The 288,358-nt window shown below is 37.4% G+C and overlaps 11 protein-coding genes and 2 long non-coding RNA genes across 32 annotated transcripts in view; 7 read left to right on the top strand and 6 right to left on the bottom strand.

Annotated features, from left to right (window-relative positions):
- Positions 1-40,351, bottom strand: part of nrxn2a (neurexin 2a) — a 386,538-nt gene extending 346,187 nt beyond the window's left edge. The window contains 1 exon segment of the mRNA XM_058757921.1: positions 40,036-40,351. The gene's annotated coding sequence lies outside the window, so the exon portion shown is untranslated.
- Positions 40,352-55,286: 14,935 nt separating this feature from the next.
- On the top strand, positions 55,287-67,012 carry LOC131529313 (uncharacterized). Its single transcript, XR_009268055.1, has 5 exons — positions 55,287-55,428; positions 55,905-56,025; positions 56,650-56,767; positions 56,903-57,842; positions 66,904-67,012. It is a non-coding gene; the product is annotated as an uncharacterized LOC131529313 (long non-coding RNA).
- Positions 67,013-67,094: 82 nt separating this feature from the next.
- On the bottom strand, positions 67,095-81,709 carry rasgrp2 (RAS guanyl releasing protein 2 (calcium and DAG-regulated)). The gene is made up of 16 exons (XM_058758961.1): positions 81,213-81,709; positions 80,782-80,938; positions 79,883-79,985; positions 79,560-79,616; positions 77,430-77,561; positions 74,385-74,526; positions 74,101-74,274; positions 73,796-73,912; positions 73,195-73,476; positions 72,673-72,753; positions 72,292-72,399; positions 70,666-70,781; positions 70,405-70,546; positions 68,773-68,809; positions 68,529-68,690; positions 67,095-67,232 (listed from the first exon to the last, which is right to left on the bottom strand). Exons 2-16 carry the CDS (start codon positions 80,849-80,851, stop codon positions 67,177-67,179), a joined length of 1,779 nt encoding a protein of 592 aa, XP_058614944.1. The 5' UTR covers positions 80,852-80,938; positions 81,213-81,709; the 3' UTR covers positions 67,095-67,176.
- A 1,555-nt stretch (positions 81,710-83,264) lies between these two features.
- On the top strand, positions 83,265-94,576 carry pygma (phosphorylase, glycogen, muscle A). The gene is made up of 20 exons (XM_058759242.1): positions 83,265-83,589; positions 85,113-85,214; positions 85,296-85,374; positions 85,564-85,667; positions 86,530-86,661; positions 86,747-86,858; positions 87,752-87,834; positions 88,341-88,484; positions 88,607-88,699; positions 89,230-89,376; positions 89,964-90,127; positions 90,372-90,486; positions 90,665-90,766; positions 90,851-90,998; positions 91,535-91,593; positions 91,683-91,824; positions 92,250-92,457; positions 92,607-92,741; positions 93,471-93,537; positions 93,620-94,576. The coding sequence occupies exons 1-20, from the start codon at positions 83,347-83,349 to the stop codon at positions 93,767-93,769; spliced, it is 2,529 nt and encodes an 842-aa protein (XP_058615225.1). The 5' UTR covers positions 83,265-83,346; the 3' UTR covers positions 93,770-94,576.
- On the bottom strand, positions 85,310-88,392 carry LOC131529469 (uncharacterized). The gene is made up of 3 exons (XR_009268109.1): positions 88,307-88,392; positions 85,534-85,695; positions 85,310-85,440 (listed from the first exon to the last, which is right to left on the bottom strand). It is a non-coding gene; the product is annotated as an uncharacterized LOC131529469 (long non-coding RNA).
- A 3,639-nt stretch (positions 94,577-98,215) lies between the features above and the next one.
- On the top strand, positions 98,216-105,340 carry slc22a6l (solute carrier family 22 member 6, like). The gene is made up of 11 exons (XM_058757274.1): positions 98,216-98,578; positions 99,090-99,587; positions 100,308-100,411; positions 100,523-100,677; positions 100,812-100,980; positions 102,219-102,342; positions 102,432-102,547; positions 102,627-102,841; positions 103,068-103,176; positions 104,405-104,608; positions 104,786-105,340. The coding sequence occupies exons 2-11, from the start codon at positions 99,195-99,197 to the stop codon at positions 104,877-104,879; spliced, it is 1,683 nt and encodes a 560-aa protein (XP_058613257.1). The 5' UTR covers positions 98,216-98,578; positions 99,090-99,194; the 3' UTR covers positions 104,880-105,340.
- A 3,185-nt stretch (positions 105,341-108,525) lies between these two features.
- LOC131529207 (uncharacterized) lies at positions 108,526-113,633 on the bottom strand. 5 transcript variants are annotated; one of them, XM_058758815.1, is made up of 3 exons: positions 113,505-113,574; positions 111,674-111,749; positions 108,526-111,069 (listed from the first exon to the last, which is right to left on the bottom strand). In XM_058758815.1, the coding sequence occupies exon 3, from the start codon at positions 110,464-110,466 to the stop codon at positions 109,123-109,125; it is 1,344 nt and encodes a 447-aa protein (XP_058614798.1). In that variant the 5' UTR covers positions 110,467-111,069; positions 111,674-111,749; positions 113,505-113,574; the 3' UTR covers positions 108,526-109,122. The 5 variants fall into 5 exon arrangements, with proteins under 5 accessions (XP_058614798.1, XP_058614795.1, XP_058614797.1 ...); XM_058758812.1 differs by lacking the exon at positions 113,505-113,574 and adding an exon at positions 112,387-113,391; XM_058758814.1 differs by lacking the exon at positions 111,674-111,749 and having other exon boundaries at positions 113,505-113,633.
- On the top strand, positions 113,527-114,861 carry LOC131529209 (cytochrome c oxidase subunit 8B, mitochondrial). The gene is made up of 2 exons (XM_058758817.1): positions 113,527-113,710; positions 114,460-114,861. The coding sequence occupies exons 1-2, from the start codon at positions 113,591-113,593 to the stop codon at positions 114,559-114,561; spliced, it is 222 nt and encodes a 73-aa protein (XP_058614800.1). The 5' UTR covers positions 113,527-113,590; the 3' UTR covers positions 114,562-114,861.
- Positions 114,862-115,827: 966 nt separating this feature from the next.
- Positions 115,828-123,023, top strand: otub1a (OTU deubiquitinase, ubiquitin aldehyde binding 1a). Its single transcript, XM_058758816.1, has 7 exons — positions 115,828-115,940; positions 116,386-116,447; positions 117,520-117,618; positions 117,825-117,943; positions 118,230-118,314; positions 122,163-122,357; positions 122,503-123,023. Exons 1-7 carry the CDS (start codon positions 115,895-115,897, stop codon positions 122,698-122,700), a joined length of 804 nt encoding a protein of 267 aa, XP_058614799.1. The 5' UTR covers positions 115,828-115,894; the 3' UTR covers positions 122,701-123,023.
- A 76-nt stretch (positions 123,024-123,099) lies between these two features.
- Positions 123,100-128,162, bottom strand: epdl2 (ependymin-like 2). The gene is made up of 6 exons (XM_058758810.1): positions 128,028-128,162; positions 127,859-127,893; positions 127,512-127,646; positions 127,208-127,394; positions 126,335-126,425; positions 123,100-123,360 (listed from the first exon to the last, which is right to left on the bottom strand). The coding sequence occupies exons 1-6, from the start codon at positions 128,101-128,103 to the stop codon at positions 123,234-123,236; spliced, it is 651 nt and encodes a 216-aa protein (XP_058614793.1). The 5' UTR covers positions 128,104-128,162; the 3' UTR covers positions 123,100-123,233.
- Positions 128,163-143,918: 15,756 nt separating this feature from the next.
- nrg2a (neuregulin 2a) lies at positions 143,919-245,656 on the bottom strand. Of its 15 annotated transcripts, none has more exons than XM_058758791.1 (11): positions 230,555-231,622; positions 192,401-192,569; positions 191,058-191,176; positions 173,519-173,639; positions 164,318-164,376; positions 159,242-159,265; positions 154,817-154,919; positions 152,779-152,908; positions 152,556-152,683; positions 150,815-151,039; positions 143,919-147,913 (listed from the first exon to the last, which is right to left on the bottom strand). In XM_058758791.1, exons 1-11 carry the CDS (start codon positions 230,964-230,966, stop codon positions 147,262-147,264), a joined length of 2,142 nt encoding a protein of 713 aa, XP_058614774.1. In that variant the 5' UTR covers positions 230,967-231,622; the 3' UTR covers positions 143,919-147,261. The 15 variants fall into 15 exon arrangements, with proteins under 15 accessions (XP_058614774.1, XP_058614777.1, XP_058614772.1 ...); XM_058758794.1 differs by having other exon boundaries at positions 143,920-147,913; positions 152,779-152,896; positions 230,555-231,621; XM_058758789.1 differs by having other exon boundaries at positions 143,922-147,913; positions 152,773-152,908; positions 230,555-231,618.
- On the top strand, positions 234,296-244,063 carry puraa (purine-rich element binding protein Aa). 2 transcript variants are annotated; one of them, XM_058758805.1, is made up of 2 exons: positions 234,296-234,487; positions 238,059-244,063. In XM_058758805.1, the coding sequence occupies exon 2, from the start codon at positions 238,136-238,138 to the stop codon at positions 239,003-239,005; it is 870 nt and encodes a 289-aa protein (XP_058614788.1). In that variant the 5' UTR covers positions 234,296-234,487; positions 238,059-238,135; the 3' UTR covers positions 239,006-244,063. The 2 variants fall into 2 exon arrangements, with proteins under 2 accessions (XP_058614788.1, XP_058614789.1); XM_058758806.1 differs by having other exon boundaries at positions 238,025-244,063.
- Positions 245,657-245,677: 21 nt separating the features above from the next.
- On the top strand, positions 245,678-270,777 carry zgc:100829 (uncharacterized protein LOC445149 homolog). The gene is given in 10 exon segments (XM_058758807.1): positions 245,678-245,799; positions 249,332-249,668; positions 250,711-251,033; positions 255,280-255,427; positions 256,619-256,736; positions 257,904-257,945; positions 258,063-258,081; positions 258,084-258,103; positions 263,536-263,749; positions 269,571-270,777. Coding segments are annotated over 8 exon segments (960 nt in total). The 5' UTR covers positions 245,678-245,799; positions 249,332-249,668; positions 250,711-250,861; the 3' UTR covers positions 269,798-270,777.
- Positions 270,778-288,358: the final 17,581 nt, after the last annotated feature.

Below are 288,358 nucleotides of genomic sequence, written 5' to 3'. Positions count from 1 at the left end.
GCAGAAATAAACATGACAACAGCCACTATTGATTATATAAGACAATAAACACACAATTACGATAGGATATGGTCTGTATGTGATTTTCTTTTGATTAATGTGTACATCTGAAATGCTAATTTGTGCAGCGATATAAAAGGCTATAAATAGCATATTTTAACAACAGTAAATGACTAAATTCCACATGTGATTGTAAAAGGAAGTCATTACAAACACTCAATGGTGGTTTGAAGTGAGTTCTGAGTAAAAGTGTACTGTTAATCTCATAAATTGTCTTATGAAGCATGATGCTAATATTAGCTCTAATGCACCTGCAGAACAGGTCTAATTCTTCTTCATGTCTTCTTCAATGCATTTTGTCATAATACTTCATGTAAGGTCGCAAGAAAATGTTTTGTTGCATTTATTTAGAAATACTTTTGATAATAGTTGGGTAAATGTATACTGAGATTGAAGCGATGTGGCTTGGTAAACGTTTTATTGCCAGTATAAAGGCTGATAATGGCTGAATAAAAACAAAAGAATAATGATAATAAGGATTATGTCTCATTCCTGGCAGAAGTATGAAAGGTTCTGTTTCCTTAAACTAGTTTGTCATGCATTTCTTTATTTCAACACATTTACAGGTAAATCCTAGTATTTTAAATTTGTGATTAATCATGATTAATCACAGTCCATGACTGTGATTAACGCGATTACATTTTTTAATCAATTGACAGCACATATATATATATATATATATATATATAGGGGGTGTAACAATACACGTATTGAACCATTCGGTACGAGGCTTTCGGTTCGGTACGCATTGCAAACCGAATGAATCCTTGGACTAATCCTATTACAGCATATATCCTATTAGGTCAGATTAGTGCGCATGCGCATTTAGAGTGTGTTCTTTCACTGCATGATTCAGTCAATTAAAATGTATTTAGAATGATCACAAAATTCAAGATATGGGGGCAGAAAATGTATATATTTACATAATTTCATATAGTTAATCATTATCACAGAAGAGTGCCATTTTTTATCTCCAAAATCAGCATGATTACAAATGATTTTTAAAATAGTTTTGCCCTATTTCGACAACAAAAATAATTCCAAACAAAGCCACAGCACGCGTCTCTGAGCAACATGACGATGTTTAATTCCTGAATGAATCAACCGTTTAAATGACTGGGTTCAATCGCAATGACTCACTTATTAACAGTGACTTGCTGCCACCTGCTGGTGGTTTTAATTTCACATTTAAAGTATCTTTTATTTTTTAAATTAGTTTCAAACATCAGTTTTCAACGTTTTATGTTTAAAATATCAAAACATTATTTATGCATTTGTAACTGCAGGTTAAAACATACATGTCCCTCTGAGCTGCATTAAACAGTGTGCAAAAGCATCTAAATGCCATTCAGATGCAACTTCCATGTTTCCTCTACATTGTAAAGATGAATTTTGTCAATAATGACTTCATTTGCTTGGTAACAGCCCAAATATCTTATTGACTGATTAAATGTAAAAAAAAATTAAAAATACAAAGACTCAAAAGGTGATGCACAATTTTAGGAAAAAGCGGCTTTATAAAAGGTAAAAAATGCCCATAAAACGGTAAAAATAAATTTAAACTTATTGGAAAATATTGATCTGCTACATAACAATAGGCTACATCAGCTGTTTTTGTTTTATATGCTGCTAGGAAGACACCCCAGAAGATGGGTCAAGTATAGCACCATCATTGTTCAAAGTAAAAAATTTGTTTTAATAAATACAAAAAGTGTAAAAATCAAGAAAATTTCTCTGGCATTTTTTTCTTTTTGCTGTATCGAAAACATCCTGAACCGTGACACCACTGTATCGTATCGTATCGAACCGAACCATGAATTTTGTGAACCGTTACACCCCTAATATTTGGTGTATATATATATATATATATATATATACAGTGGGGCAAAAAAGTATTTAGTCAGCCACCAATTGTGCAAGTTCTCTCACTTAAAAAGATGAGAGAGGCCTGTAATTTTCATCATAGGTATACCTCAACTATGAGAGACAAAATGAGGGGGGGGAAAAATCCAGAAAAACACATTGTAGGATTTTTAAAGAATTAATTGGTAAATTCCTCGGTAAAATAAGTATTTGGTCACCTACAAACAAGCACGATTTCTGGCTCTCACAGACCTGTAACTTCTTCTTTAAGAGGCTCCTCTGTCCTCCACTCGTTACCTGTATTAATGGCATCTGTTTGAACTTGTTATCAGTATAAAAGACACCTGTCCACAACCTCAAACAGTCCAACTCCAAACTCCACCATGGCCAAGACCAAAGAGCTGTCAAAGGACACCAGAAACAAAATTGTAGACCTGCACCAGGCTGGGAAGACTGAATCTGCAATAGGTAAGCAGCTTGGTGTGAAGAAATCAACTGCGGGAGCAATTATTAGAAAATGGAAGACATACAAGACCACTGATAATCTCCCTCGATCTGGGGCTCCACACAAGATCTCACCCCGTGGGGTCAAAATGATCACAAGAACTGTGAGCAAAAATCCCAGAACCACACGGGGGGACCTAGTGAATGACCTGCAGAGAGCTGGGACCAAAGTAACAAAGGCCTCAAATCCTGCAGTGTCAGACGTGTCCCCCTGCTTAAGCCAGTACATGTCCGGCCCGTCTGAAGTTTGCTAGAGAGCATTTGGATGATCCAGAAGAGGATTGGGAGAATGTCATATGGTCAGATGAAACCAAAATATAACTTTTTGGTAAAAACTCAACTTGTCGTGTTTGGAGGAGAAAGAATGCTGAGTTGCATCCAAAGAACACCATACCTACTGTGAAGCATGGGGCTGGAAACATCATGCTTTGGGGCTGTTTTTCTGCAAAGGGACCAGGACGACTGATCCGTGTAAACGAAAGAATGAATGGGGCCATGTATCGTGAGATTTTGATTGAAAACCTCCTTCCATCAGCAAGGGCATTGAAGATGAAACGTGGCTGGGTCTTTCAGCATGACAATGATCCCAAACACACCGCCCGGGCAACGAAGGAGTGGCTTCGTAAGAAGCATTTCAAGGTTCTGGAGTGGCCTAGCCAGTCTCCAGATCTCAACCCCATCGAAAATCTTTGGAGTCCGTGTTGCCCAGCGACAGCCCCAAAACATTACTGCTCTAGAGGAGATCTGCATGGAGGAATGGGTCAAAATACCAGCAACAGTGTGTGAAGACTTACAGAAAACGTTTGACCTCTGTCATTGCCAACAAAGGGTATATAACAAAGTATTGAGATGAAATTTTGTTATTGACCAAATACTTATTTTCCACCATAATTTGCAAATAAATTCTTTAAAAATCCTACAATGTGATTTTCTGGATTTTTTTTTCTCATTTTGTCTCTCATAGTTGAGGTATGCCCATGATGAAAATTACAGGCCTCTCTCATCTTTTTAAGTGGGAGAACTTGCACAATTGGTGGCTGACTAAATACTTTTTTGCCCCACTGTATGTAAGGTATAATGCAGCTAGCAGTGCATTAAATGATTTTAATGCATGACGTGGAGGCCAAGAACCACCCGACGTGAAGCAGAGTGTAAAACCGTTTAATGCACAGCTAGCCATGCATTATCCCACTCATTATATCACCCATGGTGATTTGCCAGCATTGACAAGTTAAAGCTTAATGATGTTTGCGGCGCGATATTTGACCAGATGGGTAAAAATGATGGCTATTTTCATCAGTTATGGCTCGTTAGCTCTAGTGTTTAAATCAGACAAAGATATGAAATAGTGTGGTAAGATCAGATTTATTTTAATTAATGAATTATAAAATGTATTTGAATTTATTATCAATCAATCAATTCGAGAGAGAAATAGAGAGAGAGTTGACAGATGCGCGTGTGATGTTAGTTACTTAAACAGAAATTTTACCTCATCGTTGCTGAGGAATATTATGCAGTGATCATCTATCTCATTAATAAAAGTCGTGGGGCAGGTTGCCAACAAGTTTATGTACTCCTGAATGTTTCTGTGTACTCTCTCTCTCTCTCTCTCTCTCTCTGTCTGTGCAAGTGATGCATGTGTGGGCATGCTAGTGTGTGTGTACCTGTTTTTATATCCCGGTGGGGACTGAAACCTGAATACACAGACTCATGGGGACTTGTGTCACCGTGGGGACCTAAATTGAGGTCCCCATGGGTAAACAAGCTTATGAATCATACAGAATGAGTTTTTTGAAAATCTAAAAAAGCTGAAAATTTCCTGTGAGGAGTAGTGTGTGTGTGCGTCAATTAAAGCAGTACACTAATATAGAGGAGTGAAACCAAACAGCTATTAAGCCAGTGCATGTTGAAAAAGTTAACATTAAAGGGATAGTTCACCCAAAAATTAAAATTCTGTCTTTAATTACTCACCCTCATGTCATTCCAAACCCATAAGACCTTCATTCATCTTCAGAAGACAAATTAAGATATTTTTGATGAAACCTGAAACCTTTCTGACCCTACAGAGACCACAATACAACAACCACATTCAAGGCCCAGAAACGTAGTAAGGACACCGTTCGATCTCTTAATTCTCTGAAAAGATCAGGATGAGCAAGCGACAAATGCTTAAAAAGGTTTGATGTGTTGCCTCCTGTGGCATTTGTAGCAACACTTGCATACAGGTGCAGTAAGGTCAGTTCGTTCACCTTTGTCATCAGTTTTGTATGCAAAGTAACGTCACATTTCACTTCTACTGTTCTCTTTATTTATTAATTTCGGGCGCGTTGATAGTTTCATCAGTTTGATCCATCGCGTTGTTCTGTTGTCGCATTTACCGGTTGCGCAGCAATTTGGGAAGCACTGCCACCTACTGCTGCACTTCGCAACAGCAGCGTATGAAATACAGAATCGAGCGGTATTTAAATTACAGTTGAATCACTGATGTCACATGGATTATTTTAACAATGTCTTTACTACCTTTCTGGGCCTTGAATGTGGTAGTTCCGTTGTTGTCTATGCAGGGTCAGAAAGCTCTCGGATGTCTTACGGGTTTGGAATGATATCATCCTTTGCATGATAAGCACAATAGTTATCATCTCACCATGCAAGATCATGACTTGAAATTCAGCAATAGCATTGGCCATCTTGACAACCTGTTCCTTTTAAGGTTATAATTTTGAAGAAATTGGTTTAAAAGTTGTTTAAAAATGTATCTTAAGTAAGGATTTTTCAATTATCTTGTGGCTCCCTCCAATGTGTGCACAGCCCATACTTTCGGGAAAACTGAGATGCAGAGATATTAGGATTCTGGCCAATCATTATCTTTTTCATATCATGGCTAATAATCAAGAAATGGACGTTATAAAAATTATATACTATTTTATCTAAAAAAAAATTATAATAAATAAATAAAAACGACAATAACTAAGTCAATAATTATTTTTTATGTAATGACTAATTAAACAATAAATGGCTGATATAACAGTGTGTATGTGTAAGTGTGTATGTATCCATCTGTAGAGGCGTTGTCTGAAATGCGGTTTCTGAATCGCGCCGCTCTCTCTCTCTCTCTGCACGCTTCGGGTGTGTGCGACAGCGGCTGAGCGCAGAAAACGGCATGCGAATCCCGATTCGATTTCTCCTTCATCTGAATGGTCTGAAATTGGTTGAATGTGTAAATTTGTAAACATGTGCAAATGATAACTTTCAGTCTATACTGGTTGAGCTTAATAGTTAATCCGCGAATCACATGCGTGCTGAACCGTGGGGACTGGTCCGTAAGGATCACGGATCATCTACGATCCGTTGCACCCCTAATTTAAACACTACAAGTAAATTTATGCATCACAACATTATGATGTAAAATATAAAAAAAATGCTTATCCATTTTGAGATTTGCTACAGTGTTTTACTGAATAGTTAGTGTTTTTACACATTAAGTATAAATGATAGGGGTGTAACGATTCGTATTGAACCGTTCGGCTTTCGGTTCAAAAGTTCCTTTTATTAAATTAAAATTACAATTAATTTTCCCCGCAATAATTACCACATAACGGACGTGCTGCGAGGATAACAAAACATTAGGCTATTACTCCTCAGTTAAAATGTTTTAAAAAAGGTATTTTAAAACAGATCTGTTATACAATTAATTATAGGCATAGCTATAATTAAAATATTAACACTGCAGTCATCAGTAAAAATTGATTAAATAAAAAGCTTTTAGCCTATTTCAAGCACCAAATTTCAAAAACAACCTGTTTAACACGAAATACATTTCTTCACATTTTTTTTTTGTGTATGGGCCATAAGAGAAACATTTAGGGAATAAATGAAAACAGTTGGCTAGGCTATATACCATTATCAGCATTGAAGTAGATTGGTCTCTCGTCGTCTCTGAGAGAATGTGGGGCGTCAGATGCCGAAAGCTCCGTCATTACTCCATCATTCCGTTTTTACTTTCACTTTTTGCTTACAGTGAATTGACTGAGATTAAGATGCATAACTCTTGCGCAAAGTTTACACGTTGGTTGTGCGATATCCACTGGCTCGCCTTCATGGTTTAAAACATAACTAATTAGCCTACCCCAGACCGAACCGAACCGTGAATTTTGTGAACCGTTACACCCCTAATAAATGAGCATTAGATTGAGGCAAATCTAAAGGTAAAAATAAGGGAAAAGCACATGTATAGTGTAAACGTACCCATTAAGCACACTTCCATTTTTGAGATCAGATTATAAAAAGAAAAAAATATTTTATTATCTACTTGATGTCTTAACCAATTTATGTTTGTTACTATATTCCTTCTATAATTTCAAGTCAATCAGATCATAGCACACTGAGATATGGGTCTCCGTATGTCCACACTGTCTGGCGGCCATTTTGAAAGCGGTCTAAAAACTTCCACCAAAAGAGGACCCCTTTAAATGTGCATTTTTTAGATGTTTAAGCCTTTATTTTGGGTAAGTTTCACTATTTATTGTAAAATTAAGAGATTAATGTTCAGACTTTTGCATATTATAACCTGGAACTTGGATGAGGGAAAATAATTACATTAGATCCAAAAGATAGTTTTAACAACACAGTGCAGATGCTACAGAGCACAGTTAGCTGACTAGCTGTGTAACATTATGTGCTACGCTAATATATTACTTCACAGGTATTACTGGCTTGTACTTTTACATCCATAATATTATAAATTGACAGTTTATTGCTGGTCTGTCGTTTTACAGTGCTGTAATTTTTAAAGATTTCATATTATTTTAAGGTAAGCTTAAAGGGTGCACTACTATCAATTAGAAAAAGTATAATTTCATAGATATTGTTAATAATAGTTGTTCATATTAAAATATGTATGAACTTAATACATGACCTAGACTATTTATTTAGCAAAATCCTGTCATTTTAATAAATATTACATTAAATTTATTACAAATTGTTGCTGCTCCAATTAAGCTCAATGTGCTCTCTTTAAGCTCTTCCACGTTGAACGTCTATGTAAGTATTTCATAAACAGACTTTATCCAGACTGGCTCTGATCTTTGGCAACTAGCATCAAGTTTTCCAGACTGTAAATCAGTGGAAAATCTGGGCAAAAATCGTGTAGTGTATTCCAGCCTTAAGAGACTATATATAAGTTGACATCAATTTAAAAAGAGGTTTCATAATGAGGCTAGTTTCTGTGTTCATCCCCATGAATTAAATGTTTTATTGGTTTGTTTTATTTGATTTTTGAATGTGTTACTTAGCTGAACGTGGACTGTAGATGTTGCAGTGTGCTTAGATGACACTTCATTATGAATATATAACTGATCGACTTGAATGCCTTGTTTCTTGATTTTAGTGTTCTGTTTTTTTGTGATTGACTTTGTACCTTCAAAAAATATATATATTTTTACAAATATTCATTAAAAACTTTCCTTAAAATAAACAAGATTTTTTTATAAAACATGATGTGAGCTTAATGGGAAAAGGGGTGTGCTTAAAGGGTACAAAAATGTACCCATTAAGCACAGCCAGACTTTTTGAATTCGATGTATATCTTAATTGAAATGCTTTTGTCATTTAAAATAAAATTAAATATTTTTGTGTGAGAGATTAATATTTTATTTTAACATAACTTTTTGTACTGAAACCAATATCTAGATGTAGATTTTGGTGAGCTTAATGGGTACGTTTACCCTAATTAATATTATCCAATATCAACTATTACCAATGTTGTACAAATATATTTTGCACTCCAATTGGAAACTAACGTTTCCTATTCATCTTATGTTAATGGTGCAAGTTGACAGAGGCACAGACCAAAGGATTCACATTAAAACCAACTGACATGCAACATCATGTCGGTATACGTGAAGCTGCATTTCTAAGTGGCTTTAGACGATACTAACATGGGTCATGAACTTTCCAACTCCGAGACCCCGATCCCAGCGTTCTGAGGTTAATCCAGCACCTCCCACCTCTCATCTCTTTTGCCCTTCTCACCTCCCTTGCTACGTGACATCACAGGCTGCAGGAAGCTCCAGGGACCGTTCGCAAATCCACATTCCCTCACGCAGGTTGAGCTTTCAAGCCCGGCAAAGCTGCGGAATATTGTGAAGACTCGAATAATGAAAACGTGGGGAGGGAGAATGAGGCAGCAAGGAGCTTATCTGCTTCGTCTGAAGTGTCTAAGTGCCTCTAAAAGACATTTCCCCTAAAAAAGCCTGCATTATTTCTTAAAAAACACGACTGGCATTCATATTAGCGCCCTAAACCGCCCACCTCCCTGCCATTGCTTTATGACTGGCGAGCGGTTGACAGGGAGGTGAGGAGTAATCAACAGCACCGCGGGAGGTGGGTACTGGCCTGCAGAGCCACGTTGGCGGCCATATTGTGTCAGGAACTACAGGCATCCGGCGAGGATATGATCGGCCCTTCCACCACCCCACCGAGATCCGAGCCGCCTGCTGAGGGTGGCACGGCACACTACACACTTTCACACACTCCATGTGTTGCATCATATGGGGTTCAGACACATACAGACACACTTAAGTACACAAACAGCATGTTAATACCAGCCACACATCAGAGGTCTCTAGTGGATAATGGCTCCATTTCCACAAACGCTACAAATAGTTCCCTCACATTTAACTGCGGAGTTAAATTACGTTAGTTAAAAGAGAAGCATCTGGGGGTCAGTCGGAGAGAACTAATTGAAAGGATCAAATGACTGTGTTACTCGGGCAGGGTCATGCCTAATTCGCCGTTTTAGATCGATCCTCGGTGTATTAGCGATATTATGTGAGCAGAGCTCAAGGGTCAAGTGACAGCGAGAGCTTAAGCGAGCTTTATCAGTCGGCTTCCTATATCGATTGTCCTTGAGAGACAAACTAAATTACACCAATGTGTGTAAAAAGGTCTCCTTTTACAACAAAAATTAGCCTAGCACATTATTCAACCCTGCTTCGGTCAAGGGAAACAATATTAAACCCAAGATATAGATACAAATCATAGCTGGGGTAGGAGAAACCACAAAGATAGAAAGCAATCACCATTTAAACCGCTGAGCTTGAATCTTTATGGTGAAGCATTATTTTAATCTCAAGATTTCCAATCATGCCTATTGATGATTACAGATAAATATTGCTGACGCAATCTACTGAAAATACATCAAAGCTTTTATTTAAAAATCAAATGAGATAAAACCTCTGGTGCTTATCCAAATTATATTATAAAACTTAAAAACTCTGTATGACTTATTTTATTCTGTGGAACATAAAAGAAGATAATTTGAGAAATGATGAATTTTTTGTTAGAGTCAACGGTCACCAAAATGGTTTGGTTACGAACATTCTTCAAAAAAAGTTTGGAATACCATGAGGCTGAGTAAATGATTTAAAGGAATATTTCACCCAAAAATGAAAATTCTGTCATTAATTACTCACCCTCATGTCGTTCCAAACCTGCAAAACCTTCGTCATCTTCGAAACACAAATTAAGATATTTTTGATGAAATCAGAGTGCTTGGTGACCCTGCATAGCAACAGAACAACCATGTTCACTACGTTTAAGGCCTAGAAAGGTAGTAAGGACATCTTTAAAATAGTCCATGTGACATCAGTGGTTCAACCGCAATGTTATGAAGCTACGAGAATTTTCTCTGTGTGCAAAGAAAACAAAAATAACAACTGTATTCAACGATTTCTTCTCTTCCATGTCAGTCTCCACCGCCATTCACAAGAGTACCATAAAACGGCCATAAAACGTTTAAGTTCTGTTGCTGTCTATGGAGTGTCAAAAAGCTCTCGATTTCATAAAAAATATCATAATTTGTGTTCTAATGATGAACGAAAGTCTCACAGGTTTGGAACAACATGAGTTTGAGTAATTAATGCCAGAATTTTCATTTTTGGGTGAACTATCGCTTTAAGTTTGTTTGTTTGTTTGCATTTACGTTTATTGCCATATCATTTTCACAGGCTATTTCACAGCAGATACAGATTCAGCAAACAATAAATACAATACATACAATGATTTGATAAAATTCAACTAAATGTTTTTTTTTATATACTTATCAATAAAATATTCTTGAAATGTACTTGTGAGAAAAATTGCAAAAGCTTTTTAGGATCCAACTATCCAGACATTATTGTCTGAACGACTAGATGATGTCAGTCGCTCAATAAAATGATATATGGTGATTACATCTGGCAAACATTAATCTGCACTGTATCACTTAGCTCATAGCAGCAACGGCTTCTCTCTGACTGTGCTATGCTTGCTCACACAGTCACCATTTCCATACATTTTAATGTAAAATATTCCCAAATCTTTGATATTTATTTCTGAGACCCTGAATCTGCAATAAATAATGTGTGTTGTGCAATGTAACTGTATTCAAGGATGAAAGTTTTAAATCAATACTATTTTGTAATTGAGTGACTCGAGTAACTCAAGGAATTGTTTCACCCAAATATTGATCTTTAGAAACACAAGGAACAACACATTTTTTAAAGGCAAATTGCAGTGGAGGGCACAAATGTCATTACGGAAAATGACCAATTGCTAAACAAGCTAAGTTATGGTGTGTAATATTTGTGCAGGTCTCTGAAGAATACCGCTTTAATGGAGGCTGCATTTGACTCTGAGACATACAGTGAAAAATAATGACTTAAGGATGATTCAGTTCAATATGTCCACATAACACCAGTTTAAGCAACATGCTAACACATCAAATAGTGGTCTGTCAACACCTAAATACTTTCTAAAATAATTATAGTGCTTTCACACGCCTCAAACTTTTCATTCCAGCACGTTCAAGGCAGCAACGTACTGATGTTCCTCAAATATTTCGGTTAGAGGTTCGTTTTAAAAGCCTTATCCTAAGAATTAAACTTCTGCAATTAATTCAGCTCGAACCGCTTAGCGTACAGACCTTGTTTGGTAGATAACTTCTGCCTTAGGTGTGCGATCTATTTTTAGATGCTGTAAATTTCATACTTAATCTCCCACTGACTTGCATTGATGCAGCATTCTTAACGTAGCCTGCCATGAAGACATCGATGTAACATTTGCATACTGATCATGATTGGCTTTCATTCTGAATTATGATTGGTCTAGACTTTCCTGCATATATTGAACTATATATAACCATCTTTTTGATGCAAAGTGTTCCAAGAACGACTTTCAGGTGCCCCGCTGTGTGTCTGACAGGTTAATTGTTATAATTGTTAGCTTAGCAACATGCTAATATCAAACTTCACTGGAATGAGTGTGCGTGCGCTACACGGAGTCTATGTAGAGCGATCCAAATCATGATGTGTTCAAGTCCTCCTGGGAAGTTCCTACTTATGAGCCTGAAAATCGTAATTACGACGTGATGTGCGTTCAAGTGCTTTTGGTCCCAATAAAATGGATTTGCTAGAAAATTTCATACTACTCTCTCTCTTTCACTTCCCAACAAAGACTTGAAGCTTTTTAGTGCTAATGCAACATAATGAAGAGCAAAGGATGCGCATTAGGTGCGTAATTGATGCTTTATCTATGTATATTATCGTTCTCATGCTGCCACAGAGAATGATGGGAAAGGCAGATTGGTTGCACAGGTCTGTCTTCTCATAAACCAGCTACATAAGTAGTGTTTTAGGGCAAGCTTTATCGTTATTCTACATCGATGTGCAAAACATACTGTCAGAATTTATGGCTTTTGTTGTAAGTTTTTAATTGATACTGCTCCAACTCTGAAAGTCAGGGCTCAAAAGGAAGCAAGAATATCCCCCCGTAGCGTTCAGCTCACAAATACGATCATTCAAAAATGATTTAAACAGAACGTCATGCTTATCTCTGTTAGGATGATCCCTTAGAAGGCAGCAGGTTTTGGAGCAGACCCTGTGTTGATTCTGAAAACCGCAGCCATCTGAAAACAAGACGCCCGCAGAGTGTCATGACAACAGCTCTGATGCCTGAATATACATAAACTCAAACGCTATTCTTTATCTGCCTTTCCAGCACTGATGTTTCCTTCTGTAAATGCAAATCTAGTTATTTTCTTGTCCAGAATCTTCTGTAATAAATTCAGCTCCAGCTGCTTAACATACAGACTCCATATAGGCTTTCTGTACAAACTTTAAGCCACTGAATTTTTTTATTGTTGTTTTAATGCTTTTAAGAAAAGATTAAAAGTTTGCAAATCATCCATTCACTTACACTGTTAGATTGCACAGCTATGAAAATCTATCCAACAACAATGGTATAATTGTTTGTGACATTTGCATATTGACTTGCAATTGATCTTTTTCTTACATCTGTTTATCCATCAATTTATAAATCAACCCGTCCTTCAGTCTACATTTGTTATCTGCTAAAAGTTTTCTTTGTCATGCACATATGAAAAAGTTACAGCAAAACAGCATTATGTAAAGCGCAATACATAATATCTCTTGGTCTATATGCTACTGCCTAGCCAGCTGCACATCATAATTGCGGCGTGACAAAAATAGAACGAGCAGTCAATTTCATTTGTGTTGGCATATCTTCAGGGGGTACGGGACACACATACGCTTCAAGAGAGCGACTACAGGCAAGCCAACATAACAGATAACAACAAAGTCAGCCGGTATCACAGTAAAACAAAGACTCGCTGGGAGACGCCACTCCTTCAAGTCAAGCACAGATACAGAGACAACACACTCCATTGTGTCACGCGCTCAGATAAGCCAAGTGCATTTGCTAAATTGTCCATGCAAGTTGGCAGATGCCTACATCAGTCGGTCGAGTGATAAATGCGGTTATGTTAGAAATCTCTATCTTTAGGATATACCATGTCCCCAGGCTCGCCACGCCATGCGGGATGAAATTTACGACCCCCTTCAACTCGAAAAAAACCTGGAGGGAACGAGGAAGTATCAAAACACAACATCCCGGGGACACCATGGGACACAGGACTGCATGTAGCTTTGACTTTGGTTTGTTTCTGACCATCATCCTCCTTTATCATCCTCTCACGGTTCGCTTTCGGTGTGGCCGAAAACCCCCTCTAGATACTCCATCATACACGGAGGCATTAAATATCCACCCCACCCGCGCTTTCTGTTTCAGATGATGGAGTCATTTGTAATCGCCCTCGACTCTGTTCAAGGTACACCACACCAATAAATGGCAAATATTGCACTCAGATCACGTTTACGGTGCTTAACGGGGAGCGGGTTAATGTAGGAATTAATGAAAGTAGGAACCCTTTCTTTTTCTCTTAAAGCATAACAAAGGAAAACATGACAGCTTGACAGGGTATTAAAGAGCGGCAGGTTGTGATAGAGCCGCCTCGCCTTTGTCCAGCAACCACGCAGTAATGCGTGTGGCCAGCTGTCGCCATGGATACAACTCCCCTAAGGACCTCTTTGTGTACATGCAAAGTGTCGTACATGCACACGCTCGCCCATATGCACAGGACCTGTCAACATACACCTGTTAAACTTTTTTTTAAAGAACATTTCAATTCCAACGTTATAAAGAAATGGCAGAGAGAAAATGTCAACTGCGGAAGAAAAAGAGATGTGTGTGGGTGTTGTGCTAGACGGAGCTTCTTTCTCCTTCGCTCTCTGTGAACTCAACCTTGAGAACGTCTCTGCCAAGACAGACCAATCGCGTTCCGACTCGGCGTATTACGAAAAGGGAACTTCCTTTCACCCAGAGTTTTAATCTGCACCGTACATGTCAAGTATTGGTTTGTGCTGTGAATTGCCCAGGGAGTCTCTTCGCACAAAACAATGACAGTCATCCACAGTGAAAATACACTGGGGCGAAACTTCGGCACAATTATCAGCGCTGGTTAACTTGACCTGACACGATGGCAACAAAAATAATTTCAAGAGAAAAGAGCAGGAGGAACAAACCATGAGAGCTTTGGCACGAGTTCTGCTATGAGAGCAGCTCAAAATATATCAAACGTTCTCATAACGGCTTCTCAAGCGACTTAAGGGTGTATTGCTTCCTAAACAAAAACCTTTTTAAACTTATATTGATAGTTTGGCCAAAATAATTAACTTCTGTCATCACTTAAAGGGATACTCCACCCCAAAATGAAAATTTTGTCATTAATCACTAACCCCCATGTCATTCCAAACCTGTAAAAGCTTCGTTCATCTTCGGAACACAATTTAAGATATTTTGGATGAAAACCGTGAGGTTTGTGACTGTCCCATTGACTGCATAGTAAATTGCACTGTCAAGGTCCATAAAAGTATAAAAAGCATCATCAGAATAATCCATCTGCCATCAGTGGTTCAATCTGAATTTAATGAAGCGACGAGAACACTTTTTCTGGGCAAAGAAAACAAAACAACGACTTTATTCAACAATTGTGTCAGCCACACCACAAGGATATGTCTTCTACGTTTGTTTACGCTTTGATCTGAATGAAAACAGCGCATCCAGTATGCGGCTGACACAGAAGAGCATACACTGCTTGTGTCCAGCGGATATTCTCCAAAATGGCGCTACGCTGAACCAGAGGAGACGAATTGTTGAATAAAGTCGTTGTTTTGTTTTCTTTGCCCAGAAAAAGTGTTCTCGTCGCTTCATTAAATTCAGATTGAACCACTGATGGCAGATAGATTATTCTGATGATGCTTTTCATACTTTTATGGACCTTGACAGTGCAATTTACTATGCAGTCAATGGGACAGTCACAAACCTCACGGTTTTCATCCAAAATATCTTAAATTGTGTTCCGAAGATGAACGAAGCTTTTACAGGTTTGGAACGACATGGGGGTTAGTGATTAATGACAAAATTTTCATTTTGGGGTGGAGTATCCCTTTAACCCCATGTTATACAGAACCTGTATGCCTTACAATACTTTCTTCTGCAGGACACACAAAAAAAGATATTTTGAAGAATCGTCATGCAGCTCCATAGTGACTCAACTTACAAAAAAATTATAAAAAAAAAAAAAACCTAGCAATACACAATACATCAGAACAAGCTTAGCAATTCAGTAAGGATGCAGCGAATGTTCTGCAACCAAAATTAAGTGAATAAGCGAATAGACCGAATAAATTGTACCGAACATTGACATGACGCGATCAAATAGCAACCATAACAGGGCTCGCAAAATCGCTAGCCCGACGTCCCGGGGCTATTGTATTTTCCAGTCGGGCTACCAAAATGTATCACTGCCTGCCCGACGGGCTCCTTAAATACAGATCTCCCGCGGGTCCTTAAAAACTCTCAATTTAGTTGTATCAAACTTAAGGCCATGAAAAGTTTGAAATTCGTTAAATGGTATAAGAAATGTCTTCACTATAATTTCAAAAGGTCTTACAGTTGGGGATGGAAAGACAAGAATGGCGATACAGCTGGATTAAACTTCAAAAGGCAATGATGCAATTGAATTAATATGAGCGCTGCAGGTTTCAAGTCAAAACGCGGCGCAGATGTCTTTATGTGAATGTATCTGAAGGGAACCGACAGTCCTCAGAAATGTGTCGTTGGCATTTTTATTTAATCTTACCTATAATGCCTGATAAAGCAGCGTTTATGAACCGCTAACAGGGAATTTCCCTGAGGGAAACCACTAAAGTGCCACCTCGTGTCAGAGAATGAATTTGCATTTCCAATAAGCCTTTCTTGCCGTTTATGGTCAGATCAAAGCAAATATCAACTCATGTTTTTACGCAGCAAACACAGAGTTGTAAATGAGAAAGAAGTTAATGTGCCTTCTAAAAATATAAACAATTAAGACAGTAATATGTATTTGTTTTAAATTAATATAATAATTTGTATGCTTGATTTATCCCTTTTCATAAAAATGGTCTAAAGGCTGAAATGCTGTTGTATAAGATTTTGTTTTTGTGAAAACCTGTATCTGAACTGTAAATCATGTCATTTTATGGCTTAATACTGTATGTTACCATAGACATTGTCCAACCCCACTCATACTGTGTTCAATTTACTCGTGAAGCTCTTAAAATGGGTCATAAATTGCCTTAAACTTTTTTTTTTTTTTAATTCTGAAGATACCCTGTAAATAGTGAAATAAAATTCCTTCCTTCATATTTGTTGATATTTGTGTACTGAAAATAGTTTTGATTGACATTTAGACTCCTATCTGATTTTCTATATTTTAAAAAAAAGTTTTTTTAATTTTTTTTTTATTTGGGCTAGTTAAATTAATTTTCGGGCTACCAAAATCTGAAGAGTACCTGCCCGAAGGACTACCAGGGATTTTGAAATTTTGCGAGCCCTGCATAGAGTGAGAGGCACGCACTCTTTATATAGCAGCAAACATGTCGGCAGTGTCCAGTGTGGAAGCATTTAAAACTGTCCGAGAAAGATGCAAAAATCATTACAAGTGCCGACAGCGAGAGACTGTTTAGCACTGCATTCCATGTCTTTGATGAGAAGAGGAAGGGTGGTTGTTGCTGGTTACTGTATGATGACTGAAATCGAGAAATGGCCTTAAACAATCAGTAAATAAATTGCAGAATGTTTTCTAATACATGCACGAATTGCATGTATTCTGATTTCTGACAGCAATGCGCAAGCTCGTTAGCCAGGGTTCAAAGTCCAAAGCGCGAGGAAAATCTGCGCTGAAACAGTGTTACTCGTCAGTTGCTCAGTAACATTTTTATGAATTTTTAAAAGGCATTGATGTGAAAATGTGAAACATGCGACAAACATCTTCTCAAATTCGTAATGAGAATCATTTATGAATCTGCGGTTGTCAACAAAAAGAAGCAATGAGGTCTTCCTTTGGATTTCCGCCAAAATAAAAGCTGAAAAAAACTCCAACATTCATAAATGTTATTGTAATTTTATTGTTGTTCTGTAAAATAAAATAAAAACTAAGACAACAATAATAATAATAATAATTACAATTACAACAGCTCTATTAACACATTTATATTATCTTCACACAGTGTTCAAACTGAGATCTGTAATATTTTATTGTAATGTTTTAAAAGAAGTCTCTTCTGCTCAGCAAGACTGCATTTATTTCTACTGTAAAAAAAAAAGACAAAAAATACAGTAATTTACAGTCATTTTAAATAACTGTTTTGTATGTGAAAATTCAGTTTTACTTCTTTTTTGTATTTAGCCAATCACATTCCTGATTCAAGAAGAGGGTCTCCAAAATGGCCAGAATTGTTTTATTTTACTAATTTATTCATTTTAAAGTTAAATTGTGCTTTGTTGGTAAGTCTGCTAGAATGTTAAATGTTTAGTGTTAAATAAGTATTTTTAAATTGCTATTTTTTAATTGATTTGAAAATCAAGACAAAACAGTAAAAATCACAGTTTGGCTGTTTAATTTATGCAATGGTGAAAAAAATTGGCAAAATACATGGGGCCACACATGGGGATGCACTGAATTTTCCGTTCAGTGCATCCCTATTAATAAGTTATCAGTATCATCCAGTAGTGGATATTTAGTTATTCCTATCAATTTTAGTATTTACATTACTTTCCTTTAATCCAGCACTAATTTAGCAATAATTTACGGCAACAGTTTAAAATCATGATGAAACTTAAGTAGCAACAGATCTTTTCTCCCGTATTTTGATGTACATAGAGTAAAATGGATTATCAAAAAAAAAAAAAATCAGGACAGAGACTTATCCATCAGTTGTTGGTTGGATGAAGGCAGATCTAATGCAAGCTAACAGTCGATTGTAACAAAGTGCCTGGATTTAAGTAGACAAAATGATTGGAGAAGTCTGGGATACAGTATCAGAGAGAAGTCTCATTCACCGAAAGAGTTGAACATTTTGATAACATTTTAACTTTGAGGTAGGGCTGGGTGATAAAACGATAATGATAATTATCAAGATTTAATTTTCTTCTATAAATGATAACAAGAGTTTGAAAAATGTTCAATATAATGTCTATGCGTCAAAAGCAGAACAAAACATTTGAACTGCGCCACCCAGACCATTTATCCGCTCAGCTGTAATAAATATCAGATGACTTTTCATTCCACAAATCTGCATCATTTACCATGGATTTACAGTAGTGTAACAAACTGTACCATGGTATTGTGGCAGAAATTAGGGATATTCATATAGAATTTGATTACATTATTACTGTAGACATATATTAAATGTATTAATGTATTAAATGAGTAATGTAATATAATTATAGTATTTTTTGTGATTAAGCTATAGCGTTTGTGCATTTATAAAAATGTATTTAGACTACTGTTTTTCATACAAATACCCAGATACATTTATAGATACCATATAGATCAGGCATGGGCAAACTCGGTCCTGGAGGGCCGGTGTAGCCTGCCTGTAGCCTTCTAGTAATCCTGAAGACACTGATTAGTGTGTTCAGATGTGTTTGATCAGGGTTGGAGCTAAACTCTGCAGGGACACCGGCCCTCCAGGACTGAGTTTGCCCATGCCTGATATAGATACATTTTTATCATGGTGTTGAGGTTTTAACTGTGGTTACCATGATCTAAATGCATGCTACTGTGGAAGACCAATGGTTAATTAAAAAAAAAATTAAAAAAACCTCAAACAGTCAGAATAATTAAATTTCACCATATACTGTCATGGCCAAAAGTATTGGCACCCTTGGTAAATCTGATCAAAGGCGGCTGTGAAAATTAATATGCATTGTTAATCCTTTTAATCTTTTATTTGAAGAAAAAAACTAAAATCACAAAAATCTAACCTTTCATTGGAGAATAAGAATTCTAAATGGGGGGGAAATATCATTATGAAATAAATGTTTTTCTCTAATACACATTGGCCACAATTAACAGTACCCTTTTATTCAATACTTTTTGAAACCTCCATTTGCCAGTTTAACAGCTCTAAATGTTCTCCTATAATGCCTGATGAGGTTAGAGAACACCTGACAAGAGATCAGAGACCATATGAATCACTCCAGACCCTTTAGATTCCCAGCTCCATGTTGGTGGTGCTTCTCTTCAGTTCACTCCACTCATTTTCTATAGGGTTCAGGTCAGAGGACTGGAATGGCCATAGCAGAAGCTTGGTTTTGTGCCCAGTGACCCATTTTTGTGTTGATTTTGAGGTTTGTGTTTGGATTATTGTACGGTTGGAAGATCCAAACATGGCCCATTGTAAGATTTCTAACAGAGTCAGTCACTTTTAGATTTTTTATCTGTTGGTATTTGATAGAATCCATGATGCCGTGTGTCTAAACAAAATGTCCAAGACCTCCAGCAGAAATATAGGCCCACAACATCAAAAATACAGCAGTATATTTCATTGTACACATGGGGCACTTTTTTATCGATACAGAGACACGTCCTCTTCCAAGCAGTTTCGTAACATTTTATGTTGATTGGAACTTCTTAATTATTGCCCTGATGGTGGAAATGGGAATTTTCACTGCTCTAGCTCTTTTCTTAAAGCCACTTCACTAATTTGTGAAGCTCAATTATCTTTTGCTGCACATCAGAACTATATCCTTTGGTTTAACTCATTGTGACGGCTGAATAAGGGAATTTGGGCTTTGTTTTCCCTCCTATTTATGTTTCTGTGAAACACAAAGCCATGGCTGGATAATTTCATGTTCATAATCACGCTGGTGTGCTCAAAATTGTAAATATGAATGGGAATATACTTCAGAGATATTTTACTCATAAGAATTTCTAGGGGTACCAATAATTGTCCAACGTGTATTTGAGAAAAACATTAATTTCATAATGAGATTTTCCCCCATTTTCAATTGTTTTAGTTCAATGAAAGGTTAGATTTTTTTAAAATAAAAGATGAAAAGGATTAATAACGCAGGTTTATTTTCAGAGCCTTCTTTGATCATATTTACCAAGAGTGCCAATACTTTTGGCCATGACTGTAAAAAATTAGGTTGTTACAATTTTTACAGATGTTACTGTTTGTGATAATGAACATAAATTTACATCTGCATCCTAACTCAAGCTACTGTCAATTGTGCATTTCTAAGAGAAAAGAAAAAAAAAGTAATAATATTAACATTGCAGCCTGCACTGCAAGCTGTGCTAAAGATATGCATCAAAGTTAGGCAACACAAACCCGTTTCATGATTTGAAACAATACCAATGCAGAAATTAACTGTTCAATTAAGACATTTAATTTATTAAGGAAAAATGACTGGAAAAGTGTAAACAATTCAAAAACAAACTGTTTGTCATGTTCTAGTTTAAAACCACAATTAACGGTCTACAACTTTCACTTGGGAGCAAAAATCTGCCTTTAAACTTAAAATAAATTGATTTGAAATTTATCAGTATCGATTGATTTGAAAAATTTTTTTTTTTGCCCATATTGCCCAGCCCTTTTTAGGTATTAAAAAAAAGCAAAGAAAATAAACATGCATGGATGAATTGTTCACAATAAGATCTACAACATGCATTTAGACAAGAGATATGGTGAATTTTCATTTTTATATTGACTTTAACCCTTTAAGCGTTATCTCTTTGATCAAGAGATATCAGAGATAAGGTTGCTATATAATTTTCTGAGCTTCAACCAGAGCTTTTTCAAGCACCATTTAACTGTCCTCCCAGATGTCTCTGTTCTATTACTGAGAGCACTTATTTTTTATTAAATTAAGTGGTATAGATGATTCTACAGTATATTTCAAAAGAAATGCTTACTTTATCTTTCATGTTGTACATTATCATGATGCTTTCAGCACACAAAATGTTTGTTTTATTATAGCATGTTTTAATTTTCTTTCTTTTTGCAACCTTAACATAAACCATCAGCTCATCAAATGTATAAATTGTTATTGTAAAAGAGCAGCATTAAGATTTTTTTAAGAATTCTATCATGTTCCACAGAAAAAAAAAAACAATGGCATGTGGGTTTAGAAAGGCATAAGTAAATAACGCGACTGAGTTTTCATTTTTGGATGAACTATTCTTATAATCTTGCTTGCTTACAACCCATAACCCCTGAGGATTAATCAGAGCTCTCAATTACCAAAAAATCTGTCATCACATCAGCTCAGATGAAATCCACAGGCAGAGAGAGAAAATGATTGCTGGAGAGGTGACAACAGCATGTATTAATGCAAAGTAAACCCAGTGTTTAAGGGGGAGATGAGTAAACAATCCCATTTCCATGACAAAGGGGTGAAGCAGATGTGACTCACGCACGAGGCGCCATTCCAGACGAAGGCTCGCTCATCAAGCGCTCAATCTCTCACGTCTACCGCGTACCCTGCGAGGAATTCGGGGTTCTTTTCGCAAAGAGCCCGTTCTGCAGTAAAAATGAGCTCCCTGATGACTTGATGGTGTCATAAATTAATAGAATAGCACAGACTTTGACTGAGACACTGCTGTTTCACCAGTCGACAGGAAACTACACAACAAATAAACCAGAGAGAAGAGAGGAGAGAAGTGCTGAGGATGGAGCTCTCATTTTTTTAAGCAGATGTTCTCCTAAAACTAAAAAAAACTATTAGCAAATGAGACAACTGTTGACATACAAAGAAGAGCTATGAAATAAATGTGGATGGCATATCTCAGATCATTTGGTCTAGATTACAGCCAGAGCCATATCACCCTGCAGCCCAAGACTGGTTGCCCACTAAAGCTAAGCAGGGTTGAGCCTGGTCAGTACCTGGATGGTACCAGTACCAGTACCAGCAAGCTAGGTTGCTGTTGGAAGAGGTGTTAGTGAGACCAGCAGGGGGTGCTCACCCTGTGGTCTATGTGGGTCCTAATGCCCCAGTACAGTGACGGGGACACTATACTGGAAAAAAGCACTGTCTTTCGGATGAGACGTTAAACCGAGGTCCTGACTCTCTGTGGTCATTAAAAATCCCATGGCACTTCACGTAAAGAGTAGGGGTGTAACCCCGGTGTCCTGGCCAGATGTCAGGATATCAGGAGTAGGGGTGTAACCCCGGTGTCCTCGTCCATTCCCTCTACTGGCCCTTATCAATCATGGCCTCCTAATAATCCCCATCCACTGAATTGGCTCTATGACTCTCTCTCCTCTCCACCTGTAGCTGGTGTGTGGTGAGCGCACTGGCGCCGTTGTCCTGTGGCTGCCATCGCATCATCCAAGTGGATGCTGTACACTGGTGGTGGTTGAGGAGAGACCCCCCCCCCACCCCACATGATTGTAAAGCGCTTTGGGTATACAGCAATACACAATAAAGCGCTATATAAATGCATCATTCATTCATAGATGAATAACGTTTCAGCTGACTTCTGACTAATCAAGAAGAATGTCTCCAATTGCTTCCTGCTTCTTATGTATGGAAACAATTGAGATATTAATGAGGATGTATTTTTGATTTCCTGCAGGTTAAAAAGGGGAAAAACAAGACATAGAAGAGAAATAAGACCAGGGTTATTATAGATAACTAAAACTAAAACCATAAAAAACACTTCCGTTACATACCAAGAATGAATACATATATACAGGTGCTGGTCATATAATTAGAATATCATCAAAAAGTTGATTTATTTCACTAATTCCATTCAAAAAGTGAAACTTGTATATTATATTCATTCATTACACACAGACTGATATATTTCAAATGTTTATTTCTTTTAATTTTGATGATTAGAGCTTACAGCTCATGAAAGTCAAAAATCAGTATCTCAAAATATTAGAATATTTACATTTGAGTTTGAATAAATGACCATCCCTACAGTATAAATTCGGGGTATCTCTTGTTCTTTGAAACCACAATAATGGAGAAGACTGCTGACTTGGCAATGATCCAGAAGACGAACATTGACACCCTCCACAAAGAGGGTACGTCACAGAAGGTCATTACTGAAAGGTGTGGCTGTTTACAGAGTGCTGTATCAAAGCATATTAAATGCAAAGTTGACTGGAAGGAAGAATTTGGGTAGGAAAAGGTGCACAAGCAACAGGGATGACCGCAAGCTTGAGAATACAGTCAAGCAAAGCCGATTCAAACACTTGGGAGAGCTTCACAAGGAGAGAACTGAAGCTGGAGTCAGTGCATCAAGAGTCACCACGCTCGGACGTCTTCAGGAAAAGGGCTACCAAGCCACTTCTGAACCAGAGACAACGTCAGAAGCATCTTAACTGGGCTGTGGAGAAAAAGAACTGGACTGTTGCTCAGTGGTCCAAAGTCCTCTTTTCAGATGAAAGTAAATTTTACATTTCATTTGGAAATCAAGGTCCCAGAGTCTGAAGGAAGAGTGGAGAGGCACAGAATCCATGTTGCTTGAAGTCCAGTGTGAAGTTTCCACAGTCAGTGATGATTTGGGCTGCCATGTCATCTGCTGGTGTTGGTCCACTGTGTTTTCTGATGTCCACAGTCAACGCAGCCATCTACCAGGAAATTTTAGAGCACTTCATGCTTCCTTCTGTTGACAAGCTTTATGGAGATGCTGATTTCATTTTCCAGCAGGACTTGGCACCTGCCCACACTGCCAAAGGTACCAAAAGATGGTTCAATGACCATAGGGTTACTGTGCTTGATTTTTCCAGCAAACTCGCCTGACCTGAACCCCATAAAGAATCTATGGGGTATTGCCAAGAGGAAGATGAGAGACACCAGACCCAACAATGCAGATGAGCTGAAGGCCGCTATCAAAGCAACCTGGGCTCTCATAACACCTGAGCAGTGCCACAGACTGATCAACTCCATGCCACGCCGCATTGCTGCAGTAATTCAGTCAAAAGGAGCCCCAACTAAGTATTGAGTGCTGTACATGCTCATACTTTTCATTTTCATACTTTTCAGTTGGCCAAGATTTAGAAAAATTCTTTCTTTGTATTGGTCTTAAGTAATATTCTAATATTTTGAGATACTGATTTTTGACTTTCATGAGCTGTAAGCTCTAATCATCAAAATTAAAAGAAATAAACATTTGAAATATATCAGTCTGTGTGTAATGAATGAATATAATATACAAGTTTTACTTTTTGAATGGAATTAGTGAAATAAATCAACTTTTTGATGATATTCTAATTATATGACCAGCACCTGTATAAATCAAATCAAATATTTTAAAAACTTATTATCAGCATTATTTCTCATTTTCATTTACTTTAACTTGATTTACTAAAATAACTAAAACTACAAAAAAAAAACACTTAAACTAAAAACAATTTCAAAATACACAATAAAATCACTAAAAATGTTAAATTAAAATTAAAACAAAATATAAAAATAAATTCTAAATTATTTTAGGATCTCTTAACTAGTTGCTTATTTATTAGTAGTAATTAAGCACTAAACGTAAATACCCAATACCTAAACTTAACAACTACCTTACTAACTATTAATAAACAGCAAATTAGGAATTACTTCATTAAAGTAATGTAACTGATCACATTAGACTATTTTTTTATCGCTTTTCTAAATTTCTCATGTTTTCAACTGTTAAACATTTTTAAACATTTAAAGCATTTAAAGTTATATTAAGATCATTCTAAAGTTAAATAGAGATTTAAAATCATAACAAGATATAGTTTAATAGCTATGCTGTTTTTGAAATAAAATCTTTGCAGCTATGACAGGAAACACTGATATCTAACAATGCTTTGGAAAAAAAAAAAAAAGTAAAAAAGTAAGCATATACACAAACTCAAATAGGAAATTAAACAGTTATCGAATATGCATGTGTCCTATTCTGCGTCCTAAACCCCTGAAACATTGGTATCTCATATTTTAAGACAGTCAATGCAATTTGGGAAAGAAATCAAAATCTGTATGTGTGTGAGAAAATTGTAAATGGATGTAAAAGGATGTAAACCCCTTTTTAATCATTAACATTTTTATAAGTAACTGTAATTTAATTACACATTTTTTCTCAGTAACAGGCTGTTCTTCCGTAACAGATTACAGTGACATTTATTTTGTAATTAAATTACAATTTTAAATTCCGTTACATGTAACTACTTACACCCCAACCCCAGATGAGAAGAGACAAAGAAATGAGGAAAGGGATGAAAAGAGACCTAAAATAGACAAAGAGAGAAGGAAGAGAAGGGAGGAGGTTGGAGGAGGAGATGAGAAGCAGTTAGTTAGTCACAAGACCCCAGTGAGCTGAAGGTTTCTCCTGCTGTTTTTTTTCCAGAGCGCAGCCAAGAGACTCTCAAACTCGGCTGAAGTGTCTGCTGGAGCTCACTGCAAGGGAGAGGAGGAATCATGAATCAGCCTGTCAGTCAGTGGAATAAAAGGAAAATCAAGTGATAGGGAAAAGAGGGGATGAAGAAGTGTGTGCAGGTGCCCGGCGGCGGAGCTCCAGGCCTGCTGAATTAGTTTAATTAGGTATGTGCTCCTGGCTGTCCTTTTTCAGCTCTGCTGCACATGTATTCCCTCTGCAGACTCCACGCCTTCAATCCCCTAATTTTTCTCCCTCTCCGGGCCGTCCTCTCCATCTCCTCCCTCCTCTAATCTAATCAGAATTCCTCTTCACTCTCCATTCCTCTCACAATAGCTCCATCATGGGCCAAATGGGGATTGTAGGGGGAAAACATTGCAGAGCATGTTCGATTATATCCGGCTGGTTAACTAGTAAATATGTCTGGGAGAACACAATCAATTTGCCGTTGTCAATGTCTGGCAGAGCGGCTTGATGGTATACAACGTAAAGACAGCACAATCGTTCATTAGCTTTACTGTACCAAATCATTTTATAGCCAGCTGGACAGTGTGAACTCAACAAATCAGTGAACCATAAAGTGTAATGGGTCATCATAAGGATGAAGTGACTGTGGGTTCTTAAACTCAAACATGAGACCAAAAAGCTATAGAGTGTGAATGGCCTACTTTTATGTAGTTCACTCCGAATATTAATCAGTGGTAGGAAAAAGCGTCTTCAAAATAAAAAAAAAGACCAACATCATCTTTAAGCATGAACATATTATCACCTACAGCAACACATCCAACTTTCAGCGGACTGAAAATAGGTTTTGCATCTAATTACTTTACCTTTCATGGAGGTCTATCATTAAATGTGTTCGCATTTTGACCTATAATATATACTGCCGTCCAAAGGCAAAGCGCAGTAACTACACATCTGGTCAAAATTGAGTTAAAGGGATAGTTCACCCAAAAATGAAAATTTGATGTTTATCTGCTTACCCCCAGGGCATCCAAGATGTAGGTGACTTTGTTTCTTCAGTAGAACACAAATTAAGATTTTTAACTCAAACCGTTGCAGTCTGTCAGTCCTATAATGCAAGTCAATGGGCACACAATCTTTGAGAGTAAAAAAAACATGCACAGACAAATCCAAATTAAACCCTGCGGCTCGTGACGATACATTAATGTCCTAAGAAACAAAACGATCGGTTTGTGCGAGAATCTGAACAGTATTTTTATAATTTTCTTACCTCTAATACACCACTATGTCCAACTGCCCTGAGCACGTGCACGGCATCCGGTGCGTGACGTCTGTATGTGCTCTGGCGTAGTTTACGCAAGCGCCGGAAGCGATCTGTCGCGCGTATACGTCACTCATTGTTTACACAGTGCACAGAGATTGTGGAAGTGTTCCCTGCCACTGTGAAGATCTAAAGATATTTAGAAGTACAGGTCATCACAATCACAACGACAGATCGCTTCCAGCGCTTGCGTAAACTACGCCAGAGGACATACAGACGTCACGCACCGGATGCCGTGCACGCGCTCAGGGCAGTTGGACATAGTGGTGTATTAGAGGTAAAAAGTGATAAAAATACTGTTCAGTTTCTCGCACAAACCGATCGTTTCGTTGTCACGAGCCACAAGGTTTAATTTGAATTTGTCCGTGCATGTTTTTTTTACTCTCAAAGATTGTGTGCCCATTGACTTGCATTATAGGACTGACAGACTGCAACGGTTTGAGTTAAAAATGTTCATTTGTGTTTTACTGAAGAAACAAAGTCAACTACATCTTGGATGCCCTGGGGGTAAGCAGATAAACATAAAATTTTCATTTTTGGGTGAACTATCCCTTTAAGTCCTAAATGGGCTTTGTGACATCTGATCTGTCTTGTGACAAAGTCTCCTGGTTCAATTTTGTCCCGTTTCAGAGAAACAAGAGTGTCAAAATTGCAGTAACTACAAAATCCAAGCTAATACCAAGGCAAACCGCAGTAAGTGAAGTTATTGCGTTCTGGCTTTGTTTTCCCGTTTGACACCACAGATACTACGCGGTCTGCCTTAGTATCCCGCGGTCAAATGATGATTGCACTCGCGTTAAAACGCAAATATCCAAAGACGGGTAGGGAAGATAGCAAAATATTAACTCCTAGCAAAGCAAATTACAGTTTTATAATCAGTTAACATCAACTAGCCAGCCGCTAGCAAATTAAACCGCCTACCTGCGCTGTTCCATATCCACTCTGACAACATAATGATAATCTGATTTATAATCGCGTTGGTGTTTGTTGATTCGGACATCTCTCCACGTTTCAGGCAGCTTATCCAATTGTAGAAACTAATCCAATTGTAGGGGTTATTCCTTTAAAAGTTAGCTGGCTCTGGTAAAGTTATATAGGCTAATTCATCAAAGAACCGTTCTGGATGAAAGTTATACGGAATGCAGTTTGTCCCCTATTCATAAGCATACACCATATGATATTACTACCAGACCATGCAAATAAAAAATTCTTAAATAATAAGTAATCAATCGTTTTGCACAAATCACCGTTTCATTTGTTAACATAGCCGTTCGAGGAAGGCTTTATGACCAAGCGGAATCCTCTGCCGCCTGGTCATAAAGCAATTCCCTCGTTTTGATTTCGGCAAATCAGTTTGGGTTAATGCAAACAACGTGATTATCATGAGAACAACATCCAGCTAGTCAATAAAATATGCAATCTACCTGAGGGATGACTTCTTTCACTATTTCACAGGCCAGTGGTTTGTGTGTAATGTGTGTGACATTTTTTTGTATGACATCACAATTCATTTTAGAATAATTGTACATAAATACGTTAAGCAAACAAATTAGATTTTTTTCTGAGAACCTTTTATACACCTTATATACATATACATAACCGTAGACATGGAAATGATGTACAGGATGCGGTACAGTACAAAAATCTTTGAGCATCCCTTATTCTGTCCCTTATTTTCCTATAAAGAATCACAATTATCCCTTATTTTCCTTTTATGGCATCCCTAGTTATATTGTTAGGCAAAACTTAAATTGTGTGAATTTTTAATTACTGTTTTAACTACTTGGTCTGTAATGAATTACTTTTTAAATAATATGAGAAAAACACTCTGTGTGGTTAAAGGAGCATTGCGACAAGACGATCTTGAGGCTTACTACTGAGCAATTTTAACATTCACAACATGCAAACATCAATAAAACTATTAAAGTTATTAAAAACAACATGTAGTAAGAAACACAACAAGAAAGCTGGATGAACACATTTAGTTTGTAGATACTGCACTTTGCTTTAGCAATAGTGTTTTAATTGTGTAAGGTCATCCAAAGGCAGAGTGCAGTATCTGCATTTTGGCGGTAAAAGGTCACATCAGTGGTCATGTTTTTTATCTATAAAAAAATGTCATCCTAAGAAGGCTTTAAATGAATGCATTGCCACTAATGTACCCACAACATGTTTGACTGGCTGATGTAAAAACTTTAAAGGCATTTTTCTCAGTTTCAGTGTTTGCGTAGTTACTGCACTTTGCCTTTGCAGGGCAGTATAGTCCACAGAGAGTGTTTGCTCGTCAACTCCACCACTTAAAATGCTCACATTACCTGTATCTGCGAAGAAATATCTCAGTCCCCTTTAAGCAGTGTAAATGGTTCACTCATAGCTAATCGCAGCAATCTGTGATTGAACCACTTAAAAGGATTAAACTGAGGAATGAAAAGGTTTTCTCTCTACAGAATACAAAATGAATAAAGCATAAATGGGAAATAAATAAAATAAAGGTATAAATAAGTTATAAAACAAAAAACAAAAAAACAAACGGATTCAGATACACATTTCATGTAGGATAGATATTAATGACAACAATACATCAAACTAAGTCAGAGCCATTGCCTTCGCTCCGACAGGCCGAGTCCGACATATAGTTCAATAGCACTTATCCCAGTTTGCGGTCCTTTCCTGATTCCAGTTCTCCTCTCTTTTATCTCTCTCCTATCTCCTTACAGTCTATCATGACTCTTATATTAAACTTTTATTTGAAATGATATCAAACAAAATATCAGTTGCACTTGCAAACAAATAGTACTGCTAGACTTTTTCTCAAAACTAGCTTTTACTTTAATTTTCTTTTTTGCAATTTACTTGGGAATCAGTTGGTTACATAAAGTCAGATCCCCTCAGGTCCACACAAAGAAGGTCTGTAAAATACTCAGAGAAAGCCAACCATTAACGTCGCCATTCACATATCTAACCGTTCACAGATTATAATTATGATGATTAAACTTATATTATTACTTGAATTTTCTTTTTAGTTCTGAATGTGTCTGGGAGGTACGCCAGAAAAAGCTTTACCTCTGCAAGTTCAACTGTGCATTTCAGCAGCACAAAGATGAAAATGTGTGTGCTTGTGTAAACAAGGAAACAAGAGAGGTGTGGAAATGGTAGAGAAAGCGTGTGTGTAGGTTACAGATTTCAGAGTATTTCAGAGTGAGTGAAAACTTTGTATGCATGAGTGTGTTGTAACAATGTGTGTTACCAAGTATGACTCTCCTGGAAGTATTCTTGAATGTATTTATATGAGTATATGGCGAGATGAGTGGCAGTTTGAGTGCCAAAATGGTGAAACAAAATGGATAAATGCATATAGTGATTCAAAACAAAATCATATTCCTTCATTCCGGCTTTCAGAAAGAGATGAACCATCATAAATAAAACCAATTTAGAGTGGACCAAGATGACCCAGTATCCATCATCGTCACCAGCATGCATACTTTCCCATATATTTGAAACAACAAAATGCTTTTTATAAGATTATATTAAAGAAAAAAAAAAACATATCCCTCATTCATCCATCACTCTCCATTAGTAAAGTTAAATGCCTTGTGCCAATCTGCCCGAACTGATAAAGATAAAACTAACTTCACCGCATATCTGCCTGCAACGTACATCAAACCATCAGAAAAAAGCCCAACCCCAGCAGAAAGAGCATCACTCTGCAGAGAGATTTTTTTCCAACATGGCATAAATGGCCTTGTAGGCTTTGACTGACTGTCTCTGAGCCTCAGTAGAACGTCACATACTCCATCGGCTTCAAAATCAACAGCCACTGCAGGGAAAAAAGCAGTATGCGAGCAGCTATTACAGTGAGGTGCCACAGGGCACACTACTGAGCCCGCCGCTGTTCTGAACCGCACCGCAAGAACACAAAACAGCTTTGACCCTTCTTAATCTCTGCCTTTCTCTTTAGTTTTGTTCTGACCCGTGGGAATTTTGAGATGGCTGGGACGCATTCAGGTAGAGTTAATCAGATCTATAAGAACAGTGTCATCACTCAGATGAGTGGGCCCTGTCAGCCGCCAGTAGCCTCCGGGGACACTATCCCATAACTTACCAAAATCACTCTAAAGTTTGCAGCAACAGTGCGGGGATTACTCGTTAGCTACTTATGTAAACTCGCGGCCTCTATGCAGCAGTGAGGGACAAAGGAGCGAGGTGGCACACAGTGTGGAGCTGTGCACGTTGCAGAACGAGCCTGCGGCAGAGAATTGCAGCTGTCAAGAGGAGCTCTACCATGCATCCGTGACTGATTACCGAGGGGCCGCTACGTCACACGTTCATGCGATGCAGGCCTCCGCAAGATGTGCAGCCGAACTGTTGGGAAACGACAAATTTGTCCTTTTTTCGTCTTGTTTGAGTCACTGTGAACTGCAGTTAAGCCTGAGGCCCAATGTGTTTTGGGCTCTCCTGCTGAGATTTTAATTTGTTTAGCTAAAATGCTAAATCACAACTTGCGTGCTTTAGGTTACTAATTAATAATAGGGAACTTCTGCTGCATTGGGAATGAATTTTTACACTCCTCTAGAGAATAAAATATCCGTCTGCACAGCTAATAAACAGAATATGTCTCGTAGTGTCTCCTTCAGTTTAATTAGGTCACTTTTTGTCATATGGCTGAATGAATCGTGCCATTTCAGCAGTGGACACAGAACTAATACGATCAGGGCTTTTGCTAATTGGAGCACTGAAAGTCACATGGCCGTGGACTGGAAGCATGCACGCTGACAAATCACTGGCAATCATGCTAACAAAGGGAAGCCATTTTGCATATATCATCATCAGATTTAACACAACAAAGAAGATGGATGCGGGACTGGCGCCGGCAGTGTGGCATTTATCGAGGAGCACGACATACAACAACCCATGCTACATGATTAGATTGGGCTGCAAATTATCAGAAACGAGTAGAAGGGGTGGAGGTGATGGCAGTGTGCTTAGGCCACCATAATTTGCAGCTCACACCAGGCAGAAGGCGACTAGAAACCACCTCCGGATTTGTGCGGAACTCTCCCCCAGGGCTCGGCCATGCTAGCACAGCGGCAATGAGGACAAATGAGTGTGTTGAGGTGCTGACATCAGACTGGCGTGGGGACGAGGGAGCCATGTGACGGCTTGCCGAAGTGTGGCCTGGAGACGGGCCAGTCATCGCTGGCACAGCGGAGGGCCGCTGCTCCTCTCCGCCTCTGCGCCATGACGGATGGGCGGGCAGACAGCTGTTTAACATCACAAGATTTACAGCCCTCCCGTAGCAGCCGTCAGTCCAACACCTATCAGCCTGAAGTAAATCTCCTGTCTCCTGCCTCTCAGAGAGGAGCGTGAACTGAGGAGCCACTCGAGCAATCGGCTGTTAATCACCTGACCTCTATTGTTCTGCCATAACCAAGGCTAGGCCAACCCCTATCGCTCTCCTCCTTCTCCTCTTTCACTTTCACTCACTTCTCTCCCCTCCCTTCTCTGCCCTCTTCTGCCTAAGGATGTGTAAAGCTACATATTTTCAAAAATCGACTGGTTGGAGGGTTGCCTGAATGACTAGTTGACTAATCAATGTTAAGGAAGCCCTGTATAATTAGGCTTTTTGGGATTCTCCAGACACGAGTTGAACATTTCTTATGAGGCATTAACATAAGACACATCCTTGAATTCAAACATGCTGGGGTTTCCAGGCACATCCTAAAAAACTTGTGCTGGGATACTTTAAGTCAGCATGAAATGGAAATTAACCCTATATTCTAAATGCATGTTACTTATCTGATTTTGAATGATATATACATGCATGCGTTTAATTTTTCACCACTGAGCTGGGCTCGTACATTTTAATCAAAATGTCATAACTTGATCTTCTGGTAAAACGACAGACTTCTTTCTGGTGATGTATGCCACTCTTTAATCATTAAGTCTTAAACCCCATACCTTTGTTACAATCACCTGCAAGCTCACATTCACATCTGCCTCCAACCAAACAACCAATGATAGATTGAACCAAGTTCTCACCCTTTTTCAATAATCCATTTCACACAAATGTACATAATAATACAGAAGGAAAGAACTGTCACTACTTCAGTTTCATCGCAACTTCAAAAAACTGTGCAAGACTTGACACAATGACCAAAGAGCTGCATGGTGCTCTAAATAGGATGGATTTAAAGACTCTGTTTCAGAAGTACTGCTGCTAAAAATATCAAATGTCTAGATAAACTAGTCGACCAAGTAAACTAGTGACCCCATTCCTATGCCTGCTTCCCTTTCCTTTTACAATCCCTCTTTTTCCCCTCCATCTCTCCATTGCTTTGTAATCCACGTCCCCTGTGCGCTGCTGGGAGGTCACTGGGCATGAGGAGGTGGATCAGCAGTGGCTGTGAATGCCGCAGTGTAAAGTTACACGCTCCGGAGGCTTGCACAAGCTCGTGCTGGATAACACTTCCGCCCTGATGGAATTGCGGACAAATGCACGCAAATGTTTTTGGTTTTTTTATCAAGAAGGGTAATTTCCATTGAGTTCTTTCATTATTATTACAGCGAGCTAATGCTATTTTCTATCCCCTAACCCTATTTAAATTATATTTGATAATTTAGAAGTAGTGGTTTAATTAGCACGCTGTGCTTTACAGTAGCTGCTACACAATTTGCACTTTAAGACCCTATTTAGAAAGGTCTGTCTTTAAATTCACTCTCTCTAAAACACTAGCAATACATCCTTACACATGCAGACAGACATCTTTGAAAATTTGCAAGACACCATATAACCCCTACTTTGCTGTCTATGTTAAGCTTTCCAATAAAATAAAGATAAAAAGCAGTTTTGCACAAACACCTAAACAAACCCCTCAGTTAAATAAATAAATGTAATTGTTTCATTGCCCTAGAAATGTCCTAGACCTAGACTTATGCTGTTTTTAGGATAATAATTTATTTTAAAACATTGATGTCTGGGGATATTTTTTTCAAAAACAAGATATTTTTGCAGTCGCCATGGCATGATTCCACAAAGAGCAGACGTTTTCATTGTGTGCGTACAGTGACTTTGGAATAATGGAGGACGTTCTGACACAAACCAGGCCTTAACATCAAAAATACACAGAATATGCAAAACTATGGAAAACTACGGAAACCTGACCCGGTTAAAGCCATCTGCTATGCAACTATGCAAATGCAGCGTAAACAGAGCACGACTATGGTGGAGCGGGCAAATAAATTGCAGGGCAGGTCATGTGACCTTGCACTTCGTTTATGAGACAACAGGAATGCTAGGTCGCACATAGAGTGAAGCATTTACTCTGCTCGCATCTGCCCACCCCTCCTCCTACTCGCACTGGCATCTGGCACCTTCTCCTACTCTGTAATGCCAGGTAATTACCTACCCTATCTGTTGCTGCTTACCCATTCTACCTACTCTCAAAACATTCAGGAAAAGCAGTGGGCTCCTTTAATTATCTGCTTTCTGCATCACTCTGGAACGCGTCCAAGTCTATCCCCCTGGACCGCCTCAAAATAAATCAGGGATTCATACCAAAACCAGCCACGCTTGTGTCCATAGCGCAGCATTATAGTATGTGTCGTGGACTACGCTGCTTATGTTGAGTACTGCGGTTCAGGCAACACAATGTAATCTGCGGCTCCAAAGGCTGCCTGGGCAACTAGCGAGTCTGACCTGGACCTCTTCTAATGATAAGTGCCTAAGCGGCCTTAATCACTGGTTTCACACCATTGCGAACGTGCACAGTGTTTGAATGCTTCTCAATGACCTGAGGTCCATTAACAATTCATTTGGGTTAGCAAGTAAAGTTCATTCGATGCCAATGAGTGAAATGGAAAGGAGGGTACAAAATAAAAAAAATCACTTCCCTTGGAGGTGGAAACAGACACGAGGATCTCGGCGGTGACCTTTTTCCCAACTTATCATCATCCGGAGAAGCGATCCCTAGTGTTTTTTCCTCTTGCTTTGGCTGGCATGGGGACTGAGTCACACGTCAGCCTGGATTAAAAGCTGCCCGGTACTCCAGGGTGTGTGTAGCCTTAAGAGAGACCGTGTGTTTGCGTGTGTGAGACGAACTGTGCATGCGTGACCTTGGACCTTGATAGAGCGAGCATGACGTGTGAACACTGTGTGGCCGTGTGCGTGTATATGTGCGCGTCTAACCACTGCCATGCTGTTCCGGCACCTATACCCATTCTCTGCACTCTCTTTGGTATTCCAATTTGCTTCAGCCTAAAAAAAAAAAAAAAAAGTACATACGCTGTGTCTGAACAAAGTCTGGGCTGATTTCTAGACCCCCTAGTGACTTTAGAGACACAACCAATTAGCTATGAGCTCACACAGACACAGTCATGTGACTCAGCTCAGCACAAGAGCCATTTCTTGATGCCATTCCTACATCATCGACACTGCAGAACACAGGACAAATATGTGAGCTCCACCAGACAGAGGGGCAGCTCCTTCGGAGTGCTAGGCATGCAGCCTTCTTCCCAGACATCAGTGAAATGTTCTGAAGCCGTGGATGTATGGCCTCCCTTAGGGTGGATCATTCCTTCACCCTCCACAGCATCAATAGACGGCCGTCCGCACTGAAAGGGAGACTGTACATGTATTGCACATCAAGGATCTGTCCATGCAAGAAGTACTGAAAAGCGAGACAGCCAAATAGCAGGAGTCTGGCGAGTGAGTCAGAAAGCAAACGGAAACAAGGCCTGACTCTGTAGCTCTTTTTAGTATGTGTTCCTGTGACTGCGATGGGATGGGATGGATCTGTGTCACATGTTATCAAGAAGTAATGATAGCCTGCAGCTACATTATAAAGATTAAAAGAAAGACTTTCGATGTAGCCAATATGCTAAGGAGATGTCATAGAAGTGTATAATTATGTAAAAAAAAAAAAAAAAAAAACCTTGTCGAGGTTAAGGTTAGACAGATACACAGACATTACAATTCTGCAAGATATTGTGCTTCATGTTATAAGAGATAACCAAATCTGGCTAAAATGGCTATTATAAAAATGGCACATTATGTAATAAATAAATACACTTAACACTTAAACACTTAAATAACACTTAAAATGCTAAAAAGCAAATTTAGGCATGACCACATTAAATACAGCGCTAAAAATGGACATTCATTTTAAGAAAAGATTACATTTTCTCAAAATATTTCACTAAAGACAGCCTTATTAAATTGGTAGTGTTTTTGAAGACAGCTAATTAAAGAAATTAAAATTTAAAGCAATATAAAAACGGGTTAAGTGCATTCGCAATTTAATTACCATGTTACTACTATTGGACATATAGGCCTATCAGCCAATACTGATAAATTAAAAAAAAATAAATAAATAAATAAATAAATACATACATACAGTAAATACATATATACATAAATACATGCATAAAGCAAGATAACTGGTATGGTACTAACATTTTGTGCATCCCTACTTTCAAAGATATTGTAATTGTTATTAATAATAACAAAATAATCGTTTAATTAAAATTATATCATTTAATTTAATAAAAAATTAAATCAATATATAAATAGGGGTTAAGTGTATTCACAATTTAATTACAACGTGTGTGTATATATATATATATATATATATATATATATATATATACACATACACACATACATATACACACACACACACACACACACACACACACATATACACATATATATATATATATATATATATATATTTTTTTAAACAAATCAGTATACAATTTAGTTGAATCAGGAAATCATTATCAACACCTAGAACAATTTGTGATTGGTTGCAATAACAAATTGCTGCAAAATAAATATAAGTGCACAATAGATGCGTAGAATGCTGTAATTGATACTTCAAGACAGCCATAACGATAATCTCAATTAAAAATTATGCAGTCATAATGTATCATACTGCAAGCTTTCCTTTTGTTTTGTGCTCATCTCACAATAATAATTAAATAAAAGTATAGATCATGCAGCTAGTAAGCCTAATTCACACCCAGCATGAGCATAACAATGGAAGACATCATGAGGCAATGTTATGATGAACTACTATCATGCTAATTGCAAAATGCTTTAAAAAGTAATTAATTAAGCAGCGCGCAAACAATCTGACAACTTGTCAGTTACCCAACACTGGGTCACTGTGTGAGCTGCATCGGGCAAAATTCAATCCTAACACGGCTAAATGTGGCATTCCCTTCCAAACAGTTCTTCATACACAGACGCCAAAGGACAGCACAGAAGGACGAATAATAATAAAAAACAGCACGCTCTCAAACCAGCCAGTCAACCTTCGTGTGTACAGACAGGGGAGGAAAAAAAAGAAAGGAAGACCACCTGTCCATCAGGAAAGCCACCAGCTTTCCTTCGTCCCCCTCCTTTCTCGGTATCTCTGAGCCCAATGACGGCCAGCGATACTCCTTATCAGCTGGTGAGATGAGATTTAGTTCCAGGCCTAACACTCATGGGAGGCTATTGATAATGCTGGTCCCCCCTTCTGCTCTCCTCTCATTTTCCTGAAGTGGGACCTGCCTCGCCTCACCGAATCCAAACCGCAACCATGACAGCAACTGCAAAACTGATTTCGAATCAGTGTAACGGGGGGACATACCGTGTTCCAGCAATGGATGAATACGATGAGCCATGCAAAACCCAGATGCGCACCCTGGCAGTGGGCATCCCCTTAGTAAAATCCCCTCTTTTTCTCACTGCTACCTGGAAGGAAAGCTAGGTCAAGCTCCTGGTGATGGGCTGTGATGTTGTTTTGACATCCTTGCTGCTGCATAGCTGAATGAATAATCGATGGTGCTTGAAAACAGAAGGCATTTGATTTTCTTTTTTCTTATTATAGCACGATTTTAAAAATGCTCATGAAACTTTCATGGTTTATAGGTACAAAGCTGGAAACGGCACAGAGCGGCTACCATGTTCAAAGCAGTGTTTTTCCATTACTGACCCATATCCCCATGGCTAGGAATCATTTAATGGTCTTCATGCACTGAGCAAAACCATCTGCATCTTTGTGTCCATATTTTTATAGCCTCGTAAATGGCTGCATATAACTGTCGAACTAACCTATTATGCTGACAGACAGCAACTATTATGTGATATTGATCGCTCAAGCCTTTCAATAACGGCAGTTTCGATTTGATCAACCAGAGTTTGTCTAGAGTGTCTCTCAGTCGTAAACTTTAGGAACAGGAGTCTGAATATGGCCTACATTTATCAAGACTCAATTTGACTGAATCACCTAAGCAGTTACTACGCAAGGGACTCATATGCAATTAGTGGTGTTAATCATATACTAATATTAAACAGTGAATTTAATTACATCCATGATGTATTGTCATCCACATCCAGTGCTACTGGATTTTCACACACCAGAGCACAGAAAGATTTATCTGACACCAGCTCACAATCGAGTTATCCTCAGTTCTTCAGCCCTGGCTGCCCTGCCACAGAACAGTTGGTGATAGAGCTAATAGAGGGTTGCAACATGGCAACAGCAGAAAAAGACAACAGATGTTCAAGAGGGCGATACCAAAAGGATTAAAACACAGTGTTTTGGTGGCTTCGTTTTTTAAATGTGCTGGCATCCATTAAAGTTGACCAATGTATAGGAGGCTATAGAATTAGCGCAGGCAAAAAAAATAAAAATTTGATCGTCATATATTCACCCTTATGTTCAAAACCTTTACAGATTTCTTTCAATGTAACACAAAAGGGAAAAAAATTCAAAAAATGATGAAAATGGTTGCAAATAATTAATTACAATAAGGTTCCATTTGTTAACATTAATTAACATGAACTAACAATGGAAATTACTTTTTAAGCATTTATTAATCTATTAATCATTTATTAAAGTTATAGTTTCAATTTTAACATCTACTAATACATTATTAAAATCAAAAATTGTATCTGTTATTATTATTTAATGGACCTGATCTAACATCAGCTAACAAAGAATAGTTGTATTTATATTAAATAAAATCAACAAAAAATAATAAATAGTGTAACAAATGTATTGCTCATTGTTAGTTAATGCATTTACTAATATTAACTACTGGAACCTTACTCTAAAGTGTTACTGTTTTATAAAATAGTCATTATAATATGTGTGTGATTGCTTGTGTTAGGAACAGACCAAAATTTTACCTGAAATCTGTGAAATACCCACCACATAAAGTGCTTTTTTTGGGGATATTTTCGATTAATCTGTTGATCCAGCTCACAAAACTAGCCTGGATCGCGTGTTCACAAATCAGACTGATCTGCTACTCAATTTCAATTCACTGTTGGAGTAGATCATCACTGAAAAACAACTGAAATTTCAATCGGTTCATCAGTGAAGCTCTATTTTATACTCTCTCATACTTTTTTGGTCATTTCAAGCCATTTGTTAAGCTTAATACCTTCAGTCATGATTCGCTGGCATTACTTGGAGAAAAGAGATGCCTTTATACAAAATATGCTTTTCTACAAAAGAAAGAAAATCATTAGGGTTTGGAACAACACAAGAGTAAATAATGACATCATATATTTGAGTTGCCTGGGAACAATTTTAATGTGACTTACACCATAAAAATATTATGTGATGAACTGGACTCCCTGAACTCGTAAATGACGATGCATAAAAGAGCTGAACCTTCTCAAAACATTCGATATGGCCAGAAACACTCTCACAGGCCTGGGCTGTCAATTCAAGTCATCCAAACAATTTATTCCGACCATATGTTTACATGTAACCCGTCCTTCGTGAACTTGTTTGAAGGGTCAGATGGACATACCCTCTGAAAATTCGTTCAACGAAAACAAACATTTTATCAACAACCCATTCGGAGGATAAAACAGCCGCTTATCCAAACAAAAGGCTGTTTTATTCCCACGGCTTTTCCATTTCTCTCCCTCTCTCTCTCTCCCGTGCATCTGAGAGCCGCACATGGCATGACTCGAATGGGGGCAAATCAATACACACAGCGCCCGTTAGTAACGTTACGCTGGCACGCAGGTGTTCAAAACCATCACCAATGAGGAATATATAAAAAGCCACACTTCCGAGGGCGTAACAATAACACAGAACAGACAACAACATCTTCGTTTATGAGTCAACACCATCCGTTTACTTCCCCAGCCCCGCGCATCACCTGCATTTCTGAAAACACATATTCTGATGACAAAAGCATCTGCAGAGACACACAGAAGTGCTCTTACCTGGGTTTGTGGCTGAAAGTGAGCGCGCTTTATCCCCACTTCTCACTGGGAATTGTTCGTTTGTCTTTTGTATAGTCCAGAGACGAGAAATGCGGCGTTTGCCCTCCCCTTTCACTGCCGTACAGTCGACGGCTGTGTGAGCGCGTCAAGCCGCTCCACCTGCATGCAACACCACAGCAGCTCTGCCGCTCTATGCGCGGTCTCCCGGTGGCGGCTATGGGCGCGAAATGAGGGCGCGGTCAGTGGAACACCTCACCAATCATCCCGCGAGCGCTTCGCCTTCCAGCCTCACCGACGTCGATGACTGCGGCACCGCTGTTTCAATGTCACTTACTTTATCATAATCTGGACCACCGACTATGTCCAGTAACTGCGTCGCATGCGTCCCCCTACTGTCCCTTAATCCGTTTAAACCAGGGGTCCCCAACCTTTAAGGTCTGCCGAAACGCTAAAATTTCTTTTTTTCTTATTGCTCAATAAATATTATGACTAATAAAATTAAAGCCTTAGTTTTTGTATCCATTTATTTACTGTTTACATTATTGGTTTAATGATATATTCCATTTAAACACTTTTATTGCACGGCTCTATGAAATAGTCTTGCTACTTGATTCTGATCGGTCATTCTGAGGTTTCAAGTCAAATATTTATAAAATTAAAAAATATATTGTTGTCCATGACATTGTGTTTGGTTGTTTGTGTATACATTTTCATGTCTGGGGTACATTTTGCGATAATGCTGGGTTGAATGAACATCATAAAATCCCTGCAGTTACATCAAGAACCTCTAGGGCGTTTAGTTTACAAATTCCTGTACTTTCTTATTACATGGAATACTTGATTTTGATTGGTCAGTCGCGGATTTCAAGAGTCAAATATTTATAAATAATGACTGTTGTCCATGGCAGCATTGTAGCTGTCATTTATTTTGTCTCTTCTTTACATAAGCGATATTAATTTCAGCTCAAGTTATTTCATATTATTATTATTATTATTATTATTATTTATAGCTGTGAAAATGTTCAGGGAAGTGCGTCATATTTTGCAATACTGACAGGCTGAATGCTCATTATATAACTTGCTTTTGTCATGTATCATAATTAACCTGCAGTTATGAACATTATGAGCCTCTAGGGTGTTTAGAGCTTTTTGTAAAGAAGCTTACATATTTCTGTACTTTCATAATGTATAGCCTACTGAATTCAGTAAAGGACTTGCTTCCTGACAGTTGATGAAGTGCTTTCTTTAGGCATGCAGGTGTGTAGTATAAATATATTCCTGGACATATATACAACATATTCCTTTTTGTTCTACAACCCATATGTATGATGCTGTAACAACAACCGCAAATGCACCCTGGTGTTTTTTGTTTTGTTTTGTTTTGTTTTGGTTTGGTTTTTTGTTTGTTTGTTTTGGTGATCTTGAAATGAGCCACCTGGTTTCAAATCTTACGGCCCCTCAGCCCTCATGGCCTCATGGGATAGCAAAATGTCCATTGTTTACACACTTCAGTATCTCAGCAGATACAGTAGGTCTACAAAGGGTTTTGTTTACATGCAATTTTTTGGGTACCACGTATTCAGGCATCCTACTCGACTGACATAGCCTACTGCTTTTTGCATTTGCGAGCTATTTGGTATAGAAGAACACGTATGTAGACACACAGTTCAATTTAAGGTAAGGTAAATTTAAGGTAACCAAACCATAGTACAACTGTGAGTAATTAACCGACGTAAGCTTTAGCAGTGTTTAATTGAGAACCAGTGTTAATTTCTGTTGTCATTAAATATTGTAATGAGTGTGTCACTAGGGAAAATAAATGTTCTGGGGGTCAAGTGAGACACTGAGCACAGATTGTTTACCATATCATTTTACCACAGAATTTAATTACAAAGAGGTAAAATGCGTAATGATCTTTGCTTCATAGTAATTTTTAAACGCCAACGTGTATGGATTCAAGCACTTGATTATACATTAGCTAATGCTGCAGGCTGTTTTATAAGTTAAATATTTCCAATGTTTTTTTGCTGTTATTTTGTCCTCAAGTCATACAATATTAGGCGTGTATCATCTTTAAATGCATTAATGTTTAACAGATGACTTTACATTTGCTAGCTTTGTGTAATGAGCCAAATATTCAAACAACAGCTAGCATGATTAATGGTATCTCTGGTAATTCCCCCATGTATTACCCTCAGCTAATAACCTTAAGCACAAAGCATGGACCTCAGTTGTCTGCTCAGCCAAGATTTTAACAAAACTGTTTCACTGATTCTCAATGTTTGAAAAATATATATATTGTCTGCTGAATCAAAGTCATGTGGTGTGACCAACAAGCAGGGAAAAAAAAAAAAAAAACATAAATCAGGAAATTATATTATAGACAGGGCTGTGTGTCATCTCTAAAAAAAATATTACAAAATTTGAACTTTTTATTTTTACCTTTTTATAATAATAATAATAAAAAAATACAAATAAAAATTGTAAAAATGAAAAAATTCATTCATAAATAAAAAGTAAAATACTTAAAAAATATGTGTGTGTGTGTGTGTGTGTGTGTGTGTATATACTGTATATATATATATATATACAGTATATATATATATATATATATATATATATATATATATTCAAGTATTATACTTTTTATTTCTTTTTCTTTTATTATCTAACAAGCGTTGTTATTATTTAAATTATCATTAATAATACATACATTTTTCGGGAGTCACATTGCATAACTTTTTGCAGTACAACCTTGAATTAAATTAAATTTAATTAATAAGATATCAAAATAATTTCAATGATAATTGTTGTAAAAAATGAAAATGCTAAAAATTATTGTACAATTTACAATAATAAAAATAGTAAAAAAAAAAAAAAAAAAAATTTAAATAAAATAAAATACTTGAATATAAAATAATAATAATAAATACAAAATAAGCTGTAACGTCATGTAGTGTGACTCTCCAAAAATATACTGACAATTATGAATGAATAATATTGAATAAAATAATTAAAGTGATAATTGCTGTAAAATAATTAAAACGGTTAGATAGGTATCAAAGCTTTTAAAAACTTTCCATTCAAAAGTGCATTCCTGATCAGATAGCAATCCAATCGGTCAAGGCAAATGGCGTGACTAAAGTTAAACAGGCCTTTACAAAGCACAAAAGCACAAAAAGTGAATGCTTTTCATTTAACATTCCTGTCTCATTTTCTGAAAATGCCTGTTAGCTTTTGAGCATTCTAACAAGTGCCTCGAAATGACTGGGGAGGGTGGCTCTCTATCTTACAACAGCAGATGGAAAACCAACCTCTCCAAACTGTGCCTTGGCATTGGCTGCTGTGCAAACAGCACCTTACCCACTTAGGAAAAGCGTCTAGACTGGCTTCATTCCCCAACCGTCCTGCCTCATCTGTATTGAGCTGTGGCATCACTGAATGATTTGCAATTATTATTATTGTAGAACTTTCCTTTACTCCTGTATAAAGCTGTTTCTTGCATTCTTTCGCTTCTCGCGCACTACTTTGAACTTGGAGTGCCATTATGCATGAGAGGCTCCATCAAAGGAAAACATGCAAATGGTTGAGGATTTTGTGGATGTGGTTAAGCAGAGCGTGCGAGTGTGTGCGTGCGTGAGTGAGTTTTCTGAGGCTGGCTAAGCTAATGATAGTGTGTCAGAACAGCCGCATTGTCACTGTAACTCGTGTTAAACGATCGCAAGGGTTTAAAACCTGGAACGTGTGGACATGGAGACCTTGAAGCCTCTTCGAGCCCAGAGAGCACAGCTGCATGGGAGACATATTAATGCAGAGTGACAAGGACATGGGACATAGACTATCTGTCTCACTCTCTCCCCCTATCTGTTTCTCTCCATAATGTGTGGTTTCAGGAATAGCCACACTAACAGAAGGACGGCATGATGGGGACCTTGGAATGTAATCATGTCATTACCGTGTGAGTGAAGTATGAAATGGTAAGAGAGCTGGTGAAGATTGACTGGCCTGAGATGGCGATTGCTTTAGGGGGGTGACTGATCACGTAAGCGCCACCGTAACAGGCTTTCTGCCTCTTTGTCCCTATTGTGCCCTCTTTATTTTTAACATAAGCGTACTCTTTCTCACTCTCAGTCTCTCTCTCACACACACACTTCGTCTTTCTGAGTCGCATCTCTCAGACACACGCAAGCCACAACACAGATTTTGAAAAGCGGCCAATTGTCTTTGTGCAGTCACTAGCGTTTCCCCAGGGCTGGCTGTGAATTAACTCAACACAATTGGGAGATTAAAACACATAAGAGCCTGCATTTAACCACTTCTGTCCTCCGAGCGAGGCAGGATGCCAGTGAACAGGCTCTTGTGCTGGGTTTAGATTTGGGTCATCAGCTCAGTGTGGTCTTATCTAAATGCACCGCGGCGATTGTGCGGCAGAGGAGCCCAGGGCCTTCCGACTCATTATTCAGCAGTTCATATCAGTTTATTAGTGCCCGCGCAATTATGCCGCAAATCGCGCCTCTTGATTTAGTGCCGTAAATACTTATAAATAAATCACAGCCCATCTGTCATCTTAACTGGATGTCAATTAGGCAAGAACGCAGTAGCACATTTTTCATTATGTGGATTTACAGTAACAAGATCTGTTGTTTTTGTTTCAGGTGGTGCTGTGTTTTACGGCGCATATCTAATCGCATGATTCTTGTGCGTGTCTGGTTGTGCAAAATTCACAACTGAATAATTAGCTCCATTTTATATAATGAGTGTGAATTTTCATAAAACTGGCTACAGACCACAGAAAGCTGTGAATATAATGACAGGAACAGCAATCTATCTATCTATCCATCCATCCATTGAAATGGATGTTTTAAAAATATCACTAGGGTTGTCTTAAAGGGGTAGTTCACCAAAAAATGAAAATTACCCCATGATTTACTCACCCTCAAGTCGTATTAGGTTTTTATGACTTTCTTTTCAGATGAACACAATCTGAGTTATATTAAAAAATTGTCCTGGCTCTTCCAAGCTTTATAATGTGAATCGATGCGTTTTTGTGTGACAGTTAGCGGAAACTAGAGTTTGGTTTATATGTTTTAAATATGATTTTTTTTTTTTTTTTACACAAATGCAATGCTTTGCTTCAGAAGGACTTTATTAACCCCCCAGAGCCGTATGGAGAACTTTTTATGATAGATGGATGCACTTTATTTTGCTTAAAAATCTTGACCACCATTCACTGCCATTATAAATCTTTGAAGAGCCAGGGCATTTTTTTATATAACTCAGACTGCATTCGTTTGAAAGAAGAATGTCAAATAAACCTAGGACGGCTAGAGGGTGAGTAAATCATGGGGGTAATTTGAATTTTTGGGTGAACTATCCCTTTTATTTAATCAAAATACAGTCAAAACAGTAATACTGTGAAATAACGGTTAAAAACTGTTTTCTATTTTAACATATTTCGAAATGTATTTTTTTTTCCAGTGATGGCAAAGCCTAATTTTCAGCAGCTATTACTCCAATCGTCAGTGCCACATAATCCTTCAGAAATTATTCTAATATGCTAATTTTGTGTGCTCAAGAAAATGTATTATTATCATTAGTGTTGAAAACTGCCCAATGTTTTTTGTCCATTTTTCTGTTACACATATTTTTCTGTCAACATATAATTTGAATGTTTTATATGACAGTTTCTCTGAATGTCAATGCATTGATTTTTACTTTCTAACATTAAAATTTAAATTGTAATTCAACATTCAACATAAATTGTTTGGTATCCCAATCCAAATTCAATTCAAATTCAGGAACTGAAATGGTATTTAAAAGACATTCTCAAATCAAAATGATGCAAAACCCAGGTGCATGTAACAAGTGTCAGCGTAATATAGAAAATGAATGGAAACCCTAAGATACTGTAGATCCGCTCAATAGACCATGTCTGGCATCCATGATGACTTGAAGGACCTGCCCTTGAGGAGCTACGAAAATGAGACTTAGAGAGTTAAAGAGAGAAGGATCAATAAAGCGGAGACAAAACATTTAAACAGAATGAATTGGATCTTCCTTCACCTGTTCAAGAAAGCCCCGTACTCCCTGTCACTCTTCCTTGGCACAATCTCCAGGGAACCGCTCGCAGAAATACAGCCCGACTCTGCTGTGCTCCTGATAAGGGCCCTACGCAGACGGCCACACGCACACACACACTCACAGACGCACACATAGAAACCTAGAGCTTTTATGTAGTCCGCCTTGCCTTTTACAGGCCTCCCTACCCTCGATCGGCAGCATTTTGGAGGCGAGAGTTAGTCAGCCTATTATGATAACAAATCCCCCAAAAGCGACGGTACGGATTAATTTATCATCAGTGAAACACAGTGTTCAACTTGTCCTCTCGCTTTTGTTTAAATACCTTCACACATTTTTCTATTCTTGTTAAATTCCGCCACCTTATTACAAAAGGCTTTCTGCAGCGTGTGTTCTAGCATTGTGCTTTTTGTTACATTCCAGACAGCTTCTCAGTTCAAGATATTTCACTTCCTTACTTTCAGGTCAAACGTCTTACATTGTGCACCACACTGTTGTTCAGACATTGCCATAAAAGTTCTCAGCCAGTCAGTTCCCTTTCTAGATAAGCAAAGCTGTTTTTTTCACTGTCTCCATTGGGAAAGAGGCATCTGAATCACTTCTCATCAGCCTTTTGGTATTAAACTACTTGCTGCCATGTTTCTTTTGTAATTCAGTACCTTACATTATTCAGGTTAGCACACAAGCAAGAGTGCAGTTGTTCTGGATTTCATTTTATAACAGTGTGAGAGCGTGAACAGGTCAAGAAACAAGAAGTTCATATTGAGTAACTTACATTTTAGACACAGTACCGTCAGTTACTTTTTGGGTCCAATGAAAATAGTTCCAAATGAAGTCAAACTAGAATTAACCTGTATGTGATTCTGAACAAAACACAGCAGTGGTGTTTCGTTCCAGAATGAATCATTTGAATGAATTATCAATTGATTCAGGTTGCCAAAAATCTGAGCCAGTCTGCAGATTTGTGTTGACAGATTTAATAGAAAATCGCAGTCTCACAGCCACCAATTTTTTTGCTTCCACTATGATTCCATCCAGTCGAGATTGAGGTCTCTGCAGTGCAAAAGTGGGCATTTCTGATTTTTTGGGTGTTTTCAAACTGCTGGGTGTTTCTAGACCATGCAATCAAAATGATCCCCCTTACCTAACCCCACCCCTAAACCTACCGTCACTATGACATCAGCCAATCAGGTAACATGGTCTAAAAACGCCCTGATCTGGTAACTCCCATTACTTTCCTGCAGAGACCTATACTTGATCCAGTCTGAGGTTATCAAACATGTTTGATATTTTGGCATGTTAGATAAAATCTGTTCAGATTTTAAAAGTCGTGTAGTGTATTCCAGCCTTTACTCTTTTTTCCTGAATGAAGCTGTGTTGTTGAGCAAATCGGTTCTGTGAGTAATTCTCAATGTGTTCCAAACAGGATGAATCCACTTCTGAAAGGCACTTTTGACTGAAAACAATCATGGCCGCCATACTGAAGGGTTGTTCCAAACTGAAGGGCTCAAAACTGGCCACTTCAAAGGGCCCTTCAGAATGAAGCATTTCGAAGGGTAGGGTACTGATTCTTTGCACAGGTTTAATTGTGGAACAACGACACCTCTGTAATTGACTTGACAAGATGATGCAGAAGTCACCTACACCCTTCATCTCTTTAAAGCTCTCACTTTTGAAGCATAGAGATGAGCCCTTCAGAATGGAATGCAGCATCTTACACTCCAAGATTTGAATCTCTGAAAATCAGTCACTTGTTTTGGTCTTAAATGAATCGGTGTTTTGAACAAATCAATAACTCACTAAAGAGCGTCACTTGTCAACACTTATTGGCGTAATGATTTAACCTGCGAAAAGAATCCCTGAAAATTTGGTGCATTCACATCAGCAAAATTTCGTCAAGATTTCGTGAGTAAAAGTTTGTCCATTGTCAATAGCTTAGGGATGTATGAAGCACAGGCCACACATAATTCACTTTCAAACCAAGCAGTTTTCTGTTCAAATTCATGTGACCATCTTGAACATGAATGAAATATGCGCTGGGATGAATGAAATATGCGCATTACTCTTTTCACCCAGAGTAATGGTAAAAGTGACCGCACTGTAAGGCTCGTGTCTATGAAGACCACAAGACCGAAGTGTGTACTTCTCGTCAAAAAGGTGCTCGTGAGTGCCTACTTTGCAGCACTTGAAATTGGATTGGAAATTGGAAAGCATGGACTTCGAGAAAGACCGCAATGGTTTAGGGCAGCATTTGGAACAGTTCTGTTTTCACTGTTTCAGGTCTGACTGTAGATATGACGCATATGACGTTTTGTAGGTGAAAGCAAAGCAAACAGGAAGTGGACTTTGACGATTTCCCTCCATGACACAGACATGGTGGAGCCAGAGTTGGACTCATCCATTATTCAGAGGGGAGGCGACGGGGAGCGGTCTGACCCATTTTGGAACCCATATACACTGTCACTTTCAATCACCACTGTGGCCTGAGCATCCCTGGCATCCCAAGACCACTCAGGCAGCACTCCACAGACTATGACTCAACACTGCTCCTGGGTTAGAGATGCAGGGTGCATTCATCTCCATGGTGCTCCTCAAAACTGATCCCAGATCAGCCCCACCCAACAAACATTGGCAGACACTGACACTCCATCCGATCAGGTCAATCCCAGTTAACAGTGACAGAAGGCAATGGATGTTTAAAGCAAGTGACTGAACAAACGGCAAATCAATATGCAAAAGCAATCAGTAGGCCAAGTGCTGAGAGAAAACACACTGATTGTAATGAATAGGTATTAAACCCTTCTGAATGCCAAGGCATATAATCTCGGGTGACTCATGCGCAGGCAAAATAAGCCGAGCCGAATTCACAACACACGACCCCCGTCCGAGTCAAAGGTCACGCTCTGTGCCTTTCCACTTAATTTCCGTACACTGGATTGGATAATGACCCTAAAAACATAACATTGAGCTCGGTGGGTGATACTTTTAGAAATGTGACCAACCTGACTAGAATTAACCACCTGCTTTGAAAGCGCTGAGAGGAAAGCAGCACAAAGAATGCCTGATTGTGCCTGCTGCCTCCTCCAGAATGCAAAGGAAAATCAGCTCACCCTACATGGAATTTAATTCAAGCAATTGAAAATCAATAGTGGATTTATCAGCCTTTAAATCAAACGCTCCACAGCATACACTAATGCCCCAAATGAGAAGATGAATGACATCTATACTTGATTTTCAGGCTATTTCCCTGCCTTTAATTCGGGAAGGTCTACAGCATACACTGATGCCCCAAATTAAAAGATAAATGACGGTCATTTCAAGCTAGTTTCCTGCCTGTTCATATTTTGATGTTTTCACTTCTGCATGTGTTTGCTCTCAGGACAGAAATATATTGCTAATGTGAGGTTCAGTTGAAAATACTGTGGTTACCCAGCATGCTTTGTAGCTGGGGTCGAGTGAGAGTGAGTTTGATCTGATTACTTTCTGGTACTATAATAGTGTATGTTTAGGAGAGCATTCATGATTGATTGAAGGTCTGCATTTCATTGAAATATCACATTGTGTATGTGTGTTACCGTCGTTGAGTTATTTATAGTCTAAAATGTGCCGTCTTGGCAGCCATGTTTAATATTGTACTTATATGGTTGTATTACTCTATGTGATTTGCTCTTGTTTGTGTGGGGCTTGTTGTGTGATATCAATAAAGCAAGCACGAAGAGTAATGATAGCAATTACAATTATTAGTGCGCTCTTATAATAACAAACCTCCATACACAAGGTGGCGACAGAGTTGAAATAGAGTGCCTTTAAAGGGGTAATGAACTGGGAAATCAAAATTCCCTTGATCTTTTGATATATAAGAGGTCATTGTGCTATAAAAACATTCTGTAATTTCTGAACTCAAAACTTTCTCATTAGTCTAAAAACAGCTTATATTGAAGCCAATCTGGCAAAACGACAACTTGTGGAATGTGCCACTTTTTGATGTAATAGTGTGGCTAAACACCACCACCACAGAAGAAGATCAACGCCTGCTTCTACATCGCTGCCTGTGACCCCGCCCACCGATTCACACATATAGTAGGTAAATGACAATAGCAGCAAACGCAGGTCTATGCTGAAACCAATGATAAACTTTATTTGAAAACTTTTATTTTTAATGAAGTGCCAGACTGCGTCAGTAAGAACTTGGTCCTTTGTTCACTTAATTTTACTGTGGATTCATTTACAAACTAGGCACAATTCGACACAGGATTTTCAGAAAGACTGAAACTAAAAGACGATGATGTGCCAACTATATTGAATTCAACAGCAATCAAGGTTCAAGGTTCAAAGTTTTTGTTATAAGCCCAGAGGGCAATTTTTGGTGCAGCATCAAGTTTGTTGACATATCATACAGAACACACAAACAAAACAAACAACAACCACAACATTCTGACATCCTACAAATTTAAAAACCTTACAGCAGTGGGAATAAAGGAATGTCTATATCGGTTACTTTTAAGTTTAGGCATACTATAACGTCTACCAGAAGGAAGCACTAGGAAGGCTAATGTCACACCACACAAGTGTGAGTAACTGTTTTCATTGTGTAATCACTATTGCTTTGTCTGTTATTGTTTGATATGTACTGAGTATTTATGCGTTTTTAACCTAAATCACAGCAGCATCCATCTGTGAAGGATGTAGACTGTCAAACATACAAAACTGTTAACCAATCATAACAGTCAGGGTTTACTTTTGAGTCTACAATCTGCCACACCTATTCAAACAGAGAGATCTGATGAGGAGGGTCAAAATAGGACAGAAAATAGCCATTTACTTTTAAATTATTTTGTTTTTGATGTAAAAATCTTGATAACATTATAAGTGGACCTCAGAGTACAGTACAAAATAATAAAAAAGGCAGTTCATGACAACAAATCAGTTATTTGCAATAAATAAAAGGGATTCTGCACTATTTTATAGTATAAATAGTGTAAGCAGTGTGTTCACACTGAAAAATGTGTGATTACATACCATTACATACTTTCCTATATGTTTCTGGCCTTAGGCTTTTGCGCATTTGATGTCTGTGGATGATTCATCCTAACCTAGTCTTGTTTGCATTTCAATTTATTTATTTAGCAGACATGCTTTTTTGTTCCCCTGTTTTCTCTGCTGTTGTCGTATCACATTTCAGCGGTACCACAAGGTCATCGGTAGCCCTTTGTGTGGCAGCCTGTTGGGTTGAGTACACTCAGACATTCAGTCGGCCCACATTAACCTTGCTAGGCCGGAACAACAAGAGGAACACCAACACAAACAGGCACATACGCTCGCGAGTCTACTAAACGCAAGATTCATCTCCGTTTAAATGGCTGTCTTTCTCCTCCAGTCAGTCTATTTTCCTTTTCTTTCATCCTCAGACTCACCCAAACATTCATTTAGGATCATAAAAATCTCCCTCTTAGTTTCAGTTTTACTGCCTGTCTTTGTCTTCCCAGTCAGTCTATCTATCTTCTTCCTTTGTTTGACACACAAAAACACATGCAAACATCCATATGCGCTCATTCACCGTCTCTTGTGCACACAGAAATAGCACAATCTCTTTCTAACCCCCATTACAGTCATACAGTGAAGTGACTGACTTCATTATTCACCTTTGTCAACGCCCCCACATTGCTGCCTCTCTTTCTTCGTCTCTCTCTCTCTCTCTCTCTCTCTGTCTCTCGGGTACGGAGTCAAACTCTCTATCGCCATTCCCTCCAACCTGCCATTTCTCAGCTGTTAAGACACCCACTTTAGACAAGACTATTAGACCTGTGGCAGGATACTGCAAATTTTCCACACTAGAGGATGAGGACAACAACCACAATGATTTTTTTTATCACCCTAACACTCTTTTTAAACCACAAAAGCTGTAAAGTTATGCAGAGTTGACGCCATTGAGAGATGTGATGATAGCTTTGACAACACAAGATATTGTCTTAAAAGATACGTGTCAGCCTTCATGACAAAAGGCGACTTTGGCATCCCAAATCTGCACTTCGCTCAAAGACCTCAGCTCATATCACTCATGTACAGTTAGTGACGTATCACAGAATAGTCAAGGCTGCTTTTGTGAGTCTTATCGCACCTCTATAATTACTGCTATTAATTATGCTCCCTACAAAGATTATTCAGAGAGCGATCACTCCATCTTAGACGTCTCCGAAGGCAGAAGTGCTTAGAGGTCAACCACTATGTTAGTATGCCAATGTGCCGTCAAACACCAGGACAAGTTGTCTTTTTCCAGTCACACCTGTAACGCTGTCATGACACTCCATCTTGCTATTTTGCATGACGATGACACCAATCTGCCATAGTAGACACTGCAGTGCCGACTTGCGAAGTGCCCAAAAGAATGATGGTGAATGACAGTAAATACACCTTCAAGCCCCGGTGGAACTATCTATCTCACCTCTCATTGCACCCTCGGCTGTCAATCACAGAGGTCAGCGCCGGGTGCGACCGCCGTCATGGCCCAGCGGCTCTTCTCTTATGCTAATTTAGCCCGTGATCTGCCGCATGACATTTAGCTGCTGCAGTTACAGTGTGCTGTTGGTTACCTGAGTGTGTGAGGTGCATGATATATGGCACACATGTATGCGCGTTCATGTTGGGGTAATGAGATATGTCAAAGTGGTGTGTATGTGTAATGGTGTGTGTTGGAATGTCTGTTTACATGTATGCAAATGAGTTTAGTCGTAAATTGTTGAGTTTATTGCTACAAGTGAAAGAAAATGTCATGGAGCTGCAGGTATCTGTTTAGAGGACACAATGGTGGACTAACAACCTAGCGAGGTTGACTATTCTATCTATATATTTTAAATGGATAGTTCACCCAAAAATGAAAATTCTGTCATTAATTACTCACCCTCATGTTCGTTGTTTCGTTGTTTATGTATGTGATACTCTCCAAAATGGCAACAGGGTGACACGGAGGAGAAGTATTGTTGAATAAAGTCGTTATTTTTGTTTTCTTTGTGCACAAAAAGTATTCTTGTAGCTTTGTGAAGTTACGGTTGAACCACTGATGTCAAGTGGATTATTTTAATAATGTCCTTATTACGTTTCTGGACCTTGATCGTGTTAGGATCCTTGTTGTCTATGGGAGGGTCAGAAAGCTCTCGGAATTCATCAAAAATATCTTAATTTGTGTTCTGAAGATGAACGAAGGACTTACGGGTTTGGAACGACATGAGGGTGAGTAATTAATGACATAATTTTCACTTTTGGATCCCTTTAATTTGTAATGTTTAATATATTTATTATATATTATATTCATTACATTATATTTATATTTAATTAGCTTGCTTTTTTTTTTTTTTTTACATTTTGTCTTTCACTTGATTTATTTTTATTCAGCTTTACATCAGGTAGCCCCGCACACATTATAATGTAAGTCAGGTAGCCCCGCCTACACTATAATGTCATTGGACTAAAGTATCCACTCATTGTATGTTAATCATCAAGCATGCATTTGCAGAGACAAATTGTGAAAGATTATAAGATATTATGCATAAAATCCCTTGAGGTCCACAAAATAAAAATAAAATAAAAATAACCATACCATACGTCTGGTGGAACATCATGGAAAATACAAGTTTTGTGTTCTTAGTTTTGCGCTGTTCTTAGTTTTTGTGAAAGCAAGCTAACCAAAAGAATTACTTGGCATTTGTAATCAATGTCACGTCACTCCACGTTCCATTTTCGTATTCCAGAAAGCGCTGAATGAATTCTGGCAATTATACTGGCATACTACTCCAAAGACTATAGAATATCCAAGACATGTAACTCGTATAGTTTTGAATGGGGAGAAATGCAACGCTCATTCAATATGGCCACTCTATCGCAGGAAGCCTCATTTTCGGAATAAAAGAGCCAATCGCTAATCGGTAAAGTCAGACTGCAGATGGTGTTAGAAGTCCCTATAGAGTACTATAGAAACAGTCAGTGTTCTGAGACATGCGCTTAGGACTGTGCATGCACACTAGCTGGTCTAGCCTGAAAAATAAGCCTTTTAACACTATTTGAGCAAAACAAACCACATTTATGATACAGTTGTTGTCAGATTTCGTTGGTGATTTCAAATATGAAATTTAATCATAAGCTTGGTAAACAGTTTTGGAGAAACTGATGTTTCCCCATTCAAAAGGATAGGAGCTACCCTTGCATGCCCAAGAGGCGTTTCAAAGACGACTGCCAAGTGAAACGACTTGCCTTAAAGGGACTTTGACTACTCTTACTATTTCTTTACATTTAGCAAAAATACTAAAAAATACTATGGTAATATGCTATTCCAAATTCAGTGGTAACACATTAGAATAATGGTCCGTTGTTAGCAAGTAACTATGCAGGAAGTAATAGGTAGTACTACATTAACACTTAACTTAATACTATTAACTAATAGAGAAGCAAGATTAACTAAGCAGTAAGTAGTAAAAATTTTAGGACAAAGGAAGTTCCTTATTAGATATTTGATCATTATTAAATAAAAATATCCTCACTGAGAACTACTTGCGAACTATGACCAATTAATAAAGAATAACCAATTAATTACTAATCACAACAGTAACGTCTTAAAAGTGAACAATTGGGTTCTTTGTGGAAACTAATTTATGAATATGATATCCCCCAAATAAGTCGGCTACATTTTTAAATTGTGACTACTACTCTTACCAAAGGATGGATGTTTTCTGTGTATTTCAAACTTACTGCTTAGTTAATCTTGCTTCTCTATTAGTTAATAGTATTAAGTTAAGTGTTAATGTAGTACTACCTATTACTTCCTGCATAGTTACTTGTTAACAAAGGACCATTATTCTAAAGTGTTACCAATTCAGTCACTGATTTTGAGCATCACTCCCTGCGTTTTAAAGTGCCCCTATTATGGATTTTTGAAAATGACCTTTCATGCAGTGTGTAACACAGCTCTAAGTGAATGAAAATATCCTGCAAAGTTTAAAATCTGAAAGTGCACCGTGTATAAAGTTATTGTCTCTCAAAAGAAAGAGTCGACTCTGAATCATTGAAATGAGTCGTTTTTAAAACGAAATTGACGTCAACATGAAACATTAGCATATTGCCCGCCCACTTGTTGCCACTAGGTGCCGCTTTTGGAGCGTTAAATAGCTGTTTCCCCGGTTACGGTTGTACACAAAGCAGCACTGCACTCTGCTTTAAATGAAATCGACCAATCAGACCAATCACCGCGGATTAGCGTCAAGCAAAGGAGGGGTTTGGAAAAATGGACCGTTGAGCGAATCGTTTGGGAGTCGTTGAGCAAATAAGGTAAAAATAAATGCATATTATAAGAAAATGAAAGTTTTTTTTGACCTTGCATGCATGTCAACCTGTTGTTGGGGACTCCCAAAACCAAAATATGAACCTTTCATAACCCATAATAGGGGCACTTTAAAATGTTGTGGTCTAATTTAAAATAGTCAAAAATGTTTGCCTCAAGACCACTTTTCATATCAGTTTCCATTCAGTTTTGCATGTAAGAATGTCTTATGTAAATCATGTTTGATCACTTTAAACGTTAAAAATGGTGAAATATGTTTTAAATGTTTTCTGATTAAATTGTATGTTTAATCAGAATGCCTTTGGATTAATTGAATGTCAAACAAATGAACGACAAACAAATAGTAGTTTATGCCATTTTTGTAATAGGCCTACTGGTTTAATTTTGTCATTTAAGGTTGATATAATAATGATGCAATGGAGTCATGTGGATTACTTGTGGATTATTGTGATGTTTTTATCAGCTGTTTGGGCTCTAATTCTGATGGCACCCATGCAGAGCATCCATTGGTATGCGAGTGATGCAATGCTACAAGTTGTTTCCGATGAAGAAACAAACTCATCTAAATCTTGGATGTCCTGACGGTGTGTATTTCTTCAGCAGATTTTACTTTTTGGGTTAACGTTTCTTTCCGCTTTTCCTTCCTTCCTTCCTTCCTTCCTTCATTTAACTTATCAACTTAATTGCACAGACACTATTGGATGAGAACTGAACTGAGCTAGATGATGCACTGAATCAGTGATGAACTGACTTTAATTGAAAAATGTTTCCTATTGTCCTCTTTTTACAGCTGCTTTACAGCGGAATTTAATTTTGTTTGCATTATTGAAACAGTGTAAAACTATAAAGCTGATTTGACACAAAAATATTGTATAATAATTGATATTGTATAAAAAGCGCTATATAAATAATGGTGACTTAACTTGACTTGACTTCATTGTTCATGTTTTTTAACAAAAGGGGGGTATGCCATTACATCTAATGCAATTTACTGAGTCTTTGTCTTTTTTCAGAAATATTCTCTAAAACAAAAGAGTTAAGACTAGTTGAACATTTTGCATATCCCCATTACAGACTGATTGGACACCTGCACCAGCGCTGTCGTGCATCCCCTGTGCCTGCCGGTGCCAGCAGCACTCAGTGTGTGTGTGTGTGTGTGTATTCCCATCTAATGATCATGACTTCTACACATCCTTCTTTTCTATCAGCTCACCGCCATTTAGTACAAATTACAGCCATCAGCTCCACCCACGTTGCATCGTAGCTGTCGATTCCTGAGGGAGCAATTCTTCAAATCTTCTTCAAATTTTTCTTCCACATGCCCAGGTAAGACGTGTTCACCCACAGGCCAGCATGCATGAATGCCCACACTCGCTGGCCCCGGTTACCCAATATAACCTTTTCAGCAGAACCCTGGCCAGCCATAACTTGATTTAATTACTATCTCATTACTCTCTGCAGCTGCACATACTCCGTCGACTCTCTGTCCTTCTACTCCTGGCTTGTGAATTCCACTCAATTGCCCCGGTTAATGGAGAGAACACAATAAAGCATCAAACACTCTTGGAGGTAAAACTCCTCTATATGAACCGACATTGAGCGGGAAACCTCGGAGCCCGAATCGGCCTCAGCACAGCCTGGTTCTGTTTAGCGATGCTGGGTTTACATGATCGCCAGCCACGACTGCCATATTGATAGACCCTTCGCCATGGCGCGGTAATGCAGCCGGAATGAGCAGAGAACTAAAATCAGCCATGCACCCTCACGCCTACCACTGGCGTTCGACTCCGCTGTAATAGTTTCTATTTGTGGAAGAGGAAGGATATAAACAAATGCATTAGCTTTGCCTCGCCACAGGAACGACGGGGGAAAACAAGTCAAAGTGAACAGCGGGAAAGAGAGGAGGTGAGGCGGTGGGTGCAGAAAGGAGTGGGGGAAGGCAGGAATGAAATGAAAATGTTGCGATTGGGATGTAAAACTGCAAAGTGGCGTGAACAGATAAGGGACGGAGAGAGAGAGAGTGAGAGTGAGAGAGGACGAAGATGGTGAGTAGATCCAATCTCCAACCCTGTCAATCAAAACCGCAGTGTTTACTGCCCACACATCCCTGCCCCTTTTACAGGCATTACACATGCAGCGAAGACTGTCTCGCTTCAGCCGTATTGATCATGTGCCAGGGCAGACCGGTGGCCTCTGCTGATTGAATATATTGGATGACTTCCATTGTGGAGCTTCGTCTTCAAAGTGGTTCTGAAGCTCTGGATCAAACGCGGAGTGTCGTAAGTGATTACGGACGATAATGATAATGACTTTGTTCTGTTCTGGATGACTGTTTGATGAAGTTTGTTAGGCTTCTTCTGCGGCTCTGAAGTTCAAAGAGGCATGCCGACCACTTCCTGAAGTGAGTGAAATGGTTCCTGTCGTTAAATTGACTGTAGAATAAAATCATTTGCAAGCTCATGAACTCTGTAAATCTATAATCATTCTTCTAGAAAATCAGTGCCAGGAATTACTCAACCCTTGAAAAAAAAATTATTAAGGCAATCGTGGTATTTGGGCTAAAATCCCATATCCTAACGTAATCCCAACAAAAAAGGATATTTTTGTGCAACAAAGCCACTTAGAAAAAAAGTTTATTTTCCAAAAAAAAACAAAAAACACTATATTCAGCAATCTATAAACTATATTCCAAGTCTTCTGAAGGCATATGATAGCATTGTCGTATGCAAAGAATCAATTGTAATTGACCATTTGTGCTTGTGTGCTTAGGTTTATACAAAATTGAGTGCGTCATCATGTCAAACACCGAACATCACTAGTTCAAACCAAATTGCTTCCAAAAACTTGCCATAAAGTTGTACGGACTATTTTTATGGAGCCTTTTATTGTGCTGTTTGTCATGTTTTGGAGCTTGACAGCCCCTGGTCACTATATTGTTTTGTAGTATAAATGTTTTAAAACATCTCTTTGTGTGCTCCATGGAAGAATAAAAAAGAATATATCCTGTACACTACAGTTTGAAAAGTCTGAGGTCAGAAAGATACAGTGCATCCGGAAAGTATTCACAGCACTTCACTTTTTCCACATTTTGCTATGTTACAGCCTCATTCCAAAATCGATTAAATTCTTTATTTTCCTCAAAATTCTACAAACAATACCCCATAATGACAACGTGAAATAAGTTTGTTTGAAATGTATTACAAAAAAAAAAAAAGTATTCACAGCCTTTGCCATGACACTCAAAATTGAGTTCAGGTGCATCCTGTTTCCACTGATCATTCTTGAGATGTTTCTATAACTTGATTGGAGTCCACCTGTGGTAAATTCAGTTGATTGGACATAGTTTGGAAAGGCACACAACCTGTCTATATAAGGTCCCACAGTTAACAGTGCATGTCAGAGCACAAACCAAGCCATGAAGTCTGAGGAATTGTCTGTAGACCTCTGAGACAGTATTGTATTGAGGTACAGATCTGAGGAAGGGTACAGAAATATTTCTGCAGCATCGAAGGTTCACAGAAGCATGTAGTCTCTGTTACCCTTAATGGAAGAAGTTTGAAACAACCAGGACTCTTCCTAGTGCTAGCCTCCTGGCCAAACTGAGCAACTGATGAAGAAGGGCCTTGTCTAGACTGGTGACCAAGAACCTGAAGGTCACTCTAGTTGAGCTCCATGATATACTGTATGCAGATGGGAGAAACCTACAGAAGGACAAACATCACTGCAACACTCCACCGATCTGGGCTTTATGGCGGTGTGGCCAAACTCAATCCTCTCCTCAGTGAAAACACATGAAAACACACTTGGAATTTGCAAAAAAGCACCTAAAGGAGCCTCAGACTCTGAGAAACAAGATTCTCTGGTCCGATGAATCTCAATTCTAAGCATCATGTTTGAAGGAAACCAGCTCTGCTCATCACCTGCAGAGCACCATCCCAAAAGTAAAGTGCGCTGGTAGTAGCCTCATGTTGTAGGGCTGTTTTTCAGCGTAAGGGACTGAGGGACTCGTAGAGTAGAAAAGCTCAGTGCACCAAAATATAGAGAGAGCCTGAATGAAAGTCCAGTCCAGAGCATTCAGAACCTCAGACTGGGCAGAAGGTTCAACTTCCAACAGGACAAGGACCCTAAGCACACAGTAAGAGTGGCTTATAGACAACTCTGTGAATGTCCTTGAGTTCCCCAGCCAGCCTGGGATTGAACTCAATCAAATATTTCTGAAGAAACCTGAAAATGTGCGTCTACCCCCGTCCAACCTGACAGAGCTTGAGAGGTGAGGAGAAGAATGGCAAATAATTGCCAAATGATGATGATCAAAGCTTGTGGCATCATACCCAAAAAGATTTGAGGCTGTAATTGGTGTCAAAGGTGTTTCAACAAGGTATTGAGCAAAGGCTGTGAATACTTATGTGTTTTTTTTTTTTTTTTTAAACTTGCAAAGATTTCAAACAAACTACTTTCACGTTGTCATTATGGGGTATTGTTTGTAGAATTGAGGAAAATAATACATTTAATCCATTTTGGAAGAAGGCTGTAACGTAACAAAATGTGGAAAAAGTGAAACGCTGTGAATACGTTCCGGATGCACTGTGTATTTATTCACCTTTAAGGAAATTAATACTTTTTTTACAGCAAGGAAGCATAAAATCGATAAAATGTGACAGTAAATGCTGTCTATTTTTGCTTTTCTATTTTAATTAACTGTTGTCTTGAATTTTTGAATAATAATTTTCACAAAAATATTTAACAGCAAAACGGTTTTCAACTTTACATACACTATTTACTATCAAAATGACATACGCTCCAGTTTTCCACAACACTGCAAATCATGCAACTTCATTGTAGTTTTCATTCTAAAAACTTATTTTATATTGATCAGGATGATGCAGATACGTTTCCTCCGTGTTGCATGCTCATCCAAAAAGTCAGTCTGTGACGTTTACTTATTCTTGTTGTTGAATTTTTTTTCTTTTTTTTTTTCTTCACAATATAAATGCATAAAGACATTCTGCATTCCATAAAGGTCACTAGTGTGACCTTTAACACTATTTGAAGGAGAACCTACAATATATTCACAATAGTAACCTTATCGTTTTAGCATAAACTGTTTTCCTAAGCGAGACAAAGGTCTGTATACAGAGCGGTTCAGATGAGGATAGTACAAATTACAATTGGGCCAGTGATGATGACTTTTTTTCAATGTCAGTGAATTGACTGGCCCAGAATGGAGCATGACATAAAGCTCCAACTATCTTTTCTGACAGGCTCGTCTTCATCTCAGTAACTCTTACATTTTCATTCCCTCCTCTGACCTCAATCAAGGCCTTTCGCTTTTATCATAGCGCAATTTCCATCACAGATATAAACTCATTTGCGTTCATGAAGGTCAATGACTGAATGAACACAAACGGAGAGAGTTATCTGGACACGGCTGGTCTTACAGCAGAATCTAATGTCATTATTATGACGACTCGGTAAATAAGTGGCTCTCAAAGACATCAGACGACTGCCGCAAAGCGGGACGGAGCCGGTGAAGGACGGTACCGCATTGGAAAACCTACTGGCGGAGAAACACACGACACATTGTGCAGCACACACACACGCGTAACAAGTAATACTGCACTCCTCCTGTAAATATACCCTTCCCAGAGCAACCACTAATGAATGTTAATTTCAGTCCCCTGGTGCTGATCCAATATGCTGATAAAGAGAGTGTGTGTGTGTGTGTGTGTGTGTGTGTGTGTGTGTGTGTGTGTGTGTTTGAGGCCCGTGGGGCCACCTAAGCATCTCGTGGAGCGGCGCTTTCATATTGAACATTAGTAAAATGGACCAGAACGCCTGGCTTTCTTCTCTCGTCTGTAATTAACGAGTTGATTATTAAAATGAAGCTGTAGATCGTTCCCTTAAGCATGCTGATATCATAACACAGAGTGAGGAGCTCCATGCAGATGCTCTCACAAGGGTAACTGTAGTGGAGCTGCTCTGTATCAGGTGCAACTATCAGTGGCACTCGGGGGCTCTCACGAGACCAGCGCCATCCCTGACCTCTGCTGCGGTTTCCTCTCTCTACTCGCTTTCCAAAATCCTCCAGAAATAGAAGAAAATATTGATATTCGACCTTGTGCGGGGTTATAGTATCATCTTGCTTGTCCACCAAGTGATAAGATGCATACATTGAAGCCTGCATTTATAGTCCACATGGTGGCTATACATGGTCAAAATGTTTTGAATTTTAACCGAAAAAGAATGAAAATGAAACTTTTTTTTTGTTGTTGTTGATAACAATTAATTATATTCAGCACAATTATTTTTGTTTTTTATTTGGAAGTAGAAAATATATTGTATGCTATTTGTAAAAAAAAAAAAAATACAAGGCACTTTAAACATAAAAATAAAATGGAAATTAATTATTTTACTTTTTATTTATTTATTTTTACTTTTAAATTATCTTTTCATTTCCATGTTTTTCTTATGTTATTTTATTAAAACTATATATATAATTATAAAATATGTAATTATTTTTAACAACAAAGGATATATACATACACATATGAGATATATGTTAACACTTTTCAATTAAAAAATGTAAATTGTAAAATATAAAATGTTTATAAAATATATATATATATTTTTTTGCATATTAATAAATATAATTACAAATTACATTATCATCATCACCATAACATTTTGAGTGAAAATTTGGAATTGTGTGTGGCTTTCCTAATCAAGTCCAATCAGTATAATCAAACACAGCTGGACTCAAATGAAGGTGTAGAACCATCTCAAGGATGATCAGAAGAAATGGACAGCACCTGAGTTAAATATATGAGTGTCACAGCAAAGGGTCTGAGTACTTAGGACCATGTGATATTTCAGTTTTTCTTTTTTAATAAATCTGCAAAAATGTCAACAATTGTGTGTTTTTCTGTCAATATGGGGTGCTGTGTGTACATTAATGAGGAAAAAAAAAGAACTTAAATGATTTTAGCAAATGGCTGCAATATAACAGAGTGAAAAATTTAAGGGGGTCTGAATACTTTCTGTACCCACTGTGTGTGTCTGTGTGTGTGTGTGTGTGTGTGTGTGTGTGTGTGTGTGTGTCTGTGTCTGTGTGTGTTTGTGTGTCTGTGTGTGTGTGTGTCTGTGTGTGTGTGTGTGTGTGTGTGACCCTGAACCACAAAACCAGTCTTAAGTAGCATGGGTATATTTGTAGAAATAGCCAAAAATACACTGTATGGGTCAAAATTATCGATTTGTCTTTTATGTCAAAAATCATTACAATATTAAGTAAAGATCATGTTCCACGTAGATATTTCGTAAATTTCCCACTGTTGATATATCAAAACTTACGTTTTTATTAGTAATATGCATTGCTAAGAACTTCATTTGGACAACTTTAAAGGCGATTTTCTCAATATTTTTATTTTTTTGCACCCTCAGATTCCAGATTTTTCAAATCTCAGTCAAATATTGTCCTAACAAACCATAAATCAATGGAAAGCTTATTTATTGAGCTTTCAGGTAATGTATAAATCTCAATATCAAAAAATGTATTACATTTAAAAAAATAAGAAAATACTAAATTATGCAAAAAGAAGCTATTTTTGTTTTACTTATAGCTAATATTCTACAAATAAAATATTCAAAATATTCTACAAATAAAATAACTACTGTAAATGCGCACACACACACACACACATATATATATATATATATATATAAACTGTAAATGTGTAATCATATTTTTAAATACAGATTACAGATAAAATTGTCATAATATTTTGAGTTTATAATATTTTTAATTTACTTTAAAATAAAAAAAATACAAAAATGAAAATGTTATATTATAACAAGTATTATGTATTTTATTTAAAAGAACAGTAAAAAGATGTTCCTTGCACAATCCACTTTTGTTTATATTTTATTTAAATTTAGTTACATGTTTAATGTGACATTTCAAATTGTTTGGTTAAAATTTATTGAATTATTTTATTTTATTTTGACATGCTTATGGTTATTGTCAGTATATTTTAAGGTTAAGAAAATTTTGTAGGTTGATTCATATTACCACTTATGTTTATGAACTATCCAGGCACCACAAACTTTAGAGTCACTTTTTTTTTTCAGTGAATTTGTGTCAGCCTACTGTATGCTGTTTTAGCATAAATTATACAGGACGTTTATAGTCTATAAAGGAAAATAAGAACGAACACTTGCAAAGTTCTTGACATGCCACTGCACTGCTCGTATAAGACGCTAATGGAAGTCTTGAGCACATAATGTATCTTAAATGGCTGTGCTGTAAGCCCCGCCCACACCGCTGGCTACGGTTCATGAACAATAGCAATTCCTGCTCTCCAGTGACATGGTTCACCCAAGTGTTAAAAAATTACTTTAAAAGCCCATGTTGATATAGTGGCAAGCACAACTTAACTGTGAACGTAATTGCAGCTTTACAGCTAAAGGTCCAACCTGCTAGATTAACCCTCTGTTCCAGGCCAATTTCAGCTCGTGATTCACACAGCAGTGTTTGCAGTAAATAATGCAGTGAAAATGAAACCTTTAAACATTTAATCTTTTATTTATGCCCCTGTTTTCAGCATACAGCTGTTTGTCTGGACAGTGTATATGTCAATAAGACAATTTCCTCACATACAGTAATAATACTATATCAGCCTCCAAAAATAATGACAAGCAGGCAGCAGAATATATCCTTTTTGATTAAATGTTCTATTTATTATACATGTAACCATCTCGGCAGCAAAAAAAAAAAACATGTAAATGTACATCAAAGAAAACAAATGATTCATCTGCATAATAAAAAAATATAAACATAAAAAAAGAAAGCAAATGAGGCAGCACAAGAACTTGTAAAATCGTTCTCTCAATTTAAGACAACAGCGCCTTCTGTTGGTGTGAAATTGAAGCCTGTGATGAGAGATGGCCATGGCACAAGAGTGTCTGTAACATGTCATTCATTTGACCTTCTCTTCTATTCATAATTCAAATCATGAGAATTAAAAAGATCAGTGAAATCATGCAGTTACAGGAATTCCAATTAAAATACTATTGTAAAAAAAAACAAAAGAAGTCTGCACCGTTGCACATTGTCATATATACAGGTGCTGGTCATATAATTAGAATATCATCAAAAAGTTTATTTATTTCACTAATTCCATTCAAAAAGTGAAACTTGTATATTATATTCATTCATTACACACAGACTGATAGATTTCAAATGTTTATTTCTTTTAATTTTGATGATTATAACTGACAACTAAGGAAAATCCCAAATTCAGTATCTCAGAAAATTAGAATATTTACATTTGAGTTTGAATAAATGACCATCCCTACAGTATAAATTCCGGGTATCTCTTGTTCTTTGAAACCACATTAATGGGGAAGACTGCTGACTTGGTCAGAAGACGAACATTGATCCAGAAGACGAACATTGACACCCTCCACAAAGAGGGTAAGTCACAGAGGGTCATTACTGAAAGGTGTGGCTGTTTACAGAGTGCTGTATCAAAGCATATTAAATGCAAAGTTGACTGGAAGGAAGAATTTGGGTAGGAAAAGATGCACAAGCAACAGGGATGACCACAAGCTTGAGAATACTGTCAAGCAAAGCTGATTGAAACACTTGTGAGAGCTTCACAAGGAGAGAACTGAAGCTGGAGTCAGTGCATCAAGAGTCACCACGCTCAGACGTCTTCAGGAAAAGGGCTACCAAGCCACTTCTGAACCAGAGACAACGTCAGAAGCATCTTAACTGGGCTGTGGAGAAAAAGAACTGGACTGTTGCTCAGTGGTCCAAAGTCCTTTTTTCAGATGAAAGTAAATTTGCATTTCATTTGGAAATCAAGGTCCCAGAGTCTGGAGGAAGAGTGGAGAGGCACAGAATCCATGTTGCTTGAAGTCCAGTGTGAAGTTTCCACAGTCTGTGATGATTTGGGCTGCCATGTCATCTGCTGGTGTTGGTCCACTGTGTTTTCTGATGTCCACAGTCAACGCAGCCATCTACCAGGAAATTTTAGAGCACTTCATGCTTCCTGCTGTTGACAAGCTTTATGGAGATGCTGATTTCATTTTCCAGCAGGACTTGGCACCTGCCCACACTGCCAAACGTACCAAAAGCTGGTTCAATGACCATAGTGTTACTGTGCTTGATTGGCCAGCAAACTCGCCTGACCTTATCCCCATAGAAAATCTATGGGGTATTGTGAAGAGGAAGATGCGATATGCCAGACCCAACAATGCAGAAGAGCTGAAGGCCACTATCAGAGCAACCTGGGCTCTCGTAACACCTGAGCAGTGCCACAGACTGATCAACTCCATGACACGCCGCATTGCTGCAGTAATTCAGGCAAAAGGAGCCCCAACTAAGTATTGAGTGCTGTACATGCTCATACTTTTCATGCTCATACTTTTCATGTTCATACTTTTCAGTTGGCCAAGATTTCTAAAAACCCTTTCTTTGTATTGGTCTTAAGTAATATTCTAATTTTCTGAGATACTGAATTTGGGATTTTCCTTAGTTGTCAGTTATAATCATCAAAATTAAAAGAAATAAACATTTGAAATATATCAGTCTGTGTGTAATGAATGAATATAATATACAAGTTTCACTTTTTGAATGGAATTAGTGAAATAAATCAACTTTTGATGATATTCTAATTATATGACCAGCACCTGCATATATATATATATATATATACCGTATATATATATATATATATATATATATATATATATATATATATATATGAAGAGTTCAGATGCAAAGCCTCTAAGTGCTGTCTGAAACTTTCTTCTAAAATGAGCCTATATCTATGTTCAGTTTTCACTTTAATTGCATAGAAATAGTAAAATTCTTGATAAAAAAAAAAATTCGCATTTTAGATGAAAATTTCAGACGGCACTTAGACAGCATCTGAACACTTCTATATATATATATATAATGTATGTATATGTATATATATATATATATATATACAGACACATATATGAAGAGTTTATTTGCAAAGACAGATAATCAAAAATCATGTTTTTATTGTGTTTTATTGTGTTAGCTGTATTTTTTTAGTTATATTTTTAACCTAATCAAAATAAACCAACGGCAGTTTGATTGAGAATTGGAATGCACAATGGAAAAAAAAAATTATATATATATATTTATATATATATATATATATATATATATATACTGTATAAATATAAAATGTATGCATAGTAGGTGACAAATTATACTGTACATTGTAATGGGTTGTTTTTAGACCCATTTCATCCTAAGCACGTTTAATTTTACTTCTACTAAGAGGATGAGAAGCTAAATTTACCTACATCATAAGTGTACTTTAAGGAAAAACTAAAATAGTACAAATGTATACGACCTTTTCAGATATTTGTTGCAACTTAACTGGTGCTTTTTTCATATTTGTTTGAAATCCATGTACTATTTTCAGACCAAAGACCCATGAGAGATCACAATACAGGAGAGTTCAAGAGAATGCATCACCTAGGACAACAAACGCATGAACAAACACACGCAGTGCAGCTCTGTCCCTGCTGCTGCGCTTGCTTATGGATTTGCTCCAGGATGTTCTTATGGAAATAGAGAGGAGAGGAACGTATCTAATGCCAGGTGATGGATTTCTGTTCATGAGAAGGACTTAATGAAAAAGCTCTCAACCACGAGGTGAATGTGTTGGCAATATACATCATCTTTTCAAACCCCATCAAAGGTGGACATCAAAAACCTCATCCTGTTCCTCCTGAGAGCCGTCTGTGATGACTGTGGAGGTACAGAGAGAGAGAATAAAAGGCTGAGAAAGAGTCACTCTGCGAGTTATCATCGTTTACTCTTTAAAAGATAAATAGTACAGTGTACTAGACAGGACATGGATTCTACTGCAGTAGCCTATGTACAATGTTGTCCAAAGACCACTAGAAAAAGTGCTTAACAGTTTTCTAATTGAAATAAAACTAGTTTTTTTTCCCCCCAATAACAATTACATTCGACCCGACAAAACATACTTTTACAATTTTTTTATTTTATTTTATTTTTTATTTTATTTGTAAGGACATGGTAATGCATGTATATTTACAGTAAAATACAGAAAAACATTTTTAAAATTAAATAAGAATAATTTAATAAAAAATAACAAATAAAACAAAACAAAACAAAATAAAATGTGTAAGAAAAACCAAAAATATTAAAACTAATTTTATAAAATTAATTAATTTATATTATTAATTTACTTTTTTTTTTACTAAATTACAAAAGAACATATATTTTCTACTTACTATTAAAATAGATTTAAATAATTGTGTTAAATATAATTTATGGCAATCAGAAAAGCTAGTTTTATTATTATTATTTATATAGTGAATAGTTATTAATTGAATAATTAATTGAATAAGTGAATAATTTCATTAATTTTTAATGTTTTTATTTATATATTTGTAGCTTTATTATTTATCATTATTTATTATATTGGTAACACTTTACAATAAGGTTCATTAGTTAACTACATTAGTTAACGAACTAAGAATGAACAATACTTCTACAGCATTTATTAATCTTAGTTAATGTTAATTTCAGCATTTACTAATGCATTATTAAAATCACAAGTTTTGTTTGTTAACATTAGTTAATGCACTGTGAACTAACATGAACAAACAATGAACGACTGTATTTTTATTAACTAACATTAACAAAGATTAATAAAGAGTGTAGTAAATGTAGTGTTCATTGTTCGTTCACGTTAATTAATACATTAACTAATGTTAACAAATGACACCTTATTGTAGTGTTACCATTATATTTGTAGCCAGTATTCTACAAATAAAATAAATATTCAAAATATTTTATAAAATTAAATAAAATAAATTTAGTGTCCATTTACTATCTATCTATCTATCTATCTATCTATCTATCTATCTATCTATAGTGATTCAATATTTATGTAAATTTATTTTTTCAATTTAAATTAGATTTTGAATTCCATATTTCTGGAATTGGATTATATAGTGTAGCATGTGCGTGTGTCTTTTGTTCAAGTACGCTTGTGTATAAATGTGCATTTACCTGGGGACTCTGCTATCGCCTCTGTGCTGGAGGGAGGCGGAAAGCTGAAAGAGCGTGTGGCCTTAAAGGAAGCGTCACTGTGACAACTGATGCTCTGTGTACGCTTACGGCACTCGAAGGCCAAACGACTGCAACAGTCTTTATGACAGCTCACCCCACACACTGAAAAAACACAGAGGAGGGTCAGCGGGCCACATTTACACAGGAAAAAGACAAGAGTTAAGGTCTACATTTGGTTTCATACCTTTGCATTTGTATCGCTGTTTGTAAAATCCCCATATCTGCAAGAATTAGCATACATTAAATAAGTGACAAAGAGAGAATATAAGAAAAACATGGAACATTTTTTAAAATGGATTTCGGTGTATTAATTTAGTTCATATATATATATATATATATATATATATATATATATATATTAGTGCTGGGCAACGATTAATCTAGATTAATCTCATCCAAAATAAAAGTTTTTGTGTACATAATATATGTGTGTGTATTGTGTATATTTATTATGTATATATGAATACACACCCATGTATGTATATATTTAAGAAAAATGTGTTATGTTTATATATTAAATATATTTATATATCATATAAATTATATTAATATAAATATATACATGTAAATACATGTAAATATTTTCAAAATATATACTGTATGTGTGTGTCTTTATATACACATAATAAATATTCACAGTACACACAGATATATTATATAAACAAAAACTTTTATTTTGGATGAGATTAATCTAGATTAATCGTTGCCCAGCACTAATATATATATATATATATATATATGTGTGTGTGTGTGTGTGTGTGTGTGACCCTGAATAAATAGGCTTTCCATTGATGTATGGTTTGTTACGATATGACAATATTTGGCTGAGATACAATTATGAAATTCTTACCAATGCATATAATAATCAAAAATTAAGTTTTGATATATTTATGGTAGGAAATTTACAAAACATCTTCTTGGAACATGATCTTTACTTAATATCCTAATGATTTTTGGCATAAAAGAAAAATCAATAAGTTTGACCCATACAATGTAATGTTGGCTATTGCTACAAATATACCCGGGCTACTTAAGACTGGTTTTGTGGTCCAGGGTCTCACACACACACACACACACACACACACACACATATTATATACTATATATATATATATATATATATACACACAGTACATACACATACATATAATTAAAAAAAAAATCTTACTGGTCCCAAACTTTGAGTGTATGTAGTACATTTAATTTTAAAATAGTTATTTAATTATTTACTGCTTAAATGTGCTAATGTTATGACTGGAGTCTATACAGTATTTCATGTGAGTGGACATACATACTACTTATTCTTTTACATGTAAAAACTTTGTTATAAAGAAAACTTGGCCTGAGTGTACGTTAAATTGAATTGCATTGAAAAAAAGCTTTTCAAAAATACTGGTTCAACAAAAACACTGAAGAAAAAAGCAAACAGGTTCTCTACTCGGGTGGACCTTGACAGGAAATTAGAAAATAGGAAGTGGTTACTATCTACACCCAGATACCAACTGTGAACATAACAACATCTCTCCCTCAGACACACCCTTAAACACAACCTGCTGCACTCGCACCGAAAACAGCACAAGTACTATAAACCTCTGACAGCAGAGACAAATATGAACGAATGCAAGCCGTATATACGATGTGGCTTACAAGTGATAATAAAATGCATTATGTGCATCTGTGCTTTTTGAAATAAATACAGATCTGGATGTCTGTTTCTCATGATGCTGAAAAGATCTTATTTCATCTCTTGTGTGGGTTGTCATCACATTGAAGATGAAGATAAAGAGACTGAGCCCCAAATAAAATGTGCACTCACCAAACGAGAGCAGTGCTGACAAAATGAAGGCTTGACGCTGCTTGTCTCTGTAAACGTGTGAACAAAACCCATCTTACAGTTCTGTAAGGAACTCGCCTTTGTGAAGTACTCAATCATCTCCTCATGGCTAATTTTACAGTCCCTGGGAGTGAAAATGAAAAAGAGAAAGATGGACCTTTACTGTAGTGTAGACTTTGACAAATGAGGAAAAATAATTAGTATTACTCCAGATACACTGGACAGATGTCTTGATAAACCCACTGGTTTTGGTCCAGTTCATCAAACTTGCCGAGGTAAGGGAAATTGCTCCTGATGATCTCAAACTCTCCTTGGGAAATGTAGCCATCGCCATCAGTGTCAAAATTTTGGAACACTGACTGAAAGTAAGACATCTTCCAATTAGTTCTCTTTCACCACAAGTTAATTTCTGGAATTCTTGTCAAATTTGTGCAATATCACACACACAACAGTGTTGATCATTATTTGTTGTTCAGCACAATGGCATGATTATAAATATGATATTTCTTTTAACCAGCCAGTCTATAAACAAAAAATAACTTTGTTGTCACATAACTTACATTTGCTCCAGTAATGAAAATATTTGTAAATTAAAAGCAGAATTAAGTGGTTTCATGTTTCAAGGTTACATTCCTTTTTGTTTTTGAACAAACCGATCGAGTGAATGATTCAATGACTCACTCATATAGTCAGTCACTTGTATAATTTTTTTAATGAGTCAATGTTATTGAACAAATCGGCTGAGTGAAAGATTTAATGACTTGCTCATTAGGTCAGTCACTTGTTTCATTCCTGATTCAGTGAGTTTTTTTGAATGAATCATTTTGTGTGAATGATTCAGTGTTGCACTCATTAGGTCCAGTGTTTCCCATACATTGATTTATTTGTGGAGGTCCGCCACAATATCAAAACTGACAGATTTTTTCAAAAAGCTTTGACTTTGTTGAATAAACGAGCACTGCACGTTTCAAAATCAAAACACGGTGCGGGTGTTTTTATATCACTGTATTTCTGAAGGAAACCGACTGTCTTCAGAAAATTTTGGATGTCATTTTTATTTCATCTTGCATGTATTGCCTGATAAAGCAGCGTTTGTGAGCGGAGCACTGCTTTGTGTACAGCGTTACCGGGGAAACTAAAAGTGCTTCCTGCTGGCAGAGAATGAATTTGCATATATGCCGCCACAAATAGAGTCCAAGTCTGTGGGAAACACTGAGGTCAGTGAATTATTTAACTCCTGAATGAATCAATGTGTTTGAAAGATCAGTCACTTGTTTCATTTTTTTAAGATGAATCAGTGTTTTTGAACAAATCGACTGAATGAATGATTTAATGACTTACTTATAAGGTCAGTCAATTGTTTAACTCTTTAATTGAATCAGTGTTTTTGAAAGGTCAGTCACTTGTTTCATTTTTTATTTTTTTTTGGTGTGTGTATTTTTAAACAAATCGGTCGAGTGAAAGATTTAATGACTCGCTCATAAGGGCAGTCGCTTGTTTCATTCCTGATTCAATTAGTTTTTTTGAATGAATCAGTTGAGTAAGTGATTAAATGTCTCACACATAAGGTCAGCCAATTGTTTAACACCTGAATGAATAAGTGTTTGAAAGTATTAACTGAATGAATCAATTGTTGCCACCTACTGGCATAACAATGAAATCAACAGAAAGAGTCACTGAAAAATACCCACCACTAAAACACCGATTGACAGTCTGGCTGGAACATGAAAACTGCATAACTGACTGTTGTCGCATGTAACCAGCTAATTCTTGCATTTATATACTATTTCCAAACAATTAGTTTATTTGAAAACCAAATAAATATTCAGAAAAATTATAAGTGAATTGAAAGTAGTATGAGTCACATACCGCCACCATTTTTTCAATGTGCTTGTTGATGATGGCTGGATCCGCTTTGGGTTTGACTGAAGATGACCACTGTTCTATTAGAGGAGACTGTGACTTTGAGCTGGATGTCTAAGAGGTCAGAAATCAATGGCATATTCACTTAGTATGTGAAAATAAGGCACCACTAGATATGGATAAATGACTGCTGTCTATTGGTTGAACAGAATAATTATAGAGTAGTTGTTCAGTCTCCCAGCTGCAAGTCCACGTAAGTGGATTATGCAAGCAACATGGGAAAATTAATCTGTCAAATTGTGTCATGAGTGGTTGTAATTGGTGGTTTCTACCTCATGGTGGCCACTGATTTGCTATCTGAGCAGTTATGTCGGTGGGGTGACTCACTGATAGTTTAATGCTGCGAGGCTCCCTCTGTAGAGATAGCTGATATATCTCATCCTCTGAATGGTACTGGTCCAAAGACACCTGGACAGGAACACAATAAATGTAAATTATAAACAATAATTGATAATTAACATAGATTTGAGAAATCCATCAAAGGCTATATCAACCTCAATGTCGGCTGCTTATCTATCAGTTTACTAAAAATGTCTATAATTTAAAGGAATATTTAAAAAATGTTATGATTTATTTATATATATATAATTTATATGTATTTATTTTCTTATAAAATCCTAAAATTAATTTAAAATAAATTACAAATAAATATGTAAATTACATAAAATATATACAGTATGTATGCAAATTTCAAATATATGCTATTTTTTTATACTTTCTATTCATCAGAGAATCCTGAAAAAAGTATCACAGTTTTGCCATCACAGGAATAAATTACATTTTAAATGCATTAAAATAATAATAATAACTTTGATTACAGCAAACCCATTCCACCCATAACAGACTTACTATAAGCAGATTCAGCAGGTCTGAATTGGCTTCTATACTGGGCGGAGTGCTTTGAATGAGCGCCAACTCTTCTAGGATGGCATACAATTGATGGGTCTTGGTTAGGTTGACCCTAGTCTTCTCCGGGTCAAACCAATCAGGCAGGGCCACATGGACGGCAATCAGATCCTTCAAATGCACCCCAAGGATTGGGAAGCGGAATCCCAAACATTCTGAGAAACGCTGACGATAGCGACTGTAGTTTCCAGAGGATGTGACCAGCTCCACCAATCCATCAAACACCTGATTAAACGCAGAAGTAAACATCGGTTAGGATGAAAGCCAGGTCCAGTCGCTATATGAGGAAAGGGGATTTTGGTACATGGGTACAAGATATTCCTGCTCATGTTTGGTTGCCTGATAACAGAGCACTTGACGTATTGAAGTATTGATATTTCTGTGCAATCTGGCAGAGAGTATGAAAATGGCACTCAATCTATCTACTGAAAAGTGGACTTTAAGAATCTTATCTGTCATTGCCAGAGTTGGAGTGTTACAGCTGTTTGTTTTTCTTGCCAGTATTGGAGGTGTGTTTACAAAGCAGCTCTCTGGCAGTCCTCACCTTGCGCATCTCGCTGCCGATGAGTGCTTGCGTATCCTTGAGTCTAGCAATGGAGCTATTGCTGAGCCCACCCACTACAGCCATCAGTGTGTTGAAGTTCTGCAGCTGCAGTAGCCTCTACACACACACACAGAGTACAATATGTATATATTCATTTCAAAATCCTAAAACATTATTATTTTTTTTTTTCAGTTTTAAATTAGATTCTGAATGCCCAGATCTTTAATGTGGTCTGAGACTTTTGGACCCCGCTGTAAACAGATTACATGTCTTAAAATATAAGCGAGCGAGCGAGTTGGATTAACCTGGGCCACTTTGATGAATTCACTGATGACAGTGGCTCTCTGCTGAGCTGTAGGCTTACTGAGAACCATGATCTGGATCCACTGGGAAACACTGTTAAACAGAGTAATGAAACGCTCCAGAATGGGATTATCCACCGTGCAGCCGTGCATCACGAAACTGTGGTAGTCCTGGAACTGAGGGGGAACAGATTTTTTCATTTGCAATATGAACTCAGACTCGAGGTCATGCTATTACGAGCCCAAAGACGCGACTAAATACTGCATCTATAAATTAAGAGACTTACCAGAATTTTGCAAAATGATTTATACTCCATATACGTTAGGTGTTCAGCCAGGGTGGAAGCATCCAGGTGGTCAAAAAGAAGAGAGGTCTTGCGTTTCTTCTGGACAGTTTCATCCAGTTGACGTCGCCATTCGTAAGATGGACTACAGGCAAAGCAAACATATATAGTATGTATGTGTGTGTGTGTGTGTGTGTATGAGGGAGAGAGAGAGAGACAGAGAGAGAGGTGTATGAATTTTTCTGTCGTCTCTTGACAACTCAATAGATCTAGAGTGTCATGTTACTGACCCATTAGTGTAATACAATATAATAGAAAAAGTTGCATACTTGATATTTAGGCATATATAGGACAACACATACAGTATGTGTTAAATATTTAAAAAAATTGTTTTTCTGTTATTTATCAAATAAAAGTTAGTGTTGTAACCAACATCGAAAACCTTTTTAATGTCACCATGAAATAAGAAATAACTGCACACACACACACACACACACACACACACACACACATTATATATATATATATACAGTATATATATACACAGGGTTCCTACACATTTTCCATTTCAAAATTCCATACTTTTCCAGACTCAAATTTCCAAACCTCTCGGTAGATTTTCAGACCATATTTAACATAAATGGTTCATAGAGCATTATTTTCAGCTTTATATTTGGTATATAGTAGTCATCTGTAAATATTTTTATTTTCTCAAAGTGACAACATACAGAGTCCCTAATATAAAAAATACAGACTTTTACATGCACACAAGAAACTTTTTTTGTGCCTTCGAGAAAGTATTCACATGTGAGTACACATTACAATTTCTAGTTTTATATAACCTATTTCCTTTGTGTATCACTGCTATCTTACTATGAATAAAACAAGAGCATGGATGCACATGAGGTAACAGAGATCTACCTGTTCAAAATTTAGATTTTCTTATGGTAGTACCTCTAATATCAAGGCCTAATGTCCAATTTAACACATCCTCTGTGGTGGTGGAGAAACCATGACACGAAATGGGCTGATGGCATAAAATTTGCCAAGTTCAAGGGTCTATAAAAAAGACTGGTACTGTAAAAAAGTGTTTAAGATTTGCATGTATATTTTTTATTTATCTTGTGATTGCGTATTGCACTTTGTACTTTTCTCCACTGCAGTGTCTTGTTTTTCTCGGCACAGTGTGGGTCTGCCTGGTGGGTTGGTGGGTGGGGGGTATGGCTGCAGTCTGGATTGGTGTGTTATATTTTGTGTTGTACCGAAATGACTCCTTAATAAAAAATAATTGTTCACAAAAAAAAAAATATTTGGCTTTCATTGGGGCAATATGCCATATTTCAAGGCCTTAGATCTCTTTAATGCTTACTCTGTGGCGACCAAGAAACCACACCGTGAAATGGGCTGATGGCACAACAGGTGGCTCAGTGTGCATTGTCCTGTATGCTAAGTTTAATTGTTTCTTGTGCACAACATACAAGTGTGTATATCTATATATATTTTTTTTTTTGCAAAGGTCCTTGAGTTATGTTATACGGTGCTAAGAATATAGTGTGAAGAAACCCAAAATGCTTTTAACTAGGGCTGGATGATTTGGCAAAAAAAATTAAATCTTGATTTTTTCAGAACATTTGACTGATTCTAAATTTTTTTTCAGATTTTTAACTAGTCAACTTGAAAATGTAACTACAACACAATTCAAGTAATTTTTCTGTACCCACCCTCTAGTTAAAGAAAATTCTATTCCAAGTGCACCACACATGAAGTTGATGTAAATGTTAAACAAATCACTTTGCAGAAAAGATGCATGAACTACAACTACATTGTACAAACTTGTCAATTATGTGTTCATAAATAATACGAGGAAAATGCTTGTAAAAAAATCTCAAAAGTCAAGGTAAAACAAATTCAAAATGACTGAAGGTATAACACCCGTAGACTATTATTAATGATAAGTGTTCTGTAAAAACAACAGCAGCTTTCAGCCTGTCACCATGATGCAAACATGAAATATCAGACATACAGTAGTAGTTCTTTCCAGGTTTTTTATTCGATTGCGCTGCTTTTCCAATGTCGTTTCTGTGTTTGACTGTTGCGCTTGCATCTCTTGCAGCGTCTCATGCATGAAACGGCTTTATAAAAACACTGTGCTCATGTTAAAAGAAGTTCACTCCCATCTTCCTGCATGTTTTACCTATTGCACTGCCTGCGTAGCATGTTTGTCAACACAAAAGTGCATTCTGTGTGAATGGCGCTTAGCAATATATTTATGGTCCTTCACATGTGAGCGATAATCATGTGCGCCGACATGCGTTTGGATCATTCTTTTCTCTTTACTGTTATCATTGGCATATTGCCAAAGTGTCTAATTCTATCATTTGGTAATATTTCTATTCAAAATCGCGATTCCTCGATTTCTAAAAAAAAAAATCATGGCAAAACATTAAATTCAAATTAATCGACAAAATCTGGAAAATTGCCCAGCCCTACTTCTAACCTGCATTTTGCATAATGAAAAAGCGCACATTGAATTCATTCAGTCATCTTTGGCGATCACTAAAGATTTACTCAACAGCTGCCATGAAACCTCACTTCTTGTACGATAAATTTATTTTAATTAAATTCTGAATTTTCTATTATAAAAAATTAAATGGGGGCAATGGTCTGGAAACACAAACATTTTTCCATACTCTGCTTTCTTTTTTCCATACTTTTCCAGACCTGGAAAATACTTAAATCAAATTCCATACTTTTATATATATATATATATATATATATATATATATATATATATTATACTGTATACTGTGTGTGTGTATCACAAATACTAACAACTTTTTTACAAGAACTTGGTATATTTGTTTTTAACTAGACTTTTCCATCATCTATGACATTCTTATTTGTCATTGACCTAAGAACTTCTAGCTGTTTGAGTATCTCAGACATGCAGCTTGTTTGTGATGTTCAGTACACTATTCCCCCACACTCTCCAGCCCTCTGTTTCAAAGGAGCAGCGGTTTGGGTGAGTTCTGTGCCCCTGTGACTCACATGCTGTCTATGTCGATGAGCAGACTACGCCTCACATCTCCATTCTGCTCCAGTCGCTCTTTCAGACCGCGAATCTGCTCAGCCAGAGCGGGGTTCAGGTCAAACTCAGCTGGGAACTCAGATATCCAGTACCTGACAGAGAAAGAGAGACGGAAGACAGAGAGAGCTATGACACAGAGTAGCTGTGCATGAAATAGGTCTAGGCAAGACATCAGGAGGATGAGTATTTTCAGTGAATAGTCTTGCCTCAACTGCTTTATGTGAATTCACAATACACCTCTGTGATACAACCCAGCTGCCTTATGACAAAGAACATCCACATCTTTACAAGAAATATGCACTGCATGGCCAGATAGTATGTGGACACCACAGCCATAGATGCTTTTGAGTGTGAAATAAGTCTGCATAAATGCATACATTTCAAAACCATTAGCATTAACAGGGAGTTCTCCTTAAGGGGGCGTTCACACATAACACGTTTTGGCTGCTTTTCCACAGTTTTTTTTATTTTTTATGTTAACATTCACTAGATGGACGTCTTTGAACACTTTGCTTACATATCACGTCTTTTTCAGCGTCTCACTTTGATACTGCAATCTAAAAACGTGCCACTGAAGTCTTAATACCATGCATTTTTTCCCATTCCACTGCCCTGAATCTCGCATTTTTAAATGCAAAAACGTGTTGTGTGTGAATGGCCCCTAAGGAAATTTGCAAGCTGTGAATGTCAATATCACTGATAGGGCAAACACAGCATGCAGCGCGTTTAAATAATTGTTTTAGACCATTAAATGTTCTTTTCCTTCTGGTTAACATGTTTTCTGTTACTGTTCTGTTACATATTTTCTCTTAAATGTTTTAACAAATTACAGCACCTACATTTTTTGGACTCCACTGTCCATGAACATTTATTGAGGCAAGAGCTATTCGGTTTATGGGTTGTCTATGCACTCATATTACCACAAATAGGTAAAAGTGCAACTTGCAATATGGCGAAATAAGTCCTGCCTTCTAAATAATACAACCAATAGCCAATTGATAAGGTTATTGGATCATTGTCGTTAGAAGTTCAATTTGCTATAGAAACAGTCAGAAACTTAGGACTGCACAGGTGCATTGGCTGGTCCAGCCTGATATAAAAGCTTTTTTTAACACTACGCAACATTTATGAGAAAGTTCATGTTAGATTTTGTTGTTGATTTTAAATATTTTATTTAAAGAGATAGTTCACCCATGTTGGTAACCAAACAGGTTGACAGTAGCCAATGACAAAAAACCACTATGGAAGTCAATGGCTACTGTCAACATTTGGTTACCGACATTCTTCCAAATATCCTCATTTGTGTTCAACCCCAGCAGGCACACAACGTCATAGGACGTTGATATTTGGTTAAATTCCAGTTGCGACGTCGGGTGACCAAAATCAATGTCAATTCAACGTCTAATGTCAATTTGATGTCCAATACCGATGTCAGCTGACATTTATATTTGTTGTTTTTAGGTTGTCTAACCAAAATCCAACGTTAGGTCAATGTCACATTGGCGTCAAATACTGACGTCAACCCAATTTTCATTCTCAACCAAAATGCAACGTCTCTTGAAGGTAAGTAGATTATAACAGAATTTGCATTTTTGGGTGAACCGTCCCTTTAAATGTAAGCATGGCAAGCAGCTTTGAGATTCAGCTATTTCCCCATTCAGGTAGACAGGACTTGGTCTTGGATGCCCAAAATAGGCTTTGAAAGGGACTTTGTTTTAATCTAACACCTCATCATTTCACACTGAGTTTCGTGACACAGGGTTAAAAGCAGCGCTAACCCCCTTGTGAAACATTGCTTTTAAAGCAGGGTTTAAAAATATGATAACCCAAGGTTAAGAGTCGCATGAAAAGCCCATTTAAAGCCCTCTGGAGGGGTATTGTGATATTGAAAGAGAAGAGGTAGGTGCCACTCTATTATAAATCTTTGAATATGATTTACGGCTGTATTCTGTACTTGATTTCATGCACCTGTTACTAATGGGTTTATCTGAAACAGCTGAACCTTGGATGTCTTCAAGCTTTTAGCCATGTAATATATGTATAGTTATTATAATAAATAAATAAATAAATAAATAGGCTTTTTAACCTACTTGACAAGGTGACAAATCTGAGACTGGCGATTTGCAGAACAATCCTGTTCCTGAGACCTGTAATACTGTCAAGGTAGCTCCACTTCATTACTATTATCGGCTTGTTAGGAGAGTGATGGAAACAGTTTGTAATGCAGTCAGCCCTCTCTATAAATGACAAACCCCACCCATGACCGAATGTACTAAGCGTTAAATGTCTAGCATAAAAGCCAGCCTGTCACCTCCAAAACTAAATGTACAAAGACTTTTGACATTAATTCTAGTTTTTTGAAATACAGAGTTCTGAGAAAGTATAATGTGACAGGTCTGCTGAAGAAGGATACTTGTGCAGGAGTTTCTTTGCTAGGTCACTGGATGACAGGTACCAGGGATGCATGGTAAGAAACATTCGCACGAGAGACGGCTCCTTCAGAACGTCTTCATTGTCTGCGAGGAAGATAGAAAACCAGACAGACATTTTCACATTAATTACCATGAATCCATTAGCCTATGACTTAATTAATACATTTGTAGCCTATGACTTTCATTTAATACTCAGCTTGAAGAAAAAAAAAATTATATATATGTATGTATGCATTAGTGCTATCAATTAATTGTGATTAACTGCATCCAAAATAAAAGTTTTAGTTTACATAATATATGTGTGTACTTCGTACATTACACATACAGTATATATTTTGAAAATATTCACATGTATTTACATGTATATATTTATATTCATATAATTTATATTATATATAAATATATTTAATATATAAACATAACATATTTTTCTGAAATATATACATACATGTGTGTGTATTTATATATACATAATGAATGCGATAAATATCTTAAATATCTTTGTCTTTCCCACGTTAAAATGTATCAAGTAAAATTTTATAATGATTCATTTAATGGCTTTGCAATGAAAGCATCATATCATATTATGTAAAATACATTTATATTTGATTTTACTAAATGCACACTGTTATACGTCAGGCCTAAATTACAACACTCAATTATATAGTAACAGTGCTCCATTTCTCTATCCACCAGGGCTTGAATTGGCTTGAAAAAATTGAAGACCCCTGAGCTAGAGAAATTAACATGAGAAATACAGAAAAGGTTTGAAGAATATCAAGAAACAGACACAAATGCATACAGTTGAACAAGCCAGTGTTGTTCCGACTGGCTGATCAGAGTGTTTACACAAGAGGAGGAAGCAAATATGACCACTGACCAAAGGCTTTGATGCAGGCTTCCACCAGCTCATCCACGCTGGCTGACTGATCCGATGAAACGCTCTCCATCCCTTTCTACTTCACTGTTCTCCACAGCCCCTCCTTTTCCCCCCACTTAATTTTCCACTCCTCTCTTTGATCCCTCTCTTTTTCAGTCTGAAAACGAGACAACGCCATGCGCGGCAAAGGAAACAGAATCAATAAAGCAGAGAATGGTTCAGATGTGAGAGGTGTCGCTGGTTTTTCATTTTCATCAAAAGCAGACAAATCCTGGTCACACATGGATAATACGGTGGACAAGACTCATCCGCAGAAAAACAAGGTGCATTAAAGAAAAGAAAAAAAAAAAAATCAAAGATCCATAGGAACTGTTCTCAGACAACAGTAGAAGGAAAATATAAGCCTTAGAAAGATTTTCAAAGGAACTTACCCGTTGAATCTGGCATCAATGGTCAAACAGTGATCATCCTTGAAAACAGAAGTGCTAATGAACGCTGGGCTTCAGTAGAGCCTCTCTACTTATGTACTGAAAACCACAAAGAGCCTCACTAGGGTTCAATCCGCGTACAGCTGTAGGAGCCTGTAGACTCAGTTTCCTGTCAGTTGAGAAATTTACAACTGTTGCATTTCCTGTTCAGAATGTTTCGAGACTTTGTCACATTCACAACAAAAAGGGGTGGAGGACAAAGGGTGAGAAAAAAAATGTAAAGAGAGAAATTTTTTTTTATTTACAACTAAATTCTTAATTAATACTTTTGTATTGGTTCCAGTAAAAATATCTAATGTCTAAAATATCTAAAGACAAACGTAGTTGAGAACCAAAACTGCATAAGACATTAAGACATGTTTTCAGAGAACAAATCTTGATTTTTTTTCTCCTCCTGTTGCAGAATCAGTTTCCTCATTGGCAAATTGTTTTTAATAAGTTTTATGCTTAAAACAAGACATATAAGATATTATCAAGAAATACACACACACACACACACACACACACACACACACATACATAATTAAGAAGTGTAAAATATATTATTTTAAAACAAATTAGCTTATGGAATTTTGCTTCTCAAGTAAGTTTAACTTTAATTTTATAAATAAGAAACGAGAAATACTGTATATATAATCAATCTGTATTTATATATACATATATAATAGAAAATTATTTAATAATTAATTAAAATGAAACATTCTTCCATTGAAATTTAGCTTCATTTAAGGATAACTCTGCATGTGACTTTGTTTGCTTTAATGATAAATCAGAGCACCACATAACTGTTTATAAAGCATGGACACAAAAGTGCCCACAATCCACACTGCTGAGGGTGTGATCAACCTGAAATTGAACAGTTGTGTTGGCTCCCCTCAGTGGCCACATAGTGTCACACACTTTAATTTCTCACTCTGGCTATTACTGAAGCTTGAATTGATATTAAAACTGAAATGTCAAATAATCAGTTTTATTGAAAATAAAACTAAAAAGTTAAAATCCTGAACTTAATGGAATAAAGATAAACTAGTGCTATTTCATTTGAAATCAAATTTATATATGATTGTGATTAGGGTATGAAAATATCCAGACTGAAAAAAAAAACTTTAATCATTTCCTATTATTATCAATATTATGTTGTCCTGTCTCATATTTATCTTGAATGTAAGTGTACATTTACACTATATTTAGTACAAATATAGCAAATTACGATAGATCTTGACCATTAAAGCAGATCTTGAATAGGCCTTTTTTAACAAAACTCTAGAAACTAAGGCAAAGATATCTAATAAGAACGGATTAATTATTTATTATTTTGCAGTGTAGGGGGCTAATGAATCTTTATGATCGTTACAAAAAACCGCACATCTTATCCGGTTCTGCCCTAAAGGATTTGTGAAGGTACTGCAGGGGGTCTGCAGAGAAAAGAAAAACCATTTTCTTAAAAAAAAAAAAAAAAGGCACGGTATTTTTAGAAAAATGAACGAATATTAAAGGGCCTGATATGCATTAGCCTATATAATGTAATAATGTTAATGCGTTGGTTTTAACGTGTACAAAATGTGATTTGTTGGTCCCATGGGTTAGCTTAGAATCTGCAATTCTCTATGAAATAAACAGTTTATTACGTTTGCGAAACATTTCATAATTGAAATGCATATTAATTTGAACAAGATTGGGAATTCATGTGTGGTGCTCAGCTGTTATATAGAACTATGCGAGCCGCATACCGTTCAAATATCATGGCCTTTTAGTTGGGTCATTGCAGCTATTAATGTCTCTGGCTGGAGAGACTTCTGGATTGTTGGAGTTGTAGTTAAACTTAAAATACGTGTATTTATAACTAATTTTCATATTTAATCTACATATTTATCAATCGAAAAGAAAAGACCCCCATATCCTCATTTTCAAAAAGCGCTGTTAACTTTGGCCGATGGCTGCTCGCCGACCCCGCCCATTAATTAATATTCATGACTGGAACTTTAAATAAGGAGAGCTGTCCGTGTTATATGGGTGCTGTTGCGAGCGGTCTGGTGTTTACTCTCTTACCTGAACCCAAGACGATACTGTTGTCACCATGTCTAAACCACTGTCAGACCACGACAGGAAAAAGCAGATTTCTGTGAAGGGGCTCGCCGGTGTGGAGAATGTGGGAGACCTAAAGAAAAATTTTAATCGCCATCTGCATTTCACGCTGGTGAAGGACAGGAACGTGTCCACCAAACGGGATTATTACTTTGCGCTCGCGCACACAGTCAGAGACCACTTGGTAGGCAGATGGCTCAGAACACAGCAGAGTTATTACGAGAAAGACCCCAAAGTAAGTTCGTGCATGTTGAGGTTGCACTAAAATAAAAGCAAGTCCATGCATGACACGACTGCACCAAAACAAATACTTTTTTTTTGTATGCAATTAATAACTACATGAGTCAGTGAAGCTCTAATAAAATCATGCCATGCCATTTGTGCACTCGAAGACATGCCCTGCTTGACCACCGCATTGTTGACCTTTTGTGACCCTTCTTCACTGGGATCAGCGCCCTATGCAAAATATAAATAATCAGGACTCAACTTTAGCACATCTTTGATGGTGTTATATAATTTTTGCAATGATTTCAAATAGCATTAACATACAGATCTCAACTTGGGGAACATGAATGAGTATTTAAGATGATCAATAGCATGAGCTGTACATTAATAGCACAATAATGCATCTCCAGTTTATTGCGTTCTGTCATGTGCATGCAAAAAGCATATTGAATTTTGATGATTATGCTGGTGATTTTTCATCTTTAAATATTAAAGGAACTAATGACACAATATTATCATTTTAACATCTATTTTATGATCCATTTCAAAGCATATTTCATTGAAATGTAACTAGAGTTATATATCTTTTATAAATATTAAAAGGACCAAACATTAGAAACTGTATAAAAAGAATGTGTCAAACTCTGAGTCTGAAGACGGGAGATGAAACCACAGCTCAGCATCCCTGACCTTTTCCTCTTCAGTCCAGCCTGAAATCCCTGGATGGAAGAGGTGTCTAGGATATAAAGGTCAAAAGTTGCTCCCTAAAAGAAAGGTCACTGTAGAAACATATATGGGTGGAAGAAGTGACATATAATTCAGCCTTATAATAAATCAGTTACATAAAGACTATACAAACCTCATGACTGGTTCCTTTGAAATGTGACTGCAGAAGTGATGTGAGAAACCGGTTCCATGAGTTCAAAGCTTTTGGATGCTATGAAATGTCTGGCGTGGGCAGAAGTGTGTAGTTTACCTGGACACTGCCATCTTTTTCATAGTTCAAATTGTTTTCAACAACTTGTACGACACATTGGTCTGCACTCAGACCTTTTTCATTAGCTGTTTTACAGAATAAAATTACACACTCTGTAACCTTTGCTGGCGACCTCACTGCTGGTTATTTTTGCTGGAGTCAAAATGCCAGTGTTACATAACACCAGTGACCTTCGCCTATCTCTGACTAGTCTTTTTCAGCCCGCCGTGCCACCACACGCCCACTCTCACCTCCACTGTCTCTTTCTCTCTCTTGCTTTTCAAACCCAACACCAAAGGAAGGCCTAAAATGTCAAAGGTTTCAACAGGGATGGTATCAGATTGCCATGTGTAAATGATCCCTCTGCCAGGAAGTATTAAAATAGTTTTTAATAAAGTCTAAAAATAGTTCCCAGGCTGAGGGTGGTCCTTGGAGAGCTTGACTTGGTAACTCTAAATCAATATTTTTGTGTACATAACCATTATGTAAACAATGTTAATTAAAAAATTATGAATAAAGAAAGACTTATTCTGTATTATCCTTCTTGTGTCTATTAGCGTGTTTACTACCTCTCCCTGGAGTTCTACATGGGCCGTACCTTGCAGAACACTATGGTGAACCTGGCACTGGAGAATGCTTGTGATGAAGCCATGTATCAGGTAAGACTACACAATGAAGCCAGTGTAATGCTTTAGGTAATTGTTTGAAACCATTGATTCATTACATACATTGTTCTTCAGCTGGGTCTGGATATGGAGGAGCTGCAGGAGATGGAGGAAGATGCTGGACTGGGAAATGGAGGCCTTGGCCGTCTTGCCGGTTAGTAATCTGACCTCAGGTTTGAAAGAGGAACCATCATCTTCGGTATAGATGTTTTGAAAAAGTCTGAAAATATTAGAACAGCCTGTTTTTGAAAATTTCAAAGCTATAGAACTTTTCAAAGGCACGGTAAATCTGTTTCTGAAAAGACGCACTTACCCTTGGTCTCTCTCTGTTTTTGTTTGTTAGCTTGCTTCCTGGACTCTATGGCTTCTCTCGGCCTGGCTGCCTATGGTTATGGCATCCGTTATGAGTTTGGTATCTTCAACCAGAAAATCTCCAATGGCTGGCAGGTAGTTTAAATTACCTTTAATAGTCTGACTTGATTTTAAAAAAAAACACGATTAATTTAAAGGGATAGTTCATCCAAAAATGCAAGACAAATTAAGATATTTTTGATGAAATCCGAGTGCTTTCTTACTCTCCATAGACAGCAATGCAACTGACACGTTCAAGGCCCAGAAAGGTAGTAAGGACATTGTTAAAATAGTCCATGTGACATTAGTGGTTCAACCGTAATTCTATGACGCTACGAGAATATTTTTTGTGCGCAAAGAAAACAAAATAATGACTTTATTAAACAATTTCTTCTCAGTTCAGGAGAGTACCATACATGCATGTGTGGTGCCGCTGACGCAGGAGCTGGCGTTCTGACGTAGAACCCGGATGCTCTGTGCCTTGTTTTCAAGCAGAGAAATGCACATGCATGCTTCATGGTACTGTCATGAATGCACATCGAGGTCTGACACAGAAGAGAAGAAATTGTTAAATAAAGTCATTATTTTTCTTTTCTTTGCACATATAAAGTATCCTTGTAGCTTTATAATATTACAGTTGAACCACTGATGTCGCATGGACTATGTCCTTACTATCTTTTTGGGTCTTGAACGCATCAGTTGCGTTGCTGTCTATGCAGGGTCAGAAAGCTCTTGAATTTCATCAAAATATCTTAATTTGTGTTCCGAATATGAACGAAGGTCTTACTGGTTTGGAAAGACATGAGGTGAGTGATTAATATCAGAATTTTAATTTTAGCAATCACCCAGACCAGTTTATTCACCATGCCACAGCGTATTACAACTTTATGCAGAAATATTCCTTAAAATTACTCAATTGCTCACATTTTGAATTTCTGATAATATTGATGATTGACAGGTGGAAGAGGCAGATGACTGGCTCCGCTATGGTAACCCGTGGGAGAAAGCACGTCCAGAATATATGCGCCCTGTGCACTTTTATGGTAGGACAGAGCATCACCCAGATGGAGTGAAATGGGTGGATACTCAGGTATAGCATCATCCCCATTCATAAAGCTGTGTGTTTGTGTGTGTTAATACTATAGTCATAAACCTATTATATTTTGTTTCCACAGGTTGTCTTAGCTTTGCCCTATGACACCCCTGTACCTGGATACAGAAATAACATGGTAAACACCATGAGGCTGTGGTCTGCCAAGGCCCCTTGCGACTTCAACCTGAAAGACTGTGAGTACCAGCAACAGTTACCGTACAGTCCTGACATTCAGTTAATGCCTTTTACTGAAAATTGAGTGTTTAATCTTGTCATTTTACATTATTGACACTATTTTCCTATTTTGATATTGGAAAGTTGCTTTGACACAATCTGTATTGTTAAAAGCGCTATATAAATAAAGGTGACTTGACTTGACAGTATCGGACATGTTGTCCGGTAAACTTTTTGGGGTGAAATCAAGTCATTCTAATAGGAATCTAGAGACGTTTGCTTCTGCCACTGAATAATAATAATAATAATTTTAAAAAAAAAGTAATTGTGGCTTTTTATCTGAAAATTCTGACTTTTTCTTCTTCTTCTCAGAATTGTGTGATATAAACTGGCAATTGTGAGAAATAAAGTCAGAAATGAGGGATATAAACTCGCAATTGCAAGTTTACGTACATCTTGCCATTCTGACCTTTTTTCTCTGAATTGCATGATATAAACTCAAAATTACATTTAAAGTCACTCACAATTGCGAGTCCAATTCTGAGGAAAGATGATTTCTAAAAATTGTGAGTTTGTATCTCACAATTCTGGATTGTGTGTCAGTAAGTCAGAATTTCAAGATGTAAACTCGGAATTTTATATCTTGCAATTCTGACGTTATACCTCACAATTGTGAGTTTATATCATCCAATTCTGAGAAAAAGTCTGAATAGTGATATGTAAACTCGCACTAAGCCAGAAATGTGAGAAAAATTCACGATTACCTTTTCTTTTTTTTTTATTCAGTGGTGGAAACAAGAACACAGGCGTGAAGGCACCTTTTTGCCTGCAAAATTTTGCAATGTGACCACACCTGGTCCAGCGTAAACATTCAAGATGGTGTCTGACTCACATGTTCTCCTCCCTTCCTCAGTTAATGTCGGTGGCTACATTCAGGCCGTGCTGGACAGGAACCTGGCGGAGAACATCTCTCGTGTGCTCTACCCAAATGACAACGTCAGTAAACACGCAACTGATTCTCAACTTAAATGAATAGGCCTAGTTCATTCGGAAATGCATATTTGGTCAATATTTACTTACCCTCATGTCATTTCAAACCCAAAATGAGAAATCTTGAGGAAAACCCTAGCAAACACCTAACTTTGCATAGCAACAACACAGAACACCCTAGAAACATCAGAACATCACTCCATCAAACATAAAACCTAAGTAACCACTTATCAACCAGCTATCATCACTCTAGCAACCACTCAGAAAACCCTAGAAACCATCTATCATCGTTCTATCAACCAGAACTCTCTAGCAACCCACACAGTAGAAATCTGTTTCTGGCTGCTCATACGGTGTACGGAAACCTAGGCTTTCAAGCTGTAAAAAAGGACCCATAAAAAAAATACCATTCAAATAATCTCTCTGTCAACTATTCCTTTAAGGACAGCCATAGTTTCATCACATAGTTTTTACATACCTGCCTGAAGCTTTCAGTCCCTGTCTTCTTGTAGTTTTTTGAGGGTAAGGAGCTCAGATTGAAGCAGGAGTACTTTGTAGTGGCTGCAACTCTCCAAGACATCATCCGCCGCTTCAAGGCCTCCAAGTTCGGCTCCAGGGATATTGTGCGCACGGACTTCAGCACTCTGCCTGACAAGGTTGGCATATCTAAATATATTCTAAAGTCTCACTGAAAGATGTCTGTCTTGAAGTTGAAGGATGTAGGTGTCACAGCTCTGCTCTTTGACATTACTCTCTTTTTTTGTTTGGCTGCTTTCAGGTGGCCATTCAGCTGAACGACACTCACCCTGCATTAGCCATCCCGGAGCTGATGAGAGTGCTGGTTGACAAAGAGAAACTACCATGGGACAAGGTCCGACATTTTTACTGTAAACATTTATAATTGAATCAATCTTTTATTTAGTTTCATACAGCACTGAATGACTCATAACACTAGAGGGCAACAGAGTACAAAGAAGCTCAGTCTCAAAAATCATTCTGAACATCTTTACATTTGTTATGCATTACATTATTTGTAAAAGTGTTAAAAATCTGAAGTTGCTCTTAAAGGAATAGTTCACCCCAAAATTAAAATTTTCCCATCACTTACTCACCCTCATATCGTTCCAAACCTGTATAAGTTTCTTTTTTATGTTGAACACAAAAGTAGTTATTTTGAAGAACAAAACAGCTGTTGGCCCTCATTGACTTCCATAGTGGGGGGAAATACTATGGAAGTCAATGGGGGCCCATCAGCTGCATTCTTCAAAATATCTTCTTTTACGTTCAACATAAAGAAACTCATACAGGTTTTCATTTTGGGGTGAACTATTCCTTCAATACAAATGAAGTCTACTGGATAAGTTGTAAGCCAAACTGTGTTGATTTCCTCACTCTCTGCAGGCATGGGACATCTGTGTCAAGACCTGCGCCTACACCAATCACACTGTGCTGCCTGAGGCTCTGGAACGCTGGCCTATCGACCTCTTCCAGACCCTGCTGCCACGGCACCTCGAGATCATATTTGAAATCAATCGCCGCCACCTGGAGGTCCGACTTCAACAGAGCACAAAACTAGAACACATTTTTACACTGAAAATTGTGGTCAAGATTTGATGCAGGCAAAAGCATGTTTCTTTATTAACAGCCATCCAAAAGTATCCAAAATGTATATAATATATTATTTTTTAGCACAAACTACTATTCAAAAGTTTCAGGTCAGTACAATTTAAAAAAATAAAATAAAATACAAATATTTAATGAGGATGTATTTAATTTATGAAAAGTGACAGTAAAGACTTTTACAATGTTACTTTTACTCTGTTCTTTTGAACTTTCAATTAATGAAAGAATCCTGCAAAAAATGTATCACAGTTTCCACAAAAATATTAAGCAATATTAAGTTTCTGAAGGATCATGTGACACAAAGAGCTAAGGGCAGTAGAATAGAAAACAGTTATTTTAAATTGTAATAATATTTAACAATATTTTTTTTCCCATCAAAAACAAAAGTTTACCAACCAAAAAGTTCAAATGGTAGTGAATAAATCATATTATCAATCCTAAAAGATGCCCTAACTGCAAAAAGTGTTTTGTGAGTGTGTTTTATACAGAACCCATTCTGTTTGTTGTTGTAGCGTGTGTCCTCTATTTACCCTGGTGATATGGACCGCTTGCGCCGCATGTCTCTCATTGAGGAGGGTGGACAGAAGAAAGTCAACATGGCTCATATGTGCATCGTCGGCTCTCATGCAGTCAACGGTGTGGCACGAATCCACTCGGACATCCTCAAAGCTACCGTGTATGTATTCAAACACACCATGTTACATATATTCACATGGTACATGCCATTTCACACTTAATTCCTCAACAGACTGCAATTCAATTCATCAGATTCGGATCATTAAGTTCTGTTTACACAAAACGGACAGAACGATTTGCTGCTGAAATGTTCACCCAGTCACAGTCATTCTCAGTGAATAATTTACTTCTACTGGTTCCGAATGACATGAGTAAATAATGATTACTATTCATTTACTAAATAGATTCAAAGACTTCTATGAGATGGACCCACACAAGTTCCAGAACAAAACCAATGGTATCACCCCTCGCCGTTGGTTGGTGATGTGCAACCCTGGTCTGGCTGAGGTCATTGCAGAGGTTGGTGCAGTCATTCATAACTTCATTTGCTGCTTGTTACCATAACTGACTGTGACAAGATCCCTGACTGTCAGCAGAAGTTTGTGTGCGCTAATTGTAGTTTTATATAATGTATAATGTCATGGTGGTGTGATAGCCTTATTCCTGCTCTAAATTTTTTGGCTTGCTCACATGTTAGAAAATCGGAGAGGACTTCATCCGCGACCTGGTTCAACTGAAAAAGCTTCGTGATTTTGTCAACGACGAGGCTTTTATTCGAGATATCGCCAAAGTTAAACAGGTTAGAAAGAAAGGATATGTGGCACATATCAATGGCCCAGTAGGTTTGGAATTTAAAATTGATTTAAGTTCTCACCTCTTCTAGGAGAACAAGATGAAGTTCGCTGCACTACTGGAAGAGCACTACAAAGTGAAGATCAACCCCAACTCAATGTTTGACATTCAGGTGAAGAGAATCCATGAGTATAAGAGGCAGCTGCTCAACTGTCTGCACATTATCACTTTCTACAACCGTGAGTGACTCCTGCACTTTCATTCATTTATGTCCATTCATACTATCGCTATTAATCAGGGATGTTTTCTCTGAGGAGCATTTTAATCATTTTTGGATTTTACCACCACTTTTAGGTTTTTAAAAAAAAATAAAAACATTTTTACCATTGCTATCAGTCAAGGGTATTTTCTCTCATGAGAATTTTAAATTTTTTGGATGAGAAAGTAGGCATTAATAAATAAGTGATATTATATACCATAAAATAACAATATTTGCCCCCTTCTCCTTATTGCTGTTAGCCAGGGGTGTTTTTCTCAGAGGAGAATTTTTAAACTTTTTTGGAAAAGGAAAAAATAATAAATTAATTAATGACTGATTTATTGATTTATAAAAAAGTTAAAATAAAATATATGAACAAATAACCATAACATAAAATAAAAATATTTTGCAAAAATAAAATGTAACGCTGTCTAACACACACATCATTAGATAAAGCTGTAGAAGGTTTAGAGAAAGGTATTATGACATTTTTTGGGTGTTACTTATACTTTGCAGGCATCAAGAAAGAGCCTAACAAGCAGTGGACCCCAAGAACAATTATGATTGGAGGAAAGGTGATCTTACATGATTTAAATGCAGTCAGAAGTTTATTTAATTCTGTTATTGAGTGTCTGATGATTATGTTCTGCTCAATTCTTCCCAGGCTGCTCCTGGCTACCACACAGCTAAAATGATCATTCGTCTCATCACAGCTATTGGTGAGGTGGCCAACAATGACCCTGTAGTGGGCGACCGCCTCAAAGTCATTTTCCTGGAGAACTACAGAGTCACCCTTGCTGAAAAAGGTGCCGAATTACAACATATGCAACTTTGTTTAAACGTTTAAGTAATTTTATTTGTTTTATTTTTAATCATATCTTAATATTTTAATCATATAATTTAAGTTTTGATACTTGGAGATGAGCTATATTTTTTTTTCAGTTTTTATTTGAGTTACATTTTCATTTTAGTTAAAGTTTTAGTATTTTTTAAGTGTTTTTGTCATTTTTTTATGGTTTTTTTTTTAATTGTAGTTATTTTAGAATGTCAGTTAAACTAAATTAAAATGAGAAATGTTGCCTTTGCAACTAAGAATTTATTAGCCCAATTTTCTCTGTATAGTGAAATAACCATCCATGTTCAGTTCCCCACTTTAAAACCGCTTTTTCACCTGAAAAGTGAGTCAAGTGACCATAAATATTATGCCTATTAATATTTTTCTTTCTATCAGCGGTCCCTGCGGCTGACCTGTCTGAGCAGATCTCCACAGCCGGCACAGAAGCTTCTGGAACAGGCAACATGAAGTTCATGCTGAACGGAGCTCTGACCATCGGCACCATGGATGGAGCCAATGTGGAGATGGCAGAGGAAGCAGGAGAGGGCAACATCTTCATCTTCGGCATGAGAGTGGAGGATGTAGACGCTATGGATGCTAAAGGGTTGGGAAAAATACTAATTTTGATACTTAAATACTAGTTTTTTGAAATGTACCTTTTGAATTATTGTACTTTTTGGTAGAATTGAGAGAAATAATATCACTCACACAATGTATGTACAGTATATGACACAACTTCCTTCCATCTGGCAGATACAACGCATCAGAGTACTACAATCGTATTCCAGAGCTAAAGCAGGCCATTGACCAGATCGCAGGAGGCTTCTTCAGCCCAAAACAGCCAGACCTCTTCAAGGATATCGTCAACATGCTGATGCACCATGATAGGTAGAGAAACAAGAACAAGAAACACATTGCCACAAAGACAGACAGTAATTAGTCTCGCGTAGCCAGACCTTCAGACTGACGGCTGAAGGTCTGGAATCCATGGCAGCTTTCATTGGCCAAGGCCCAATGATGAGGCCATTTCACCGACATGTCAAACAACCAATCACAGTTCATTTCGTTCATTGTCACGTTTTGGGGCATTGAAATGTTGCCACAATAACAGACCAGTGTGTAAAACTCTCGGACGCATTTTAAAGATTCTATGCCGCGAACTTTTAAGTATTTCACATACTTTTGAAAATCCAGCGTTTAGTTGATCCTGAGAAGCGCTCGTCGTCACATTTCCTGTTGCACATGGAAAACACATACAGTGACCACAATTTAACATTAAAACAATGACATAAATATTATTACAAAATTGTTACCGAATATGCAAGTCATCAACCCTGCAAACCAAATTCTTTAATTTTTAAAAAAATATTTTGACAACAACTATATAATATATAACATGGGGAGTTAATTATAATTTAAAACTCTTAAAGGAGCTTACAGACCATTTTCTGTTCAATAAAAGTCTGCTTGGATGGGTTTAATGTATTCAGTTCAATTACTCTAAATAAAAAAAAAACTTCTATCTGTGACTTTTAAATTAATATAAATAATATGCTACAATAGAAAATATTTATTACATTCGTAGAGTGTATGAATTACGTGTTTCTTGCTGCACAGGTTCAAGGTGTTTGCTGACTATGAAGACTACATCAAATGCCAAGAGAAAGTCAGTGCTTTATATAAGGTAAGTGCAAACTGTTTTTGTTACATTGCCAAAAATTAATAACTTTGATCATGATTATTTATAATTCTCTTTGCATTGACAGAAACCCAAGGAATGGACCAAGAAGGCGATCCTCAACATCGCCGGTTCAGGCAAGTTCTCCAGCGACCGCACCATCTCTCAGTACGCCCGTGAGATCTGGGGTGTAGAGCCCACTCTGGAGAAGCTTGCTCCACCTGATGACATGAAATAAACCTCCACCTCCCCATCTCGAACCAAGAGCAACCTGTATGATCGAGCAACACTAGATGCTCCCTCATCAAAAAAACAGTCTTGTTCTAATGCAATCTGTCAATCTTCAATCTTAAACGTTCTGCCTCATTGACTTCACAAACAATCAATAACTTCAACAAATGTTCAACAGGTAACATCTGTATCAGCATTATTCAGCAAAAACCAGGGATGCATTTCCCCATAGCACTGTAAGCCTAAGTAGATCATAGAAACTACTGTCACCAGTGGTCTCTACAATCTACATAGGCTTACAATGCTTTTGGGAAATGCTCTCAATCGCATATTCAGAATAAGATGAGGAAACATCACATCCCAGAAGGTTCTTGATGTTATGTTTGGGTTTTGACATTCAGTGGAGTGTTTTCCCCTGTCTGAACTGTTCAAGCACAGCATATTTGAAAAAAAAAAAAAATCCAATTAAATCCAATCTCAAACACTGTTGCATTTGGCTGCTAGTTCTTAAAGGATTAGGAACATGCTTAAAATGACAAGATTGTCAGTAATGTGTGCAAATTGGTTGGTGTAGGGGGTCATGGTTGCTTTTAAAGCAAGACAGTAAGCATTGCTCATACATACGTGTGAATTTGTGGTTGTGCTTTTAACAGGTTTTTGGAGTGTGTAATGAGTAAAAGTCACAAAAATCATGCACTTAAGAGTCTCATCAGCTGTTATTAATCATCATAATCACCAATCACAAATGCAAGGCCTTTTCCAATTGTTTTTGTTAAAGAACAACGAAATTATGTAATAAACTACTAATAATCCACTTCGTTGTCTTATTTCTCACCAGTTTGCTAAGAATGAGAAGAAGTGTTATGTAAACACACACTCGATGACCCAGTCATGCTTGACACTTGTGCACTTCAGTATTTACCCACGTGTGAGACACTCACACATACACAAACAATGTTTTAAATCAGGGGTCAGTTGTGCTTTACGCTGCCAATAAATATGACGTGCAGTATTATAATGGCTAACCAGCAGTGCCTAGAGCTTGGTTACTCTGCCTCAATTGCGTGAGAAATGCTAAATCACACCTTGCACTTTCAAACTTGAGGTCATCTCACAAACTGGCAGAGGACGCAAGAAACTGGCTCAATCTGTCACAATGTGTTTCATGAGACGGTCTACACACAGTTATTTGCTCTGGCAGCTGGCGTTGCTCTTCACTGGAGCGATTTGGAGATAAACAGGTCCTGACTTTCCATTCACACTGCAGAACGGGAGGCACTGGATTATCGCAGACGTCTGTAGCTTCACTCTAACAACATACTGTGCCAAATGCATGTGGCTAGGATGATTGTGTAATGTTTGTGCAGTTCCCCTCAAGTTAGCACAGATGGAGTTCATTACATTAGCAGTGTATAACTTCAACTAACTCAATCAATGTTCAACTGGTAACTTCTCTGTCAGCCTTATTCAGCAAAAACTGATGATACAGGATGACAGAGTTAGAAAATTTAAATCAATGCAACCACAAAGAGATTTTGTTTTCTTAATTTTGAACTGTATATCGATGGTTTTATAATACATTCATACACATCAATAAACTTTGGGGCAGGTCCCATTATGGAACGCATTCTTTTACATAAGGGGTTTTAAAAACTGTGCCCCCCCAGTGGCCGCAATGGTATGGGACTGGGGGTAATAAAAAAAAAGTGTGTACATATGTTCAAAATTATTATTATTATTTTCTCTATTGCCACCTTTAGTTTTCTCGCTAGTTACAACAATAATATTGGAATGAAAAATATACACTGATTTACACACACACACACACACACATATACTGTGTGTATATATATATATATATATATATATATACACACACACACACACACACACAAAAGTATAAAAAATATATTTCCTTCAGAAATCATTCTTATAGGTTGATTTGAAGCTCAAGTAACATTTCTTATTATTATCAATATTGAAAACAGCTGTGCTGCTTAATATTTCTGTGGGAACGGGGATACATTTTTTTGATGAATAGAAAATTCATAAGAGGTGTTTATTTTAAATAGAAATCATTTGTAACATGATAAGTGTCTTAACTGTCATGTTTAATCATTTTAATGCACCCAGAAAAAAAAAAAAACTTTTGATCAGCAGTGTATAAAATATGTTTAAATTATATAATTAATGATATATATATAAAATGATACAAAAAATATCAAAAAATTTTCATTTAAACAAATCTTCCAGATAATATTTCAAAAGCTTATTTAGCATGATTTGGTTTTAGTATGATGACAAATAAAAGCAAATTATTTTATTTTGCATAGATAATGTGGTCTTATCAAAATGGGTCTGTATACATTAAATGGGTCTGTATACATGAAAATTCAGAAAGGAGGTTTATCACAAGGAGGTCATAAAAAGCTCGTAGAATCTTTAGAATTAAAATGCTGAAAAATCCTGATCACACACAATGGTATCACAATAAAACTTATATTGATATGAGTTTTTTTTTAGATGTGTGACTTACTCTTTCAAGTCATTCAGATTTACGGCTTTACAGTAGATTGAATAAGTATACAGTGGGGCAAAAAAGTATTTAGTCAGCCACCAATTGTGCAAGTTCTCCCACTTAAAAAGATGAGAGAGGCCTGTAATTTTCATCATAGGTACACCTCAACTATGAGAGACAAAATGAGAAAAAAAAAATCCAGAAAATCACATTGTAGGATTTTTAAAGAATTTATTTGCAAATTATGGTGGAAAATAAGTATTTGGTCAATAACAAAATTTCATCTGAATACTTTGTTATATACCCTTTGTTGGCAATGACAGAGGTCAAACGTTTTCTGTAAGTCTTCACAAGGTTTTCACACACTGTTGCTGGTATTTTGGCCCATTCCTCCATGCAGATCTCCTCTAGAGCAGTAATGTGTTGGGGACGTCGCTGGGCAACACAGACTCCAAAGATTTTCGATGGGGTTGAGATCTGGAGACTGGCTAGGCCACTCCAGGACCTTGAAATGCTTCTTACGAAGCCACTCCTTCGTTGCCCGGGCAGTGTGTTTGGGATCATTGTCATGCTGAAAGACCCAGCCACATTTCATCTTCAATGCCCTTGCTGATGGAAGGAGGTTTTCACTCAAAATCTCACGATACATGGCCCCATTCATTCTTTCGTTTACACGGATCAGTCATCCTGGTCCCTTTGCAGAAAACAGCCCCAAAGCATGATGTTTCCACCCCATGCTTCACAGTAGGTATGGTGTTCTTTGGATGCAACTCAGCATTCTTTCTCCTCCAAACACAACAAGTTGAGTTTTTACCAAAAAGTTCTATTTTGGTTTCATCTGACCATATGACATTCTCCCAATCCTCTTCTGGATCACCCAAATGCTCTCTAGCAAACTTCAGACGGGCCTGGACATGTACTGGCTTAAGCAGGGGGACACGTCTGGCACTGCAGGATTTGAGTCCCTGGCGGCGCAGTGTGTTACTGATGGTAGCCTTTGTTACTTTGGTCCCAGCTCTCTGCAGGTCATTCACTAGGTCCCCCCGTGTGGTTCTGGGATTTTTGCTCACAGTTCTTGTGATCATTTTGACCCCACGGGTGAGATCTTGTGGAGCCCCAGATCGAGGGAGATTATCAGTGGTCTTGTATGTCTTCCATTTTCTAATAATTGCTCCCGCAGTTGATTTCTTCACACCAAGCTGCTTACCTATTGCAGATTCAGTCTTCCCAGCCTGGTGCAGGTCTACAATTTTGTTTCTGGTGTCCTTTGACAGCTCTTTGGTCTTGGCCATGGTGGAGTTTGGAGTTGGACTGTTTGAGGTTGTGGACAGGTGTCTTTTATACTGATAACAAGTTCAAACAGATGCTATTAATACAGGTAACGAGTGGAGGACAAAGGAGCCTGTTATAGAAGAAGTTACAGGTCTGTGAGAGCCAGAAATCTTGCTTGTTTGTAGGTGACCAAATACTTATTTTACCGAGGAATTTACCAATTAATTCTTTAAAAATCCTACAATGTGATTTTCTGGATTTTTTCCCCTCATTTTGTCTCTCATAGTTGAGGTGTACCTATGATGAAAATTATAGGCCTCTCTCATCTTTTTAAGCGGCAGAGCTTGCACAATTGGTGGCTGACTAAATACCTTTTTGCCCCACTGTAGATGTCTTGTGTTTATGAGGTAAATGGTTGAACTTTGAGAGTGAGAAGACATACAGGAACCTGTCTAGGGCCAAACATCTTTGGTTACTCTTCTACTTTGTGCTATCTGTTCTGTCTCACTCATAATTGCTAGATTAAACAAAACTTTCTGCCTTTGTCCCACTCAACAGCTAAGCAGAGAGTCCGTAATAATGCCTTAAAATCATTAATTTACCCATAATCCCCTCCCCTTTCACATCCATACTGAGACATAAACTCCTGCACACTAATCTACCCTGAGTTGAGCTCTGTTCCTCACAGTAACACCCCACCAGCCCGAACACTGGACCAGCTTCAGGACACAGCAGGTACGAGCACAGAGGTTAGCCAAGGGATTCCAGAGGGAGCACAGCAACTTCAGTCAAGCTGAGGCATCTCTTCCTGGGCTCCATGGAAAAGTTTGTGCTTCAAGCGGTTTAAAACTGGACCTTCTAATCCAGTGCGGACCTGAAGTGCATTTCCACCCGAAAGCCTGAGGAATTTCAGAGCTGATTATACAACAAGGCATAACAGTTTCTTTATTTACTTCTATTGAGAATCGCTTTCTCGTTCCATTTGATTTAGGGAGAAAATCCAGGACATCCTTCAAGCCACAACAGGTGCACATGCATGTTTTTTATGCTCATATGTGAATCTTTACTTTTTAGTTTATTTTTTAAATTTTATTTTAATTGCATTTAAGGTAATATATGCTTATGCATAGACACACTAAAGATTTGATGCATAAACAATTTTCATTTAGAAATTGCTAGTATTTACTAATTAATTACAAAGAAACAGCCAGTAATGCATTGCATTAAGAAATTTTGAAGTAGAAAGACTGAAATAGTACTAATCTTAGTTTTATTTACAACCTCAAGTTTTTTTTTTTTTTCATAGCAAAATATATTTGCCATCTGTATAATATCTGATACACTAGTGCTTTTAATCATTTGGATAAGCACATCTTTTAAATTATTATATTTAAATCTGTTATGTTGGAATATATTTGTTTTGTGATTGCAATGTAATTCAATGTAATGAATAGCATGACCTATTTCAGAGTCTATAATTGAATTTTTTTTTAATCAGGGTTTTTGACTAACATACCTTATCTTTATGTTCCCACAGATATATTTTATAACCGACTTGCTCCTCAAGGCACAACATTGAGTTATAAAGTCACGTGAATTGTGATACCTGTGGTATTTCCTGTTTGTTGTTGACTTCTGAGCCATGGCCTTTAATGACCTGCTGGAGCAGGTTGGCAGCACAGGGCGCTTCCAGGTCCTGCATGTCACCCTGTTGAGCATGCCCATCCTGATGATGGCCAGCCATAACCTGCTGCAGAATTTTGTGGCCAATGTGCCGCCACACCACTGTGCCCCCCACGCCAACATTTCAATATCCTCCATGAGTGCTGGGGACGTGCTGCGGGCCACTGTGCCCTTGGGCACAAACAGCAAACCAGAACACTGCAGACGCTACGCACATCCTCAGTGGCAGCTTCTGAGCAGCAATAGTTCAGAGAGCCTACGGGAAGAGGGTGTGGAAGAGATGGAGATGCAGAGTTGTGAGGATGGATGGTACTACAACATGACAGAAATGAGTTCAACTATCATCACTGAGGTAAATAGTAAAAAGTCTAGCATCATTAATGCAAATACTTGGGGTCACAGTAGTCTTTAAAATAAAGGTTCCCAAAGGGGGTTTTGCAACAGTGGCATTGAAGTACCATGTTGGGTTCCCAAAAAAACCTTTCACTGATAAGTTCTTCAAAGAACCATTTTTTCGTTGCGTCCATGCTGCAGAAACCAGCCTAAGGCGGTTGGCTGTTTTTAGCTGGTCTTCCAGTCTCGTCACAGATGGTTTATCAGGCTGCTTGTTTAGCTAGACATGTTGGTCTGGTCAGGCTGGGAGACCAACCAGCTTAGTCATGCAGGGAGACCAGCTTGACCAGCTTAAACCCACTAAAACCATAGACTGGTTTTAGCTTTCTTTTTTTCAGCAGAAACATTTGAACAATCTAAAGAACCTTTTCAGAAAGTAACACTCCAAAAGGGATTTACAGTGATGCAACAATTTTTGGTTCCTCAAAGAACCTTTCAAATAACATTTCTTAGTGTGAAGAGCATTTTAATAATCTAAAAGAATGTTTTTTCCACTATAAAGAACTTTTTGTCCAATGGAAAGGTTCTATGGATATTCTTCATGGAATCATCAATGCCAACCTTCATTTTTAAGAGTGTGTATGACCTCTGCCCATCCACAATGCTATATGCAAACAAAATAGTCATAATGTTTATCGTGTGTGTTTTTAATCGAATGTTTTTTCTCTCTCTCTTTTAGTGGGATTTGGTTTGTGACCAGCGTGCCCTAAAGCAAATGAGTCAAACTACCTATATGGGAGGCGTCCTTGTTGGCGCAGTAATTTTTGGGGGACTTTCTGACAGGTTGTGACAGGTTTTTACTATTAAATACAACAACAATATAATCATCATAAATTATATTATATTACACCTTCTGACCCAGAAATGCGGTTAAATTTCCGTCTTCTTATGCAGGTTTGGCCGGCGTGTTTTATTGTTGTTCTCTAACCTGATGATGGCGGTTGGAGGAACATGTGCTGCCTTCTCCACCTCCTTCACCATGTTTTGCATTTTCCGCGTTTGCTGCGGCATGGCCCTGTCTGGTGTGGTGCTTAATTCATTCTCTCTAAGTGAGTACAGTGAATAACAGCTGTAATTTAGAGGTTGGCACCTATTCAATGTGTTGAGAAAAAACATTGCATTTGACTGACATTGTATTTGGCGACATCTTGTGGCATGAAGTGTCATTGCTGCTTCTCCTCAGTTGTGGAATGGATCCCCACGCGTGTGCGGACGGTGGTGGGCACAGGAACGGGTTACTGCTACACCACAGGCCAGCTGATCCTGGCAGCCGTCGCTTACTACATCAGAGACTGGCGCTGGCTCACATTGGCCGTCTCTCTGCCTTTCTATGTGTCCTTCCTCTACTCATGGTGCGTCTCCTGCTCACGACTGTTTCCACTTTTAAAATGTGTCAAATACATTACAAGTGCTGTCATTTGCCACTTCTTTTTGGGTTACATAACAAATACACTACAATTAAAAAGGGCCGGCAAGAGTTAATAATTTACCTCTCTTATCTAAGATATAGTAAAAACAGTAATGTTGTGTAATATTAGGCTATAACAACAGATTTAAAAAATATATATTTAAAATTTTAATTATTTTTTTACTGTAATGGCAAAGCTATATTTTTAGCAGCCACTATTTCAGTCCTCAATATGTGCATTTTGTGCTCAAGAAACATTTTTTTTTTTTTTTTTTTTTTTTTTAACTATTGTTATCAGTGTTGAAAAGGATTGTGTTGCTTAATATATTTGTGGAAACTGATAATTTTTTTTCAGATTTTTTTTTAAAACAGAAATAATTTGTAACAAAGTGAAAGTCTTTACTGACACTTTTGATCAATTTCTGAATAAAAATGTTAACGTTTTATTTTTTTTTTTACAAATCGTATTAACCCCAAACATTTGAAGGGTAATGTACATTAGTGTTTAATCTTTTAAATAAATTAATAATATTAAGTAGTAAATAATTTAAATAAATAAATAACATTTATTTATTGCTGTTTTAGTAATAAAAATACATTCATATTATATTATACTAATTACATTATTAACAATTATTCATTATTTAAATAATTTAAATAACTATTGTAAACCAAATGGCAATTTGCACAAAGCAATCCTCAAAACATTATGCCTATATATAAAATATAAAAAAAAGGCTATTAAAAACTCCTTGTAAGAAGTCATCCACTTGAAAGTCTATGTGACCTTAGACCATAAAACCACCAGTCATAAGTCGCATGGGTATATTTGTAGCAATAGCCAAAAAATACATTGTATGGGTCAAAATTATTGATTTTTCTTTTATGCAAAAATCATTAGGATATTAAGTAAAGATCATGTTCAATGAATATATTTTGTAAAATAATTTTTGATTAGTAGTAGGCATTGCTAAGAACTTCATTTGGACAATTTTAAATGCGCAGATTCCAGATTTGCAAATAGTTGTATCTCGGCCAAATATTGTCCTATTTATTCAGCTTTCAGATTATGTATAAATCTCAATTTCAAAAAAATTTACCCGTATGACCGATTTTGTGGTCCAGGGTCACATGAATGGGATCTGATGTAATGGATTCTAGTCACATTATTATCTTCTGCAGGTGGTTCTTAGAGTCTGCTCGGTGGCTGGTCCTGACCAAGAGATCAGAGCAGGCAGTAAAAAACCTCAAAACGGTGGCTCGCATAAATGGACGGCATGCAGAAGCTGACAAAATCAACCTTGAGGTATGACATTATGTACTGTATGACGTATCAATTTCATTAGCATCGTCTAATCATTCCGAATGCTTATTCTGTTGTGGTTGTGCATGCAGATGTTGCAAGAGTCCATGCAGAAGGAGATGGCCTGTTCACAGGGGTCTTACAGCGCTCTAGACCTCCTGCGCACATCCTCAATGAGAACCATCACTGTGTGCCTCAGCGCAGTCTGGTCAGTCACTCAATCCTAGCATTTGAAACCGGCATTTGAAAACGACCACACTTTTGACCTTTGAACTGTAACATCTTAGGTTCTCAACCAGCTTCGCCTACTACGGCCTATCCATGGATCTGCAGAAATTTGGGGTCAGCATTTATCTTATCCAGATCATCTTTGGAGCGGTGGATATTCCAGCCAAAATCTTGGTTACAATATCCATGAGCATGTTAGGACGAAGACCATCTCAGTGCGGCGCTCTTGTACTGGCTGGCGTAATGATACTCATTAATCTTCTGGTGCCTTATGGTGAGAATTTGAGCCTGGTTGGCAGTAGAGCACAGTAATAATAAACTGCAGTCTCATTGTCACGTGGGGGTCTTTAGTTTTCAATAGCTGTTATTCCAGTGAGATCTGGAGGTTTTGTCTGTCCTTCAATATCACAGAAATCGAGACCCTGGCATTTCAAGTTTGACATTCACATGGCTGATCGTGTACCTATGTATACGTGACTCTTGTTTTTGTGCATGTGCAGACCAGCAAGTGTTACGCACCAGTCTGGCAGTGATAGGGAAGGGCTGCCTTGCTGCGTCCTTCAACTGCTGTTACCTGTACTCTGGAGAGCTGTATCCCACAGTCATCCGGTAATTAACTAGTGTCAGCATCATCCTAAAACAACAAGAAAAATGACCAACAATTCAGTTTAATTTCACTTGTCCACAAGGTCGAAACCATGTCTTGGACATTGGGGGTGGGGGTAGTAATAGTCTTATAATCTTTTAAGATATATTATATTAATTATTATTAGTTATATTAGTTTATTTATGGGAATTCAATAATTTAAATGGATTTAAGAGGATACAGAAAAAGAATAAGAGTAATCAAAATTATTACTTTTTTGTCAAGTAATCAATTTGAACTACTGCAATATTTTTTTTTTGAACACATTCATGATTATAAGTGATTGTGTGCATATTTCGAAATAAAAATATTGCAAAAAACACTGATTACCCTTCAATCCATTTAAATCCTTTATTTAATTCCGTTAAGTAAAAAGAATCACCTGATTTGTAGTAGTATTTTTATTTAAAGGCATTATATAAAGGACTTCGGTGAAAAAGAACAACAGTAAAAGAATAAGAATAATAGTTTTTGAAAACAGTTGAAAGACTGCAAGAAAGAAAGAAGAACAGTAAAAGGACAAGAATAACCTTTGAAAATTAAGAAATTAAGAACATTTGAGAAAAGGATTTTGCATTTTTGAAATATATGCACAGATTAATTCTTATTCATAATGCAAAATGACAAAATGTTTCTTGTCACATAGGCTAAATGATTCTTACTATAGTTTTAATACAAAAAGGTGAAATTTGACAGAAAGTGTAGTTTGCATCACTGGATATTGGTTATTTAACATTTTTATTGTAAAATGGTTGTCTAATATCAAATGTTTAGCTACTTACATCTTACTTTACACTCTTTCAACTTGAAAAAATTTGAAAGAGAGAGAAAAAAATAATAATAATAATGAAGAGCAGTAAATCCTGCCTGCCTTCTTTGATTTGATTAGTCTTAGCCATTTTGACATTGACAAGCACTTTTAGACCACTGAGGCAGATCAGCCTAATAATATAACTTTTTAAACCTTTTATCATCCTAACAGCAAACAAAGCATTATCAAGAATAGCAAATACTGGGAGAGATAATTTGTCCATTTTTAATTAGTGGGAGTGACTTATCCCCTTCAGTATCCATGGTTACGGCCCTGCATTGTCCATTACTTTGTTTCTTTTTGACAAGATCCACAGAATCAAATACTATTTTTCAGAATATTGATGTCAATTTATGTAATTTTATTCTGTGTCCTCTCAGCCAAAACGGAATGGGATGGGTGTCCATGATGGCTCGGTTTGGAGCGATGGTGGCCCCCATGGTGCTTCTTCTTGGGGAGGATTTCCCATGGCTGCCTGGTTTTATATACGGAGGAGCTCCGATTTTCAGTGGGATCTTCGCCTTCTTTCTCCCAGAAACCCTAGCACAAGCTTTGCCTGATACTATCCAGGATGTGGATGACAGGTGAGCCTGGTCACAGGTGGCTTGATTCGCATTAGTTTGATCTGATCCACAAGACATGATGCAACTTATGTCGCAAGAGAATGTTGCGTCAGAAGTTAAAATGTAAGTGACATGAGCAAAGTGTCATGTGTAAATGGGTAACCATAATATGCTTCTCCACTCTTTCACTTATTACAGAGGTTTTGCATGGAAAAAAAACAAAAGATTACCTGAAAAAGAGGATTTGGCCAAGAAGGATCCCAGCTGTGTCCTCCTGAAAGAGTCTGTCTGAGACAGACACAGTATTGGAACACACAAATAGAGATGATCATTGCCATACAGAAGAGAGCTTTAGAGTTAATATGATGAAAACAGTCAAAGGTTATGGAGGAGTTTCCTTGAATTTGAATGATAAATGGTGGAGTAGCCTATCTTGTTATTTTTCTGACTGTAATATGTTAAAAATATTATTTACTTGTACAGAGTAAGAGAAATAGTGTCTTGAATGGAGCTTTTTTGCTCTTTAGAAATCTTTTACTGTTTTATATACATGTATCTATGTTTGTGGATTTTTTGTTTGTTTGTTTGTTTATTACATGAATGATGTAAAGAAATAAAGAAACAGAGAACACAAATTGTAAAAGAAAAAAATTGTGCTTTGCGTTTGTTATTTTAATACCTATAAGCTCTTTCATATGTAGTCTGTAAAATGCATCCAAAGTACGAATAAATATCTATTATTTTGTAAAACAATTACAGTACATGTCACTGTCATTTAGCTTGTTGACACATGGTACAATAGTTGATTACATAAACTCGCAGGCAGATTAAATTGTTATATTGCATTTTGAGAAAGTCAGTAAATAAATGAAACCAAAGTAAGTTAGTCAAAAGGGCTATATCTCAGTAATACACAAATGTTTTTTTTTTTCTTTCTAGCGGTGGTTGCATGCTGGTTTCAGTAGATTAAATGTTTAAATTAGGACTAATTTTCATTAGATTTCTTTAGATTTTTTCATAAATTCTATCCGTTAAACAAATATTCCAATATAGAACCTTGTCACAGACTGTGATGACATCTCCATAGTTATTACCATCATAAATCTACCAAAGCTTTCATTAAAAAACAAAAACAAATAAACATTTATAACGCTATACTTTGTATTAATTACCATGGCATTCAATTAGTAAACAATGCTGAAAAAGTGTATTTCTAATACAACGGCTGAGGAAGAGATAATAAATTTGACTCCAAATATATATATATATATATATATATTTTTTTTTTTTTTCCTTTTATAAAGTCATTGAAAGACTACTGTTGATTTTTTGAAAATGGGAATGCAAAAATACTATTTTCATTTCTGTAGTCTCCCATTTACTACTAGGCCTATAAAAGTCCACCCATCTATGATGACTGCAGCTTCTGAGAACTCCAGAAATGTGAAAAAAGGGCCTGCTGTCACATTTATAAAAGCTTTTGTCTTGAGTAAAGAAGGGGACACAATAATACTGGGATACAATTGTAAACAATAATGAAAGTGGATTTGAACAACTGAACTGAGTCCTCAGGAAAAACATGTTTTTCATGATTAAAAATATGGTTTGTAAATCTTCCTACACTTTTGTCAAATCTGCACTGTCATATCTAACCCAAGCATAAAAATACAATCTTTTGGCAAAAACAGTAGTTTGATATATTTTACTTTTTTTTCCCCACTGTTTCATTGTTTTGGTATGGAAGCCCATTTCCGCCAGGTAAGAAAAAAATTAATGCCTCAAAAAGTCGAAATTATGACTTACTAAGTCGAAATTATGACTTAAAAAAATCGAAATTATGATATTTTAAAAGTCAAAATAATGACTTTAAAAGTCGAAATTATGACTTGCTGACCTGCAGGCTCATGATCTAATAAGATACAACACAGGTGGTCCGATGGATTGTGAACATATTAAGGAGTATTTTAAACGTGGTTTTACTAACGATGAAATTCTTGCTTTATTAGCGGAACGGCATGGAATAGTTCTGAGCAAACGCACTCTTGAAAGGATTTTAAGCAAGAAACAGCTTTGGCGCAGAAAGAACAAAACGGATGTGACTGAGGTGGCAGCTTTCATTGAACAGCAACTTCAAACCTCTGGCCAGTCCCATGGTTATAGATGGATGCACCAAAAATGTTGGTTGAATGGTATTGTAACTGATAGGGAAACAGTGCGAGTTCTGCTCCGGCTTTTAGATGGTGAAGGGGTTAACTTGAGGTCAAGAAATCGACTGAGGCGGCGTGTATATCATAGCCGTGGTCCGAACTTTGTGTGGCACGTAGATGGCTATGACAAGCTGAAGCCATTTGGAATCGGAATAAGTGGATGTATTGATGGATTTTCCAGGAGCATGATATGGCTTGAGGCATACAAGACCAACAATGATCCAAGACTCATTGCTGGATACTTCATGGATGCAGTAATTAAAGCTGGGGGGTGTCCTGCTAGAGTAAGGCTAGATTTAGGAACAGAAAATGTTCATTTGGCTGAGATGCAAAATTTTTGACTTTTTCTGAGGATCGACCAGAAACAGACCATGTTACTTTTGGCCCAAGCTCTGGAAACCAGCGCATCGAAAGATGGTGGCTCACTCTGCGAAGTGAATGTGTCCAATTTTGGATAGACCTCTTTGACAAACTGAGAGAGGATGGGCACTTCGCAGACACTCTTTTGGACAAATCCTTGGTCCAGTTCTGTTTCCTTAACAAAATCCAGGTGAGATCTCATTTATCGCAACTGCCTTGATTGCATTAATGTCTTTTAGAGGACTTTGTAGTCACCGATTTTATGTGGAGTTCAGTAGGCTTAATATAGTCTAAATTTATGTCGGGATACTGTATTCAAAATGGTTTGGCTAGGCATTAAAAGTTACAAAAGTATTCTTAATATGTTAACTGAAAAAGGAATACTGGTTTAAACCAACAATAACTTCCACATTTTGTTCCATCAATTACGAGAACTGAAAATAGGCTATAAAGCTGATTAACACGATAAAAGCTAGCAAGAGTTTATCTAAAAATGTTATTTAATTTAATCTGAATGGAGTAAGGCTCTAAGATTTTATCCACACAGGGCTTCACACACACACACACACACACACACACACACAGACAGAGAAACACAGTCACAAAATCCTGATAATTTTCAATACACTTTATTAGATTTATTTAACTGTAGCATAGACCTGGTGTTTAAAGGCAAAATTAACTATAGTTATTATAAACTGAAATAGATCAGATCAAAAGTAAAATAACATTCTGCAAATGTCACTCAGTTTTGCCTGTCACTTCCCCAAGTGTCCACCAGATGTCACCTATAGTCTAACATGGAATTGTAACTTGGCTCACATCTTTTATTGACGTCCTCACTCAATCAGTGTATTTTTAATGTTATAAATCATTTTTATTATGCATACCAAAAATGTAAAATATCTTAATTCTATTCATTGCACATTTTCTGTGGTTTGATTACCTGGTTCCATGATGCATGCTCTGTTTGATTCTCCTGCTACACACATAGATTGACAGACATCTACTAACTCTGTTTCAATACGTTTCCTTACAGGAAGAGCTTGATGAGATTGTCTTAGCTTGGAACAATCACAGAATACGGCCCGTCCACAACTCACGGTCACCACATGGCCGACCATCCATCATGTATGCAGTATCTCATCTATATGGAGCCACAGACCACCTGCATCCAGTACATCTGGAGAAGGTTCAAGTCTGTTTAGAAGAGTGTATTTTCAAGGACTTTCCATGCGATGAAGACATTTTTAACACATGTGTTGATCTTATGTCAGAGCATGATTTGAACCTTACAAATGATGTGTTTGCAGCAGTGGACTTGTACATTGTACAACAGTGTGTTGGAGCCTCGTAACTAAAAAATGTGTTGCTGAAGACTTAACATTTGATATTTGTATTCTACTGGTCAGTAATGAAGACAAACAAGTTGTGTTTTAACAAGGGAATTGTTTAATTGTCCCAAAACAACACATTCCAAAATTGCAATTGGAAAAAAAATACATTTAAATAAACTGTAGCATAGGCTACTTGTGTTATAGTAATGAAAGAACAGTGATGACGAGAATAAAAACAAAAGGAAAGTTTTGTATAATATGTGTAGAAAAACTTCTTTTTATCAAAATACATGACAAATTGTAGAATCTTTGTTACTGGAATATCAAAAAGGCCCTTTCAAACTTTGTGCCTCAGAGAGAATATTAACAGAAACTTTGGAAATGTGAACATGTAAAACGCATCTTGAAAAAAAAAGACAAAAACAAAAAATAAAGCTTGCTTTGACCTCAATTATGTTGTTTAAGCTTAACTTCAGTTCCTTCTCTTGTGCCTTAGAGAGAATATTAACAGGAACTTTGGAAATGTGAACATGTAAATCACATCTTGAGAAAAAAACAAAAAATAAAGCTTTTTAGGTTGTTTAAGCTTAGCTTCAGTTCCTTCCTAAATAGTAGGCCTATACTAAGTGTCCTAGACTATATCCATGACCCATATGTTGCTCTCTAACACTTTGTTCATTTCGTGGCGAAACTCTGGGTAGTTATCATAATTCACAGGCAGCTCCAGGTAACAGCCACATGTGTGTGCAATGGGTCGTCTTTGAAAGCCTTCCAGTTGTGTGAAGCTAACGGTGATGTTCTTTCCCAGGAACAAATCTGACCCGGTGCAAAACCGAAGGAAGAGGGACAGGTGTTGTTTATCTGATTCTCTAAGAAATGTACTTAGATACCTGCCAGTTTGTTTTTGTTGTACATTCATCGTAGCAGGGTAAGCTATTGATTTCATGACCTTTCTTGATGTCGGTTGGAGTTCATCATAGGCAGCTGCGATGTCCTGGAGCTCAATTCTCATAGGTGCAAGCACATCATGCCACTGCTCTATCACAAACGCAGGTTCTTGAATCAACTTCTGATGTGCCATCTCCTCCAAGAGCTGCTCAATATTATCTGCTGTTGGGATTCTTCGACAGTTATGATGATCCATCACCTCAAACAGCTCTTCTTTGTCCACATCTTCAAAATGTGAACGGCATGATTCTAGGATCACCCTGTCTGATTCTGTAACATATCTGAGAAAGCAGTCCACAAGACTTGTTGTGACACATCCATGAGCTGCCTGTTCCAGCATTACAGGTGCTATTTTTACAGGCAGGTACTTCTCTTTTAGCCAACCAAATGCAATGATTCGGCCAATGCTTTCCCACTCTTGTTGACCAAAGTCATGTCGTAGATAAGGGACCTTAAAACTATTTCCCAAAGAGCATTGCTCATAAAAGTCATTCCAAAACTCAGAAAGCACATCCCTCAAAACCCCCCCTTCATCAACAGCATTTTCTAGCCGTCCATCAGGAAGAATGACTTTCATAGATATGTTATCTGTCAAGACACTTTTGTCACAAAAATGTGCAATAAGCTGTCGAAGGGCCTGGCCACGATGAAGAACAAGAATTTTCTTCACCCTTTCACTCTGAACAAACGGCTCTGGTGAGTTATCAATTGGAGAAGGAAGAGAATATGATTCCTCTAAAAGAGGTAAGGTGTCATCTAGCGCAGTGTCTTCCAGCCCAGAGATGTGTCCAGTGGAGACTGTTACAGTGCCACTATCCTCCAGATTGTCCACCTCTGGCTGTCTGGCTGCATCAGTCTCAATCGCACTTGATGCATCAGGCACGCTAGTTATTGAGTCAGACAAAAAAACATCATCACTGCCTGTTGCAATTACAGCGCTACTGCTTATGTAAATTAGATCTGGCTCAACATTCTCAGAGAACAGAGCGGACTGGCTGGTACGTGTGGGAGACCAGGAATCTTGCATGTTTTCCGCTCTCTACGCAATTGTTTCGCTGCTGAAGTGGAACTGTGTGTCTGACTGCGTGTCACTAGGGATGATTTTCTTCTTGGTTGTCAAGTAAAAACGCAAGACTGGTAATTTGGTCAGCTCATAAAGTTCTCCAACTGTAATCTGGTCATCTATTGCTTGCTCTTTAAAGTCTGTTACATCAACCACAAAATCTGTGAAGTTTCCCTCTGAACTTTTCTCACCAGGAAAAAACAACTTGACAGCCTTTTCAAGTAGATCCTTTTTTCTACAGTCCTTTGACACAGAGATTTTCCGTGTACCCCACCTTTTTGTTCGGACCTGAGTAAACTTCCCTTCTCGAAAATGCATCCATCCCATCTCAATTTTTCGCATACTCTTTTGAGCATTTTTTGACATTGTTTTTTCACATACATTGTCAGTGTCACCTTTGCTTCTTGCTAGCCTGGTTCTCAGCCGATCAAAAAGTTTAGCTTTTCGGCCACTGGGATCTTGTTCTTTTCGCCTGCAGTATCCATGAACAGCCAGTCGGTCACCATAGGAAGGCAGATATTCCTTCAGCTGGTCATCTGTCATAAGCTGTATGACACTGCAATCAATCTGCAAAAAGAACACTTTAAATATACGTTTACCATTCTCTAATGTCAGTGACACTGTGAGGTATAGTTCAGAAATATTACTGATTCAACTGAACTGAAATTGGGTGAGAACTGAGCTGAGATGGACAATGACACTATTGTTTACAAGGTATTTGATCTAATTTCATAAGTGATCATAACCTGTTTTTGAACATAACTGAATTAACGCTGAATTGACTTCAGCTGAACAATGTCGTTATTTATTATTCTTTAAGACCATAATTTTCCTGTTTCTTACTGTAAAGCTGCTTTAAAACAAAATGTGTATTGAGCACTATAGAATTAAAGGGGACTTGGATTAACTATAATGTATAAGGAATAATGTACAGTCAACTGGTTGTTATAAACCCAGGGGTTTATAGTGAGTTATAAGGGCAGTCTGTTTTTTGAACCAGAGACATAGGATTCAGTACTCGGTATTGAGTACTCAGTATATCAAGAAAGAGCAGTTTAAGCACTTCTACTGGAGAAAATTTAAACAGAATATATTGTTCCAAAGTTTCTCTGTGACAATTTTTAGGGACTGTAGGCTACATGTGATACATATTTAACAGTTTCATGAATACCTTATCCTGTTGCATTCGCTGTATGATGTCATCTGAAACGTTTCTTGACTTCATAAAGTCATAAATGTCATCCATCCTAGAAGACAACGATGTATATAATAATACCTCAATGCTGGTTACGTCTATCAACATAAATTTGAGCTGCTATCAGATCGGTCTGTGTTGCCATCTAGTGGAGGGTACGACTTTGAACGAACAATAGAAATCACAACGAGAAATCCGTCTTGGTTCGATATCGAAACTGAATTGATGATTGTATGACAAATAAATAAGATACATGAAATTAATAGGTTTTACATATATCATTTCTGATTGTTTTTTTTCTTCTTTTTTTTTAAACCATACTTCCTAGGCTGCACATCACAACAACATGGATAAACATTATTACTATTAAGCATATGTAAACACGTATAATAAAATACAATTTCAAGACAGTAGCCACGTATTTATGCAGTAAATTTGACCCAATTAATATTTTTTGTTGGAATTATGGTAGCTTTATGTTTCCCCATAAATGTTACATGCTAATCATTATTATAACTTACATCTGCAAACTTCAACATTTCCACAGTGTTCTAATTTTTCCATATGGCCTAGGCTGTTGTTAAAGAGCGTTTATGCGCCAGTCAATGATTAAATTCTGAACATGATGCGGGATCATTCTAGGCTTTACATATGTGCAATAGGCCTACTTCTGTAATTTTGCGACTTACTTGGGGTGATGCAATTCTTTGCTTGAAATGCTTTCAAGGGTGGGTTTGCTCATACTTTTCCATGCCGTTCCGCTAATTATGGCAATGATCATCAAACTACTAGATCAGGCTACTACTTAGTGTGTTCACATCATCGTGCGTCCTGTCGTGTAGATGAGCCAGCAGCAAGTCATAATTTCGACTTTTTATCTCGTAATTATGACATAGTTAAGTCATAATTTCGACATTTTATCTCATAATTTCGACTTTTGAAGTCATAATTTTGACTTTTTATCTCGAAATTATGACTTAATAACGCGTAATTTTGACTTTATCTCGTAATTTCGATTTAGTATGTCATAATTTCGACTTTTTGAGGCATTAATTTTTTTCTTACCTGGCGGAAACGGGATTCCATAGGGGTTTTGTGCTTCATAACTAAAATATTTTTTCAATGTATTTGAAAATCCATTAAATGGACTATAACATTTAGTTACAGACTCCTAATCTGGCAATTTACAACAAACTGTGATGAATAAGACCACGCGTTCACAAAGGGTCAATGTGTGTAAAACAAACTTTTTCCCCTCATGTTGGAAATGTATATATTTTTCTAAGCAAGACTATGTCATGGTATATGCTTATACACAGAAAACTTGATAACCTGACCTGAACTTTGTGAAAACTAGGACAATTATAACATAATATATTTTCACACAGTTACGCATGAAGCATGGTTCGACCTTAAAAATTTGCCCCACGACCTGTGAATTTTGGGTGATGGCGTTGCCCTTACTCCTTAGTAGTTTAACAATAAATATCTTCTCATAGTATGCAGACAAGGATCTGAATGAATTACTTGCTCTTTTGCGTCAGCTGGCACATGTTCTACTAGGCCCATCAGGTTGTATGAAGCCAGACTGTTATGAAAGAGGTAAAAGAAGATTGTTCAGTGACCATTTAACTATACATGACGGAAAAAACAGTGTCACTGTTTCATAACAACTACACGAATGGAATGAATAATCTTAACGTATAATTGGTGTCGGTGCAAGAATGTTTATTTTTAACAGACTAACTAAATATGGTTTATGCTAAAAAAAAAACTACAACTCCCAGAAGCAAGCGGATGTTGTTACCCATGAGCGCTTGCTGCAGTCTTGCCGCACATTCCGGTGTCCGCCTCTTCCTGTTCATTACACACACTCGATTTCAGAGGATCAAGATGTCTGGACTTCTGCGGGGAATCGCTCGCGTCCGCGCCGCTCCGGTTCTGCGGGGATCAGCCATCACCCAGCGAGCCAACATCACCACGCGCCCTGCCAAGGATAAGTGTGGGCCCGTTGTGAGTATCTGTAGAGCGCTGCTTGTTTCCTCTGCAGCTCGTGAAGGGCAGGCCGTGATCTCCTTGGCATTCACCTTTAGACTCGCTGTGATGATCGGAAGCGTTATATACAGCCATAAAAGTCCGACTAGTTTCTAATCCAGGTGTTGATCACGAATAGATCATTTTTGTACTTTCGCCTTCGTTTTGGACTGAAACGGTAACGTTAGCTAAAACCTTCTCGGCCGATCGCGGTTATATATAGAAGGTCGTGGTGTTGACAGGCGATAGATGTTGAATCGAATCTCCATTTTGAAGTTATTTTCAGTTTAACTATAAAGAGTAAGTAAATTAATTTAATACTCGTTTTAAATGTCGTTTTGTTTATGTTTTGAGCTATTTAGGAAACCGGGCATCACAGATAAGCTTCCGCTAAGAAAAATAGTCATTATTTACAACGCAACTGGTCTGTTAGTAAGATAATACAAGTATACAACAGTTGTGTATATCCTCAATGTTATATCCTCCCCCTAAATTATTAACGAAGATCTCGAGGGCGTTTTTATTTCATTATAGTTTGTAGTCTCAGTAAGTTAGCCGTTTTGAGTTGTATGGCACCGATAAGCTTGTATTTATATCAAAAAAGACGATAGCAGAAAGTGATAGCAGAAATATAAAAGCATCTGTATGTTGCCATGAACGGTTAAATAAACCGGTTTTTAGCATCTACTGCTCTAACAGCTCTTTGGTTCTTGTGTCTATTTTCACAGGAGACCGTAATTGGTCTGATCGCATTTACTTTTACCATCCTGGGACCATCCGGGTGGATTCTGGCTAACCTGGAAAACTACAAAAAGAAGGCTGCTGCTTAGTCTGAGTGATCTACTTGTCATGGACTGAACGCAGTTTGTCTGGTTTTATTGCTTTTAACATGTTGGGACCACCATCTCACAGACCTCCATCTTACCTAATCAGCGGAACAATTTGTCTCCTTTGAGCCACCCTGCTACCTCTCCATGCGACCGTTTACTTTCCTCCAGACACTCCGGTCTTTGTTACACTGAGCTGTTTGCTCCTTCTTACTAACTGTGTGATAACGTAATCATGGGTGATTCAATCCTCCTCACCTGGAGCTGTTACAGTTGAAATAAATCATTATTTAAATCCTTAAATTCTTTGTCTCTCTGTTTTCCATTACTTTTTTGACAATACTGGAAAAATATATATTGCTTTTCAGTAGCTTGTTATATGAGGCAAGGCACCAGTGACCAACTCTCATAGTATATTTATTTTATAAGTGTCATCTTAGAGTATCAAGCAAAAATAAATACATCATACCATTAAATTATTTTTTAAATAAAGGCTAAATAGTTATACGTGCGAGTGTGAAATAATAGGTTTTGGCATTTTAAATCTTGTATATTAGCAATTCAGTGAATTAACTTTACTCAGTAACTCAGAAAGGCTTGTACATCAAATTTAAGATTATTGATAGAATCTTGCACTTAATAAATCATTTATTTGGTGTGATAAAATGTTGCATACAGAGTTCTCCAAAATATGCTGACAAACATACATATCACTTGAGTTTTCAGTCATAAAGATTTCATATAATAAAAAAAAAAAACTCCATATTTGGTGGCTGTTTGCAATCCCGGCCATTGTTTAATTATCTCCTTTTATTTCAGGTCATCAGCTCATTTGGAAAAAATCCCATTAACTGAACAAAGTGTCACATGGCATCATTATATAATTAGCATTTTATTAATATCTATAACATTTTGAATATTATTTTGCATATACACATACAAATATAACTATTTAGCATTATTTCAGAAATGTTTAAAATTATTTAATGGCATGATGTATTTATTTTAGTTCGATATATTAGTTTGTTTTAAGATGACGCTTAGAAAATTAATTGTCTGTGAGAGTTTGTCACTGGTGACTTAGCTGGTTCGTGAAAAAAAAAAGTTATTTTTAGTTATTAATAATTTATTGTCAAAGCGTATACTTACCAGTTACCACCAGATTTTATAGGGGAAAACTGAACTCAATTCAAAACATGCACATTCACAAAGGAAACCATGTAAAACAAGCGTAGTGATCATCAGGGTATTCAGGCAAAGAATCTCAACCGGAAGTGGATTCATCTCCAACGGTTCCAATCAATCAGGTGACCGGAAATGACTGTTCAGCAGGAACATGGCGGAGGAGCAACAGCAGGAGATCTCTCAAAAAGAGGCTGACGGTGAGAATTACTTTACCGCAATTTGACCAGAACCAGCTTCTGTTTGTATCGGTTTACTCATGCGGATGTTGTTTTGAGCTGAGTGAAGCGCATGAGCTGCTTGGATGAGCAGCTAGCGCTTTGCTAACGACAATATAGAGTTCATTGTTTATGTTTTAATATAAACATATATATGTTATAAGCTTCTTTATAAAATGCTATATAACGTTGCAACCATTAGCGTTATATAAACATTTAATAAAAGAAAATGCTCCGAAGTGTGACACTCAAACGTTTTAGAAAACACTGCACTGTGAAACAAATGTAAAAATACCATTAACGTTACACTCGTAACAGCAATAATAATGTTTATGACTGACCATGTACAATTATGGTTTGTGCCCGTTGTCAAGTAATAGGCAAAACGGACTATATTTTACACTTAATTGTGTTTGTTCTTTGACAGGTCTGAATTGTCTTGCATATGATGAAGCCATTATTGCACAGCAAGATAAGATTCAACAAGAGGTAATTGTTGAGCCATAATTTTAATAATTTTTATTTTTATAGTGTTCTGTGATGCTTTATACACACGTTGGTTCTCTAGTATAAAGTATGTCAACAATGCACTCAACAGGTGAACATTTTGCTTTGTTGTACAATTGAAAGAAATGTATTAAAACCAGGGTTGTTATAATTAAGTAAAACTAAAACATTTTATATTTTAAATATTTTATTCTATTTTTCTCAGCTAGTTGCCAAGGAAACATTTCTTGTGTATTTTGTAAAAATTAGATGTATTAACTAAAACTAAAGTAAAATGATTAAAAACTATATAGACACAAAAACAATTCAAAATATTCATAAAACTGCAATAGTATTATGGTACTAAAATATAATGAGTTACTGGAATTCATTTTTTAAATGGTGTGGGAACCGTGGTTATTTCTGGCATTTAAGCCTCATATACATGTATTAATATGTGTCCCTGGACCACAAAACCAGTCTTAAGTCGCTGGGGTATATTTGTAGCAATAGCCAAAAATACATGGTATGGGTCAAAATTATAAATTTTTATTTATGCCAAAAATCATTAGTATATTAAGGAAAGATCATTTTCCATAAAGATATTTTGTAAATTTCTTACCGTAAATATATCAAAACTTAATTTTTGATTATTAATATGCATTGCTAAGAACTTCATTTGGACAACTTTAAAGGCGATTTTCTCAACATTTAGATTTTTTTGCACCCTCAGATTCCAGATTTTCAAATAGTTGTATCTCGGCCAAATATTGTCCAATCCTGACAAACCATACATCAATAGAAAGTAGGGCTGGGCGATATATCGCATTTAAAACAGGTGATGGAGATTTACCGCTAATCAAGGAACCGGCTTTACTGAGGAGATGCGCATGCATATCGCATGCGATATATCGCCCAGCCCTAATAGAAAGCTTATTTATTCAGCTTTCAGATGATGTATAAATCTTAGTTTTGAAAAATTGACACTTAAGATTGGTTTTTGTGGTCCAGGGTCACATATATGCACGTTGCTCATTAAGTTTCACTCTTTAACCCATCCTGAATGTCATTGTAGATAGCGACCAATATTTCTCTGGTGTCAGAAAGACAGGAGCTGTCTATACTTAAGCGAGAGTATGCTGACGATGACTCCATTTACCAGCAGAAGATAAGAGTAAGTGAAACGTTTCAATAGTGAATGAATGTTTATGGAATGTTATGCATTAATTATGCACTTATCTTTTATCTTAATTATCAAGTCACATACCCTAGAGCTAAGAGAGCATATAATGTTTATTTATGCACAAATATATTCAAGCAGAGAAACCCTGATTTCTGTCTGTTATTTTTATTTAACAAATCAAACTGTTTTATCAACAGGACTTGCAGAAGAAGTACTCATCTATACGCAAAACACGGCCAGATGGGAACTGTTTCTACAGAGCTTTTGGTTTCTCACATCTGGAGTCTTTACTTGAAGACAGCAAAGAATTACATAGGTAACCACCTGCTGGCCTACATTCAACTGAATGAACATTGTTTATTCATTTGGTTGAATAAATGATTCCCACTCTACAAAACTGGATATTAAACATTAAATATGTTCTTAACGTTTCACATCACGCACCGTTTTCACTTTCAGTGTGGACATAGAAACTACTTGTTGTGTCAAGCCTGTTAAGATAATTTACATGAAAGTATGAGGAGAAGATAATGGTCTTAAGTAGCTTCTGTAACCTTGAGTACATTCCTCTAAGACTCTGTGTGGTTGTGTTCACTTGGCAGGTTCAAGGCTATTGCTGCCAAGAGTAAACAGGATCTGGTGAGCCAAGGTTTCACAGAATTCACCATTGAAGATTTTCACAACACAGTGAGTCTTTGGATGGATATGAACTAAAACATTTTATTTTTTATTTATTTTAGTATTATTATTATTATTATTATTATTTTTTTTTTACATTTTTGTCCAGTGTTATTACTTTTATTATTTATTATTTATTATCATAGTTTATATTTACAGTTTTTATATCAAATTAGCTTTTATTTGAATATTTTTTTAGTTTAATTTTAGTTTATTCATGTGCTTAATTGTCATTAGTTTTTTTGTTGTTACTTGTTTAAATATTTAGCTTTAATTCAGTTTTATTAAGTTTAGTACATCAGTTAGTTGCTAAGCCAAAATTTGTAAAGGGACGGTCGCATTAAACTTTTCATTCCACTGATTTTCATTTATTCGTATTTGAATACTAGAGACTGGAAACACAAGCTCGTGCAATTTGCTGCTTTACAAAGTTCAAATTTAGTATTACTTGAAGACGTGTGACCATTAGAAGATCGATATGTCATATAAAGATATCTCTATATAAATTAGATTATATATTTTTGAATAAATTAATATATATACATATACGGTGCACAGCATAAATGAGTACACCCCCTCTGAATAAATATAAAGATGTATTTTCTTAATGATCACTAATATAATTCATGGAAAGTTGGCAAAATTGAAATGTATTAAACATATACTTAATAAAAACAACAAAATATATGCCAATATTTTCTGTAAGATAAGTAAATTAGCCAATTTTGTTTAAATGAAGGATTGCAGAAATGAGTACACCCTAGATTTAATTCAGCAAATGTATAATATTCTAGTACTTGGTATGTCCTCCAGAACTTTAAGTATACTGCTCTGACCCTCTTGGCACTGAGTGTACAAGTTCATGACAAATTTTCACATCTGTCCTGTTTAACTCCTGGAGGACAACTTCCTTAAATGCTCTGGTCTTTAATGGGGAGTTTTGCTCAGTTTGTCTCTACAGAATCCCCCACAGTTGCTCAAGAGTGCTAAGATTGAGTGAAATACGTGTCCACTGAAGGATTTTCACCTTGGGAGAATGAATATCTTCATTGTCATGCTGAAAAAATGCCCAATAATGCAGGGAATGAGGGGAGGGTAGCATCTTCTGTTTCAAGTTTTTGTATTACATCACACAGTGGTGTGTGAATTCATGACAGCGTTGATAAAGCACAACTACCTCACACCTTCAGCACTCACTCATCCCTATGAGTCACTGTGGGTACCAAGGATTTCTCACTGTACTCTTGTATTGACTTGGTCTCTTGAGACCAGAGTATGGATTCCCAGAAGTCTCTATTTTGTAAATATGAGCCTTGGAAGAGGTTAAATGAGTTTATTTTGCTTTGGCTACAGTAGGTAATTCTAGTGGTGACAACAACCATGCATGTCACTTCTGCAGGCTGCGTCATACTCTGTGAGATAAAGTGTCACTCTTTTCATAGCTTTTGCCGGCTCTGAGACACTTGCATGTTATTTCTCTTTTTTTTTGTCTTTAGTTTTATTTAGTAACTTTCCGGAGGGTGTACTCATTTATGCAACACAACATTTTATCACTTTGATAAGAAAATCATATTTTGCTGAATAATTTTGATATTCTTCTTTGGTAATTGATCAAGCAGGCTTGTTGGAACAGTATATTTCCAAAGAACCCTAACATGTCATCTAAGTAAAGCGTAATTGCTGAATTTATGTTTTAGAAGGGTGTACTCATTTATACTGTGCACTGTACATATATACACACACACACACACACACACACACACACATATATATATATATATATATATATATATATATATATATATATATATATATGTATATATATATATATGTATATATGTGTGTGTGTGTGTGTGTGTGTGTGTATATATGTGTGTGTATATACACATACATACAGTCATAGCCAAAAATATCGGCACCCTTGGAAAATATGATCAAAGAAGGCTGTGAAAATTAATCTGCATTGTTAATCATTTTGATCTTTTATTTAAAAAAAATCACAAAAATCTAACCTTTCATTGGATAATAAGAATTTAAAATGGGGGGAAATATCATTATGAAATAAATGTTTTTCTCAAATACATGTTGGACACAATTATTGGCACCCCTAGAAATTCTTATGAGTAAAATATCTCTGAAGTATATTCCCATTCATATTCACAATTTTGAGCACTCCAGGGTGATTATGAACATGAAATTATCCAGCCATGGCTTCCCGTTTCACAGAAATATAAATAGGAGGGAAAACAAAGCCCAAATTCCCTTAATCATCCATCACAATGAGAAAAACCAAAGAATATATTTCTGATGTGCAGCAAAAGATAATTGAGCTTCACAAATTAGTGAAGTGGGTTTAAGAAAAGAGCTAGAGCAGTGAAAATTCCCATTTCCACCATCAGGGCAATAATTAAGAATTTCCAATCAACATAAAATGTTACGAAACTGCCTGGAAGAGGACGTGTGTCTATATCGTCCTAATGCACAGTGAGAAGGAGAGTTTGAGTGGCTAAAGACTCTTCAAGGACCACAGCTGGAGAATTGCAGAAAATAGTTGAGTCTCGGGGTCAGAAAACCTATAAAAAAATTTTGTCAAACAGCACCTACATCACCACATGTTGTTTGGGAGTGTATTAAGAAAAATTCTCCTAGCTCATCCAAAAACACACTCCAGCATATTCAGTTATCAGACACAACTGGAACTTCAAATGGGACTGGCTTCTGTGGTCAGATGAAACCTAAAAAATGAGCTTTTTAGCAGCAAACACTCAAGATGGGTTTGGTGAACACGGGGATAAAAAGTACCCCATGCGTACAATGAAATATACTGCTGTATTTTTGATTTTGTGGGCCTATATTTCTGCTGGAGGTCCTGGACATCTTGTTTAGACACACGGCATCATGGATTCTATCAAATACCAACAGATAAAAAATCAATAAGTGACTGACTCTGTTAGAAATCTTATAATGGGCCATGTTTGGATCTTCCAACTGTACATTAATCCAAACACAAACCTCAAAATCAACACAAAAATGGGTCACTGAGCACAAAACCAAGCTTCTGCTGGCCATTCCAGTCCTCTGACCTGAACCCTATAGAAAATGAGTGGTGAACTGAAGAGGAGGAGCACCGTTATGAAGCTTGGAATCTAAAGGGTCTGGAGTGATTCTGGATGAAGGAATGGTCTCTGATCTCTTGTCAGGTGTTCTCTAACCTCATCAGGCATTATAGGAGAAAATTTAGAGCTGTTAAACTGGCAAATGGAGGTTTCAAAAAGCATTGAATAAAAGGGTGCCGTTAATTGTGGCTAATGTGTATTAGAGAAAAACATTTATTTCATAATGATATTTCCCCCATTTTAAATTCTTATTATCAAATGAAAGGTTTGATTTTTGTGAATTAAAAAAAAAAAGAAAAGATCAAAAGGATTAACAATGCAGATTAATTTTCACAGCCTTCTCTTATCATATTTACCAAGGGTGCTGATATTTTTGGCCATGACTGTGTGTGTATGTATGTGTATATATATATATATATTATTATTTATTTTATTTTTTTTAAGATGAATTTGTTTTTGAAAACATGCCACTGAATGTGACATCATATCATATAACTGTTGTAGTGTCCAAATAAATGTTGTGTGCTCCAAGTCTAGTGTGACCATGGCTTAATTTTTGTAATTAAAATTATAAATTATTTTTGTAATTTTGTAATTATAACCTTTTAATATAATTTTTATTTTATTTCAGCGTTATTTCAATTAACTAAAACAATTTTTAATAGTTAAAGTAACCACACTGGAAATGTCAAATCATCAGCCCTGTTTGATGTATGATGAATTTCCTCTTGTTTACTGCAGTTCATGGACCTGATTGAGGCTTGTGATAAGCAACCGTCTGTAGGTGAGCTGCTCAGCTCCTTTAATGAGCAGAGCGTGTCGGATTATCTTGTGGTTTATCTGCGGCTGGTGACCTCTGGGTACCTGCAGAGAGAGGAAGGCTTCTTCCAGCACTTCGTAGAGGGTGGCCGAACCGTTCGAGAGTTTTGCCAACAGGTGACACTGAACAACGCGTCATTTCTGACTGACTCGTGTTGTGATTTTGAAGATGTGATTCATTTTCATCCAGTTCTTGTAGAGTAACCTGTTCTTCAATGACTTTGCAACATTTTAAACCAACATGTCATTTTGTTTTGGCCAGGAGGTGGAGCCCATGTCCAAAGAGAGTGACCACATTCACATTATAGCACTGGCTCAGGCTTTAAATGTGTGCATCCAGGTGGAGTACATGGATCGAGGAGAGGGAGGAACGGTCAATCACCACATCTTCCCTGAAGATGGAGAGCCCAAGATTTTCCTCCTCTACCGACCGGGCCACTACGACATCCTGTACAAATAACAGATCTGCACCTATTGCTGCTAAGGCCTCGTCTGTTTCTGTGCTGTGGGTTTGACTCTAAACTCTAAACTTGTGAAATGTGAACACGAGAGCCGAGCACTCAACTTTGCAATTTCCTGTCAAAACCCCCTAAAGACTTGGAGAATTTTGAAGAATCTGATATAACAGGCACTGGATATTGTACAGTTTTCTTTGAATAACCTGCATCTTTTTTTTCTTCTTTTTTTTTCAGTTGTATATACAGTATATGGTTATTTCATTTAGTTTTTTTTTTTTTTTTTTTTTTCTTGTAGTTGAAAACTGCCTGTCATTTGTGATAGGAATGGAATTGCTTTACCATGTTTGACTGTATTTGACTTTCATGAGAATAAAAACAACTTGCAGTAGTCATAGTTTGGTTAGCCACATTATTGTTTAATGTGTATAGGTTTAAAAAAAAATAATCCCAAATGGTCTTTATTTAAATCAAAAATGGTGTGTCCATACTGCAATTTAAGCTGGACATGCACTGACGAAAACCCACGTGGTGCCTCTCACAGAAGACTGATGAAGGATCTTGCCCCAAAAACTTTTTTGGCCGGCAGCACTTCCACAGAATCACAGAATGAAGGAGGGATGAAGACGTTCGGGTCCTCGACTCCCTCCACTAGGTCAAAGAAGCTACGGAAAGAAGAAATGGGTTAACAAATCTTTTCTTATATGTTGGTCTTTAGATGCATTTGAACTTGGTGACTTTTAATTTGCTTCTAAGACTTTATTGATCCATGGGGGTGATCAAGGTGTTAAACAAAAACAAATGGATGGTAGTATGAAATAATTGGTAATTAGAAGAGACACAATCCAAAATGGTGAGATAAACAAGAAAGAGTGTTCCAATGGGGTTTATACAGTACCATTCAAAAGTTTGGGATCAGAAAGATTTTTAATTTAAGAAGTCTCTTATGCTCATCAAAGTTGCATTTATTTGATCAAAAAAACAGAAAAAAAAAAATAGTAGTATTATGAAATATTGCAATTTAAAATAATGGTTTACTATTTTAATATACTTTAAAACATAATTTATTCCTGTGATGAAAAGCTGAATTTTCAGCATCATCGTTGTCACATGATCCTTTAGAAATCATTCTAATATGCTGATTAATTATCAATGTTGGAAACCGTTTTTGCGGCTTAATATTTTTTTTGGAACCTGTGATAATTTTTTTTTTTTTCAGAATTCTTTGATGAATAAAAAGAAAAAAAAACAGTATTTATTTAAAAAAAGAAATATTTTGTAATAATATACACTACCATTCAAATGTTTAGGGTGAGAGTAATTTTTTTTCTTTTTAAAATTTTCTTTTTTTTTTTTCCAGCAAGGATGTGTTAAATTAATAATATATATAAAAAATAAAATAAAAAAATAAAAAAGTATAACAGGTTCCAAAAAAAATGTTTGCAACATTGAAAATAAATCAGCATATTGAGCAATGATTTCTGAAGGATCATGTGACAACTGAAGACTGGAGTAATCACATGAATAACATTTTTCAGTATATTAAAATAGACAAATGTTATTTTAAATTGTAATAATATTCACAAGATTACTGTTTACACACACACACACACACACACACACACACACATGTACAGAGCTGGGTAGTAACTGATTACATGTAATCTGGATAACGTAATCATATTCCAAAAATTAAGTACTTGTAATTAGAGTAAGTTACATTTTAAAATGCTTTTAATCAGACTACAGTTACTTTTTTTATGGATTACATGATTACATATTATTCAAACAATAGCAATAACGTATTCATAATTCATTGATTCTCCCTAATTTCTCTTTTTCATCTTTTAAATTTTCCTTTCTAAAATAGCCTACCGATTATATAGATATTATATATGTATATATAGCCCAGTTTTGTGGACATTCACACAAAGATCAGTTATTAGTCAGGTGGCGACAGCATTTGGCCACTGGATTTACAAAAATTATTTCAGGTTTAAGAATGGTTTCAACATTGCATCAACTACTGATGAACACATTCATTTTTATTTAAATTATTACTCTGTAGGTTTTTTAACCATGTATTATTAATTATAATTAACCAAATGCACATATTCATGTTATTTCTTAGTTACATGTAATGCAGGCATTCCAAAACTTTTTTTCTTCTAAACCTTATTCACCAAATATATATGCTTTAAGTACCCCTTAGATTTTAAAATAAATATTTCAATAATTATCACATTTGCATGCTCACGGTTTCTTTGATGTTGAGTAATGATCACATGGCATGCAGGTAAATAAAAATATTTCATCTTTTTTAGTAAGTGTTGTATTTAAAAATAAAGACTATAGAAATACAAAGACGGTTCACTCCTATCCTTATGAATGGGAGAAACTGTAACGCGCAATATGGAGGAATAGTCCCACCTTCTAAAAGAAAGAGCCAAATTTCACATAGAAACCTGACTAGAATCAATGCACATGCGCTGTATAAGCACGTTATGACTCCGCATGCGCATTGGCTGGTCTAGCCTGAAAAATAAGCTTTTTAACGCTATTTGAGCGTAAAAAACAACATTCATGGGGCAATTAATTTCAGACTTTTGTTGCTGATTTGACATATGTTATTTAATTGTGAGTTCAGCAAGCAGTTTTTGAGATTTCAGGATTCCCCCATTCATTAAGATAGGTCTTGTACGAGCTGCCCGGAGGCGTTGCAAATATGGCCGCTGATTGAAGAGATTTTCCTCGAAAGGGAGTTTGTTTTAAAATGATTTATTTTCATTTTTAATATTTTATGATTTAATTAATAGTCAGCTTTTCTTTAAACTCACAATCCCCCTGCAGTTCCTTTACGAACCCTAGTTTGGGAAACCTTGATGTAATATGATGTTTAATGCACTTCATGTTGTAAATTACAATGAATGGAACAAGTTTTCTTACTCTTTGAATTTTTTACATCATTATGGTACAAGATAATGCTATTTAAATCAATGTTATAAACGAGTTAAATAAAAAGTAATCTAAAAGTAATCTAAAAGTAATCTGATTATATTACCTAAAATGTGTAATGTAACGGATTATGTTACTGACTACAATTTTTGTCATGTAATCTGGAATCAGTAACGGATTACATTTTTTAAGTTATCTACCCAGCTCTGCTCTGATGTACAGATGCCCTATATTTAAATATCAATGTTTAAAATGTTTACTCAGAGACTATTAAGGTTATGTCTGCACCCGAGAGCCATTCAGCATCCTACATTTGTCATTGTCATTAAAAAAAACAACTTTTTTTCTCATGCTTGAAAAAAATATTGTACAGCATTCATAAAGCACACATTTTGTTTTATTTATGTGCATGTTACTCTTGCATGAAGACGGCCTTGATCAGAGAAAGAGGAAAGGCAATGTAAACATATGTAACTGGTTAAGAGAGTCACTGTTACATAATCTCCTGTTGTTCTTCATCAGTATACTACAAATGTGGTTAGGTTAAGGACAAGATTGCAGACTTGATTACAGAAGTATTATCCATGGGATTTGGGTTTTAATGAAAAGCAGAGTTAAACATGGTTACAGTCTCTGAATGGGACAGGCCAGCCTTACTTTGTCTGTTCAGCCTACTTGACTAACCTTGTCATGATGCTTAATTCTCCTTTCTGTGTGAAATCAAGGGTGTAGAGAGGCACACAGCCAAGCGCAGTGAAGGTCAGCAGGTAGCGTTCTGCAGAGAAAAATACCAAGAATATAAGCCAACTAGGAAGGGTTGTACTTGAATAAAGTACAAATCCCCCAAAATAATACTTACGTACAGTAATCAAGTAAAATTACTCAAGTATTTTACACCTCTGACTATTAACTAGGTGCTTATTAGCATTATGCATATTACCAACATATCGACATATCAACATATCATTTTAGAGCCCTTATTTAACTAATAAGCACTAATTAGGAGTTTATTAAGGCAGTTATTATGTAGTTAATAGTAGGAATGGAATCTTTAATTATTAGCAGTCTTTATTTAAATAATTTATTATATTTAATTGTTTATTATATTAATGATTATAGTGTGGAAATAGTAGTCTTTAAAGTTGAAAGCATTTTTACGATTAATCGCAATTAATCGCATTCAAAATAAAGGTTTATGTTTACATCTATATACGTGTGTACTGTGTATATTTATTATGTATATATACATATACATTACACACGTATATATTAAAAACATTATATACATTTATACTTAATTTATATATAAATAATATACATATTTTATATATATAAAAATGATATTTTTCCTTACTATATACATGTATGTGTGTGTATTTATATATCCATAATAAATATACACAGTACACACACATATAGTATGTAAACATAAACTTTTATTTTGAATAATCGAACAATCGTTTTGCAGCCCTAATTTTTATACATTTGTGTTATAGCCAGTGCTGGGAGTTAAAAACCTGACTGAGAGTCATCATGCAGCATAACAGCGCACATTACCTTGTGTTTCCTCCACTGTTCCATTCCAGTTATTGACCAGCAGTCCTTGTCCTGGTAAAGAGCTACTACCCAAGACCATTTGATTCAGGAAATGGGCATCATGGGGAACCCCAATATGTCTGAATGGGTCCTTTAATGCTGACTTAATGCAAGTTTGGTTGTGGTAGTGGATCTCATAGCTGACTCCCTGTTGAGAGGAGAGCAAACTCTGAGTCACATTAGCAAGAGTCAGCAACACAATGCACATTGATGAACTTTACAGAATTTATGTTTTGCTATTTATCCCTAAACTGTGGTACTTCACCTCTCTAAAGAGCAGAAGCCTGTCAACATAGAAGGTCTGGTTGCCTTCCTTTCCAGCTGCTAGAATTCGGACATTCTGTCCAAAGGCATCATAGGAGAATTTCTCAAAAACACGCAAGTGGTGCCCAGGGATGAACTGCGTTGGAGATAAAGCGAGAGAACACTTTCACTTAACTCACAGTTAGCATTTGCATGAGGTAGTTTTCTGTAGAGATAAGCCAACTAAAGGAAGTTAGAGAGCAAACTTTATATTGGTACATTCAGGCCAAAATTGACAAGTTTCTCTGATGAACCTTCTCTTTTTTCAGACAAAATAGTTTAATATTCTCGTCAAGACGGCCCACTTACCGCAGTCAGTGCCCCCTCAAGCAAAGGTGGAGACTCTGGAAGTCAAGAGAGAGTGAAAAGGTTTATTTAGACTCCTCAAAGGATTGGAAACAAGCATAAATTTATTTTTCAACTGCTAAAGCAGTTACTATAATGTGCAGGCAAAAGACAACAGGTCAGGAGGTCTTACTGCAGGGTTCAGGCTTCTGTGCACAGCTGCTGAGAATCAAGCTCAGGCAAACTGGGATCAGAAACAGGATCTTCATCGTTATTGTGGAGTGCTGGCAAACAGGAGCCAAAGCGACTAGCAGCAGTGTTTCCAAGTCCGGCCCTTCTTATATTGTCAGTTCCGGATCATCACTCCATGTTTTCAGTTTCACTCACACTGGGCCTTCCGTGTATCTGGCCAGTGCTTCAGTATAGGAATAGGAGTCTTAAAGGTGATAAAACAGCTTAACTGTATGCAATACTTGGAATATCAATCCTAATGTGAGTGCAAAATAGAATGAAAATTAAATATTTTTGAAGTTCCAATAATAGGAAATACTGTCTCTGGAGATGATGGGTGACAGGTAAAACCTGAACTGGACTACAACTCACCTTAGTCACATGACGAAGACTCAGCATATTATGATCTCAGATTTGCTTGCTACAGGTCAATGTTCAAGTGCAGGTGCTAGTCATATAATAATTTACTGAGAAAAACAAGATCATCTGATGATATTAAACACTAAAATAAATGGTTGTTGCACTCGGCAAAAACTGATACAATCTGATGATAATAACTTTCCAAAAAGGATATACCTGCTAAAAAGACATCCTAAATTATCCTAAGCAGATTTGCTGGTCTGGTGCAGGCTGCTGCCTTGTTGGTTTTGGACTGGTTTTGGGCCAAACCCAAACCCAGCTAAGATCAGCAAATCATCTTATAGTTTTTTATTCCTTTTTTTTTTCCCCCTTCAGGAAACTTGTGTTAACACCTCTTATTATATGGCTTTCTGAAAGACTTGATTCTTATTGGTCAATCACAGAAACCAGCCATTTGATATTTTCTCAAATTCACTGCTGTACCAAGAAAATTAAAGTAGCAAAGAAAACACTTCTTATATCTTCTTATATCTTAATACAACTTAAATACCTGTGCCATTCCACTGCCAATGTAAATAACATTCTGACTGCTGTCCATCTGAAGATTAAGTAAGGGTGAATCAAGCCTCAGCATGTTGAACACATTTTAGCGACTGCACAAGGCCACATCAAAGAAAACACTTAAGGGTTAAGTGCTTCATTTATAGAGTTCTCGTGTTCTCATGCACACACCTTTCCCTTTGACATACAGATTTATACAGTCTGGATTACTGTTTTGATTACTTCTTTACTGCAGTCAAAGTTCGGCAAACACAGTTCATTTGTCAGGAAATTCATGCAACTCATATAACATTCGATGTGGCTTCTTTGATCACAGAAGCTGTAGACAGTTACTTATTGTTGGGTTCAAGAATAAACACATAGTAAGTTGAACTTAATTTAAGTGTGATATTTTATTTCATTCAATCTTTTGCATTAAATGACCTGTAATTACAGTTTATCTGAATTCTTGGTAGGAACAAAGCATTATATTCAGTGTTTTGAGACTGGAGTCACCAAACTGGTGATTTAGGTCAGATGAATCCCACACATTTTATTTCACATACCGTTTTATTATCCTGGACCTTTGAAGTTGCAATAAACGCTGTTGACCTCTCAGTGCACTATAGTGCACTCACTAGTGAGTGAGATTATTGGTAGAGTGTCCACTAAGGAGTCATTAGTTAGATCTCGACTTTTCCTCTTCTTGCTCATTCAAACTCTGTTATAGCCCTTGTATTGCTATAAAAGATTTTGATTAAAAAGGTTTTCAAGGTTTTTTTGTTTAGTTTTATTGTTACAGGGCAAGTTCACCAATTTTCAACCAGTTTTCAACCTTTGTATTGTTTCAATGTCTGTATGTAAATAAATGAACAATGTGCATTATTTTTGTTCTTTGTTACCTGCACCAAGACTATGTTTTTTTGCCAGTAAAAGTCTGCCTAATGACATAAAACAAGTCATCTGGCAGACTTATGACAGTTCCAAACTTTTGTGAAAACTACAGATCGTACTTCTGCATTTTTGTATCCCTGCTTATGGATAGTGCAGTTGAGCCCAGTGCATTATGGTTGTTGACGTTTTCCAACCTTTTTCTCGTCACTACCCTTTTTCTGTTTTCTCTAGTCATGTAGCACCAATTTCAAAAGAAAACAAATGCGTTTCTACTGCATGGATAGCCAATCTTTATTAAAACACCACCTTGAATTATCAGTGAATTATCCCTGTAAAGCCTATTATTAAAGTGTTAGTTCATACAAAATTGAAAATTCCAGCATGACTTTTTTTATTTTGTGGAACATAAAAGATGATATGACTGAGAAATGCCCTTTTTATAAGTCAATGGTCATATGGTCAATGCTCAAAACTGTTACCAACATTCTTCAAAATATATTCTTTTGTGTTCCAGAGAAGACAGAAAATCATACAGGTTTGGAACTACATGAGGTAAGTTATGGCAGAGTTCTTTAGATGAGCTATCCCTTTAAAAGAGTTCTTGAAATGAAAAATGGCAGTAAAACTGTCTAAATGGTTCTTTTGAGGTGGGACTCCTTTACAAGGAGGAGGACCGTAATTCCAGTGCATAATGTGCAAAACTCAGCTCCAAGTAAATGGCAAAGAGGTCTGTAATACCTGGATGAAGCTGTCTGCATTCTTCTCAATTGTAACTCTGTCATGACAACTCTCTGAGAGTTTTAGCATGGTAATATACATGGCAATGTTAACGTGTCTAGTCTTGGTGGAATAGATCTGCAATGTCAAGTCAAGACAAGTCATCTTTATTTATATAGCGCTTTTAACAATGCAGATTGTGTCAAAGCAACTTTCCAATATCAAAATAGGAAAATAGTGTGTCAATAATGTAAAATAAGATTAAACACTCAATTTTCAGTTAAAGGCATTTCATTATTGAATTCAATGATGTCATCGTCCAGCTCAGTTCAGTTTAAATAGTATCTGTGCAATCAAGTCGACGATATCGCTGGAAATTAAGTGTCCCCAACTAAGCAAGCCAGAGGCGACAGCGGCAACTAAGCAAGCCAGAGGCGACAGCGGCAACTAAGCAAGCCAGAGGCGACAGCGGCAAGGAACCAAAACTCCATCGGTGACAGAATGGAGAAAAAAACCTTGGGAGAAACCAGGCTCAGTCAGGGGGCCAGTTCTTCTCTGGCCAGACGAAACCAGCAGTTCAATTCCAGCTGCAGCAAAGTCAGATTGTGTAAAGGACTCATCTGGTTCCCGAGGTCTTATCCCGATGGCCGTCTAGGTGACAAGGTCTTCACTGGGGATCTGTCTCTGGGGCTCAGCTAGGTGTCCTGACCTCCGCTGACGTTCAGGGCTGTAGAGGCCATCTCTAGGTGCTGATCCACCATTTGATCTGGATACGGACTGGATCCAGGTGACTGCAGTAACCGTCTGATCTGGATACGGGCTGGATCAGATGGATATGGTGATCTCGGAATAAGAAAGAAACAGACTAATATTAGCGTAGATGCCATTCTTCTACAATGTAACAAGTACATCGGGTGTTATGGGAAGTGTTCCCGGTTCTGGTTGACCTAATTAATGTAGCCTAACAATCCTTTAACGGATTTGAATATTAGAAGCGTATTAGTGTGTTATGTGTACGCCAGGTTAAAGAGATGGGTCTTTAATCTAGATTTAAACTGACAGAGTGTGTCTGCCTCTCGAACAGTGTTAGGTAGATTGTTCCAGAGTTTGGGCGCTAAATAGGAAGAGAATCTGCCAACCGCATTAAATTGCCAGAGTTTTGAGAACGCAATGGACGTATAATGCGATAAGACCTCTCTGAAGTACTGAGGTGCTAAACCATTCAGGGCTTTATAAGTAATTAACAAGATTTAAAATCTATAAGATGTTTAACAGTGAGCCAGTGCAGTGTTGACAGAACCGGGCTAATGTGGTCATACTTCATGGTTGTAGTAAGAACTCTAGCTGCTGCATTTTGGACCATCTTGAGTTTGTTTATTAAGCGTGCAGAACAACCACCCAATAAAGCATTACAATAATCTAACCTTGAGGTCACAAATGCATGAATTAACATTTCTGCATTTGACTTTGAGAGCATAGGTCTCAAATTAGATATATTTTTAAGATGAAAAAATGCAGTTTTACAAATGCTAGAAACGTGTCTGTCAAAGGAAAGATTGCTATCAAATAGCACACCTAGGTTCCTAACTGATGACGAAGAATTTACAGAGCAGCCATCAAGTGTTAGACAGTGCTCTAAGTTATTACATGTGGGGGTTTTAGGTCCGATAATTAACACCTCTGTTTTTTCAGAATTTAGCAGTAAGAAATTACTCGTCATCCAGTTTTTTATTTCGACTATGCATTCCGTTAGTTTCTCAATTTGGTGAGTTTCGCCGATCCGCGAAGAAATATAGAGCTGAGTATCATCAGCATCACAGTGAAAGATAACACCGTGTTTCCTGATGATATTTCCTAAGGGTAAAGCGTGAAAAGTAACGGCCCTAGTACTGAGCCTTGAGGTACTCCATAATGCACTTGTGATCGATATGATACCTCTTCATTCACTGCTACAAATTGATGGCGGTCAGATAGGGTCTGACATACATGTTGTTGGTTTAGATGATTTAACAAGTTTATACAATTCTTCCTCTCCTATAGTAGAGAATGAGTGTAATTGTTCCTCAGGGGATCTATAGTGCACTATCTGATGCGATACTGTAGCTGACAGCTGCATGGTTACAATTTTATCTCTAATAGTATCGATCTTGGAAATAAAATAGTTCATAAAGTCATTACTGCTGTGCTGTTGGGAAATGTCAACATGCTGATGCTTTATTTTTTGTTAATTTAGCCACTCTATTGAATAAATACTTGGGGTTATGTTTGTGTTCTTCTAAAAGAGACGAAAAGTAATCAGATCTAGCAGTTTTTAATGCTTTTCTGTAGGATAGGGTACTTTCCCGCCAAGCAATATGAAATACCTCTAGTTTTGTTTTCCTCCAGCTGCGCTCCATTTTCCGGGCTGCTCTCTTTAGGGCGTGAGTGTGCTCATTATACCACGGTGTTGGACTCTTTTTCTTAATCTTCCTTAAGCGTAAAGGAGCAACCGTATCTAAAGTGCTAGAAAAGAGAGAGTCCATAGTCTCTGTTACATCATCAAGTTTTTCTGTGCTGTTGGATATGCTGAGGAATTGAGATAAATCAGGAAGATTATTTACAAAGCAGTTTTTTGTGGTAGAAGTGATGGTTCTACCAAACTTGTAACAAGGAGTAGAATTTACAGTTTTAGCTATATGGAGTTTACACAAGACTAGATAATGATCTGAGATATCATCACTTTGCTGCAGAATTTCAATACCATTAACATCAATTCCATGTGACTATTAAATCTCGACAATGAGTAGGTCCTGAGACATGTTTGCTTAACCCCAATAGAGTTCAGAATGTCTATGAATGCTGAATGAATCTCATCACCCCGGTAAGCAGGGAGGAGAACAGAGCATATTACAGTGTCTCACATCGTATTTGCAAGTACACACACCTCTTTAACATTATTTTTAGTGATCTCCGACTGGCGAAGTCGAATATCATTAGCACCGACGTGATCGGAATGGAAGAGCGGTGTTTTGACCCGCGACTATGCCGCCTCACAGTCACCCAATTGCCCTGCTGCCGAGGCGCTGAAACCAGAACCGAAAAAATGCACAGGACTCCCTGAGCTAGTTGCATCCAAAGCAGTATCTACAGCCCTTACATTCTTACAATCCTCAACTAAAGTTTGGATGCGTGTCTCTAGTTCTAAAATCTTCTCTGTCAGCCTAACTATTTCCCTGCATTTATCACATGTGAATCCCTCGTCACAGACAGAGAGAGATAAACCATATATGTGGCAAGTGGTGCAAACAGCAATAGCAGGAGAAGAAGCCATTACTAACCGTGATTGATGAATGATTCACTTACCACTGTTGTTTGATGAACTCGTGAAAAATGGAGCGAGAGAGAACCGCACTTACAGTTTTAAAAAGCGAACGATCAAATTAGTTAGATTAGTTTGATAGATAATACCAGAAATATGTTGGGAATTAAGTTACATTTTATCACTTTAAACAACAGAGAGTAAAAGTAAGATAGAGATTCAACCGAAAGCTACACGGAGCTACAATCACAAACCTCTCAGCAGCACAGACAGGAACCGGAAGTGGATGATACTGCAGAGCAAGTACAGAGACTTGCTACTGCCAATACATCCACAGACATTCTCCTGTGAGCATGTAAGAAATACTGCTGCTGCACATATAGCATATATGAAATAACCCCCATATATAGCATGCATGAATCACCCAGTAGCAGATCTATACAGGTGGAGCTGGGGAAGGTGGAGGGTTTCTGAAGCACGCTGAAACTGCTACAGCAAACACTAGCCAAGTATTACAATGTTGAGCAGCAAGATCATTGGCTGCTGATGCGAAAGAAACCAATCAGCTGTGCCATGTGAATAATGCTGTAATCTTTACATATGCTAAGAACTACCAAGAGATAGCATCCACATTTACATCTGCAATGGCTCACATTGTTGACTGGCTTACTAAGTCATGTCTCTACTTAAACATCAAAAAAATAGTCTGTATGGCGTTTACCAAACAAAATATGAAGGTGTCACATTCTAATGTGTTCCTTAGAGGACAGGAGCTTGATATTGTTAATGATTTCAAGTATCTAGGAGTCACATATGACTCCACCCTAACATTTAAACGTCATGTAAAAAAGGTGGCAAATAAAGTTAAATTCAATTTGCAGAATTTTAAACAAGTTAGACCGTTTCTTGATACCAAAGCTGCCAAGTTGTTCTCATATACTATGATCTTTTCTCATATTGAGTATTGTTTTACAAATTGGTCATTAGCTAGCACAACTACTCTTAAAAGTACTGAATCTCTATATTTAAGAAAGCCATAAAAACTTTTGATAAAAAGGCATTGTCATTCCACCATTGCGATATCTTAGAGAGTCATACATTTTTAAGTTTTGACAATTTCAAACGTCTCAAGTGTGCTTGTTTGGTATATAAAGTGTTACATAATCTTGCCCCTCCTCCGCTGCATGGCTTTTTCCAAAGACTTGAAAGCAGATGTAGTACACGGGCCTCTGTAAGGTGGACTGTGTGATACCATTTAGGCATACCACTTTTGGACAAAACGTATTGTCAATAATAGGTGGTAAACTCTGGAATAGTTTGCCCCTCCCAATAAGAGAGTGTCCTACATTCAACACCTTTAAAACTCACTTAAAACAGTGGCTTCTAGAAAACCAGAGATGTACTCATTTTTAACTGTCACACATTTACCACTCATACACTTTCACTGTTAAATTGAATGCAGTATAGAGGTGGATGAACAATGTTTCTTCCATTATGTATTTTTGTTTTGTTTTGTTTTGTCGTTTGTTGTCAATGTATACGTCACCACTATGTGTACCTTTTCATTTATAGCGAATGAATGTTGTATTATTGTTGGTTATCTTTATGTTAGTTTTATGTTACCTGCCTAGGGACTGCAGATGAAAAGTAGTTATTGTTACTAATTCTGGCATATTTACATGGTGTATTTTTTATACAACAGTGTTCATGAATATGGATGGTCCCTATTAAATAAACCAATAAATAAATAAATGACTGAGTTAGAACCTTTCGGCCTGTACTATCTAGAGTTTCATGACAGAACTTTGTATTTAATTAGAATTATTAACATTGTTTTTAGAATTAATTTGTAATTATTGATTATTAAAGTGATTTTTATTTATTCATTTTTTTATTTATTAAAATTATTTTTCGCCATTTACATATATGCTGCTGTCAAAAATTATTTTAACTGAATACGCAAAAATGGCTGCCAGTGAAAAAAAATTGCACCACAAAATGTAGTTATATCATCAACCAGCAGGTAAAAAGTGTTCATTTCCTGTCACTTCCATGTCCCTTCCTGGTGTCCTCCACAGAAATTCTAATCAGTTTGTGTGAGTTTGGGGAGGTTTTGCTTTTTCTGACCAATGGGAGATATAAGGAGCTTTCAGGGAATCACCTGATATTTGAGGTTAGTGTAAAATTGACACACTTCACCTGTAAATAACCCAGTATATTCAGTATGTGGGATGATCCAAATAACAGTTGTGTTGCATATGGCTTGGCCGCCAGGCTTTTTTTCTCATGTGTCGAAATAACCTGTTCATTGAGTGATTGATGTCTGCATTGCTTCATCACAGAGACACATGTGAACCATCAGATGCAGCACATCACATTTTCACATGCATCTTCCGCCACACTCCATCAGAGATCATTATGTTCTGCCATGAATCAATGGAACACGATGGAGAAAAGTTGAAGCAAAAAGTTGTTGAAGCAGATCCTGAAGATACTAAAGATCAGAAGCAGAGATCATGCCTCACAACACAACTACACAGAAAAAAGTACTTTCATATGCAGAATCTGTGTTGTGTTTGGAGTGTAGACTATTCAGCCTTTGTGTCATGATGAAGAGCAGCACAGGCAATTAAACATGTAGAGATAGTAAACCACCCCTCACGTGTCGTTGTTCACTAATGACCATCAGGGATTTTTGAGTGGAAACATGCATCATCCTGTCATGTTTTCTTTGCCTTGCAATCAGAGAGCGTGATTATGAGAATTTACGTGTGGGAAAGTGTACAGTGTGTAATTAACACGCACATCTTGAAGTTTGTGGGAAAGCAGTGTTTTTAGACCGCTGGAAGTTTCCAGCTGTCTGAGCAGAAGATTGATCTCAGAGACACACCTGCTTCTCAGGATCAGATGGTCTTAGAAGACAAGTTAATGACTAATATGGGTGTCCATAATAAAGAAAGGGAAAAGCTTTTAGTTCTTAGAAATGTACTCATTGTATTGATGTTGGCTTTATTATGGTTTTGAAAACCATTTTCTAATTAAGTTTCAACTTAATGACTCTAAAAATATCATGTGGTGAATATTGTGTGCACATCCCAATCATTATTTTCAAAAAACAAACAAAAAAAAGTTTTAAAATGTATTTTTGAATACAAAACATTACAAATACGTGACATTTTACAACCTGAACTTACCTGGCCTTGTCATAAAAGTCAATGTACCTGGTATATTTTGCATTAAAACATATTTTTTTTGCAATATATTTGTCATGAATCTGGTTCATGGACTTCCATCCGCTAGCCACCAGTCTTCTCTTTACATTGACTCACACCACACAGACTTTTACATGTCACTCCGGATTACAGTTCCCATGATCCATTGCACTGATTGCACACACACAGCTGAATGCACTGATTACACATACACAGCTGAATCCATTCTGACACGCTTTATTAGCCTTGGACTTCCTCTTTCAGATCGTCGAGTATTGTTCTAGTGTTTAGCACTCTCCTAGTGTTAGCGGCCTTACTGAGCCATTCCGTGTTTCTGTTCTAATTGAAGTCTAGTCATTTCGTGTTGCCTTGTTTCCGTTTCCTGATTCCTGCCTGTGTATCTCGGATTTACCCTTTGGCTGCTGTTTCGGACTCTGTTTGTGCCTCGCCTGGACTATTGCTCATGTTTTTGGATTACCCTTCTTGTCTAGCTCTCTGGATTGTGTTCGCCGATCGATGACCTTCGCTAGCCCTAGGAATATTCTGTGTCTTGCCTTCTACATATCTGTTTGCTAATGCTCGACCCTGCCTGTGTATGACCATATTTGTGAATAAAGGGCAAGTTGTGGCCTAATGGTTAGAGAGTCGGACTTGTAATCCAAAGGTTGTGAGTTTGAGTCTCAGGCTGGCAGGAATTGTAGGTGGGGGGAGTGAATGGACAGCGCTCTCTCCACCCTCGATACCACGACAGAGGTGCCCTTGCTCCCCGGGTGCTGCAGCATAAATGGCTACCCACTGCTCTGGGTGTATGTTCACGGTCTGTGTGTGTGTGCACTTTGGATGAGTTAAATGCAGAAGTGTAAAATACTTGAGTAATTTTACTTGATTACTTTACTTAAGTATTATTTATTTTTTTCTTTATTCAAGTACAATTTAAACTGACTTCTTGCACTTTTACTTGATTACATTTCTGAAGAAAAAACAGTACTTTTTACTCCTTACAATTTTATTTCAACTTAAAAAGTACATTATATTTTTATTTTATCTTATGCACATTAAATATGGTAAACGGAATCTCAAACATGTTCTTGACGTGAGAACCAATGATCTTTGTTTTCACGCATCAAACACACAGTTCTGCTTCAGTTATGACTTTCATCAGGTAAATGTCTGGCTTCAAAAGTTCCCCATCAAATCTGAGGAAGCATGTTGAGGTAGCAAAGTTGTGTTTCCCCCAAAAAGTTTATTAAGAGCCATTAGCTGTGTATGAACAAGACTGAGTGCAAATAAAATCAGTGATGAAAATTTGAATATAATTAATATTTTTTTTAATTAAATGTTACAAATCTCCAAAAAAAGTGTTTAAATGAACATTGTATGTTTACTTAATTGTAATTCATGTTGTGATGTTCTTACCAGGTAGTGGATAAGTTGTTTTAATAATATGTCATTATATGACGCATTGAGTAGGAATTTGGACTCTCAAATGAATATTTTTTAATCTTAATAATTACATGATTTGCTCATTAATTCATATAATTAGTCGCAAATAATTATGTAGCAATATTTGCTGAGAAAATGCCCAAATAAAAATGCCCCAAATAAACAATTAAAGGATTAATTATCTTTTAGACAGTGATGTAGACAACACAAAAAAGTGGCCTTTCAAAACTATAATGTTGTAAGTTTTAATTCTATGACGCTCCTCATTAATTCAGCCCATTCTTGCATTCTGTCTGGAATATGTTTCTAACCTCTGCATCAGGTTGTTATTAAGTGATAGTTCACCCAAAAATTAAGATTCTCTTGTCGTCCCAGATGTTTATGACTTTCTTTCTTCAGATGAACACAACACAAGCAAAGATTTTTAGTCCGTATAATGCAAGGGGACAGGACCACTTCAGAAACCACACAAAGTGAACACGACAGTCAAGTTTAAAATATTAGTATTTGTAATTTTCTTACATATGCCCACCGTTTCACTTAAGACACTGATTCATTAACAGGGGTTGTATGAGTTACTGTCATATTCACTTTGTGTAGTTTTTAAAGTGTGATTTTTGGAAGTCCCATAATTGTCTTATTATACAAAGAGAGATGATTTAGTTTAGATGATTTAGATCTAAGTTTGTGTTCATCTGATAAATAAAAGTCATATATATATACTTAGGACCATGTGATATTTCAGTTTTTCTTTTTTAATAAATCTGCAAAAATGTCAACAATTGTGTGTTTTTCTGTCAATATGGGGTGCTGTGTGTACATTAATGAGGAAAAAAAAGAACTTAAATGATTTTAGCAAATGGCTGCAATATAACAGAGTGAAAAATTTAAGGGGGTCTGAATACTTTCTGTACCCACTGTATATATATATATATATATATATGGGATGGCATGAGGGTGGAAAGGATGGAGTTTTAATTCCTTTTAATTCCTTTCCCTGCAATTTTGTGTGTGTGTTCTGCTGTGCAGCATTTTAATTGTTATCGCTGCACTAGATATATGTTTGACCTGTGGCATTGCATTTTGTTTCGTTTTCTCCCTTTAACCAAACTTCTGTATGTCTGTCAGAAAAAAAAGTACTTCTACTTTTTTAATACTTGAGTACAATTTAAAGTTGTACTTTTTTACTTTTACTCAAGTATGTTTTTTGCCAGATACTTGTACTTTTAATTGAGTAAAATTTCCACTGAGTATCTTTACTTTCACTTGAGTAAAATTTTTGAGTACTTTTTACACCTCTGGTTAAATGCAGAGCATGAATTCTGAGTATGGGTCACCATCACTTAAAGCTTTGCGTATGGATCTCACATCTCGTTCGACCCATTATAATATTACATTTTTATACAATATATTTTTGTAATATATCCAGAACAAAAACAAGCGTCACCCGGATCCTAGTGTCCCGAAGAGAACCAACCATCTCAGTGTCAGCCAACACGAGTGGACAGGAGGACAGAATGTGTGTGGTCTTTGCTTTAAACTTTGAGAGAGATGCCTAACTCTTCACATGCACTGAGGTGTGTCTTGTTATTTTTTCTGAGCTCAGGTTAGAAAGAAGTTGGCAAGTCCGGTTCACAGACTTTGTTGACCTCAGTCTGTTTTGGAGGCATCGTGTCTGTGCATGTTACAACATTAACATGTTTAGATACCTTGTCAGATGATGGAGTATTTATTTTCGTGTAGACTGTTTCCTCATTTTATGTAACTGGATGCTATCTTCATGTCATGTGTTTTTTTCATGTCAAGTCTAGTCACGTTAACTTTGTATTTCCAGTTCTGGATCGATAGTATCAAGTTGTCAGGTTGTGAAAGCCTTTTCTAACTCATGGAAATATTTACACATCTACATAGTAGCAATGCAAATGACATGCATGTATAGCAGGATCTTGTATTCACAGAGAAAAACAAGTTTGCTGGTCTTATCTGGTTACGGTGGTCTATTTAATGGCTTTAGAGGGGTTCTGGGCACTGATCAGCCAGGTTGACACATTTAAGTATGTGTTCTGTTTGTTAAAGCATGACAAAAGCTTGTTAAAACAATGATTCAAAATGTACATTTTCTGTTCAACAGAAGAAAGAAACTCATACAGGTTTGGAACAACATTAGGGTGAGTAAATGATGACATTTAAATACGCTTTTAAGATTTGAATGAAGTGCACTTCTTTTTCACAAAGGCAGCTAGACCAGCAAACCACCTTAAACTGGATTAAGCTGTTATTTATGTTACTAGCAGATTGATCATGAACGTTTGTATATGCACATTTAACAAAGCACTATAGCTCGAAATTACAGAAAAGTTTGACTGTTTTAATTGTTGTTTGATTTAATTTTAGATTTAATTTGATTTCACAGTCTCTTGCAACCTGACATATATTCTGCTAAATTACAATGACATTGTAGTGTTGATTCAGTTCGTTCTTGTTAGAAAGTCATAAATGAAATCTAAACATATTCCTTAACTCTACATCACCAGGCGTGCTGTGAAGTAAATTTGCCAATTATTGTGTCTGAAATGTTTTGGTGCTGTATCTGAAATTAATGAGATCATGCTTTGGCTATCCGGCATTTGGCAAACAGTAGATGGGAACAGACAATGATGCCAAATCATCTGGGAAATGATTAGCACATTTTGAAGGTGAAGTAACATTTGGAAAGTTTGAGACCCAAACGTCTTTCATATCAGGTTATCATCTGGAGACTAATATTCCCTTTTCCACACCTTAATCTTAAAATCAGAGCTCACCAGAGAGGAGAAAACCACAGTGGTGCCGTTCCAAACATGCACAGGCTGTTCTTCCACGCCTTTGAATGATTAGAAATCATATCAAACTTCCCTTGTAGTGGAGGAACCACATCTCTCCCTTAAATAAAACTCAGAGGCAATCTGTTTATCACTATGATTTATACCTTTTCCCCTGACGTGAATGAATAAAGAATGGAGCTCATGCCAACAACAGTCTATTTCAATGATTCACTGTCCATTCAGGTAGTGAGAGACGTTCCCAAGGACATATAACCAGATTTTCAGTGTTGCTGCTTCCATGACGGAGGAAAGACAGATATGTATAAAATTTGATAACTGCCTTTGGCTCTAGAAACAAGGTGATATATTTCCTCCAGTCAATATACATCATTCTGTTTTTCCAATGTTCACCTAGCCAGAATGCACTAAAACCAAAGACTCTCATGACAATTCATATAAGATTTGCTATACTGGTAGCAATAAGAGTATGTTTTTGTATGATCTGCTCATACTCTGCTGAAAATTTGGTTTTGCAAATAAATACATATGAGTTCATATGAAATCGCCATCTCACATACTTATGAATTCTTATGATATCAGGTTCTACATCAACTAAAACACCAGCCGGAGCACTGAGCAGACTTAGGAGACCAGCAACTACCTTAAAAGGCCTGCTCACACCAAAACGAATGTTTTCAAAAGAAATACTTTTATATGATCAGATCAGTCCTAAAAAAGTGGCAGAATGTTGTAGTTTTAACAAGTTGATGTTTTATGTAACAGCACCAGCTCTAGGCATGTTGCTAAAAGCAAGAAGAAAAGGGAAAAGAAAAGAACTTGCTGGTTGGCCAGTTTTCCTTGCAATACGATGGAAAATAGATTTAACCCTTCACCATAAAAAATAGATGTTGCATTAACGTCATGCAAACGTTCGAATTAGATGCACAGATAGAAATTAAAACGATCATACAAAATTTTCCTGTATGAGTGAGGCCTTTATGCTGGTTTTAGTTTTTTTTTTTTTTTTTAAGCAGGGTCATCACAAATGCTCAGAAACTACAGACGTCAGATGCCAAGTTAATCTGAATTGCGCAAAAGTCCCTTGCAAGTTATCTGTAACACATCACTTTCTTGATACCTGCCAAATGCTGGATGCAGTGAGCTTTTAAATTCAGCTTTTCGCATTAGAAAAAACTAGGTGAACTCTAAATCAGTTTTTTTACATTATAGTCTCAAGATATTAACACTTTTATGAATAACTGAAGTAACTGAGTTTAGAAAAATAAGGTCTTTCAGATGTTGTTTAAGGCTACTCAATACTATACTGCTTTCATAACTACAGCAAGGGATCTCCACATATATGACCGTTATAGAGATAACATACTCGGCCTGTTTTACTGCATTTTCCCTGTAGATTCAGGCAAGTAATTACCTCTTAAAGTTGTAAGCGTGAAACTTAAAACAGGTAGGCCATAGTCCACTTACAATTAAGTTACCATGGAATGGTGTGTTCGAGTTTACTTGGCAGCTTCTCAACAATATAGTGAGGCATATGTTTCATGTTTAGGCATGTCAGGATTGACCAAAGAGTGCAGAAACACATAAAACTGAGAGCTGATCAGGGTCGTCTAGTGGAAAACAAAGTGTTGGCGATGATGGGCCCCAGATGAATGTCTTGGAAATGTCTCACAAGACACAACAATTCGCCTCTTTGACAGTGAAACTCAGATGTGTGCAGCTGGAGGTACGAGCTGTTGTGAGAGAACCATTCTGATCTTGTTCCTCAGCCTCCTCCGTCTGTCCGTGCGGTAATGTCACACACACAAGGTTATAATAATCCGTAAAGCACACATTGTTTTGCCCCGAAAAGTGATCCACAGTCATGAGCAATCATTAGCTAAGGTAAACATACATAACATTTATCCTCAAGTGGACTTTGCTTCCTCTAGCCCATATTAAAAAAAGCCCACAAAGTAACTTTACCCATAAATGCTAAAAGTGGTTGCATGGCTTTATCCGCCTTATTTTTTCAACTTCACTTTTCTGTGAATATGCGCGACTTCCGATTCATCAGCTGCACAGGTAAACAACAAGACTAACAAAGTGCAATAAATGGTTAAAGTATTTGCTCAACAAACCAGTCTACAATTACTAAGTTAATAAAATAATATACCAAACATCAGTGTGCAACTTTAAGCAGCATAACTCACTGTTTTATAAAGATAACAAACCTGAAAGAAGCTGACTGACACCGGAAGCCTCACACATTCAAGGTAAAAAGAAAATAGCCTATAAGGTGAATAAGCGATGTGTAACAACTTAAGAAATTTACATAGCTTCCGAAATTACACTTTTGTGCGATCACTAAACGTCTACATGAGCACGTCCTGAAACATTCTATTATGTAAATTACGATTTAAAAAACCTGTATATTAATAAAGCTTTCACTCATTCCGTTAATTGTTCAAATCAAACATTTAGCCGAAATAGTATTTAGTAGATAGGCTAGTACATAAATAGTAAATAGTATTTGTCAAAATGGGCAGCATGATGAATTTTACCTAGGCCTATTAAAAAAGAAAAAAAACAAAAAATGGGTGAACATATTGTCTAATAAACGCACAAAACTCAGAATTAGTCTCTTCCCAGCATTTCTGGTTCTGTGTCAGTTGGAAAAGACATTTTACCATGGGTTTGATCTGAGCTGTAAAAATCTATAGCCACACAGATGAGACAGACAACAGGTCAGATATGGGCATGTGTCAAAATGATACCAAGAAAGATTTATTTTCTCATATGAACAGGTGTTTTCATTTTATTTTTACAATCTATGACAGTCGTGTGTGTTTGTCTCACTTTTTTTAAATCCTCTAGCATTTTCCAAGAATGGACATGGTGGGGGGAAATATTCCTTTTTTTATTGCTGAATGTAAAAAAAATAAATAAATACACTTCCACTGACTTGAGGGAAAAAAAAAATCATCTGCTGCTTGTACCATGCACCCATCTAACCTTGACCACAAGGACATGCAGAGGTGAGGTGTTTAGACGTTTCAAGCGGGGGGAAACGAAATAGAAATAAACTGGCAGGACATAACCGTTGAGTAGCGATATCACATTTAAACTAACTAGAGCACTGTCTTTTTGGCATTTCTCAAACATACAAATAAGACCCAAAATGTAAGGAAGAAAGGTAGGGGATCAAAATAATTTCTGCTCAAACTCCAAACAAAATATCTCTTCATTTAAAATACAAAACGATATTCCATTGTGCTGTCATAACACAGCATTACACCCCTTTTACCAGGACTTGTACATTGGTTTTTCACCAAAATAATCACAACTCATCTCTTTTTTATATATATAGAAGAAGTGCATGAAAACATATTTATCACGGATCTGTCTAGTTCTACTCTTCCTCCGTTATTTGGTGTTGATTTTCTTTGCCAAAACCAATTGACTTCACCTCCCTCAACATATTATTCTTTACATCTTTACAACAAGGAGGCAAGCTGATGCTGACTGTGGACACTCTTTGTAGAAGGTGAAGAGTTAAAACAGTTGATTTTAGTACACTCCATCTCAGACTTATCCATACTGACTGTTTCTTAATGTTGGAGTATTTTTATCCAAACAGAGTCAGTCAGTACAGATGTTTCTGGTTTGGTTTGGGCCCAGTGAGTGTTTCAAAATGGACATGGAGTCACATATGAAAAAGAATGATGGTATAGCATTCAATATAAAATAATAATAATAATAATAATAAAAATAATAATAATGACCTGCACTATTTGGTGTCTTAGATTAACTGCGAATATATTAAATAATTATGAAATATGTGGACCTAATGAAAAACATTGACTTAAAGTTAAACAACAACAGGAAACATGTAGTCTCCACATTACACACACAAAAAAAAAAAACAAAAAAAAAACACATGAAATGCATTGGAACACAAGTAGAATATAAAGTTTGCATATTTTGGTATTTTAATGACACCTAATAATTTTCACAGCTATTTGTCTTGTCATTTGAGACTGTGTTTGTGTGTGTATCTGATTGCGTGTTCGGGAACTTTTCAGGGCCGTTCACACAGGACACATTCGAACATTAAAATCAGCTAAATCCTGGACAGAATTGAAAAGAGTATCATAACCCAACCCATGAATTGTTGTTAAATATAAACATGCTTATCACACCCTCATATTCATTTGATTGGTCTGTTATTTTTCTATTTTTCACTGATACTCATCCACTCTTTTGCATGCCAGAGTTGAACTTGGCATGGCATCTGAAAATGTGACATTCATGGCACAAACAAAAGAAAAAAAAGTGCACTTATGCTGCAATAATATATTTTAAATGTATTGTAAATAATAGAATAAATAATATTACTACATATATATATATATATATATATATATGTGTACTGTATGTATGTGAAAAATGCAATTTGTTTCTTTATACACCATATTCCAAGGGTTCGGCCTTTATGATTACAAGTTGGAAATATCAGATAGCAGATAGGAATATCCCATTTCCGAATGGAATGCATCAAACAGCAACAGTTAAAAAACTACAGAAGAAAGTGTCCTGTGTGAACGGTCCCTTTACTCTCCCTGTCCCAAAGTACCAGGACCAATTGGTGGAGCGATCACATCCATCAGCCTGATGTCAGTCTCTCTTCAGTTCTGCGCTAGAGGAAGATGTGCAGTGGAGTGAGGTCCTGAGACGCTGTGAGGCTTTCCATCCCTCCGTCTATCTCTCCACTGGCCGCTCTAACCGGATGGATGTGCAGATAATGGGGGCGATTCTACTAAATGACGGGAAAGTGGGTTGAGTGGGAGAGACTATATGTTCTTTATTTCTTTGTTATCTCTGAAAAGCTTTTAGCACTGACAGCCCGGCCCACGGCCCCCTCACATTTAACCCACAATCCCCTTTGGAAAGAGAAGGCTTCCGTGTGACAAACCTCAAGGTGCGGTCACATTAGCAAAAATTTGAGGGCAAAAAAAACCCCGCGCACACAGGAGTCGCTTTCAAACCAAACAATTTTCTGTCGGTCAATGCAGCCAACGAACCTCACCTGAAATTCACATTGAATTCCGGTTGAAATGACTGGATTTCGCCCACGAAAATTCGCCGAACAATGGTAAATGTGACCGCACCTTTACCCTGTAGGGATGCAAAGCAAGTCAAGGCGGTGCATCCATAAGACGACATCAAGTGCCCACATGCGTAAGTCTACACACCTGCAGCATATTTCTCAGAGCCACAGTCATTTCGAGGCCTCTTGCATTTGGTCGTTCACACTCACACACGCACACTCGTACTTTTTTTTTTCCCGAACCCCCGATTGCATTTGTCATCGATTTCCTGTTGGCAAAGCAACATGATCATAAAACATCTCTGTGGATCAAATTCATGTAAACATACACCTTATGTTAGAGTGGTTTATATTGCATGACGGTGGGAGGGGGGGGAGGGGGGATGTCACAGTTCAAATGGGGGTCAGCTCCCAAAAGAACACAACCTGGAAAGGAAAGTAAGGGAAAAAAGACCAAAAAGAGACAACAAAAGAGTAAACGAGTATAAAAAATGAGGCGTCCGTATAAGAAAGGCTACAAAAAACTCCACTGGCCCTCTGGCCCTCAGCATACAGCAAAAGGCACCACAATATTACTCTATTTTTTTTTTTAAGTTGTGAAAAAATTGGCACATCTTTTTTATGCTGTAAATCAAAGTGTACATATAAATAGAGTTTTCCCTATAAAAAAAGTCTTTGCTGTTAACTAGTAGACAACTTTTGCTAAAATGAAAATAAATATTTCATTTGTTTACAATATCTGTCAGTTATATAAAATAAAAATATTTCTTATAGGTGCATGTCTATAGTAGATCGGTTTTTGTGGATAGGTGGTGGTTTCTCTAGTGGGGTGCATTGTCCATTTTGGAGCGCGAGTGCGTCAGTCTGGTCTGTGTGTTGGCGCGTGGCCCGTGCCGCCCGCTCTGGGCGTGAGAAGTCTGCGTGTCGGGCACGGGCCTGTAGAGGGTGATGGGCTCGGCGGCATTCATGTTCTGCATACTGAGGAAGGGCGTGCTCTCACCTTCCTCCCCCTCCGAGTCACTGTCCGACAGGCAGCTGCGCGAGCCTAAGTCCCGGGAGGGCTGGTAGCCGCGTGGCGCCACGTGGCCGTTGAGTCTGGACCTGCGCCAGTGCCGACTGCTTCTCTTTGGTTGCTCCATCGAGGAGAGGTACTCCTGGGTGCTCTCGTACTCCTCCTCCTGAGCCAGCCGGTAGGGGCTGGAGGGAAGGCTGCCGGTGCTGTCTCGCAGGTAGCTGCCGCGCTGCTGCTGCCGGTAGGGCTCGTGGCCCCGCGCCTCATGCAGGGGCACCTGGTAGCGCCGCAGCAGCGGCTGGTCCTCCTCCGGCGGGTAGGGAGCGTGGGCGGCGGGGGGCAGAGACATTGCGTGGCTGGCGTTGGGAGACGTGATCTGGAAGGTAGGCACCTGTGGGGGCAGTGAGTAATGGAAGTCCACGGGAGACAGGCGAGCTGGAGTGGTCAGCGCCGACACGTACCTGCACCGAGAGAAGGGCAGGGAGAGAGAGACAGCGGAGAGAGGAAGAAGAGCGAGCAAGAGCAGGAGAGAAGAAGGTTGTGTGGAACAGATACACACGTCAGTCAAATGTCTCAAGTACACATACTGTAAACGCGACGGGACCCACCCCCGAAAAAGAAGTCGCATTCAGGGGTTCTCAATCTTTTCTGGTCACCCACTTAACAGAATGAAACAATTCACTTTAGGATCTCACAAGTGGAAAATCATGGAGACATGGATTTGCATGGAGATCACTGTCCATTCAGGTTGGAACGATAATTGGTCTTTGTTCCGAAATGTAATTAACAATAATAATACACTATATACCATTCAACAGTTTGGGGTCTGAATGATTTTATTTTATTTTTTTCATTTTTTATGAAAGTCTCTTATGCTCACGAAGTCAGCATTTGTTTGATCAAAAATAGAGTAAAACATTAACATTGTATAATTACAATTTAAGATAACTATTTGCTATTTGAATATATTTTAAAATGTAATTTATTCCTGTGATGGCAAAGCTTTTTTATGAGCTATTATTTCATTCTTAAGTTTCACATGATTCTTCAGAAACCGTTATAATATGCTGATTTGCTGCTCAAGAAACATTTCTTCTTATTATCAATGTTGAAAACAGTTCTTTTTTTTATGGAAACCATGATACTTTTAGGATTTTTTATTTTTTTTATTTTTTAAAGAAACCAGCATTTGTTTGCAATAGAAATGTTTTGAAACAATGTGAAACAAGTTTGACCCTTTTGTTCAACGTAATGCATCTTTGTTGAATGAAAAATATTAATATCTTTTTTTATGGTAATGGTAATATACAGAATATATTATACATTTTGAAAGAGATATAAAATAAAATAAAGTAATATTTCACATATTAAGCTCAAAATGTGTTTTTAATATATAGGTCTAACTGACAACTATTAAACTTACACACATTAAAAAAAAAAAAGCAATACAATACAGTATATCTTGTGCTTCTGACCACACATGGGTGACCTCAAGGTTGAGAACCTCTTCCTCAAGTTCCCCCATTCATGGAGAACCTGGAATTTTAAAATTGTGATTTTTAGGCCTGGAAAAGTCATGAAAATCATTCAGTCTTTTAAAAAGATTTTTTCCTAGTTATACTCAACTTGCTCTATGAGTGCAACCTCTCTAAAATGACGTTAAAATCCTTACTGCATCATGGATAATAAATGAATATCCACTGGTCTAAAGGTGTGGGATCCCTGTTCTGTGTCAGTGTCCCTGCCTTGTACTTTTGCAGTACTGTATCAATTTGTGCCCACCTTGCTATGGCACTAGAAAAAGGATAGTATGCACACTAAGACATGGCGGCTGAAAGCTCAATAGCAAATGACAGCAGACGTACACACTACAGGAACAAATGAGGCCACGTCAAACCTCCCAGTCTTGGCTTAGCATTGTTACTGCAGCATGCCACCAGATGGATGACAACGCTTGCCTTCCATTAGCGTGCATCATGCTACACTTAATCATGTACACGGGTAATTTTCCTTGATGCCTTTGACAGAAAAAAAAACACTCCCTATCTGCGCTTGTTCCTTTGGCCTGTGCTGTTCGAGTTAAAGTGAGCCTGCCCTGAGAGAGGAGGCCGCAGTCAAACTGGAGCAGATGAATTAACACTGGCTGCTCTGTCACAGATTTGCAGAGCCTGAGGGCAGATAGCCGTATGCACAACAGCTCAGTCGGCTGCAGAGCAGGAGAAAAGGTAAAGCGGGAAATAGTGCAGAACAGAACACCAGAGACCTGTTTCACCCCTGAGATAACATGTTGTTCAGCTCTTGTTGACTTAATGAACCCCTCACGGTATAAATTCTCCTGTTTTGGCCCTTGCATGGTGGCGTGGGCGTTTCGTAGGCAAGAGATAACTGTAAATACAGCTGGCCGTGGGCTAGAATCTCTCTGCCTTGATACAAATACTGCATATCTGGAGCAGCGAAGCTTTGCTTGACCCCGACTCCCTCTCTGACACTCTCAGCTGGGCCAGAGCATCTGCACGATTTGCGCAATAAGTTTTACTGTTATATTCTTCACGGTATGCAGTGTGTAATTTATACAATGACTTTTGAGGGGTCAGCTTTCTTATTTCTTATGCTGACATAGCACATGTAACTAAATATTCTATATATATATAAATTTAAATTATATATATATATATATATATATACACACACACACATACAATTTTGTTATATTTTTAAATAAATATAAAATTTTAATATTTAATATAATTATAAATAATATAATATTATATAATTAAACAATTATAAATATGATCATTTTATTATGTTAGATTTTGTGTGTATACACACAGTGAAGAGAAGATTACTTACACATTGTGGTGCATCGCTGATTACAAATTACATGACAACATTATTTTTTGTAGAATAATCTATTGGATTATACTTTCTGACCACTTTTTGATTACATGTTATCAGTTACTACCCAGCACTGTGTGCGTGTGTCTGTATACAGTATATATATGTATTTATATATTTAGTTGCTTATTTACTTATTTCGATTTTTTCATTGTAGTTTGCTTGCCTTTTCATTTATTTATCAGTTTTATCAATTATATTATTATAATACTGTAAACTAATTTTATTAAGTTGCATGGACTGTTAAATTGTCTTTGGGGTTCAGGTTTTAATTAGAAGGGTCGGAGCACCCCCAACCCTCCCTGTAATGGTACGTGCTGTGAATATTTGCTATTGAATCTTTCACGCCACCCATGCCAGTCCCCAGGGGTAAAGGAGACTATGCAGTGAAACGCAGAGGAGTCTTACTGCACACACTAAAATGGTTCTCAGTGCCATGGCTGCAGAGAGGGGGCGCTCCTGCGCACCTGTCGCTGTGCGGAGAGTCCCCAAGCGAGTCGAAAGAGTCGCCGTACTGCAGGGCCGGCCGGTGGGGCTCAGTAAAGCCACAGTGTGCGGCACGCCTGGCCCGCGCCTCCATGCACGCAGGACTGTTGCATTTACTGGTCCCCACTGAGGACGACATCATGCCGGAAGGACAGTCGGAGAGGACGCTGTCTGTTCGCTCCAGACTCCACGTTCTCCCTTCATGTCTGAGAAAGACAGAAAGAAAGAAAGAAAGAGAATGAAAGAAAAGGGAAGGAAAGAAATCAGGGTAGAAAAAGTGCATAAAATGCTTAACCCAGTGGTTCTCAAAGTGTAGGGGGACGGGAGGCTTCCCAGGTTCTTAGATTTATTTCATTTCCTTTGGCTTCAAAAAACTATGATTTCACAAGAATATAGAGCATATGGAGTCATATGGACTACTTTTATGGTACTTTTATGTGATTTTTGAAACTGGACAGTTGGTCACAATCCTCTCATGTCTCATCCATCTCAGTTTGTGTTCCACAGATGTGTATCACGATGAGGCCAGTGTTATTTTAGTACTATTTATAAACTATTTTTATAATTGCATTTTAATTTAAATACAATTTTTAGTCATTGTTTTGTGCTTGTGTCATTTTTTTTTTTTTTTAAATATAAAGAATTAATTTGTATTTATTTTTATTTTTTCAGTCAATTGTCCAGGCAACATTTCTCATTTTTCATTGGTTTAAGTTTTTCTTCTAATATATTTAATTTCAGCTTTATTTCAATTAACAAAAGTTATTTTTTAAACAGTTTGCATGAGGGTAAATAAATTATGGCAAAAGTTTGATTTTTTCAATGTATTCATCACATTTATCTTTTAATTGAATTATTTCTATGTATTCTTTATATTTTATATACAAATTTAATTATAATGTAGGTCCAATGACAATAAATTATTATTTTTTTAAACTTATAGGCAATTCATTATTCACAACATTTTTTTTTTGACAGTTGAAAAAAAAAATTCAATAAAACCATAATTTGACAAAACAACAGGGGCCAAGAATGCTGCACTGGTCTCTTCACTTAATCACCGGTGCTCTTTGCATATTTGGAGGTAAATATCAAACTGAGAAGATGAAATACTCCAAGGCACTCGTATAGTAAAAAATAAAACACCTTTAATTGACTGGGCTAAGTCAATAAAACAGTTAAAAGTGTAGATCTACGTGTCTCCATAACTTCACTGCTAATTTTCTGTATGACAAATCACAATCTGTCAAACACTTCCGCATTATTCAACACATACTACACGTGCTAACAAAATTTGCCAACAATGCGGTTGGTTGATTACAGTGGAAGTGTTACGGGTGTACAAAGTTTGCTCCTGTTACAAAGGAGTCATGACAGAACAAACCGAGAACCACTGGTTTAACCCATATGTGTGTAAGAATCCGTTTGAGTGAAAAGCGTGAAGCCGGAGGCCTGCGAGGTGATCATGGTGTATAACCTCTGAGTTTCTCTGCACTCACTCACTCACTCACACCTGTGGCTTGATTCTAAAAGGAATGAATAATGGCTGCTGACTCGGATTCCAGCGGGACAGTGAAGGGGAAAGAATGCTGAATGAGATGAAAACAGACGTATGACTCTGGCAGGGGGCAACTAAAGCATGACCCCTGGTTCTTGATGAGTCTACACACACAAATCCTCGGCTCATTTGTGGCCAAACATGCCACGCTGTCAGGAATGTACCTGTGAGTGGAGGAATGAGCCCGGGTGGAGGAGTTGTGGGATCTGGAAGACTGCCGGCTGCCAGGAAAAGGTGCCTCTGCTCCGTGTCTAATGACTCTCTCAGTCGCCGGTACATTTTTGGAGATATACTGCAATTGGGAAAGAAGAAGAGCCATTCAGTTACTGACAGAAGACATTACATCACAGCAAATTCCATTTATTAAGAAGATTGACATACATCTACCATGGGTATCTCCTCAGGACCAGGTCCTGGGTGATTGGGTCCGTTGGCCAAGTTGCGGTTGGGATGATCCACATAAATGTTCTGCCTCAGATGATTGTGCATCTTCTTCCTCTGTTTCCTGGGGGGGAGGCTACAGTGAGGCAGTGTCACTCTCTCAGACACCGGCCCAGAGTCACAATCATCACGTCACAATTCAAAAAGTCTTTCTACCGCTCAATGCTGGCGCTAGATTTAAATCTAAAAATTTTTATATTCAGTTTGGTTATTTACTGTATAAAAGTATTCAGACACTTAAGTCACACTTAAAACTGCAATTTCATTAGATAATAAAATATTAAACCAAATCTGAAAACACATTATGCTAGATCGTTGCTCTTTATTTAAAAAGTGTGGTAACACTACTATTGGGACCAGTTCTCACTAGTAGTTGCTTATTAGCATGCCTATTATTAACATATTGGCTGTTTATGAATACTTAAAGCACATATTCTGCATGACCATATTCTACATCCATAAACCTACCCAATACCTAAACTTAACAACTACCTTACTAACTATTAATAAGCAGAAAATTAGGAGTTTATTGAGGCAAAAGTGGTAGTTTAATTGTTAATTGGACCTTAAAATAAAGTGTGACCAAAAGTGCTGTATTTTTTTTTTTTTTTTTTTTTAATTACGGTCTTCCTTCAAAATAAATTCCACTGGGATTGATATTTTATTATGTAATGTAAATATATTTTTACATTATTTTATGGCGCATAGACAGCAATGTAACTACCACGATCAAGGTCCAGAAACGTAGCAAGGACATCGGTAAACGTAAACGGCGTATGCTATTCTGTGTCAGCTGCGCCACACGGATATGTTTTCTATGTTGTATGTATGCTTTGATTTGAATGAAAACAACATATCCGCGTGGCGCAGCTGACACAGAACAGCATACGTCGTTTACGTTCAGTGGATATTCTCCAAAATGGCACTAGGGTGATGCAGAGGAGACGAATATTTGAATAAAGTCGTTGTTTTTTTTTTCTTTTGCGCAAAAAAAGTATTCTCGTAACTTCGTAAAATTTTGGTTGAACCCCTGATGTCACATGGATTACTTTACCGATGTAATTTCATTGCTATCTATGGGAGGGTCAGAGAGCTCTCAGAATGCATCAGAAATATTTTAATTTGTGTTCCGAAGATGAACGGAGGTCTTATGGGTTTGGAACGACAAGAGGATGAGTAATTAATGACAGAATTTTCATTTTTGGGTGAACTAACCCTTTAAGGTCCAATTCTCGCTATTAACAAACCATTAACTACAACTCTTGCCTCCATAAATTACTAATTTGCTGCTTATTAATAGTTAGTAAGGTAATTGGTAAGTTTAGGTATTGCGTAGGATTATGGATGTAGAATATGGTCATGCAGAATATGTGCTTTATAAGTACTAATAAACAGCCAATAATAATAATAATAGGCATGATAATATGCAATTATAGGCCTAGTTATCAGTGAGAATTGGTCTCTATATTAAAGTGTTACTGAAATTTCTATTTAGCAAAGAATCCTGAAAAAGTAATTTTGGTTTCCACAAAAAAACTTAAGCAGCACAACTGTTTTCAATATTGATAATAACAAGAAATCAAATCAGCAAGCATTATAAGTATGTGACATTGAAGACTGGAGTATTTCAGCATTTCCATTACAGGAATTAATTACATTTTAATATATGTTCAAATAGAAAACAGTTTTGAATCATTTTCTGAATCATAATAATATTTCACAATATTACTTTATAAATGCAGCCTTGGTAAACACAAAGAGAATAAAATAAAAAATAAAGTAATTTTTAAATAATGTAGTAAGTGTTCTTTTAAAAGTTCATTCATAATTAATATTCATAATATGTGATTTCAAGTTTGATAGACATTAGTTATACAATTGAGGCCAGTCAAAAAATAACCTAAGGCACAAATAAGTATTACTGCTATAGTAATATGCTATTATTATTATAAGTAATATCACCGCCGTTGTGCCTTATACTTACTTAGTTTTGCAGTAGGCCACCACGCAGACTATGCCCACCACCAAAAGAGCCACACAGATGCCGGTGATTGTCAGGACTCTCTTCTGATAGAGCTCCTCTGCCTCTGCACATCACCACACACACACACACACAACAATTATCAGCCTCATCTGCAACTAAAACTGCTTCTAAACTCTCTCGTAAACAGTTCCCACTGCCGCACCGATCTTCCATCACGTCATGATGAAATCTGAGAGATATCACGTATGGCTCAGATGAACATGTTCTTCCTATCGGGCATTCAGCATGACTCAGATCCCGCACACTCTCATTAACAGCATGGATATGAGGATTAATCGTGAGATGGCCTCAACAAGGGCTCTAATGGACCAGCTCAGCAGTGGAAACTGCTTGCGTGAGGAATAATGTGTATCATTATCGTGGACGTGAGGGAATTGGTCTGTCTGAACAATCTCCCGATGGGCGCTGATGATTTCTGTGAGTCCATGGATGCTTTCCTCCACTGGGGGGCATCGCAATTCAGCTCAATTTACAAGATCAAACAGCATATCAAGAGGACAATTGAAATGTGGATGAATGTTTGGGACAAATTGGTTTAAGAGGTGATTACATGGAGGCACAGAAACAATCATCAGGGTGTTTCTTTGGCTTGGTCAGTTATAGTTTATTCATGTATTCATAACCAATTAAATCATGGATGCATAGAAATCTTTAAAGGAATATTCTGGATGCAGTTGATCAAACTGAGCTCATTTGACAGCATTTGTGGTATACTGATTACCACAATAAAATGTAAAAGAAGTCAGTCAGTTTTACAGTCAGTTTAGCTGTGTTGAGTACAAAATAAATAAATAAATTTGACTCTTCATTTGCCTTCTTTAAAAAGACAAAAAAAGTCAAATTCGAGGTAAATCGAGGCTCTTACAATGGAAGTGAATGGGGCCAATTTGTAGACGTTAAAATAATGTTTCAATAGCATAGTTATAAGATATTAACATTATTCTTGTTAATATGATTTTAATTGTTTTTAAATTATTAACCATTTATTTGAAAAGTTTTTTAACTTTAAAAGCTTAAAATGACTGTAAAAAATATTTACACGGTTAATAGTTTAAATAACTCTATGAAATTGTAAACTTATATAATAAGTATATTTCTGCTTACAAAATCCTTCAAAAATTGTCCCTATAGTTCCTCACTGTAACCTTGATTTTTGCGTTTTTAATGAAAACAAGGGGTGAGTCAATTTTTGTTATACAACAAACCTTAAACTGACTGTACAAAGCTTTCCAGCTTAGAGATTACATATTTTAACAAAATAATTGATGTAAGTGCTTTTATAAAGCTCCACTGTAACCTTGAGTATTGCTTATTTAAAGAAAACTCTTTTTTTTTGTCCTAATCAACATTATGCCACTCATGCTGTAGATTGAGCATAACTTGTTTAAACCTGGAATATTCCTTTAACAAAAACTGAATATTGGGTACAATTCAAAAGGAAATGTTTCTTTTTTTGTTTTAAATATCAAACCACAGACTACATTCAGCCTTCTGCCTTTTCCTTGGAAATGGGCCTTGGTTTGGTCTCACAGACCTTCTAAAAGGAAGAAAATGCGAGTCCGAGAGGGATGGGGGCTAGTTAGGGGAGAAATATTTCATAATCAATAATGAAATAATCCAGCTGTCGTTTGCTCGGTAGTACAGAGCGAGAAGGAGAACATTATTTCTGAAGGGCCTCATCTGTGCTGGTAGGAATGGAACTGAGTATGTGCTTTAAGTACGTGACTTCATAGAGAGCCTAGTTTACACATACCGTAAAATGGATCATTTTCAAGGGAAAACAGAGGCTGTTTTTGTAAGCAAAGAACAGACAATTGGGAGAGGTCATATAAACAACCTAATTATGGGACTAATGCAGTTTGGCATGCTAGGGCACCAGGATTCAGTTTGTTCAAGCCCAGTAAAATTAAGAACAGAAAACAAAAGAGAAACTGCGTTCAATTTGAACCATTATCAAATACAGCTGCAGAAATCGCATTGGTGAAGAAGAAGAATGGAAAGTAGCGTGCAAGGATAGAGATGAAAAATAATTCAGCAAAGACAACAGGAAAGCGGGCAGATGGAACAGGGAGAAAAACTTGAGAAAATGAAAGTAAAGGAACTATTTTGTTTGAGGAAAGAAAAGGGAACTTTTATCTGCAGCACTCATCCACATTGCATTGAAAGCAAAGCACCATGATCAACTGTACAATAAAAGACCATCTGGAGAAGTTACAGCTGGTCATGATCAGATTTTATGTAAACGCTTTGGAAATACAGCTGTACAATCTCTGATGCCAAAAATTAAAAATGATTTATTCCGAATTTTTATTGTTTTCTAGTAAAAACATCTACAAATCAAAATGTATTAACTTGAGTAAGAAAACTACATACAATATTAGGAATTGTTTTTGTTTTTTATTTACCACTTTATCTAAAATTACACAAATGTACAATTTAGTTGATTTAAAACAAGAAAAAAATTAAATGTGGTAGTAAAAATAAACGTAAAGTTATATTACATTGTTTTAAAAATGTCCAATTACAATAAACGGGCTAAATCCTGAAAATGCATGTGTAAGGGAAAATGAACACGTTTTATCAACGTAATCCAAGGCTTTCCAGGTAAAACATAATTAGATTGAATGTTAGTACAACTCCAGTGCACATAAATTCACTTGAAGCCACACACTTGTTATGTTTACCGTTCAGTAAACACCAGGTTGGTGTGTAAAACTGACGGAGGTTTACACAAATCACCCCCGCATAATGCTAACTCAGACTAGCTGCATACACTTGAAGAAATCTGTGTACATCTTCATGTTGATGACAAAAAAACCGACTCATATCGTTCCAACCAATTCAACAAAATATATGGTTGTCAAAAGTCTTACGTAAAACTTGAACTAACTACGCAAGTTGTTAAATGCTCACAGTAAAACTGTTTCTGGCAACGTTTTTAGGGCTGCAAGAAAGTTTATGGCTAATTTTAAATAGGCCTAGGTAAAACACAGTGAGCCGACTGAAACTTGTTAACACTGCACGCAAATCCAATTTAGCTGTCAAAACTGATCTTTTGGACATTTTGAATATATGATGTGAATATATGATGTATATACAGACTACTGTATGGATTTATGGGTAAAAGACTGCTTGTGGGATTACAAAATGGCTACAAAAGGAAGATTTTTATTTTTTAATAAAGGTTTTTAAAGTGCCCCTATTATGGATTTTTGAAAATTACCTTTCATACAGTGTGTAACACAGCTCTAAGTGAAGGAAAACATCATGCAAATTTTTAAATCTGAAAGTGCACCGTGTATAAAGTTATTGTCAAAAGAAAGAGTCGACTCTGAATCATTGAAAGGAGTCCTTTTTAAACGAATCCCAAGCCATGTTGACGTCAACATGAAACATTAGCATATTGCCCGCCAACTTGTTGGTCTTTTCACATTGGTCTGAATGAAAATGCAAATTCATTCTTTGCCACTAGGTGCAGCTTTTGGAGCAGTAAAAATAGCGGTCTCCCCGGTAACGCTGTACACAAAGCAGCACGCTCACAAATGCTGCTTTATGAGGCATTACAAGCGTGAAGAAATTAAAATGAGACCAATTGGACCAATCACCGCAGATTAGCGCCACGCAAAGGAGGGGTTTGGAAAAATTAATCGTTGAGCGAATTGTTTGGGAGTCTTTGAGCAAGTAAGGTAAAAATAAATGCATATTATAAAACAAAAAAGTGTTTTTTGACCTTGCATGCATGCCAACCTGTTGCTTATAATAAATAATTTTCTATATTAAGCATCTTTTTAATTTCTGAATTACAACTAATTTTGATATTACCTGATAATATAGGTATGCTAATATATAGCCTATTTGATAATAAAGTCAGAAATTTTGATTTTGAAGCTCCAGTGAATATTGTGCAATTTATATGATGTTACATATGAGTCATGTTACTGAATGAGAGATAAAAAATAAAATAAATAAAACATTTAAAATCTGATATGATTCGTTCAGACTAAAACACATTCCAAAAAAACCCAAAAAAACCCTGATTTTAATCAGATATTTATACCACATATGGATGTTTATAAACATCAGATTTCATGTTCTTGTTGTTTTTTTCCAAAACAGATTTGAGTTAGTTCCGATTCTGTCTGAACAAAGCCTTAAAATCCCACTGTGACGGGACGAGGGCTGCAGATAATGATTCCCATGCTGACTCTTGGAAAGAGGGGCTACTATACAGAGCAACAGCTGATTGACAGATTTATTTGTTAATCAATTTGTTCATTTGCTTTAGAGTCCATCAGAGAGTTGTGTGAAATGGAATGAGAGCTACACAGTTCAATCTGGAAATCAGAATGAAGGATCAGTCCATACCCATAAATTCAATCCCAAGAGACTCTGCCAGTGCAAAGAGTTGATAATGAAGAGCAAAACATAAACAGAGAGAGAGACAGGAAAAACAAGATTTAAGAGAGAGATATCCCACCATAAACACATATGGGCATTATACAAGTCACATTGTGGACACATCATGCAGATACTAAAGAGAATAAGTGGTTAGATCATGCAGGTTAGAGCACGACTGAAATACGACCAAACCTGGATTAATGGGTAAGAGATGATTATAATTGTGCGTAATAAAATAGAAATCATCAAACTAGCGTCTATAGCACCAAACTACTAGTTTATTTGGATATTTATTGCATGGATTAGGATCTGAGGTTTTAAAACGAGCAGCTAGGTTAGTAGATTCGATTCACTGTCACTGTTAGACATTTGAATTCATGTTATTCTACGGCAGTTATTTCAACTCTATCATTATCATAATTATTGTTATACTGCAAACAAAACAGCAAGAATGCAAGTGAATTGATATACATTCCAGTGGTCATTAAACTACACAATTAAAATATCTCTGATGTGTCTTACCTGTGGGGCACACTGACAGCTGATATTATTCATAAAACATTTTGGTGCATTTCTATGTTAATTGTTAATGACAAGATGCTATTTACACTCTATATTAGTAAAACATGCTCTATGCAACAAATATTATGATTAAACAAAGTAATTCAGGTATTATTATATTCAATTTTTGCGTGTATCTTCAGTGTGGTTTGAGTGTCCATTCGGATAGAACACAACAGCTGTGAGTGCAATCCTCAGGTAGAGATTTTAAAATACTTTTTATTTTAACTTTAAAACTAAAAACACTGTAACGCTTTACAATGAGGTTTCCTTTGCTAACGTTAGTTGACTAAATTAGTTAACATGAGATAACAATGAATGAAACTTCTACAGCATTTATTAATCTTAGTTAATGTTTATATCTATGATCTAAATATTTTTCAGATCAAAAGTTGTATCTGTTAATGTGCATTAATGCACTGTGAACTAACATGAACATGAACATCATAACATCAACAAAGGTTAATAAATGCAGCAAAAATATACTGGTTATTGTTAGTTCATGTTAGTTAATGCATTAACTAATGTTTACAAATGAAACCTTATTGTAAAGTGTTACCAGAAAACACAATACAATGGTTCCTTTGCCAGGGATTGCCTTATATATAAAGGCAGCTAGATATTTTCATGTATATGTATATGTATATCACAGTATAAATTGTTCTTTATACATGAAAACAGGGCCTAAAACTAACTTTTTGCCACACCTGCCAATGGCCGGTGACCTGATAAAATTTATCGGCCAAACTTGTTTTTTACCGGCCATGAAACTCTTTTTGCAAAAACAGGCAGTTATTACTACTACAACGACTAAACATATTTACAATGTTTTTAATTTGTCATTTACTTTACTTACAAGAAAAAAACAACAAACAGATTTATTGATTTATCCCTTTTTTCTCCTAAAAAGGTTGAGATTCTTGTCCTTTGCATGTTTTCGGCAAACAGAGCTGTCCATTGTGTTACTCCTGTTTCACACATACTCAGTTTGCAGAACGTATGTGGTGCAGTTTTTTTTCCCCGCACCCATGTTAACGGATTAGAGCAGGGCTATTCGATTAGCTTCATTTGAGGGCCGGATTATCGAACAGAAAATTTGAAGGGGGCCAAGGGGGTGGGGGCCGTCCCGATCTCTTTCTGGGGGACCTATAAAATTAGAAATTAAATTGAAATTTAAAATCTATAAAAGGTTAACATCAGTGCTGTCTGTTAATCGATTAAAAAAAGTAATCACACATTTCTCTGTAATTAATCATGATTAATTGCATATTTATATTGTCATAATTTCACACTGAACCTCCAAATTAATATAGAAACAACATAAAGATAGTATATTTTAAATATGTTTTTAATGGCATCTTTTTACAAAGTAGCCTATTATTAATGAAGTATTGCTACCAATACACTGCTACTGGTGTCTCTATTAAATGCATTTTCGCTCAATTTTACCTATTAATTATAGCCATTGAACACTACAGTTTAATTGAAAGCCATTATTTTATTTAATAGGCTCTGAAATATTAAGTGATTTTAAAATAATCTTCACATAAACTATAAATTGTATATGCATAAACTAAAAGTGAATCAACGACTAGAGCAGTTGAGTGATTTCTCTTTTTCTTTTCTTCTTTGATTTACGTCAATGACAGACTTCAGCAGGTTTCACTTTAAAAGCAGCGCTGTCTCTTTAAAACCTGATGCGCATGACACGGGTCTGACACACATCCTATTTTCTCCAAACTCTTTACTGTCATTTAAGACTTTATAACTCATTTAACACTACATTTACGAAGTAACTCGCCAAAACCGCGTATTTTGAAATAACTGTGTGTGTTATCGTCCGTTGAAGCGCTACTGAAGCGGCTGTGTGTTCAGCCAAACGCACAACCTTTCAAACTAAAGCCTACTTCACTGCACTGTTTAGGCGGTGTACCCCAGGGATGTGTCGACACATTCTCGGGGTATGAAGAATAAAGAAGGGAAAAGTTAATCTTCCGAAATGAAGCAGCAACATCTTCAAGCTAAAGTTATTAGAACCAGGGGGGAATCTAAAAATGAAAAAAATTAAATAAAATAGTATTTATTTTTTAAATACAATTTTCTGTCAGTATTTCCATGGCCTGCAGTCTAAAAGCCCCTGGGCTGTCTCAGTGCTCCAGCTGGAGGTCAGCTACCGTTTTAACTCTCTACTATGACTCTAATTGGTCGAGCGATTACAATTCTCTCAACAGCAAGATGAACAGAAAGTGACAGAAAATCACTATCTCTTGGAGACGACAGCTCTGAGGACACATCTGTCCTCATGCACAACCTGCACACTGGGATTTACAGCCGGGCTTTGCACGACATCTTGTCAGACGTTCTTCTCTGCGTTGTAATATTCCTACCATGCACTAAGATGGGAGATTCATTTCTCTCTTTCACCCATGGCGCCAAAGCCATTTTTTCCTCAAGCTGCTTGTATCTACACGCACCTATTGTGCTACATTTATACTATTTACATTTCCTCAGGTCTTAAAAGCCTCAGTACCTGCACTGTTTCAACATCTTATGTTGACAGACACTCATTTCCAGACCTCCCAAAATGAACGGCGCTACAATATATGGAAAGGAAGCCTGGCTGTTGACAGTGGAAATGCTAACAATCCACACATGCAAAGACTTGATCCGCCGTCCTGATATAGTTAACAACATGACACAGGTTATAGCACAAGTGTCATATTATAATTTTTCTTGTTTTGCACCACTTTGAGCGTTTTTAATAACACCTCATAAATTATTCCTTTTATACGGCCAGGAAATCTATTAACTGTATGCACTTTCCGTCCACGGACAGTTTTGTTAACATCAATCTTTCGTGTTCTACCTCCTGTCTTTTTATTAACTAATAAATATATGTTGAGATTAAGCTCATAGTAAAATGTAAACAGCGGCAGCATAGCAACATTGTCGAGAGCACAAAGGCCTGATTATACACACTATGCGGACACAAGCAGGAGCCAATAGCTCACAGGCATGAGCTGTCAGGTGTAGTGATCCCTATGCCTCCCTCTAATCTAGGTGCTATTCTGCAGTTGATGGGCATGTGCAGTGGAGAGACGCCGATCTGTAGCCTTATACGGTTAAAATGTGTCACCTCGGGGAAGTGGAGCTGTTTAATTTCACAGCATAATTAAGGCGTGGATTTTTGAACTGTGGGGTGTGCAGGAGATTTGTGAAGAGAGAAACAATGGCTTGTTTTACACCGCACGCACTTGTGAAACTAAAAAATGGTGTATTTTATGCAAATTACTACAACTGATATAAGAAACAAGGCGAAAATGACAGTTTCTTTGCAAAAATTGGATCTTTTTTTTAACTTTCCTGAGAGCTAATGTGCAGAAAACCGAGGTTGTTATAATCGCATCAAATGAAATAGGCTGTAAAAATTATGAAATTGCAAAACTCAGTCATTTCAAATATTCGGTAGAAAAATGATTTACATATATTTATGCATCCGGAAGATGCTTTTATGCAAAGCAACTTTGTATTTGAAGAATACGGTTTTGTAGTTCATATGTTCCCTGAAAATCGAACCCAGGACCTTGGTGTTGCAATCGCTATGCTCCACTGGTTGAATCATAGGAACTACCATTGACATTAAAAGCCAGGCTGATAACTATTTTTAAGTTTTGGCTGATAACTGATAAATGGCTGACATGAAATTCTATAACACACTAAATTCTTATAAAACGTTAAAAATAATTTTAGCTTTAAATTAGTTAAAGATTACCAGTGTTTTTAAAGATTAATTTAGAACTTATCTAAGAGTTTAAACGTCTAATTATTAATTAAATATCCGACCAAATTAAACCATCTAATTAAAAAAAAATATAGAAAATGAGTGTGCATAATTAAATACCCAATATATATCCAGTATTAGCAGATACTCATAAATAAAAAACAAACAAACAAAAAATACAATAACTAATATGGCATTGATCATCCTTAATAGGACATTTTATTTTCTCAATTAAATATTAGTGCGTAATTAATGCGTTTTTTTATATATTTAAATAATTATTAGCTGACCATTCACTTCTTTGTAACATTATTTTCTAGTTGGACAATCTATAGCATGTGTTTATTGTTAGTAAATTGACAGTAAATATATTTCTGTTGTATATGTTAAAGTACGATGCAGCATTTAATTAGGGTTGCTTTATTGCCATTATGATTATAACTAAGTTACGGTTTAATTTATTAAAGAACATGCATTCATACTTGAAAACATGCATTACGAGATAATGTCGAATCAATTAACCAATGATGCAATGGGTGAATGGCACACTGGACCAAATAAAACTGATTAATTGTTAAAAATCTGATTTTGTTAGAACAACAAGTAGATTATTAACCATTAGAGAACCACATTCCACATCTTCAGTTTCAGCATGCAAACAAAACAGACAGACAGACAGACAGAAGAAGAAATGGACATACGGTAGAAACTGGCCATAACGTAGGTTTGACAGCGATCACCAGTAAAGTCATTTGGACACCTGATGGAAGGAGACAAAACCATAGAAAGAAAGAGAGGGGGAGAGAGTGTCGAGCAGAGAGAAAAGATGCAAGAGAAAGAAGAGAGGGTGAAAGCAAAAGAGAGAGAGGGGGAAAAGAAAGCAGAGAGAACATTAGGACAACAGCACAATTATGTACAGCAGAAGCAGAGGATCCCACTGGAGGCACCACTGTGTCTATTTCAGGACAGACTTAAGCCAGCAAGCCTTGGGAGGTGGAAGGAGGTAAGGGAGGGACAACAGTGGTAACCCAGTGACAGCTGGTCCTCTGTTTGCGGCTGTGCATCTCAAGTCAACATACTTTTATTAGGTTTGGGCATGTATAACTTCAGGGGCTCTGTCTGCAAGCACCGCTGGCCGAAGTATCCGTCCGGACATCTGGGGGAAGGAGAGGTGGAAAAGATGACACACAGATATACACCAAACACACTCACACATCATACACTGAGGATTTTATGCACAGCGAGGTCAGAAACACAGCCGCACAATCATTCCAACGGCAACCCGGTATTCTTCAGCCAATGTTTGTTCAATAAGAGCATTAAAAAAAAGGACCATTTTCTTAAGCATTTTTGTTTTCTGAATATCTATCAACCGTTCTTAAAACAAGATTTTACTGTTTAATATTAAAAAATAAAAAACATTTTTTTTTTATCTTCAGTTTACACTACTATAGTTTGAGGTTTAATATTTAATTTTTGTGGTTTATTTTTATTTTATTTTTTAAAGAAGTCTCAACAAGACAGCACTTATTTGATCAAAATTGCAATAGAAACAGTAATATTACAGTAATATAATATTATACAATATATAGTAATATAATAAAATTTAATGTATTCCTGTAGCGGAAAAGCTGAATTTCCAGGAATTTTCTGTGTCACATGATCCTTCAGAAATCATTCTTATATGCTGATTTGGTGCCTGAGACACTTTTATTATAATTATTACCAAAGTTGAAAGCAGTTCCTTGATTTTTTTCTCTTTGAACAGAAGGTAAAAACAAAAAGGCATCTATTTTAAAAGGACTTTTTTGTAACAATGTAAAAAAGTCTTTACTGTCACCTTTGATCAAATGAATGTGTCCTAAATTTCTTAAAAAATAAATAAATCAAACTGACCTCAAACTTCTGAATGGTAGTGTATATCTATTTATTTTTCCTATCACATTGTTTTACACTTGTTTTAAGCAAAAACTGTTATGTTTAAAGCAAGGGAAAAAATATTTGCCAAGATATTCTCTGAAAACAAGTGTTTTCTTGTTTTAAGCATCATTAATAATAATAATAAAAACACTTAAACATAAATAACTGGAGTAATAGTCGAACAAACATATTTATATCTTTATAAACATATTATAAATTTAAGGTGAATTCATTTAATTTCTTTTTAAAAATGATTGCACAATTAAAACGTATCTTACCCATTTTTGCTTCACAAGTAAATTGATCTTGTTGTCAGGGTGTTTTTACAGGAAAACAAGAAATAAAAATGCTTGAAAATTATTTATTTTATTATTTATACAGTCGGTCCAGTATACATAGGCTGGCATGAAGCAACCACATATTCTGCAAACACAAACAGCTGAAGCTGTATCTCAGCCTATAAGCAGCACATCTCTAATACGGTCGCCTGATTATGACATGGCTCTCATTCATGGATTTGATTGGCCAATTATGCTTATTCATGTTATTCCAGTAAACAAATTACGGCTCATCAGTGCGTAATGAGCGATATGGGGGTAATGTTTTCACAGCGTTAATTCCTCTAACTCAGTAACTGCTCTAGTCAGCTATCACTGATGAATGGCCACCTTCAATTTCCAGGACAAACAGAAAGCGAGAGTGAGCGTTATCTTCTGTCACCAGCTTCTCTGCAGAACGCCGTATCCCTGTGCTTCCCAAGTTGGACCGCCAGAGGCACGAGTGAATCATGGCACACATTTATTTAGTTTTCCAGTAAAAAGACCATTATACTTAAGAAGCAAAATTGTGTAATATATATAAAACTTTGTTTTCAGAGAACATGTCTAGCTTCATTCTTGCTTTAAGCCTAAATCTAACAACATTTAGTGAGATTTATGTTTAAAGCAGTACATACAAGGCCCCTGTAAAAGTCAAAAAAGTCAAGCTCTTATGCTTGGCTTTTGAAGTAGGATGTGAGGCATTATGCATGACACAATACATGCAGCACACACACGAAGCGTCGGTGAGTTTATAGAGTGTAAAATGAGCCAAGGTTCAGGCCGTAACCTCTTCACTGCGCTGCTACAGAGCCGTGTCACCGCCTGGCACGCTGTTAAACACGCCAATGTTAACTACAGAGAGATGATGAGAGACCGCAAGCTGTTGTAGTCTTTAGGGGAACGCAAGCTGGGGTGCACCGGAGCGCAGACATGCTTTAAGTAACATGTATGCTGCTGAGGGGGTCAGAGGTCATGGAAACAATGTTCTCCTGCTGGAGAGCGCCAGAGAGACGGGGCGACGTGTGCGCACACGTGTGTCTCTCAGGAGAGGACCTCTGGGGTTTCAACTCCTCAACTTCATTCATTCCTTTCTCCAAATAAAGAACAGATCCTGTTATGTCTGTCTATGTCTATTGTTTGCCTAAAGCGTACGGTTTCAGACTTGTCCTTGTGTCTTTACCTTGAAGAAATGTGGTAAAATGGTGATATTTTCAGGTTGGTCAAAGCGTTAATGTATCAATCAAAAAACTTGACTTTTTTTTATAATCTTCAAAACACCTTTAATAAATAAACTGATTTTTTCACCAAAAAAAAAAAAAATGGATCATTAAAGACAAACAGCTAAACTTTTTCACAAGAACTATTAAACATTTAAAAAGCATCCCAGGATGAACTGGCTTTACAACTTATATGAATTATTATTAATGATACTGTATATTATTATATTAATTGTTTTAAACATTCAAAAAGCATCCCAGCATGAACTGGCTTCATTATTTAAATGATTTATTATTAATAATACATTATTATATTAATTTTCAAAGATTTAAAAAGCATCACAGGATACACAGAATACTTATTATTAATATATTTATATGTATTTATGATTATTAATGGCTTTATAATGGGTAAAATGTTTATTATTTCACACATTTTGGAACAATAATAAAGCCATTACTAACTAACTAATAAATAAATAACAATAAAAAAGTAGGTGTATCCAAACTTGTTGATCATCAACCTCAGGAGGTCAAACTAAATATAATATAATGGGTTTTATTTTCTATTGATTTCGTATAGAGGTTTTCCATTTTTAGCTGCCTGATTAACAAAATTTGAAACTTGAAAGTAACACCACTTAAAACCCAATTTTGTATTCTTCAAGCAACAAAGTCATAATTAATAATAAATAAAAGGTTTATAATAAAAATTTGATCTATCCAAACTTTTGACTGGTCTATTAATTATCTATTACTATTTACAGTCATAGACACCTGCTCCATTCTCCCAGTTGCTTTATTTCTTATGCATCTTTGCATTATTCTCTTTTCTTCATTCGCTGTCTGTTTCCTCCAGTCTTTCCCCCTTCCCAACCCCTGAGTGCATCCTCCTCAGCTCTGGACATGCATTTTTCATTCCCTCTCTTTCCCTGTCTCTCTCTCTCACTGGCAGCAGGAGCCGATAGACTCTGTTTAATGAAAATCTACAAAGGCGGTGAGAGAGAAACAGAAAGAGCGAATTTTTGCCAGAACTGGGCTGTAGAAGTAAACCTGAAGAAGATAAACATCATGATATTCCAAACAAGCCTAGACATCAGGAACACAGATACCAGTTCCAAGAATCCAGCTCCAGGTGGCCAAACTGTATATCGCACAACACAGCCCATGTACTGAAGCTGAACCATTACCACACTGGGAAGATTCAACATGGCAACGAGCCAGTGCAGAAACAACCAGAAAATACATGGCTATCTTTGCAGACAAGCATTTTTATTTTTTTTTTAAATTCTATAATACAAGATGAAGTTACTCGAGAAGCAAAATTACGTAAAATAATAAGCAGTGCTGGGCAACGATTAATCGCAATTAATCGCATCCAAAATAAAAGTTTTTGTGTACATAATATATGTGTGTACTGTATACACTTTAATGTATATATAAATACACACATGTGTGTATATATTTAAGAAAAATATGTTATGTTTATATATTAAATATATTTATATTAGTGCTGTCAAACGATTAATCGCGATTAATCACATCCTAAATTAAAGTTTTTGTTTACATAATATATGTGTGTGTACTGTGTATAATTATTATGTATATACAAACACATACAGTATATATTTAGATAATATTTACATTTATATATTTATATTCATATAATTTATATTATATTTATATTAGTGCTGGGCAGCGATTAATCGCGATTAATCGCATCCAAAATAAAAGTTTTTGTGTACATAATATATGTGTGTGTATTGTGTGTATTTATTATGTATATATGAATACACACCCATGTATGTATATATTTAAGAAAAATGTGTTATGATTATATATTAAATATATTTATATATCATATAAATTATATTAATAAATATATACATGTAAATACATGTAAACCTTTTCAAAATATATACTGTATGTGTGTGTCTTTATATACACATAATAAATATACACAGTACACACAGATATATTATATAAACAAAAACTTTTATTTTGGATGCGATTAATCGCGATTAATCGTTGCCCAGCACTAATTTATATAAATATATTTAATATATAAACATAACAATTTTCTTAAATATATGCATGTATGTGTGTCTATTTATATATACATTAAAATATATACAGTACACACACATATATAATGTACACAAAAACTTATTTTGGATGTGATTAATCGCAATTAATCATTTGACTGCACTAATTTATACATCATGTAAATTATATAAATATAAATATATACATGTAAATATTTTCAAAATATATACTGTGTGTGTCTTTATGTATAGGCTACATAATAAATATACACAGTACACACACATATATTATATACAAAAACCTATATTTTGGATGCAATTAATTGCGATTAACTGTTTCCCAGCACTAATAATAAGATAATATATCTTGAATTAAGTTTAACACCTCTAGCATACAGTTCTTAGTTTAAGTATATATAACAATTTGCTAATGGTTGAGAAAAATACACTTCATTCAATATTTTATAACAATATATTATTTGAATACACACATACTGTTACAATTTTGCTTCTCACGTACATTAATCTTGTTTTAAAGAACATGTCCGCTAGAAAAACTTTTTTAAACAATGTTTCGCACATTATATGCAGTAAATGTTCTGTCAAAAATGTTCTATTAAACCAATGGATGCAATTTTAAGAGACAGACTGGGTAGGAAAATCTGTAAGTCAACAACAGCCATTCACATTTACAATGCAATACACTGTGTAATAGAAAGCACTGCAAACACGCCTCTAAAAATAGCTCCCTCAGTCTGCTATTATAACATCTAATCCTGTTTAAAACACACATCAGTCTCTAACCAGCACCCCTGGCAAATCACACACGGATATTAACCCAGATCCTCAAAAGACTAAAATGCATTTGTACTATATTTGCTGAACCTTCATGCTTTGTCATTCTGCTAATCTATTTTCTTTATATAACTATTTAGTCAATTATTTAAAGCTTTACTGTAAGGCTGTAGTTGACGTTTCACTGTGTAAAGCTGCCATAAGTCATGTGAATTCATGTGCCCTTGATCAGGTCACTGTAACTCTGTAAACTGAGAGGCTGAAGAGTCCATTCTGACCCAGAAGGCTTTGCGTCACTTATGCAGCTTGTGAATCTGTCCGAATCAATCAAATAATGTAGAATTTATCCAGCACACACGTCATACCTAAACGACATTCTCATGAAAATAAAGTGCATTCTCTTGATCTTCATTGTGTTGCATAATGAAGGATGCATCTGGTCTGAAGAAAAAGTACTGCTGTTATGAAAAAAGAAAAAAAAAAAAAACACTTTAGAAGCAGCTGTTTTCATGCACTAATATTTGGAAAGTTTAATGGCGCTTTCCACGAACGGAGTACACAAAAGTGCCTGAAGCTCTTAGAAATTGAAGTTTTCGTTTCTTCAACAAATGGTCAGTGAAAGGAGGCACTTAGGTTGTTGATCGTCAACCTCAGAAGGTCAAGCTAAATATTATATCAGCGGTTTTCTTTTCTTGTCCGTTTTATATGAGGATTGGCATTTTTGCAGGCTTGTGACATGCAAAATACAGTTTTAAATGCAGATTTTGTCGTTTTCTATTAACATTTAATCAATTAAATATTAAAAAAACTATGCTAGAATGGGAAACAGTTGCGAATTCAGAACAGAGCTAGTTGTGATTAGTGACTTATACTTTCATTTAATTACAGAAAAATAGTTGTTGCTGTTTTTTCTTACAAAAACTGGTAGGATTAAAGGTTGAGCTTGATGAATGCAGTCAACATTTTTATTTATTTATTTTTTTTTGTTAAAATGTAAAATATAACCAGATGATTTACTTGTTTTATTATTGTGCTTTAGAAAGAGACCAAAAAAAATGTATGTTAAGTTTATGTAATATTTTAAAGAATGTATTTTTAAACATTCTACAGGTAAATGTTTCTGTTCAATAAAATTAAAACAGCTTTTTCTACAGTAAACTGAACATCAATTTAGCATATTATATTAAAATTAAAACATTGTTATATGATTTTAAATGCTGAGTGAACAGTTGACCTCCGAGGCAGGACAGGCCCGAAAATTTTTTTTTATTTGTTTAATTTTAGCTAATGTTGTAGATTAATAGTAGCAGTTATTCACAAATATGTACTGTTCAAGAGAATAGGTTATTATAGTAAATTAGCCACTAAACTCAATAACCTACAGTCTACAGATCAGAACTTGTCCTTGATGTTCAGCACAAGAAGGTGTCGGGGGCCGTGAAAAAACAGCGCCGAATACCAGTCAGGGGCCCCTTCAGCGGCGGGCCATGAATCTCCTCTGGCATTTCTCTCTCCTTCTCAGTTTTGTCATCTGTCCAGGGTCTTATGTAAACATGACAGGGGTGTCGATGTGGAGCTGCTGTAACTTGGCAGGCCGTAAAATACCCCCCACACCCCACCATCATCATCCCAGCAAGAAAATAATTATGTCCTGGGTCATTTATTACCTCTTCCCTCCCTCCATATGTGTGTGTGGAACTTTGTAATTTAAAGAAAAAGAGGCAGGCATAAATATGCGGTAGCTTGTATGGCTGGACTTGTTCAGCTGGTGAGTAATTCCTATGGAAGTCTGGCCTATATTGAATGAGATAGCTTTGGGGCAACAATTCCCAGAGGGCCTTGACTGCATTATCTGACTTTTCTGGACCTGTGCCTCACCCATGAGTGAATTAGCTGCAGCAATTGAGTTATTGCTCCTTCCAATTTGTACACAACTTATTGAATGGCTGTTGCAGCCGTGTCCTGGCCATTTGCTTGCTGAGCAGGATTCCAGGGACGCAGCAAACCATGCAGCTGGGCTGAAAATACCAGCAGGTGCACTCATAACATGGCACAACATGCGGTCTGAAATTGATTTTTTTTTTAAAAGAAGAGGCAAACCAGCACCTTACGGTTCATTGCTATAAGACCCCGTCGCATATAATGTACAAAAACAAACTTGTTTCCATGTGCATCCTTGTTTTTTTTATCTCGCCCCTTCGCAGCTACTTAATCGGCTTGGTCTTGTTTTGATAATGCGGGCGAAAATGTTTTTTTCGGCCCATAACAAGACGTCCTGAGCATCCCTGATTTAAAAGCCTCTGTGTAAATCGGTGTCCTTTTCCCCTGTGATTGAAATGTAAGCAAACGGACTTATTTACCTTGTGGGAGGCCTCTGACTCTCGTAAATATTTGTTCCAGCACTAAACCAGCATGACATGGCATTTCACAATGGTTTGATGCACATCGCTCCAGCACGCTAAACGTGGGCCACCGGAGCAGGACGAGAGGCCTGTTTTTTTCAATTCCCCAAGCACATCACAGTCATATCACACTCATCAACATCTGCACCAGTGAGTCAACCCGCTGTGCCCCGACACAAGAGGGACTCGACCGAAGATAGAGCGAAAGATGGAGAAACAGAGAGAGAGTTTAAGTAGAAAAGGATGGGTGACTTGATGGATACCATTTGGTCGTTGCTGGAAAGAGACAAGAAACTCCAAGAACTCGGGATTCTTACTTCACTTAGCGTGCAGTTCTTAATCTCTCAGTTAGAAACATTTTGAAGAACAGAAAGAAGGCAAATTGTAGAAGAACATCATTGAATATACTGCTGTTTCTTTAATTATGGGCATAATTATGTCCAAGTGGGTTGATTTTTATTCAAATGTTTTTGATATATGATGGTCATATTAAAAACTATGCATTCCTCTTTTATTTGTGCTGTCTTTTGTAATAATTTCAATATTTATAATTTGAATTTAAAAAAAAAAGTAATTTCAATCATTTTAATGTGTAATTTTAATTGTTTTACCCTTGACTTTCCATCTTTTACATATATACTGTACACATACACACAAAACTTAAATCTTAAGTCTTAAATTTGATAAATAAACACTTATTTTCAAAAAAACAAAAAAATTACAATTGCTATCATTTCCACCACAACCAACAATTTTGCTTACAAACAGATTTTTTTTATTATTATTATTATAGTATATCATTTCCGAGCTGTAATTTTGTTAAACTATACAAGTATGAAATTATTATTTCCCTGAGTTTATTTAGAGTCCATAAAATGCTGACTCTAAAATTAGCTAGATGAAGAAGCCAGCCTTTTTTATTCCAGAATTGTATTGTTAATTTGGAATATGATGGAAATGACATTTGTTGGTTCAAATTAAAAATAAAATAAAATAAAATAAAATAAATTCCTTGATGAATATATAGACTGTTGAACAGCTTTTTTATTATTATTTTTCATTTATTTTTTCCCCATGTGCACAGGACCTAAAAATGCCCATAGTTTAAGAAAGAGCGACTATGTGAAAAGGTGAAGAACAGTGTGATCCACCAGGAGAATAAACAGATTGACATGAGAGAAAAGGCTCAGGAGAGAAACTCACTTGCAGGATAGCCGATTTATACCATGTATGTAGTAACAGTCGCCGCCATTCACGCAGTATGCCTTCTCTGACTCGTTGCATCTTCTGGCGTGGCCCGAACCCGGAGATAATGTTGTGGTTACTGCAGGAAACAAAGACAAAAACATCTTAAGACATCAGCATGCCACTCAAAATACAAAAGACAGAGCTTTCAGTGAGTGCTTAGTAAACAATAAAGAAAGAGCCACGTGGTTGCGCAAGAACCGAAAACACACATGCCAGCTTCTCAGATAACATTCATTACATGTTACTGATAATTTATCACATTTCAGCTCATGTCCCATTCCCTACAATAACAGTCATTCACTAGAACAATGACTCCTTGGTTTTCATCGCAAATCTCTCCGCACATCTTTGCTGCTCAGCTGAGGTTCGAGATGTTCGATAGGCAAAGATAAATATTTCAGTGAGTGCTGGAACCCCCCCCACACATACACACACCACCTGCTCCGTCTGATTCACAGGTCTGGAATGGATCTGTAATCCTGGCGCATTATCGGAGCAACGATCAACATGTTTTGGGAATACTGCACCTCATGGGTACGAAAAAATTAGAGGCCTGGAGAAAATGGCAAAATCACATTACGGCCATACTGACAGCAGTTTGTTTACCTTTGGTACCAGTTCAAGGGGTGTGCAATGGGGTGCATGAATATGTTTATTGAATTTGTAATTAAAAACAGAAACGTGAAGATTGACAGGGCAAACTGCTTCCCGCAGCCACATTATGCGCATACCTATGCTGTTTCTCACTGCCGTTAAACTCAACATGTCTACAAACACTCATGTCATCACCATCCAATTGATGCTTTTTCAAACACGCAATGGTTTCTGTTTAACACCGCACAGTGGAGCATCTTTGTCATGCTGAAACGGCGTTCAAAGCAAATGTTTAGAAGGAACATGCTTATTTAATCTCGCTAATCACAACGAAAAAGACAAATTCGTCTCCTCCAGCAATTTTTACGGCATTGCTTCACCACATCAAGCCCACCGTTATTTATGTAATTAAAGAAATATTGTGATATCCAAACTAATGTTGTTAGATTTGCTGGTTAGCGTGACTCAGTTCGCCCCTGCTGGCAGATGCTGTTACTACACAATTAGGGAGCAATAAAAATATCTTTCTGCACTGAGAGCCATTCAAAAGTAGCTTTTTCTCAAGAAACATATTACTGTATATATAAAGGATATACAAACAGATATTTTGATATTATAGGTATAACAGAAACAGTTATCTTAAATTGTAATAGCATTTCACAGTATTGATGTTTTTTAACTGTATTTTTGATTAAATATATGCAGCCTTGGTGAGAATAAGAGACAACTTCTAAAAAAAGAAAGATTTCTCCACAGACTATAGACCTCATATGTGCCATTTTGATCCCACTGACTATTCCCTTTATAGTTATACTGTATTTAATGTAATTGCACTTCCTATTCATTTATACACACTGAGGGACAAGTTGAAATTATGGTCTGAGGTAACTGACAGCATGCCACACATATGGTACATCAATCTAAGTTTGAAAACAACCAGGAAGATTTGTTTTACTCGAGTCTGGATTCATGTTTGAAACCCTCCACTGCAGACCACCAACCAAACGTTTATTCTTCTGAGAGATTACATGAACATGTCAGTTAAGTGTATTGAATCAGATGGCTAAACATAGCATTTCTTTGTGTAAAATTTCACGTAATCTCAAAACTTCCTTTTTTAGGTTGAAATTGGATTGTGAATGGCAGATTTTCAATTCAGTGTCAGACTTCTCTCTTATTCCATGAGACATTATGCTTCTTATGAGGCAAAATTCCGAATGATAGAGTACAACCATATACAGTAAGAAATAATATTGTGAGATATTATTACAATTTGAAATAACAGAAATGGTTTTCTATTTTTAATATATTGCAAAATGTAATTTATTCCTGTTATGACAAAGCAGAATTTTCAGATTCATTACTCCATTCTTCAGTGTCACATGATCTTTCAGAAATCAGACTAATTATGCTGATTTTGTGCTCGGGAAATAGCTGTGTTTTTGTGGAAATCACGGTACATTTTCCAGAATTCTTTGATGAACAGAAAGTTCAAAAGAACAGCATTTTGTTTTTCTAAAAATGTCTTTACTGTTACTTTTAATCAATTTAAAGCATTCTTGCAAAATAAAAGTAAGCATTTCATTCCAAAAAAAAAAAAAGGACTGACCCCACATTTTTAAACAGTACTGCAAGATATATTAAAGAACACAAACGTATTGGATAAATGGATAATCTGGTTTTGAATGAAAATAAAAGTGTGAAAATGAAAATTTGAAGGGAAAATTCTCAAGCGTAGCCTCAGGCCTCAAACAACATAGGCTAGAAATTCAGCTGAGAACGGAATCTGCCATCTTGTTCTTCTTGTCTTTCTCTCTGCAAATGAAAAAAATCTCGCAGTCCAGAGCTACAGATTTCCAACCAAGAGCAGATCATCGTAGGACCCCGGCAACCCCACACATACACGTGTTGAACACACGGTTGTAGTCAGTCCAAGAAAAGAGAAATGTTAGCAGATGTGGAAGTGCACTCTATGCGTATCGGGGCCCTCCCTGATATCAAACATGATCTAGAGGTACTAATGTTACCACATCAAATCACATGAATGAAATCAGAGCACCGTTAAGGTTTGGATTTCAGGGACAGAGAGTTTCTGAACTTTCTTGTTGATTTCATGTTCATGAAAGTGCATGTCTAGTCAGGCTGTGTATTTATGTATAAGTAATAATCACATTGTGTGGCTCTGCAACCCAAGACAGCTTACAGAACATCTTGTGCCAGTTTGCTGAAGTGAATACAGCAGGCGGTGTGGAAAATCAGTAACATTTGGTTGTGGTGGTCTTGCATAACATGAGTGTATGTCAGTTGTTTATTGAGCTGTTTATTCACTTGTTTTTATTTACAGTTTGCAGAAACTGTCCTCAAATGTTGACGTCTTTGTTATACAATTTTTTAAAACTCTCCATTACTTTTTTGCATTAAATTTGCTTTATACTTTTATATTTAATTTTTGTTTCTTCACCACTAGCAGCATTAAACAGAACTGTAAGAAAATTGACTGTTTTCAAACAGGTTTCCAGAACATGTCTGCTGCACCCAGACAGTCCCACCCCCAAACACACGCCATTGGTCAAGTGATTTTACAGAACATCTCATGCAAGTTTGCTGAAGTGAATATAGCAGAGGTGTGGAAAATCAGTAACATCTGGTTGTGGGCTCTGTTTACTCAGCCAACAAGTTCATCTAATTATAGATGTTTTTCGCAGTACCTGTCCTCAAACGCTGACATCTTTGTTATAAAATGCATGCTTAAATATTTATTTATTATTTTTAAGTTTTGACTTTCAAAATGTGCCATTTCTACACTACTACCATTAATTGACAGAATTGTTACAATATTGACTATTTTCAAACAGGTTTTCCAAACACATCTGCTGCCCCCAGACAGTCACCGCCCCCAAACACATGCCATTGGTCAAGGGATTTTACAGAACATCTCATGCAAGTTTGTTGAAGTGAATAATTTCTTTTATGACAAAAATCATTAGGATATTGAGTAAAGATCATGTTCCATGAACATATTTTGTACATTTCCTACTGTAAATATATAAAAACTTAATTTTTCATCAGTAATATGCATTGCTAAGGACTTTGTTTGGACAACTTTAAAGGCGATTTTCTCAATATTTCGATTTTTTTTGCACCCTCAGATTCCAGATTTTCAAACAGTTGTATCTCGGCCAAATATTGTCCTATCCTAACAAAAAAGCTTATTTATTCAGTTTTCAGATGATGTACAAATTTCAATTTCACAAAATTGACCCTTTTGACTGGTTTGGTGGCCCAGCGTCACAACTGGTTATTACCTGTTTACTCAGCTAACAAGTTTATCTACTAGTTTTTAATTATAGATGTTTCTCACAGTAAGTGTCCTCAAATGCTGACATCTTTATTTTAAAATGCATGCTTTTTTTTAACTTAATTTTATTTATGATTTTTAAGTTTTGCCATTCAAAATGTGTAATTTCTACACTAATCAAACAGAACTGTAACAATATTGACTGTTTTCAGACAGGTGTCCACTGGCTGAAAAAACAGACAGTCCTGCCCCCAAACACAAGGTTTTTTTTTGGTTTGTTTTGGATACCACTGATCTGAATACCAAATTTAAAAAAAAAAACATCAGCTGTCCTGCAACATTTTCAAATGTTTATGTTTCGAAACTCACTCAGCTGTGTGGCATTCAAGTGGAAGAGAGGAAACAACAGTAATTTACAACTATAATAACACTCCTTTCAACAACATGGATACGGGCTGGCCGGGATCCAGCTGGTTGCTGGGAGGCGCAAGTTCCATGCCACCCCCGTTCCGCACCCCCATGCCCGCTGAGAATTTTAGCACGTCTCATCGCCTGTTTACCCCACTAGAGCACTAATGACACAGCGCGCTCAACAAGACTCTGCTACCTTGGATGGAAAGATGGAGCCTGTAGACATTAAATCAGCGTTCCTGCGAGAGCTGCCCTCAGAGCCTCATAAAGACCACATCCAGAGGCTCGAACATCCAGCTCGGCCTTTAAAACATGTGCACACTCCCCTAGAGCTCCAGGAGTGGGCACGTTTGTATTCCTTACAGTTGACTGTTTATCCCCTTGAGGGTGCACAGGGGTGCACTGCAAAGTTATATTAAGATGATATTCACTTCATGAATTTCAACGTGCATGATGCAAAAGCAAGCAAGCGTTTCGGCGCATGCAAAACATGCTGAAATTGGACAGCTGTATGCTATTCATTTAAATTTCCCCCTTGTTTTATGCATTACATAAATTTGGACTTTTCCGAATGGAAAGTTTCCAAGCTCTCTCTGACAGTCAGATTAAAAAGAGCGTTCCTTCCAAAGCTGCAGGAAGACTTGCGTGTCAGCAGCCTGTGGGGTAATTCTGCCGATGTCTGTCATGTTTATGCCTCTGGTCTAGTGATACACTTCAAAAAACTCCCTCCATCAGTAATTGAGCTCTGACAGCTACACGCCTGTACAATATTCCCTCATGTTTCTGAGGCTCCCATCAGCTGTCTGCTGGAGATCTGGGAAAACTCAACAAATACCTGCTGAGGCAGCATGTGCCAGGAAGATGAGGTGGAGTGTGAAAAGTGTGAAGCAGAGAGAGAGTGAGAATGGGTAGGGCCCAAGGTGGTTTAAGAACATCACCTGGACAAAACTATACGTTAGCATTCCTATTCATCTCGAAGCAAGTTGCTGTCATATTTGTTGCATAAGAGCGCAGAACTTTGCGAGCCAATCACTTGACCTGCAAATGTCATGTTACCAATCACAATGGATTGACAAGGCTAATGGCATCACACAAACGCAAACAGTCATAACTACAGAGTACAAAAAAAAAAAAACATGCTGTGGATACAAGCTTCTGTCAATTGCATAAATGTAAATAAAATAAAACTTCTAAATGGATGTGAATGCAAAAAATGGAGATTAGCTTTACAAGCTTAAACCAACTAAAACCAGCCAAATAAATCCTGCGAAAATAAGTAGAAAAAATAGAAAAGAAGTCAGTTTCTTTGGAGTGTTGTTGCTAAACTAAACCAGACTTAGGCTAGCCATGATACAGTTCACGCTAAATGATCAACAAAGCATTCCAAGCTAACAAGGTCAGTTTTACTACGGCCCTTGACAATTGCTGTTTATCCAGTTTCACACTCACCATCTTTTTACATTCAGCTACAGTGCCATGGTCACTTTCCAAGCCTCATGCTCGCTAGCCAGGTTGCATTTCTATTCCTGACATGCTAAAGGCCAAGTTCTTCAAGTTCTTAATGGCACGCACTAAGCAACTTTCACTACAGCTCCCATGAGAGGTCACTTTCTCCTGCCTGAAAACCCAAGGGTTTGGCCAGCGAGCTTAGCCCTGAGTTTGATTAATCCTTCATGGCCAAGGAACTGAAAAGACGGCCTGGGTGGGGGCAAAACGGGGCCATCTGGAAGGCTTCATAAACATGTCTTTCTTTCTGCACTCTCCAAAGGGTTCTAGGAAAGTCATAAAAAATGAAAGGAGAGGTCCCTGTGCTGAGAGTCTTTTATTTTTTTCTTCTGGAGACACATTCATGAAGTCCAAACAAGTAATTTCATAAGTGCAGGGATGTCCGACAGGTGGTCACGGCATCTTGTTGCCTTTCTATTAATTGAAGGCTTAACCCTCATGCTCTGTTTATGGTCTCAGAGACTTGATAGCTTAATAGCTGAAAAAACTTAACAGTTGAATATCAGGTTGATGACTTTCCAAATTTAGTTGATCTGATTATAAACATAAATTCAACATGATAACATGCATCAAATGTAACTATATCTATTTTGGAGGTCTCCAAGATTCTGTCTATTTTTAAATGGATAAATTGCATTTCTGAGAAGTGCATGTGCTACAATAAAGCATCACAAAAAATATGTCAAATGGGTCTTGATCATATTAAAATAATTTAAAGAGAAAATAAATAAGATAATTACAAAATTACTATTATTTTACACATTAATCACTCGGGTTTCTGGGACCCCAAACAAAAACAACTCAATAGAACATTTGGGCTATTTGAGGGGTGAAAACAAGTAATATCCGCTAGTTCAAATTACATCCACATTTCTGGTACGCTCTGTGGAAGACTGAGAGCCAAAGAAAAAGTTCAAAAATCTCCAGCAGCTGACAAATGATGCTTGAGAGATCATGATAGTGAAGCCATGGTCAACCCCCTGTGCCAGCACACTGTCTCACCCCCCTCTTGCTGGAGATGTCTCTTGTTACAGCTGGGAGCAGAATCCCATCACTGCACAAGAGGTCAATTTATACAGCATACAATCTTACAGCTTTTGAGTGCCTTCCATTATGCAAAACCATTATGTGCATCCCTTTTGTTTAAAGGGGTTGCCAAAGCCTTTCAGAGAGGTCTTCTCAGTATATGTGCTATATGTGCACCGCTGCATTTATTAAAAGCCTCTAAACAAAATCATATGGCCCTGAGCAAGTAAAGAAAAAACTGCGATCACACTATCAGTTTTGTAGCAACAGCTTTGGTGCACTGCAGGGCACAAGAGTTCAGATGTCAGTGGTGTTTTGATTGTGTCGCAGACTGGCGCTCAACTGTGGAACTGATGTTGTTTTATCTGTAGGCAAGTATGCATGTTTGCGCGCTCAAGAGCTAGAGCACAAATTCACAAAAATTGTAAAAAGTCAAATTAAATGCCAAAAGACAAGTTAGAGAATTCCCCTTATTTTCAAAAGATAAGTAAATAAATAAATAAAAATAGTATGTAAGTTTAGCAAGGGTACAGCTATTTCATATTAAGGTCCATACAAACTAACATATAATCCCTATAGGTAACATATAATCCTATGTGCTATTTTACGTAATTCCCTTTCAAGTATGTTCTTGTAGAAATGTGTAGTAAAACAAATACATATGTGCAGTGAATGTAGAATACAGCTGTGGTGTGGGTGCATTCTTCAGTGCTTTAAGGGCCCTGTGTAATCTATTATCTCTTTAAGACCTTCAATGCAGACTTGACACTCTTCATGTTTGCATTAACGACGACGCACACCAGCAACAAAAGGCAAGCCTGTTAGGAAACAGAGCTTTCCCTGAAGCGTGATTGCTATAGTGATCCAGTATTTGGATGTTTACTTAAGCCCTTGTAAAAAGCGACATTAGACCAGTTGGTGGGAAAAAAAATCCAATTCGTAGAATAAAATCTCAATATTTACGCCTAAAGACAGAATGAGCAACGGACTCTTCCATAACAGCTGAACAAGCATGAAAACAAGCAGGTAAGACAATTAGACAAATTAGACAAAATTTGCATACTACATACTTAGAAGTTCAAAGGAAGCTTACTGAAAGCATGAGTCACATGTCGAAGTCTTTCCAGTCACTGTTTAGGCAGGAGGCCAAATCTAAAATGCGTTTCATTCAAAGAAACTCTACAACTCTGATCATAATGCTCAAAAAACCCAATGTAAAAGTCATGAAGCCTTCAGAAAATGTCGTTGAGGTCACTCTGTAAACTCAGTCCACCATAACAGCAAAAAGACAGAATAAAAGCAAGAATAACAGAAGCCTAGAGTGAACTCTGTCCTGTATTTTTTCCTTTTCATTAACCGGTCTTTATTTTTCTCCTCTATTGCCTGCTTCCTGCCGCATAGCTGATGTGTCTGGTCTTGTCCTCCACAATCATTTCACAGACGACTCTGAGAAATCAAAGAGCGCTATTGCTCGCGATTGCACAACAGGACGCGTGTGTAAACAAGCAAGACTTGTGGCACTTACCCAGAGGGGGTGGGGCGCTTCTGGGCGACGTGAGGGCAAGGGTGCTCGTTGGGCTGGAGGTAGGCTCTAAGGAGGCCGTGCCCGGGGCAAGTGTGGGTAGAGACTCGGGGAACCATCGGAAGGATGACACGGGGGTGCTGTGCATCCACAGAGCATCATCTGAGCCGAGCCCCTCCTCCTCATCCTCTCCCCTGAGGAGATCCAGCCAGTCGGGTTCCCTGCTGCGGCCGGCTCCTTGAATCAGAGCCCGGCGGAGCAACAGCAAACAGGCTCCGAGTCCCAGAATCAGGAGCAGCAAAGCGGGAACGAGGAGCAGGGCTCTTCCTCCGCATGCACTCCTGCAGCAGGGCCTCGGAGGGCGACGTGGGGTCGGTTGCGGCGGTGGGAAACACTCCACTCCGGCCCCCGACACGAGCCCAACACTCTGCCCCTGACAAAGGGACACCAGAAGGACAGGCAGCGGATAGACAGACACATCTGGGTCCATCGGAGGTTTGTCCAAATCCTGCTCGATATCTCCCGGCTCGCACTTCCTCTGCAAGCACTCATAGGCCTAACGTGTCCGGTACGAAATCTCAAACTGCCCTGCACACACACACGTCAAGGCCAGTTGTCAGGACTCACACAAGGCCGCCCTCGCACACTACCGGGTGTGAAATTGCGGCATCGCGGTGCTTGCGGCGAGCTGGCAGACAGAAAGCAAATCACTAGATGTGGGGTTTCAGATCCGAGACGACCCCACCCAGAAACAGCAGCACCAGCCTACTGCCCACAGCTCTGATGGTCACAGCCAGCTGCAGCAAATCCGCTGGAGCACACATTCACACACCCACATATATACCAGCATCCGGTCTGATGGGGAAAACAGAGGGGCTCTCCCCACCCAAACACACTTAATGAAGTAATGAATACTGTGGGCAAGACCACCAGCAACATGTGGCATGGGGGGAGAGGGAGGGACAGCTGTGGTAGACAACTACAAAGGGCAGCACCTTTACAAGAAGCAAGCAGGAATGGGAAATATATGTATTCCTTATGTGACCAGAGAAAGTGCATCAAACAGCGCATGGGCCTAAAGAATCTGACCCCCGAGTCAAAGGTCACACACGGCTCCTAATGGTCAAAGCTTCATAATCTAAAACATGCTCCCTGGCACATACACGTAGCCCCCCAATCTTGGATAATTGATAATATTCTTGCAGATGAATTAATAAATTCATTTAAAAAAATGTCCATCTCACATTTTACCCAAAAATAACAAGGGTAAAGATAAAACTAATTATATTTGAATTAAATTATTTTAGAGTACTTTAATAAATTACACTAAATGAAGCCTCTCTCTATTATTTTAATAATTAAGACATTCAAAATATATTTCTCCAAAATTGTTGTCATGCAGTAAAATGATTCAGTTAAAAAAAGTTGTACATTTTTTTTGGTACACTTTATTTGAAGGTGCCCTTGTTACAGTGCAATTATACAATGAAGTATTGAGCAATATTAATTAGCAATATTTTAGTATTAACTACAGGGTTAGAGTCAGGATTAGGGTAAACTGATTGTAATTATGCATAATCTATTGTTATTACTATTGTGAGTAGACGTAACGTGTAACAAGGACACCAAAAAAAGCTTTACAAAAATGTAATACAGTAGAAATACTAAATGGGGTATAAGCATAATTATCATAAAATAATATGATCATTTTTTTTTTAATTAGCTACATTTTTTACAGGCAAAATCAGGAATGCTCAATATTACGAAGTAATTTTATTAATTGATTTTTTAATATATAGTTATGTATAGATAACACACACATCTTGAAATTATGTTGTGATGCCTAAATTCAATTCTTTACATCTGTTTTATATAAAAAATGGTAGAGACTTAAAGTCATCATCAGTCAGTAATGAAAATAATGATAAGCTTACTGTTACTTCCCAGAATTATTCATCAGTAAATCCCTAAGCAAAAATATAATTTCCTATTTATTTCACATTTCGGATAAAATATGACCAGGACATATTCCTAGACAGGTTTTGTGAGATTCGCTCCCGCACACACACACACCCACACCGGAACTCAGCAGTCTCCATAAAGATATATTGTGGAAATCAAAACAACAGAGCTATTTGGGCTCTTGGCAGTCTTTTGTTTGTTGATGTGTTATGTAAAGCCTCCCTATTTGTGCTGAATTAGGGCTGTTGTCACCAGTTGTTCCTGTTGGACTGTAAATACAGTTCGCTTGCCATGAATCTCCCTGATTGAGTGCCGACACCGATCGTACCGCTCACCCGCACTGATCAATGTCTTCAGTTCCCTTACAAGCACTTGACATTCTAGCACAGTCACTGCCAATGTCCCAAAAAGATTTCTAGCATCCTTTAAGCTCAGTTAATCTTAGCGTTTGGGTTGTCGGAGAAAAAACGAAGAGCCTGTTTTTTTGCAGTAGATATAGAAAGAGACAAGAAGGAGGGAAAGAAATGGCGGACCTGAATCAGAGGGGTCAACGTGGTTATCCCCAGTTAAAATCCTACATTAAAGATAATATGGTTTATATTAGTCAAGTTAAGCAGAAATGGATTGGCTTTCATCACAGAGGCAGGTGTTGTGTGTGTGAAGTTTTGTAAGGAGCTTCACAGTGGTTTGAGAGAGCGGGAAAGCGGCTGAGAGAAAGGGGGAGAGAGAGATTGCTGCTGGTGGGCCCCAGCATGACTGATGAGTTTGGAACAATCGGCCGCCCAGCTGCGTTTTCCATCAAACACATTCCTCTCACCTCACGCTTTCCCTCTGTCCCACTCGTTCACTCTGTGGCTGTAAGCAGCGCCCCCTAGGGATGTGATTTTTATGTGATGGACAGAAAGACTTGAGCCATCTGTGGCAGGAATATCCCCGTATCTGTACGACCACAGGCTGGATTTCACATCATCCTATTTTTCCACTGAAAAAGATATCTTTGGTTCTGACGAGACTGAATATGATCTGATTGTGTGCAATTGAATATCGCTCTGTTTTCATTTGATCCAATCAGGACTAAGGGGTCAACATTGAAAATGTGATCCATGTGTGCAACTGCCCGAGGTATTATGCAAATAAAGCCCCAGTTGTGAACTTTTCTACAGATGTGACACACACACAGCCCGAGAAACAAGCATTGTGTGTGTGTGCTGAAGCACGAAGAGCGCATCAAACACTCCTCAAATGGACTGAAGCCCGAGAATTCCCGATCCGACAGTCAGCACAGAGGAGATCTAAGGAAGGAATCACCTCGACTCGTCTCTGGCTTGGAGTTCTGGAATAACAGAGAATCCCATTTCAAAATATGTGATTCTGAAATCCTAAAGCACTTACAGTATGTTTACGGTTTGTTGGTTCTGCAAGAGCAGCACTTTAAACCTGTTATAAATACAATATGATGGCCAAAATGATTATGATCTTAAAACTTCCTTTACATAGAAAAGTGAATGTAAAGTGAAACTGGACTCATTTATTTACATTTATTAATTTAGCAGTATTTTATAAACAATATGATACAGATATTTTTTAATGCATACAGTAGGCCTAGTTGTGTGAAAACTGATATGCAAAACTGATTTTTTTTTTTTTTTTTTTTGACACAATAATGACTACATGATCCTTAGACTACAACAATAAAAACATAATGCATAATGGATATCAATAATGTTTTCATTGTTTTATTCTTAATAATAAGAATAACTGTTTATTATGTTTAATAATAATAACTTATTATTATTATTATTATTATTATCATTGTTGTTGGGTCACTTGTTGCAATGTTACATATTTTACAAACAGTCTCAAAAATATTTATTAATTATTATTTATAAATAAATTATCATCTTATTATTAGTAAATATTATATTATATTAAGTAACACAATATGTATATAACAATAAAAGTATATAACATTATTATTATAATTATTATTATTACTACTATTATTATTAATGTTGTTGTAGTAGTAATACTTTGCAATTTTACGTATTTTAAAAACAGTATCAGTAATTATTATTAATAATAATTAATATTATTGTTATAATACCAAAGAGTTACATAACAATAATATAATATTAATTATTACCTAAATTATTTTTATTATTAATCCATAATGATTATTATTAATAATATTATAGCATGCCATTTAATTTACATACAAATCCGACCCTCATTTGATATCCTGTTTCATTTCTAAAATAGATTATGCAAATAAAACGAGTTGTGAAAGTCATTTGATGGTCAAATTGTTAGCGATTCTGCAAACGAAAATGAAGAGGTTTGTATGCTTATCTTATGAACATTAATCTACATGCTATTGTTTAATATGGGATAAGATAATAGCGCAGGGCATGAGGATGTTTTGGTGCGACAGCACATTTGTAACACTAATACTGCTGTCTGCATAGGCTGATTGTTTTCCCACTAAGTATTCGTCCACAACATAACCTTCTGACCTTTTCATGTCCCGCTTCACCCGACTGGTGACCTGTGACACCACAATGCTTTGATAAACCAGAGTCACCTTCAACATGGACACGCACACAAACACACGGGAGCAGCAAGCAGTGAAGGGTGACAGCGCTGTGGTGTTGATCTGAGAGACGGCTATCATGGGCCTGCTGCGCAGACAGAAGAAGCAGTGTTTAGGAGGGCCCCCGGGGAAGGGGGTGGGCTCTAAAATCGTCTGTTGTTTGTCTTCATTAATTGTAGTCCCAAGGTCACTGGGTCTCTGGACACCCTCGGCTCACCTCCCCTGAACAGCCATAACTTCAGCCCTGATCAGCTATAATTAATGAGTCCAATTACTCAGCTCACTTATCTTGTTAAACGTTCTGCTGGAAGAGCCAAAATATGCATGTGTGTGTTTACTGGAGTTGTTTAAAAGGGAGGTGTGTGATGAAAAACAGCCTTTATGAAGAGAGAGATTAATTTCCTGTGTCATACCACCAGTGCAGCAGTGACAAAAATCAGCCAGCGATCTGATTGGCCGGTGGGGTGAGAGGCAGCACGCAATTGGCCGAGTGCCTGGACAGAGCCGACGATCTACAACTGCATTACAAAATGGGTTTGAAAAAGCTGCCCCTGCAAAGCATCTGGCTCTCCTCGTCTTTATCGCTCTGTCTTCTGCTCTCCCTCCATCTTTCCCTCCGTTTCCCTCTGTTTCCGTCTCTTACAACGCCTCCCCGACCCAATGCTTCTTTTCCCTATCGACCTGTCCATCTCTCGTTCTTCTTCTCAGGCAGATTCACAGATAGCGCTGGTGCGTACAGCTGCTGCAGGCCCCCAAAACGGCATAGACTTTCTCAACAGTAGCTGTTCAACTGATGACCTCAGGAAGAACTCAATCTCGTCAGCAACTGGAATGAATTAAAAGCCTGTGTTCTCCTCAACATGAGCATCATGCAAACAGTACAAGCACTTCCCATAATTTGCACCATAGAAACTGCTAGGGCCAATTATCTTTTCCAAACATGATGGATTCCAATGAAATAACTACAACCCGAATTTGGGAAATGTTGGGACGTTTTTTAAATTTGAATAAAATAAAAACTAAAAGAATTTCAAATCACATGAGCCAATATTTTATTCACAATAGAACATAGATAACATAACAAATGTTTAAACTGAGAAATTTTACAATTTTACGCACAAAATGAGCTCATTTCAAATTTGATGCCTGCTACAGGTCTCAAAATAGTTAGGACGGGGGCATGTTTACAATGGTGTAGCATCTCCTCTTCTTTTCAAAACAGTTTGAAGACATCTGGGCATCGAGGTTATGAGTTTCTGGAGTTTTGGTGTTGGAATTTGGTCTCATTCTTGCCTGATATAGGTTTCCAGCTGCTGAAGAGTTCAAGGTCGTCTTTGACGTATTTTTCGTTCAATGGTGTGCCAAATGTTCTCTATAGGTGAAAGACTGTAGGCAGGCCAATTCAGCACCCGGACTCTTCTACTACGAAGCCATGCTGTTGTAATAGCTGCAGTATGTGGTTTTGCATTGTCCTGCTGAAATACACAAGGCCTTCCCTGAAATAGACATCATCTGGAGGGGAGCATATGTTGCTCTAAAACCTTTATATACCTTTCAGCATTCATAGTGCCTTCCAAAACATGCAAGCTGTCCATACCGTATGCACTTATGCACCCCCATACCATCAAAGATGCTGACTTTTCAACTGAACGCTGATAACACGCTGGAAGGTCTCCCTCCTCTTTAGCCCGGAGGACACGGCGTCCGTGATTTCCAACAAGAATGTCAAATTTGGACTCATCTAACCATAGAACGCTTTTCCACTTTGAAACAGTCATTTTTAAATGAGCCTTGGCCCACAGGACATGACGGCGCTTCTGGACCATCTTCACATGTGGCTTCCTTTTTGCATGATAGAGCTTTAGTTAGCATCTGTAGATGGCACGGATTGTGTGTACCGACAGTGGTTTCTGGAAGTATTCCTGGGCTCATTTAGTAATGTCAATGGCAGAATCATGCCGATGAGTGATGCAGTGTCATCTGAGGGCTCTAAGACCACGGGCATCCAACAAAGGTCTTCGGCCTTGTCCCTTACGCACAGAGATTTCTCCAGTTTCTCTGAATCTTTTGATGATGTTATGCACTGTAGATGATGAGATTTGCAAAGCCTTTGCAATTTGACGTTGAGGAACGTTGTTTTTAAAGTATTCCACAATCTTTTTATGCACTCTTTCACAGATTGGAGAGCCTCTGCCCATCTTTACTTCTGAGAGACTCTGCCTCTCTAAGACATCCTTTTTATAGCTAATCATGTTACAGACCTGATGTCAATTAACTTAATTAGTTGCTAGATGTTCTCCCAGCTGAATCTTTTAAAAATGTATTGCTTTTTCAGCCCTTTGTTGTCCCCGTGCCAATTTATTTGAGACCTGTAGCAGGCATCAAATTTGAAACGAGCTCATTTAGTGGATAAAAGTGTAAAATTTCTCTGTTTAAACATTTGTTATGTTCTCTATGTTCTATTGTGAATAAAATATTGGCTCATGTGATTTGAAAGTCTTTTAGTTTTCATTTTATTCAAATTTAAAAAAACATCCCAACATTTCCGGAATTCGGGTTGTAAAATACTGATTAAAATATGCGACCTTGAGATATTACGTCAGATACTTAAAAAGTCACAATGTGAGTCGACTATGACTGTTAATTGCGACATTAAATCTAACAATGTGACATTACATCTCGCAATCGATTTTTTTCTTTGTTTCTCGTAATTTCAACTTTCTTTCTCACAAAATGGCTTTATGTTTTGCAATCCAGCTTTATATCTCACCATCCAACAATTGCAACACTTGTTTCTTATAACTAAAATTGTATATCTCACAATGTGACCTTAAATATCATAACTGCAATTTAATGTTATATCTCACCTTCTGGCATTTTATCTCGCATTTGCAACACTGTTTCTCATAATGGCAACTTTATATCAATGTGACTTAATCTCATAATAGACATAGTTTACATGAACTAAGGAAAAATACTTCTAAAACATTTATTAATCTTAATGAGAATTTCAATATGCACAATCAAATGCTGTATCTGTTATTATTATTTGAAGGAATTGAGCTAACATTAACTAACAATGAACAGTATTTTTATTAATTAACATTAGCAAAAATCTATAAATACTGTATCATTTTTAGTTAATGCTTTAACTTACATTAACTAATGGGATCTTATTGTAAAGTGTTACCCATAACAAATCTCATAACGATATCTCTCATTATTGTGCCTTTATATTTCAACTTATTATTTCAATATTGCAACTTTGCTTCTCGTAATTGTGAATTTATTTCTCACAACGTGGTTTTATGTCTCATGATTCAGCATTATATCTCACTATATTTCACAGTTTTATTTCTCATAACTGCAACTTATGAGACTTTATATGTTATTTTTAACTTTATCTCAAAATTATCACTTTACTCTGAGACAGAAAAAGGGTTCCACAGCAAGAGTTGAACTTATGACCTCTCAGACTTAAGCAAAAAATATTCCTCTGAGTCACATCAGGTCCTGCTCAGGTGGGGCCCGATTCCCCCTGAGACTGAAATCCTAGAATAGCCCTTTTCTGCATTGTCAGAAGGTAGGAGGCTAGGAAAACAGCGTATCATACAATCAGTTGAAGGTATTTCCTAAGCTGTTAAGATTTATGTTTCTCCCCTGAGCACTTGAGCGCTTCATTGGTGGTGGCCTCATTCAGGTTGTTGATCTATGTTGCACACTCTTTTTTTTTTCACTTTATGAGGACTGTATTGGGGGCAGGCCCCTCCCCGAGCCTGGGGCCACACCACCTCCGATGGGTTTGGTCTTGCCTCCGCCTTCCTCGTACCTGTGTGTGTGTGTGTGTGTGTGTGTGTGTGTGTGCACGCATGTTGGCTGCCGTGACACTGTGAGACTTGTTCTGGGGCGCCTGACATGCCGACAAACAATCAGAGTGAAACATACACAAACACACACATGCACGCACCTCTCCCAACCCTCCTGCTGCTCTAAACCTCCACACGCAACTGCAAAAATGCACAACGTAAAAAAAGGCATGTGAAGTATAAGTCATTCCTTCTGGAAAATCCATCTTAATTGAGTTTCAGAACACGTTCTTGACCACCTTAGGATAATAGTTGGTTTTTATCTAATAAATTTGAAACCTGAGCTAGTCTTAAGCTAGTAGACCATCTTGGATCAGCCACAAATCAGATACCAGCTGTTTACACCAGTTTAAGGTGGTCAAGCTGGTTTTAAGAACACGATACAGCTACAAACCAGCTAATAACCATTTTAGATCAGCTAGAAACAAGTTTCCATGCTCTAAACCCAGATACCAGCTTGAACTAGATTTTCTATCAAGGGTGAGATACTTGGAGTAATCTCAACTTGGAAGAGCAGCCAACTATGCACTTACAGATATGTGCAAAAGCCTGACATAAATACACGCACGCATGCTTTTGAGTATTTTGTCCATGTTGTGATCTTGTACACGTCTTCATCTCTCACCACAATACATTTGTAAGCAAAAAATCATTGACAAAGACACACTCTTGTCTTCCTTCCCACTGATCTATGACTTTATAGAAAAGTTTTCACTTACTGCTTTGTACGTGCACTGTACTGGTGCCGTTGTCCTTCCCCAGAATATTCTCTGCCACACATGTGTAATTCCCAGAATCCTCCAGCTTTGCACTGCTGATCTGAACTTTGGAAGTTTTCCTTCAAGAAGAAGACAGACAGAAACAGGAGAAAGAGTCAAAGATTCCACTATAAAAATGTAAGAAAGAGAAACTCTCCAGAGAAACCCTCTGTATAAATTAAAGCTCAGTACAAGTCTTTAAACAGAGATAAAACAGAGACATATGACACTCTGAGAATCCCAGTGAGTTTCACATTGCTTCCAAAAATGGTTCTTTTTGGTGAACAACATGACCAATGAATCAGTGAAATTAGACAAAAATCTCCTTTACCCCTTAGATAATTTCTTAATATCGTCTCTACTGTAGAAGATCATTTTAAAGGCAATTTACTCACTTCAATATTGTTCCATACCTGTATAATTTTTATGGAACTCAAAAAGTAGATATTTTTTGAAGAATCTTCACACAGCTCTTTCTATAAGACAGCTCATAGTGACCATGTCTGTCAAACTCCACAAAAAGACAAAAATGTACCATAAAGAATCATTAAAACTATACTCCATATAAATTGGTTGATATATTTCATGTCTTCTGAAGTCATATGAAAGCTTTGTGTGAGGAACAGACCAAAATTTAAGTCACAATTTACTGCAAATCTTTGGGTTCCTGAATGCAGGCTTGACTCCGGCTTTGATGCATGTGTTATTTAGAACAGTCTTTTAAAGAGCTGCATGAAGACTTTGCCATTATAACATTTTGTAACAACATAAGCTTAAAGGAATAGTACACCCAAAATGAAAATTCTATCATCATTTACTCACCCTCATGTTGTTCCAAACCTGTATAAGTTTCGTTCTTATGTTGAACACAAAAGAAGATATTTTGAAGAGCCAAACAGTTGTTGGTCCCCATTGACTTCCATAGTAGGTAAAGAAATACTATGGAAGTCAATAGGGACCATCACCTGTTTGATTACCAGCATTCTTCAAAATATCTTCTTTTATGTTCAACATAAGAAAGAAACTCATACAGGTTTGGAACGACATGAGAGTGAGTAAATGATGATAAAACTTTCATTTTTGGTGACCTAGTTCTTTAATCGTGTCATTAATAATATAATAGACAAGCATGCTGAAACACTTCACTTTAATTACAAGGGCACAGGCAGTCTTTAGCAGACTGCCCATAAGGATAAATTTCTTGACTTATGTGAAGGTCACGATCTACACTTAGAACGTCTGATAAAGATCTAGAACTGGAGGTTGGGTTCTGCTGGTGTGTGCTAATGGACATGTTGACTCACTTGCCGTTCCTGGAAATTTTGATCTCTTTGCTCTTCTTCAGTTCAGCGCCATCTTTGTACCACTTGTACTGCGGGGTGGGGCTGCCGGAGGCCTCACACCTTACAATCAGCCTGCTTCCTTCGTCCACCAACACAGGATTTTTCATGCGCTTCAGTGAGGGAGGAGCAGCTGAACAACAGAAAGAAAGAAAGAATATTACGTTATAGTACTTCTTTTTTATCATCAACATGTAGTAGGGTTGATGCAGTGATGGAGCAGAAAATAAGGGAGGGACGCAGAGAGAGAAAAATCCAGAAAAGTCTCTTAGCTGGCCAGATGATGTCACTAGAGACACTGGCAGTGTGAGGCAGTTCTCTCTTCCTTTCAGTCCAGCGCTGAGCTCTCTCTGCTCTCAGGGATCAATGCAGCACATTTACAACACTAAAAACACTGCTGCTCTTCACTTTCATGAACTTAACGCATGTAAACATGCTAAAATAACAACAGGATTCACAGGCGGTGTTAGGAGTAACTAACTACACTAGCGACAATACTAATTTAAAGAGATAGTTCACCCAACAAATGAAAATTCTGTCATCATTCACTCACCCTCCAATTGTTCCAAACATGTATGAGTTTCTTTCTTCTGCTGAATAAAACGAAGATATTTTGAGGAACATTGGTAACCAAACAGCTGACAGTAGCCATAGACGTTCATAGTGCCGGGAAAAAAAAAAGTTAAAAAATGTTCATTTTAGTAAATTGGTTCATACTAAGTGGTTCCGTCAAAGTGTTAATATGTCTGATTCAAATGAATCGGTTCAGGCTAAACGGCTCTTTGATAGCAAGCGTTGGAGTCTTCAGTTCGGTTTATGCAAAGCGGTCCTTTCTGTAAAATGTATGATTCATTCAAGGGAATTACTTCGTGCTAAATGGTGTTTGTATGTTGGATTCATTCTACTGAATCAGTTTGCGCTAAACAGCTTTCTCTCCCATGCACGTACAGTATTTGAATGTCTGATTCACTATTCTGAATTGGTTTGTTCAGTTCGGTTTTAAAAATGATTCACACAAAAAGCTAAATATTTAGCTGATGTTGTTTCCAAGTCATTTTTATAGTGTGCCAAAATAGGCTACTGCTCTAATTAAAAAACGATTAGTTATAAATATAAAAAGATATTGACCCCTTTAGTAGCCTAAGTTAACTACTTTGTTTCAAATCAACAGTGTTTGTCTCACTATTCAAGGAAACCCTAGAAATTAGGAGTGTTATTATTCATGATTTGGTGACTTCATTTTCTAATTGATTAATTAGCTAAACTTACTATAAATTATTACTACAAAATCCATTTAGAGACTTTAATCCCGATAAATCGTCTAGAATGAGATAATGACCTTAACTAAATTTGTTTTGAAAAAGCATGTCGTCAAAACACGAATGTTCAAGAAGGCGGCAGAGAGACTTAGCTTGTCTTTAACACATGTTTTGAAATTATGCAAGAACGGCAATTGATGACTTCATAAATCCTAAAGAGACACTCAATCTCAGACAACAGTCAAAACACCAACAAAATGGAGGACAAGAGCCCTGAAAGGAGGTGAAGTTACTACATGTGGGCTGCCACATGCCCAGACGCTGCCATGCATAGTCACTCAGGAAATGCATTATGGGATTAATGCAGACTCAGACAGCAATCACAAGGCTTCAAAGAGTTGCGGTTCCACATCCGAAGGGCAAAACTGGGCGATGCTGTTTGGCAGTACCCTACTGTCCTGGATGAGAGAAGGGCGCATGCTGCCCCAAGGCTGGGGCAGGAGTCGGTGTAACTCTTTGGGCCTTCCCAAAGCGAATCCATGGAGGCACTTACACTTTTACAGTGGCTACCTCTTCATTACTTGACAGCGCACATGATCAATACCCAATTAAAGCCTTAAGCTATTATTGCAAAGGATGGCAAGCATCAAAAAATAAACAGATGAGAATACACAAGCATTAACATCAATTCGAATCTTGTCAGAGGTTGCTAAAATAATCAACAGTCATCCTAATTTTGGAACTACTGTCCCACTTCCCTGTCCCAGTAAAGGCAGCTGTTTTATCCGAACGTCTGCTTTCATGGCTGAATGATGCAGTCTGTTCTGATGTTGCGTGGCTCCAAGTAACATGACAGTCTCTGGCACAATGTTTGGATTGTACTGTCAGTCGAATAACATCTCAGGTTTCCCATGACAGCCTCTAGTGATGCGCATTCTATCAGAAAAACCGCCAAGTGTCCGATGTGGTTCTGCTCCACACCATTTAATGCTCACTGCTGTCATTACCCCTCTGAGGCCATTAGACTGATGGGATACAGTGCGCCAGCAACGCAATTCTTTGTACAAATATTTAAAGACACTGTAATCTCCCTGTATATTTGTGCTGAATGGAACCGTACTCATTAATCGCCCGAAAACCTCTTGAATTCAATAGCACAGTTTTCTTTTAATTAAACAGAAAAGTTAAAGATGTTTAATAAAGAAACAAACATCAACACGGACTGAGAAAAAGTCATTGGAATTTGATTTCATGATACTCAACAGAAAGTCACAAGAAAAAACAAACTGAAAACTTTGTTATCTGAGCCTCTAAGAGAACTAAACCAATTTTATTATCTGTCTAGAAGCTGGATGAGTAAGCAAAGGCCTTTTTCCCGTCCACAATGTAACTTTTTCTCACCCTAAACTCAGGGCACCTGCATCATTACTCAGCATGCCTTTGGATTGACTGTGTTGTGCAACACAGCTTATGATGAACTCATGCCGAGTGTGTGTTTCGCATTACATGCTGCTCAACGTCCGTTACTGCGACTTTATTGAAGAAAGTGCGAGTGACAGATGCATACTTGCGCATAACGCCTAAGTAGGGTGCATTGGGGCCGAATCGGGGGCCGAGAATATCGCGGTTAAGCACATGACGTGTATGTGAGGGTTCTGTGGAGAATGACTGACATGAGGCATCTTGTTCCGAGTTGCTTTTGCACATGCAGGGTGATACTTGCCCGTGTTCAGATAAGAAGGGTGGGGTGTCTGATTTGTACGCTTCATGTTTTCCCGACTCCAGAGTAATACTCTGAGCTTTATACAGTCATACTCCATGACAGAGTCATTCTAGACTATTCAGCCTCATAAAGAAGATCAAACAGAAGTATAGCGTTTATTAAACTAGGCGCTGAAAACTGTCGAATCACACTTAAATGGCAAGTCATAACTAAAGCCACATGTGCGTGATACATCAAGCATTATCATGTCTCAATTTGAGAAAGAATAAAGCACTACACAGCCTGAATAATAACCAGCAGAGATGGAGAACCATTATTCTTAGAGTTTATTGCTCATTTAACAGCAATGCGGCTTCTGCTACTGTGGGGGGAATGTTTGTTTGCGCATCCTGAGCATGTAGATTATTTCTCCATACCACCCCTCAGGTAGCGTATTTCATCAGAGCTTTAACAAAACTGTCACACTTTTACGAGACGCATGACACTGTCTCGGTGGCCCTGCCTGTAATTCAGAAATGGCTTGGAAATGCATAACCTGAGGGACAGTGCCAAAGCTCAGTTTAAACTGGCAAAATCATTCTGTGGTTAGGAGAAAGGGAAGGATTATGGAAAAAGGTATAAACCGCACAATCTTTGCTATCAAGCCACGGCACAAATCGCAGTTCTTTCGCCCTCCTGCTGTTTCCAAGGAACCGAGCGTTTATTTTCACTTTCGTGTTATGACACATATCTAGTTTGGATACATAGTTTCAGTATTCCAAGAAAATTCCTCACGCAATAGCTGTCAGAGTAAGGTGCAATGTTGTGCTGAAGGTTTATGTTTTACAAACGAGTGTGTGGCATGTGTGCATTCTTGATTCAAAAACAATTCACTGGATTATTTTTTTACAGTTTTAAGTGTTATTTTAGCAGTATATTGATTATCCAGCAATGTTTTAGGAAACATAGTTCCTGATAAAAATTTAGAAAAAATTTAGAAAATCAGCACAACAAGTATAGTGATTTTTGTTGTTTTTATTATAATTAATATCATTAGTTGATTTCAGTTTCAAAATAACAATTTATTTTCATTCATACTAATTATACATAAGTTTAAAATAATACAATCAGGTGTTTTTCTCTTTCTAAGTTTTTTTGGCAAAGTGAGTGCATGAAATCATATCAAAACAGGTTTGCATAACTTTATGAAACAGCTTTTGAATTAGAGTTGCAACCTCAACTGCAATTGAGCAAGCATGTGCTTGGTATAAAACATCCACACAGAACCCGATTCATCAAGACATATTTCACAACCGAGAAATATGCTTGTGCAATGGAATTTGACTGTTTATTTTTCCTTTTATATGTGACCCTGGACCACAAAACTAGTCTTAAGTGTCAATTTTACATAATCTGAAAGCTGAATGAATAAGCTTTCCTTTGATGTATGGTTTGTTAGGATCGGACAATATTTGGCCGAGATACAACTATTTGAAAATCTGGAATCTGAGGGTGCATAAAATCAAAATATTGAGAAAATCGCCTTTAAAGTTGTCCAAATGAAGTTCTTAGCAATGCATATTACTAATCAAAAATGAAGTTTATGGTAAGAAGTTAACAAAATATCTTCATGGAACATGATCTTTACTTAATATCCTAATGATTTTTGGCTTAAAAGAAAAATCTATAATTTTGACCCATACAGTGTATTTTTGGCTATTGCTACAAATATACCCCAGTGACTTAAGACTGGTTTTGTGGTCCAGGGTCACATATGACAATGCAAAATTAATCGCTAACATACTGAATACATATTCTGGGGGAATTCACTAAGAAGAAACTGCAAGCATTGTCTGTTGTTTAAGCACCTGGTTCACTCAAGGAATTATGCAAATATTTTATGCAAAAATTCATTGGTGAGCATATACTGCATGACACAAGGTCTTTTCCACTGTGGAGGATGCAGCAAACCACCACAATTTGGCATACTTTACCGGTACTGTACTGCATTCCTGCACAACTCTGATCCACATATATGAATATGTGCTTTGAAATGCAGACAGCACAATCATGTCTGTTCTCCATCATTTGATCAACATTTAAAATTCTGCTGCCAAAATCAACAAAGTACACTGTAATAAAATTTTATTTCCCATTTGCTTTCTGTGGGCAGTAATAGTTTGACATTTATCACACTAAACAAATAGTTTAGAGCATTATCATACTAAATATATAGAGTTTGGTGTATAAGGATCAGTGTTAGGGAAATTTGCTTTTAAAAGTAATGCATATCAATATTCCGTTACACCCTCAAAAAGTAATTGATTACATTACTTAGTTACTTTTTATGGAAAGTGATGTGTTACATTACTTTTTCTCATCTGGGCTGGGCTTGCTTGTTTGTTTTAATATAAAAAAGCTCTGGTTTTGGCAAATGTAAAAAGTGCTTTCACACCAAAAGCAAAATGAGTAAAGGGCATAAAATAGACCTTCCTGAAGTGCTGCAGTTCAACACTCTTGCTTCAGCAATCAAACACATGTGATGTGAATTCAACAAAAGAAATGTTTAACTAAGGTCATTTTTGCTTATTCGTATTGTTGAACTGGATCATTGAAGGTCAGCAGCAAAGACATTGGTTAACAAATTGGGATTAAATACTTAAAGGATATTTGTGTTATTCAACATTTAATCATTGCACATTTGCATCGTTTTCTGAATTTGCATTTCACTGTTTTTTATTAGTCTTGAGAATTAGAGAATATGTTTTGGTGCAAGTGAGATGAGTAAATGCATGTTCACATTTAATCTAGAGCTACAGCAACCATCATGTTTACACAGCGCATAAAACGCCTCTGCACTTACGCCCAATTTCTTTCAACATCAGGACAGGAGAAATGTCAGTCAATAATTAGGAAAACTGGTGTTACTTATTTGAAAAAGTAACTCAGATATTTTTCCTGTAAATTAAAAAGTAATGTTACTTAAATAGTTACTTGAAAAAAGTAATCTGATTACAAAATCCAAGTTACTTGTAATGCGTTACCCCCAAAACTGATAAGGAGTAATCTATACTAAACCAAATGTACATAAACAAAATACTGTTTCTACTGAAATGTCAGTGCAGTTAGTTGATATTAACACAGTGCATTTAAAAGGTTATTGAACAAAATTGAATATGCACTGAAATACCGCACAAAAAAGTGATAAGATCAAGGACTGAATATGTCCCTCAAATCTGAAAAATTTTGACAGCATGCCTACTTTACAACTCAGTTAAAGAAGGTGCTCCTTCTTTTGTGCCAAACATGATCCTAAAACACTTTAATATCCTCATCCATTTTAGAAACAGAAACACTTCTGAATGCTAAAAGTGGTACAAAAGAACAAGTGTGTCTCACCCACACACACACACACACACACACAAGATGCATATGTGTGAATTGGTATGGATAGCAAAGCCTGTTTTTGAGGAACAGTAAATATCCATAGCCTGAGGAGATGCTGTGCTCTCTCTTGCGGCTTGACAAGATGAGATTCAACCATCATGAACAGCCATGGCCAGCATGTCACCCGTATGTTGCCGATCAGATACGATTCACCACAGTTATAATATCCAAAATAAGTATCATATGTAAATATATGATTCATCACATAAAACCCCTTTTATACTTTCCTCTTCCTCCTTTAAACATGTAATATAAACAAGATAAGTCCAACTTTAAAATTATCACAGAAAATCTGAAGAGACCTGAAGAGAAAATGTAGAACATGTTCAGGTCTCAGCAGTACCTATCTAGCCATAGTTTTTCAAAAGACTAAATAAAACCAACTGTTATGTAGAGCTCACAATCAGAAAACTGAGCAGGATATCTGTGTCGACATATCCAGAAACATTGAACAATTTCCAGATATTCTTGTGTATAAACTAAAAATGTGGTTTATCACTCAGACACAATGACAGAAAGCCATATGCATGTGTGGTCTTGGCAATCGGTTTCGTTGCACGTATGCCAAATATAGCCGCATGTTAACACAATCAATCACTTCAAAAATGTGTGTATAGTTTGAAATCCTTTAGGTTGTTTTTAAATAGATCACAGTGTAAAGCATGCCATTTCTCAGAATTACCTACTGGTATTCTGAGATTCAGTAAGCGCTTTGTTAAGTCACTCATGATTCCCGCTTTTCTTTCATGTCATTTCAAAATCAGAACTGAGCTAAATCAGGACCTGGTTAAATTTAGCAAGAAGGTGTAGTGTAAACTACACACAGGGTTAACACAAATGTCTTCTCTCTCAAGAGGCACTTTTTTTTATTCACAGCTGCGCTTTGTTTCCGTAGACACAGCACAGGTGATTAGCATCGCTCTAAGAAACTGTTCTTCTGCACCACATCACACACACTTTGACGTATATCTGTGACCACAGACAGGCAAGAAAACCACAGTCTATACAATGTTATGTCTTACACAATTACAAGGACGCTATGTTTAATTACACCTCTGTTAGTATTGGGAGGTCAAGCGTGTTAAACGACGGAAACTAGGACCACATAAAAGCTGGGCAACACAATACTCTCTCTTTCAGAGTCTCCCTCAAATCAAGCCTCGGGGTACACAGGGTATGGAACACCACCCTCAAGAGATCAGACACTGAAAGACTCCGACATGTCTGTAAATGAATGAGAGGTGGGGGGAGGAGGTATGGGAGATATAAAGACAGCACAATAATATACCTCCTTGTCTTCACCCGCTAATGTAATTGAAGCGTTTCATACCAAGGTGATATAACTCTGAATGGACTAGGCATTTGGACTGTAGCAGTTCTTTACCTCAAATTAATAATAATAATAATAATAATAAAACACTTAGTAGTTCCCAACCTAATATACCATTTAATTTTTTTTAACTGATTTGACAACCAATATTAATGCACATTGGTTGGATTCAAAAGAGCAGCTTTGACTATTTCTAATAGCTCCTGTAGTATTGCGCTGGAAAATAGTATGTGTTTTGAACATGGGCTAATGACAGAATTGTGATGTTTAGAGCAAATTTGCATGGACTGAATACATTTCATATAATTTGTTTTAAACAAACACTTTTTTACAACATGCAACTTAAAGACATTTTACTCAAAAAAAAAAAAGGCATATGTCATTTGGAAGGGCTATTACGCTCCTGGAAATAGGGGAAAGATGGGAGTCTTGTATGAGAAGGGTGAATCATCCCATCATAAACTAGCGTAGTGGGGTATGTGACCAGGCAAAAAGGGATTTGCCTCTTTCCCGCTGTGTCTCCCTCCTTGACCTCAGGGTCAGACTGCAGTGACAAGCCATGACTTGCAGCAGTGTAGAGCGAAAGAGAAGGAACTTCAGCTCTTCAGCCCCCATTCAAGAAAATCTAAGCCATGACGTTTGAAAGGTTTCACAGCAACAACCATCTCCCTGAAGTGCAATCCAGTGGAGAAACAGTGTGGCAGCCACTTGCAGAAGAGTAGAGAGCTAACACCGGCACAGAAATATGAACAAGTCCTTTAAAAGTACTTAAGGAACAAGAGTCTATGGGAGGCAGCCCACAATTTGGCTGAATCTCGGCAACAATGCAGCTCATTAGGCGACAATATGCAGGTGAGTGGTGTAGGTGAGAGTGCTGGGAAAAGCCGTTACTGCTTGTGACATAAGAAACTGGAGTAGGAGTTTATCAAGGACTTTAGGTAGCACGCCAAACTGGATGGGGATCTGGCTTTGCACGCAAAACACACATTAATGCAACAATTGTGTACCTACGCCACAAAGGCTAGATATGCTGCTACACGTTGACTGCTTTAGGAGGTCCACCTGTGTGACAAACATATGCAGCAAGCTTTGACAAGACAGGGAAAGAAATTCTTTCACATGTCTCACACCCCAGAACCCCCTCCTGCCACAGGCACACACACCTTAAATACGTTTTCTATTTACCTTCTGTGGGATCTTTGCTCTCCTTGCGTCCTTTCTTTCCTCCTCTTTTTTTCCCATTCCGTTCCCTCTTCTTACCCTCTGACATTGTGTCAGTACCAAAACAAGAGAGAAAAATGTAAATCCACAATGGAAATAAAATACAAGTAGTCCTATGGGGAGTGTGACTGGCGCACTTGAGACTCTGAACTTGTCAGAGCGTTTGGTCTCCTATATACACTCACTCTCTCACATCACACAGGAAACACCTACTTGCAGCATGGTGAGAGAGAAAAAAAATAGAGTAGCAAAGACAGTGGAAAAGAGAGAGAGGGAGAGAGAGAAGGGGAGGGGAGGGGAGGGGAAGAAAAGGAGGGAGCAAAGGGAGGCATTTCCCATCGCTGTCAAGCAATTAACTATTCCCTGTCTGGATCTTTCAGATCTTTCAGTGTCTTACAGTCCCTGGAGCTGGTGCTTAGAGACAACACAGTGCTCAGGTCTTCCTGGCTCACCTTGGCCGTGTCCCTTTCCACCTCTCTCCCGCAGTCTAAGGGCAACAGGAGCCTCAGCTGATCTGTAAATCTGACCCCTGGCTGATCTCTCCCCCACACACTGCTCTAGCACTATTGGAGACAAAAACCATTCACTCAGCCAAACGCATTCAGTGACACATCCACAAAAATATAAAAATACCACAATTCCAAAACGTTTGATATCGGAAAATTATGCATGTGCAACATGACACAAAACAATCCTACTGTTCTCTCTCTTTACTTTTATACTCCCCAATGTCCCCCTCTGCCTTCCCATCCTCTACTGTAAACGAGTCACATCACGTTCCTGATAGTGTCGCTCCCTGCTAGTGTCGTCACAAAAAGAAAGAAAGAAAGAAAGAAATGAAATATGAAGGATATGAGAAAAAAAAGAAAGAAAGAAAAACATAAGAAAGACAAGAAGGAAGGAAGGAAGGAAGGAAATGAAATGAAATATGAAGGATATGAGAAAGAAAGAAAGAAATGAAATATGAAGGATATGAGAATCAAGGAAGAAAGAAAGAAAGAAAGAAAGAAAGAAAGAAAGAAAGAAAGAAAGAAAGAAAGAAAGAAAGAAATATGAAGGATATGAGAATGAAGGAAGGAAGGAAGAAAGAAATGAAATGAAATATGAAGGATATGAGAAAGAAAGAAAGAAATGAAATATGAAGGATATGAGAATCAAGGAAGAAAGAAAGAAAGAAAGAAAGAAAGAAAGAAATGAAATATGAAGGAAAGAAAGAAAGAAATGAAATATGAAGGATATGAGAATGAAGGAAGGAAGGAAGGAAGAAATAAATAAATAAATAAATATGAAGGATATGAGAAAGAAAGAAAGAAAGAAAGAAATGAAATATGAAGGATATGAGAATGAAAGAATGAAGGAATAAATAAATAAATAAATATGAAGGATATGAGAATGAAGGAAGGAAGGAAGAAAGAAATGAAATGAAATATGAAGGATATGAGAATGAAAGAATGAAGGAATAAATAAATAAATAAATATGAAGGATATGAGAATGAAGGAAGGAAGGAAGAAAGAAATGAAATGAAATATGAAGTATATGAGAAAGAAAGAAAATATGAAGGATATGAGAATGAAAGAATGAAGGAAGGAAGGAAGGAAGGAAGGAAGGAAGAAAGAAAGAAAGAAAGAAAGAAAGAAAGAAAGAAAGAAAGAAAGAAGAAAGAAAGAAAGAAAGAAAGAAAGAAAGAAAGAAAGAAAGAAAGAAAGAAAATATGAAGGATATGAGAAAGAAAGAAAGAAAGAAAGAAAGAAAGAAAGAAAGAAAGAAAGAAAGAAAGAAAGAAAGAAATATGAAGGATATGAGAATGAAGGAAGAAAGAAAGGAAATATGAAGGATATGAGAAAGAAAGAAAGAAAGAAAGAAAGAAAGAAAGAAAGAAAGAAAGAAAGAAAGAAAGAAAGAAAGAAAGAAAGAAAGAAATATGAAGGATATGAGAATGAAGGAAGGAAGGAAGGAAGAAAGAAATGAAATGAAATATGAAGGATATGAGAAAGAAAGAAAGAAGAAGAAAGAAAGAAATTAAATTAAATTAAATTAAATATGAAGGATATGAGAATGAAGGAAGGAAGGAAGAAAGAAATGAAATGAAATATGAAGTATATGAGAAAGAAAGAAATATGAAGGATATGAGAAAGAAAGAAGAAAGAAAGAAAGAAAGAAAGAAAGAAAGAAAGAAAGAAAGAAAGAAAGAAAGAAAGAAAGAAAGAAAGAAAGAAAGAAAGAAAGAAAGAAAGAAAGAAAGAAAGAATTAATAAAATGTTATAATGGGAATAAATGTAGAATAAATCTAGCAGCCCCGCTGGTTGGCTGGAATCCAGTCACATGATTCTTGAGATGAAAATATCAGGCCATCATAAATAAAACACAGTGTCAACATCTATGGCAAGCCGTTTTAACTTTTATTCATTCTCAGGATATGACTTCTTGATATCAACAATTCAATTTTCACTAGTTAAAATGTTCATTCTTGATATCAGGAATTAGATTTCCACTAGTAACAATGGTTATTTTTGATATCAGCAATTACATTTCCACTAGTAACAATGTTAATTCTTGATATCAACAATTAGATTTTCACTAGTTAAAATGCTAATTGTTGATATCAAGAATTCAATTGTTGATATCAAGAATTCAATTGTTGATATCAAGAATTCAATTGTTGATATCTGTAATTGTATTTTCACTAGTTAAATGTCACCATAGGCTGCCATTCAAAAACAATTGTTGATATCAAGAATTAATTTCTTACTAGTAACAATTTAATTCTTGATATCAGAAATACAATTCTTACTAGTAAAAATGTGTATTCTTGATATCAACAATTTAATTCTTGATATCAACAATTTAATTTCTGATATCAACAATTTAATTGTTGATATCAAACATTACCCTCCCAATTCTTGATATCAACAATTAAATTCTTGATATCAGAAATTAAATTGTTGATATCAAGAATTTAATTGTTGATATCAAGAATAGACATTTTTACTAGTAAGAATTGTATTTCTGATATCAAGAATGAAATTGTTACTAGTAAGAAATTAATTCTTGATATCAACAATTGATTTTGAATGGCAGCCTATGGTGACATTTAACTAGTGAAAATACAATTACAGATATCAACAATTTAATTCTTGATATCAACAATTAGCATTTTAACTAGTGAAAATGTAATTGTTGATATCAAGAATTAACATTGTTACTAGTGGAAATGCAATTGCTGATATCAAGAAGTCATATCCTGAGACTGAATAAAAGTTAAAACGGCTTGCCATAAACATCATTCTACTTCCATCTTCCCCCCTCCAAAAAATATGACTAGGAAGGAATAGGAGTTAAACTGGAAAAACAGTTCAACTGACGTTTATATGACACCAGCATTGGAATGAAAAGTGGTAGAAGAACATGGCTGAAGTCTACAATATGCAGCAAACAAGCTACACATAAGCTACACACAATTCATTTCACTGTCTCTTATCCCTTATGACTAACGCTGATAAGTTTCCTATGAATTATGAGCTTTATAACATACAGTTTATGTCATGTCAGGGCCCATATGGAATTCAATTTTGAAATAACAAACAATGACGATACACTTAAAGAATTAATATTTTAGAATACTGTCACATGTTTCACTTCAATCAAAGGGTGAGCACTAAGCCCAGATAACATTAATGCTGGCGGCAACAGTGTTACGGGTTCAAATCCGCATGATTGAATGCCGTATTGTTGTGCCTCTAAGCAAGGCACCAAAGCTCAGATAAGAGCCGTGAGATACAGTATCAAAAGTGTCTTCATAAGGGTTTCCTCCAAACAACCTTGTATCACCATTTTCATCGAGTAAGAAGCACCAAGACCAAAAACTGTCTGACATGATGTCATTCTGTAAACAAACCTCTCCTCATAGTAATGCAACAACATATTCTGTCATCTAAAAAAAAAAAAAAAAAAAATCAAGGAACCAGCATCTTGATCCCAAAAATAGAGGCATTTCGTAATTCCGACTCCACCACAGAGTAACATTTCATTTCAAGGTAGACGGTTGGGGGCTATGCCAGAACCCATGCAGGACTGGAAGAAACTACAATGTTAGAAAGATGGTGATGAGACTGAAAGCATGACGGACGAAGTAGAAGATTACGTGCCATACGAGGTGAGTCATAAAACATGCTGTGGTATCGAGACATCGCCACGGGCCTCTTGTGACTCTAACCTCCTTGGAGCCATATCACCATTTACCTGGTGGGAGTGCTGGTGTGTGTGTGTGTGTGTGTGTGAGAGACCAAGGGGGCGGGAACTGGCATGTCTCAACACACGCAGTGTAGCCTCCACTTTAGAGAAGATCAAAGTGCCACGTTGTAGGCTTAAACAGTGTGTGTGTGCATGTGTGGAAGTGATTCCCTCATGACAGGTCTTTGTGGTGAGTGAATCTGTCAACGGTAATGACACCGAGCGGGATGTGTGGGTCAACCTCCCCTCGTTGCCAGGCATGATGGGACTTGTTACCAAACCTGAGCTCTCCTCTCTGGCACCTATGTGTGTATACATACACATGCATAACTGTGAGATCTACAGGTATCCGAATACAGTTGCTGTTCATTCAGAGGGGAACTCCCTTAAAAGATTATTTCCTCCTTGAAATGCAGTAAGGCTCCTGTGTTAGATTTGCCCTACCATACTGCAGAAGTGAATGCGTTACTACGCAGGTATTGAGCATTTCTGGTGGGCGGGGCTGATATCACGGGATACAATACCACCAGTGCTATGTTGCAATATGCTGTTACAAGGACTTGCGGAACAAAAGGAGAAGAAAGAGAAAAAATTGGGTGTATCAGCGACTTGTTCTGCTTTATTTTTGCTGTGAACCACCCACCTGGCAAGAAGCACGAAGCCCTCCAGCCCAAGGTGAAATTAAAGACTGTGGTGTGACATGGACGAGTTGCTTACCGTAATGACAGCCATTCAAACAAAAACAATAGATATAGAAGACAATACTCAAAAATGGGACACTGTCGTGCTTTCCCACTTCTATTCTGTCTTTAAGTCTCCTTCCCATCCTTTTCCCTCTCCTGGCTCTGAAGTGTTCCTCTTTTCATCCATAACATAGCATCTGCTGTTTCTCAACATCGGTTGCCCCCAGGCGTTCGCTGCTCTGATCGGGTGGGTGGGGATGCCTGACATTAAGAGTAAATAAAGAGAACGTGAAGCCACCCCCTTAAAAGTCCTGGATTGGACTCTACTGGATCTCTCCCACTCCCGTACCCTCACCAGGCCCCATCTATGCAATTTGCTGCACCCCCTCTTAACTTCCTTAAAGATCACAGCAGATAAGTGTAGCCCACCTCCCCCTCTACCAGCCTCCCGCTGTACCTGCACACCATCACACATATACACCGCCCCGAGACACTGCTGGCATTTCACGAGCTCAGTGAGTTTATCTTTGGAGACCTAATGGTTTTAAACACCCATCTGGTTGTTTAGATCTGCGTGTTTCTCCTAGGGCATGGTGTGTGTGTGTGTGGGGAGATGGTGGATCTGAGTGGGAGGTAGGGGGATGCAGATCTCTGCGTTTAACACTCGCCTGTTGACTTGACTGAGAGGTGAAGCAAGGGCAGCCGTGAGGTGGAAAGGCACTGCAGAGGCAAGGATAAAGTGAAGAAAACAGATGCATTGTCGATTTCGACAAGCTGCTCAAATGGCCAACAGTTGTGTTTGGTGGTGCCTCAATGGGTAGAACCATTAGGATCGTCATCAGTGAGGATGTGCTGATTCTAAATGAGACCTGGGTACAAAATCATAGGATGCAGATGTGAACAATCAGGCCCATGTCTGTCCCCCACCTTAAATTTTGAAGACAGCTTGAACTAGTCTGTAGGTAGATCATCTGTGAACGATCAGGGTGCCCAGGCCCGGTGCCTGGGAGCAGGGCATGTTTCTAATGCGGAGCTCCTTAAGGGTCGGAAAATGGTTGAATCTTAATCTCTTTGAAGGTATATCTCTGAAAAAAATCACACACATCCTTAATGGTAAAGGAAGGATGTGTGGTTCCAGGTGCCCTCATCTGCGCAAAGGCCCATCAGACGGGATGTCTCGAGGCACTCACAAAAGCTTGACCAATCAAAGTCAGGAGGACCCTGTTGTACCACTGTAGTGGTCAAATCTCGGGCAGATGAGCCATTGAACTTTTAACCGCACTGCCATGTGTGTTGTAGTAAACAACCATCTGTGTTTGTGACCACAAGCAATAAGACGTGTGAATGAAAAGGCAGAGTGAGCGTGAACGATTGCATGCATTGCGTGCTACAGAGACTGAGAAAGAAATTGTTTACAGGCAACCTGCATATGCTTGACTACGAGCGGGATGAGTATGCAAGCATCTAAAGATCCTTGCCCCCTGTGAGCATGCGTGTACGTTCAGGTGGTTAATGGTGAGATGGTGTGAATTCAGCCCTGCACCGCTTCTGCTGTGCACAGCTATCACCATGGAAACCATTCAGAACAAGGCAGGAGATAGAGATAGAGAGAGAGAGACACGTTGCACCACATGAAAACAGAGACATCCATGAGGTAGCCTCTGCTCAATCCGCAGGGAAACACTGCAGAGAGAAATAGGCAGCAGCGAGAGAGAGCATGCTTTACAGGCAGAGTGACATTCTAACTGCACACTCACTTTCTAAGCTGTCAGGTTGTACCATCACGCAGCTGTCGATCACAGACCTGCCCCTACTGTATACCCTGCCTTCTACACACTGCAACGGCAAATCAATCCAGCCATTGTTTGAATGATTTATGAATGAAAGGATGGCAGAAACACGGGTCGAGATGCGTTCCCATCACAGCGTATCCATGATGAGTGCTCAAGGTATCAAAGATTCATCTCACCAGGAAAGGACAGGACATATAGTAACACGCATAGCAACACGGCAGCCAATAGGGTACAATTTAGCCCTGGCAAGTGCTGTGAGATGCCTTTTCGCAGCTTACGCTAACTGAGGTGCATCGGATCACAGAAGCATTCACATATCTGCTAAGAGCTATGACGGAACAAACAAGCACAGGTAAAGCCAAATGGAATGAAGTCAAAAACAAGATAACCAGTTGCACATCTTGTGTTAAGGTTTACTTGCCTAATCCAAGATCCTCACAGATGGATGTCATAATAGTATGGCTCATCCCGTTTATACCATTAGGGATGATCGAGATCATAATCCTCGGTATAGACCTTAAGCAGGGTATTTTCTATATTTCATCCGATGCAACTGAAAACAACGCTGCGGGTGAGAGATGTACAGTCTGACTTTTTTTTTTTTTTTTTGGTTCATTGGAATTTTTAAATAAAAGACAATGTTGCAATTGCTTAATCAACTTCAAGGTCTATTCCTATCCCTCACTGCTTTGTTTACATTTGTGCATAAATGGCAAACTGTAAGTAAGAAAAACCATAAATCTCTTTAATATCTACTGTCTCCTACACAATTACAACATCAAGTGGAGAGCAAAAGTCTCCTGCTTTTCGGAAAAGACCCTGGTAATCTAACATGCTTCTAATCTAGAGTTTTTAATGAAGATTTCAAGGGAATAGTTCACCCCTCCAAAATAATAGTTATGTTCAGTGTTTTTATTTATTCTTTCACTGTATGTACAAAATCATTTAAAAACATTCTTTTGAGTTCCACAAAAGCAAGAAAATCCACCAGGTTTGAAAAGTGGGTCAGTAAATTATGACACAATCGTCTTTTGTCGGTCATTTCTGACAGTTCTATTTCATATTTGAACTATACATTGAACAATGTCTGAAACTATGCTCGGATTTGCCAAGACAGTGTGCATTCAAACCAAATTATCTGAGCTATATTTACAGTATGCTAACACATCAACTTTTCTAGGTCTGTACTACATATATTTCTCTTTCTTCTATATATCCTATTATTATTTCTAGCGTTCAAAGACGCATATTATTTCAGCAATCTCATTAATGAGCAATAAGCCAGCTAGAATGACTACGTATTGCTTTCCTATGACGTCATAAGTATTTGCAACTTCAGCTGAAGTTTAATAACCTGACGACATCCACCAAACAGCCTTTTGTGCAGATCATCATGTCCTGTTTTGTCATTGACGATCAAACAGGACTGATGAGTGCAATTACTCTACAAGGATGAAAGGGCAACATTCTGAAAGGTAAACACACAAACCTCTGCCTCCATAAAACAGCGGCGTTATGCGGTAGGCTTTTGTCTCCACCCCGTTATTTAAGTCTGCTATTCAACAAGTGGCACTCAGATATACCGCAGTCTCCGGATCATACATTAAAGTCTCACCCGAATGTGCAACAGATTGTTTTTGAGATAGTGTCAGAGAGAGATCTACTCCATCCATGTTTTTGCTCTCTTTCTCTCTCTCGGTTTCAGTAGAACAGACAAACACACTCCCACACACTCTCACGCAGTTTAACAAACAAGCGCCCACATTGCCGTTGCAGCGTTAACACAAACACATACGCATTCTGTTCAGCATTCAGAAACGGGCCAACGTGCAACCAGCCAAACACCAGCCAATTGACACAAATGTATACGTGCCCTTTCGGCAGAACATAAACACGCATGCACTTTTTTGGCCTCATTTGGTCTAGTTTGTAAAAAAGGCAACTGGTGTAGTGACATTTGATAGGAAAGAGAGAAGAAACGGAGGCTGCTCATGGGAAAGGGTCCAGTTCTTATCAATACCCCTCCGCACACAAAGACACACACGTCCGCTCCAAGCTCTGCATTCTTCGAATCAAATCAAATTCCTTGCGCGCTCTCAGCTCGTCCTTTATCTGGAGAATGTACTTGGAGCAGAGCACAAACATGTCACAGTGAGGAAGCCAAAAGGCCCTATGCTCACCAAAAAAACGCATGTCCCCCCCAAACACACCACACACACCAGTCATTTGCATTTCTGTTTTCGCTTCTACGAGAAGAACTGCGTCTTATCACGGGCCCGGCTTATCTCCCAATTTCTCTTCCAGTGTAGCAGGGCCTTCCTGAAAAACACAGAGCTGTGCTAGCGGCGAGCGTTCTCTTGGGTCGATGGCTCTGCTGGTCGAAAACCAACGGCTTAAGTTTTTCTTTCAGAGGGGCCTCAGATAATTTGAGGGGAGAGCTGGTGAGAGATCAAGTGTGTGTCCCCCGGCTATGAGTGGCAGGACGGCCCCTTCGTGCTCCAGCTCCTTTGTGAGGGGGGTTACAGGAAACCTGGAGCACAACTGGGCCGTCTCAGTGCGACAGGCAGACGGCTCGGTTACAGATATGAAACCTGCTGTTCCAATGACAGCAGAAGTCTCATTCAGACTCACCGTCTTGAACTGGCTATTCTTTGCTGTCTAGGCAGAATAAGTAATGTGATGGGAAATAAATAAATAAAAATGCGAGAGAAAATTGAATTGGACATAAAAGACGTACAACATACCGAGCTCTGGATAAAAGCTGATGCCCAGGCGAAACTGAGCTGCGGCCCAGAAAAGATGAAAAAGCATAATTCATGGAAATATGACAGTCTGCGAGGGAAGGTTTGGGAATGCTGGGCCAATAGAGGTTGTGTGCAGAGCAGTTTTGTTTGCGGGATATGGAGCGTTCAGTCCTAACGCTTCCTTGCACCATGTCCCTGACCTTGGACCATGCGGGGGAGAGGATTTGCATTCCAAAGCATCCAGAGAATAAAAAAATAGCAAAATATGGACACACATACATGTTGAATTCACAAAGTGCAAATTACAGGGCCACTACTGTGTGTAAATGATTTTGCACACCAAGTTTTTTTCTGCAAGGCCCTTCTTATTTTATTTATTTATTTTTTTTTATTTTTTTTTTCTCCACTCAATGCAAAAAAATAAAAGTAAAAACTAAAAAACTAAAAAATAATAATTAAATTAAATTAAATTAATGAAATAACAGGGGAAAATTAGAATGTTTTCACAAAAAAATCTACTATAAAAATATTTAATAGAAATATCAGAGAAAAGTTTATTTTTCTTACTCTGACTACTCTGAGTTTTTTAAAAACTTTTTTTTAAGCATAAACTTTATTTATGCTTAACTGATTGTAAAAAAAATTACTTCTGGGTTAAGAAAAGAAAAAGGTTAAATTCCTTAAAAAATTCTTACGTAACATTGCGTCAATAAATTTATCTTGTTTAAGGATGTTTAGATATTTGTGCTGGAATACGAGACAAAAATACTGATTAAGAAAATGATTTTTGCAGTGCTAACTATCTTTCAACAACAAAATGAGAGAGACCAGACGGAAAGTGCGTGTGTTTTCCTGGGGAGATAGACACGCTCCTGAACTCCAGAGTCTGGGCCACTCAACGTGACATCTACAGCATGGCCAGAGATTAATATAAGACAGGAATGAAAGCAAGACTTACGGTAAGCTGTATCTCCGCTGACACTCTGAACATGTACAACCAGATACTCAGCTCAAGCCAGTGCTCAAGATCTACAACTGGAGGTAAATCAATACAGAGGCAATATCTCAATCGAAGTCTGTTTCAATCACTGCAATGTTTTTTTTTCTTTCTTTTTTTCACCTCAGATAAATCTAACACTGAGTTAGAGAGAGAAACAGCTTTCCGAGCATCAATAATACCAGAGAGCATCTCGAAACAAGGAGAGAAGTCAATCATCCTGCATGCATCTACTTTCTTCCTGGCAACTTATCCGATGACAACTTGTTCTGGGAACAGGTCCAGCCAACCGCATCGAATTCACCTCTTGCTCCGCGCAGTGGTACACAGGTGACTCTCACCTCACAAATCCAGAGTTTATGGAAGAAAAGGGCGCAAAAGAAGAGCCTATGAATATGAAAAAAAAGTGAAAGAGAGGGGAAAAGCTGAAATGAGAGCTACAGAGCCAAAACAACACATGATAAAAACCACTAGGGAATATGAGTGTTGTTGACATGCTGTGACTAGTGAGGAAGGAAGAGCATCCATGTCACATTTCCTCCCAAAGCTCTCATAATAACTGGATTAATTATTCCAACGATTCTACAAACACGTCGCTGAAGAGATTTTCACATGGTAAACCCTGTGACCTGGCAGGCCCTTATGAAAAATTGCCATGACAACCATAGTTTCCACCAAAATACCAGGGTAGCCTTCTACAGTATATTTATTGTTACTACAAGTTTCTACAATGATACTGTCAGCAACACAAGAATGTAAGTGTTTCTTCAGCTATAGGCATGTTTGGCTCTATATTCTCTTACAGCACACTTTTCACACTCACTTTTGTCTACTAAAAACGTATGCATACATCATAAACATAAAATAATCCCTCATTCATTAATTCATTCATACATAAACCACAGGAGAAATCTGTTTTTTTCTTCTGAAAGTCATGAACAAATTTCACAATTTCTCATACAGTATTATGCATTTAATACAATAGCATCAACTTTGTATTGCTGATTTCATAGATAATATTTAATGCATCAAAAATGCACATAATTAAATTAATTTTCACCTTTATTAGGGGGAGACGTTTTAGGATTGATAAAGAGGTGGAATTTAGTTGCATTTTTGAAAAATTCATGTAATTTCCATACAATAAATATTTACATTGATGCATTTAACTTATCTAAACTTATCTCTTATCTAAAGTGACTGACATTGCATTAAAGATATCCTTTTTTTTCATATGCTTCTTCAGTATATGGATTCCCTGTGATAAGCAGGCTCTAATGTTTGAGCTACAGGAATGCTGTAAAAACAGTCAATGGTTACACTTTAGATCATCATAAAAATGTTAAAATTTACATTTATATTATGATGGATTTTCATAGTTTAAAACTGGAAGTCATTTTAAACAGTAGCGCCAAATTATGAATGCATGAGGGAACGTTTTAAAGTGATCTTTATGTAACAAAAACAAATGGTTGATACCTGATTTTTTTTTTTTTTTAATGTCTGACACAAAAACTTGTCCAAAGTTGAAAAACATCCTTAAAGTGATGAAAATGAAAAATAAATAAATAAATAAAAATCAGTATATTAATATTCAGATTCAAATAATAATTTATTATGATTTTACATAAAATAATTGTAGAAAGTTAGCAACTTGTTGTGTTTTTCCCCCTGTCAGGTCAAATGCAAATATCTCCTCACTAATTCCTTAACTATACTGGAAAGTCTCTCTACAAACACAGGTGGACAGTAGTGAAGTATTTTACTTTACTCAAGTAAATTAAAAAAAGTATCTGTACTTTATCAGAGTGTTTTTCTTTGGAAAATTTTAACTTCACTACGTTCTAAAGCATAATGTCATACTTTTTACTACACTACATTTCTTAAATAAAATTTGTTGATGTTTTACCTTTAATACTTAAGAACAATAAAAATGTAGTACTTTCTTTACTCAAGTAAATTTTTAATTACTTTTACATGAGTAATAGTAAGAAAGTACTAGATTTCTAATGTAATTAAGTATTAAATTATATTTAATATGAAACGTAGTGCAGTAAAAAGTACAATATTACGCTTTGGAATGTTGTGAAGTAAAAGTTTTCTAAAGACAAACACTCTGATAAAGTGCAGACACTTAAAAAGCACTTTTAAAGCAGAGTAAAAATACTTCACTACTGTCTGCCTCTGTCTACAAAAGCCAAAAAAAAAAAAAAAGGAAGGAAGGAAGAGTCAGATGGGAACACACAACACCAAAACAATTAAATTCATTTTAAGCCTGTGTTCCTGCAAGTTGATGCAAACTGATCAAATGCAATGCATTACAAAAGTCATTTCATCTGCATAATGATATCAAAGGCAACAATTCATCATCATTTTAAATAAAAGCGTTTCCAAACAAACTTTCTGATCATTGTATCTTACTGTACTGCTTCTACTTTTGCTGTAATGTGAAATGTGTCATTGCATGGGCTGGGCTTTAGATGAATGAGGCCTGATAAATGGTGCTCTGATCTGGTTTCAGGTCCCTGCATTCATCAAACTCTCTCCTTATGGACAGCTAACTGCCCCATCACACACAGCAAAATCCTTCTCTGTCCACCTCTTAACACAAGCAAAAACCAACTATTCATTCTTTTTAAGCCTTTTCATGTTAAGACACACATCAATCCACTCCTACGACATACCTGAGGAGGCAAACACTGGCGGTCGATCTGTATGGAGTGTGCAGCAAACATGGCCGGACACGTCCCTCGAGTGGAGCGCAAGGCTCGCAACGGGAGTGTCAGCAGACCCTCTTTTCAACACTCTGGCACTCCGCACACAAACACACGGACGCCCTTCCCGTGCTCCTTTATTTTTCAGCTTTTCGTTTTGTCAAGTTCATGTCACAGGCACTGTCTGCTTTATTCCGGACACATATTATGACGGATTGCTGCATAAGCATATGTATACAGAAACAAGCAAAAGGAAACGCAGTACAACACATAGGCTATGGAGCTATTGGTTACACAGGCTCAGTTTTATGAGCAAATAACTACTGAGCTGGTAACCCAAAGTTTGCAGATTTAAACCTCAGGGATGACTCTTTCTATAAGGGAAGCTGCTGACTTTTTTTCAACGTGGATCTTGAAATCTGTGAATCGAAACACGGTTGTCTTGAGATGTTTAAAGTTTAGATATCTTTTTGTTCCTGAGTGAGAAGACAAAAAGGTTATTTTAAGCTGCAGTCTCCTGCTGCTTCAACTCTTTTCAAATAACATATTTTTATATCTGTGAAAATATGACAAATCTTCATCATAAATATTGACAAACCTAGCATCCACTTCAATGAATGAATGAACTGAGACTACAGTATGGTTTCAAACTCAGTTTCAGCTTAATCATAAGGTGCTGACCAAATAATCACGTCTCTGTCACATGTGAAATATGGAAAGAGGAGCATAGGATGAAGACTGACTTTGATTCTTATCTGAGTGTTGAAAAAAGTAGCAACACAACAATGAAAGGGGCATAAAAACTAATAAAGGGGGTTAAGGCTAATATTTATTTGAATCTTCAAAAGATACAGACTTATGTTCTGCTGATGAGTACATTTATCTCTGGACTTGGCCTAGGTTGCTTCAGGGTGACCTGAAAGATCAAACTTAGAAAATAAAAAGTAATAGGATTTTTTTCTAATTTTGGTGATGGAGAATGCGGGCACACATAATACAATAAGATACAACAACACAACCCTGTGATCACCCACATGTTAACTACTGCACCTTGGTGTGAACAAAACAGGACATATGTAATGTAAATATCAGTGAAGTATTCCTGTCCAACTATATGACCGATGCTATGATTATTTCATATGTTGAATGTAAGAAGATGCGCACTACATTATGCAAAAGCATACAAATATTCCTAATAGTTTGCATGCAACACAATAAGAGCTTTTCAAGCACCAGCTATTCAAAGGGATTGTTTACAGAAACACAGCCCGTGTCTTTAGCAACCGAGGCATCATATTAATAGGCCTCGGGAAATGACAAGTTAAGACGTTTGCTGATCAGGCTATAGATGATGCAGTTTCCCGCAGACGTGTGCAGAGCAGCCCAGGGATGGAAGACGCGCAGGTGCAGCAGGAGGTCACCTCCCGGGTGTCCTTTAACTGCACACTACGCATGAGTCCTGAGTGGCAGGATTGTACACATGCCATACTGCAGTGGGAAAGCGCAGAGACTTCTTGATGAATAGTTGATGAGCAGCTTCTTCGGAAAGCAGAGGGGAAAATCTTTCCATTCAGCTACAATCTCTCCCTCTCTCTTACTTTCTTATTTACATCTCATACACTCCTCTCCTTCTACGTCACCACTCTTTTTTCTCTTAACTACTGGGCCTTATTGGAAGGCTCTGTGTTTAGATAATGACAGAGGAGAAAAACCATACTGAATGTTTTTCACCCTCAGATCAGAGAAGAGACTGTGTTTGTAGCCAGGGTCAATGACAGAAGAGTGACCACGATAAAGAAAAGGTTACTATAGTTAACTAAAACCATTAAAAAAGTTACTTGAAATGAAATAAACACTGACTAAAATAAAATCAATTATTTCAATTTCTCATTTTCATTTAGTTTAACTTGATGTACTAAAATAACTAAAAGTAAAGCTGAAATAAATAAAAACTACAGTTTATGGACAATAATGAATAAAAAAGTACAATAACTAATAAAAACACAACAAAATTACTACAACTTTAACTAAAAATAAAATGAAAATGGAAAATACTAAAAAGCTAATTCAAAATATAGGTAGTGTAACCATCAATTACAAAATAAGAAGTTTTCCACAAACCCATACATATGTACACTTTTTGATCTTTTTCTCATATATATTTTATGAAGAAAAAAAAATACACATTTTTGATTTATTCATAAATATCATTATATACTTGGGGGAGTTGCACCACATGACACTTTACAACATTAACTACCCTTGCCTTCTAAATATTATTTTATAAAGAAATAATAATAGGAGGAGATTATTCCAAACTACTTAATAAGGTTTTCCTTTCAAGAATTTGATTCCTTTAATGAGTTGCATCACCCTGACATTTTTGACAGTGCCTATGAAAATAAAATATGTTTATGTAAACATTTAAAAAAATATATATAAATTACTAGATTGAAAAAAAAAAGATCCGTCCTCACACAGCATGAAACCTGAGTTTGTGCACGGTGACCGCTTCACCTGTCACGACATCCTTCCCCTGTCACATGTGCGCCTACATTAAATGTGCACCACATACATTATTTACTACAGAGGAAAATGCGCTTGAGGCAGGGATCAAGCAAACATTAATTTTAGTGAAGATGACATGGAGAGAATGAGCACTTGAACATATGGGACCCTGATCTGAGAGCCCAGTTTGCATTTAGTCCAATAAAGTAGAGTAGATGGACAGCTGGGTTTAGTCTACACTCAAGAACAAATGTCACCTCTAGAATAATGCTAATGGTCATCACAGGCATAAACAAGCACGACTACCTTTCCAAAGAATAATCAATCCAATACAAGAGATAAAACAGGGAATTTCCCATAAGAGAAAATAAGGAAAGAAACATTGCAACATGGTGGGAAATTACTAAATAATGCTTTGAGGAATCTACAGCTTTCAAGTCACACTGCTGGCTATGCGTGCAGTGATACTAGAGATGCTTTCCAAGAGGATTAGTTTATCCAAAAGTGAATGCCAATGTAATTCTATAGGCTGAATGTTTCATTCTTGAACTGATTCCACTTTGGACTTTTTTAGAAGGCAACAGAAAACATTTTAATAGCAAACAGCAAAGACTAACACAAAAATGTCTACTCCTGACGCCCCTCCACCCAAATACTCCCAGCTAAACATTCGAGCAGCCCCTCGGTTTATTTTCCCTGTGAAGGTCTCGTGAAAAAAGGGGCCACAAGTTCAGTTAAAACTAATATTTACCAGATCACCTCCGATGATCGCTGCTTCCTCTAATAGTGATGTCAGTTTTCATACCAGCTGTGGATAAGTAACTGCTAACTGCAGTCTCTTTCTGTCATCAACCTGCTAGCTTAACTGATTAAGCCCGAATGAATCTAAACAAGCATTCACAATATTAAAGCCAAGTGCACATATTACCACAAGCCTGAACAAATTGAAAAATTAGATTAAATGACTACAATTCGCAAGAGTAGATCCTGTGGATACAGTTGCTTTGGTGGCAAATTTCAACATCTCTTTGATTCACAATTTATAGGTTAATTAGTCATTATAAACCACGCCTGAAAAATAGATTACCTCATATCTGATGAATGAAAATTCTTCTAAAGATGAAATTGACTGACCTATTGTAGAAGTATGAAAACAAGAAAATTAAATAAAATCCAAATATGAAAATCCATAATACATTTTATTGAACAAGGATGCATTAAATTGATCAAAAGCTATTTCAAATAAACGTTCATCAAAAAAATCCTGAAAAAAATTATCACTGTTTTTACAAATACTAAGCAGCAAAAACTGCTTTCAGCATTGTTTTCTGTAATGTTTTCTGAAGGATCATGTGACACTGAAGACAGCTTTGCCATTACAGGAATAAGTTACATTTTAAAATATACTAAAATAGAAAAGAGTTGCTTCATATTGTAACAGTATTTCACTTTTTTCTTTCTTTCTTTTTTTTCCTGTATTTTTGATCAAATAAATTCAGGCTGTTTGTATATTATAGCACCAACTATTGCCAGAACAACTGCCTGACATGCAATTGATTAGTATTGGGTGGGAACTGGGACCATCTACTCAGGGCTGAAGTCTCTGCAGTTTATATGAAATAATAAAGAAGAGATTCAGAGCAAACAGTACAGGGTTCCAGCAGCTTCACTACTTGGACCCCTAATGACTTACAGACGTGCCTTTTCACATATTACACATGCAAAATGTTTCAGAGGAGTTTAAATGTTATTCTCTGTGGCAAGACAATGAGGCGCAAGATTCATTTGTGCATTAGAGCAGTTTAAACATTGGTGATTAGCCACGATTACCCAGAGCGTTAATGTCAGACCTGACGAGAGTAACACCATAGTCACACTGTGTCTGCAGGGTGCAAACTCTTGGGCCTGTTTGTAAAATTTTGGGGCTGTCAGAATCCTGTTCATATACTGCCTCTAAGTGGTGAATGTGATGCCTTCTTCTGTGGAAAAATCCCAGACAGCCAAAAAGAGACAAGCTATTCTACTTCACATATCTACTTCAAATATGTGACCCAGGACCACAAAACCAGTCATAAGGGTTTGAGGTTTATACATTGAAAGTTGAATAAATAAGCTTTCCATTGATGTATGGTTTGTTAGGATAGGACAATAATTGGCTGGGATACAACTCTTTGAAAATCTGAAATCTGAGGGTGCAAAAAAAATCTAAATATTGAGAAAAATCGAGAAAAGTTGTCCAAATGAAGTTCTTAGCAATGCATATTACTAAACAAAAATTAAGTTTTGATATATTTATGGTCGGAAATTTACAAAATATCTTCATGGAACATGATCTTAACTTAATATCCTAATGATTTTTGGCATAAAAGAAAAAATTATCATTTTGACCCATACAGTGTATTGTTGGCTATTGCTACAAATATACCCGTGCTACTTATGACTGGTTTTATGGTCCAGGGTCACATATAGCATAACAAGGATAGATAGAAAGAACTTTTTTTTTTTGCAGGATTTGAATATTGTAAGGTCCAGTAAATCATTTATTATTTCCTTTGAATATTTTTTTACACATAACAACTTAGAGAATGTAAAATGCTAAACACACTCATCCAACACCTGACTCCCGATATTTTGCTATACCCATGCATGACATCTTGCCTGTATTTATTACCCATATGGGTAAAGAAGTATGCACTAGGTTCTTAACAGTAATTTGCAGAACATGTTCTCATTGCCTATATAAATATGCAGTTAACTCATAAATGGTGTACAGTTTCTCTCTCAAATGGTCACAGTGCACCAGTACATTGAGTTCCAATAAAAACACACAGCTCACACTCAACTGCCTTTACAGCTGGAGCCTAAAACACCCTGACTCAGATTTACAGCTTGTCAATTACAAGGTATTACGCAGGCTTGTCTCTGCCGCCTCTTTCCCTTCATAACACTCTGCAGACAATCCAATCCCTGTGGGCCTATTTTCAGAGCTCTTTAAATTTATCACACGATGGACAGCTCTGCCACTACTGTAACCCAGCAAGGTCACTTTTGTCACAGATACTGTGTTTAAAGCCAGAAATGATCACCTTCGTGGGAAAGGAACGCAGAGAGTTGACCCTCATGCAAATCAGCATTTTCAGCAAAATGATGCACCACTCGCGTTACTGGAGGTCGTTCTTTATTATGGGATTCATTTATTCCCAGCACGTTAAAAACTTTAATTATAACAGGGTAGCCCTTGTTAAAGATAGATTGAAAGATTGACAACAGTATATAACATATAACTAACCCTGCGCCCATTTGTAGTATGATCACTGTGTTTATTTTTATCAGGTAAGCCTTCATTATGAGCAATGTATACTGTAACCCATGAAAAATGACTGTACTGTTAGAAATCTAGAGTATCCACTCTGATTGTGAACTGATTTAAAAAAAACACTCAAACTTTAACAGCATGCATAACTACTTGCAGAAAATGTTTGAAACTATGGATTTGACAACCAGAGTAAACACAAATACAAGAACTAAAGTCTACAGTAGAAATAATTGGTATTCAGTTTAGTAATTACCTCTTCACTTTTCATATTCTAATATATTGAAACATTATCCATTTAGAGTTAAAGTGTCCTCAAAGCTATTTAAACACTACAGCCACACCTAAAAAAGAAAAAAAAAATCTAGTATTTAAATAATAATTTATATACACTACCATTCAGAAGTTTGGGGTCTGTAAGAACGGGCCTGCATTTATTTACTATAGAGTAAAACATTCATATAAAAATCATTGCAATTAAATATTATAAATCTAATTGAATATAACAATTAAATATTATTATAATTTAAAACAACTATTTTGAATATTTTCTGCAGCCATTACATTTTTATTTATTTTTGTTTTTTTGTAATAATGTAAAAGTCTTTAACACTTGTGATGAATAAAATAATAAATTTTCAGTTAGGCTACACTATATTTTAAGCTGTCCTTGTTACAGTGTAATTATACATTTAAGTACTGAGTAATATTAATTAACTACATGTACTTACTATATGGTTAGGATTAGGATTAGGGTTTGGTTTAGGGTTACATGCATGTAATTATGCATAATTAATTGTTATTATAATAGTAAGAACATGAAACTTGTGTAACAAGGGCACCTTAAAATAAAGTGTTACCCAATTTTCTTACTGACCCAAAACTTTTGAACAAGTCTGAAAAGGTGAACAAATACCAAATAACCAGAGGTGGAAAGTAACGAATTACATTTACTCGTGTTACTGTAATTGAGTAGCTTTTTTGTGTACTTCTACTTTTTAAAGTAATTTTTAAAATCTGTAATTTTACTTTTACTTAAGTATATTTTGTTTGAAGTATTGTACTTCGCTACATTTTAAAACACATTAATTACTGAATAAAGAAAATGTAAAAAAAAAAAAAAAAATCGCTCCCTGGAAACTACTGCAGTAAATAATGGGCAGGAGAACAAACTGGCGCTAAAATCAGAAGAAAGATGCAGACGGACAAGACAGGCGTTAATGGTGCAGACCCAGCTGAAAACCAAACCCCGTCGTATTCTGCTGAAGTTGAACTCGAAGGAAATGAAGTGAACCCCTGGCCATGTGTATGCTCTATTATGCAGTATAAACTGTGTTTGCCTAGGGAGACCAAACTAGCTGCTTATAAAATCTCGACATCAACCTTTCGCGAGCATGTAACGTTAGAGGTAAGGTAAATAATGCATCATTGCATTGGTGGTTAAAATGAAGCTTTGGCAGTTTAGCAAAAGGTTTTGCTCAAATTAGCCAAAAAGACAGTGGTGCAGGTTGTGCGATATATGTCGTCTGCGGTAATATCGCAATTGTTGTTTTAACGATGTGCGATTTGACATGATCAAAAACAGAGTCCTACAGAGTGCTGTGAAGTCTAGTAGATTAGACTAGTGCGCGCGCGCAGTTAGACTGTATTCTTTCACTGCGTGATTCAGTCTGTGAAAATGCATTATATAATCACAAAATTGAAGATAAAGGGGCAGAAAATGTTTATTTATATCATTTCATATAGTAAATCAATATCACACGAAGAGTGCCGTTTTTCTCCAAAACTCAGCATGATTACATATAGATTTTTATTTTTTTTTTTTTTTTTTTTACAACAGTTCAATAAACAATATATAATATTTAATTAACAGACTTGCGTTTTAGACACCATATTGCGTGTTTTTGCTCTATTTCGACAACAAAAATAATCCCAAACACAGCCACAGCACTGTTTTGCCTCTCTGAGCAATGACGGTGTTTCGTTCCTGAATGAATCAACTGTTAAAATGATTCGGTTCAGTCTAAATGACTCACTTATTAACAGTGACTTGGTGACACCTACTGGCGGTTTTAATTTCACATTTAAAGTATCTTTTGATTTTATTTTTTATTTTTAATATAATTTCAAATGAGTATTCAACATTTTGTCTTATATATCAAAACATTATTTCTGCATTTGTAACTGCAGGTTAAATGCATTCATGTCCTGCATTAAACAGTGTGTAAATACATCTAAAAGCCACTTCAGATGAAGCTTCTGTGTTTCCTCTGCATTGCAAAGATTAATTTTGTTGATATTGATTTAATTTGCCTGGTAACAGCCCAAATGTCTTATTATTCTAAATAACTGAATCCTTTAATTAAAAACAACTAGTTTGAGATTTATAGGCCTATGCCAGGGGTGTCAAACTCAGTTCCTGGAGAGCCGCAGCCCTGCAGAGTTTAGTTCCAACCCTGCTCCAACACACAAACCATGTAGTTTTCAAATAAGCCTAAATGATTAGATTAGCCGGATCAGATGTGTTTAATTAGGGTTATATCTATACTGTGTAGGGCTGTGGCCCTCCAGGAACTGAGTTTGACACCCTTGGCCTATCCCATTTTTGCGTCCCTCCCACTGTTAAAAAGTAATTTTTACTCTGAGTAAATTTTAAATGAGCTAATTTTTACTTTTACTTGAGTAGATTTTTAGACTGGTACTTTTACTTGTACTTAAGTAAAATGTCATTAATGTAATGGTACTTTTACTTGAGTAAAATATTTTGGTTTTACATTTTAAGTGTCTGAATAGGGATAGTCCACCCCCCCAAAAAAAAGATTATTGTTGTATATCTATACTTTGAAAAATGGTGGTAACCAAACAGTTTCTAGTAGCCACTGTCTTCCATAGCATTTTTCCCTGGAAGTCAATGGCTACCAGCAGCTGTATGGTTACCACCATTCTTCAAAATATCTTCTTTTGTGTTTCACACAATAAAGAAAGTCAAACGGGTTTGGAACAACTTGAGGATGAGTAAGTAATGACAGAATTTTCATTTGAACTATGCATGCCTAACTGCTGCAATAATTTTTGGAGCCATTGTATGTAAATGTAAACTCCATTCAGACCATGCAGTACATAATTGATTCACAGAGAACGACAGCCTTCTGTAGTTAGTGTGTTTGTTCACTAAATAGGGAAGCTCTGATCTGTCTAATGTTCTGTGTGGATGTTGATATCACATTGTGAGACACTTACAGCTTGAGAAGACAGAAGGTGGATTGTTACCGAAGCAGAGGGAGAAGGAACGAGAGTGCTCATGGGGGCTTTATGAGGAGACAGGAGCTGGCAAAAGGTTGAAGAGGAAAACAGACAGAATACACACGGGCCAAACAGTCAAGATTGCTCTTGCGCTATACACTGAGTCCATTCTAGGTAATTGGTTGTCTCAGTAGCACTCAAGCAAGGAGGTCTGACTCTGTAATATCTGGGGAAAACTAATTGTTAGCATTCCTGTTCATTGGCACTTGCTTGGCTGGTGCAGGACTCCACGGAAATACATGACCGCCATCTTTGCTCATGGAGGCTCCGTTCTGCTGCCAGGTTGTTTTAAATCAATCATCTGAGCAAAAATGTCATGTGATTAATGACTCTGGAGCTGCAGGAAAATTACATTATGATTATACTGATTGGCTGGTGACACTGCATGAACGTGTACCATCACAATCTCTTTATTAGCAACTTTTCATGAGCTGTAATGTCAAAAGCAGCAGACAGCAAAATATATCGTTTTTTCTCACTTTTAAAGTCAGCATAAAACAGAAATTCCATCCGATTTTTCTTTCATATTGTGACGTATATCAGAGTGAAATGGCTTCTTGAGGGGAAAAAAGAGAAAAGAAATAACTTGATTCATTGCTGAACTGATTCGATTAAAGTTTACGACTTTATTTGTTGTGTTTTGTTTTGTTTTTTGCTTCTTTTTTTTTTTTATAATATTGTGCTCATATGGATCATTTATAATAAACACTGCAACACACCAAAAATTTTCTAAAATAAAAATTAGAATTGTCAATTTGATTTCATGGTGACTTTTAGAGCCTCGGTAAAATAAAAATAAATAAATAAATAATAAAATAAAATAAAATGTGAGTGTTTTTATATTAAATATTGATTCTCCATAACATTTTTTAAATTTCTTTAGTCTGAACAGGTTTTCTTTTGAACACCCATCAATGGAGAATGATGCTGTTTGCCTCAAAAGTGCAATTGCAATATTTACCAGCAGGGGTTTCCAGGGCCACAGAAATCTGCAAAAAATGATCCCTTGTCCACAAGAGTTTTCAAGCAGATAGGAGCCAAATTAATAATAAAATAAAATAAAAATTCTATACTGTAAGTTTTCAAAATATTAAAATATTGATATTCTGTAAACTATATAATCAGAGAGATACTCTGCGATATAAATCAAGCGATGGCACATATCCTGCATAAGAATAATCTGGCATATTCAAAATCTTTCCTACCAGCTAAAGGTGCCAAAATTGAAGCAAACTGCTGAAATACGCAGATACAGAGAGCCGAACTAAGAGCTGACAGCGATTATCATGCAGTAATTAAGTCTAGGTAACAACACGTGTCCCAGAGTACAGCTGACACACTGGAGGCCACTGGAGGCCTGCTTCATACGTCTCCTGTCAGCCCCATGCTCCGCACAACAGCGATGAAGAGGGCCACAGTGTATGAATCTATCTCAAGAGGGAAGATGCAGAGCAACCTACACAAACATTCATCATCATGCGTGACCAGGATCGATGGGAAGCCCATCTTCGGTATTCCACCTTCAGTCAGTTGATCCACACTGCTTTCACCCGAGAGTCGCTCACAGCAGTCATTCAACAGCCGGTGTACAGGCCTGCACACGGACAGGCTATTCAGCTGCTGTAAATTGATGTTGAAGAAACGTAACTATGAATTATGTAATTATGAATGAATTGCTTTGTCTTCTACCAAGGAAAATAAACCTACTTTATGAACAGTTTGAGATACAATTGCAAATGTACAAGCCATGGTGCTAATTGTTGGTTTCCAGTTTTAATCAAATTGCATTTCAAAAGCAAAATATGCGTGGCTAATATTGTATGATCCCAGGCCTGAAATAGTTATTATTGTGCTTGAAGGAAAACAAAGCCTGACTATCAGGGGACAAACTATCCAGCAGAGACTGGCTGCTTTAAATAAGAGATTGTACATGGTAACATGAAGTCTTGTGATATAAATCATGGCACATGTTTTAAATAAAGACATAAACCCAGGAAGAAATTCTTAATATGAAAAAACTGAGAGTTCATCCAAAAACGAACATTTTGACACCATTTACGAAACCCCAAACTGTATGATTCTTTCTTCTGTGGGATGTCATTTATTTAAAATACATTTATTTACTCATACTAAGTATAGTTAAAATCTATTAACATATTTACTGATGTATTGCTCAAGACTTGCTGATATATAAGTTATAATTAAACTTTATTTATTATTTTTACTTGTGCACAATGCTCATTTCATAATATTAAGCCTAAAATGTGTTTTAATGTCACTACTGAAGAGGATTGTAGGATGTTTGAATAATATCGGGCTTTAAAAGCAAGATATTTCAAGTTTACCTGAAGTATACTTGCAATAGTTCCACTTTAATATACTTCCACAACCACATATACTTCAATATATCTTTAGCACAGTTGTCTTCCGCACAATTAATTAAAGTGCATTAAGTACAAAATTAGCTGTTCCAATTTAACAGACGTTAAGTATGCCAGTTTAGTATACTAAAAGTACAGTTTCAGGGTATTTTTTATTAAGTACATAAATGTATTTGTAGTATACTTAGCGTGAAATAAATGTATTTCAAATACATTTTAGTATATTTATTTTTCATATATAATACAATATAATATATATATGAGAAATGGAAATCAGTGGTGACCAAAACTGTTTGGCAACCAACTATCTTCAAAATATCTTCTTTTCAGATTATTTAGAAATTTCATTTTTGGGTGAACTATCCCTTTAAGAAAGCAAACTATGATATTTTAATGTTTCAACTCTCTTTGTCCATACAATGAAAATCAGTGGGGTCCAAAACACCAAAATATTAAATGATAACACGCTTTTCATTTTTGGGTGAACTATCCCTTTAAGAACACTAAAAAATATCATTTAAAGAGTGTTTCAGTTGTCTTTGTCCATACAATGAAAGTCTGTGGGGACCAAAACCTAATTAGATCCCACTGACTTCCACTGTATGGACCAAAAAACACAAAAATATTAAATGATAACAGACTTAACTATCCCTTTAAGGCAAGAGGATGCTGCATTGCATTTCAGCCGTTTCCAACCAATTTCCTACTAAACCATATCAATATTGGTTCATTTTACAATCCGAATGCAACAAAACTGGCTGGTTTTCACCGATTGCTTGTGTCCAGCTCTTGAAACACATTCTGAGCTAAGGCCTGTTTGTCTGAAGGGAATATGTGTGGGCGAACTGCAGAGAGAGATTTTCTTTTCTTGGAGCTATGGAAAAGTGGGCCATGCTGGAGAGAGTGCATAATCCCGCTTTAGTATCCTAAATATGACCAAGTTTATAAAACTAGTGTTTTACCATGGCCATTACCCCAGATGACAACCCACCATAAGTGTCCAGCAGTAAGACGGCAGTCACCAATTTCCTTTTCAAGGCCGAATTCAGTTTGTAGCTGAGATATGTGGCCAATCATCACTAAATCTCTTCAGTCAGTTCTCTTGTTACAGCCTTTTGAATCATGCACTGAGGTAAATTTTCCATGGCAGTCAGGCATCCACAGAGATTTTGTTATGACAGGATCTCTGTGTTTGGTCTCGCCCAAAATCCTTCACATTTTAGATTTGACCTTACATAGTTATTAAAAAAGACATATGCATCTCCTTCCCTCTGTGCATGTCAATCAACAGCTGTTATTCTTGTCCTGTGTCATGCAGTTTTGCCCGAGAGCTCTTTCGGATCAATGATATTGAGCCACCGGCATATTCTGGACTGCCACCTCGATGCAGCTGTGACCTCCACACAGGGGGAAGGGAAAAATCAGGATCACACATGAAGAGGAGCATCAAATACTACAAACTTCCCTGTCATCGTTTCTAAATCATAATTAACTAAAGATATATCGCAAAACACATTTTGGTGGAGAAACACACGACCAAACACCCACCTGTCATTCCTCATGTAGGTCTCCCTCTACAAAAAATGTGGGGGAAAAAAATTTCAAAATACCTGCATTTACAGGTTTTCAATCTAGGTTGAGCCATTAGGGACAGAAGAAGAAACATATTTTTATCTTCAAAACTTGAGGCACCCGTCAGACCTGACATATTTGAAAAGCTTGTGCCTTCCTGTTTAAATCGCACTCTATCCAGAAAAACAAACAAGTCATGCCAGTGGAGGTCAGATTGGGACCTTTATTTTTCGCAGCAACCCCCTGAATTCATAACAGACCCCTTTCACATCAAACATGCGGAACAGAAAAAGTTTCTGTGAGTGAATGGCAGACTGCAGTCTCATCACAAAGCAAATGGTGTAAATAATTTTGTTGCATCACACAAGTTAGTTCAATGCAGAGGTTAGATTCACTTGAGAGAAGAAACTGCAAAGTCATCTAGCGAGCACTCGTTGATCTTTGAAAAGAAGCCATGGGACAAGATTTCCAATTTATTGATGAGGTTAGAAAAATCTGAACGATAGTTCTGATTCAAGGCCTCTGTCTGCTACACTATGTTTTCATAAGCTGCATGAACTAGCATACTGTAGCAAGTGTTTTAACATTGAATCCTCAAAACTAATATTTTACTGTCAACATTTTATTAGACTCTTTTACTTTTTCTTGCACTTTGCTATCTTCATAGCACTCAATTTTTCAGCTATACACTTTCAAATAATTTCAATTGTTACTAGTACCCATTCTAGTGTATTGCAATAAATTGTAGCATCCATTCGAAAACCAAATTTACACTGCAAAAGCAGCACTTCTGAAGTGGCATTAAGGTGTCTTTACACAGACTGTTTAATGCTGCTCAGAGGTGGCATGAATGCATTTACACAGCAAAAACAACTGTATGCTTTGACACAAGAACTTGAAGTGGATCACAACAGGCTTAATTTAGTCTGGCTTTAAGCAGCATTAAGTCTTTACACATAATTTTGAGGAGGCACAGAGCAGCCTTAACTGTGTAAAGATACCTAAAAAGCTTTTTTTTTAGATTCATTTTTTTAGATTTCAGATTCATTAGCACTCTAGTGCCAAATGTGCACTGCAAAGGTGGCACATAAGTGCTTCTGATGTGGCATTTAGGTGTCTTTATCCAGATTGTTTAATGCTGCTCAGAGGTTGCATGAATGCATTTACACAGCAAATACAACTGTATGCTTTGACATTAGGGCCTGAGTTGGGTCAGAACAGGCTTAATTTTGTCTGGGTTTATGCAGCATTAAGTCTTTACACATAATTTTGAGTAGGCACTAAGCAGCCTTAACTCAACTGTGTAAAGATGCCTAAAAAGGTGTTTTTGTACTTATTAGATACTAATGCCAATTAATGAGACACGTTAGATTCATTAGCTCTCTAGAGTCAAATTTACACATAGCATAGACAGCACAGAAGTGCCTCTAAAGTGGCATTTAGATGTTTTTACACAGACTGTTTAATGCTGCTTAGAGGTGGCATAAATGCATTTACACAGCAATAACAACTCTATATTTTGAAACTAAGAGCTGACGTGGGTCAGAGCATAATTTAGTCTGGCTTTCATGCGGTTGCGCACTTTTACACTAAATTTTGAGCAGGCACTGCCTTAAAAAGGTGTGTAAAAACACCTTAGTTAAAGTTAATTTTTTAGTAGGCCTATATATTTTACATTTAACTATAAAGTACGTATTCAAAATAGAAATCTTATAAAAACTAGAAAATTTTAAAATCTTACCAACACCAATAAAAAATGGAATAGACATTAGTAGGTGCATTAGTACCTATGAAGAATTAATAATAAAAATGGAATAGATACCAGCAACAACTGCAATACATATTTGGAAGTGAACAGTTGGTATTTTAGTTACCATAGACAACATTTTTCGAATTGTTAACATTAGGCTACTTGAACTGGGATACTGAGTAGCAAAGTATCTAATATAAAAGTTACTCTTGGAAAGGAAAAATTGTGCACTAGTTACATAAACATAGCATATTTACATTCACATTTTTTAGACTAGGTGTTTCTCGCGTACTCATTCATTAGATGAGCAGAGGACGGTACAGCACCCTGGACAGCGACAATCTAAACGCGTTACATGTAGAAGCCCTCTGACAGTAGGCCAGTGGAAAACACGGTGACCTGAAACTCATTCACTGACAGAATGGTACCAACTTCTAATCATATCACAACACTAAGAAAAAGATGCAGTGTCATTTTTTTCTTTGCAATTGTGAGAGTGGGATTTGAGTTGCCGCTTTTAAAAAGTAGCCAATAACTGAAGGTTAAAATGTGCTTTCGAGGAACAATTGGGATCAATCGAATTTCTTATTATACAAAGGTCATAAAAATGCTGCATGCAAACAGGTGACACATAACTGTTAGCTGGAAAATACTCCCCGCGTCCTGAGTGGAGTTTTAAAGGCTCCACTCCCAGTGCAGTTGTTCTGAAGGCCCATTACACAAGCGCAGACCAGCAACTTTCTATTCCCAACAGAGCAATGAGCTTTAGGTCCTGACGGCTACAGTTGAAGATATTCTGAGTCATTCTGACCTTCTATACCTTTTCATATCCGAACATACAAGCTGTGGGCCCTGTCTGATGGCTCCGCCATGAACACTGCTAGTTAATTACAATTGTCTTGAGGAAAGAATTTGCTATCCTACAAATGAGCAGCGAGCGCGCGTGTACCTAAGCATATGTCTTTGCATATGTCTGATGATACCACGAAAAACCTTTAAGCGTTTTATTCCTGCCCAATATTGCTGCAGAGACGCCCCCACAAGCCCCCATCTGTTACTTACACCAAACATTTGGATGTCATCCGCACCACACATAAGCATACAACCGAAGCCGACGGCCAATGTCAATTTGCAAGCCTCTGCACAAGCATTTTGTGGGCATAAACTTACCGCAGTCTTCACACAAGATCCTCCCAAGATCTTTTTTCAGGTTTTTCCCACTTGTATCTAAGGGCGCAAATGACGCTTTAAAAACCAAGGGTTCATCAGTTGGGTCCATGAAAAATATATACTTGTGATTCTTCTTCACTTTGGCGCACGGAGCCTCCGAGCCAAATTCCCCCACGGTGACGAGCTGCTCCCGCTCCAGACCCCCGCTGTTTCGCGGCCACACGTCCAGGACTTTGACATTCACACTGTACGGCTCCGCTGAGACGTTCTGAGGCGCGGACTGCACCTTGCCCTCAATCACCACGGCGGATCTGTAAGCCTGGTCCTGCAGGGAATTCAGACTCGGGGAGTAGCAGGCGAAGGAGACCCCGATGAGCAGCATGGATAAGTGTACCGAATCAAGCCTCCTCATGCCGCCTGCTTTGGCTCGATGGTCGGTGGTCGCGTTGCGGCAGGGCTGCGGGGCGATGGCGGTGGAGCTGGGTTGAAGGCTGAAGAGACTGCGAATAGGCTCCAGTAGCACGGCGGCGCGGCAGACCTTGCGTAAGTGTCCATGCCATCGGGATCCGCTGCTTTTTTCCGATAGATTTGCAATCGGGAAACACCAGCTGGGAACCGGAAACGGCGTAATGCTGCTGGGTTAATACAGATCCCTCAACTGCATTCTTCCGAAGCGCTTTGTAAAATGCAGGGAAAGTCGTGGACGCTGCCGAAGACACGAGCAGGTATCCGCAAGACGCCGCCAGTCAATCTTTGCCCCGAAATTGCAGTGGTGAGCGCGCCCTATTCGCCACTGGCTGCTGTGTATCTTCCACTGCAGTCGAATGTGAAATGCTGCAGTAAACTATTAGGGCTACTTTCGATATCCCCTCAGCACAAACGTTGTAAGAATCCACTTTCGTAGCGACAAAACGCTGTTGCCGTATCCCTCGCGCCCCGTCTCTATCCGCCACCCCGATCTATCAGGGCAAGATTCCCCGCACAAACGGCAGATTCACGGCTGGGGTGCTGAAACGAACGCCCATGCGCCGGCGTGTGCGTCTTTAGTCTCCGACACCCCGAGAAAAATGGTCAATCCATGATCTCTCCCATCGCCAATCCTCATCGAATTAAAAAAAAAAAAAAAAAAAGAAAGAAAAAAAGAAAAAGAAAAAACACCAAAATGTATGGTGCAAGGGAAGAGCCCGCCTCAAATCTCCCTGTAAATCGTTAGAGCACCGCAGAGGTTTGCGCTGCTTTGAGCGCGATGGCTAACAGTGCGAATGAATGAGATTTGAATGAGTTTTGCGTCTCATTCCATTACTAAATCATGCCCTGCATTCAGGTCACATTCGCCGTTCTGCCTCAGAGAAAACAATGATAGTGAGGCGTTGCATCAAATCCATAGGCTACGTCTGGTATCCGTTGCATTGCTGATGCCTGGACGAATGAGAAAATTTTTAACAAATGAAATGAAGGAACATCACGAATGTAGCAGCAGACTGCATCAAACGCAAAATACGTGCACAAGATGGTAAAGCATTTATAAACATACTTGGCACGCACGAAATGTTTAAAGGGAGATGATAAATATCAATATTAGACTTTAACCGGTTAGGAACGATACGTAAAATAACCTAAATCCTGTACTAAACGAAGGCTGAACCTGTGGATCTGCGAAGGAGCGCAGCTACAACTTCACTAAGGGCGACATCTGCTGTTTTGTGCGCACACAGAGGAAACCACAACACCTTTCTAACTTGTAAGATGACTGTGGGGAACCATGGGTAATAAATATCGCAAATTGTAATCTCTCAGACGTTTTAATTTATTCAATTTTAAATGAACGAACAGTGCACAGTACAAAACAGTACTCCAGGATTAATGCCCCTTAATTGGAGTAACTTGGGGTTAGGGTCCTGCACAAGGCACAGTGGTGGTAGTTCATAAACTGACCCTTTCTGAGATTTCACTGCTTATTTGTAGGTTGCTGAATGCTTTCCTTAAGAAAATAAATAAATAAACCAAGCTATAGTGTTTATGGCCTAACTGACAGGACCTAAATAGCCTAAAAATGTGATTTCAGAGATATATGAAATATGAATATATATTTTACACATTCTATCAGACAAAAATGTCTTTAAGTGTTGAAGTGGTGCATTGTGCCATATCAAGTTAAATGAGTAATTATAACGTTGTGGTATAGATAGGCCTTTAAAAATAAAAGGGTTGACAGTTTTATAGTTAATTTAGCCTGTGCAAGGTCATGACACCAAAAAGAGTTTAATGCCAATGTTTCTACATCTACATTCTAATAATCATATAATTGCTATAAAAATGTACACGTGTCGAACATGTATAAAGGAATTTAAAAGAGGAAACGCTTGTCCTTAAAGGGTGATCTTGAAAGAAAGTATTTAATTAATTAATATTTTCATTACATTCATTTAAAACTTCTAAGAAAATGTAATAATAATGCAATATATAAATAATAAATGATGCAAATATAAAAATAATATAAAAATATAAAGAAATGCCTTTATTGCTATTATTCAGTCTAATAAAAAAAACAGCGAAAGATGACGAAAATGTTATATTTAGTTGATGTGTTAAGAAAATAGGCCTACCTAAGGCTATAATATCGCATGTTAAAAGCTCAACATAACAAAGTTCGACATAAACGCACCCTTATTGTGGAATGAAATCAATGCCTAAACACTTCTTGATCTTCACGTTAGTGGTTCAGAAATGTGGAGGTGGATTACAAATTTCTTTATTACTTGTAGGTTACACAGGCACACTGCACCAACTCGATAAAAACAAAACTCAAATCTGATCGATCATTAGAAACGCAGTGGCGGGACTCGGCGGTTACTGTCCATGGTTCTGAAACAGCGCTGCCCTCGACCTCCCACCGACCAAACTACACTGAACTACAAAGTAAAATATGAGTTTAACGAAATGATTGTTTATACGGTACAACCACTTTAAATTAATCCGAAAATTAAGACATGACACAGTCCACGTGTACACGTGATAACATGACACTTTTAGGCTACAAGTCATCCTATCTCTGTAAACCATTTGATCATATCAGATATGATAAAGAGCTTATTCAAGCTTTTCTTAACACTACAAACTTTTTATTATGTTTTAATAAGTTAGTCCCCACTGCAGTTTGCTACACCCTTGAAAATGCAAAGTATTTAAAGGTTTATTGAAGCACCGTAAATTAACCCCAAAATCCTGAGTTGACTTGGAAGATTTAAAAACTTACATTCATACGTTTTTCAGCAAATTAATTCTAGGTAACATTGGTTGACAAGACAAGTGAAGTAGGCCTACTTCAGGGTTATTTGAAACAACCCACTTTGATAGAACTCACATAATAAAGTTACATAATCGAACCAATATATTTTTGTTTGATTATTTATTGTTTTTATAACCACTGTGACATATAAATAAGTTAATCAAACACATGTGCATATTACTTTCGCATGCACACTTAATTTAACAACCCAGTAAAAAGGTGATCGTGACTCTAGTTTTCGATTCTACGACATTTGCAGCTTCTATAGCACGCCGAATACTCGGAATACATTTCATATTAGATGTATATGAAGTATTCTCCTACATCAAAACAGCTAAAACAGCTCGTCCAGCTGCAATAGCGCGAAAGCGACAGTGCGAGGCGCAAGAGCTGTTTGCTTTTGCCCAGCTGAGCGTGCTGACATCAGACTCCACGCGCACTGCGTTGAGCTCGTGCGTGCGTCCGTCTCCATGCCACGACTCGCTCTTTCGTTCCATCTTGTGAACGGCGCATCGGTGAAGCAGCACCGCGACAGTGTTTACAGTAGGCCTTCAGGGCTTACAGGTTTTCATCTTTGTTTTTGACAGTGTTCAACTGCGAAGGGCTTGCACAGGGGCTAACGCTCTGCCTGCAGACTGAGCGGGGTAAGATATGCCGAACCACGTCGCTCGTTATGAGGTCTGCGACTTTGGCAACAGCACTGCACTTTACGATCATATGTCATGGTATTCCGCGGTATACTTGTTTTTGTCAGTATAACAACCACGGAATTAATGTTCGCAGCCGTGGGCAGATATCACAGACTGCTTGCGCAAACTCGTTAACTGTTTACAGTGCTGACAGACAGCGAGGCTGTCAGACTCTATCTGTCTGTTGCGGCAAATCCAGTGTGCCATAGTGTGACTGTGACATACCATTATGAGTCCAAGCTCACAGAGTTCACCTTAGACCAAAAAAACAAGCACGCCTTTAAGTGACGGAGTCGACGGTCCCTCTTTCCTTCACTCAATGTCTTTTTTTACGCACTGTCACTTGTGTTAGGCCCATGTCAAGGAGTTTACAAGTGCATTAGAAGTTTCAAATGACAAAATGTTAAGTAACAATTAAGAATAACCAGTTAAGTCATTCTTCATTCTAGTAAGCAACAGGCCACATAAAGTTAGGGACCACTAACTTTTATGTTTAGCCCGAGATAATATAATTATTATTATTAGACCTATACTTTTATTTATTTATTTATTTTTAATCAGGAAGAAAATCACTTATCTTAGACACTGAATTGCTTGGAATGCAAACATTGTTTAAATGCATTTATTTAATTTATAGTATATTAAAATCTCTTCAATTAAAGACATGCACTTGATTTATTAAAACATATGCTAGAATAGACTGGACTTTAATAAATGTGTATTTATTAAAGCATATGCTTGAATAGACTTGATATGTGTAAGCAATTGAATACATTTTATAACTTTTTCATAACTATAAGGCCCGATGTTTATGAATGCTGTTTGTATTCGACGTGTGCTCGTTCTTTAGAGAAACTTTAAACACTGAACAAATAAATGGTCTGGTAATGTACATGTTCATTCCATCTATTTACTGCATTTCTGCATTTCAGTCATTTTCAGTGTTTCTATTCCAAGGCGTGCATAAACGCTGCATGTTCCTTATTGCTTTATTTGAGGACTGAGGAAAATTGCAAGCATATGCCCCCTATTACCTCTCGCACAAACATACAAATACACTAAAATGCCTGGAAAATTGCATGGAAAACACGTCGAGGCTCTCTCAATTGAACATTTATTATTATAGTAGGCTAACCTACTGTTGTAATAATATGGATGTTGAAGATATACATTTCAAGACATGAATCAGTGCACATATTTATCTAAATTATACGTATTTAAAAGGAGATTAATTCTATATATCTCATTTTAATCTACGTTACTGCAGACTTTTGATTTAGGAGATTTTATATTTTAACTTTTGGTTCTTTCTTTTATAGCTTGCATTGGTATTATAGCTGAAACTTGAAGATTAAAATAACATTAATGGGCAAGAAAATTGTTTATTAATGACGATGTGTTATTTTTTTTACGTCCACAGCTCATTTATGAAAGTAAGAAGGTACGATTAGGCGCATCAGAATATTTCAACACAATCCCGTCTCTGAAAAATGCGTTTTGCTTGTCAAATCCGATACGTCTATCACAATTGTACTAATTGTTAACGAACACGCTGCTAAATTATTTAAATGTTTTCTAAACTAAACGATTAGAGAGAATCAATTCTTGGATGCGTGAAAAAATAATAAACGTTTATTTTCCAGGGTTTTCCCATGCTTACAATTTCAAGTAAATTACAGAGCAGTTCAATAAAGTTAAAGAAAATACATTAAAAACATTAGTGCAGTTATCCAGTCGATGTTTTGTTTGATGTTTTTGTAAAATACCTGTGGGTTTAAATATGGGCAATATTTTTTTTACAACTACAGGAAAACACGCAAATAATCTAATAACTAATAAAAATCGAAATCAAAGTGAGGCATTTCTACATTTATAGAACAGTTTGCTTTGAAAAGCATGTTTATAAACCAATAAATCATTTTTTTTAATTTTGTATTACATTGCCAATCATTTTTAAATTAATTATATGGGTTTTGTGCGGATTGACAAAGAAAATAGTAAGAAACAAAGCATTTAGGTTTGATTAACATTATGGCTATGCATTTGACATATTTTTGTAAATTATATTAGCCTATTTTACTCGTTTAATCTAGTATTTTTAATAAATAGGCCTATACAAATGCCAGAAACCCATTACTGATTTGCCTATGCTTATTTTCTGTTTTGTGATATATAGTATCTGAGAAACGTTACAGCTGTATTGAGACGAACTGCATGAACTGTGTTACTGTTCTTATAATATGCAAGCCACGTTTAGTTTTAGTACGTCGAGATATATTCTCCTGCTTATAACGGTCATACTACTCTTAACCGCTTTGGTGAGAAAGCATCCATCACAACTGTATCAATGTAAAGTTGAAAACATATAGGCTATATTAATCCTAAAATTCAACTAGGCCTACATCATTTTCTTCAAACAGGCCTTGAACACAATAGCCTATCACAAAAGCCGTTTCAGACACGCAAACTTCCTTAATTCTTACATGCAGGCGATGCTGAGGCTTGATTTAATTAGAAACCTCCGTTAATTGTTTATATTTTTTACAAGGGGATTTTTTTTCGATGATAAAAGGTGAACAACTACAAAACAACAATTATTTGGGTATGTAGTTGATTATAATGGATAATTTGCATCTGGTATAAATGCATACAGCAACGTATGTTAAATAATAGGCTACTGGATGAAAATAACTCGCATTGTAGCCTAGGTAAGTGCGTAACATAAACCTACAGAAAATGTAACATGTAGGAATACCTCACGGCGTTACCCAAATAAAATTCAACCACCTTAAAAGCTGAAGAAATCAAATATCGAATTGAGCTATTTATTATAGCTCAAAATCATAGCCATTTAATGCATTTTGCATAAATGCATCAATACGAATGCATCTGAAAAATTAATTTCCAATAAACTATTTTATTTTTGCCATGCCAAAAAAGGGGAAAAAAAGCCGAAGTGAAGGATGAACTAAATGAAAGCCTAACCAAACACAACCGGAAATGTTTATTATGTTAGCCAGTTTATATTTTGCAAAATTTCTCATTTAATTATCGTAGGCTAAATAGAGGGATGCGTGAGCGATATCAGTATGAATTAAATCAATTTCTATCACTTCGCATATAGAAAACTCATGCATTTTTTCCGTTTTCGGCAACATTTAATCTCCCGTACCATTTTAACCACTGTTTAATAATTAGTTTTCTAAGCTTTAATCTTGAATAAAAACTTAAAGGACTGCGAAACTTAAGCAAATGGCTTTTGTAACGACTGCATATAGCCTAGACTAAAATACATTGACAGCAGTGAAACATGCTCTATATTAAGATACGCGGTGAAGGCAGCACGCACTCAGTACGCAGCGAATTGAATGTTTTACTTTCGCTTTGAATTGAATTTATTGTCATCTTTCAGGACAGGCAAAATGTGTGATTAGAGAGTGCTGCTGCAGTGTTAGACCTTCTGTACGATAAACTTATTTGGATTCTGCACAGGTCTGAACAGCGCTCGTCTCCTCTCCTCACACAGATCTCGCGAGAGCGGTGGCGTGGCTGCTTGGCAGTAGGCTTGCAGTAAGACAGAGGGAGAAGGCAGGCAGCAGCATCATGGCGGACAGAGACAGTGGAAGCGAGCAGGGAGGAGCAGCCACGGGCCCGGGTGTCGGTTCCATGCACCCAGTGACAGGAGGGGCGGGCTCGGCTTCCGGGCTGCAGCACGAGACGCAGGAGCTTGCCTCGAAGCGGGTTGACATCCAGAACAAGCGCTTCTATCTAGACGTAAAGCAGAACGCGAAAGGCCGCTTCTTGAAGATAGCAGAAGTCGGGGCCGGGGGAAACAAGAGCCGCCTCACGCTCTCCATGTCTGTGGCTGTCGAGTTCCGCGACTATCTGGGGGACTTCATCGAGCACTATGCCCAGTTAGGGCCGAGCAATCCGGACATAGCGCAGGACGAGCCGCGGCGGGCGCTGAAGAGTGAGTTTCTGGTGCGGGAGAATCGGAAGTACTACATGGATCTGAAGGAGAACCAGAGGGGCCGCTTTCTGAGGATCCGGCAGACCGTCAACCGGGGGCCCGGCTTGGGATCCACGCAAGGCCAGACCATCGCTCTTCCAGCCCAGGGACTTATCGAGTTTCGCGACGCGCTCGCCAAACTCATCGACGACTACGGAGTGGAGGACGAGCCGGCGGAGCTGCCCGAGGGAACCTCTTTAACTGTGGACAACAAGCGCTTTTTCTTTGACGTGGGCTCCAATAAGTACGGGGTGTTCATGAGGGTAAGCGAAGTCAAGCCCACCTATCGCAACTCTATTACAGTGCCCTACAAAGTGTGGTCGAAATTCGGCAGCACTTTCTGTAAATACGCAGACGAAATGAAAAAGATTCAAGAGAAACAGCGGGAAAAAAGGGCATGCGAGCTTCAGCAGCAGCAGCAGCAACAAGAGGAGATGCACGGAGACGAGGGGGACGAGGATTGATAGTGGAGAGAACCATGCAAAAAATAATCCGAATAACCTAAAGAGAAATTATACGTACTTTGCTGTAAAAAATAAAAAAAAAATAAAAGAGAGAGAGAGAGAGAGAGATACATAAAAGATAAGTAACTGTTTTAACTCCAAGGGAGCACTACCCACAAAAAATACAAACCTCCACAGACTGACAGTCCACCCATCGCTGGATGTCATCCACTTACCCACCATTAATACAGTAAGCGGCTGCTAAACCAAGTAATAACATTATATATGAACTGTGTTTCCTACTTGACGACAACAGAACTGAGTGTTTCTTTTTCCCTTATTAACCGAGAACTTTTTTACACGTTCCAAGATATTATAAAAAGTGTTTGCAATGGAGTTATTGCCGAGATTACGAGGAAGCGGTTCCTTTACGTGTGAGCTAATGACTTCAGCACAAATCAGATGTTTTAGTTTTTTTAACCAAATTTTCGAATCATCTGAAGAGGTTGTCATGGCAGCCATGCCACTAGATATTCCAAGCATCACCTGAGGGCTAGATAGGAACCCTGATGGGAGGGAAAAATATCAACCTGTTGATTGACAGAGGTACAGGGGTCAGCAGAGCGAGTGGTCGCTGTGTGCAAGCATCCAGAGGCGGTGGGCGACCTCTTCGCAAACATTCTGAGGAGTATTACCAGTGTATTTTTTTAATTGAAGTTCTTGTCATGCAGATGATATGCTATGTATTTGTGTCTCGTTGTCATGCACAGTGTATTAAAAAAAAAAAGGTACTTAATAAGTAAGAGCAATGACAACAGAAGAGAAAGAGCTCTCGAAAACCTTTTTGTAACTAAACCGGACCCCTCGATACAAACATACAAAGAAACGTATGAAAACGCTCATATAGAAAAACATACAAAGTATGATTTTGTGAATCAGATGTATTTCAGTGGAGAAGAAAACAACCCACGTTTTTAGTGGGGGATTTGACAAACAATCTGTTAAAGGGTTTAAAAACAAATATATAGAAATATATATATATATATTATCAGTCTACCAATGAGAGGATGAGTGGCGCCAAGGAATGCTGTAGTTGCATGTTAACCAGTACACAGCCACATTGAGGTGGATTTCTCAATGTTCGTCCTCAAGGACTCATCTCTGTAATGGTTTCAATGTCCATAACGTCAGTAATGTTTGGTCAGGTAGTTGAATTAATACTTGTTTTTTTCTTTTAAGGAACGAGTTGTCCGATAAGTACGTGTACATACTAAGATAATATATCAACTCATTTGACTGTTTGATCAGACATCAATGACAAGTCTTTTGAAACGAAAGCCCTTTTTCCATGGGGGCCCTTGAGGACCTGTGTTGGGAGACCCTGACTTTAATGAAACTTGTTGGGGAGCATACTCTTCAGCATTAAACAACCTGGTGCCTTACAGACTCCGCATGCTTATACACTGGCTGGTGCTTTGGATCTAAGTTTGGGTTCTTGTTCATTTTTTTTTTTCTTTTCCCCTTTCCTTTTCTCGTCTGGTTTTGTTTGGCCCTGGCCCTCCCGTATGCTATTGCATAACTCGTGGTCTGTTCGGTCCAAAAGCAAATCATTCTGATCACAACGAGTGACTCAGAAATCACCTAGGCATTTTTCCTCACCTTGACGAAAATGTATTAGATGCTACATGCCAGACAAAAGGATGTTTAGTGCTTCTACACAAACTCCTTTGGTGTGAGGTAAACTTCCGTACTGAAGCCTCTCTGTAGTTTGGCAGTAGTGTGCCACTGTCACAGACCAAAAGCTTAGTCGAGGGGTGTGGCCAGGATTTTTTTTCGCCCTTTCCTCTAACTTTTCAGTGTTGCTTCACGTAATTTGTCATTTTGGAAACTTTGCTTCACAAAGTTTGATTTTTTCTTTCTCTTCCCAGTGCTATATTTCATTACTGTGTGCAATATTGAACGTGCCAATGTTGGCAATATATGTATATCAATTAAATATATGATTAATATTTGAAAAGCATGTGGCTGAATTCCACGTTTATTTCTTTAAAAGGTCTTTATTTCTTAAAAGCCTTTATCTGCACTTAAAAAAAGGTCTGTATCTGGAAAAGAAACCAATTGTAATGAACAAGTTTCACCCAGGTGAAGCGAACACATAGCAGTTATCTATCCTGTCTGCACTTTTTGTGAATGTTCATGTCATAAACGCGCCCGTTTCGTCTCTGTTCCTCTTGACGTGGGAGGGCTGGGGGTTACTGGAATGAAACAACGGGGGGGTGAAGGCCTTTGGGTAAGGGGCAATGAATATGTATCCTTAATTTCCCAACAAATACATACATGGGATGATTCTAATGATGAAGGTGTGTGATGACCTCTTCTCTCTTCAGTAGCACATTGCTTTCCCAGCTGGAGAAAAATGTCTGACCAATGTTTGTTTGAAAATTATCTCAACAAGGAATGCCTTGTGCCGTTATTATAATTTTTTTCTTTATCTCTTAACTTATGTTCCTTCCCTTTGCAAAGAAGTTCACTGAATTACTCATTCGGCGGTTATGCGTCAAATATAATTTATGTACATTTTACAAATTAAAAAAAATAAAAGGAAATGTTAATTTACCCACCTCTCACGAAAAGAATGTTCAATATCAGTGTTTCTGTGTTTCTTTTTCTCGTGTGCAACGGTTCAGGTAATGGTTGATGTTGTGGCTCTGACTTCAATGAAGTTTTCTCTGTGTACACAGAGTTGATGTAGCGCTTTTGAAGGAACAGAATTATGACCTGAAGCATGCAGACTAACTGATCTGTAATAACACATGTCATAATGTCATTTTGATGCAATTTCCTTTTCCTGTATGGGTACTGTTGATTGGTTCCAGTGGTTAACCAATGTAATAATGTGCACTAACAATACCACTACATTTTCTAAGGAATGTGTAATCGTATCAAGTCTTTTATCACCTTATACTTTTCAGAACAGAACTGTTAAGAATATGAGATAATATACTACAGTATGACTGAAGGGGTCTTTCTCAGAATAACCATAATAACATTCATTTTTTTTTTTTTTTAATTGATACTGTTTGAGCTGCAGTTCAACGGCCATTCTGTTGAATGTATCATGAAAAATCATATACATTTGTCAATTCAAGAATGAGTCTTATTTTATGTCTTAATTGTGCCTTATACTAAATCTTCATACATGTTCACAAAATATTGCTGCCTTGATTTTCGGGATTTCATTTGAACTGGATCTCTTGCTCTCTTCATATGTCATATTTTGTAAAAAAAAAAAAAAAGAAAAAGAAGGCTGATCTCTGTTTGGTATAACAGATTTCTGATGTTCTTGCTGCAAAACAAACCAATGATTTAGTTTTATTTATATTTCATTATTATTATTATTAAATAGCATGTATTGTGCTGCAGCAACGTCTTTTAAAACCATTGACTTAAAACATGCCCCAGTGTAGTTTGGTTACTATGAAATAGTAATTGGTTAATTATTATGAAACAGAGCTGCTTATATGGTTATGCTACATAGGTTTAAGGGCATTAAATTCAGTTTTTAATGACAATACTGAATGATGAACACATTTTCATTGTCCATGTGATGAAATGGAATTTGAGTTAGTTTTACATGGAGGCCTGCATTTACCATAAATGATGATTCTAAAATGTTAAATTTAAAGAAAATTACTTTTTTTAAATCAGATCTCATTGCATTCTCCTACATTAAGTAAGTTGCAATGTCAAGAACATGTTACAAATATAGAAAACAACTGCTTTTGTTGATTAAAAAAAAAAAATCTTATGTGAGAATCATCACTAATCATGACAGGTCTGGATGGGCAAATCAAATATAAAAAAATACAACTTGCAAATGGCAAAATGCAATTATGGGGCACTTTATATGATCACAGCCCAGCAGTAAATGAAGAAAAAGACATGCTAATTAACTTATTCAAAATTCTAGACATTATAGCCAAATTTATTTCATATTCTCAGGGCATTGTGACAATGATACATAAAAAGTTGGATCACAAAAACTTCACAGATATAGCCTCAATGCTTGCTTGCCATCTTCACCAGCAGATTTGTTATGAGAGATTTGTTTTTCCATTTAGGTGAAGACAATTAAGCAAACAGATGAAGACTGGATTGAAAAAAGTGAAGCTTGCAAAAATGTATAATTGCTGTATTACTCTATTACAGCATTTAAAATGATTTTTTATGACTTTCTAACCAATAGGTGGTGCTTTTATCAACCGATAATGTACAATCAAGGCATGATGGCAATGACCTAAAGCAACGATGCATCCCAATTCACCTACTTAAACAATGCACTAAATGTATATATGTACTTTTTTCTCTTTGGAAAGGTACATACTTTTAATGTACTGCAAAAGTATGCAGGTAATAGGATGTCATATAATTGTCTTGATGCCACATACTTATTTGTTTAATGCATCCTGTCACTATAAACTGGTCTGTCACTCATCCTGTTACAGTTAACATCCTGACATTTCTATTTTATACCCTTCATTTATTATTCATCATTGCATTTCATTTTTCCTACTCTACAATGCTTTCTACCATACTGGATAATCTAGACAAGAAACAGCAACACATTACTTAAGATCTAACAGCAAAGCTGTCATGACATGTCTTTATTTATTGTTTTAATCCTGGATTCCCATACTGTCAGACTGATATAACAGTAGGCAACTCATCTTGTTTCTTTTTGGAGAATGTAACACAGTATAGCTATTTGGTAATACAAAATAAAAATAGGCAATTTTCCCATTTTTAATATGAGTTGCACACTTTTTCTTTAAGATTTCCAAGGAACACGTACACATTGAGATGTGCATTAAGCTCCCAGTTAAGATTATTAATCATTCAAACCCTTTATTAGCATTTCTGTTCCCTCTGAAAAAGGAGCAGCTGGGATTCACCACTTAATGAACCAATCAGTGTCTTCCTCTGACCTTGAAAGAACAAAGTAGATTTCTTTTTTATAGCACTGATCCATTAAAGGTGAAATGTGTGATTTCTGCACCACTTGCGACAACGAATGGAACTGCAAAAATAACAACGGGTTTCCTGAACAGCATGTTGTTTCCGCTCTGCCAAACAAAAAATAATGCTTTTAATTATACACAAATCACCTTTACACCTATCATTTTAAGTAAAATAAGTTATGTGGTTAAAATTACTTGAAGAGCATTTATAGTTTTGTTATATAACAAATTACATAGTAAAAAATATATAGTGAATTTTAAAAATCGAAGTAGTGACACTATTAACTTTAAAAATTAAAAAAAAAATCACTGATTCATCCGCCTGTGCCTGTGTGGCATTTTAGTTAAAAACTGTTTCTAGTTTTAAATTATGGAATAAATTTGATTAATAAAAATCCAAGTTTAATGCTGTCAACCTAAAGGAAAGCCTCCTTGTTTTGTGCCAGATAAATACTATTTTGGTTGTAATACAATTTTTACTGCACAACCCTCTGAATTACTTGATTCTGATTGGTAAATCACAACATTGAGTGGTCAAGTGTTTTAGCCTATATAATGACCACTGAAGTGTATATTTTACTGTAGTACAGCAACATACCGGTGCTACTTTCATATCTCTTGTATCAATAGATACAAGATTCTCATTTATGCCATTTGGCTACAAAAAGCATCTTTCTACTATTCAAAAATATCTGTGTATTATGACTAAATAATGTGCAATCAACATTTCAATAATTTCATTATAATACAGTTGATGTTTTCTAGTACATACCTACCTCCCCGTTTATTTATTTATTTATTTTATTGTTTGTTTGTAACATTTATGTTTTTGGAAGAAAACCTATGCTACACTATTAACAAGGAATTAATAGTGTAAAACTATTTTGTATGTTTATATTCTCATACCTTATTAAAACCAACTACAATAATACAGTAAAAAAAAAAAAAAAAAACATGCACGGTAATTCATTTTACCAATTTGCAATTACAATCTTGACAGACGTTGTGAAACTTGACAGGGTAATCAGCCAATCACAGAGATTTCTGCCTTGTGTTTTCGACTGCATTTTCAGCAATATCCACTTCACATTCACAACACCTTTAGTGTTTTTTACAAGGTGACATCGCCAACTGGTCTGTCATGCATAGCTGTTTTCGCGGATTCCGAGGGGATCGTTTTGACTGTCGCCCAAAAAAAAAAAAAAAAAAAAAAAAAAAAGAAAGCAAGAAAGAAAATTGTGTAAACGCACCCTCAATAAGCCTTCCTCTAAAGTTAGCCTTTTTCTAAAATGTTACCCTTTTTACATTGTCGCTGTTACACTTTTGTAGGTTAGTGTTATTTATACTATCTTTTTGCTCTTAAAGCACCACTGAAAGATAACAAAATATGTAACGTTAATGCTGCAAAATGAAACTTACCTGAAACAAAGCTGTCCTTGACTTCTTTTATAAAACAGCGATTTTTTTTTAAAGCAAACTCCAAATATTGTGAGCTCCCAGACCAATGTTTAAACATTCTGAAGACAAGTACCCTTGATTTATGATGTGACGCAGTTAATTAAAAACAGTTTTTTCATTCCTAATTTTAGCTAAACCTTGGGGGTTTGCACGCTGTTGTGATGCCACCATCAGCCAATCAGCGTTGTGGCGATGTCATTGGTCACGTGGCATTTGGATTCAGGTGATTGGTTCAAAAAAACGGGCTGCAGAACTCGGCGTTTAGATCGCGTGATTTGCGTGATCCTGCACTTGCTGAGCAAACGAGGCTGAGATGAATGGGGATGTCCAAGCTATCAGGTAATGTTCGAGCCATATTTCTAGGGCTGCACAATTAATCGAAAAAGGTCGAAACTTGTTGCCGCGATTAATCGCAAAAAAACAAAAACAAAAGTCAGTTAAATTGTACCGTCAAATGTTTATTTAGGAGGATCTGAGATGTCGTTTAAGTTTAACGTGTTCGAGAGCGCGGTGGCATAACGGTATGGAATTTCGAAATTGTGTTGAATTTATTAGATATCCTGATGCTCAGTTGTTGTAACACCCATGATGTAGATATTTTAACTAATATTCACTGCTGTATAGTTCATTTAAAACGTGGACGTTTTGTTTTTAACGCTACACAGATGACCACAGTGAAGTTGACATTACTAGGCTGTCTTGTATTGATGTTAGCTAGATAACAGCAACATTTTGTCATAGTCCTTTTGGAGTAACTAATTGGCGCCATCTTATGATTTAAAATGGTTACCGCAACTGCAGACCAATTACATTTTTATGGTGAACGTATAACCTTTGAGATACAGGTATGGCTCAGAAGTATCCAGTTAAAGCAAGAAAAGAAAACATCGCATAAAAGAACAAGCAAACGGTAAGAGACACAAATAACTGACTGAGACACTTTACAATTGAGCAGATGCTACATGTAGACGTCCGAAAAGTAGTATAGATGTGTTGTCATTGATAACTAAACTGTCAAATCATTTAGAGCAATTGAAATGAAGCTAAAATAAAATCTAAACGGTATACAAGTTAAAATTGTCAATGAAAAAAATGCAATTGCAAAATTAGAAATGTTGCACTGGCAACTAACAGAAATAAAAAAAGCTGATGTTTACTAAAATCACTAAAACTGCAACTGAAATAAACCTAAATAGAAATAAATTCAAAATAAAAAGCAAATAAAATTCAAATGAAATCTGAAAATGTAAACATTAAACAAGAATTCATAATATTAATAAATACTATAGTTGTAATACTAAAGTAAGACAGAAAACAGTGCAATTTCAAAAACTTTTAGGACATTTTTGAAGTTCTGTCTGTTTTCATTGTGGTTTTCATTCATTCCAAAGTGTCCAGATGTTTAGCGCTAGTCTAAGCGCCTCATATGAGCCAGTAGTGACCTATTTCTGTGTTAAAGCGCTGGTGGGTGTGGTGCTTTCATCGAGAAGCCAGTTTTGGGTTATCTGTTCTGAGCACAAACCTTGTCTGGTTTAGTTTGGTTCAGTTATCATCAGTCAGTTGCTCCTTCGTATTGAGCCAAGCTGTAGTCTCTGTTCAGTCTGTTACATTTGTAGTAGGCCTATATAGCCTACATACCAATTTTATGTAAACTAATTTAAACTGTAGTCCTAAATGTTAACATTTTTGAAAAATCTACAGCTAGCATATGTGGATCCTTTCTGAACATCTGTACTTATTGGATATAGCAGATTGTCTTTGTGCTTCAGTCTTTTGTGTCTTAAGGAGCAAACAAGCCTGAACTATAGTTGCCAAGATGGAATGAATGTTTGAATGCACTGCTTGAATGTCTCTTTTAGGCATCTAATAAAGTCCCTTTGACAGTCCTTCAGTTTTGTTCATTTGCTCTGTAGAGTGGTGCGCCATCTCGTGGCTGAACTGTCAAGAGTTATAATAGGCTAGTATTTGACCAAACGTTATCCAAACATTGTCCAAAGCACTACTAAGTAATAATATTTACTCATTATATCTGTAAAGAAATAACCAGACATGCATAACACAACCCATAGTTAGTGTGTTTTAGTAGCTATTCAATATTCATTTAGTTATGTTTGTGATGGGAGTAATTTTCTCACGAAAATACAGCAATCCTTTACTATACAAATGGATTCCCAGTTTCAGATCACTTTGTTTCCATTCAGCATGAAAGACTTGATTTTTATTCTGTGGCTTGACCCTTGCTGTGAGCAAAAGGACATGTGATTGAGCTTGAAAATAACAGTCCAACAGTCCTAAAAATTTCTTGATGCAACTCTTTTATAACAATAGTTGATCGTAATTTATTATTATTATTATTATTTATTTTTTAAAGATTTTTTTTTTTTGACAAAAAATGTCCATAGAACAGTAGTTCATATAACCAAAAGGACAAAAAAAACATAAAAGTACAGGTAAAAAACAGGTTTAAAGGAATGGTTTACCCAAAATGAAAATTCTGTCATTTACACATCCTCATGTTTTTCCAAACCTGTTTGAATGTCTTTTGTCTGCTGAACACAAAATAAAATAATTTTAATGAATTTGAGTAACCAAACAGTGGCAGGTCTCCACATAGCATTTTTTCCAATTGTTTGCTGTTAGAATTTTAATTTTGGGGAATTTTAATTATCCCTTTAAATAGTTTTTTTTTTTGCTGCATCTCTCAAATCTTATTCTCCATGCCATATATTTGTGTGTGTGTGTGTGTGTGTGTGTGTCATTGACGTTAAATTTGATGCTGCACATCAAGGTGTTCTTGGATCTGAATATGATTGCTAATTATACTATGCACTTCAGTAGTGGGAAAATTTAAGTAGAAAATACAATTTTTGTGGCGTTAAACAAATGCTTTGAATGACTTGGAATATTTGCTTATTTAGATTAACACAACAACACGGTCCCTATAATGTTCTTGTTTTAAAAAGAGGTGTGTAATGATTCTTAAGCATTTCTCCTTTTATGTTCCACGGAAGTAGCCTGAGCCATAAAGTTTAGAACAATATGAGTAAATTGACAAAATTGTCCTTTTTTAGTGAACGACCCCTTTAAATCAATGTTTCCGGGTCCATTCATAACAGACCGGTCCTCGAAAACCAGTAGATGGCGCTGTTGATTAAATTTCAGTGTTTAAACCGCAACGAAGCAAATGCTGCCTACATTTCCATATACAGATTTCTCCGAAAGAATAAAAATGATTTCAGTACACATTTGCAAATTTAAACCCGTCATCTGCAATGTATCCAATAAGAACCGAGAGAGAAGAATAAGATTAAAAACAAGGGAAGCTGTATTCCAGAGTGGCTGGATGCATGTCAAATATGACTGGAAATTTGTATAGTCAAAACAAAGAATCACTGATTTATTAATTAACCTAAAGTATCACTGCACTTATTACAGCAGTAAAACTATTACTGATCGGTACAGATAAAAAAAAAAAAAAAAAAAAAAGACTCGTGCGCCCTCTGGTGTGAGATTAGATTAAAGCACTGCGTGTCTGAAAACAATGTCGTTGCCAGTATCTTTTTTTACATGAAGATTGTTTTTTGGTTTTGTGTTTTTAAGTCTTTAAGCTTGCAAATCAGTGTCCTTCCTATATGTTAGTTTACAGCAAACAAAGATTTATAAGGAAATAACAAAGGGAGTTTTGCTGCAGTATATGTAATCATTGGGAAAATTTCAGTGAGAGAGGAAGTGCCTTATTACTTGACAAATGACACACAGTTGTGTTTTATTTTGTCATAATGTCAAGATCGACTCATCCTCTTAGGTGTTTTTCTGTAAATTCCTTTACTTGAGTGATGAAGTTCTGTGTCATTTTCTTCTTCTCCTTCAGCCACCCCTCCTCCTCTCTCCCGCCTCTGTCTCTGTTAAACAGGATGCTGTTACTTCGTTTGCAGTGCCAACAGCTGAGGTCTGCTTCCTGAGTTTCCCTCCAGCCTGAGAGAGTTACAGGAACAGAAAGGAAGTGTGTGTTTGTGCGAAGGCAAGGGACAGTGTGTAATGTACGTTTGTTAGAGAGAGCAAAAGAAAAGAGAGAGAGAGCGAAAGAGAGAGAGAGACTATGGAATGCTGTGATGTCACCAGCTAAGTCATACACAAAGGCAAGAAGGACACACAAGCACTCACTCTCCCTCTTAGTAAAGTCTGCCGTGGAGCGTCCGCACCCAGCTGTGAGTACATTTTCCTTCACACAGGCTTTTTTCTTCTCTTTCTGTTTGCCACCATATCTAGACGTTAACTGCAGTCTGTTATATGTGCAGGCAGGCAGGCAGGCATCCACTTTTTTTTGTCACAGTTGCTGTTGTTGCGGTACTTTTTTTTTTTGGGTATGATGTCTCAGGCTTTTTTAGTTGTAGACGCCTGCCGTTTCTCTTAAAGAGGTCACAGCATGCAAACTCAGTTGTGGCCAAAATAACATAACTTTAAAATAGAGCAGAAGTGTTTTGTGAAAGGAGGGGGATCTGCTGATGACAGAAGCGAACCCAGTTCCTGAGGAATCCCCTCAGTCAGGCCTAAAAAGAGCTGGGAGACCATGTGTTTGAGGAAAACTATGCTCTTTAGCAGAGGTTTCTTCATTCCCCCAAAAAAGCCCCCTTACTAAAATACAAAGCCTGCTGCGTGTTTTAATGTGTAAAAAACTGTTTATACTCTGTGAGGGGGAAAAGTGTGATTAATTAAGACAACATATGTAATAAATAAAACAATTTCATTTTATAATGTAATTATACCAGAGCATTTTAAAATAGTCTTTATTATTTGAAAACTACTTTGGACTAAGTTGTCAGTGTTACTTTTTCTAGTAATAAACAGATTTGGCTTTGTTTTATTATTTTAAAAGCTAGGACCAAATAATACATTTATAAACTAAGTAAAAGTTATGAAATGGTAAAATAACCACAATTAATCTCTCTCTCTCTCTCTCTATCTATCTATCTATCTATCTATCTATCTATCTATCTATCTATATATATATATAAAAACCCTAAGAAAGCTTATTTTTGTAAATAAATAATCATTAAAATTGTCCAATGCACCCAGTTTGAAAAATAAGCAGTTTTTAAGCTTATTAACAAATAAACCAAATTATTTTTGACTTCTCATTTCACATGCCACACAAAATGTCTGAAGCTGCACAGGAAGAGAGAGAGCAAACAAACTATTAAAGAGATCAGATTGCTTCCAGATGTTGTAATCTGTCATTTCTTCTGACAGCGTGTCCAGTTTATGGCTGCTAATTAGTGATGAGAGCTTGTGTGTGGTGAACGGACCGAGCTGGGCTTCATCGTCTTTACCACCATCATCCTCGTTCTGAAGGACTGTTGCTGAATCTCAGGATATAATCAGGTGAACCACACACACGGCCATGCTGCAGCAGATCTTGAATGACATGTACATCGACCCGGATGTGCTGGACGCTCTGAACGACGAGCAGAAGAAGACGCTCTTCCTGAAGATGCGCGAGGAGCAGGTGCGACGCTGGAAGGAGCGAGAGGAGAAGCTGGAGAGGGAACCGCTCAAACCCAAACCAAAGACAGGTCGGCACTGGGTTTATATCGCACCATTTAAATCTAAAACAGATATGTCATGTGATCTATGCATCATATTGAAGTGAGTTCTTCAAGAACTTTTAATACAGTAGAATAAATTTTACATTTTTGTTTATTTAATTTAAACTTGGTTTAAACGGTGCTACAATATTTCCTCTGTATATTTACTCCTGGATGAGACCATTTTATTCATCATTTAGCAAGCTTATTATTATTATTATTATTATTATTATTATTATTGACCATCAAAAAAATCCTCCTAGCAGAGAATGGTAAACTCCTGATCATCAGGTTTATTTTTATACTGTATTATAACAATAATAATAATATTATTATTATTATTGCCCATCAAAAAAATCCTCCTAGCACAGAACGGTAAAATCCTGACAATCAGGTTAATTTTTTTATATTATATAATATTCATGTTATTTTTATTATTATTATTATTCCCTTTTTCCATACAATTTTATTTATTTTTGTATTTTTTTTTTAACTAGTGGTTAACATGCATTTTTAACTGTATGGGGGAAAACAGCATTGACATTTTATTCCACATAAAAAAAGTCATGAGTTTTGATTGACAAGGTGGTGGGCAGATCGTTAAAACACCTTATAAAGTTACAAAACTAAATTTAAGCAATTCATAGATTTAGACATGGTCCTTTTTGACGGAGTATGGCAATTCGTCAAGAGACATACAGTTGACTTTTTAAAAGGACACTCGTCCTGAAGTTAAAGTTCTTTTGCACCATGATTGTAATGCAACTGCATCAGGATCTGTCTAGATTAAAGATCTACATCTTGAGGTTTGAATGTGGGACCTTTGAATTGCTAATGCAAATCTTTCATCAGTGCGTTTACCATTCCCACATCTGTAAGCCACAGAAAACCGCTCTGGCTTTTTATTGCTGGCTTTAAATGACTTAATATGGTCAGAATCTTAATGTGGCACATGACTCAATCTGGACCGAGTAGCTGAGCTGAAAGCACCCAGTTTACCACTGTGGTACTGCAGACTTCACGGAAAAACATCTTGTGACGTCAGAATGGGTTCACAGAGGTGGACACAGATGTTTGGATAACAGAAAGTGCTCTGAAACACAAGAGTAATTATATTTGAGAGCTACTGTGATTGATGCTGCCACTGGGAACATCTACGTCACTGGCAAGACACAAGACCAGACAAGTTTACAGGCTTTTGACTAAGAAGGAGGTGTCCAGGCGTCAATAGACAATTGTCATGACCAATATTAACAGAATCTCATTTTGCTTAAAGCATCTCCTGAGTAAACACCGTAAACAAGAACTACATACAACATGAGGGTTTTTACCTCAATTTCAACACTTTTTAACACTGAGGGTCACAGACGTCACAGATACGAGACTTCCGTGAGGAGGGCAGCTGGTAAGAGGGAGGAGTAATCCGCTGAGATATGAGAAGAATGCATCTGAGAGATAGAGGGTATCTGTAAAACAGCAAAAGAGACAGAGAGCCGCGAAATAGCAAACAAAAGAATGAAAAATGAAACTTTACGTTGCTTAGCCAAAGTTACACCCGTTTAAACTGGTTAGACGTACAGAGGGCTTATGGAATCTGGCATATCAGCTTTGTTACTGGAAGAGCCAGAACATTGACAGATCATCTTAAACTAGATTATTCAATGAAGTAAAAAATATTGCAATGCAATAAGTGTCCAGAAACTTTTTGGGTCCACTGTATAGCCATTCCCTTTGGGTTTATAAGGAAGTTCAATGCAATGATTTAGGTTGACATGCGTAACTCAAGGAGGAAGTCGTCTTTGCTCAATAACAAAGCAGTTATTATCAGGTCCCTGAGTTTCAGACCTCAGAGGAGGACAGCGAGTCCTCTATCTCCTTGAGACAACGGCAACTGTTCTTGTAGGTCAGTGGTTTCCACAAGACATACTGATACAACATGTTGACTGCTTCTGTGCAACCCTGTCCTATTGACCATGGTGTCTGTTAGCAAAGTGGATAAAATTTCAAAAAGTCATTCAAGGTTCTGTCACACAAATGTACAATACCATAATAAAGTAACACAATAAAGGGAGTCTCTGGAGACATTCTGACCCTTACATTGAGTGAGCAGGCTACACAAGGCAGAGGAAACGCTTCTGTTACTGACCCAGTTTTTAGAGCAAGAAAGGAAATGTCAGCCAGGCCAAGTTCCATTCCCTCATACAGATAACTGCCAACAAAGCAGGAAGTATACAGGAAACGCAGGCTCTCAAAACACACTGAGGAGGAAGAAAAAGCGAGAATATTGAGATTGTAGATTTAATTATCAACAGTTGTGAATAGATGATGTGGATGTTTTTTTTTTTTTTTTTTTTTTTTTAACATATTACACTGCATATTTGCAAAGGTTTAGCAAGGATTTACTGATTTGAACAAAAGTGTCAGTAAAGACTGCTGGTTTTTTTTCATCAGTTCTGAACATAATCCACAAAAATATTAAGCAGCACAACTACTTTCAGCATTAATTATAATACATATAACAGTATAATTCTTGAGCAGGAAATCAGCAAATCCTGAAAGATCATGTGATACTAAAGACTGCTGAAAATTCAGCTTTGCATTAAATAATAAATTACATTTTATAATATATTGAAATAGAAAAGTTATTTTAAGTTGTAATACAATTTCACAATACTACAGTTTTTTTTTTTACTGTATTTTTGATTAAATAAATACCACTTTGGTGAGAATAAGAAACATTTAACAAATCTTACCGACCCCAAACTAAACGATAATTTATGTTGAAGGAGAGACCAGGGCTAGTAGCACAGGTTAAGTATAAGGTTTTGAGGAAAAAGGTTTTAGCCTTAAATCGCTACATAGACTTGATCTCTGTTATAAGATGCTCTTTTGTTGTCATCACCTCTTTAAGGCCCAATATGGATAAAAAAGAAGAGTCCAAACCATATTTTCTATGGCTTGAATGAGTCAAGCTTGGTCCCAACTACAGCAAATCCTGGCTGAGTCCAAATGCTCCTGAAAATATTCAGACTTAAGATGGGCTTGAGCCTGAGCCCAGTCTTGTCTGGACTCAAGTAGTACAACACTGACGACTACTACTACTAATAATAATAAAAATTTAAAAAAATGTTTGTTGAGGAAAAATAAATTCATAAAACTTTGGTCACATTTTATTTTAAGGTCCAATTCTCACTATTAACAAACCATTAACTATAATTTTTGCCTCTACTAACTCCTAATTTTTTGCTTATTAATAGTTGGTAAGATAGTTAAGTTTAGGTAGGGTTTGGCATGTAGAATATAGTCATGCAGAAAATGTGCTTTAGAAGTACAAATAAACAGCCAATATTAATAATAGGCTTGCTAATAAGCAGCTAGTTAGTAGTGAAAATTGGTCCCTATAAGTGTTACTTATTTATTTTAATTTTTTTTAACATTAGCTTTAACAGCCACTGAGTAACTGGGAGGAAAGATTAGTCAGCGATTATTATATATTTGTAATACAGCAAAAACTTATTTTAAACTGTTATGGTAGGCTATCGACATTTGAAACACAAAAACAACTGGTTTCTGTGTCTACTTTGGTTTCTGCTCATTTGCTCTTCATTTCACATGGTCCCTTTTTTTTATGGCAGTTCGGCTTGTTTGGTTTGACACAATCGTTTTGTCTTGACTGGGATCATGAGTATGTTAGTCAGGCTGTTCAACTGGAATCTTGCTGTTTTGCCACAAGGCCTGCAAGAAGAACCAGTTCATCATGGGAGGGTTTCCTTATTTTCTGTTAGGCTTTTTCCTCTCTCTCTCTCTCTCTCTCTCTCTCTCTCTCTCTCTCTCTCTTACACAGTACAAGTCACCTTTCTTAATTTTTCAAATTGTAATAATTTGTATTTCATGTTGTATAACTTTGTGTTTGGTTGCACCATTTTAAGGAAAGACTTAAGTAGTTAATTAGCTTCTCATAAAGGAATGTGTAGTGATGAAATAATTTTTAGCTTTATTTATCCGATAAGCAGCCTTAAAATGGTTTTCAATATTTCTTCCTTTTAGCATATTTAATCTTCTTGTTATGGTTGAGTACATTCATAAGAACAGTAAACATAATGCATAAATAATTCTGAAGTATGATAATATGTTTAAATATGTAAATGATAATTACTAATCTAGGCTTATTGCATTTCAAGTAGGCTTATCACTAAGACTCTCTGCGTTTTATTTTTTTCTCTCTCTTTTATAGGTAATAGCAAGAGTGTCAGTTGGCTTCTGGGACGAGATGGAGACGTGCAGGTCATTGTCATTGGAGAGATGGATGAGCTCAAATCCTCCAAGATCATCTATTCAGGGTTTGGAGAGAGAAAAACGGCCAGCGTCCTTAACAATTCACAGTATGGATGTTGTGCTACTCCTGAATAAAAACAAATTCTATTTAATGCTATAAACCACCTATAATATGAGGTTTGGCCCCCAGTTTGTTTGGTTGACATTATCTACAAGATATCGTTAAAATAGCATTTTCGTTTTTTAAAAAGGGTTTTACTAATATATGTGTCCCTGGACCACAAAACCAGTCTTAAGTCGCATGGGTATATTTGTAGCAATAGCCAAAAATACATTGTATGGGTCAAAATTATCGATTTTTCTTTTATGAAAAATCATTAGGATATTAAGTAAAGATCATGTTCCATGAAGATATTTTGTAAATTTCTTACCGTAAATGTATCTCAACTTAATTTTTTATTAGTAATATACATTGCTAAGAACTTCATTTGGACAACTTGAAAGGCGATTTTTCAACCTCAGATTCCAGATTTTCAAATAATTGTGTCTCGGCCAAATATTGTCCGATCCTAACAAACCATACATAAATTTAAAGCTTATTTATTCAGCTTTCAGATGATGTATTAATCTCAATTTCGAAAAATTGACACTTAAGACTAGTTTTGTCGTCCAGGGTCACGTATAAATATAATTTACGCTACTGTTCAGATGTTTGGGGTCAATAAGGTAGTTATGTATTTTTATCCTCACCAAGGGTAAATTTATTTATCAAAAGTACAGTGACTAATCAGTAAAATAGATAAAACTCATACATTTTAAATGTAATTCATTCCTGTGATGGCAAAGCTTAATTTTCAGTCGTTGTCACATGATCCTTTAGAAATAATTCTAATATGCTGATTTTGGAAACGTTGAATTTAATTTATTTATTATGGAAACTTTCCTTTTTTAGGATACTTTGAATAGAAAGTTGAAAAGAACAGTGCGTATTTATAACTTAAATATTTTGCAGTTTTATAAATTGTGACTTTTAATTAATTTAATGCATCCCTTTTAAATAAGTCTATATATATATATATATATATATTTTTTTCTGATCTGGTAGTGTAAATGTATGTAATTTAACTACATTTGTTTTCATTTCTCTTATTTCTGCTGTGCAAAGGGTGTATAAACATACAAGTATAAAACTAATGAGCACATCTGTAAATGAATATCTGAAAAAAAATCTGTCATGAAGACTGTGAAGGGTGTATATTTGTGTGTTGTGTTTTCACACGTCTTGTCATGTATTTCAGCAACCAACCCAGCACTTTGAAGAGCAACTTGATAAACCAAACCTCAGCAGAACCTGTACGATCAGGGCGAGAAAACCTTCCTCCTAAAGCACATTCAGGAGTTCAGCTCAACTTTAAGGTGTGTTGCTCACGTGCATGTGTTTGTTTACTTCCACATTTGCTCAACTCTTAAATTGGTGCCGCTGTGTATTCATGCGGCTGTGTGTGTAGGTGACCTTCCTGTTGCCGCCATTAATCTCGGACACAGCCGAGGGGCAGCGAGACGGACTTTCTCCACAGGGAGAGTCATCGTTCAACAGCCAAATAAATCAAAACCTCCATCTCTCCCTCTTTTTGCGCCTTCCTTTCCCCTTTTCTGCTTTTTTTCATTCCCTTCTCCTCCATTATTCCTTTTCATCCTTCTAACAAAAAAAAAAAAACCTCCCACACCCACCCACCCACCTCTCCATCTCTCAGGCACAACTCTTTCATTGCGCAGCTCTTTATGGCTCCATCTCTCTTCTCATGTATCAATATGTTTGTCTGTGTGGGGCCAGTTGGCGTCCTTGAGATTTTTGAACTGACAGACAGTCCAACTTAAGCGGTAACACCGCGTCCTTAACAGGAATGATGCGACAACTTTCCAACCATGTGAAAATGTGCAATTTGAAGCAGTGTAAGGTCACGAAAATGTATTTGACCTGATATCTAATGCACTGTTATGAAAAGCAGGATTTCGAACCAATGAGATTTCAGATATGTGTAAATGGCCACCCGTCACCGTGCTGTAGAAATATGTGGACTTGATCAACAGAATTTCTATGATGTCATCTTTAATTAATGCGTGTGAGTTCTACTGTATCTTGGTCAGGATCTCGGAAACAAAGTGTGTTTTAAAACGGTCTGTCCAAGGTTTTCACTCTATATGTGGAGATCTCGCCACCTTCTCTTTCCCTGTTATACTAAGGTGGGTGGGTGGGGGGGGTTCGCACTAGGGTTTCCATGGCAACACCGTGCGCAGTGAACGCACTCCTGGGAGGAGATGTGCTGGCCAGTATCGCCACACTATGATCCTCTACTTGCTAAACACAAACATCTGTTCCTGTACATCGGCACATGTGGCTCATGGTTGCCAATTAGTGAAGAGCCGCACGAGTCACAAAAAACATCTGAGCACCTTCAGATTTTTAACTGATCATAAAGTAGATGGGCTAATATGATTATTGCATCAGCTTTTGTTGTGATAAAATGATATATAGAAGTGTGGAAGAGTTTGGCTGAGTCTGAAGTCTTTTTATTTTCACAGGACAACAGTGACAAAGAGTTAAGGACTCTGGCGCCTCCACAGGTGTGTTTTGGTATTGCAGCAGATATGATCAGCAATGAGTGAGATGTTTTCTCACAACACAATACTTTAAAATGAGTGCGGTCTATTTTGTAAATGTGTTCTCATAATATTCTGCAGATGCCTGTAAATGAAGAAAACCATCAGCACCTTTAGAAAATGTAAGTACCATGATTCATATGTGTATTAGAACAAGTATAGTTTAGTAGAGCTGTTTTCAAAGACATACCTTTCTTCATAAATATATCTGTGATGAAAATAACATAGACCATCTTAGAAAATAAGGCATTCCAGTAACTGACTAGGAATCTTTTCATTGCCATTAAGGTGAAATAATTGTGTGTGTTTTTATATATATATATATATATATATATATATATATGCATGCATACATACAGGTGCTAGTCATATAATTAGAATATCAAAAGTTGATTTATTTCACTAATTCCATTCAAAAGTGAAACTTGTGTATTGTATTAATTCATTACACACAGACTGATATATTTCAAATGTTTATTTCTTTTAATTTTGATGATTAGAGCTTACAGCTCATGAAAGTCAAAAATCAGTATCTCAAAATATTAGAATATTACTTAAGACCAATACAAAGAAAGAATTTTTAGAAATCTTGGCCAACTGAAAAGTATGAGCATGTACAGCACTCAATACTTAGTTGGGGCTCCTTTTGCCTGAATTACTGCAGCAATGCGGCGTGGCATGGAGTCGATCAGTCTGTGGCACTGCTCAGGTGTTATGAGAGCCCAGGTTGCTCTGATGGTGGCCTTCAGGTCATCTGCATTGTTGAGTCTGGTGTCTCTCATCTTCCTCTTGACAATACCCCATAGATTCTCTATGGGGTTCAGGTCAGCGAGTTTGCTGGCCAATCAAGCACAGTAACACTATGGTCATTGAACCAGCTTTTGGTACCTTTGGCAGTGTGGGCAGGTGCCAAGTCCTGCTGGAAAATGAAATCAGCATCTCCATAAAGCTTGTCAACAGAAGGAAGCATGAAGTGCTCTAAAATTTCCTGGTAGATGGCTGCGTTGACTGTGGACTTCAGAAAACACAGTGGACCAACACCAGCAGATGACATGGCAGCCCAAATCATCACTGACTGTGGAAACTTCACACTGGACTTCAAGCAACATGGATTCTGTGCCTCTCCACTCTTCCTTCAGACTCTGGGACCTTGATTTCCAAATGAAATGTAAAATTTACTTTCATCTGAAAAGAGGACTTTGGACCACTGAGCAACAGTCCAGTTCTTTTTCTCCACAGCCCAGTTAAGATGCTTCTGACGTTGTCTCTGGTTCTTCCTTCCAGTCAACTTTGCATTTAATATGCTTTGATACAGCACTCTGTAAACAGCCACATCTTTCAGTAATGACCCTCTGTGACTTACCCTCTTTGTGGAGGGTGTCAATGTTCGTCTTCTGGATCATTGCCAAGTCAGCAGTCTTCTCCATTATTGTGGTTTCAAAGAACAAGAGATACCCAGAATTTATACTGTAAGGATGGTCATTTATTCAAACTCAAATGTAAATATTCTAATATTTTGAGATACTGATTTTTGACTTTCATGAGCTGTAAGCTCTAATCATCCAAATTAAAAGAAATATATCAGTCTGTGTGTAATGAATGAATATAATATACAAGTTTCACTTTTGAATGGAATTAGTGAAATAAATCAACTTTTGATGATATTCTAATTATATGACCAGCACCTGTGTGTGTGTGTGTGTGTGTGTATATATATATATATATATATATATATACACACACACACACACACACACACACACACACACACACACACACACACACACACACACGAGTAGCCTAAAATTACCTCAAATAAAACAGCCTAAAATAAATGAAATGGTCTAAAATAAAATAGATCAGACAATAAAATAACCTAAAATAAATAATAGCCTTACTAAAAGCTTAATAAATAAATAAACAAATAAAACTTTTTTCAGCAAAATAGCTTATAAATTAAATATGAAATAACAAAATAAAAATAAAACGAAAAAATATTTTTTTTAATCACCTTACAATAAAATATAATTATTGTTAATTTATATACATTTATCAATTTAAACTTGTATATTTGTTTTCACCACCTTAGTTTTTCATAAAATCAATAGCTCTGTTGCACTAAAATGTTTCTTTTGAGTTTCAAATAATATAATTCATATATTGTTACATTTATAATACATGAAACTTGTGTAATTTAATGTTACCAGAAATCAATTTTTCCTCTTGGATTGAAGCAGGTATAGAACTTTTGGTACATTTAATTGAAACTCTTCACAATTCCAAGTCATTTTTCATAATCACAGGCCTGTCGGACTAATGTGATATGCTATATGACCACAGAGATCTCATTTACACCACAGGCCGCTGGAAAGTCCCGCCATCTAAAAGCCTCTGTTCATTGACACTACTGTCATTTAACACAGAGCAGATCAGCATTATGAATTCTCTGTCCTTTCTTTCTTTGTCTGCCTTTTTTTCCTGGAAGTACTAAAACTATTTTAATTTTAAAACCATGAAATGTTTATCTTAAATGAGTAAGAAATATTTATTCTGCACTCATGCACTAATATTAAGAAATTATGAATACTAATTTAATTTAGTTATAGATTATTTAATTGAATACATTTTATATTATTAATGATGATGATGATGATGATTGTAATATTAATAATAATGTAATTTGTGATGTTAAATTAATTATTTAAAAAAACCTGTTAATACTGTAAATAAAAATGGGTCCGCATATATTCGACTAGGTCTTGTCTACACTGACACCAACACGTTCTAATTTTGTCGCGTCATCCGCTTGCAGTGTAAACATGGTGTCTGCAAAGGAATGTCCTCCCCAGAATGTCGGTGGTCTCTTCTGGCACTCTGCTCCGGGTGGAGGGGGGCTGGAGGTCAGAGCAGCTGTCCTTGTGCTCTCATCTTGAGATCCTTTTACCCTCAGCTGTCGCTCTCTGCCACTCCGATCACACCTGTCTCAGACTCTTGACCCCACAACAGCTGAACACAACATACCCTTTAAACACTGTTTTAGATAAGTGTGCAAGCATGAATCTAAAACTAGTTCTTTCCGAGTTTGTCTGCTTTTCAGCAAATCAGAACATGTCATTTAATATTCATGAGCAACCTGATAATTGATCTCTCCCATTTTATTTTATTTTTTTGTCATTCCCACACCCAGAGAAATAAAACTCATAATGTGTATATGTAAGCCTAATTGATTGAGATATAAAACATATTGTAGCTCGTTTGAAATGCTGAAGGAGAGGATGGAACATTGCTCTCAGTGTGTGGCCTGTGTGTCAGAGAGCATGAGGACAGGCAGGCTGCGTGTGCTCTGCAGGAGGACCTGAGAGAGCCCAGGGGCTGATTTGGGTCCCCGAGTTCTTCAAGAGCAGATGGTTGATAAAGTTGATCAGGGAATTAAAGCGGGCGAGACGGCGCGCCTGTCAGTCACAGATGGATGGGATTGTGGGACTGTCCCCTGGGGTTTGGGCAGGGACCTCTCTTTCCCTCTTTTTTCCATTTTTCTCTCTCTTTCCATCACAGATTTATCCCTCAATATCCACAAGCCCCTGGGCAGGGCAAGTCCTTGCACATCACACATTTCTCTTCCATCTTGTGTGTGTGTAAACACTAAACATGGTCTGTGCTTCTTACAGTCCAGGCTTGCAATATCTGCTATCTTTGGCAGCTCCAAATGTATTTTGTTTTATTTGTATTTTAGGCTATGTTGTTTCATATTTCATTTCTAAGCTATTTTGCTGAAAAACAAAGTTTTATTTGTTTGTTTATTAAGCTTTTAGTAAGGCTATTATTTATTTTAGGTTATTTTATTGTCTGATCTATTTTATTTTAGACCATTTCATTTATTTTAGGCTGTTTTATTTGAGGTCATTTTTAGGCTATTTTATTTTTTGTAATTTTTTAGGCTACTAATAAATATGCATGTATTTTTATATATATATATATATATGTGTATATGTGTATGTATATGTTTTTTGTAAGCTGCTTTATTTTAGGGTCTTTATTTTAATTTATTTAGGCTACTGTATTTTTATTTGAGGCCATTTATTTTAGGCTACTAAATTTTATTTTAGGCTACTATATAGTTTTAAAGCTATTTTTTTTTTTTTTTTTAATCTTTTTGTTTTGGGTTATTTTTAGGCTACAATATTTTAGTCTAATTTAGGCTAATGTCTTTTATTTTTGGCTATTTTATTTTTTAAATAAAATAGAAAGTGTTATTGTTCAGAGCTTAATCTGTTATGGCCCAGGAGTTCTGAAAAACTCACTGGTTTATCAGCTTTGTCTTAGTTATTCCGCCTAAAATTCCTTAGGACAAATATGAGACAGATGAGATGCTTGTTGACTTGATGTGAATATCATAGACCAGGGGGCTGTACCATGATGGTAGATAAACAAATTCAGAGTTACAGGATTAGTTTCGAGTTGACACAACCTAACCACTCCAATCCGGCTTTGTTGGTACCATGATGCTGATCATCACCTTTCTTTGTCAACTCAGGCTTTGATCCTGAGTTTGTGGAGCATGTGCATATGAATGTGTGACATCACTGGCTACCAGCCAATCACGAGCCTTAGTTAAAGGTTAAAGGTTAAGAGATTGAAGAATATGATCAATTTAAATGCATTTACAATGGAAAAAGTACTTGTTCATGAAAGAGGACAAATAAAAGAGATGATCTTGCTTTATCAGTGCATAGTTGGAAAAATACAGCGATAGACTCGAATGTGTAAGGCCGCATCGTCATTTTTAAAGCGTTATCTATTGATTCTACAGCTTATTTATATTACATATGGTCTAATCAGTCAAATCATAAAATAACTAAATTTTTGGTCTTGACCAGACAATTTTTTTTTAGTACTAGTGACCTTTAATTTGGAGCAAGAGATACTGGGGGAGTGACTTTTTTGTGTCGGACATGCCACTTTGCTCACATCTGATTGGTCCAATTTCAGTTTGAGATCTCTAACTCAGAACACAGCCTGCAGGTTAGCTGTGGAGCGTAAGTGACTATGGCGATGAACACTGCTAAAAGCCAAGCCACTTTCATGGTACCTAAAAACCCAGGATTGGTGCAAACTAAACTGAAACTTACCTGGCTAGCCAGCTAATCCGGCTTCATGGTACAGGCCCCTGATAATTAGGTCTGGGAAGAATCTGATATTTGACTTAATAGTCAAATCTCTGCTAACAGTTTGTAATATTGCTGAGACCTTTTTGAACATTATAGGAGACATGTGAAATAGCTGTGGTCAGTTTCTCAAGAGACAAATCTGAGAAGCGAGAGATTTTAGCTGAAGTTCCCATTTGCTCTATATTTAATCTTGTATAGTCTACGAGAAATAATCAAGACATTAAAAAGATATCATCTGTGGGTTTTTTCCTCCCTTTCCCCTATGGGAAGTTTTAGGACAGTAACATAGTGCTTGGTTTAAAACCGAAGCAGGATACACAGTCCAACTTGTACTTCTTTTATAAATGGTTTATTTGTTTCTATGGCAGGTATCCCATCAACCTCAGGAGTCCAAAGAGGAGGCTGAGTCAGGACACTCAGAGGATGACTCAGCACTCTTGTCCTCAATTTGCTATCGGGCCCACTCGAGATCTTGCCTCCTGACACCCTCGGCTCTCAGCAGACCTGGCTATACAGACACGGAGGACAGGACGACCAATCAGCTGCCCGACACCTCCAGACTCCATCCCCAAGACACTCCCAAACCACAGATCAACAGAGGTGAGCGTCTGCTGTTTATGAATCCTTCCAGTCTCCCTGTGTGTGTGTGTGTGTGTGTGTGTGTGTGTGTGTGTGTGTGTGTATAAATATATATGTCTGTGTGAATTATTTTTATTTATTTATTTTATTTTCAGATAAAAAAATGTATAATTCCTTAGTCAGGGAAAATTTATGCTGATCTATCTTTTACTAATCTGAGCATGAATGGGTTTTATTTGACACTGGCATCACATTCACTGTAATGCCGGTTTCCATGACTTTTACAGTAAGACATTTAATTGAATTTACTGCAATTTGTTTTGATAGTGAGAGAGGTTTATATGTGGCCATAAAAAATCTGTTATTGCATTTAAGTGATTCTCATCAGAACCTCTTAAAAAAAAAAATGTTAGGGTCATATTTCACCCCAAAATAACAGCAATGAATATATTATATTTTGCTGAAGGAACATAAAACTTATTGTAGGACCATTAAGATGTTTGCATTGTTTTCATGACAATAAAGCACGTTTTGTCATTACCGTAATGCAAAACAAGATTTATATTTTCATTAATGTAATATGACAAAAAATATAGAATTATGTAATAAGATGAATATTAATGTGCTATATAGCCTTTAATTATGCTTTTTAATCAAATAAATGTCTTATTTTATGGTAAATGATGATTATCATTGAAAATAATAAGAATAGTATAAGTGAAATGTCAGGATGCGTTACAGTAATCAGAATTAAAAGGAATTAATTGTCCTTCTAAAGGTTTATTTTCATACTAGGTCACTTTTTTGTTTGTTTAAAATGTAACATTATTATTATTATGGGGTTAAATATGAGTCAGACATTTCTTGTCAGCTTTCACAAGATCTCCCTTTTACAAATAAAAATGTAATTCAGAATATAAGAGAGATTATTTTTATTTTTTTATTTAAAAGACGCGTTACTGGAAGCTTTGATCTTTTTCTAACAACAGGAGTAAAGAGGTTTAAAGGCAGAAACAAATGTCTCCTTTTTTGCTCATTTGTTTGAAATCTTTCTAGTTCATTTTTAAAAACGATATCTTGATCATCTCCTGGGTGGTTTTTAATGACCATTTGTTCTAAACACTATCCTGGTGGTGTGAATCACCTCAACAGATGTTATGACTCACTCAAAAAGCTCAAATTACGCCATCCAGTGTGTAGTATTAGGAATTACACTTCTGCCGTTTCTATCGACGCCCCCTGCTGGACACGCACATGAAATGCAACCTATAAACTCTCCCAAAGCCCTCGCATTACCTAGGCCAGGTAAGGTTAAACGAGCACTTTTTGATCTAGAGATCATCCAGACTACATATTGTTGTAATTCAATGCTTGTAAAAAATAAAACTCTGTAGAATGTGTGGATAACTACATGGGAATGTTTCATCTGTGTGAGCGTTTAACTTTGTAGTGGGATCAAGAGCGAATAAGTCACGGGAATGTGTGCGAATAGCGTGCATGTTCATCCTGGCATGTGCGTGAAAGCAACAGCTTCCCACAGCTGCTCGCTTCGTCTCTGCATGCACGCATGTGTGTGTGTGTGTGTGTGTGTGTGTGTGCGCGTCCCTTCTCTTCACCTTCAGAGGGAAGGACACACATTCCAGCGCTGCTTCCCGACTCTGGCCCTGGGCGACGCTCGGCCGGAGCTGATAAGTGACAGGGCCCCCAGCCTCCGCTCGGCACCCCTCCCCACCTCCCCCTGGCAGCCGTGACCCCCCCGCGGCCTGGCTCAGCGCACAGACGTGCCGCTCCGGAATTCTGCCCTCTGCCCCACTTCTAACCCCCCCTCTCTCTCGTTCTCAGAGGTGGGGGCATTTAAAGAGATAGCGTGCTTTTTAGCGGCTCATCTGTTCTGTCTGCATATGGTGACTGTGAAATTGGAAACATCCCGTCGAATGCGTTCTCGCTTTCACGGACACGCACAGCAGTTATTGACAGGGCAAACAGAGAGCGGTTTTCGTCGCGATCAGGTGCTTACAGGTTTTGTCACAAGTGATTGCATGGTGAGGCCGGCGGGGGCAGTTTGGGCCGGCCTGGACGGAGTTTGGTTTCAGGTTTTTTTTTTTTTTTTTTGATGTGACAGCTCTGTGAACGCGTCTCAGGTTCGGAGAGGTTATGGGAGGATGGAAAACGGCAAACGGTGGCGAGCGATGAGGGAGAGAGGCGTAGTCGTTACGCTGGTGTCAGCTAACAACGGGAAGTGTGTGTGTGTGTGTGTGTGTGTGTGTGTGTGTGTGAACAGAGTCACGGACAGGCACGCAAACACACATACGTGTGTTTGTAGGACACAGAACGGACTACTAGTGGGGCGTGGAAAATGCGGTGGAACAAACAGCTTTAGATCACGAGTGTGACTCTGTGTGAGTGTGTGTGTGTAAGAGCGCCGCGCACGCATGTGTGTCCGCCTCAGTCGCTGGAGCCTATCCAGGGTTTCCGTGGCGACCACACAACACAGTGAGACAATCAGTGGCAGGCCCACGCAGTGCGGCGAGAGGACATTAACACAGGAACCACAGGTCAGGGGCCACTGGGAGGGAGGGAGAGGGAGAGGGAGAGAGAGAGAGAGGGAGGGAGGGAGGGAGGAGGGAGGCAGAAAGAAGAAGATGGGGCAGGACTTGAGAAGCAAGTGATTTAAATAATTGTATGTCATGAAATCCATCAAACATCTGGGTCATATCATTTTTTCCAAGTTTTTGCTTTATAAATTACTATTATTTCTATATATTTGTATTATTATCTAGATAATATATTTATTATTTTTATATATGTTTTTGAAGAGAATTTTCTGGACCATCGAGATTTTATTTGCACATGTTACTACTACTACTACTTTTATTATTATTATTATTATTATTATTATTATCAAACATACATAATGTTAAAAAAATCGTATTGGTCCTAAAAAGTCTTGGAATGAATGAATGAATGAATAAATAAAAAAATAAAAATAAAATGTAATAAATATAAAATAATAATAAATATCTAATGGAAAAATATATTATTATTAATAATAATAATAATAATAATGCAAACAAAATACTGAAAACCTTTTTCAAAAAGTAATATAATATATACAGTAAGGGAAAAATTATTTGATCCCCTGCTGATTTTGTATGTTTGCCCACTGACAAAGAAATGATCAGTCTATAATTTTAATTGTAGGTTTATTTGAACAGTGAGAGACAGAATAACAACAACAAAAAATGCATTTTAAAAAAGTTGTAATTTGATTTGCATTTTAATGAGTGAAATAAGTATTTGATTCCCTATCAGTCAGCAAGATTTCTGGCTCCCAGGTGTCTTTTATACAGGTAAAGAGCTGAGATTAGGAGCATTCTCTTAAAGGGAGTCTCAGCTTGTTACCTGTATAAAAAACACCCATCCACAGAAGCAAGCAATCAGTCAATCAATCACATTTCAAACTCTCCACCATGGCCAAGACCAAAGAGCTGTCCAAGGATGTCAGGGACAAGATTGTAGACCTACACAAGGCTGGAATGGGCTACAAGACCATCGCCAAGCAGCTTGGTGAGAAGGTTACAACGGTTAGTGCGATTATTCTCAAATGGAAGAAACACAATAACTGTCAGTCTCCCTCAGACTGGGGCTCCATGCAAGATCTCACCTCGTGGAGTTTCAATGATCATGAGAACAGTGAGGAATCAGCCCAGAACTACACAGGGGCCATAGTCACCAAGAAAACAATTGGTAACCCACTACGCTGTTAAGGACTGAAATCCTGCAGCGCCCGCAAGGTCCCCCTGCTCAAGAAAGCACCTGTACAGGGCCGTCTGAAGTTTGACCAAATGAGACCAAAATCCAGCTCTTTGGCATCAACTGAACTCGCCGTGTTTGGAGGACGAGGAATGCTGCCTATGACCCCAAGAACAGCATCCCCACCATCAAACATGGAGGTGGAAACATTGCTTTGGGGGTGTTTTTCTGCTAAGGAGACAGGACAACTGCACCGCTTCAAAGGGACGATGGACGGGGCCATGTACCATCAGGGCCAGGGCACTGAAGCCAGCCAGGGCATTGAAAATAGGTCGTGGATGGGTATTCCAGCATGACAATGACCCAAAACACACAGCCAAGGCAACAAAAGAGTGGCTCAAGAAGAAGCACATTAAGGTCCTGGAGTGGCCTAGCCAGTCTCCAGACCTTAATCCCATAGAATATCTGTGGAGGGAGCTGAAGGTTCGAGTTGCCAAACGTCAGCCTCGAAACCTTAATGACTTGGAGAGGATCTGCAAAGAGGAGTGAGACAAAATCCCTCCTGAGATGTGTGCAAACCTGGTGGCCAACTACAAGAAACGTCTGACCTCTGTGATTGCCAACAAGTAAGTCATGTTTTGTGAAAGGGTCAAATACTTATTTCACTCATTAAAATGCAAATCAATTTATAACTTTTTTTTTTTTTTTTTAAAATGCGTTTTTTTGGATTTTTTGTTGTTGTTATTCTGTCTCTCACTGTTAAAATAAACCTACCACTAAAATTGTAGACTGATCATTTCTTTTTCAGTAGGCAAACGTACAAAATCAGCAGGGGATCAAATAATTTTTCCTCACTGTATACTATAACAATACAACATAATTAATAATAATTATATATATATATATATATATATATATATATATATATATATATATATATATATATATATATATAATACACATACATACTGTATATATAATTATTATAAATAAACAATTGTAAATAAATCATTTTTGAAGACATCATATTTTAGGACCATTAATTTTGTTTTCGTTTACTTATTCGAAGATCTATTTTATTTTAAAATATTTATTTATTTATTCTTAAGAGATTACATTACATTAAGACATTTTCCTGATGAATAAGCAGTCTCATTACTGTTAAAATAATTGGTTTAAATTTATTTATATAAATATTTGTTGTATTGCCGTTACTTTTTACATGTTATTTATTTAGTCAAATGCTTGTTTTCATGAGATTTACCCAAGTAATAGGTCAATGAGAGAGAGAGAGAGAGAGAGAGAGAAGAAGAAAAAAACAAGTTCTTAAGTGAGACTGATTCAGTTAGTGTCTGCTTCATGGGTGATGTTTTGTGATTCAGTACTGGGACATTTCCACTGACACAGCCACATGTGGGTTAGTGTCTTTGACTAGGGTGCATGCGTGTGAGGGTGTGTTTTGAGGAGAAAGAGTTTGCAAGGGGGTAAAATGTGTGTCATAGTTTGTGTAAAGGAGAAGGGGTATATGTGTTTGTGAGAGCGAGCGAAAGAGAGCGAACGCACTCACACATCTGTGTCCCCTGGGGACGTGGCTAAAAATAAGCAGCTCCTCAAGCCTTCTGGTGTCTGAGCAGCGTCTGTCTGCTCTCCGCCGCCATCCCTGCGGCCCTCCTCTCCTCATCTTCCATCCCTCCATCTCTCAATTACACACACACACACACACACACACACAGTATAACCGCACACATACGCACACTCTTACGCACCCATAACCGTGTACACAAACACACACACACACACCAACTACACCCAGCTGCGTCCCTGCTCTACTTCCTGCGCCGACGACCTCCGGTCTGGCAGTCTGCAGCCCAGGAAAAAAAAAAGAGCCAGAGACACTGAAAAGGGGCGGGGGAAAAAAAGGCTAGAAGAGAAGCGAAAAATTGAGTGAGGGAAAAGGGCAGAAGAGAAGTGTGAGAATGTTTTGAAGTTGTCACCTATAAAAACAGACCTTGAAGGTTATAAGTCCTTGTCTCATCTCTCTCTCTATCTCTCTCTATCTCTATCTGTCTCTTTATCTCTCCATTTGCAGGTGATTTCCGAGTGGTCGCTGCCTCTAAACGGGCGTTTTCTGTGGATGTGGGGTCTGAGGTAGTTGAGGAAAGCTGTTTGGGACGGGGACGGGTTGCTCAGCTCATGAAAACCTTCAGTGTGTCCAGTGAGTCTCCGCCCTCCCAAACGCCACCTCGTGGCAACAAACCTCCAATCCCAGAAAAGCCTACCCACTTGAGGCTCCGCCCCTCACCCTCTCTCAGGTAAACAAGGGACCAACCCCAAGGGACGCAAGCCAGGGGTCTTCTTCAGTGGCTACATTTGAAGGATATGGGTGCTTAGCCTCTCTCAGGAACTTGAATGTTTTGTTACCAAAGTGACGTAAAGTAATGCTTTTTTTTGCAATATTAATGTTTCTCTTTATTTTTGTTTTTTACATGGTATGAGTGGTTTGTAAAACTGTTCAGCCGGAATGAAACATCAGTCATATTGCTACATCGCTTAAACTTTCGGCAGTACTGTTGACCTGGCCATATTAATAAACTGCACTTGGATGCATGTTTACAAGTGCGTTTCTGTTTTAAAGGGTCACGTAAAATCTTAATCACCAGTATAAGATTGATTAAACTCCAAAGAAAACCAAAGTTAGTCATCCCATTGGTCTGTTTTATACATTTTGCTTGCATCGTGAAGGCTGGAGCATGTATGACGGTATAAGTGATCAAACTATGTTTTTGCTTTGTTTTTGTTTTTTTGCAATATCTAGAGGTCAGGGTGGCCAATATTATGCCCATATTTACTGTAAATTACAATTTTTATATAGTGATTAAGATGTATAGAAATTGGCTGGATTGAATTGCACACACATTTTACACAGTATTTACTCTATTCACTAAAAATATCAGAAAATTCACTGACAAAGTTACATTTTGGAACTGACACTACATGGAATGACCAACTGTGCCAAATATCTGATATGTTGGTCTATAAGTGCTGGCCATACCTTTACTTTGAGGTTGATGGTCTTATTCACATTTTCCATTTTTGGTAATCAGGTCACTAGGGCAGCAGTCACTTTCATGTATTTTGTTTTCTCACGGTCACATTTGCTTGCACTTAATTCTGTTTTTTTACTTGTTGTGATCTGGAAGAGTTTATATAATTACTCTGTATAAGGCTTGAATGTCCTGTCCACACATTCAGGATAAGTGTGGGATATTGCCTCTGTAATAAAATGATCAAACCTCCTTCAGCTTCTGGTTACAATTTTATCCTCAGTGGCTTGACAGGCTTCAGGCTGTGTTTATGTTCAACATGTGCTTATGACAAGCATTTACTGGAGTCATTTGAGGTCAAGTCATGCAGCCAAGAACATTTCATATCCTCTTCACTGCACATCTAGTCAGAATATATAATGGTTTTTGTGCAATAAATGACTGTGAATCATGCATGAAAGAGCTGACGGGCTTACAAGTTGTATAGATTGTAAATATTGCACACATCAAAAGCCTTTTAGCTGTCTTTGGTAATCTGGCTATAGAGTGAGCTCTTCTCTTGGATGCCCCCTGCTGCTTGTTGATCACAATAAAACAGAGAAAGAGAGTTATAGAAATAAGTGAGGGTATCAAGTCAGATAAAAGTACACAATAACACTTCATGTTTATAATAAATAAATAGTAAGTGAGTCATTAAAACGCTTACATGACACTACTGTACTTATCACTAAAACTTACACTAGGACTTGTCATTCAGTCTGCTGGCTGCCAAATGCCTCTGCATGTAGTCTTAAGTTTTTGTTTTAAGCACTTTAAGCTTTTTTTCCCACATCATTGCCATACAAAACTCTTGAAATATTATGATTATGTTCGGAAATTACAATTATGCTGCTCCTCAGTTTTTCCCCAAATTTTAAGCACAACTGTTTGTAGATGTTACTGTGAGTTACACAAAATTTGACATCATCTAGATGTTTAAGTGCTTCATAGGCCCTGTGTGATCACACACCAGCTCACTAACCAATCAAAAGATGCGGGCAAATGGAAGCTGGCGCCCAGTCCTGCAATTGTGGATGAAACAATAGTATCGGCTGTTCTCCTATGCACAGAGACGTCGGTGAGTTGTTTCCAGGCAAGTGCGGGAGGCCCCTGGCAAACAGAACCCCCCACCCCCCTGCAAAGCCTGGCCATTGCCGACAGGGCCCTCCGATGAGCAATAAAAAGGGGCCGTTGTTGCTGCTGCGGCAGAGGGAAGATGAGACGGACACTTCTGTTTTTCTCTTCCTGCATCTATCTCCTGATGCCCACAGAAGGAAAAAGAAGAAAGAAAGAGAGGAAGGGAAGCAAAGCGTGGCGTTCTGGGGCGTTCCACCCCCCACCCCCCCTTCTACCCTGGAGGAGTTGTGTTGAGGAGAAGAGAGGGGGCCTGGGCCATGTGATAGGGAGAGCGTGCGGGCACGGTTCGGCCCCCAGGCAGAGGGAACAGGGTCTGCTGCATGATTAATCTGGCTGAGGGCAGGAGGACCGCCATAGGCCTGCCGCATTAACTCCCTGCTCTCCCGCTACACACACACACGCACAAACAAGAAACACACACCCACGGAAAATCTGGGTTGATGGCCAGTACGTGAGCCAGTGTGTCCACCTGCAGCAGAGGCAGGGTTAGTTTGTTTGGAAAGTGGAGCGAGCCTTTGTTTTTGCCACAGGCTCAGTCTCGCCTCTGTCACATGAGAGGCTGCACGCGGGAAGTCACGGGGATGTTTGTCTATTGACATGCTGCTTGGACACGGTCACTGGATGTTAAACTTGTGCCTCAGAGCAAATAAGAACATCCCAAAAGAAGAATAAGACAAGAAGAGGTCTATTAAGGATTTCATAGTATGCAGTAAGGTGGTCATTTTTTATTTGTTCTCAGTTTTTCTCTCAGTGGCTTGTCTTATCCTACTTTTCATGCAACTATGTTCTGTGTTGAACAAGTTTCATCACATATAAACTAATATGTATGATACTCCACAGGTTGTTCTGCTAGTTAATTGTGGTCAGACTAGTTCTCAGTGTACATATGCAGCAGTGGAGCTCTTCGGTCATTTGCTGAGACTGGCCAGCTCCAGGCCCAGGCAGACAGAGGGTTAAACTCCTGCAGTCCGCGCCGCATTAACTGGAAAGGAATGAAGTGTCAAGCGTGTTCTCACCGCAGCGAAACGGTCGAAACCCTGCCCCCCCACACACACACACAGTCGTCCACCCCCCACCCCCAGCAACCTCCCACAGCCGTGACCAAATTATTTCCTAGCCTCCCGAGAATCGCCTCGCCAGACAAAAATCTGCAGCGCAGCCCTGATTCAGTGCACAAACACGCAGCCTCCCTCGTCTCTCAACGCCTCTGTGCCGCCACTTTGAAGAAAATGGGCCTCCTTTTTTTAACGGGCCTCCGTTAGGACAGCTCCGTCTGTTTACACTCGACAGATTTAAACGCTCCCAAAAATGGCACCCACAAACAACTTGGCTTCCTCAATGCGTGAGGGCCAGTTCAAGAGCTCGCTTTTTGTTCACCCTCCCTGTCTTTCTCTCCCTCTTTCAATTCCACTTTTCCTCAGGTTTGGACTTGACACACATAAGCAACAAAAACCAAAAACTGCAACTGATAGTAGTTTTGAATTTTAACAGTAGAGGTGGGAAGCAGGGTAGGGTGTGTGTGGGGGGGTTTGTACAGTGAACCCCACCAGTCCACACAGCCCTGCCAAACTGCTTAAAAAAAACCCTGTTTTATTTATAGTGCACTGTATCCATGGCAACCAAAGAGGTCAGGCAAGCCAGGCCTGTGTTTCACCCTGCTCTAGGGATTAGGATTTCACAGAGGTTCTCTGATGTGCAGAAGGTGGGCTGGAGCTGCTCACCAACTGAACGCCACTGACTAGTGGGAAAGCAGAATTCTCCAGAGTCCTGAGGAGAGGCTGGAGAGCTGCAGTGGGAATTCTGAGGAGAGAGAGTGGGTGGGGAAGATGGGGGCTTCAGCAGACTCACGGAAATGGAGGGAAGTGTGATGCCAACCTTAATGAGCTGGTCTAGGCTCTGGAGAGCAAGCCGGTAGTGCTCGACTGGGGTTGTTTTTGCTAGTTCTCACTGATACCCAAACCAACTGATACCCAATCCAATTTTAAGGCTGTTGGCAAAAGCAAAGCCATAAATATTTACCACAAAAATTGGTTCCAAGTAGTGTTGTCAAAAGTACAGACTTCGGTACCAGTCAGTGCTGAAATTTAAAAAATGTGACGATGCCAGCATTTCCAGCAAGCATTTTGAGCACTGTTGAGCGGATTCTTAAAAACCTCTGATTGGCTATTATGTTCACGTGCTCAACAGATCTGACTCTGATTGGCTACAATGATCATCGCTTCACGCTCTTCACCAATCGCTTATCAACATATCTGTTGAGCATGTGAACACAATGGACAATCAGAGGTGTTTAATAATCCGCTCAACAGCGCTCAAAATGCTAGTGGGAAATACTGGTATCGTCACATTTTTTAAATTTCAGTACCGATTGGAACCGAAGTTCACAACACTAGTTCCAAGTAAGCAAAACACCTAACCTTCTCAGTTCAGAGACACCTGACAGCAACTGCAGTGATTTCAAATGGACTTGTGACACAGGTGAAAAGGTTTCAGAAGCATGAGGAGAGGTTGCAAGAACTTGGAGCAATTTGGGGTCAATCAAACAGTCCTCAATTCCAAGATAACATGGGACTATTACAAAGTAGGTATTTACAATGTTGTCTAAAGTCCTGAGCTATCTGAGGTCATTAGCCCATTACTCATAACAGAGAAATGATAGGTGGCATAAAGAGAGAAACTCTGTAAAGCGGAAGATTTTTGTGGCCTTGTTATTTTCATCCCAGGCTCTGCGTGCAGGAGCCGTTCCAAATCTGTGCGTGGGAGCCAGTTGGAGTAGACCAAAGAGAGGGAAAGAGAGAGAGAAAAAAGAAAGAGATTTGGAGGGGGTGCTTTGACATGCTCTCCAAGAACGGCACCGCTTGAGCATGTGGACTTCCGGATCCCTCCCGGAGTGCACGCAGTCAGCGTTGCTAGGAGACAGACTTCCGTGGGGTTGGTGGAGGATGACGCCTGGCAGGGTAGGAGGTGGAGTACGATTGTACGATTGGCCTCCACTCTTTTGGTTGGAACGAACTCAGTCCGCAACTCTTCCACAGTGTGGTCATTTCTCTAACCTCAACACCTGTGATGCCACCCCCAATTTCAAGGGGGCGCCATCAGCACCTGTGGCCGCACAGCTTGTAGCACAAACGCAGGCTTATGACCACCACTATGAACACGGTTGCCAGGAGACCGGAGATGTTAGATGTAGAAGGCTTGCGCTGTTGCCAGGAGATGGTGGTTCTGACTTCGAGGGAGACTTGGGGCTCTCGGGGGGCTGGTGTCGCCAGTGGGACGAGGGCTGGCGTTGCTAAGAGATGCCACTGGCCAGCAAGAGTTGTGTGCTGGAGAGTTACGGGCACAAAAGACTTTATGCATCAATGGGCATCACACTGAGGAAAAGTGTGTGTCACATTGGTGACTGGTTAAAACTGAACAAGCTAAAAGGGTGACAATATGCCACGACTCATTATAATGCACTGCAGTAAACGTCAGTACACAGTGAGACATCTGTATTCATAAACAAATTGCTCATTATCACAGCTTACCACTGAAGAGTTCCTCACGGTGAGGCACAACAGCTTTTACCAAGATTGTCAAGATTGAATCTGATGCACAAACTTGAAGATGTCAGAAGTTTGTTTTAAAGGCCTGGACGCACCAAGCCGACTTCAAAGAACTAGCGGCAATGAAAGTAGACCGTGTTATCGCGATGCGTCAGCTGCGTCTGGACCAAAAAGCTGCGCTTTAACACACCTCACCGACTGCAAACTAACACATGCCTTCTTGCGCCTGCGTGAGAGAAATTAACTGTTCATATCAGCAGCTATTTTATATCAATAGAATATTCGTCATTCAAAAGGAGAAACCAAACCAAGGATATATGAGATATATGCAGATGTACAACGTAAACAATGCTGCACTTGTTTACCATTTTAACATCCAATCAGAGTTCTCAGTCTCCCCGACAGCCCAGACACTGCTTCAACAAAGTGCCATGTGCAACTTACTTACCAGATACCTTTTGTTAGTTGAGGTTACTTTTGATGTTATCAAGGTCTCACGTCCTTCACGCTCGTTGTACAACCTGTGATGTTACCGCTCAAGAATGCATCCCTTTGCAACAACACCAAGAGCACACATGTATGCAAACATGAATGCACACATATGGGTAATGTGAACTGGGCTTATACGGCAACGCCAATCCTTCTGCAGAAGCTGCAATGCATGCTGGTATATTGCTGTTGAGTGTGAGCCCGGCTGAGCCTCAGAGCTTCATTTATCAGTAGGGACACACACACAAAGGACTCAGTGTGGGGGGGCAGTAATTGGATCTACGCCTCCCTGGTGCCCCTAAGACCTACTCCAGCCCCCATCCCCCAAATCCTCCCTCTCTTCCTCACCCTCGTCTCCTTCATCTCACCGTTATCTGCACGCCGCTCATGGCTTCAGGAAACGCACGGCACATACGTGTGCAGAAGCAGACAGATATGAGCATGCCACAGACACATGCTGTGACATGTCACTCCCTCTCTCTGGGTTGCAAGACCTAGATGGCTGAAAACTTTCAACTTGAAAGATATCTCTCCAGCTGTGGGCTGAGAGGAAACGAATTGCCCCACATCTGTCTGCAACATCCATGTGAACTAATTTCTGCTCTTGTCTTAATAGAGATGTTAAGATTTTGTCAGTTTGAGATAATTCCGTTCATGTTACCTCACCGAATACAAGGAATTACACCTACACCAGTACGCAGATTAGGCTTACAGATCTGCAGCTAAACAACTCAATCTGTCAGTGTCTCATCTTCTATCCATACCCTTTACTGACATTGTTCTTCCCTTGTTTTTGGGGTGGTGGTTGTTGTTTCGAGCGTGGTGGAGTTGGAGCTGTGGGGAAGAGAGCGATGTCTGATCTGGGCTGGATTTGTGCTCGGCTGTAGCTGTGGCTGAGGCAGTGCTGTTGGCTCCTGGGCAGGCAGGCAGGCCCCTGCAGCCCGGGCCCTCTTCCAGCATGGGCGGCAGCAAATCGGACAAAGAAGCTCAGTCTCTCCGGGTGTGTGCCTGTGTGTGTGTGTGTGTGTGTGTGTGTGTGCGAGTGGTTCTGTAGAAAGACCCTGGCGAGCCCAGTGCAAGGGTCTTATCCTCACGGCTCAAACACACGCCACCAGCTGCTGCCCTCTTCCTGTGCTTTCATTAAGGCAGTCTCTGTCCTGTTCCGTAGGGTAATACGCACATGTTAAAGTCCTCAGAAAAGGGAGCGAATATCTGTCTTCTCCCTTTCCTCTGTTTCGTTTCTCTCTCCCTTGACTCTGTTGAAAGTGACGCAACAAAACTAGATCGCTCCCATTATAATCAACGAAGCTACCCTGCTAGCACGCAGTGGCTTTGTTGATTATAATGGGAGCGATCTAGTTTCGATGCGCTGTTTGCTTGCAGTATAGACGCGATGGTACTCTCTCTCTCTTTTTCTCTATCTGTCTAGGCACACTGGCCAGCAAGAAGAGAGGTGCCAGCCGGAGCTCATACCCACTGCAGCATTCACAGCACAATGAAATATCTCTGTCTTTGGCCGGCTATGGTCAGCACTGGCCTGATTTTTCTTTGTAGTGTGCGTGTGAATGAGCGCATCTGAAGGTTAGCATATTTCTTCATGTGTATTTCTAAGCGGGCGTGGGTGTGTGTGCACGTGTGTAAAGTCTGTCGGAGCCGCAGTGTGCGGAGCTCTGAGCCTAGAGCCAAGCCAGGCATTGCCAGAGGGAGCGCCTGCTATGTAGGGCGACGGGCAAGCTGGACGCCAGTGGAATATCAACGCAGAGCTGCCGCCACTCCTCCCAGCAGCCCACCTGCCCACTCTCTTCACTCCAGCGAGAGAGAGAGAGAGAGAGACGGACAGTGGGAGAGAGGGAGAAGGGGGGGGTTGCAGGAAATTGCCAGGTAGTTTCCAGACCCACTTCCCTGTGTCGCGCCCAATTAATCAGGGCCGCATCCATGCTGGCTGCCCCCTCCCTATTAACAGGAGGTGTGTGTGTGTGTGTGTTCAGAAAAGTGACCAAGAAACTTCATTAAATGAGTTTAAGTCACTGAGGTGTGTTTGAAGTAGCTAACTTTTTTAAGTGCCGTAAAGCTGTTTATGTTTACCTATTGTGCTATCCTTTGTTCTCATTTACATGTGTGTGCGTTTACAGGGCTTGACGGAGTGTTCGCTAACACCTGCAAACCTCACATTCTCTCATTTTTACCTCCTGTGGTGCATGCACACCTGGATACACACACACACACACACACACACACACATGGGAAGAAACACACACATAAACACACCCACACTCACACCAACTCCTTTTCGCTGACATTTTTCAGGTTTCCACTGATTGTTTAGCTGGTTTAAGCTTCCTATCATGATGTGATTCTTAGCTGTCTTTGTGTGTTTGTGTTTGTGTGTGTGTGCAATCAGTCACCACTGTGTGTGTTTTCACCTGCGTGTCATTACTTCCAGCCAAATCAGTGGCTAAAGCTGTCATGTTCATGTTGGTTTTTCCTGACACATGGTCCTGCAGCACTATCACATATTGTACTATTTATGTAAATTAATTTGTATGTCAGTTTTGCAGATGTTACTCCCATGATTCCGAGCATGGCTGGGTTTATTCGAGAAAAAAATGTGTAAGTCTGCCTAAAGTAAACTGTGTGTTATCGTGTGCCTGTGCGCGGTATAATCACTGCTCTGAGTAAACGTGTGTGTGTGTGTGTGTGTGTGTGTGTGTGTCTGTAGCGTGCAGTGCTGCGTGGAGGACGGGCGCGGTATGAGCAGAGAGACAGCTGCCCTGACAGATGCCAGGAGGCAGGACCCCACTGGGGAGCAGGGGGGGACGGAGCTGGCACTCTCTCACCCCAACGGAAACACCATGGGCTGCAGAGGAAGTGGGCAGGGGGAGAGACCCTGTTTGTGTGGGTGTGTGTGTGTGTGTGTGTGTGTGCGAGGTATAGATGATTCTCCCTTCATCTCAGCTTGTGTACGGCAGGGACAGTTTAAAAAACACTTGAAAGTGCAATGAGGCAGATAACATTAACAGTTTCCCTCATACCTGCTGGAATAATTACATGCTATCAGGATGCTAGCAAACACTGCCACTGTTTGTTCTTTTATAATTTACCATTATCTACTTTTTCGTAGAACTCAGTCATTAAAGTTGACCTTCACTGGTCGGTATTACACTTACAAACATTTGAAAGCTGTCACTTATAAGTCAGTTTAATGGTGATAAAAGAAGAACCATGGAATTTTAAAACTGTTTGGTTTCTACATGCATATATAGGAAATAACATATTACACTTTCAAAGTCAACATGAATTGCACCCTTTTTTATCTTAATACATATTCTGGTATTCTGGTCAGATTTCCCATTCTTCATATTTTCGTGGGCAAAATCCAGTAATTTCAACAGGAATCCACATGATTGAGAATTTCCCAGTTTAGTGTACATCTTACTTTTTTTGCATGTAAAAACGTACATTTGTTAACGATTCCTCTGTGTTAAAAATTTTGTGATGCTAATTATTGTTAATGGAGTCACCAAATGTTTGCAGTTCAATTAGGAACTAAGTGTACCAAGGACGAGGGGACAGAAACAGGAAGACGGAGGAGAAATGTCTGGAGGTGAGAAGAGGAGAGGAAGGCTGGACTCATGTGAGAAACTTGCTCTGTTACAGATGACCCACTTCCACACTCCAGCCCCTCTCTCTCTCTCTCTCTAATATACGTGAATCTCTCACACACTGCTCCCTGGTGTCTGCACATGCAGAATCAATTTCTAAAATAAATATCCAGGTGTGTGGAAATGTGACGTAATAAGCAAAATGCCACACTGACTCAGGATTATACTAGTTATATGCAAATTAATGAATAAAATTAATAGTATATATCAGTATTTGCTGATAGTCGAAAGCAATCTATTTTGCTATCAAATTTGTCCAAGGCACATTTTTCACACAGGAAGTGTTTTGGTGCATGCATTGCATCTTGCTGTCTTTTCAGCACCTCACGCCATGAGCACCAATGGAGTGTGACGTAAAAAGTAGTTCAACTTTAAAAATGTGTCCCGAGACCCCTGCGATTTGTTTCATTCTTTTCTAGCTATTTTTGAACGCAAGAGTTTTTGTGACTCGCAAAAACATGAAGGTGCTACTTCAAACTTGAATTGCTGTGGCGGTAGGAATAAGAATCTCACAAGGCGCTAAACAAGCTCTTAAGAACCTGCTGTCCCTCAGAGGGTTACACAATTGCTGAGATCAAGACATTAGTTTTATGCCACATAGGTTCTGAAAATAGGCCATTTAAGTGGCTTTAATCCACGTTAGCTTGTGTGTATGTGTGTGTAGATCTGGTCCAGCTGCAACGTCTGCGCAGGAGGAAGTGTTGCCATGGTGAGGTAGACCGAAGGGCCAGAGACACTGTCCTCTGTTCCACGCTCACTGCAGCTGTCCTCCCGATGTGTGTCAACAGCGTGTGTGTGCGTGTTTCTGAGTGGGTGTGTGTCGGAGAGCAAAAATAGTTTTGCGCAAATGAAAAACAAATGGTTTGTGCTTGTTTTCCATTACTGCTGTCCAGGTGATGGCACGAAGACCGCCAAAGCTTGCTTTTTTCCCCTCACATACACAGTTTACATCTGAAGGGTGTGCCTGTGTCCTTCAACTCTGTGGTTGCTGATCAGTCTCAAACTCTCATCCCAGACCGGGAGTGATGACCTCACCACTGCAGCCTCTGGACTTCCTGTCCCAGCAGCAGCGGGTTTTTCCATCTGCGGGGAATCTGTGTCCTGTAAGTCTGCTCGTGTTAAAGCGGCCCACTCAAGGGCGCACTGATGAAAGCTACAGTGTTGATCTGAAGATACCATTCTGCACACACACTATACACACATACCTGCGAATTCACAATCTTACATACACAAAGCAGTGTGTTGAGATTTTTGTCTGTAGAGACCATGCCCATGGAGACAGTGTCCATGGAGACTACATTCATCACAGGGTCCAAGTAAAGCGAAGTAGGGAGAGGTTACAGTGTGGCAGAAGTTAATCGAGGACTGAAGTCTGTGTGAAGGGGTGCGGGTGTCAGTTTTTGTTTCAAAAGCCTGAATGTTATTCTTTAAACATGAATCTTATTTCACAGACTGGAATGTAGTCAAATTACAGTAAAATATCAATGACGAGCATCTCGAACATACAGTATCTATAAACTGCAGGTATATCAGAATGAAATTTGATGAATATTGAGATTTGAGCAGTCACATGCTTCACGGTTTCCTTTCTTTTATTGCAAATTGTTTTTAATAAATCTAATGGTATTTAGGGATATTTATAGTTACTTTTTGCCATACATCTAACAAAATTTACTGATATCTATGTATTAAAAAAATGCTAAATAAACTCAATTACGATACATTCTCTGAAAACAAGTCTACATTTCGTTCTCAAATAAATATGATTTAAGTTTTAAATTTTATGCACCCTATTGGCAAATAGTATTTTAGTTTTTAACATAGCTAAATTGTTTTTGATTCATGGTTTAAGGATGTTTTATACATTTTTTTAATATATATTTGATGTTTAGGTATTTTTTTACGGATATTACAAAATTACGGATATAACTGAATTTATCTATCCCTTGAAATCAAAATTCTCAAATTCTCATTTCTTTTAAATTTGACAAATTGCAGTGTTTATTATAAGTGATTTATCCATGCATGTCTTTTTTTTATTATTATTTTATTCATTTCCTTATAATCTTCTATCCAAAAATCTCCCCTTTCCCTTGCAACATTCTCAGACTATTTTTGCACAAGGTAAAAAAAAAAAAGACAGAAAAAAAAAAAATTGCAGTTTTTTTTGTTTTTTTTCTGAAAGTGTGCCTCCAAAATAATGTTACTTTTTTGATTGACGTCACCAATTCCTGTCTTTATTTTTATTTTTTATTATTATAACCAATCCACTCCCACCACCCAAATCCATTCTGGTACATAACTCAAAATTCAATCAGTTAGCAATGGCTAAAATTCTATCCAGCCCTCTCACTAAATATCCTGTTTCACTCAAAAGTACGTCACAATATGGAAGTGAAATGTGTTGCGAAGACCATTTCACGTGGAGTTTTCCACTGAACCTCAGCTTCCTGTTCTAAGCTCCACACCTGAAACTAGTCACAAAGCCCATCTCATGCCATCAGTTTCTCTCTCTCTTTCTCTGAGTTTTTGTCTTTCTCTCGGGGGCCTTGTGCCTGACACCGCTGTCACCCACCCTCCCGCGTCCTCTCCCCCAATCGACATGCTCCACTTCATTTTACGAGCAGCACACTGCACTTCACTAAAAGAAGAAAAAAGAAAGAGAGAAAACTCACTGAAAAAACAGAGGTTTAGAGAGGGTATGCAGAAGAGAAAGAGAAAAAGAGGGAGAGGTGTTTGTTGGAAACAGAGCACTGAAGGAATAACTGGATGACTGAAGACAAGACGGCGAGCAGTGGAGGAGAGAGGGATGAGAGGACAGGAGAGGGAGAGTTTACGCATTTACTCTGAGTTTGTTAATAATTAATGTGTCACAGGCTTGAACGGGAATATATCTATCTCTCCTCTCACCCCCCCCAACCCACTCGCTCTCTCTTTCTCTTTCTCGGCAGATACGCATGGCCCTCACTCCCAGGTGCACAGCAGAGGGAGTGAAAACATCTGAGCTGATCCATGAGGGAGCGCAGGACATGCTCTTCTGCTCAGCTCACATCACAAAATGGCCGCCCACTGACGCCCATCTACCCCGAGGCTGGAAACCAGAACCAGACCAGATCGAGTAATATATTGGACAGAATAATATACAAATAATCCCTAAAGCGAAGAGCTGTGTTATAAAACAAAGTAGCTGGTCTATAACAACAATACATTCATATTGTTGCTTCGGCCAGATTGAACTAGCTTACATTGCAAGACGGACCCAAATTCATTTTAAATGGGCAATAGATCTTTAGTACACCATTTTTAAATTGGCAATGAGTGAAGACAAAACTGTGAGGGATAAATGTAAAGCCCGGTTTTAGATCATGTGTAATCTTGATGAACTGTGTTGTCTGAAATATGAAAAGTGTCCACTGGAAATGTTTTGGTAAGACATATTTTCAGTGTTCTTTCAGTTTGACACCAAAGTAAACAATGGTACAACCCAGCGGACAGACTGTACTTCTATCCCTCAAAGCAGTTTTTCTTAAATTAATCAACCAAGGTTAAGCACCATTCAGAATTGAATAGAGAATGTGGTGGTTCCTAAAGTTTAAAGAACTTAAAGTCTTGAAGTTTAAGGGTTTTATAAGCTTTACAACAAACAGACAGATCTGTCTTTCAGAACTGTCACTTACAGAAATTTATACTTAATTCATAAATACTTTATTAAGGTGTGAGACCACTAAATTTCTCAGAATGAGTTACCTTTGTTGAATTTCACTAAATTGTAAATCAGTAAAAGCCACTTTCTGTAATTCCAATTCAACTTCCTTAAATTGGTCTTTGGCCAATTGACCCTTTGCAAAAATCCACCCTTCTTAGTTACTGTTGCTACGTCCGACAAGAAGTGGCACTCAGACACCACACATCATGTTGTCACACAGTGAAAATACATTGCGGAACAAAGAGAAAACTGACAACACACCGACAGACAAGACAGAGCAGGTTACTTTTGGTATGAAACAAAGTCTCAGCTTTTTCAATTTTGGCACTTATTCAAACGACAAATACCATTTTGTGGCTCTTTAATATGTTATGACAAATCGCTGTAGTGCCTCAGTTCAAGCGGCGCGTGAACCGATCATCTTTTCATATTTACTTAAAGCAAGAAATAAACATGAATGAACATCAGAAAGTATTTTGTTTCAACCACAAAAATACATAAATACACACCATTTTTTTAAGTTCAAGTCTACCGACATTAATCTGCTCTCCTGTCTGGTTTGATTGTTGGACCTAAATGGCAGATTCGGTGTTATGATTGGTCAGATTGCCTGTCAATCAAACTCCCTGCGAAGGGTCAATTAAATTCAAATACACACTCATCAACTTTTAAGCTAGTTGTTTTAGCAAGTTTTACATACTTGTACTAACTAATTCTATGATAATTAACATGTATTCAGTTTAATCTATTACAACCCGAATTCTGGAAATGTTGGGAGGTTTTTTAAATTTGAATAAAATGAAAACTAAAAGACTTTCAAATTGCATGAGCCAATATTTTATTCACAATAGAACATAGATAACATAACAAATGTTTAAACTCAGAAATTTTACAATTTTATACACAAAATGAGCTCATTTGAAATTTGATGCCTGCTACAGGTCTCAAATTAGTTAGGACGGGGTCATGTTTACCATGGTGTAGCATCTCCACTTCTTTTCAAAACAGTTTGAAGATGTCTGGGTATCGAGGTTATGAGTTTCTGGAGTTTTGGTGTTGGAATTTGGTCCCATTCTTGGCTGATATAGGTTTCCAGCTGCTGAAGAGTTCGTGGTCGTCTTTGACTTATTTTTCGTTTAATGATGCGCCAAATGTTCTCTATAGGTGAAAGAGCTGGACTGCAGGCAGGCCAATTCAGCACCCGGACTCTTCTACTATGAAGCCATGCTGTTGTAATAGCTGCAGTATGTGGTTTTGCATTGTCCTGCTGAAATACACAAGGCCTTCCCTGAAATAGACATCATCTGGAGGGGAGCATATGTTGCTCTAAAACCTTTATATACCTTTCAGCATTCATAGTGCCTTCCAAAACATGCAAGCTGTCCATACCGTATCCACTTATGCACCATACCATCAAAGATGCTGGCTTTTCAACTGAACGCTGATAACACGCTGGAAGGTCTCCCTCCTCTTTAGCCCGGAGGACACGGCGTCCGTGATTTCCAACAAGAATGTCAAATTTGGACTCATCTAACCATAGAATGCTTTTCCACTTTGAAACAGTCATTTTTAAATGAGCCTTGGCCCACAGGACACGACGGCGCTTCTGGACCATCTTCACATATGGCTTCCTTTTTGCATGATAGAGCTTTAGTTGGCATCTGCAGATGGCACGGCGGATTGTGTTTACCGACAGTGGTTTCTGGAAGTATTCCTGGGCTCATTTAGTAATGTCAATGGCAGAATCATGCTGATGAGTGATGCAGTGTCGTCTGAGGGCCCGAAGACCACGGGCATCCAACAAAGGTCTTCGGCCTTGTCCCTTACGCACAGAGATTTCTCCAGTTTCTCTGAAACTTTTGATGATGTTATGTACTGTAGATGATGAGATTTGCAAAGCCTTTGCAATTTTATGTTGAGGAACATTGTTTTTAAAGTATTCCACAATCTTTTTACACACTCTTTCACAGTTTGGAGAGCCTCTGCCCATCTTTACTTCTGAGAGACTCTGCCTCTTTAAGACATCCCTTTTATGTTACAGACCTGATGTCAATTAACTTAATTTGTTGCTAGATGTTCTCCCAGCTGAACCTTTTCTAAATTTCTTGCTTTTCCAGCCCTTTGTTGCCCCCGTGCCAACTTTGAGACCTATTGCAGGCATCAAATTTCAAATTAGCTCATTTAGTGGATAAAAGTGTATAATTTCTCTGTTTAAACATTTGTTATGTTCTCTATGTTCTATTGTGAATAAAATATTGGCTCATGTGATTTGAAAGTCTTTTTGTTTTCATTTTATTCAAATTTAAAAAACGTCCCAACATTTATGGAATCCGGAATTGTAATTGCACACAGCTGCCGATTTAGAGTCAGTTTTTTCTTTCTCACTAATTGTTAACTGTAGATTTGAGGTGAGGAAAATGATCATAGACTATCACTTACGACCAGCATTATCTCAGGGCAACAATCATTATTACCAATCAATACAATATGTATATTCATATATCCACACACCATACCCAAGCATTCCTGCACTCACGCAACCTGTGAAGATAACCAGCAAAAACAACAGAGAAAGCCCAAAACGAGATGGCAATTTAAGGTCACCAGTTGAACCAGCTTAGCTTGTTTATCCAGCAGCGATGATCTATTGATGCATTTTTTTGTAATGGAATCTTATTATTATTATTATTAATGATCTTGTGAAATGTACAAGTAGAAATGTATGATTAATTTGTTTTTCTGTGAATATCTTCAGCATATTAAATGCAATCAAAGTAAGCTAGCCTTGATAATCTCCGCTTTCTTTCTCTCTCTCTGTCTCTCTCTCTCATCACAGAGCCCATCATAGTGCCAGCCGGCTGGCGCTTCAGGGTGCTGGACTACGCAGGCAGCAGGTGACATGGATTTCAATAAAAGGGATTATGGATGTGAGGACTGCAGAGACAGAGAACACACACAGGTAACATACATGCGCACACATTTTTACCACATATGCGCAGAGCTATTTAACAACACCAGCACCCATTATCCCAGTGAATCATGTGTTTGAATTATACATAGAATTGTGCTAGGAGAAAAAAATCCCTTAATGAACTGCTGTGCTAACTTTAAGCTACTTAATAATAGTAGTTTACATTAGTTATATGTGCTTTTTGCAAATCTGACAACTTTTGGAAGTTCAGTACTGGCCCAATTATTGGTGCTGCCCCAACTGTCCTGACAGGTAATGTTGAGCGTATCTCCCTATAATTGGAAAGAAGGGGGAAATAGCATTTGGCGAAACATGCAAATGTACTAAGAGCATTCTCAACTACTTATATCATGGACATAGATGAAGATGTAAAGTTTAGCAGTTCGCAGTTTTGCAAAAACCCCTAACAAGATGGTGTGGTACTAGTGTTTGCGAGACGAAGATTACGAACATGTTTTAATGAAGGCTCAATGGTATTGGCCACTTCAGTGGTCTGTCTGAGATGTCCAATCCCAAATAATTGTTTGCATTGTCCTTCACCCCATTGCTGCAATACTTGATTGTGTGTGTGTGTGTGTGTGTGTGTGTGTGCTCGAGTGCGCGTGTGTGTAGGTGGACAGAAGGCCTTGGCGTGACCTGCCACAGCCTCTGAGGAAGCGAGCTGACATAATGAGGCCGGTAAACAAGCGGCCGTCACCCTGGTCGTGTGGCACATACACACACACACACACACACACACACACTGACACTGCTCCTCTATCTCACCACTCTTATCCATTGGGGTTCAGTTGTGTATCTCATCAGGCAGAGGAGAAGAGAGAGAGACGCACACTTGGAAAGCTCTGCAGCCGTGAAATGTATGCCTCTGTGCTAGGAGAGCAATATAGAGAGAGAAATACAGAATATTATCGCTCGCATTCATTTCCAAGATCACCTGCGGTTCATGTAAAAATGTCCCTTTTAACCTGGTCTTCATCTGCTGCTTTTGGAAGTGGTCTCAGTGCGCGAGTTTACGGGAATACACAGACAGTGTGGGGAGATTGTGTCTGGGTGTTTGCCTGGTATCTGGGTCTCCTAAGGACTCGTGTTTTCCACAGGGAGAAGGTGTTGAAGAACAACAACAGCTTTGCCTAGGGTCACTTTCATAAGGCAACCCTGTCAGAGACCCACCACCTCCCCAAAAACACATGCCTATGCATGCATAGACATGCATAGTCACAGTGAAATCTGAAAACAGCAGTTCTAGGAAGTAACTAGCTAGCTAAAGGTAGTGATGCTGCTAAACTACATTTTCATCAATAATCAAATGTGGGCACTTTTTTCATATTAAGCACATATTCTGATTCGTTTTAGGGAATGTTCACACTGTTCAAAGGAATCAGTTCCTTTGAATTTCAGTGAATATTTTGTATGTGATTTTTTAAAAATTGAAATGTTTTAAAAATGCTGCTGTTCATCTCTGTTTGAATGCAGTTTAAATTTTTAAATCTGTTACAGTTAAAATGATAGATTGTTATTGCTTTATGCCAAATCATTTCTCTGATTACAAAAATATCATCTGGTAGTTCTTTCTTATATAGCTTCAGTGTAGTTAGCTGCTTTTTGTTAGCAACCTGTAGTGTAGCTGACTTGTAAAATTTACAATTTCAAACATTCTTATTCATTCATCGGTCTTCATTTTATTGGCAATTCAAAGGGCAAAAATGCAAGAGCACAGGAATGTGGTGGACACAGGAAGTATATTGTCATTTAAGCCACAAATATTGTTACAGAAATAGCATTGTTATAATTAGTCACTTATGCAACCCTTTGTTTATATAAGAGACAGATATGTTGATTTAAATGTGATACTATTAATCTCTCAACACACATGTCTTGAAATGTATAGCTCATTGCTATTTTTATTTATATATGGTTTTGAAGAATAAATTTAACTAAATTTAAATTTATGCTTAAAGGGTAAGAAAACCTTAAAACTTAAAAACTTAAAGTAAGTGGTCTTTATCTTGTGCAAATTATTTTTTGAAATTTTTATTTAAATTATAATTTCAATTGTTGAGTATTTACACGTCATGGTATATTAGAGTTATTCTGATATGTAATGACCATGGAATAAACCACAATGAGAATGGGATTTTTGCAGCAAGATTAAAATGTACGTATGAATTTGAGAGCAATTTGTAGATTTTACTTTGAGCTTTTAAACATGCAGTAACATGCTGACATAGTGATGAAATCCAATCATAGTGGTCACAGGACACATATTTAAGATTCATGTTAATGC

The sequence above is a fragment of the Onychostoma macrolepis genome, chromosome 21 (assembly GCF_012432095.1).
Source record: "Onychostoma macrolepis isolate SWU-2019 chromosome 21, ASM1243209v1, whole genome shotgun sequence".
NCBI lineage: Eukaryota > Metazoa > Chordata > Actinopteri > Cypriniformes > Cyprinidae > Onychostoma > Onychostoma macrolepis.
Note: the sequence above shows the minus strand (reverse complement) of the source record. Positions and strands in the feature narration are given on the sequence as shown.

Excerpts from the sequence above, each read along its gene's own strand:
- rasgrp2 (XM_058758961.1), bottom strand. The coding sequence starts at position 80,851 with ATGGAGAGCGTTTCATCGGATCAGTCAGCCAGCGTGGATGAGCTGGTG. Across the intron at positions 79,617-79,882 it reads GCAAAGAAACTCCTGCACAA|GTCTCAGGAACAGGATTGTT; the intron begins GTATCCTTCTTC and ends ACAGTATTACAG. Across the intron at positions 77,562-79,559 it reads CAGATTTGTCACCTTGTCAA|GTACTGGATATCTGAGTTCC; the intron begins GTAGGTTAAAAA and ends TTTCTCTGTCAG.
- pygma (XM_058759242.1), top strand. The coding sequence starts at position 83,347 with ATGTCTAAACCACTGTCAGACCACGACAGGAAAAAGCAGATTTCTGTG. Across the intron at positions 85,215-85,295 it reads GTGATGAAGCCATGTATCAG|CTGGGTCTGGATATGGAGGA; the intron begins GTAAGACTACAC and ends ATTGTTCTTCAG. Across the intron at positions 85,668-86,529 it reads AAATCTCCAATGGCTGGCAG|GTGGAAGAGGCAGATGACTG; the intron begins GTAGTTTAAATT and ends GATGATTGACAG.
- slc22a6l (XM_058757274.1), top strand. The coding sequence starts at position 99,195 with ATGGCCTTTAATGACCTGCTGGAGCAGGTTGGCAGCACAGGGCGCTTC. Across the intron at positions 100,412-100,522 it reads TTTGGGGGACTTTCTGACAG|GTTTGGCCGGCGTGTTTTAT; the intron begins GTTGTGACAGGT and ends CTTCTTATGCAG. Across the intron at positions 104,609-104,785 it reads ATCCAGGATGTGGATGACAG|AGGTTTTGCATGGAAAAAAA; the intron begins GTGAGCCTGGTC and ends CACTTATTACAG.
- LOC131529207 (XM_058758814.1), bottom strand. The coding sequence starts at position 110,466 with ATGCAAGATTCCTGGTCTCCCACACGTACCAGCCAGTCCGCTCTGTTC.
- LOC131529209 (XM_058758817.1), top strand. The coding sequence starts at position 113,591 with ATGTCTGGACTTCTGCGGGGAATCGCTCGCGTCCGCGCCGCTCCGGTT. Across the intron at positions 113,711-114,459 it reads AGGATAAGTGTGGGCCCGTT|GAGACCGTAATTGGTCTGAT; the intron begins GTGAGTATCTGT and ends CTATTTTCACAG.
- otub1a (XM_058758816.1), top strand. The coding sequence starts at position 115,895 with ATGGCGGAGGAGCAACAGCAGGAGATCTCTCAAAAAGAGGCTGACG. Across the intron at positions 116,448-117,519 it reads AAGATAAGATTCAACAAGAG|ATAGCGACCAATATTTCTCT; the intron begins GTAATTGTTGAG and ends ATGTCATTGTAG. Across the intron at positions 117,944-118,229 it reads GACAGCAAAGAATTACATAG|GTTCAAGGCTATTGCTGCCA; the intron begins GTAACCACCTGC and ends TTCACTTGGCAG.
- epdl2 (XM_058758810.1), bottom strand. The coding sequence starts at position 128,103 with ATGAAGATCCTGTTTCTGATCCCAGTTTGCCTGAGCTTGATTCTCAGC. Across the intron at positions 127,894-128,027 it reads ACAGAAGCCTGAACCCTGCA|AGTCTCCACCTTTGCTTGAG; the intron begins GTAAGACCTCCT and ends CTTGACTTCCAG. Across the intron at positions 127,395-127,511 it reads GGCTTCTGCTCTTTAGAGAG|GGAGTCAGCTATGAGATCCA; the intron begins GTGAAGTACCAC and ends TCCTCTCAACAG.
- nrg2a (XM_058758789.1), bottom strand. The coding sequence starts at position 230,966 with ATGAGGAGGCTTGATTCGGTACACTTATCCATGCTGCTCATCGGGGTC. Across the intron at positions 164,377-173,518 it reads ATAAATCGGCTATCCTGCAA|GTGTCCAAATGACTTTACTG; the intron begins GTGAGTTTCTCT and ends TCCTTCCATCAG. Across the intron at positions 147,914-150,814 it reads GACTCTCCGCACAGCGACAG|GTACGTGTCGGCGCTGACCA; the intron begins GTGCGCAGGAGC and ends CTCTCGGTGCAG.
- puraa (XM_058758805.1), top strand. The coding sequence starts at position 238,136 with ATGGCGGACAGAGACAGTGGAAGCGAGCAGGGAGGAGCAGCCACGGGC.